The sequence below is a fragment of the Phasianus colchicus genome, chromosome 12 (genome assembly GCF_987193195.1).
Source record: "Phasianus colchicus chromosome 12, bPhaCol1.hap1.1, whole genome shotgun sequence".
In the NCBI taxonomy this organism is placed as follows: domain Eukaryota; kingdom Metazoa; phylum Chordata; class Aves; order Galliformes; family Phasianidae; genus Phasianus; species Phasianus colchicus.
The window spans coordinates 17,830,901-18,071,521 of record NC_143447.1 but is presented as its reverse complement, the minus strand read 5'-3'; the positions used below and the strand labels follow the sequence as shown (position 1 = coordinate 18,071,521).

At 47.2% G+C, this 240,621-nt stretch overlaps 6 protein-coding genes and 3 long non-coding RNA genes across 19 annotated transcripts; 5 read left to right on the top strand and 4 right to left on the bottom strand.

Moving 5' to 3' along the window:
- The first annotated feature begins 406 nt into the window (after positions 1 to 406).
- PCSK6 (proprotein convertase subtilisin/kexin type 6) lies at positions 407 to 24,991 on the top strand. The gene is made up of 21 exons (XM_031587809.2): positions 407 to 1,222; positions 3,229 to 3,333; positions 5,970 to 6,080; positions 6,611 to 6,754; positions 6,969 to 7,045; positions 7,173 to 7,261; positions 9,616 to 9,788; positions 12,405 to 12,617; positions 13,103 to 13,203; positions 14,095 to 14,198; positions 14,818 to 14,935; positions 15,883 to 16,071; positions 16,259 to 16,395; positions 18,058 to 18,234; positions 18,623 to 18,725; positions 19,042 to 19,238; positions 19,544 to 19,631; positions 20,041 to 20,132; positions 21,298 to 21,427; positions 21,898 to 22,010; positions 22,407 to 24,991. The coding sequence occupies exons 1-21, from the start codon at positions 563 to 565 to the stop codon at positions 22,502 to 22,504; spliced, it is 3,219 nt and encodes a 1,072-aa protein (XP_031443669.2). The 5' UTR covers positions 407 to 562; the 3' UTR covers positions 22,505 to 24,991.
- Positions 24,992 to 26,718: 1,727 nt separating this feature from the next.
- SNRPA1 (small nuclear ribonucleoprotein polypeptide A') lies at positions 26,719 to 32,600 on the top strand. The gene is made up of 9 exons (XM_031587815.2): positions 26,719 to 26,900; positions 27,159 to 27,306; positions 28,871 to 28,949; positions 29,816 to 29,862; positions 29,956 to 30,058; positions 30,584 to 30,663; positions 31,635 to 31,710; positions 32,084 to 32,177; positions 32,451 to 32,600. The coding sequence occupies exons 1-9, from the start codon at positions 26,819 to 26,821 to the stop codon at positions 32,507 to 32,509; spliced, it is 768 nt and encodes a 255-aa protein (XP_031443675.1). The 5' UTR covers positions 26,719 to 26,818; the 3' UTR covers positions 32,510 to 32,600.
- Positions 32,601 to 32,741: 141 nt separating this feature from the next.
- SELENOS (selenoprotein S) lies at positions 32,742 to 45,497 on the top strand. 2 transcript variants are annotated; one of them, XM_031587817.2, is made up of 7 exons: positions 32,742 to 32,900; positions 33,099 to 33,233; positions 35,404 to 35,510; positions 36,397 to 36,486; positions 36,584 to 36,662; positions 37,090 to 37,148; positions 38,849 to 45,497. In XM_031587817.2, the coding sequence occupies exons 1-6, from the start codon at positions 32,813 to 32,815 to the stop codon at positions 37,101 to 37,103; spliced, it is 513 nt and encodes a 170-aa protein (XP_031443677.1). In that variant the 5' UTR covers positions 32,742 to 32,812; the 3' UTR covers positions 37,104 to 37,148; positions 38,849 to 45,497. The 2 variants fall into 2 exon arrangements, with proteins under 2 accessions (XP_031443677.1, XP_031443676.2); XM_031587816.2 differs by lacking the exon at positions 37,090 to 37,148 and having other exon boundaries at positions 38,849 to 39,790.
- A 2,076-nt stretch (positions 45,498 to 47,573) lies between these two features.
- Positions 47,574 to 108,351, top strand: CHSY1 (chondroitin sulfate synthase 1). 4 transcript variants are annotated; one of them, XM_090149117.1, is made up of 4 exons: positions 50,184 to 50,933; positions 51,086 to 51,143; positions 54,149 to 54,644; positions 104,930 to 108,350. In XM_090149117.1, exons 3-4 carry the CDS (start codon positions 54,279 to 54,281, stop codon positions 106,520 to 106,522), a joined length of 1,959 nt encoding a protein of 652 aa, XP_090005243.1. In that variant the 5' UTR covers positions 50,184 to 50,933; positions 51,086 to 51,143; positions 54,149 to 54,278; the 3' UTR covers positions 106,523 to 108,350. The 4 variants fall into 4 exon arrangements, with proteins under 4 accessions (XP_031443667.2, XP_090005243.1, XP_090005245.1 ...); XM_031587807.2 differs by lacking the exons at positions 50,184 to 50,933; positions 51,086 to 51,143 and adding an exon at positions 47,574 to 47,881 and having other exon boundaries at positions 104,930 to 108,351; XM_090149119.1 differs by lacking the exon at positions 51,086 to 51,143.
- Positions 108,352 to 108,655: 304 nt separating this feature from the next.
- Positions 108,656 to 178,699, bottom strand: LRRK1 (leucine rich repeat kinase 1). 6 transcript variants are annotated; one of them, XM_031587806.2, is made up of 34 exons: positions 178,570 to 178,699; positions 175,546 to 175,751; positions 160,021 to 160,184; positions 159,105 to 159,276; positions 158,392 to 158,571; positions 157,612 to 157,760; positions 150,885 to 151,111; positions 150,257 to 150,384; positions 149,828 to 149,991; positions 148,969 to 149,106; positions 146,735 to 146,847; positions 145,528 to 145,604; positions 142,487 to 142,616; positions 141,840 to 141,952; positions 140,784 to 140,998; positions 138,602 to 138,766; positions 137,081 to 137,253; positions 135,063 to 135,183; positions 134,660 to 134,819; positions 133,978 to 134,254; positions 130,861 to 131,032; positions 129,132 to 129,295; positions 127,962 to 128,101; positions 126,588 to 126,834; positions 125,053 to 125,219; positions 124,061 to 124,258; positions 123,135 to 123,412; positions 122,797 to 122,991; positions 121,960 to 122,111; positions 120,321 to 120,438; positions 118,950 to 119,066; positions 113,474 to 114,309; positions 112,786 to 112,887; positions 108,656 to 111,634 (listed from the first exon to the last, which is right to left on the bottom strand). In XM_031587806.2, exons 2-34 carry the CDS (start codon positions 175,610 to 175,612, stop codon positions 111,457 to 111,459), a joined length of 5,997 nt encoding a protein of 1,998 aa, XP_031443666.2. In that variant the 5' UTR covers positions 175,613 to 175,751; positions 178,570 to 178,699; the 3' UTR covers positions 108,656 to 111,456. The 6 variants fall into 6 exon arrangements, with proteins under 6 accessions (XP_031443666.2, XP_090005239.1, XP_031443665.2 ...); XM_090149113.1 differs by lacking the exon at positions 178,570 to 178,699 and adding an exon at positions 178,254 to 178,402; XM_031587805.2 differs by lacking the exon at positions 178,570 to 178,699 and adding an exon at positions 177,898 to 178,077.
- LOC149916303 (uncharacterized) lies at positions 140,888 to 141,926 on the top strand. Its single transcript, XR_016470485.1, has 3 exons — positions 140,888 to 140,975; positions 141,414 to 141,629; positions 141,861 to 141,926. It is a non-coding gene; the product is annotated as an uncharacterized LOC149916303 (long non-coding RNA).
- A 1,395-nt stretch (positions 178,700 to 180,094) lies between the features above and the next one.
- ALDH1A3 (aldehyde dehydrogenase 1 family member A3) lies at positions 180,095 to 216,099 on the bottom strand. Its single transcript, XM_031587811.2, has 13 exons — positions 215,958 to 216,099; positions 212,526 to 212,630; positions 206,388 to 206,528; positions 203,090 to 203,219; positions 202,541 to 202,602; positions 199,676 to 199,804; positions 196,870 to 196,983; positions 192,777 to 192,879; positions 191,568 to 191,752; positions 186,925 to 187,089; positions 184,747 to 184,904; positions 183,351 to 183,425; positions 180,095 to 182,779 (listed from the first exon to the last, which is right to left on the bottom strand). The coding sequence occupies exons 1-13, from the start codon at positions 216,054 to 216,056 to the stop codon at positions 182,707 to 182,709; spliced, it is 1,539 nt and encodes a 512-aa protein (XP_031443671.1). The 5' UTR covers positions 216,057 to 216,099; the 3' UTR covers positions 180,095 to 182,706.
- A 1,206-nt stretch (positions 216,100 to 217,305) lies between these two features.
- On the bottom strand, positions 217,306 to 220,554 carry LOC149916302 (uncharacterized). The gene is made up of 3 exons (XR_016470539.1): positions 220,466 to 220,554; positions 219,515 to 219,556; positions 217,306 to 219,048 (listed from the first exon to the last, which is right to left on the bottom strand). It is a non-coding gene; the product is annotated as an uncharacterized LOC149916302 (long non-coding RNA).
- Positions 220,555 to 223,013: 2,459 nt separating this feature from the next.
- Positions 223,014 to 228,853, bottom strand: LOC116225579 (uncharacterized). 2 transcript variants are annotated; one of them, XR_016470537.1, is made up of 4 exons: positions 228,284 to 228,853; positions 226,471 to 226,678; positions 225,998 to 226,059; positions 223,014 to 225,185 (listed from the first exon to the last, which is right to left on the bottom strand). It is a non-coding gene; the product is annotated as an uncharacterized LOC116225579 (long non-coding RNA). The 2 variants fall into 2 exon arrangements; XR_004166115.2 differs by lacking the exon at positions 226,471 to 226,678.
- Positions 228,854 to 240,621: the final 11,768 nt, after the last annotated feature.

Genomic DNA, 240,621 nt, shown 5'->3' with positions numbered 1-240,621 from the left:
GTGACCTCTGGGTGACAGCCGTGGCTCATGTCCCAAATATATCCCAGCTGGTTTGGGGCATGACTGCATATGAGCAGCTGAAGTTCACTATGGCCCCACTGTCTGTTTATCAGGTTTGCACACCAAGGTCAAGTTCACCGCGACCCAGTGGATCAGCTGGATGCTGGACACAGGGAAGAGAGGATTTGCTGCCTGTCTCAACAAACCTGTTTGCTGACATATCATGAGCTTCTGATATCCCCTAAGTAGGGTCTGGGGGTGTAGAGGGGTGTCCATGGTTACAGGACTGGGCTGGGTGGCGCACATGAGATGCTACAGTTGGGTGTGGAGGTGATGCAGAGGATGTGTAGTGGGGTATCTGGGTGATGTGGGGAGGGTGAGGGGTGGGTACCCAGGGTGATGCAGGAGGGATACAGGGGGATACTGAAGGGGATAATGATGCCCAGTGGGATGTAGGGGAGATACAGAGGGGATGCCCGGTGGGATGCAGGGAAATACGGATGGGAGTGCCAGGGGTTATTGAGGAGGTGCAGAGGGGGCTGCCCGAAGACATGCAGGGGATATGGACAGGGGTGTGGGCTGCTTAGGAGACGGTGCTGGGAGTGTGCTGGAGGCACATAGAGGGGGTGCAGGGGGGCACAGAGGGTGTATGGGGGGGATGTCCGGAGATGTAATGAGGGTGCAGCGGGGCTGCGGGACTGCAGAAGTGGGGTGCAAGGGGGGGTACAGAAAGAACTCCCAGCACTCAGTGCCAGTGGGACCCAGGGGGTGCGGGAGCGATGCCCGCAGGCACGCCACACCACCCGCTCCGTCCCCATCCTTCTTCTCCCCTCTCTACCTCCGGGCCGGGCCTTCCTCCCCCCACCCCCCCCACATTCTCTCTCTCTCACACACACACACACCCCGGGAGCATCCCCCCGCCCCCGCCGGGCTCCGGGGCCGCTTTAAAAGCCGCCTCTCCCCGCTCCGCCCAGCGCGGCCCCGCGGAGCGCCGAGCACCATGCGCGCACCTCCGGCCTCCGCGCCCGCCCCGCGCCGCGCAGCCCCCCCGCCGCCCGCCCCCCTCTGCCTCCTGGCCCTGACCCTGCTCCTTTGGGGCCGGGGGGAGGCGGCGGGGCCCTCCCGCACCGTCTATACCAACCACTGGGCCGTCCGCGTGCGGGGGGGCCCGGCCGAGGCCGCCCGCCTGGCAGCCGCCTATGGGTACATCAGCTTAGGGCAGGTAAGGGGGTGCGGGGGGAGGTGCGGAGGGGCCGTACGGGGCCGTTCGGGTTCGCGCGTGGGGCCGGGAAGTTGCACGGGTGGATCGGGGAAACTTTGGACTCTCCGCCCGGGGCTGATCGGAGGTGTCGGGAATGCGAGGAGCGGGCGGTCCTCCCCGGTCCCAGCGCGTTGCGGGTGCCGGGGGGTCCCGGCACGGTTCCCCCCGGGTCTGAGGATTCCGCCCCTTCCCCCTGCGGGAGCCGCGTCCCAGCGATTGATTGCAGCTCTGCTTTCTGCCCTAACCCTGCGGAGTGCAATTCGGATGTTGCATCATCAACAAACCCGTCCCGTGCCCGTGTCCCGCAGCTGTCGGGCGGCAGCGTCCCTCCAGCCCGTGTCCCTCCAGCCCGTGTCCCCCACCTGCAGCGCCGCGCTCTGCCCTCCCCGGCCGTCCAGCCCCATCCCGACCTCCCTCGCGGAGCTGGGAGCGCGCCCTTCTGCTGGTTCTCCACATTCAGCTCAACGTCTCCATTAAACGTCCCGCTTTGCAGCAGGCGTGCTCCTGCTTTAGGCTCTTGCGTCGACCCAACGCTGTGTTCCTGCTTTGGGGTATTGCTTTGCCTTATATCGGCTGCCCTGCGCACCGATCCCTCTCCACTCCATCCATCTGTCCATTCCATTCATCCACCCGTTTGTCCCATCCATCCTTCCATCCATCATTTCTGTCTGCCTGTCCCATCCATCTGTCTGTCCTGTCCATCCCTCCCTCTCCCCTGAGCCCTCCCAGGACAGCCGGCAGCAGGCTGCAGACCAAGGGAAATATTTCTGTGCTTGCATCAGGGCGTTCCTGCTTCTCCTCCGGCGTGTGCACCTCTGCAGTGCTCTGGCTGCTCCAGGCCATTCCCAGCCCCGGGGCTCACCAAGTGCTGAACCCCATGCATACACATCCCCCTTTGTGCACGTGTCCCTGGGGCTTGTGGGGATGAGGAGGGGAGAAACAGTGGTGTGAGGATTTGGGGACCTCTGCGCTTGTCCCTGCTCTGGCAGAGGGACATGTGGTGCTTCCCTCCTTCAGCTTCTGAGATTTCAGATATTGGGACCCCGTTGGGACCTTGGTTGTGGGGACTCCAGTGCCACCATGAGAGCTGCCCTCCTTGCCCCTCTGCTCACGGCATTTGGGAGAGAAGGGGATGGGAAGCAGAGCAGGAGGCAGCCATACCCGTGTGGTTGTATTGCTGCTTAACATTAAGGATGACATTTGTAGAGCAGTGCCTGTTGGAACTGGGATGTGTGAGCTTGTCTGGAGGCAGAAGGGATCAACTTGCCTCTTGCACTGTTGTGTTTCTCTCTGGGACTCTGCTGCTCTTGGGGTTTCCAGCACCCCCTTTGTTGTGCTTGTGGGGTTTCAGCCCTATTGATGCCATCCATGGGAATAACTGAAGTGTCCTCAGCTCCCCCAGAGCTCCCACCTGTGGGGCTCACACTGCTCCCAGTGAGCGGGGCAAGAGCTCCAGCAGTGTCCTCTCTGATCCCACAGAGAGGAGAGCAAATACTTTTCCATCTTTTTTTTTTTTTTTTTAAGGCAGAAATCACATTTTTGAGTTGTTCTTCTTGGGTTTAAAGTTAGGCTCAAAGGGTCCCCTGACCCAAGGTCCTGGTCAAAGCAGGGCCGGCTCTCAGTAATTCTGTGGGAATGAAGAACTCTGGTTTATAACCCCCTTGCCCATCTCACTGCATCTCCACAGGATGTTGGGTTGAATGAGTGATGCCTGTGCTTTTGGGGAGAGAGGGTCCACATAGAGCCATAGAATCACTGAGTTGGAAGGGCCCCTTAAAGGCCATCTGGTCCAACTCTCCTGCACTGAACAGGGGCACCTACAGCTCAAGCAGGTGCTCAGAGCGCAGTCCACATCATCACTGGCTGAGAGATGAGGGGTCTGGGAGCAGCACAGCCTTGGAGTTGACATTTTTCTGCAGACCATGGGAAACCCTTGCCTTTGTAAAACAAATCTTTCTTTTTCCCAGATTGGCAGCTTGGAAAACTACTACCACTTCCACCACAGCAAAACGTTCAAGCGCTCGACGCTGAGCAGCCGAGGACCGCACACCTTCCTCCGCATGGACCCCAAGGTATGGGGCTGTACCCCCAAACCTCACAGCCATGGTCTGCAGCACTGCACAATGACAGCACTGTCCTTGAGACGCAGCCCTGTGCATGCACACGGTGACTCACCGGGCATGGGGATGTTTATCAGTGATGAAAAACACTTAAAGTGACTAAATGCTAACATCTGCCTGAAGGATGGGGGGAAAGCAAAGGGAGGAAAAAGCCTTACAGGATCGTGAGGTTGCTGCATACTCGGGTGTTGATCCAGTTGCCACAACATTTGCTGTCTCAATGGTTGCTATGTGTGAAATCGTTGGCAATCGGCGTGCATTGCTTTTTCCTAGAGCAAACATCCGAAGGGATTTGGGTTGCAGCTGAGTTGACAAAAGCAATGGGGGACCAGGAGGATGCAGGACAAGTGAGCCCGGGTGGTGTTGAGGGCTGCAGCTCTGTGATATGTTATTTCAGCAGAGCAAAGGACAAATCCTCAGTGCTAATGCCTGGAGATGTGCGGAGTGCTGGAGTGGTGGCAGAGCTGCTCAGGGAACAAGCAAATGATGGATTCCGATCTGCAGTGGAAATACTTCCATCTCAATGAATCTGGGGCCAACAGATGGGGCCGAGTCAATGGGCTTTCAGTCTGTGAGCGTGTGCCTCGCATTGCTCTGCGGTCCTCAGAGCTCTGAGGTCCCATTGTTGGCTCTTGCTCTGAGTTTAGGACCTCTTGGCATGTGTTGTCCCTCTTTCCCATGTTTCTAGCTCATTTTAGAGGTGTCTCGGCATTTGAGCGTGCACAATGCAATAAAAAAAATCCCTGCGAGGCACAAGGAGACACGACATCACAAGCTGGGAAACAAACATTGCAGAAACCCTGAAGAAGCAGCAAATTCAATCAATTGCAGATGTTCCACATCTCGTGTGTTCCAGGGGGCTATTGTTCCAGCATGGGGATTTATTGTTTGGTTCCACCACAGGAGCCAGGTCCCCTCAGGCTCTGGCAGTAAGGGTGGTGATGGAATGTGCAAGAATGGTGCTTGGGACACTCTAAATTGCACTCATACCCATGGAGAACCATTTGAGGTCCTGGGTGCTCACTGTGGGGCTAACGTCCACCAAGTGGTGTGGTGAAGATGAAAGGATTTAGCAAATCTGGCAATTTGGGGGGCAAACTGTGGGTGAAAGGAGAAGACACTGGGTGGAGCTGCCCCATATCACTCAATGGAGATTCCAGAGCTCTGGGGAGCACAGGAGCTGCCCCTCTGCTTGCAGCCCAGGATCCCGGCGCAGGGCTCTGTTATAACTGTTTCTCAAAGCAAAACCCCATTCTTTTCTTTTTTTAATATAATTTCCAAGAAGCCTTTGTCCCCTGTGAAGGGTGATGGGAGCTGTCAGGAATGTCACAAGCTGAGGGCTGCCTCAGGCTCCTTCCCATCCTCATACAGTAGCAGTGCTGGGAAGGGGTGGGCAGCAAGCCCCTCAGCTGAGGAGTGCTGCTTTGGGGAGAAAAGCCACCTAATTGGGCAATTTCCTCTATTTAACATAGTTTTTTCAACCAGACCATGAAGCTGTGTTTTGTTTTTGCTTCCAACACTTAAATCCATCGCTGCACAAATGAAGCAGCTTGCTATCAGCAGGCAAGGCACCATGGAACCATATTTTCCTATGAAATATGTTTTTGTTTGTTTCAACAGTTATTTTATTTTATTCCCTCCCCCCCCCCACCTTGGAAATATATAGGTTTAAAAACGCAGCTCTAGGCTGGGAGCGATGCTCACCGTTCTGCCTTCATCTCTGTAAATCAGAGCCATAAAGCCATAAACCAAGTGCGGAGCTCTCGCTTCGGCTGGCAGCTCCCGCATAAATGAGCCAAACAAAAACTTACCGTTTGGATTTGTATTCTTTTTTTTTTTTTTGATAGAAAAGTGTCTGTCTAAAGATCACAGCCACGGCCATGTGGAGGTCAGGGCCACGAGATGTGGGGGTGAAGGGTTGGGGAGCTCTGTGCCCAACGTCAACACAGTGAGCGTGTGGGGGTAAATGCTTGGGGGTATGTGGGGTTGGTTTTGATGAACCTTCAGTGCTTGGGGCTGCACAAAGCCAGGGGTGTCCAGGTGCGTGCTGGTGGGGCTGCAGGATGGGGACCCACCAGACGTGGGCATCAGGATGGAACAGCAGCACTGTGGCATCACGTAAAGCTTTACACACACCTCCAGTATAGAGTTGTGTGACTTTAATATAAATGAATAGAAATGTTAAAGTTGAAAAGGACTTCCAAGATTCCCAAGTCCACCCCATTGTGCCTATTGCCCGTGTCCCTCTGTGCCTCATCCCTGTGGTTCTGGAGCACCCCCAGGATCAGTGACCCCACCACCCTTGGGCAACCTGTGCCAGTGCAGCCCCGCTCCTTCTGAGAAACGTTTCCTAATATCCATCCTGACCCTCCCCTGGATGAACCTTGTTTATCTCCAAGATCTAATGCTGCTCTGCAGGATGCAGCGTAACGAATGAATGAAATATATAGAACTCATGACGGCTTTCAGCCAGCAGTTCCTGGCTGTCTGCCTGTCCATCCTGCCCCTCTGCCTGCAGACGGAGCTGGCTGGGGACTGGGGGCACATCCCCCCACAGCCCTTTGCTCAGCAGTGCTCTGTGCCCACAGGTGGAGTGGCTGCAGCAGCAGGAGGTGCGGCGGCGGGTGAAGAGACACATCCGTGGTGATCCCCCCTCCCTGCCCTTCAACGACCCGGTGTGGCCCAACATGTGGTACCTGGTGCGTATTGCCTCCATGAAAAGTGAGCTAAAAATTCAGATTATTTATTTTTTGTACAAAGGGGTTTGGTTGGAAGTGTTTCAGCAGTGCCTTCGCTGCACTGTGTGCGTAGACATCAGAACATCACAGCTGCAGTGCTGGCACATCTTTGCCCATCAAAGAGCTGCTACCATCTATTTGCAATATCATTTTTCCTCCTGCCTGGCTCATCGATCCGTGTTTGACAGGGAAATTCGTTTGAAATTAAGTGCAGAGAGGAAATGGGCGCTTCAAAAGCCAAGAGCCTGCAGTGTGAGGAGTGGTGGAGGGAAGGGATGATGGGGAGAGGAGAGTGTGCTCCTGAGCTGACCACTGCTGGTGGCCTCGGTCAGTGTGGTTGGAGCAGATCTATGAGTTACTGGGAGGGGTTGGAATTGGGATGTGCTTTTGGGTTGATAAATGAGCTCCACGCTGCCGTGGAGGGGCTGAAGCCCAGGCTGTGGGATCGCAGCCCTATTGCAGGCTGTGCTCTGCCATTGCTGCCCCTGTAGCACTGCGGGGACAGGAACAGCCGCTGCCGCTCGGAGATGAATGTGGTCGCTGCCTGGCAGAGGGGCTACACCGGCAGGAATGTGGTGGTCACCATCCTTGATGACGGGATAGAGAGGAACCACCCTGACCTGCTGCAGAACTACGTGAGTGGGACACCTGGGGCTGAATGGTGCCAATGGAGGGGGTTTGTTTCTGCTGAATCGTGGGAAATAAGCACAGCATGAGGCTGCACAGCAGGAGGTCAAAGGAAGGGGGTGTTTTAGGAAGGAGAAATGAGAATGTGGGGAAACTCTGGCAGGGTCTGGGCTGCTGTCCCATCACAGTAAGTGGAACCTAATGGCAGAAAACCCATTTCAGGACCCTCTTGCAAGCTACGATGTTAATGGGAATGACCACGACCCAACGCCTCGCTACGATGCCAGCAATGAGAATAAGTATGTGGTGCTAACTGCACAGTTGCTGAGTCCCTGTCCCATTCTATCCCATGGAATCCCATCCCTTCAGGAAATGCTGCTTTAAGGGCTTTACATAAAATCTGCTCACAGGGCTTTCTCCCTGCAGGCACGGCACACGCTGCGCGGGGGAGGTGGCAGCAGCAGCCAACAACTCGTACTGCATTGTGGGCATTGCCTACAACGCACGCATTGGAGGTGAGGCCAGCACTGTCTGCAGCCCCCTGCCCTTCCTACTTCCCCCACAGGGCCATGATGGGGTTGGTGGGCTCCTGGGGTGGGTAGAGGGATGTAATTCCCTCACATATTGCTAGGAATGTGGCACCAATGTGGCTTAATGTGGATCATCCCCCATTTGGGCAAATCCCAGCATGGGGAGTAGGGAGCTCTGGGGGGGCTTGTGGGAGGATGGGGGTCCCCAGCCCCATGCAGGTGATCCCAGGGTGTGGGGTACACTGCCTCTGTGTGTTTTGGGGTGGAAAACTGCTTGGGTCACATTCCTGTCGTAAGTCCATGCGTGTGTATGGGTGGTGGTGGCTTTGCCCTGAAGTGTTGGAGGGTCGGTCTGGATGGGACATGTATTTGGTTTGGCTGGTGGCAATGAGTTAGCTCCAGAAATCACTTATTTGTGAGGTTGTTGTCTGTCAGCGAGCAGCTCAGGAGGGGTCTGGGGGACCCCAAAATGTCCTCAAGGGAAAATAAAATGGTTGTGCAGATAGGGGTGTGAGCACATTGTGTGGCTGCTGGGACCGTGTGTGGTGAGCCCAGAGCTGGGTGTGCGCTCGGTGGGTGCCTCAGCAGGAGTGGGGCTTTGCCAAAGGATCTGTGAGCCCTTGTGCCACCCCAGGCACTGGGAGCAGTCCCAAGTGCTCAGTGTCTGGTTCTTCGCATCCCAGCAACGCACCACCCTGCTTTCCATTGAGTTGCGTCCTTCTGTGCGTGGCTGGCAGTGGGGACCTGATGCTGGGGAAAGCCCCGGTGGAAGATGTTGTTCTGGGGAGAGTGACTGGGGGGGCTGGCAAAGGTTGTGTCGTGGCCCCATCCCCAACCTTCCCCATCCTCAACCTTCCCCATCCCATTCCACCTGCGTGATGCCTTCTGCTCATTGTTCAGACAGGTTGTTCACACTCTGGCTCTGCTCCACTCAGTAGGATTTAAGGTTTGGCACCCTGCAAGATCAGGTCCTGGTGTCTGTATTTCCCCAATAAGGGCTACAGAAATGAGTGTTGCTTGCTGCCTTTATTATGGGTTCTATTTTAATTTGCTTCCTTTTCTTGACTTGTGTGTGTGCTGGGAGTGGTGAGCGAAGCAGGCAACCTGGCAGAGCCAAGAAACCCAACCTCCAGACCTATCACCTTTGCATTTGAGGAAAAAAACACTGCAGCTTCAGTGAGAGTGACTTTAGATGGATGACTCAAATAAAGCAGTGATGAATGAGCACAACTTGCTGGGGAAGCCCATTTGTCACACTCAGGGAGCTCCCACCTAATTGGGCTTGCTGCTCTCCATCGCTCATGCATCGCTTTTCATTTGCTGTGGGCAAAGCATTGCTGTAAGCAAGGAGGGCTCCTGTCATACCTCCTCCTCTCTTCTTTCCTGCAATGCTCTCCTGGGAGACAGCTTCCCTTCATGTTTCCTGGGACAAGGAGCTTGGGACACAGCATCCTGCATTTTCAAGCTAGTGTTTGGCTAATGTGGGACAGCGTCAGAGAAATGCAGTTGAGCTGAGTTTTGTCTGGAGCACAGATGCAGTGTAATTCCATCTACCTGCAGTTGTCTTCTTTAAGAGAAGGGGAACTGCATCAGTGTAAACCAGAGTTTCCCTGACTGGATGCTGGGCACTACTCTGGGCTCTCCATACAAAGCATCAGCGCTTGCGTCTGCAGGGCCTTCTGCTCCCCTTACCCCAGTTTCAGGTTATCCCTGGGGCTGGGAATGTAGCTTCCCATGTTATCTCAGTGGGGATGCCATGCTGGGGTCACTGCTGCTCCTGGAGCTGTCCTTGTCCTGGCACTGTCGGCACCAGTTGGGCAACGATGTGACATATGATGGGCACTGCTGTTTCTATACATGGGGTCCCACTGTCCTGTGGCACTGCCCAACGCCCATATGTGCCCAAAGCCAATGGGCCTGTGAGCTCTAGGGAAAAGCTGCTGTCATCCAGGTGGTGTTGTTGGATTAGATGGGGCAAACAAGGTTTTAGAATGGGAAACCAGCGTTTTAGGAGGGGGATACCAGGGTTTTTGGATGGGAATTTCAATGATGAGAGCGGAGCTTCCTTCTAACTGCTCAGACTCGCTGGAGCTGATTTTAAACCCTCACCCAAAACCTCATTGCTTGCAATAAAGCAGCACAGGGAGCACGAGCAGAGCTCCCTGCATGCCCTCCCAGCTCCTGGCCGTGGGGCTCGCCGGTGCTGCTGCTTGTTGCAGCTATTGGAGGCATGCCGAGCCTCGCGGTTTCCGCCACCGCTAACAAAGGCCTTTGATTGCAATCCTTGCACTTTCATAAAAGCCATTAAGCCCTAATGTCTGATGTTTTTGTGCTTTTAGGCATTCGTATGTTAGATGGAGATGTAACAGATGTTGTTGAAGCGAAGTCGCTTGGCATCAGACCCGATTACATTGACATTTACAGCGCGAGCTGGGGGCCAGATGATGATGGGAAGACAGTTGATGGACCCGGCCTATTGGCCAAGCAGGCTTTTGAGCATGGCATTAAAAAGGTGTGGACCGCGCAGCGCCCAGCGCTGGCACTCCTCCCCTGCCCCGTGGGACCCCTGCTCCGCCCCCTGCGTCCCATCCCTGAGCTCCGAGGGTTTGGTGATGGGAGACCCCTCAAGTGGCAAAGACCTGGTGCTTTTATATTAAAAAGAAAAGGGCAAATGTTGGCTCAAAGCACTGGGAAAAGCCCTTCTGCGGCCCCTTGGTGGGTAAGTGATGCAACCCCCATGTTCTGGGGCAGCTCGGGGTTGGGTTTGGCTGCCCTGAGACCATTCCCCTCCTTTCCTCCTCTCTGCTCTCAGCTCTGCCGCCCTCATGTTATCTATAAATAGGGTGGAGTGTTTTCCCACTATTTACTTGATTTCCTGCCAGGGCGGTCGGGCTGAAGAGGAATTCATTGAAGTTGCTGGGAGTTCATGTTGTGTAAATACAGGGAACAGGCCGCCCTTCACAGTGCTTTTTTTCATGCGGAAGTGAGCAGGCAGCAGTGGGGTCCCTGTCCGGCATGGACCCGCCGTTTCGGGAAGAGTTCTCCACATCTCTGCTTTTATTTGAGGATGGCTGAGCTCAGAGTGGTTGGACAAGGGAGGAGGATTTGGATGAAGATGGGTCCTGCACCCCTGGGTCCCCCTTTTCCCCTTCTCCCCTTTCCCTTCTCCCTTTCCCTTCTCCCTTTCTCTTCTCCCTTTCTCTTTTCCCCTTTCCCTTCTCCCTTTCCCTTCTCCCTTTCCCTTTTCTCCTTCCCTTTTCCCTTTCCTTTTTCCACTTCCCTTCCCCCCTTCCTTTTTCCCCATTTTTTGAGTGAGGCAGGGTTACTGATGGACTGCTGTGTTCCTGAGCCCCGTGTTGCCTTTCCCACTCTGTACCAAGCTGATTTGGGTTCTGCACCATCCCCATCTCGCACTCCCTGTTGACCAGTGCCACCCATGTTTGCGGCCCTCACCACCCTCCTTGCAGAGCTCCTAATTGCCGCCTGCCTCCCCTTAATTAATGAGGAAAGTCATAAGCAGAGAGCTAGCAGCAACCTTTAGCCCAAGCAAATGGCTGCGTCTGAGTTATAAATCCTTAAAATTGAGTTTTTAATGGAAACATTAAAATAACCTTTATCTGTTAGCAGTAGGGCTGCACGGGGGTCATTTATCATCTCGTTACTCACCACACTTGTTAGCTCCCGAGCTAATAGGGCAATATTTCTCCTGGCACCATAGGGCTCCAGCACTGCAGGAGCAGGGGATGTGCACCTCGTGTCCCACTGATTCCTTGGTCCCAAGCGTTGGCCAAGGGGGAAATCACAGGGGTTTATATGCTGTCTGTGTCCTGTTTTTATTGCAGTCTTTCTGGGGTGGAATTGGTTTGGGGAGGTGGCCAATAAAGCCATTGGGTGTTTTGGGTCTGCCTGTGGGAAGCTTCATGGCTGATTGAGGAGTGCAGGGATGGCTTAGGGCCAACCACGTTGCAAAGTGAGGCAATGTTCTGCTCTGTTGGGAATCGCCATTGGGTGTGAGTGGTGCTGTGCTGAATGGAGGGATGTTGCTTGCGTGTCCTTTTGGCTCTGGAGCTGACTCCCACTGTGGATGCAATGACACAGGCAGAGCCTGGAGCATCCTTATGAGGGAGATTTTGGCTTCCCCATGTGTGTACCCAAATGGAACCCATAGCCACATCTCTGCATGTGGTCCGTGGGTACCATTAGATGCTGTAGGTGGCACATGAGTTCTGCTGGTGCTTTCCTGCTGCTAGTTCTTGTTGGCTGTCACGTGTCACGTGGCCAGCCGGCCAGTGTATGCATGGCCATATACATGGGAGACGTGATAAATCCCAGCAAATTGCTCTGATTTTGCATCTTCTTCTGTGAGAGCAGACAGCCAAGCAGAGGGTGGGGATGCAGGCAGGCGCCGATCTGCCCAGGTGAACCTTGAGGTCTCTGCAAGAAGGTCAGGGCTCCAAGGCGGCAAAGGAGCAAGGCAGCCATTTAGGGGAAGGAGGCTTAATTAAACGAGAGGGCTACACAGGAATGGTGCTCTATTCCATGCCTGCTCAGTACCCCCTCAGAGCATCAAGATGTGCAATAACACATTAGCTCTGTGTGCCCCAAGGGGAGCAAATGGGCCCCCCTTGTGCTGTGCTGCCAGTTTCATTAGGGGCCCCTCGTTAGCAGTGTGGCTGCTCCCACATGGGACTTTCCCCAGCTCCAGGGAGGTCTGGGCAGCCGGCAAGACTGCCCGGTGGGGATGCTCCATCAGATGTTCGTGCCAAGCCATGAGGGAAGGAAAGAAGCAAACAAACAAAGCCTAAAGGATGCGTTGCAGGAAGCTCTCTGATGGTTTGGGTGGGTGGTGGGTGGCTTTACAATGGGCTTTGTGGGCTGGAGAGAAGTGGGGCACAGGTTTTAGGGAGTTTCTTGATGTTCCTCTAGGATGAGGTGACCCAGCTGCTCTTACCCAGGGGGAAAACTGCATGCTGATGCCACCATTCCACCCTAACCAAACCCTAAATTCTGCTCCAAGTCCAGTGAGTGGTGGCTGCCCCTGCCACTGTCCCCTGCTCCCTGGGCTGCTCCCCACTCTCATCCCAGGCAAACACTTGGTCTCCTAACCCCTTTCCCTCTCTGCCCACAGGGCCGCAGGGGTTTGGGGTCCATTTTTGTCTGGGCATCAGGAAACGGCGGACGAGAGGGTGACTACTGCTCCTGTGATGGCTACACCAACAGCATCTACACCATTTCCATCAGCAGCACCACCGAGAACGGCTACAAACCCTGGTACCTGGAGGAGTGTGCATCCACCCTGGCCACCACCTACAGCAGCGGGGCCTTCTATGAGCGGAAAATTGTAAGTTCAGCCCTGAGCAGATCAGCAGCCCCTTGGTGTTTGTGGTGAGGGCTTCTACTTGCAGGGTTGTTTTGGTGACAACTGCTCAGTGCGTTGGCCCTGGTGGTCTTGTCCTCAGGAAGCTCCAAAATCTGGGTTTTCCCATTGGTGTGTAAAAATGAAAACAAGCACATAAAAATGAAAACAAACATGAGCCCATGGGCATTTCTTCCAGATCTGCTCCAGCCGTAGCTTTTCCTCCAGCTGATCCACAACAAAACTTAATTTTTTCCCTTTTCAAACAGTTTTTTTGCAAGGGAAAACACAAGCACAGGTGTTTTCTTATATGCCAGATGTATCTGCAGCCCCTTTTTTGGGCTGATGATGTGGGAATTGTGGTGAAGGTTCATTACCCATGCCATGGTGCCGTGGTTTCCATTGAGCTCTCAATGGTCAGCACTGGGAGCACCTCTGGCATCGCGGGGCTGCAGCTGCTCTCTCTGCAGGTCACCACTGACCTCCGGCACCGCTGCACCGATGGCCACACCGGCACCTCCGTGTCTGCACCCATGGTGGCCGGCATCATCGCCTTGGCTTTGGAGGCAAAGTAAGTCAACCCCACTGGGGTGGGACCTTCCCAAGCTTAGGGAAAAGGATTACTTTTGCATAACACCAAACGCACTCTCAGCCCTGCTCCATCCATCCCCTGGCTTGCAGGGCATCTGCTCATGAACTTCTATTAGTGTTTTTATGGGGTGGAATACACACAAGGCTCTGTCTCCCCTTGCTGTGAATGAGCCGTGGGGCAATGCTGCCATCACATTTGGGGGTGGTCACACTCAGCAGACTCCGTCTCCTCCAGTTTAATCTTGGTACCCAGGTTAAGTGATAACATCTTCGGAGATGCTGTTTTCCTTCTTAAGAATGTTAGGTGCAGGATTTGCATTGTTTATCCAGGGTATAAAACGCAACATTAAGTACCAGGGCTGGGTGCGGGGAGATGCAGGCACTCAGATGCCCCATTATGATGAGAAGGAATAAATTATATTTCTTTTTTCTAAATGGTGTTTGAGAGCAACATCAATAACAGCTTGAGATACTGAGAAGACTGTAAGAAAAGCATATTCCTGGGTTGGGGCATAGAAACATGTGCTTTCTGCACAGCACCATGAACACGGACATCATGTCAACCCTGCCTAAGGGTTTTTTTTAAAGCACTTCGGGTTTTGTTTTTATGTTAAATGACCAACTCAGGGTTTTGTTCAGCTTTTATTTTTTCTTTAGCCTAGGAACTCTATACCCCTTGTTCATAGGCACACAGCATCCCTTCCTGGGTACCTTCCCTCTACTTAGGCACCCCAAGCAATGGCTACCCCCAGGCAGGGCGTGAGCATTGAAATAACCAATTCATACGCTATTTGAGTAGGATAGCCTGATTTTTAGCCTGATGGGAGGACTGGGGGCAGCAGAGCTGTGCTGTGACCACATCTCCTTGCAGTCCCCTGCTCACATGGAGGGATGTCCAGCACCTCCTGGTCAGGACATCACGGCCAGTACACCTGCGGGCAGCCGACTGGAAGACCAACGGAGCAGGGCATAAAGGTGAGGTGCCGTGGGATGGCGAAAACAGCATCCAAAGGGAAATTAAAGGCCCCCAGATCCAGGGGATTCACACTGGATGGGTGCTCACAACTGGGTTGGGGACTCTGCTGTTGGGGGAGCTTTGCAGCCTTACTTGGTGGAGGTTTGCCACCTTCACATGTGCGTTGTTGGGTGGTAGTGGAGTGACAGGACCTGAGGGAACAGCATGGTGTCAGGGCAGGGTCAGGTTGGATGTTTGGGAAATGTCTGCCCCAGAGAGTGGTGGGTGTGGAACATCTCCCCAGGGCAGTGGGCATGCCAGAGCTCAGGGAATGTTGGGACACTGCTCTCAGACATCAGGTTTGGATTTGGGTGGTCCAAGGAGTTGGACACGATAATTCCTGTGGGTCCCTTCCAACTTGGGATAATCTATGTCCATTGGGCTGCTCCTTGTGTCACCAAGGTGATTTCAGGGTTTAAGTCAGGCAGATGCATGAGCTCCATGTGTTGGAGCACTTCCTGCCACAGTGGGGTCAGCTCTATGTCTTCCCAGATGGGTGGAGGATCTGAAACATCAAGACATGCGAGGAGCAGCATCTGTCATGCAGAGTAGAGATTTCTGAGTCTTCTCTCTTTCCAGTTAGCCATTTATATGGCTTTGGCCTGGTTGATGCAGAAGCTATAGTAGTGGAAGCCAAGAAATGGAAGACGGTGCCGCCTCAGCACGTCTGCGTGGGAAGCCTGGACAGGGTACCCAAGTGAGTGGTGGGTCTGGGACATGGTTCCTTTCAACTGGAAGAACTGAAGCTGCAATCCTGGGTCAATGTCAGCCTCCTGGACAAGCCAGGAGCATTTCTTCTGCTTTTGTTTTGTTGTTCATTTTGTGGCTGGTATTACTCTGTGATGAGATATTAAGGCCCAGGAGACCTTGTGGGCTGTGTTCTGGGACCAGCTCTGATGGTGGGTGATTTCTCCTGCCCCCTCTTGTGCTTAGGCATCCTGGGGGGTGACCAGGCTCTGTAGTGACCCCTGGATTCCTCAGGGTTGTTGGGATCTGCTGAGACAGAGCAGAGCCTCCAACCATGGCACCACCTAGCCTTGCAGTGAGCTGTTCAGCAGGAAAGCACAGTTTCTTTGGAGAGCATCAAGTATGCAAAGCAGGAATGGATTTGGAGCCAAGTGTGTTCATGAAACTATTTATCTGATACAGACACTAATTACAACCCAAGGAGGAATGCTGCACTGATAATTATAATAAAAAAGTGCCCTTGCAACCCATAAAGCATAGATCTTAGAAGCAGTTCAAAAGCATCTCGTTACCATCAGGCAATTCAGCAAATCCCCCTGCTAGGACAATGCATTGAAACGGAGGAGGAGATAATTCGCCACTCTTTGCTGTAAAGCGGTAGGAGTCTGGGTTTAAACACAACTGAGAAGAAATGGGGAAACACAGCACCAGTAGGGCGCCAAGGGAAATGCTCCCAAATACTTCCAAACATGAGCATTAAGCCCTTAATCCATCCATCTCTAGGCAGAACTGAAGTGCATTTGGGTGCCCAGCTCCCATCAGTGGGATGGTACCCAGTTCCCATCAATGGGACTTTGATGCCCCAACCCTTCTGGCCTGTAAAAAAGGTGTGAGCCTCACAGTGTGAGGGCTCAGGATTTGCATCACCTTCCATTGGTTACCATTGCATCCCGGCAGGTACATCCGCCCAGACCACGTGCTGCGTGCCAGCACCCTGAGCAGTGCCTGCAGCGAGCAGCGCGAGCAGCACGTGCTGTACCTGGAGCACGTGGTGGTGCGGCTCAGCATCGCGCACCCACGCCGTGGGGACCTGCAGATCAGCCTCGTGTCTCCAGCAGGGACCAGGTCACAGCTCCTGGCCAGGAGGTAAGAGCAGCCACACTGAGCTGTGCTTGATGCTTGGAGTTTTTTGTGGGGAGACCTTTAGCACATCTTGGTTGCAAAGGGATCCGTACATCCTGGGCCTGTGCAACAATACCAAATGCACCCTTCATTCCACACCTCCCTTTCCTGATTGAATGAAACCTGTGTGGCTTTCCTTCTCCTGTTGCAGAGTGTTTGACCATTCCAATGAGGGTTTTAAGGGCTGGGAGTTCATGACTGTGCACTGCTGGGGCGAGAGGGCAGCCGGCGAGTGGACACTGGAAATCCAGGACACGCCGTCCCAGGTGCGCAGCCCCACCGCGCAAGGTAAGCGCCCGCACTACCACCTCCCTCAGGCTCTTTGCCCCAAATTTCATTCACCCCAAACTTTTAGATCTCAGATCTTTTACCCAAATTCACCCAAATTTCCAAGAATGGGTGTAAAAGCCAAGCCCTACTACACAGAGGCTGGGCTAAGCCGGCAGCAGGTTTTCTCCCTCTGGCAAATTTGCTGCAACCGAGAGCGAGGTTTCCAAAATTAAACTGTAATGAGTCCAAAATGAGGAAACCCGAGAGCTGTAATTGTTGTTTGTTTGTTTTGCTGTGCTGCTCGAACATCTGGAGCGTGGGATGGTTGTGCAATGGCGCAAGGGGACAGTGCCCTGTGGGTGCAGACGAGCGTCCTGACTAAGCTGCTACCACACAGGCTGAGGGGGACTGTCCCCAACTAGAGCCTCCCAGGTGTCCCCATCCTCAGCTCCAGTCCTTGTCCCCTTAGTGGCCAAGGAACTGGGCTGGTGGGATCCAGCCTCATGGGAAGGGGATGTGGAACATAAAGTATCATGCCCCAGGCTGGTGTGCCATATGGGGGTGTAAAAATTCGCATTCTCATTGATAGAAAGCCAGGAGAAAATTAAAAACCTCACCCACGCTGCTCTCTGGCAGGAGGAACACATGGGGGCTCATTGTGTAGAAGGTGTTGCTGTTTGCTGCCTTGGCCTGAAAGCTTTTGAACTCATTGGAGCAGCAGCAAAACACCCCCAGAGCTGCTTTCCTCCCGTATTTGTGGTTCTCAGCTGGTATAATGGAATCAGCTCCATGCGGCTGCACGCTGCCCCAGGGCTCTGCCTTACCTGGCTGTGTGGAATAAACCCCACATGAGCACATAAAGTCACCCCTGAGGGACCTGCAACAGTGTGTTTGAAGCAGAGTGCGCAAAACAGAAGGGAATAAAGATGAAGGGGAAGAAAGGGAAGAGATGAACGTGGCCAGGGCTGGGATCTTTCCCTTCACCACCACTCACAGCCCAGTGCAGGGCTGACATTTGCTGGCACTCATCTACTGAGATGGGAGGCAAAACTTTAAAGTCATTTTGTTTTTTTTTGTTGGATGAAGGTTGTGACTGAGTTGTCCTTGCTGAGGGCACCTGAGCTCGCCCTTTTGCCGGCTCCACACAGTCCATGCTGGATGGAGCAGGTGGCTTCTTGCCTTCCTGCCTGAGAACAGAGTGTAAAGCACCAAGAGCCAAGATATTTGTTTGAAATCATTAAGCCCTTCTTGGAAACGCGGGGATTAGTGGTTAAAACAGAATGCACCACAGACTTGAAGTGACTTGCATTGATCAAGAATTGCAACAGAAAGAACTGCTGGGAGGGAGCAGCTGTGTGCTCTGAATGGTCCCAAAGCCATGCGGGTCAGGGCAGGACACCCATGAAGAGCTGTCCCTGTTGGGGCTGCACCCGTTGCACACTGGGGACACTTTCAGTGAACAGGGGTAAAATTTGGGGTGTGGGAATCAGGCACCCACGGTATTTTAGGTGATCATAGAATCACTCAGGTTGGAAAAGGCCACTAAGATCATTGAGTCCAACTATTGACCCATCCCGACTATGCCCTCTAATCTTGTCACACACCAAGCTCAGCCCTGAAGCATGGGACAAAGCAAACACTGTGTGGGAATCTTGGTGTGATGGCACGCATACCCCACAGGGAAGCTGAAGGAGTGGAGCATCCTCTTCTACGGGACAGCTGAGCACCCCTACAACACGCCAGGGGCCCCCCAGCCCCGCACAAGGACACTGGAGGTATTGGAGATGGAGCCGTTGAGGGCTGCCTTCCTGCAGAGCCAGGTGGAGATGGCAGAGGAGGAGGAAGAGGAGTATGCAGGTAAGCGCCTTGAGGTGTCCTTCCCCCCAAGGTAACCCCAAAAATCTGAGCTGGGATAATAAGGGCGATGTGGGGGAGTGGGGAGGAGCAGTGCTTGTGGCTGAAGCGGGGCAGCAGGATGGTAAAATTAGAAGGTAGAAAAACAGCACGCCGGCGCTCCCACCACAAATTGATGGTGGAGGCGTCTGGCGAATAAAAAAACAAAGATCTTCTGCTCACCTCCCCCTGGAGCAAACAATAAAATGTGTCCTCTTCCCTCTGTCTGTCTGTCCCAGATCAGGGGGAAATTCTGTGCTGGGAGCATCCCCGCAGCCCCTGGGGGGCTCTCAGACTCTGTCCTTGTGCCAGAGCTGCCAGAGCTGCTGACTGAGCTGCCATCTCCCACCAGGTCCCTGCCACCCCGAGTGCGGTGACCAGGGCTGCGATGGCCCCAGCGCCGATCAGTGCTTGAACTGCATCCACTACAGCCTGGGCAGTGTGAAAACCGGCAGGTGAGAGCCTGCGGGGTGCTTGCATGGAGCAAGAAGCATTAGGGAGAGAAAACAGAGGCAGGAAGCATGGGAACCCCTGCCCTGGGGTAGGGTGCCATGGGGGAAATGGAGCCAGAAGGGTAAGTCGTGTTTGTCAGCTTTGTTGGCCAGAGCCACTGATGACCAAAGGATGTATGGCTGAGGTGCCAGCTGGCACCTGAAGTTGGCTTTGCTATGATGGCCATGGGGCTGGGCAACCCCAAAACATGAGTGGCGATGGATGGGCAGAACAAAACCAAGCTCACCCTAAGGCTCAGTCCCTCTGTTCCATCCCCAGGATGTGCGTCAGCTCCTGCCCAGCAGGGTTCTTTGGCGACAAGGCAGCGCGGAGGTGCCGGCGGTGCTACAAGGGCTGCGAGAGCTGTGTTGGTCGGGGCCCAGGGCAGTGCACAGCGTGCAAGAGGAGCCTCTACCACCACCCTGAGATGGGTGCCTGCCTGCCCCTGTGCCCTCCCAGCTTTTACGCCGATGAACGTAAGGATGCTCATAAATGGCTTGTGTATCATAGGGCTAAACCCTGCGTGCATTCATGCTCTTTCCATGGAGAAATTCTCTTTCAATAGAGAAAACACTGATTTCCAAATGCCAGCTCAAGTGCCACCAGAATGGAGGAAGGAGGTGTGCGCAAGGGGTACAAAATGCATTCAGAGCTGTTAAATAAGGGCAGTTGTTAATAGGGCCATGCAGCTCTGCCTGCAAATCCCCATCCAGGTTTTGTCCTCACTCACTCTCCTTGGTTTTTTTTTTGGTTTTTTTTTTTTTTTTGTATTTTTTGAAAGGTCAGAAACGCTGTCTGAAATGCCATCAAAGCTGTAAAAAGTGTCTCGGCGAGCCGGATAAGTGTACTGCATGCAAAGATGGGTTCAGGTAAAATACCAGAGCTTGTACCTTCAGCACCGAGGCCTGTGTTTTAAATTTGGGAAATGGATGAGCAGCCTGCCCATGGGGGAAAATTAGAGAATCATTAGTTAAAGACTTCAGATCCTGCTTTGGAGGTTGTGCCGCAAAATGGTGCAAAGGGAATGGAGAGGCAGCACTTTGTGTCTCTTTGGAAGATGGAAAGCACCCATGGGGATGGTTCAGAAGCACCCATCTGAATTCAGTGGCATCTAACACAAGGGAAAGAGCAATGAAAACATTTGCACCGCACACTGCAAACCACATATGGGGCAGCCTGACTGTGTGCTTTGTGCAGGGGCTGCAGGAACTAGGGACGGGCTGCACCAGGTCCCCAGAGCCAGGATGTGGGTATCAATGTTCTCTGCTTTCCTGTCAGCTTGGTGGGAGAGAGCTGCGTGCCTGAATGCCAGCCTGCCATGTACCTCAGCCGTGAGCACCGGCGCTGCGAGACCTGCCCTGCTGGCACAGGTACAGCCTTCATCCCCAGCATCTCCCTGCAAAAAACCCAAATCTTTGCACATAACACACAGGTGCCCACAACACCCAGGGCCGTGCTGGCTGGGGCAGGAGGGGAGCAATTCCTAAGCGAGGAAGAAAAATCACAGCACAGGGAGGCTGTGGGCTGCATTATTTTCCCTGCAGCCATCCCACTGAATAACCGCGTCCATAGGGAAATGCCTGGAGGAACCCTGGGGACAGAGTGCTCCTGCACACAGTGCAGGTGCTGGGCTGTATTCCTGCTGGAAAGGCTTGTAGGGAGTTTTTATATTTTGATTAGAGCCATTCTTTATTTCCTGATCCCTCCGAATCCAGGTGCTGTGGTTTAATAAGGTTGCGGGGGAGGCAGTAAAACCTTCTCAGTGATGGAGGATGGCTCTGTAGCCCTTAAAAATGTCATGTGCTCAATGTGTGCTGTCCCCAGGGCTGGGGACATCCACTCAAGTCCCGAAGTCACTGGACGCCCCCTTTAAATTTTGCCTTTTTTGCTGTCTGCGTGTCACATTGTTTTCCATGGTTAATGTTTGTGCCTGTTCTTGAAATCATCATAGATCTGATGATAATATGATCTCCAGACAATTCATGTTCAGTCATATGAATCTCACTTATCATGCACAGGCAATTTCCTAGGGCTAAATCCAAAATATTTATTGATCTTGTTGGCAAGCCTGGAAGGAAACGGACTCTTAATCCCTTTAGAAAATTATTTTCCTTCTAATTCTTATTCTGGGCAGTGTAAATGCACTTCCCATCATTATTTTTCAGGTCTTTCCCCCTCTCTTTTTCCCATATAACCATTTCTCATGCACAATGCATGGAAGGCTCCTAATGACAGCACAGCCACAACACATGGACACCATACATCTCCCTGGCTGCATTTTGCATCTGCCTTTTTTTCCCATGCATCGCACTGAGCAGGGTGGGAAAATCAAACTGGTGTATGCATGTCTGGGGGCAGGAAGGGATGCTTGGAGGGAACAGAGGATTTTGATACAAGGGCTGCCAGGGCAGGATGTTGGGCAGGATGGGTTTTTGGGGTGTGAGCAGCATGCAGGACTCCACTGGCACAATAAGCATCTTGTTCATTCCCAAGTGGGACTGAGATGTGAAGTGGCTTCTGTCCCCTGTCCTGCAGGACCCGGTGAGGATGACTGCACACCCTGTACGCCCGACAGCCCTGCACCTCACTGGCGCTGCGTTCTCGCCTGCAGGGAGGGCTTCTATCCTGCTGACAGCCACGGGCTGCCCAACAAGGTCTGCAAGAGGTATGGACCTGGTAAAAGAAATAAGTGACGATGGTGAAAACAGCTTGCAGCTGGAGCTGTTTATGGGGAAATCAAACAAAAAGGGGAGGAGGGAGCCAGCTCTGCACATCCCCTCTGCCACCCAGCCAAGGTGCCCTGGGGCTATATGGAGGGGCTGAGCCCCGGCCCCAGGCTCTCTCGGCAGTGTGGGAGGCAGGGCGATGTTGAGCACGTGTTCCAGCTCTCAGCAGAGTCCCTGCCCTGCAGCCACAGTGTTCACCCACCCCAGCACCCAGCACGGGGCCTGGAGGTGCCGCAGGGCAGCAATTTGGCTGCACTCCCCATGGGGCCGATGTGCAAGGGAGGGTTGGAAGGCAGTGTGGTTTTCCGAGGCACAGTGTTTCAGATTTGCAGATTTCCACCTCTTCTGCTCTGCTGCCTGCAGAGCCCAGCTTTGAAGCAGCAAGCAGCACAGTGTGGTCTCTCCCCAGGTGCGATGAGCACTGCTCTGCCTGCGAGGGCTCCAGTGGGAACTGCGTGCGGTGTAAGGATGGCTTCAGCCTTCTTGGTGGCTCCTGTGTGACCAATGAGACCTGTACCAATGGTGAGTGGCACCGATGGTTCTCCCCTGTTGCAAAAATGAGGGGTTTGGGGGATTCCCTTTATAGTGTAGATAGAGCTAACGGCAGCTGGGCTTGCTGGGGTGAGGGTGGCTGGCAGAGCTGCTGGCTGTCTGCCTGTTGCTCAAATGCATCCAAGCGTTTACCCAAGTGTTTATTCTTCATTCTGCATTAGTCTCGGGGCTAATTCTCCCCCTTGCTGCAAAGCTTCTTTCTTCCTTCATTAAAACCATGTGAAAGATGCCCTGAAAAAGCAACGCCTTTTCCATTCTCTCTTCTCAAACACTGGAACGAATTGCACCGCCTGTTACGTGCGATGTTTGTTTATTTAAAATGTTAATCTGCTCTCATTTTCTCTTGTTCCTCGCCCGGCCTCCCAGCTGACAAGACTTTCTGTGAGATGGTGAAATCAAACAAGCTCTGTGAAAAGAAGCTGTTTGTGCAGTTCTGCTGTCAGACGTGTCTTATGGCCGGGTAAAGTCCAGTGGCCGCATCCAGGACTTCCACCGACTGCCAGCCCGGTTTTGCCAAATGTTTAGGACAAAAGTTTTATTTTTTCAGCTTTGGGAGAGTTTACATGGTGCTGTCGTAAGTTTGATGGCTTTAATATCACTGTCAGCTTGTTTCTATAGCAATACGTTAAGCAGAGAGCGGATCGTAGCCTGAACGATGGAGACCTGAAAGGCCCCAGGCAGGCAGTGATATTAATACTCTCAAACACTCCTCATGAGCAGGGAGCAAGGCATGACCCGTGCACCCAGGTTTGGTTCTGCACAGAAATCCTACAGACGTGTGCTTGGAGTGGCCGAGGGGACATGGGACAGCACACACATGTGGGTCTGACCCCACTTTGTGCTCGGTGACAGCCCCAGAGACCTGCACTGCTGCCAGCCAGCGCCGTGCTCCATACCCATGTGAAACGACGAGCGGGCACTGCCTGGAGCAGGCTCTGTGCTGCTCTGCCACCCCGTTCGGATCCAGCTGCTTCTCCCTGACTGTGAGTGTGGCAACGACTGGAGCTCCGCAGAGCAAAGCCCCTTGTGTGCAGGCAGAGCCGGGTGCCTGCAGGGAGGGTTCGTCCACACGGAGCAGCGTTACGGCAAAATGCATCTTCCTCCCCAAACGCCGAGTCTCCGTTTAGTTGGGGAAGGAGCACCGTCCTTCCTCTCGGAGGTGGTTTCCCAGTTCATCTCTTCTAGCATTTTGCATCACTATCCTGCCTTTTGCCGGGATACCTCCCAGCCACGGCAGTGATTTTCTTTCCCCTCTGTTTCCAAAAGAGACATTCCAGGGATCTGGCCAGGAAACACTCAGTTCCACAAACCCTCCCCCAAACAACCCTCTCCATGCTCTCTCTTCCTAGTATGTCACGTGGTGTTTATACAATTGTGTTTAAAATATCCTTGGCTATGTTGTTTTACAGATTTTTTTAAAAATAACTTATACAGTCCTTGTTTTTCTCTGTAGACTATTTTTTTTTTATATGGGGAGTGGGGAATCTTTGGTGTCCTTCATCCTTCTCCTCTCCAACCTCAGAGATGCTCTTTTTAACAAAACATCCACAGTATTTCCCTATGCTGCATGTTCTGATTTTCACTGTTGATAGATTGAATGAGTTAAACCTTTTGCCAGTGAAACACGCAGTGTAAATCAACGCTGGTTCCTGTTGGAGCTGGGCTGATCCCTGCTTGTTCCCCATTGCCACGCCACGCCCTGTGCAGGCTTGCCTCTGTGGGGCGAAGAGGGGAGAGCCTCGCCTGAGAGCCTTGGGTGAACTGACCTCTAAGTTAATAAACTATTGATCTCCCCTGAGCTACGGATCTGTGCTTTTTGCAAATCTGTGCAGCCACTGCCCTGTCTGGAGGCAGCTTGGGGTGGTAAGGCAGCATGTCTTGTTGGTTTGCTGTATCAGATCCCCCAATCAGCCCAGCACCTGCAAGAGGAATGGGTCTGAGCATCTGCTGCATGTGCAAAAAGGTCACATTAATTCTCAGAAAGACCTTCTGCTTTCAGACCTTTTGCTCTCCTGAACGGTCCCTGTGTGAGGCTGGGCTCTGTGCTTTGGTGCACCCAAGCCCCTCTGGCTGGGTGTTAGGGGGCGCTCAGCTGCACATGGGCTTCCCTCCAGCTGAGCTGGCAGGGGGCTTGCTCTCTTCCCACCCATGATCAGAGCATCCTGCAGCCCTGCTGCCCACACCGCAGCTCACACACCCTCCCCTCCTTGGCTGGGAGCAGAGGAAGCTCTGGAGCCTGTTACTGTGTTTGTTTTGCAGGGATTAACTGTGGGCCAAGTGCCCAGGGTAGTGCCTGGGTATCTGGTACTGAGCTATCTAAGTATGAAAAAGGAAAAAACAGCCCTCCCAGGAGGGGCTTATAGAATATCCCAAGTTGGAAGGGATCCACAAGGATCACAGAGTCTGAGAGAAGATGCTTCCTCAGAGCTATGCTGCTGTGGGCTCGTGCATTTCACAGCTCTTCATATTTATCAGAGGATAGACGGGACTGAGCCAGATGATTTATCACACACTGATTCCTTTTGCTGCTCTGGGATCCCCCTTTTGGTCTCAGGCCAAACCAGAGGTCAGAAGTGGGGTGAAATGCTTCTGGCTTCTGCCACTTTGGTCGTAAAATAGCAAACTTCCAATTCCGTTGCTGTGTCCCAGTCCCAAGCATTGTGTCAGCTCTGACTTCCAGTTCCCTGGCTCTCAGCTCTGCCTGCAGTACTGCTCCATGGTATATTTAGATGCACCGAAATGCTGAAAAAGAAAACAGGAAAGAGAACAAAATTTACCCTTACATCCTTGGCACAACTTAAAGTATGAAAATACAGCCTAAGTGAGGCAATGCAATTGCAGATGACCAAATCCCCAGCAGTCTCAGCTTTCTGCTGCCCTTCAGTCTGCAGGGAAAGAGAAACGAATTCTACAAGTTGAGTTCATGTAACAACATCAGCTCCCAGTGTTTCCCAGGGCTGCAACTCCCTCAGAAATCATTCCTGGAAAGTAATAACATTCAGATTATTTATCTAAGCTATTGCAATGCTCGCTCAGAGCTATTAAAGTCTCTCTGCCACTGGTATGTGCAGAAGATCAAAGTGTCTGTCTCTTCCAGATAAACGAATACTTGGGCAATTTATTAAAGCACATTTCTCTATTGTCTCTTGGCACCAATGACTGAACTATAATAGCTGTTTTCTGGAAAATCTTCTTAGGGCAGCCTGAAGCCCCACTTGCTGTTTGGCTGTGAGGCTGCATTCACAGCCATCTGCTGCCTGGTGGCTGACAAGTGGGGAGCACACATCTTACAAATCATTGCTTTGACTTTCCAGTACAAAGGAGGAGCTTTCAAGAGCTCGTGTACAGCATCTGAAACCAAGACTGTCTGCTCTCAGTTACAACTCCGCTACAGCCTTAGAGCTGAGGCATACAGCTGTATTGTGCTAAAGGAGAAAGGTCCACATTTTATTTGCTTTCCAGGAGGCTGAAGCATCCCCTTTCAATGCCTGCCTGACATGACTGAAGGCAATGTTTGTTTTTACCGTCCCGTGATTCCTGAGTCAAACTGCGCTGCTTATGATATTTGTCTCTCTCTCCTCTCTCCTAACTTTTAAGGAGATGCAGATGTTATGAAAACCTGACTATGTGCTTTCCTGTGTCACTTGTGGTGTCAGGTAGTGGTGAGGGTGATTTTGATGCAGAGCTGACCCCAGGAGCTGACCCCAGCCAGAACAGATCCCGTGGAACAAGCAGGGCGATGCTTTAGATGCTCCCAGAGTAAGTATGAGCCACCACTGTGTGCTGCCAAACATGGCTGCAGCATTTCAACTATTGCAGCATCCTCTGGGCTTGCAGAAACGTCACAGCTCATGAAGAATCCCTTCCCTAGATAGCAGCAGCGCAGAAATCATTCTGTCTCATCTCATGGAGGGAGCCTGCAGTGCTGGAGGAGCCTTCTGGAGTCACACGGGTGGTGGTGACATTCAGCAGGACGTGGGGACCCGGGGCTGGCCGACCTGCTTCCCTTCCCACGTCCCCTTCAGTTCATGCCGGCTGTGCTCACACATCCACACAGCCCAGATGAAGGTGCGGCAGTGTGCCAGCCGTGGGCCTGGTGATTCGTTCCCGCTGAAGTGAAGCTGCAGGCGGAGCCACCCCAGCTCCCCAGGGCTGTGCTCAGCTTAGCAAAGCCATAGGGCAAGGGAGAGGGCAGCCTGGGACTGAGAGGGCACAGAGGTGGCCCGAAATGCTTCCAGCTGAGTTGGCCACAGGCAGAGGCGTGCATAGGACATCAGTTCCCTCTGCTGACAAGCTGCCGAAGTGCCGCAGTGCTGCAGCTGTGATCACAGGAGAGTTCGACTGAGCGTAAGGAAAACGTGGCTTTTATTTACAGTAAGGGCAGCGATGCTTTGGCACAGGTTGCCCAGAGAGGCGGTGGATGCTCCCCTCTGCAGCACCCAGCTTAGTCCCTTCCCACCCAACCACGCTGTGATTCTGTGATCCGTGCGCTTCCGGGACGTTCAGGAAATCCACCTCCACGCAGCTCCTCCCCAGCCGCCATTTTGCGGAGGAGGAGCTGAAGGGAGCAGAGCACGGCCCACTCCCTCTCGGCGCTCGGCTGCGCGGCCTGGCGGGGCTCGGCTGCGCTCGGCTGCGCTCGGCTGTGTTCGGCTGCGCTCGGCTGTATTCGACTGCATTCGACCGCGCTCGGCTGTGTTCGGCTGCGCTCGGCTGCTCGGCGCTCGGCTGGCTGAGCGGTTCGGCGGCGTGGTGGCGGCTCGGCGCGGCCCGGCGGGATGGTGAAGCTGACGGCGGAGCTGATCGAGCAGGCGGCTCAATACACCAACGCCGTCCGAGACCGCGAGCTCGACCTGCGGGGTGCGACGGATCTGCCGGGGGGAGCCGTGCCTGGGTTTGGGGGGGGGGGAGGGACGGGCCTGTGTGGGAGCGGGGTGCGCGGGAAGGGCCGCGCTGAGGGGCGCCGGGCCTGCAGGGAACGGGCCGGGCTGCGGGAGCCGCTGTGCGGCTGTTGCGGCTCTTCCCGCTCGGATCTGCCCCCAGGGCGGCACTGCATCTCCTCCTTTCTTTCCTTGACCTGTGGGCGCTGATTCCCTCCTTGCTTTTCTCCCCACCCAGGGTATAAAATCCCCGTCATTGAGAACTTAGGGGCCACGTTGGATCAGTTTGATGCGATTGATTTCTCGGATAATGAGATCCGGAAACTGGATGGGTTCCCTCTGTTGAGAAGGCTGAAAACTCTTCTGATGAATAACAACAGGATTTGGTACGTGGTTGTGTTGTGATCCGACGGGACCTGGGGCAGACGAGAATGCTTTTGGGAGGAGAAGTGTGCCTGCACCTTTCAGTACTGGATAGGAGTAGAAACGTTGGCTTTATGGGCAAGAAATAACGCTCAGTATTTTCTTCAGCCTTCAACTAGCCAGCTTTGTTCATTGCAGAGTTCTGCCCCAGGTCTGTGTCCCCTTTTCAGACAGGACAATGAGATGCAGGGTCTGGAATTTGAGTCTTCGGAGTTTGTTCACTACTCCCATAGAATCATAGAATCACAAGGTTGGAAACGATCTACAAGATCATCTAGTCCAACCATCCTCCCATTACCACTGCTACCACAAGCACTAAACCAGATCTCGCAGCTCCTCATCCAGACACCTCTTGAACACTGCAAGGGACGGCGACTCCACCACCTCCCTGGGCAGCCATTCCAGTGTTCAACCACTCACTGAGAGAAAAAATTCTTCCTTATGTCTAACCTAAACCTCCTCTGGTACAACTTGTGGCCATTTCCTCGGGTCCTGTTTGTTGTCTGTGAAAAGAGGCCAACCCCCTCCTCATCACAACCTCCCTTCAGGAAGTTGTAGAGTGCAATAAGGTCTCCTTTGAGCCTCCTCTTCTCCAGATTGAACAATCCCAGCTCCCTCAGCCACTCCTCATAAGATTTGTGTTCCAGACCCCTCACCAGTTTCACTGCCCTTCTCTGGACACATTCCAGGGCCTCAATGTCTTTTTTGTAGTGAGGGGCCCAAAACTGAATGCAGTACTCAAGGTGCAACCTCACAAGTGCTGAGTACAGGGGGATGATGACCTTCCTGCTCCTGCTGGCCACACTATTTCTAATGCAGGCCAGGATGCCATTGGCCCTCTTGGCCACCTGGGCACACTGTCGTCTCATGTTCAGAGACATAGAGACACACAGATAAGGATACCTGCAACTGAATGAAGGGCGCTGCCTTGCTGCACCGGATGCCCTTACAGTGGCTGCTGGTGTTTTATGCTTGCTTTGTAAAAGCTGATGCTAACCCCAACTTCTGCTGGTGTCATACTTGGTTGTGTTTAAGTGAAGTGCTCTATATTGGCACAGCTGCCCATGGAGGTGCTGGGGTCACTGACCCTGGAAGTGTTCCAGAGCCATGGAGATATGGCACAGAGGGGTGTGGTTTAGTGGGCATGGTGGGGGTGGGCTGGTGTTGGGCTGAATTAATCATATCATAGAATCACAGAATGGCCTGGGTTGAAAAGGACCACAATGCTTATCCAGTTCCACCCATGCTATGTGCAGGGTCACCAGGCACCAGACCAGGCTGCCCAGAGCCACATCCAGCCTTGAATGCCTGCAGGGATGGGGCATCCACAACCTCCTTGGGCAGCCTGTTCCAGTGCGTCACCACCCTCTGTGTGAAAAACTTCCTCCTAATATCCAACCTAATATGAATGATCTCAGAGGTCTTTCCAGCCTTAATGATCCTGTGATTTTCATATTTCTCTGTATGTGTTCATCATTGTTAATTTCCAGCCAAAGGTGAAATCTTTGTGTTTGTGTTCTTCTCTAGTCGGATTGGGGAAGGACTTGAACAAGCTCTGCCCAGTCTCACAGAGCTCGTTCTTACCAACAACAACATATCTGAACTGGTAAGTTATTGATGCAGAATAAATCTTAACAGCTCTAAATTGTGTGTTTTTGTCATCTTTCCAATTAGTCTTTTTCTTCAGAGTGATGTGAATTTGGTAGTCGTGGTGGTTTATGTATCTTAATGAACGTGATTTGCAGCATGCAGTGGAGCAGCAGTCAAAGTCTTGGTGGGCTTCCTGCTAAACTAACTGTAGTAATTCTAGTTGGTCTCTAAAATGCAAACGAGAGTCCACTAAGGAGCACTCACAAAAGTGACCTCAGTACCTTGAAATGAAATATTTTAGGTCTAATTTTGGACTGAATAAACAGCTTCTGGTTTTGTTGTTTTTTTTTTTTTTTAATATATGAAAATTCACTTCAAACTTTTTTTGTCTTTTATTCAAAAGTAGAAAACTTAAGAGCACAATTTCTCATATTCTTCCTTTGAATTGATTAATTCATAAGCGAAGAGCCTTTGTGCAACTTTATTGATTTTGTTGCTGTCCTATGTGTAGAAATTAAACAGATTTGAATCCTTTATGTGGCAATTATGCAGATTTAATATTTAGCAGACCTGCTTGAAGCTTACAATTCTTAGTTATCTGTTAAGACTGGAACTTGCTTTGTTGTTTTTTTTTCCTTTTTCTGGGATGTGTGTTTTCTATAGTGAAAATCAAAACTCTTCAGTTCTAAATTGCATATAGTGCCATTAAATAGAACGCTGTTGACTTACTGCAGTCATTTGCCATTTTAAACAAGTAAGCTTGAAAGGAGTAGGAGATTTTAGTTCCTCTTTCAGAGCCAAGAGTTCAGGAGTTTTGTTCTGAAATATTTGATTGTCGTGAAATGGATTTAAGATTCTTACTCTGTTCTTCCCATTATACAGGGTGAACTGGATCCACTGTCAAGTATTAAATCATTGACTTACCTGAGGTATGTCATCTTGAAAAGAAAAGCAATTGTTTGTAATTTATTGTAACATATTTCAAATTAAGTAACTCTTTATGGCCTTTATTTGCCTTGTAGCATTTTGAGGAATCCAGTAACAAATAAGAAGCATTACAGATTATATGTTATCTACAAAGTTCCCCAAGTCAGAGTGCTGGATTTTCAGAAAGTGAAACTCAAAGTAAGTCTGTCACCTTCTGATTGAACACCAGATGGAGACCTTTTCTCCTGTTAACTCTTGGAACAAGAGTGAAAACAATAAGCTTTTTGCCCCAGTTGTAGACTGTAGTGAAACTCTGTATCCTGTGAGGCTCTAAAACTGATGTTTCTCTTTGATGGTTTCACACTGTTAAGGATGTAGTCTGCTTCATTATTTTTAATGATGTTTTACTGCTGTTGTTTGTTTAGTCTGGCTCTTTTCTGGCTGGCTAATGGTGGTGGTAAGACAAACCTAGAGAAAGGAATGAGAGATCACAGCAGAGCCCACTGCTTTTCCTGTAGAAGCGTGGGGTTGTTATTTTAAGAGCACTAAAGTGATAGACCTCGAGTCTGAGTGTTTGGCAACGCGTTGGTGCTTGTTCTTACATCTGGTCTCCTCGTGCTGTTGTTCACTGAAGATGAGCCAAAGCATCTTTCTTTGCAAAGACAGCAGCTTTGCACAATGCTACGTTCTTAAATTAACTTTGTGTGTGTGGTATCGCTGTAGGAGCGACAGGAGGCAGAGAAAATGTTCAAGGGCAAACGGGGTGCACAGCTTGCAAAGGATATTGCCAGGAGATCCAAAACGTAAGATAAAACAAACACTTCCACTGGCATTCTCCTTCAGAAACACCACTTTGTGTGCAGCATTACACACTGCACTGAGACATCCCTAGTTTTTGGATGGTGGTGAACACATCTCAGAAATCCTTACAGAAGATCTGTTTGGTCAGGGTGGATTGATATAGATCAGTAAGCAGGAAACTTTTTGGTTTTTTGCTCTTTGTTACTTTACTGCAAAGAGGGGGCCGTTGTTTGCTTGGTTTTGCTCTCTACGTGATTGGGAACTGAAAAATCTTCTGTTTTGCCAGTGACTGTGAACACTTGAAACTGTTAACAAATGGGCTCTCACTATGGTTTGTGAGTGGAAATGGCCAAGGTCTGCGATAGCTTTAGAGCAAATCAGTGAACTAAAGAGCCAGTAAACGTACCAAATGTCCATATGCAGCTGCAGGAGAGGTTGCAGGTCTCTGAAGCTGGGTCACTATTTCAGGAAGTTCTTTCCAGCTGTGCACTCTGTGACTTCCATTTTCAGAGACAACAAATGTCTGTTTTCCTTCAAGCAGCAGCAGGTAACTCTCAACAGAAACTTCTAACATAGCCTTATGTACAGGTTGTCACAATATCCTATTAGACACATCAGAAAAGGAAACCCAATCTCATTTACTCTTTCTTTATCCACTCTGCTTTTTGTAATGGTAACAGACCTCCTGTGTGTTCAACAACATCCAAATCCAACAGCTCTTGTCAGCTGCTTAATTATAAAGTGACAGTCTGCCTCTTGTTATGAGCAGATGAAAAGATGGGAGGGGGGATGGGACAGTGAGGACAAGTGGTTGGTGTTTCTGAAGGAGGCAATTCATCACTGTATCAGTTTGTTAACAAAGATAAGATACTACACTTGATTGAATGAAATGCTTCCAAACCTGGTTTGGAAGTAAGAGAAGCACGCACTCCTCCCAGAGAGTAATGGTACCTCTTTGCTTTTTCCTCTGAAGCTTCAATCCAGGTGCTGGTCTGCCAACAGACAAAAAGAAAGCCGGGCCCTCCCCGGGTGATGTTGAGGCAATTAAGGTGAGTGTGCCACAGCAGCACTCAGACAGAAGCAGAGGAAAACAGTTGTGAATCCCAACGAAGAAATGTTTCCTCCTCCTGGGCAATGGCTGACTGTTCAGAAGAATAGAACAGAGGGTCCTGTTTGTTCTAGGTGCTTTTTCTGTTACTTCTACTGTGTCATATGGAAAACTTAACTAAAACTTTGTTTTGAGCCTAGAGCTCACCCAGGACAGCTCAGCTGGGGGGGACAAGACTGTGCTTTGTCACTTGCAGAACCTTCAGGAGCGTAAAAGCTTGGCTTACCTTACCTGCAAAACAAAACCAACTTGTTACGTTTATTCTCAGTGTGCTGCACGCAAAGATTCACTGAGCTCCTTTGTCTCTTTTTCAGACTGCCATAGCAAACGCCTCAACATTGGCCGAAGTGGAGAGGCTGAAAGGCTTGCTGCAGGCCGGCCAGATCCCCGGCAGAGAACGAAAACCAGGTCACAGTGCTTCTGCTTTTCTTTCCGAAACAGAACCCCCCTTTTGATTCCTTCCTGTGATCTCAGCAAGGAGGTTTTGCTGGGAGGGAGTTGAGAAACCGCACGAGATCGATGTGATTTGCCGCTTGGGGTGGCTGAGGACCGCCTCCCTCGGTCCGTGCGTTCAGCACTCGCGCCGTCTGGCCGGCAGAGCGCTCACGGCCAGACCCGCGCCTCGCGTGCAGCGCCAAAGCTCCCAGCGCGCTCATCGGGCTGCGTTCTGCTCTCTTACAGGCTCGGCCGAGGACGCCGAGGAGGAGATGGAGGAAGATCCCGTCCCCACCGGCTCGTAGCTCCCGCGGACGCCGAGCTGCCGACGTGGCGCCGCGCCTCGCGTTGTGCCGCGCGTTCCGCGCCGCGTTCAATAAAGCGCCGTGCCCGCTGTGCCCGTGTGCTCCGCCTGCTTCCTGCATCCGGGGGGAGGGGCTTGTTCCGCCATTGGTCACTTCCCCTTTTCCTTCTTCTCATTGGTCTACGCGGCCGCGATGTCATCCGTTTCGTTTCCTGATTGGCTCTCCGTCCGCGAGGCGGCAGAGGACGAGGAGGGCGGTGATTGGCGGCGGGGCGGCTCCCGGACGTGAGGCGGCAGCAGGGCCATGGAGCTCGGGGACCGCGGCGGGGCCGGGCCCGGCCCGGGGAAACCGGCGCTGGAACGGGAAGGCCTCGAGCTGCTGCAGCACACGGGTGGGGCTGGGGGTGGGGACGGGGAGCGGCGGGGTTTGGGGGCGAGGGGAGCGGGTGAGAACTGGGAGCGAGGCGGGGGGAGCCGGGCCTCGGGGGCGGCGGCGGCGTGAGGCGCCGGGCTCGGAGCCGCGTTGTCCGTCCTTGGGCGGCGTCGGTCCGTGCCGACGGGCTGCGAACGACGCGTCGTTCCCCTCCCAGTGGGCGCCCTGCTGTCGAGCTACGGCTGGTACATCCTCCTGGCCTGCGTCGCCGTCTATCTCATCGTCCAGAAGATATCCCCGCGATGGAGGGTGGTGCCCAGCAGCCAGCGAGGAGCAGCTGGAGCAGACATAGGTTTGTACGGCTCTGCGCGTGGTGATCGTGGTGATCGGCCTCTGGGTGCCCGCGGGGGCTGCTCAGCTGTCTGACAGCTGCTCGGTTCCACGCGTGCAGAATATTGCTTCGTGGCAGCGAGGAGCTGTTCAGGTGCTCTGCAGCGGGGGATTTTAGCACTGAGGGATACTTAGGAGCCCTCGTTACAAGAAATAGTCTGGGCTGTGTCTGCGGAAGGGCAGCGAAGCTGTGAAGGAGCACAGTCTTATGGAGAGCAGCTCAGGGAACTGGGATGCGTCTGTCTGGAGTAAAGGAGGCTGAGGGGGATCCTTATTGCTTTCTGCTGCTCCTTGCGAGGAGGGTGTGGTGAGCGGAGGGGTTCAGCCTCTGCTCCCAGGTAACAGCGATGGGATGAGAGGTGAAGTTCTTAAATTGCACCAGAGGTTGGATATTAGGAAAAAAAGCAGTGATGCGTTGGCACAGGCTGCCCAGGGAGGTGGTGAAGTCACTGTCCATGGAGGTGTTCAAGAGCTGTGGAGATGTGGCACTGAGGGACGTGGTCAGTGGGATGGGTTTGGGTTGTCTTGGGCTTGGTGATCTTAGGGGTCTTTTCCAACCTTAACGAGTCTATGATTGCAAGGCCTGCAAAATTGTACAGATCTTGTTGAATAGCAACGATAAGGAAACGTTAAACCAAGAGAAATGCCTCTAAAAAGTCTGTATTGCGATGGGATTGTGGCACGAAGTAATGAGGCTGGGAGAAAAGGAGCAGGGCAGTGCAGAGCAAGGGAATAACTGCTCTGACAGTGCAGGATTTTAGAGAGCCATGTGCTTTAAAGGAGCTGTGGTCAAGTATAAAAATAAAAGAGAATTCTCAAAGAAAAACAATAGCTAAAAGTTTGAAAAAAGCCAAACTTTTGGTTAATATTCATTGTCTCTGAATTATTCCTTCACAATTCCTGCTCCATTAGGATTGTGTACATTTGGGGTGTATCTGCCTCTTGCTTGTGTTGCCCTTTAAGTGTGGCAAAGGTTGAAAATCTTACAGGGTTACAATCTTGCCTCTCTTGAAGACTTGCTGCTGTAAATCGTGGCCTTTACTTATGGATCTACTGAAAGAAGTGATTGGCACTAATACCTCTGGCATGCTGGCCTCAGAAAATGTTACTTATACGTCTTTATTCTATTGATGGTCTTTTGCATTTATTTGGTTTAATTGCCAGATCTGCCTATAAAACAAAATTCCTGAAACTACGTAAATTTTTTTTTCACATTCATCGTTGGATGGTAACAAACACATAAGGAGCCAAACAAATGTTAGAGATACTTCAATAACTGGGAAAAAAAGAAAAAGGTAATATTTACCTTTTGGGTAGCATTTTTCTTTTAACTTCTTCATAGAATCATAGAATGGCCTGGGTTGAAAAGGAGCACAATGCTCGTCCAGTTCCAACCTCCCTGCTATGTGCAGGTCACCAACCAGCAGCCCAGGCTGCCCAGAGCCACATCCAGCCTGGCCTTGAATGCCTGCAGGGATGGGGCATCCACATCTCCTTGGGCAACCTGTTCCAGTGCCTCACCACCCTCTGACTGAAAAGGCCAATCTTGTAAAGACCAGTGATGAAGAGAGGTGGTTTCTTAATGTAGATTTCCTGAGGCTGACAGTTTTCTGTTGAGATATGTTTGACATTTGTGAGTAATTTCTCTGCTGATGGAGCATGTTAAATCTGCCACTGCTTTGCTGCTGTAACCCAAGCAGCAGTTCCAAGAAGGAGGAGGAGTGGATGTGGGCTGATTGCCTTCTGCTTCTGCATCAAACAAGTTCTGTGGATAAAAATGGAATTCCTGTGAAGCATGGATGATATTTCTGAAGTTACTTGTATTGAGCAAATACTTCAGAAATAGAAGCAAATATCCTAGAAGCTCGGATGTTAATTTTGCATGCGTTTGTTCCATCAGTGTCCATGTTTGTTAAAAGCCCATTAAAGTAATTGCTCTAAAAATATTCAAATATGAAATTTAAATCAGCATATGAGTTACTGTAAAAATCAGCTGCAAACTGAACTTGAGCTGTGATTTTCTGTGGAGCTGCTGCAGTGAGAGATGTGTGCCTTTGCTTATTATGGTTCTTTCAGGATACCATTTAGAGTCTATTTTGAACTGCTTTGCAAACTCTCTGACTATTCCCTAGAGCCTGACATGGTGGTAAGAAGACAAGAAGCTTTGCTGGCATCTCGCCTCAGGATGCAAGAGGAGCTGAATGCACAAGCAGAAAGATACAAAGAAAAACAAAGACAGGTAACTGGAGAGCATTTCTTTCTTTAACTCACTAACTTGTCATCAGGTGCTTTGCTGTTGTTGTAGAAAGCTGTATAGCATTCCAGATACCAGAAGAATGGGATATCTCTGCTGGAATGGGGATGGTGGGATTCTTCTCCCTCTTTCACCTGATCTGCTTTTCATATGGCTTGATGCACTCTGTGATAACAGGCATTAGGGATCATGATGGCCATTTGGGGTACTTGTATGATGTGTTGACCTGAGGTCCTCCTGCTCTTAGTTAATTAGAGTGGTTGATATGTTTAGTGTTTTGCTCTTTCTTGAAGTGATTAATGCTTCTCTGCAACAATTTGTTTGGCTGAAACGCTTTGGGCCTTGCTATCTTGGAGTTGTAAATCAGTGTAGAAAAGTGGATGTGATCAGCAAAACAGGAATATTGCTCATTAATCCTCGTTCTTTGATCTTTGCTTTTGCAATCAGCTACGAATCAGATTTCAGCTTATAGCTGACACTTCAAGAAGTGTAGCTGGCTATCTTGCTAATTTGAAAAGCACCTTTTCCTTTGTAGAACCCTTCACTGTGCATCCAGTGAGCATCAGATGCAATACTTAGTCCTTTTCATAGACTGATGATCTAAGCTTGCCACTCAGTTTTATTGTACCTTCAAGCATCAAGGTGTTGGAACAAGCTGCAGTCCCAATCTGTATGTACTGGGGAAGGAGAGGTTGCTATTCTGTCCTTGGGAAAGCTTGAGCATTTAAAAAGTCAATGCTTCTGTAAGCTGAGATACTGCATCAGGTAAAGATGGATCCAGTGGCTTTTGTTTATCCTGTTGTAGTGTTTCTGTAGCAATGGCAATTCTGTTCATTCTAAAATCTTAGTCTGATGTGTCCTCGTTTCTCAGCTTGAAGAACAGAAGCGAAGGCAGAAGATAGAAATGTGGGAAAGTATGCAAGAAGGAAAAAGTTATAAAGGAAACCTGAAACTGAGTCAGGTAACAGCTGTGTTGTTAATCAGGTTACGTGCATGTAATTAGATTAGCTGAAGTTCACTTTGACTGAATTCTGAATAATATTTGCTTTTGTGAACAGCAAGAAGCAGAATCTGGTGCCTCCACCTCATCAGCAGTCCCAAAATCTAAACCAAACAAGAAGCCCTTGCGAGGAGGTGGTAAGTATGAAACCCTTGAGGTGTTCTGATCTCGAGACAGAGCTGCGTGTAGCTCAGTGTACAGCTCATGTTGCTGTGTACAAAGCCATTATATAATTACCCATCATTTTTCTCTTATTCAAGGAGAAAACAAAATGTGCCTTACAAGTAAGTTCCTTGCTCTACCCACTTAGCTCTACCTGCTTGTGGTCTGTTTAAACTTTGGGCAGAACAGCAGGGAGCTCCCTCGTGCTTTTCCCCAGGGAGAGCCAAGCATTTTGGCCATAACTCACTGAGATTGTTGTGACTAAAACTACAGGTTCTTGCAGTACTTCTGGGACTCCTCCTTCACTGTTTGAAAGTCATATAATTTAATTTAGTCTGTCCTTCAGTCACCTGCAATAATAATTAAGTGTAAGAAGAAAATATCTTACTTTCTATTACGTAGATTCCGTCAATTGAAACATTTCATTAAGAAGAATGTGACCTTGTTTATCAGGTGTTGAGGTAACAACTATTGGATATACAAATCCTGCTGATCCACAGAATTGCTACCAACTCTGCAAGCCACCATTACTGTCTTACCACTAAGCTTAATGTCAACCACTGAAATTTGTCTTGATGGATTAATTAATTGTTGTCTGTAGCCTTAAATCCTCCACATAAGGATCACTGCTGTAAATCAGCTGTGCAGCTGCTCTCCTTTCTCTCCTCTTGGCCTAACAACTTTTGCTATACCCGCAATTGTTAATTTGTTTATTGTATTTTAATTATGATTTTTCCATAGTGGATTGGATTATACAGACAAACCTGAGTTGCAACAAGCTAAAAGGGAAATGCACTTAGGGTGCAGGAGTGGGTAAATTATATGATTGAATGTATTGAACCCTATGATCCTTGATTAAAGAATATTATACCTCAGTAGCAGTTCAGTGCTGAGAAGTTCTGCTTTGAGTATCCATACCAACAGCTGCTGGCAACGTTTGAAGGAACTGTCTGATAAATTGATTCATCCTATTATATGCAGTTGAGTGTCTGCTACTGTCCAGTATCTTTTGTAACTCTTGCACAGAATGTTGACCAGTACAGGGAATGAGAAATGCATGCTTTCCCTTAGCACATGTTTCCTTCATGTGCTAGGAAACATGACTGGGGCAGCTGGGCTGAGGCATCCTTCCAGATGCTACCTGTCCTAGTTTCAGCCAAAGCAGAATCTTGGCTCAACTAACAGATTACAGAATTAGAGGACTCTGATCTCCTCGTGAGTTAGCTAAGGATGAAGTGAAAGAACCATCTGTACTGTTCAGCTGCTGAATTAAGCTAGAAAGCAGAACTCAGCTAGTATGAGAAAAACAAACTTTAAAGACTCCTGAAGTATCAGAAAGACAGGTTGCTTTGAAACCTGCTTGTTAGCAAGGCTAGGAGCAGGCTTCCCACTTTCTTTTTCTTTACCTTGTACTGAGTGAAGATATTTGCCACGTCGTATCTTTCCAAGTACTTCCTCATAAAATGAAGTTGCCTATAGCTGTGGCAGGAGGAGGTTCAACTGAAATGGCTGTTTGCCTCATTGCACACACTTGCCTTTTCTTATTCATTTAAAAACACTTCTTACAGTATTGGTGAGTTTTTGACCTTTAGAATATTCCATGCAGGACTGGAATAAAAGATTATTTGAAGATGGTGCAGAGTTGGAACAGGTTGTCCAAGGTTGTGGATGCCCATCCCTGGAGGCATTCAAGGCCAGGCTGGATGTGGCTCTGGGCAGCCTGGGCTGCTGGTTGGCAGCCCTGCACGTAGCAGGGGGTTGAAACTGGATGAGCATTGTGGTCCTTTTCAACCCAGGCCATTCTATGATTATTTTATGTCCTTAGCTGTTAGGGCTCTTGGAGGACAGATAAATCCTTACTGTTCTACTGCAACTGCAGAGCACCATTAAGGCTTTAATGCAGACTTAGAGGAATTAAGTGGCAATTAATTTCAATTTGATTTAATGGTCTTTAACGACTTTTACCGTTGGCACTGTAAAATAAACCTTCTCAAGCTTGGATAATTTCTCAGCTTTCATTTTCCTCATTTTTTCCTTGAATTGCTCTCTGTGCAGTAAGGTGCAAATAATTGTGAAATTTAATTGTGGCATTCCACGCGTGTTGGCAAATTCGTGTTGGATGTGACTGCTAATATGGTGGATTTCTCATCTGTCCTTCCAGGCTATAACCCCCTGACTGGAGAAGGAGGTGGAACTTGTTCCTGGAGACCAGGCCGTAGGGGCCCCTCTGCAGGTGGATGAGGCTAACCTGCCTGGGGTCCCTTCAGCTTAACCACTGTCTGCCTGCCTACAGTTTGCCTGTCACACTGACTCCTTTGGGATTTGTTTGAGCACAGGTGTTAACACAGATTTACACCATTTCTGAATATTAACAGCAGCTACACGAGAAAAATATCTGATCCTCTTAGAGAGGATGAAGGAAGAAATAATGTCAGTATAATTAGTCGCTTTGTTTTCTCTTTAGTGAGAAAGCAGTCTCCAGCCAGGATGGTCATTTGTGGTTGTGAGAGCTGGGTTCTATGGCTGACCATCCAGAAGTCTGGCCTCAAATAAATCAGTGTCTAGACCTCAGTTTAAAATGAGGGGATTCGCCAACCTTAGGCACGTGTAATGGGATTTGCTGTGTTTGGCTGGAAGATATATGGGAGGGAAGAATATTACCATTGGCAGACAGGTCCAATTTTAGAAGGAGGGACTTTGAGGAAACTGACAGATGTGTTGGGTTTGCACCAGAAGCTCCTTATTGTGGAAGAGTCTCTGTGACAAGCAGCTTTGTATGATGTTTTCCTTATAAATGGTAAACAAACCAATGAGGATGACTGATGCTAGACAGCAGATGAGGGTTTCTTGCTCTTCTTTTTTTTTTTTTTTTTCAATTGCTTTGTAAAAATGATACAATTAAATATAATTGCAAACAAATAATGAATCTAGTATTTACAATCTTGTGGTTTTCTACAGCATCTTTTTATATGGAAGGCATATGTTCCAGTGCAATGAATGTGGATAAAGTGGAATGCTGATTGTATATGTGTGTAAAGCAAAACATGTGAGATCAAATGAAATCGTTTTCATTTGGTTATCTCCACAAACAACAGCTGTTTTGTTGGTTTGTTTTTAAGTGATTCCTTTGTTTTTTAACCATTTTGTTTTCCCTAGGTGTTCTGTGTTCCAAATGGTGCTTTCTAGGAGAATCACCTTCAGGTTAAGACCAAATCAAATTTCCTTAGGAAGTGGAACTCCCCATTCCCTTCCCCACCTCCAGTGATTGTGACGTGGGTAGGCTGGGTTAGTAGCTGTTAGGCACTTCATCCACAGCTGAATTTAAATGAAGAAAATAGACAACAAAGACTTTTGCTCTTAGCAGACCTGGGGGATCCTTTCCAAATTGCTGTTAACAAATACAGTCTGAGGAGGAGAGTATTCACAAGCATGGTCAGCTTGGACATGGTCAGCACTTTAAAAGGGGAAAGAGCAGCCCGGCCTGCACTGAGCCCCGTGTGGTGCCTTGTTTCCTGGCAGCAGGACTGCACACAGCTTTAGCCGTATGGTATCAGGGTTACACCTTGGGAATGCAAGGAACTTACTGTTCTGTTTTCTGTGCTGAAGGTGTCTCACAATGTGAATTGTTAGTCTGGCTGCATGGCTGTCCTGAATGGCCCTGCTGGATCCTGATGTGTGTTCTTACCTCACTGTCAGCTTGTCTAGCATGTAAGCTGGTTTGGTTTGTTGTGTTTTTTCTCCCTGAAAAGGGCCTATGATCACCAAATGTGTAACATGAGAGACTGTAAGGGATCAGTAAGAGAAGCATATGGGGTCTTCATCCTTCTGACATATCCAGCAACATGGACAGAAAATAAAGTTGCAATCGGTCATCGTAAGGATGCTTTTTCAACCCCCCCCCCCAATCCTCCTGTTACTCTCTCTGACACAAATGCAAAAGATGACTAAAATCCAGGCTGTCCTTGATGAAGAGTGAATTACCTCCTGTCTGTGTGTGTCTGACTGCTGAATTTGTATGTAGGCATTATGTTTGTATCAGTATCTTGTTAGTATAGTGTAGGGCTTCTTGAGAACTTGCTTCTAAATGCTTCTGCTTGGAATGCTTTGTCTGTGTGATTGCTAGCTTTGAATACACTGTGTGTAGATACTGTTTCCTCACCTGATCCATGTTTCTGTTGGCTGTAAATAACAGCAGCATCTTGCTGCTAAGTTTTCAAGTTGCCAGCTAACAAAATGGAAGAAGGAGGAACCTTTTACTCCAGACCTACAGGTGTGTGTTGTAACACATTTAGAAGATGAAGTGAAAGGCTATTAATGGAAATGAGTTTTTTCATTTCCTGACTTCTGTACATTTTGATACTTAAATTTTCATTATTGTAACAGAGTGCAGTGTGTAACCTCAGGTTTTCATCTACATTAAAACGAAAACGGAAGCAGGGAAAGATTTTCAAGATTTTCATCAGTAAAGACAACTGAGTTATCTTACTTGTGCCCATGGCAAACTCCTTCCCCTTGAGTTTGGGGAAACAAGTAACAGTCTTGGTGTTGTCTTCAGAAAAGCATCCAGGGGAGATTGCTGTCTTAGAGATATAGAATTCTTTGTGTTGATGAAATGGTGAAGATGGGTTGTTTTAGTTCAGTAAAAACATCTAAAGGAATAAATAAGCAGGTCTGAACTGAGCATATGCTAATCTTTCACTGTCTTGAGTTTTGCTTCTGGCTAGGACTGGGGTTATGGATTTCTGCCCAACTCTAAGATGTGGAGACGTATCCAAAGAGCACAGTGACTTTCATATTTCTTGAAACTTCATTTTTCTCTCTCCTTATCCCTCCCCCAACTTGCAAGTCCTTACATTTTTCATGATCAGATGCTTCAAAGCTACTGAACAGAGTGGGAGGAAGGACCTCAGTTTGTAAAACCTCTGCCTCATGAATTATGCAAACAGACAGAAGGGTTTTTTTCTTTGACTTCAAATAGAAGGTTCTGCCTTGACCACAAACAAGTCTGGTTGCTTGTTGCCTTGTAGCTGTTGAGTGAAGCATGCACAAAACATTCGGTGAAAGTGAACTCACTCGTAAATCTGTTGTTCCTACTTTGGTATGAAGTCCCAAGAACTTGCCATTATGAAAGATATATTAGAAAGCCTTCAGGAGAATTCTTTTTTCTTTCTTTCTTTTTTTTTTAACAGCGGATTTGCAAGAAGCCTCTTACTCTACTGATGCTGATGTTCTGGAAACATCTTCAACTGGAAGAAACTAGATAATGAGCTTAGAGCTGATACAGTGGAGTTAAAATGCTGCTTATCGTGATACTTAACAGCTGAACAGCAATCTGTCTTGAGTATTGAAGTGTCCTAAGGCAAGCAACTAACTTTGGTGGCACGAAAACATCCTGAAAATGGTAGTTGCTTGAGGAATACAGATAGGCTGGTTTTCATGGCCTTTCAGATGGGTGATATGCTGGAGAAACTTAAAGTTGCAGGTGAGGTCTAATCTGTGCAGAGTTCTATTAAATATTCACCAACAAATGCTGAGTCTTGGAATTGAACAAAAACCAAATCACTTAAAATTTATTTGGATTTACTGAGGCCTTTCAAAAATGTTATGACCTGAGGAAAAGCTTGAAAGAGCTTGTATTGCATTGCATGCTTAATGGTTAGCAACAACAAAAGGCGTTTCTTACATGAGCTGTTTTTGATAGTGGGCAGCAGAAGGTGGACTCGAGGAGGTGAGGGCAAACAGCAAATCTGTGAGCAGAGCTGCTGCCAGGCATCCCACCGTGTTATCCAAACGTCATGTGAATGACAATGGTTGCTTTACTCCTTTCTGTGGAGAACTGCAGTTCCAGCAGAGGCTGAACGCAGGTGTGTAATGACTGCTAACGGATATTTCATTGTGATTTATAAAGATGTGTACTATTCTGACCCTAAGCTCCGTATCTCATGGAACTAGGCTGTTCTGCTGCTACTCTGTGCCTTGAGCCTGGGTCCTTGCACTGTGCTGGTTCTGACTCACGTGCTTGGATTGGGTTGGTTTGTCTTTGAACCATGCTACCAGTTTAATTCATGCCTTCATGCACTCAGTGAGGATGTTCCCATCTCTGGCAGTGGCATTTTATTCAGGACTGGCTGCACAGCTGCTCATATCTCTGCATCAGATCAGATCCACCCTGTGAAAGATCTTTGATGTTGTCCAGGCTGCAAAGCAACACCGTTAGCCAAGAGTGGGGCACAGCGTGCTTCTGTCCATGCTATCACTGAACACTAAAACCATGCAAATCCCAACTGTAAAAAAAAAAAAATCAATCTCAACTTGAGTAGGCTGAAGATGTGGGTTTATTTTTTTTTTTCCCCTTTTTGGAATGGATGCTTAGCTTTTGGAACAGCTCTGCAACCACAAAGGAAGAGCACACGGCTGCTGGCTGGGCGGCGTCCTGGCTCTGCTGCACTGCTGTATAGCTGGAGTTGTGTGAGCTTCCAGCCCAGCTGTTCCAGTGCTGGCACACAGCCTGCCTGTATTGCCAGCTCCAGAGCCAGCATCTTCCAAAACCTCCCTGAGTTTTTTTATAAAGCAGTCAATGACTGCAATGGAATAGGTCTCCTCAGATGAGTTTTGGGGCTGACCCACATGCAAACACGTGTTTTATTGCAGATTTCTGTTGTGATGGGCTGGCAGATATGCAGGCTCTGCTCTGATTCATCTGACTTCTGATGGCTTTAGTTTTGAAATGCGTGCCTGCTATAAGGCATTTTCAGCACAGAGCAAAATGTGCAGTGATAAATGAATACTTTCATTCCTTCTTCTGTCTCTGCCACAGTTTACAAACCGAGATTCTTCCTGTGTGCTACGTAATGAGCTATTATGCTGGAAGGGCAGCAGCGACCAAACGTGGGAGCTGCACTGCGGTGCTGGGCCGTGGGATGGCAATGTTGTCCTGGCTTGAGAGCAAGCAGCAGCTGGTGACATTTTTCTGTCCCTTGAACGTGTGCCTTTGGAGTGATTCAGCTGAGAGGAGAAATGAGGATTGGTCTGTGTCAAGGGATGGGATGAAAAAGTGGGTGCTGGAACTGGGGCAGGAGTTTCTGCATCATTCAGGAAAATGCAGTGCTGCTGGAAATACCGTGACAAAGACAAATGCTGCTGGTTGCCCAGCTAGATTTTTTCCATCGTGAGTCTGTTACCTTGAACATATGAAGTATGCTCATTTTCCAGTGTCTGGGTAGATTTTACAGTATCGGTTTAAGTACTGGAACATTAATAATTAAAGCTGCTGGAGTACTGGGAAACTAGTTTGTTCCTTAAGTATGATTTTAAAATATGTTAAAAGATGCATAGGGTAGAAGGCACATCCTGTAAGCGGGCTCATGACTGTGGATGTGTTGGCAATCAAAACTGATGGGGAAAAAAAATTATGCAGTGCAAGACAGTGTCTCTTTCCTATATAGGGTAATGTCCTCTACGTGGAAGAAACTTCTTCCTGTTCTGCTCCTTTATTCTAAAGGGATGGCATCTATACTGCATGCATTCAGAACAGTTTGCTGCTTCAAGTGCGTGGCTTTTTCTTCATTTAAAAATAAGATTACTGTTTTGTTCATCTGATTTGGAGTCCAAACTGCACGGGTCTGTCGAGGGGGCTCTCCCTGTTAGTGTGTGTGTTAATCTCAGTGGGATGGGAGCTCGGAGCTGTGCTGCATGCAGGCGGTGTGCATCCTCTTCAGACTCGAGAGAGCCCTCACAATATTTCCTCGAGCAATCCCACAAAATCTGCATGCAGAATAGAAAACACGCTGCATAGAAATTGGCGTGTTTGTGCTTGTATGCACCTTTACAGTAGGAGGATACCTCACCTTTTATTTTATGCTAGCAATAATGCATAGCATCAAATATTTGTTAGGACTATAAGAGCTGTGCTAAGAGGGGAAAGCACTTAGATGTGGCGATGTGGAGGGCTGCGTGGCTGTGTGCTGCCTGGCAGGACGTGGCTGTGCTGAGAGCTGTGGCTCTTCAGATGTGCTCCTGCAGTGATGATTCCCCCTGCAGCGTCCTTCGAGGTGAAGCAGTTCCTGACCCCTGGCAGTGCTGAAGCCCCATGCAGGATGCTCGCAGGACGTCTCGCCCTGGCAGCACGCCCCAGACATACTTGGTTACGGCTTCTGTAAGCCTCAGACAACAGGGCAGCAATGTTCCTTCAGGTAGAGGCTGAAGCCTGCACGTGGGTGGCATTAATGTACCTGCCTGGAAGAAGGAGGGCAGCCAGCCTCCTGCTGCATTGTGAGGCTTGGCTTTGCTCACCACCCATACAGCTGCTGCTCAGCCTTTTAGCTGGCAATGTGATGCACACAACTGCATTGCTCGCAGATCTGTGACAGTAGGAGGGCTGAGTGTATGTGCTCTCATGGGGTGTAGATGGCACTGGGACGTGTGCTTTTCCTCTACCCAAAGTGGGAATGTGCCAGAATAAACCCCAGGACAGTGGAAGCAGCGTGGCAGAGCAGCGCTCGCACCTCACATGCGAGCTGGGTTGGGTTTAACTCCACTCTGTGGAGTGAATTGGTGTCCCGCTGTGGTCCTGGCTGGCTAACAGCAGGCTCCCAAAGGGCTGTCCTACCTGCTCTGAAGGCAGTGTAAGGAGAATGCTGGCTGCCTCTCCTCGCTGCTCCTCGCTTCATCGTTTCCATGTGTGCTGAAGTTGCACGAAGTTTTCAGTTCTGATGACTAACTCCTTTTCTTCATGGGAAGAAGCCAGCTGACAGCTCCACTGCCCCAACCCTCCTTTTTTATTGCCTTTTAACCACACTAGCTCTGCCTTTTCCTGCAATTCATAGGCCGCAGCATCTTTCCCTTGAATCAGGAGATTTTTCCTGCTGATCTGGAGCACGCTGAGGGTAATCCTGCTCCTGCTCACAAACTTGCCACATCTCCCTCTCTTGGAAAGGAGCAGAGGCCTTTTTATTTTAGCTTGAACATCTGTCATTTTCCCATGCTTTAGGACCTGATGACTGTGGGGAGGAAGCAGTGGAGAGAGGGGAGAAGCAGAGTTGGGTGAGGCTCCTTTTAAGGAAGTTTTCCAAGGGGGAATAACAAATCTAGAGTGGCACAGGCTGAGGGTAGCTCCAGGAGAAAGAGATCAGGTCAACAACAGTTGGAAATAGCAGCAAAGCATTGTAAATCCTGGGGCATAGCAGAGAATTACACTTCCCCCCCCACTTTCCCTGCCTTCTGCCTTTTAGTTCTGCTTTTCTTCCTTTTCCCACAAACACGTCACACAATACCGCCGTGTTCCTCTTGTTGGTAACTAAAAGCAGACCTGCTTTTCTTTTTATTTGCTACCATTTCTTCTCCAGTTTCTATTTTATTTTTGCTTAATACAACAATCGTTACGACACTTGTATTTATTGCTGCTGAGCTCGTTGGTGCTGACCTCGCTATCAGGCTTGTGCTATCACAGGAGCAATAAAGCCACTTACAAGCATTCTTTTTCAAATGTACCATCATTTGTCAGATAACTGGTTCGTAGCATTACCTGCTGTTTCCCAGAAATGTGGCACTTACTGTAGAAAGACCATAAAAACCCATCCTACGTGCCTGTTTGTGTCAGGAAAGGCTGGTTTGGTGCTGCCTTTCACAATGCTCCTTGCTCAATAACAGGCTGCCATATGCTGAGACTTTCGTCTGAGCTTGTCGTGGATGACACCGCAATATAAATAACTTCTTTTATAAGATGCAAAGGGAAAGACTGGCAATTGGAGATGCAAAGCTGCGTAGGAAGTGGAAGAAACCACAGTGATAAGTGGGTGGGCAGGGGGCTGGACTAGATGTATTGCTTCTGTTAAGGCTGGAGGTTTTTTTCCTTTAAAATGTCAAGGCTCGGAGGCTGCAGTGTTTGAAGCTGAAGCTCTCTGTAGATGAAATGCACGTGGAGAGTTAGCGTGGGCAAAGAAAAAGGAAACGCTTCACCCTGTTGAGCAGTCATTACGGCCTCAGGATGGAAATAGCCTGACCTATTTCTGGGGGCTTTAATTAGCAAGGTGGGGAAGGTGAAGCTGCTCGTGCCCGCGTTTCCCCCTGGCAGCACAGCGGGGTTGAATGCAGCAGCACCAAGCAAAGCTGGGGCTGCAGGGCTGTGTCCCAGCGTGTGGGCAGAGCTGGTGTCCATCTGTGCTAAACTGAGAAGTGGGAACTTGTGGCCGTGAGCTGCGTGTCTGCAGGAAGGGATGCTCGCGCTGGGGCTGCCGCCTGTCCCGGCTGCGGATGGTCCCCGAGAGGCTCCGGGCTGAGGCTCCCAGCCCCGGCTCCTGTGCCGGGCTCTGGGATCTCAGCGCCGGGTGCTGCCCTGAGGTTCGGGATTCAGCCCCGGCTCCGGCCCTGCGCTCAGCGTCTGCTCCCTCGGTGCCGGCTTCGGCCCCGCTCTCTCTCTCGCTCTGCCGCCTCAGTCCCGGTCCCCCCTGCGGTCCCTACGCCGCCCGTGGCGGTCCCCGCGCCCCCGCCCCGCCCCGGCTCCGCACCCCGAGGTCCCGAGTTCGAGACTCCCCTCGGCACCCCGACTCGCCCCCGCCCGTCGCTGCGGGGCGGCGCCTCCCTCAGCCCCGCTCCGCTCCGCTCCAATCCGCGCCGCCTCCGTCCCCCTCCTCACCCCCGCCCGCCGCCCCTCTCCGGGCGGGGCCAGCGGCGCCGGGCAGCGCGCGGCGCGGGGCCGCACACGGCGCCTGTGCCGAGGGGCAGGGCCGGGAGGCGGGCGCCCCCTTCCCTCCGCTTCCCGTCCCTTCCCCTTCCCCCCATGGCGGCGCTGGGCGGCACGGCGCGGCTGGCGGCGGCGGCGGCGGCGCAGCGCGGGGCGGCGGCGGCGCTGTGAGGAGGCGCAGCGCGGGGCCTGGGCCTGCCGGGCGGGCGGGCGCCGGGCTATGGCGGGCCGCGGCCGCCGCGCCTGGCTCAGCGTGCTGCTGGGGCTGGTGCTGGGCTTCGTGCTCGCCTCGCGGCTCGTCCTGCCCCGCGCCTCCGAGCTGGCGGCGGCGGCGCGGCCCCGTCGGAGCCGCCCGTTGGGGTGCCGCCCGCCGCCGGCAGCAGCCGCAGCCGCCGCCGCCCCGGTCCTCCTCCCGCAGCCGCGCCGCCCCGGTCCGCCGGCGCAGAGCTTCCTCTTCGTGGGGGTGATGACGGCGCAGAAGTACCTGAGGAGCCGCGCCGTGGCCGCGCACCGGTGAGACGGAGGGAGAGGCGGGCGGAGCTCCGCCGGGGGCCGCGCCGCGGGGACGGAGCGGCGGCCGAGGGAGGGACGGAGCCCCGCGCTGAGCCGCGCCGGTCCCTCGGGGTCCGGGCGGCCGAGGAAGTTGGGGCGCGCCGCCGGTCCGCGGGCGGCCCCGATCCGCGAGCCGGTGGCTGCGCGGAGAGCCGGCGGCGGCCACGGGAACAAAGGGTGGCGGCAGCCGCCGTGCCGGAGCGGGGAGCGGCACCGCGGGGTGGGAGCTGCGCTCCGAGCGCGGCCGTGCGCCGCTGTCACGCCCCGGTCCGCGGACCCGGAGCGGAGATGTGGCCGCGCGGAGCCCCGCCGAAACGCTGCCGTGGCCCCGGTGCCGGGCTGGGGTCGGAAAGAGTTAAGAGCTGCGTGCAGCGGGGCTCCGGGGCGCCCTGGCCCGAAAAAACGTCCCCTTCTTTTATTCCCGTGCTGGCACAAACCCCGCTCCATCGCTGGGATGCGCCCTGTCCCCCGGTTCCCTTCACATCAGCGTTAAACGTGGGGAAGTGGCTCAGTCGGGGCGGTCTGGAGCACATCGGGCACCAGAGTCGGTTTTAATGGAGCTTTAACGCCTTCTTCCAGCAGAAGATCTGTAATTAAGTTACGGAGGGTGTGTGACTGATGCTTTGAAATAGGTGAAGGAATGTGTTTCTTCAGGGTTATGAATTTTCTCTACCGCGTGGGTTGGAGCGTGCTGGGTTGCAGATCCCACGGGCTGCGCAACGGGCATTGGAGCTGTGCTGGGACACGTGGAACAGGGCTTGGGGCAGGGCTGTTTGTGTGGCAGCCATCAGCCTTGTGTCGGGGATCCCAGAAGGGGCAGTTCTCGCAGTGTGGTCTGCAGAGGGGGTTGGTTGTGGGTGTTTTCTCATTCATAGAGTCACCGAGGGTGGAAAGGACCTCTGAGATCCCCAAGCCCACCCCACCGTGCCCACTGACCGCATCACATCTACGTGGTTCTGTTGCACCTCCAGGGCTGGTGATCCCACCATCTGGGCAGTCTGTGTCAGTGCACTGCTGCTCTTTCTGAGAATAAATGTATGTCAGTGTCCAACCTGACCCTCTCCTTGCTAGGGTGGGAAATGAGAAGGGCTCTCACCCCTTGATTTGTTCTTGCTGAAAGGTGTATGGATCCAAATCTGCAACATCCGTGCACGAAATTAAATGGTTAAGGATGCAATGTAGCGGATTGAGCTCCGTCAGCCCTGGGAAGGAGGCAGAGCATCACTTTTTATTGCGCTTCTATTTTGGTTTAACCTCCAGAGGGGCTGTCAGCTCTCGGAAGGGCTGAATAATGGGGGCTCTTAGCGATGCGGTAGGGCTGAATGCATCTTCCTCCTGCCATGGGCAAAAGAAATGAGCTCATGTCCTGGTGACAGGAAGACATCTTTGGGAGAAGGTGGGGAGGGGGAGAGGAGAGGAAGACAAACCTGAAATCCTAAATGGCTTTTGATTGCCATGAAGTGTTCAAGCAGACAATCGCTGGGATTACCACATTGACAAAGCATCCTGGGGAGCTGAATCGCTGGCACGGCGCGCCCAACGGGAAGCTGCTCGCAAGGCTTTCCCGGGTGGCAGCGTGTGCGGAGCCTTGATTCGGCTGAAAGGAATTAGGGATGCAGGGGCTGAATACCTCCGCACTGCCGCGGCTCAAAGGCCATTGACAGACACTGCTGAAAGGGGCCGGAGCGGAAAGCATTCGCCGATCGGCGCTGCTGTGAATCCAGATAGGATCTGAGGAGAGGGGAAGCAATCCACTTCCTGAACATCAATCACTGCAGAATGACCACTGCAAGGCAGAGCGGCCGCTGGATTGTCAGGAGAGGCCGGCTCTTTGAAACAGTTGTGCTTTTGTAGTCTGCGAGGCAGAGAGTAAGCTTGAGATGGCCAGGTTTGCTCTGGGCACTTCTTGCCTCTGAAGCCAGGTTCCCTATGAGCAGGCTGGTAGAGTGCAGCAGCAGAAGCTGCGGTGACACATGAAAAGACATGAAAGGCAGGGAAGGAGCAGCGCAGGCAGGAGTTCAGGTACAGCGGGGGTTCAGGGAAAGTGCAGCAATAGGTTGCAATGGAGAGTTGTGCTAAAGGACGTAGAGGAAGGAGAGCATAGGGATAAGCATTCTCCCAAAAGATTGAAGCCTGCTGTCTCAGGAGCAGAAATATCAGGCAGTTAACCTTTTTTTTTTTTTAATTGCATAGCAACTGGATTTCCTGGGAAACCTGCGAGCAGAGCAGCACGAATGCAGCTGATGGCTGAGTGTTAGGGCTTGGCATCTGAGACCACGTCTGCCTCATCCACAGCACTGAGACTGCTTCATAGCTCTGTGGGAAGAGGGCCATGGGATTTCTTGGTTTGGGACGGTCCCATAGAGCCATCTGCACATGGGGCAGGAGAAGTGCCATGTATTATTGTACCTGGGCTGAACCCTTCTCCCTTGAGCATGGGGCAGAAGTGTGCCCTTGGGAGCCTGTGCCTTGAACTCTTTGGGATCTAAATACCTGAGTGCTTGGAGGAGCCTGAGTGAGAGGCAGCCAGGAGGATTTGGGACTGAAAGGCATTGGTATTATCTCTATAAGCTCCCAATAGCTGCTGCAGAAGCATAATGCCAAACACATTTTTATGCTTTTTTTTTTCTTCTTTTTATAATAAATTCAGAGCCTCTGTCTAGGCTGCTGGGTGGTATTTATTGTTTCTGGTCCTTTCTGGTTGGTGGTGAGGTAAGAGGGTGGATTGCAGTGTGTGCTCTCTTTTATCTCTTGGAAGGAGCGACTTTGAACATCACGACGGTGCTTGACGTGTTCTGGTCAGTGTGTCAGCTGTTCTGCTCATGTCACAATGCTGTGTTAGCTGCTCCTGTATCACCTGGGGCAAGCACGACGTGCTGGGCTTTCCTGGTGGTAAAAAACCACCCAAAATTTATGCAGATGTTTATAGAACAGCATGACACGCATCAAATAGGAGTATATGGTGCTAGTGCGTGGGCCAGCAGGAGAAATTAAGTCGCCTGCATACCCCAAAGTAAGCATATAGAACAGAGCATTTCAGATGGAGGGATCTTCCCAAGATCATGGAGTCCACTGGCCATCTGCCACGTGGCCTGGGGCTGTGGAACACACCCTGAGTCCACGTGCCTGCAGGTGATGGGTCAGTTTCCATCCTCCGTTTCACAGGGAAACCTGAGGTGGCAGGCTGTTGGTGCTGAGTCTGCAGAGCTGCTGATAAAGCAAGGTAATGCAAATAAATGAGGAACGCTGTGAAAACAGAAGATGCAGCGCTCTGTGTCTGTGCTCCTCCTGCCCTTAGCTGTGCTCTGTCAGTGTTACCTTCCCAGTGCATGGAGAAAGCAGGTTGCACATGGCCAGGCGTGCTGTCAGTGTGCTCTTGGGGAGGTAACAGAGAGCTGTGCTGTCCTGATTCACGAGCATCCTCCTATTTAACCGAGCAGATTCAGATTACACGGAGGAGATAAGGCTGGGGGTTGTTTGGTTTTTAAATGACCAATGCAGCGCACGTATCAGTTGTGTCCTGAACCTGATATTGCTCTCTGGGCAGTCGAGCATCCTGGAGCTTCAGCTGGCCAAGGCCACCAGCGGGGCTGGCAGGGTCTGGTGGCAGGGATGTGGTGACAGCTGAGGGTGACCAGGGAGTCCTCCTGAGGGAAGGGCAGTGCCAGGTTTCTCTACAGATATTTTCCTCTATGTTTTTTCTGTTTAATTATCAAACGTTCATTTGCAGATCTTACCTTAGAAGCCCTGACCAGGAGAGCAGTGTCAGCTTTGGGAGCAGTGCTGCAGCAGGGAGGTGTTGGCTGTGCCTGAGGAGCTGGGCAGGTCAGGCTGCTGCCCATAACCTGAGTCAGAGAACACAGTTAGAAGTACCTTTGATCAGAATCTAGCCCTGCATTTATCAGTCCTTAATCCTGGTGGAGACTGGGGTTGGAAAGATGCCTGTACAGTGATATGTGTGGCCTGTGACAAGAGGCAATGGCCCTAAGTTGCACGAGGGTGGGTCAGGTTGGATATTAGGGAATATTTATTCCAGGAAGAGTGGTGCTGCACCAGCACAGGCAGTGCAGGGGGTGGTGGGGTCACTGTCCCTGGAGGTGTCCCAGAACCACAGGGATGTGGCACTGGGGGATGTGGGCAGTGGGCATGCGGGTCGGGTTGGGGATCTCAGAGGTCATTTCCAGCCTTAGTGATTCTGTGATGTTACAGTCTGTGCTTTGGGTTCTTTTGGTAGGTGCTGTATCATGTATTGCAAACAAATTGTCCTGTCCCTGATGAGGGGACATATGAAGCAGCAAGCCATGGCTTGGACAAGAAGAGCAGCACATTGGTATTGTTATGGCCAGTGCTGAGCAGTGCTCACGCTGACACAGACACACAGGCAACTTTTTGGTGTGGGAGCACATTTCATCTGTCTGAGTTCAAACATGCATTGCAATCCCACAGCCACGTCCCAGTGCTGCCCCAGGCTGCAGTCACTGCATGGGCACGATCCGTTTCTGTGCACCATGACCCTGAAACTACAGGGAGATTTCTCTGCTTTCCTCCTGTTTTAGCATGAAACTTTAAATATGGCCCAGCTCCAAGAAACAATTGGGCCAAGCTGGCTTTGAGCCTGGGGCTTTAATGCAATATGAGGGCTGGAAATCAAATCTGCCCCGGTTTATAGATGTACATATGTTTTGTTCCGCCTCTGTTGAATGGGATCTCTGTGCTGACAGTACCAAAGGGGGTCCCAGGGTGAGGGAGACTGGTTAGAGGGAGGGGAGAAAATTGAAACCAGGAACCAGCAAGAGAAGGGCATTAGACATAGAAATAAAGTAAAACAGCGAAGGTCAGTCCTGCAGAGATCACAGCTGGTCACAGAGGTGGGATGAGCTGCAGTCTCAGCTCCCGCCTTTCCTTTCTCTGAGATGCGAATCTGAGTGTGTGTTGAACTTGCTTTTTGATGAAGTCCTTAAAGTGAGTTGCTATGGGAAGAGCAATTTCCCACCTAATCTTTTCATTCAAACCCTTTGATGTGCAACCAGAGCGTGGCTGTCAGAAAATAAACACGTTTCTTTGCAGCTAAGGGAGGCTGAAGATGAGGATGTGTCACTGCAAGACGGGCAGCTTGCCGCGCTCTGCCAGGATGTGACTATCACTGTGCATTAATTACATCACTGATGATTAAGGGCCCCATCACCTCTGTTGTGAAGTCAACAGGAATGTTTCCATTGACTTCATTCGCTGTGTGCTTCTGTGGGAAGCCAGGATCTAAACTTTTCCAATGTAACTCTACCCCTATGAGTAAGAAATGCAGAAGACAAAGCTTTTAAAGCAATTGGATGATATTCATTACACAAAGCTGAATTGGTGTCTAACTGTCCAAGTTGGTACGTAGTTAGACCCACTTAAATGCTTTAGCATTTCCCAGGCAAAGTTAAGGTTGGATTCTTTGGAAATATTTTTAAATTTCTGGCTCAGTGTGGTGGCTAATTCTGTACATTTCCAATTGCATGTGGTTTCTGCTGCCCAAAGTCTGTTCTGCTTTTGGCAAGGAACCCGTGCAGGGAGTCAGCTGGTAAAGTGATGGTGATGTATTGAAGGAGGACTGCATCCTTCACCTCAGAAGTGCCATTACATGTCTGTCATCGATGTTCCAGTCTGCTTTTTACACCAATCCTGTGCTGGTGTGACAGAGCCATCGTGTTGCTACCACACACTGTGCTTTTCCCATAGGGCACAGCCTCTGCGTTAATGTGTAATCTGCCATCTATTTAGCCCTTGGAAATCAGTACTTCTGAACGGGATTTTGAACTTTGAGGAGGCTTGGGGGAGATGGGATGTGGATATGATGCCGAATAACTCGCAGGGAACTTCTGAGGCATTAAATCCAGTTGTAGGGGCTTCTTGCCTGTCTTGGTTCGCTTTGTGTTGCTGTTAGATGGACACTGAATATGCTTAAGGACAGAGCGAACTGCTCTTACTGTATTATTTTTTACCAGGTGCAGCTGCAGTGTTCAGGTGCTCACTGTCTCAGATGTTTCTGCATGCTGCACCAGTTGCTCGAGGTGCAGCACGAATGCCTTCGTTTGCATGGAAAAAAAAATAACCCTTCCAGGCATTTAAAAAGAAAATCTGTGAAGCAAATGAGGTGTAGTTCCTTTGAGTTATCTCTGTTGGGTAGTGCTTTCTGCTTCCTTCTGTTTGCATACTCAATGAGTTCTTACTGTCTTTTTCGCCTAGAACCTGGTCCAAAAGCATTCCTGGCAAGGTTGAATTCTTCTCCAGTGAGGGTTCGGACACCTCCATCCCCATCCCCATCGTGCCGCTCCCAGGTGTCGATGACTCTTACCCACCCCAGAAGAAATCTTTTATGATGCTCAAATACATGCATGACCACTACTTGGACAAATATGAATGGTTTATGAGAGCCGATGACGACGTTTACATCAAAGGGGACAAACTGGAGAACTTCCTGAGGAGTTTGAACAGCAGTGAGCCCCTCTTTCTTGGGCAGACCGGCCTGGGCACCACGGAGGAGATGGGGAAGCTGGCGCTGGAGCCGGGCGAGAACTTCTGCATGGGGGGACCCGGAGTGATCATGAGCCGGGAGGTCCTGCGGAGAATGGTGCCCCACATTGGCGAGTGCCTGCGAGAGATGTACACCACCCACGAGGACGTGGAAGTGGGAAGATGCGTGCGGAGGTTTGCGGGCGTGCAGTGCGTGTGGTCATACGAGGTAAGGCTGGGGGGCAGGCAGCGTGTTTTGGGGGAGGCGGAGGCTGTAGGGCCACACAGCAGCTGCTCCAGAGCTCACCTTCCTTTGCCACTGGGTGGTTTTGGTGCTCTTGTTTCTTACACGTGTTGTCTCAGGAGAGTCCTGCTTGAACGTGAAAATGAGGAGGGAACCAGAGCCCAGCTGGGCACATTGGGATGGTGGGAGGAATGTTCGTTGTTTGTAACAGATATGTTTATTTAATCAAAAGGGGAATAAGCTTAAATAAGTGGTGACTTTTTTTGCTGGCTGTCACAGTATCAGCATGGAAAATAGGTGGTACCAATCCATGTTTCTTGTCACAGTTAAAAGATGCCAGGCAGACAGCTGTTGGCCTTGACAGTGGCAGAGTTTCCCAAACCACAACCACTGCAGACCTGCCTCATTGGCACTGGTGCTGTCATGCTGTCCTGCCAGCACCCACCAAGCAGCTCCTTGGTGACAGCAGGGCCAAGCCACTGCTCTGACACTGACGGACAGCATCTGCCCATGCTGCTGTGGCTGCAGGGTTGGCCAGCCTGCTTTTGGCAGCGCTTCGTGATGCTGTGGGGGGCAACGGGGTTCTCCTGCTGGGCTCCTCAGCTCTTTGAAGTGAGCCCTGGTTGTTTGCAGGCTGTCTGATTGGAAACAGCCGCTGGGCTCAACCTGCAGCTTCTCCTGGGGAAATGCTAGAGTTTCTCTGGGAAGTTAGCTAAGAGCGCAGCAGTGGGCGAATGGTTTATCTTTTTTATGCAAGCATTTATGAGTGGTTTACAACTGCTGCTTTGTCCTTTTATGAGATGTGGTAAAAAGGGAGATTCTTCCATCCATCTGACAGCGGAGCCGTGGTCACGGAGGCTGCTGCTGACTCCTCTTTCACTGGCAAAGCCTCGCGTTAAACTTTGACGTGTTTACTGAGTCCTCTGCCCCCAAGAGCTCGTGCTTCATTTCAGCTCGCAGTTCACTGACAGGAGAGCTGCTGTGGGAGGGGAAGGAGGCTTCCAGCAGCAGTAACTTACTCCTATCTTTTGTTCATAAAGGCTTTCTGGACCGCCGGTGGCTGTCCACATTCCCAGCTCACCGACCTGGAATTAGTCTGTGCGCTGCCAGCGTTGTGGTTAGGCCTTCACAAAGAGTCAGTAACGTTTTTTCCACAGTTTCTGGCAGCATAAAATTTTCACTTCAGTCATTCTGAATTGGAACAACTTTCATTATGAATGCCTCTACCGTGTGGTGTTTGGTACTTCCTGAAGGTCAGCGTTTTGGTCCTACTGAAACTGGCAGAGACCCTCCCTCAATTCACTGTGATCAGATTTTGGGTTGAAATAATGGCAGCGTGCAACCACACACCTCAGAGGCAGTTTTGTTTGATCAGCTTCTGTGGAGTGGCCTGCGGCACTGGGTTCTTCCAGGTGAGCTGCCTGGAGTTGCAGTGTGTGAGGTGTGTGAGCTGCAGGGCACTCAGAAGTGCTCGTGGCTCTGCGCTGCTGATGCTCACTTGTTTCTTGGAATCACAGAATGGCTTAAGGTGACCCTAAAGATGTTGCAGTTCCAACCCCTGCTGTGGGCTGGTTGCCCCCCACACCAGCTCAGGCTGCCCAGGGCCCCATCCAACCTCAGCATCTCCAGGTATGGGGTAACCCCAACTTCTTTCTTTGGGCCCATGCTCCGAGGCCAGTTTGGAGAGAGGGAAGACAACTTTGGGTGGTGCCACTTCCAAGAGGAGCAGCTCTGCTCTCATTCAGTTGAGGCCTCAGCTTCAAATCCTGCTGTCTTTTTGTGCTTTTCAACCTGGTCCTCTCACTGCCTGGCCAAGCAGATGAAACATGCCTGGTATTTTATCAAAGACAAAGCAGTAGCAGTGTGAAGCAGCACAGCTGTCCTAACAGCTGTGTTAGGGTAGCTGGGTGTAAAAGCGACATTTTCCACGTCTTGTACATTGATGAACGTCACGTAACAGGGCACTGCGAGCACTGTGCAGCGTTGTGTTGCATGGACTTCTGATGGAGCAGGTTTATCTGTGCTGGGGCGCAGCCACTGCCTTTCTCAGAATTCCCATTGAAAGGGAAGCGGCTGCAGCGTGAGGTTCCGCAAACAGGGCTGTGTTGGCCTCAGTAAAACCAAACCCAAGCAGCTCCACCTTCTCCTCCTGCACCGCCTCTCTGCAGGCTCACATTGCAGCAGCAGTGAGGAGCTCAGGTCCTTGGCTGGGCTGCCCCCAGCTCTTTGGTTTCAGCCCCAGCACACGCAGGGCCCCACTGGACTCCCCTCGGGCGGTTTCTTTTCCTGCACTGCCCTTGCCGTGGGCACTGCGCCCGGAGTCGTTTTACTCATTGCCACGACTGTCAGTGCCCCCTTTCTCTGATTTTAGGATCCTACAATGTCCTCACTGTGCTGCTCATCTTCGCTGTCTCTTTCTCTGGTGATGTGCCCAGCCGTGCCTCCAGTCCTGGCTCTGTGTGTTTTTTTTTTTCTGCTTTATAGGCAGCCTGTCTCTAAATCTGTCTCTAAACTTTTTTTTCTCCCTTTCCTGTGTTTCTGTTTCTGTCACTTTGCTGCTCTCTGCAGTGCCTCTCTGTTAGCAGCACCGCTTATCATTGCCCACCTTGAGACCTGTAAACATTTGTTGGTGCTCTTCCTGCCCTCAGGAGCTTTTCAGCAAATACAGTACAAGAATTGACACCGCGATTCTTTGGATGGACTTCCTGCTTCGCCCTGCCCAGGAAAGATGCAACAAAAACAGGGGTATGCTGCAGGAAAACCCAGCTCACCCTCCAGCTCACCCTCTGTAGCACCTATGGGCTTGGGGCTCCTATGGCTGATGTGTGGCTGTGGCTCTCCATGGGACAGGTCGAGTGAGTCATGAGTGAGACACACATCTTAAAAAGTTGAGTTCTTTATAGCAAAGATTATCATCACTGTAAAAAGAAAACCGAGGCTGCCATGGCTATCAACAAATAGTTCTAAACCTCAGCCATCTGTAGGGTGGAGCAGCCAAAGCTGTGGATAAAAACCCATAAAAAGAGCAGGGCTGTGAAATACCTGCAGAGTACAGATGGGAGCTTGATGGTTTACGAGGCAATATACAGTGCAGTCCTTTCTCTTGAAGAGGAGGAAAGGGTTGTGCTGCACTCGCTGGGACGTGACTCTGCATTTCGAGTGAATGTCGGAGCTTTGGACTCCTGGCACACTGCTGGGTGTTCTCTCAGAAACAATTTACGTACCTAAGTCTCCTTCCTTCTCCCATCTCCCCCTGGCAGCAATCTGGTTGGCACTGAGAAGATGCCAGGGCTGCTCCTGTGGTGCTGTGGCTTCGTGCACTGCCTTCGTGTCCCAGCACTGATGGCAGGCATCTCATCTGTGAGTTAACCATCACAACAAATTGCTGATCTCAGTTTTCATTTCAAGTTTAGGTTTCCTTTAAATGCATCTGAATTGTGAAACCATCCTTGTGTAGCTCAGTATCCTTTCCATCTTGTTTGTTGCAACGACTGAGCGTTGTTTCAGTATGGAGGGTTTGGTATCTTCACCTTAAGAGTGCTGGTACCTTTAACACGAGGTCTCTGTAGCTGCTGGAAATTAAGGTAGTGCTGATACATACCCCATTGTTTCTTCAGTAATGAACCCCTTTGTAAATGGCAAAGAAAAAAAAATTGTGACAAAGGGAGTGATCCTTGTTGGGCACCAAGGAGTGGTCCAACCTCCGGGTGTTGGCTGGGGAGGAGTGGGGTGCTGGTGGCTGTGGGTGGTGGGGGGCTTTGGGGAGGAGGGTGGGTTGTGTTGGCGTCTCGTGTGGTCTTTCATCTGCAGTAATTGAGGATAATTGCTACTCTGAAACTCACTGAAGTTAGGAAAACCCTCGAAGTGCACGTTCTATCTGCCAAGTACATTGGCAGTGCCAGAACATACTGTTTCTGGAATGGACTCTCCCCTGGGCAAAACTAAGGTTTATGGTTTTCTGTATGATAGCCAGAAGTCAAAAAAAAAAAAAAAAGAAGAAGAAGAAAAAGGCAAGTCCTGCAGCTATTGATCAGAACCCAAACGCTGGGGACAGATGCACCTCCTGCCTGCTGAACTCTGGCTCCCTTGCTTTGCCCTCTGAGAAAGGAGGAAGGAGAGCAGCCTGTTTCCATCTGGCTGATGCCCGGCATGGGGTGGGATGAGCAGGAATGGGCCCAGGGTTGCTGTGCTTTGGGCACCGTGGTTCTCCATGGGCTGCGCTGAGCTGTGCTGTTGGGTTGTTGGATCCTTGTGTTGGACTCCAGGCAGCAGATATATGAGGCTCGACGTGTCTTCTTGGGAGCAGCATCCAGCTGTGCTTCTGAAATCAGGTGCTCTGATTTATATGCGTTGTCCTGGCTTCAAAGCTTGTGCTCTTGTTTTCTACTTTTTCTTCTTTTTTTTTTTTTTAATTTTTGAAGTGAAAGTGCAGAACTTGGCAAGCCCGACAGCAGCAGAGACCTGCATCCCGCTGTGTGCATGCAGCCTCTTGAAGCTCTTCGTTCCAGGAACCTACAGTCTAAATCGTGTGTGTGTGACAGAGGGAGGATACGAGCATCCCAGTGCTGTGCGGTGCATGTTTATAAATGGACTTATCTTAAGCGGCGAGTTTAATCTTTGAGATGCTTCAGAGATGTCTGCTTGGCTTCAGATAAAGGTAGAGGTGGGTGTCCATTGGTCCTGGGGTGGTGCATGAGTAGACATCCCTCTTCGTGAGGGTAATGAGCAGCAATACTCTCAGAGCATACAGGTAAGAATAGAGAAGAGCCTTATCCGGGTGGGGGAGGTGATGCCTGGGGAGGCTGAAATGCCTGCTGATGGCACAGGGTGTCTGTGGTGTGAAGGGGGAGGCAGCAAGAGGTGACCACAGGGCCTAATTTTGGGAGCGATATTTGCTAAGGGGGAGGACAGAGAGGTCAGAGAAGGAGCAGAGGCAGCATTTTGGGTTGATGAAACCAAGATGTGGGTTGGGAGGGTTCGGAATAGGAGCAGTGATCTCAGATCTGCACCCAAGTCTTGACCAAACTCTTTCACTTCAGAAAATAATTACATATTTGAGAAACAAATATCTGAGAGAGGAAAAAGTGAAGGCATCACTGGATCGTTTCGTAGTGACCTCCAAACCTGGGCTGGTAAAGGATTTCTCTGTTATGGAGACCAAGAACCGCTTTGTATGATGGTCTGAGTGTTGGACCAGAGTCACCTGAGCCTGGATCTCACTGATTTCTGCTTGCCCTTGTTTTAAAAGGGGAACCCCATGTGATTTGTGCTTACACAAACCTTTGCAGGCTGCAGGTAATTGTTTGAGACTGACCCATTTTTGTGAGCACATGAGTAGTTAATCTGTTCCTGGTTGGCTGGATGAATTGCAGTGTCTGTGCTGAGGTTTTTTGGTGCTGTGGTGTAGACACTAAAGAAGCTTCACCGGTGACCCCAGGAAGCAGAAACATTGCTTTTTTCCCCATTACTGGCTTTTTGGAGTGCAGTGGTTCTGTTAAGATTGGGATCTGTCTGCCTGCTGAGTTTGGTAGCTGCCTGGATTAGCTGTTATCTTGAGGACAAGGCTAATCCTCCATTGCATGGTGGGATAAAGAACTCAAATAAAATGCCTCGTCATCCCAGCTGCTTAATTAAGGTGCATAGGAGATGTCCGAGGGTTTGGGTTTACTGGGTTTAGCAGCCGTGGGATAGGCAGAGGGGAGGCTGTGCCTTGAAGCTTTCTGGTGTATTTTTCTCTCCTGAAGCAATGGGGATATTTCCCCAGGTTTGAAGGATAGGTTCTTGCTGGAGCCAGGAGGCACAGCACTCAGATCCTTCCTTGTACCTAACGAGCTTTGTGCTGTAATCCCCGGTGAATGCCACCTGCCTGGGGCCCTTGGAAGGACACCAGTTGGTTCAGGATGGGATTGGAGTGGTTTAAAAGCCAGCAGAACCCCTCACCCCGGGGCAATAAACTGCTGCGTGCCGCTGTGCAAACAAATTCGTTGTGAAATGCCCCAAGTGACTGGGCTGTAAAAAAGAAAAGCAAATTGGCTTTCTCAGTCGAAGTGGATGTGAGGCAGCTTCAGCTGGGGCTCTTGGCATGGGGCTTTGTAGCTGGTGGATTGGGAGAGGGTAACAGTGACCTGGATGTTTTGGGAGGCTGTGTGTAAATCTGGGGGGAATAGCTGCTTTTTTCTGTTACCACCAAGTTGTGTAAGCAGTTAAAGCCCCGGCAGCACGGAGGTGTCAGAGCCTGTAAGGAAGGGAGACAAAAGCCAGGCCTGTTTGGAGATGGGAAATACAAACGAAGTGCTGATGTGGGGAAGGGGCTTAATGTAAACTGACTGAGGTCATTGAAGGGATGGCACATCCAGTTCAGATGCTCTTAGTGCTGGCTGCGTTACTCTTCTAATGTGATTTCTTTAATAAAGCAACTAAATTATTGCAGAGAAGAAACAAAAGGTGGTTTTTTTTTTTTTAATGGATGGGTGTGATGGATTTTATTAAAAAAAAAAACAAACAAAACAATTTACTGTAGAACATTTTTTTTTTTCCACTTTGAGTGAAGGCATCCAGATAATTACCTCGAGTTGCTCCAGACACTGCCTATAGCCAACCGTGCTGGTGTATTAATGTGCTTTGAAGGCTTTTCTTAATGTTTTGGGGAAAAGCAACACCCACTGGGCTGCTGCTGTCTGTGTGACTGCTGCTTCCTGCGCAGCCCTGCAGAAGATCATAGAATTGTAGAGTGCCTGGGTTGGATAACAGGGGGGTTGAAACTGGATGATGTGCAGGGTTGCCAACCACCAGACCAGGCTGCTCAGAGCCACATCCAGCCTGGATGATGCAGGATGACAGCCTCAGCACCAAGCTCTTGCAACAGGGCCGTAGCTTTGCTTGATGCCTGGTGGTTCTGCAGATGGTGTATGCAAACTGATGGCAGCACACAGCCCTTGCTGAAGGAGGATTAATTGTTCAGCATCTGTCTAACCTCATTTCCTGTGAAACCTCCCTGCTGAAGAGCTGCTGCTGTTGTTTTGTGTTCTAAAACCGTCTGATTTGGGGGGGGAAAAAAGAACTTTATTCTACTTTGCTGCACCTTCCTTAATTGATCTCTGAAATGCTTAAAACATTTTAGCACTAATTTCCTGAGTTAAGAGCTTATCTGGACTCCTGGCGGTGTGAACTTTTATGGTTATCAGCTGGAGACCTCTTAAAAGTCTTGCCAGAAATCCTGATTGCATGAAGGGTGGGGATTATCCTCCTACATGCTTAGAACAACGTGACCTTTATGTGTCACAGAGAAGCTGGGAACACAGTTGGAAGGGTTGGGGGACCTAACTGGCCTTGATTTCTTAAGACTTAAAGTTTTGGGTAGAAAGCGTGTCTGGGCTCCTTGCAGAACTGAAAGTTTAGTGCTGGTTATTTCTGGTTAGTTCACTTACAGGCAGAGTTCTGATGATGCCCTTGAGTTGTCAGTGATTGCTTGGATGCGTTTTGAGCACACATCTACAATCTTGTTGTGGTAATGAATCAAAAATGAAAGTTGTGACTGATTGGTGTCAGTGGGATTCTTCTACTGATTCAGCTTCGTGCTCAAGACTTGCAGTGCCAATGGAGAATTCAGAGAAAGAATCAAAGGCCTGAGTGCAACTTACATTGCCATTAACAACCGTGAGTGCTTTTAAGACTTTCTATATGGGAAATGTCAGCACTGCAAGCACTGAGAAAGAAGCCACTGCAATGAGGTGCTTACCAACCCTAGCAATTTTCCTGCTCCCAGCTGAGCTGTGCAGGCTGTGTGGCATGGCTTGTCCTGGCTCAGAACACGTGCAGGATGGAGCCCTGAGACATTTGCACAGAGCTGTGAGATGCTGCTCCTAGACTTCAGAGGCATTAGCTTAGGGAGGTGTTGAGGAGAAGGCACAGTGTGGATTGGAGGGACACGAGTAGGATCACGCCTGCTGGATCTAAACTCCACCCAAGGTTCTGAGTTTAATCCTTCAGACTGAATGGCTTTAGGGACTCCTGCTGAGTGCTGTATTTTTGTTCTTGCAGGCGCTTTTCAGAAGCATCCAATGCTCTCTGTAGATTAAGCACAGGTTCTTAGGCAGAGGTTAGCTCTAGCAATGCAATGAGTGGGAACCCATGGTTTGGGCTCAGTTCATAAGAAAACAGGAAAATGGGGAGAGAGAAGCTGCCTGCGGGTCCAGAAGTGCTCCTGTCACCTTCTTTGTATCAGAACAGGGAGAAGCAGCATGGCACCAGGAAACTCGCCCATGGTGGGGCTGCTGCAGCCCCTCCAAGCTCCAGCAGTGTGCTCTGAGAGGTACAAGCCTGATCCTGAAAACCCTGCTGGTGTTCACGGCTGCCACTTCAGATTGGTGCAGCTGGTTAGAGGAGTGCTCTGTTCGTATTAACGAGGGTTCCTCTGCTCGCAAGCCTTCAATGGGTTTAATTACTTGGCAGTAACTTCCTTAAACCTTATTTGAATTAAAGCTAAATGTTTTGGCTGGTTGTGTCACCACTGTATTAGTGAGGAATGCAGGAGAGAGTGCTAGTTTGTATTAACTGAGCTGCCTTAATCCTTTGTAACCACGCTTTGTAATATGTGTTACTGTCTTACAGAGAGAAGACATTTGCCCCTGAGAGCAGAGTTCACTCCTCAGCGTCTCTGTGAAAGGGGAAGTCCTTTGTCCTTCGTAAGGACTGAAAAAGTTCTTAGGAAGTGTGTGTTTGTAATTAACGTGAAGTGTAATCTTGCACAAGCAGTAGATGGCCATCTGGCTGTGTCTTAGGCCCAAACGTTTCATAAATCCTTTTTCCTGCAGTCCCCCTCCATATATGGGTGCAGACCCAACTTTTTTAGTCATTGCAGAGGGCCTCCAGAGCAGATGCTTCGCTAAAACCAGCCCTGTTGGACCAGAGTGACTGCAGAAGTCATGCTTCTCATCGTCGTGGTCCAGGTCAGCAGAAATACGCTTCCTGTGCACGCATATCTTTGCTGCCCTGACAAGAGAGAACTTTGTTTAACCTTCTCACAGATGATTTGTCAAGAAACCTCACCTTTACCTTACCTTGTGTGTTTGTGTAACCTTATCACAGCTTACAGCTGATGTGTTTGGTTTTGTATCCTTCTGCTGAAGACACTTCCTAACATCTTTGGCCAAGGGGAACTTTATTAAAGAAAAAACCAATAACTCAGAGACAATAGCGGGTTTAATCTTCATAAAGCAGCGGGGCTTTTGCTTCCCTGGCAATATGAGTAAGCTGTGACTTTTCCAGGTTTTGAGCAGAGCCATTTTTTTTTTTTTTCAACGTTTCCAAATAATCTTTTTTTATCCCCTTCTCTCTGGCTCCGTAGCACTAAAATCGTGCCGTGGTTGCTGCAGAAGCCTCTTGCAGCTGCACAGTCCTTGTTGCTGGGACCAGCTGGAAGCTGAGCCATCTCTGAGCCCACGGAATAACACGTTGAGCTGAACCCTGAGCTCTGCTGATGGTATCGTCGCTGCTGCTTGTGCTTGTTCTGAAGAAAAACCATCCACGTGGTTTCTTATCTATTGCAGGCCAGAAATAACAGCACAGCTCCTGCAGCCTTAAGGAATTAGTCCAGTCTAGGATGGGAAACTAGGGTGAAGGTGAAAAGGATATTTGACAGTGTGCAGGATAGCAGCTGGAGGCCTAGAGATGAGGATGTCGGGTGCGTGTCTGGCTGTGGAGCAGCGTCTGGGTGACCCCGGACTCCTCTGCAGGCACATGGGCTGTGGCTGCTCCATGCCATCTGCCCTCCTGCATCCCAGTGCAGAGGAAGTGTGCAATGTGCGGCCCCGCTCGTCCCGCGAGGTGGTCGGGGCTGTCTCACGGACAGAAATGCCTTGTTTCCCTCCAGCAGGCACAAAGGCTCTTTTATAGGAGCTCGGCCATACATCTGCCGAGGTGCCTCAGACTGTTAGCGCCGGTTGCTGCTGTGCGAGGTGCTCCCAGGCTGCGATGCACAGGGAGATGTTGTTTGCGTGCTGCCTCCCTTTCCGTCTGGGGACAAGGAGCTGTGCTGTGTCCTGCCCCGGGCAAAGCCAGCTCTGGTTGTGCTGGAGTGCTAGCTTGGAGGTTTTTGCTGTAAAGGCAGGACTGGGATCCTTCTGTTTCGCACTCGGGAGCTGAATTCGATGTCTGAATTTGCAGTGTGGCTGTGGGACAATAGCATGTTCGCTGGGGAAAAATTTGTTGAATTTCTACCCTGGAGACAGACCTGGTTTGGAACACTGTGTGTGCACCAGCGGAAGGACTCCATCCTTCACAGGGCACCTCACAGCTAGAAGGAAGCCCCAGCTTTAGAGATGTTCAGCTTTATTGCAGCCTCTGGATGACTTTCTTCCTGTCCTTCTCTTCCCCACCATCTCGCCCCATCTGCCCCAGTAATTTTTTTCCTGCGTTGTCCTCTTGCTGAAACCAGTCCTGCCCAGAAATGCACGCTCATCTTTTGAAATCCAGGGGAGGGAGCAAAGGGTGAGAGCATGCTGCCAACTGACAGAGTCCTGAATGAGTGCTGAACCTCTGCTGTTGGCTTTCAGGCATCTCTCAGGTATGCCATCTCCCAGTTCCTGTGTTTGGTTTACTCTGTTGGTTTTCCTTAACCCCACAAAGCTAGCTGACAGCTCCCCAGTTCCATTCCCAAATAGCATTCCCATGCTGTCACCGCTGACTTTTTGACTTAAAGTAGAGCTTGGCTGGAAAAACAACTTTTCATCAAATTACCATGAGATAGATCTTGTGGGATAAAGGAAGAGCAAAAGAGGGACGTGCCCTGTTTCCCATTAAGCTCCTTTGCTTTCACAGTGACATTCTCCTGTGGATAAATGCTGAAACCTGGCAGCTGGGGGTGGCACGGCGTGACTCGGGGCAGTGCTGCATGCCACCAGCTCCGTCCCTCGAGAGCAGCAGCCCTGCCCTGCAGCCACGTGTGCCCATACTTGCTCTGCTCTCTGGGGATTGTTGTTCCCTCACCACAGGTCTGCTGAGGCTTTGAAGATACGTTTCACAAGAGGATGAGAAATTACTTCTCAGCTTAATTTTAGACTGGTTGCTGTTTCTCAAGCAAGCTTGAAGAAGGGTGGTTTTGACCTTGCTTGCAGGGAAAACTCAGAACCGGCTTTCCCAGGACATTGAGGCAACTGTTACCTTGGGTCTAGAATTCTGTGCTTCAGCATCAAGGTGTCATGCAAACCTTTCCCATGCTCTCTCATCTTGTGGTGGAAGGAGCAGATGGTGGGGCACGGGAGGAGGAGCATTAGCGTGAGGTAGGGAGCCCAGCCTGGGGTCCTGCGTGCAGCTAAGCCACGCTTTCCTCCCTCCTGCCCCAGTCACTTCAATTAAAATTCCACCATCAGGGCTAAGGTGAGGGGAGGCAGGAGCTGACTTGTTTTCAGGGAGAAGTGAATTTTCTGCCAGAATGAGCCTTTTCCCAGGGTGAGCTCAGGAAGTGCCCCCTCCCCACCAGAATGGCGCAGAAAAGCCACAGGTAGAAATTGCAAAAAGCAATCAGCATTGTTTGCTTCGGTTCCCAGAGGGCATCAAAGAGTGAACAGACTGAAGTGGAAGCAAGGAGCCCTGCAGGGACAAAGCTGCAGTTCTCCCGCAGCCCTTCTGAACTGCAGCCCGGAGCTCTTATTGGAGGCAATTAGTTAATGAAGATGAGGGGTGCTGATAGGACCCACTGCTGGCATTGGGGAGCAGCACAGAGCAGTGGGGAAAAACCTCCTGGAGGTGAAAGGTGGCCAGAGTAAGAGTGAAACCCAGTGGGGTCTTGTTAGCGTGTGGAGTCCAAGTAATTCCAAATATTCTAAACAGAGGTCCCATGAGCAGAGATACGAGGGAACCAAATTCTTTCGGCGTTTGCAATATCAGGCTGACTAAAAGAGCTGCTCTTGTGCAATGCTCTGCTGCACGGTTACTGAGCAGATGTTGCTGCTTTTGTAACTGCTGCTCAGAGTTTCTGGTCTGTCTGCCTATATGTAAATCAGGTGGTCCGTTAGGGGTGTTGGTGTTCGCAGTAATAAAAGGTGAGGTTGAAGTGCTGAGGGCTAAGCTATCTCTTGCAGTTACTGAAGGTACTGTCGCCTTATGGAGTGTGAGGACAACCCCTTAAATGCACTTAACCTTGGTTGCAGATAGCTTTTCTGGTAAGAATAAGGGAGCTGGACATGATGATGGGAAAGGCAGAAGAGAACTGGGATGTGCTTTAGAAAGGAGATCAGCCTGAAATAAGTAAGTAAACAGTAAAATGTTGCAAGGTGCGAGTCAAGGAGCAACCTGCTGTTTTCCCTGGCTCTCAGTATGACACAGCTATAATCCTTAAAGCCGGAATCATATCTGATGGGCTACAATAATCTTATTTTTTCTAGACGTAGAACTCCCCAGTGCCTGTCTCCCCAAGGCAAAGAGGAATACCTGCCAAGCAAGCAATGCGCTCTGAAACTCAGCTGCTTTGGCATGGCAGCAAAACCACCCTGCGCTAATGTGACGAGTGTGATGCTGATGGGACGTGTTCTGGCATGGCATCCGACTGAAATCTAAGTGGGAGCACTCAGGCACCTGACTGGTGGCCAGCACAGAAAAAAACCCCGGGCAGCCTGCATTGTAGCTGGTATAATTTCAAGCCTGGTTACCGAACAAAGTAGTCAACTCCTCATCCAAAAAAGAGGTTTGAGAGTGTCTTCTGAGAGCAGAGAGTTTTCTTCCTGTCCAAGCAGAGAGTGTGCAGGGAAGAGCAGTGGCTTGGATTTTGTTTTCTTTGGGAGCCAATATAACATCACTAGTTGTCTTTGTGCCTCTGTCCCTTTGCACGATGGGACAAAACAGCCAGATCCAGCTTGGGGTTGGTGCCAGTTTTATCAATATGATGATTATATGCAAAAGAAAAGACCAGTGGTGGTTCTTGTGGTGTTTCAGTGGTGAAAAGTAGTGAAACATGGCCATCTCTTAGTATTGTGGTTGGTCTCCCCCCAGTGCTGCAGATTGTGCTGGGCAGCACCCCTATTCATGGAACCATATGAGCCCATGCACTCTGTGGTTAGCTAAAGTAAATGCTCATCTTTGGATGTGCTGGACTATAACAATCTCTGTAAAATATTCCAGACCCTGTTCCTGAGCACTGCTGCTTGGATGATGCTGTTGTGTTGGTTTTGTGTTTTTTTTTATTATTGTTATTTAAGTCTTCAAGTGTTTTGTAGAGCTCTGCAGTTCTTTCTGCGTCCTCCTCTGTGAATCAAACCGCAGCTATAACTCTGAAACTTGGAAATATCCCTCAAACCCAGTCCTGCATCTCCCACCAGACAATAATGAGTGCTGAAAGCTGAACAGAGCCCATTGATATGTTGATGATCAGTATTTTTTTCGTTCTGATTAGCATTCAACCTGTGTCTTCTATAACATTTCAAACAGACCATGGGATTGTCCATTCTTCTTAGATCCAGTTGCCCGGTGGATTTGAGCCTATCCTGCCAGGAAAGATGCTGGCACTGCCTCCTGTTTGGGCCATTGGCTCGTGGTGCTGTGGTCAGAAGTAGACATGATCCAATTTGGGCTGTTTTCAGCTCCCCAAGAGTGATCCTGGGCTGCAGGTGACAGGCTGACAACAGAGTTGTTCTGTGCGTGACCTCATGTGATGTGAGGTTTGTAATTCCTGTGTCCATGCAGAGACCTCGGAGGGCTGTGTGCTGCAGCCTTTGCTTTGGGAAGCTCCAGAGCCAAGAGGTTTGGGAGAGGTACAGTAAACAGTGGGACACCACGCAATGGTGCATCCCTGCTATCCTCCCACAGCTGCACCTGGACTGGAGCTGTGCAGGAGGAGTGGGGTGAGCAGGGGATGAACAACCTGGGAGGGGACCTAATCCAAGTTTTATTCCCCCCCCTCCCCATGCAATGAGGATGACCTTGGCTAATTTAGGTTTCTCATCTTACCCACTCAGCAAGCTGCTGGAGGAAACTGCTGGCAGTGTCTGCAGGTAACGTTAATAAATAAACAAGTGATTACTGCAGCATTGCACTTACCTCTACGTACATGCAGGGTGGCTGCAAGGAGAGCTCAGGCAGCAGCTCCCTGTTCCTTGAGGCAGCAGGGGCTGGGAGCTTCCCAGTGCTCCCCGTGGGCACAGCACAGGAGCTGAGCTTTTTTCTTGTCCTTTTTTCAAACTGATTTCTAGGAAATGCTCTGTGAGGTGGTCTTTGTTAGGGCTGACTGCAGCATCCCCTCAGCAGCAGACCCTTTGTCATGGTTCCATGCCATGGGTGATGTGTTCCAGTAGCAGAGTTGTTACTTGCAGCCCCAGAAAGCCGTGCTGTGAGCTCCTTGGAGCTAAATCTACTGTTGAAGCCCTTTCAGGGGAAATCCTTGTGGCAGAAGGATTTCAGGTTTATTAATTGGTCTAATTTCTCAGCCTAGCGAAAGAGGTCTTAAATCATTCCAAAAGTAAAGAGTCAGCTGCAGGTACATTTATCTTTAATGAGATAACGTTATAATGAAAGAGAACATTTTAACTAAACAGAAATGTCTTACTAAATGCCTTTCCCGGTCCTAAAATGCAGTGAAGATTTTTTTTTTTTTCCTCTTGCATTTTCTTCTTCTCCTCCTCCCCCCCCCTCTGGGCAAAGCCTTGCAGAACGCGTCTGGACAGTGAATGTTCTTTTGTTGGGATGAACTCACAATCACCGAGGTGAAATTTGCTCTGTGAGGTGTTTGCACTCAGATAAAGCTCTTTTATATATGACATTTATAGTGCTATAGCAACTGCCTTTAAAAATAGCACGTAAGGAAGACTTCATTTCACAGGAGCTTTACGTAGCTTGCGCTTCCTTTTAAATATGTCAGTTCTACTTGACAAAGGCTGAGTGCCTTCCTCACCATTGCTGCTGTCCCTTTCCAGGTGGGCTGTGTGTCCATGAGCTCAGTGGCTGCAGCCATGCAGTTCCTGCTGGGAGCAGCCTGCTGTGCCAGTGACAGAGGTGTGTGTGTCTTTACGCGCTCTTCAAGCTGTGTGTAACACCCCCTTAATGCAGTGAAGATGTCTGGTTTGTAGCTCATGGATGAAGTTGAGAGCTCCATAGAAGCAGGAACTCCGTGCAAGGCTTTTCCCAGCACCTCTCTCCCAATGGGAGCTGATGCACTTTTAAAAATTGCTCATATCCATTCAGTAACACCACCACGAGGACCCTCCTGTGCTGCACAGCCCAGCAGGACTCTACTCAGCAAGAGGTCCTGGTGGGCTCAGCTCCCCCCTCCTGCTGCATTTAGTGGCTTTTTTCCTCACTTTTCCTTTCGTTCTTTCCCTTCTCTTCTTTTGCAGATAGATTTGGGCCACTGCTTTTAAAATTGTTCCAATTTCCACCTTCGATGGCTGAGGCTGCTGGAGCTGCCTTGCTTCTAATGCTATTCAGGATGTACTTTTTTTTATGATCTTTTTTTTTTTTTCCCCTTCCTCAGTCAAGTCTACAAAGAATACTCTGTTTTATGTGCTTTATGTGTATGATTTCTCCTTAAAGGACGACTCATTTCCTCTACTTTAGAGGTATTTTCTTAAATCTGTCACTTCCTGTCTCTTTCTTGGCCGTCTGATTTGCCAATTTTTTACATTTTTTTCCTTTTTGTAACTGTTCCACTCATTAACTTCTCAGATCCTTTGGGAATTGCATTTTGCCCAGGCGAGGTGAAACTCCCTTTTTACTCTCTGGCAAGAAATATTCGACGATTCATTTAATTGCTAAATTGGCTTCCAAGCAGAAGCAGGGAGGACTGCAGGGGAATTAATCATGCCCGTTTAACAGAAGGGATTGAAAACGTGGAGGCTGCACTCAGGACGTCAGCAAGGGCTGAGATGCACGGTAGCTAGCAGGGGTTTGGTATTGTAGCATCTTTCAGTGCCATTTCTTGCTGGCTTTCACAGCACCCTTCTGCCTAAAGAGCAGAGCATGCCCTGCCACGAGGCAGCAATGCCTCCTCTGCGAGGTGAGGCTGCAGGGGACACCTGAGCACTCAGAAAGCAGCATCCCAAGGGATGCTCAGGGATGTAGGTCTGGGGTGCAGCTGCACATAGGTCCTTGTGCTTACCTTTGTTCCTCTTGCCCTTCTTCCAGCGTGCATGCTGCTGCCTTTTTGGGTTCAGCTGTCTTTCATGTACGCACAATAGGAAATAAATTCTGCTGTAACAGAGTTCAGTTCAGAACAGCAAGTGCTGCTGCATCAGATAAGATTTAAGGTGTTTATAGTATAACAGAAATACAGCTGGGCTACCAGAGTTACTTCTAAACATGGCCTGGCATCAGGCTGACTTTGCCTCTGGTATAGATGGGCGTGAATTGGTCAGATAGCAAAGTTACGCTGGTTTACATCAGCACAGATCAGGTTCGTAAATCTGACGTGTGTCTGTCATGTGCTGCAAGAAAACAGTGAGGTCTAAAGGATGGTTTTTGTTCAGGACCCTGTTCAAACAAAAGGAGTCCCTTCTTCAAGAGCCTCTGCCTGCAGAATTACAGCTCTTAGTTGCAGCGAGCTCAGCTTGGTGGGACTCCAAAGGCATTCTTACAGCTTCTGTAATTCTCCCAAGTAGCTGTTCTGTGCCTGAGGCTGGCAGGACTTTAAAGCTGAGTGTCTTGGGCTGTTGCAGGATGGGGTTGCAGTGCTGATTCTTCCATCTGGGAGTCTCCCTTTGAAATGTGCAAAACCCTTCATAAATAGTGTCTCTGGGATGGGATGTTGAGCTGCTGATTGTGATTAACTATCTAAGATCTGCTGTCTGTAGCAGATGTCAACGATGTCTTGCATGCACTGTGACTTAGGAAGGACTTATGTAGCAGGTTTTGGGTCTGGGGAGAAAGGAGAAGCAATTTGGTTGGGGACAGATAGCACTGCATGGCACCAGTGGCGTGCTGGTTTGGTATTTGGAGGTTAAATGAAGTGTGGGGGGGTGGGAGAATGAGAAGTTGCAGATATGAAAAATGTTCTTAAATAGAATAACATCAGTGGTTTTATCTATACACTGATAAATACCACTGCTTATAAAAGACAGCATTAAAGTCTCCAAGATAACCATCACTTCCCTGTGAGCCTTAGGTGCACGCAGTGAGATTTCCCCCTTGTTGGCCACGTGTTAATTCAGACGTGCAGGTGATGGGGAAGAACCTTATTTTCACAGTGCAGGGCACGATCTGGGAAGTAAAGCAGCCCTGGTTTGTCTTCACATTGAGCTGCTGAACATAACCCTGCCCTCTGAAAGCCCTTTCTCATGGTCACGCTGCACAGACCACAAAGCTTCCAGTTCCTCTAATCAATTCAGGTTATTGCTGCATTTGTTGCTCGGTAAATGTTAATACTCTGAGAACTGCAGTCACTTTCCCATTATTTATAGAGCAGTTTAGCCAAGCCAATATAAACCATAACCGTCTTTGAGCTCTGTTGATTTTTTTAAAGTGAGTCAGGAGTTGCAGGGCAGGTGTAAGTGGGAACCCATTGATGGTTTGTACTGTCCTTCTGGACACCTCATTGTTTGCTACTCACACAGTGAATGACAGCAGCACTATCTTGTGCATGTTGCCATGCAAACTGAGATGTCAGATGCACAGGTTGCATAACATGCATTAATTGCAGAGGTGGCAGAAATACCATCGTGCAAAGTGCTGGGCATGAGCTTTGTCCTACACATGGGTAAAGTAGCAGAGAAAGCGTTTACACAGCAAAATTGAAGTTCCCCAAATGGAACGGAGCAGAGTGGTTTTGTAATAGGAGAGAGTAATGGGACGGCAGTGATGTCTGTAACCCTTCCCTTGCCTTGATGTCTCAAGGGAGAACCTAAGCCTTCCTCCTGTGAGTGCTCTGGGTGGTTTGGTGCATCCTCACCACTCCTTGTTTTCTTCACTGTTCACATGGGAAATCTGTTTTTCCGCTTTAAGCTGTAACTGAATGCCTTTGCTTAGGAAAAACACTGAAGAACACCTAATTTCAACAGTTCACAGGTCCCTTCTCATTTGAATTACTACTTGGCAAATATTTGTAAACATCAGTGTAGGTCATCCCTTGGCTCCTTTGAAACTTGTGTCATTTCTGCTGCCTTCTTCTCTCCATCCAGGACCTGCCATGCACTGGGGCAACGTGTTGCTGTGCTGGATTTCCCCCCCAGCTCTTCCAGCTGCTCTGCAAGGACAGCGGGTGCGGTGTGGCAATGATGGCAGGTTAGCTGACACCCTTAGGCTGGGAAGGGCAGGACTGCCTTGTGTCTGCCACCCGGTATCTCAAATTGTACAGCTGCCCTACACCCCGGGACCATCTTCCATGTCCCTACTTTCTCCACTGGTTTTGATTTCTGGTGCTTTTTAGCCTTCCCCTGCACTCAGAGGACTTGAGTACCATTTTCTTTCTGGTGCGGTGCATTTGTGTTGCACAGGCAGTGGCGTTCAGTCTGCTCCGTGCCATTTTCCTCCTCTTATTGCCACCTGGAGGATCTCAGGAGCTCATTTAACAGCCCTCTGCCTTTACTCTCTACCTGGTAATATTTTTCTTTGGATTCCTGTCATCCTCTGGAGCATTGCCTCTTACTAATTGAGAGCTAACGCTAAGTAGGGCAAACATTGTAAAGGGCAGCTTTTCTGTGAAGAGCTCTTTAATTGCCAGTGGGAGAGGGTTCTATCTGAAGTGTTTCCTTTCCCGTCACTTAATGCAGGTTCAGGTATTGCCCTTCCTTGTTGGTAAGGGAAAACACGTTAGTAGAAGTTAGTATTTGAAGGTAATGATTAATGAAGCTTCGAGGCGTAGGGTTGGTTTTGGTGTCAGGAAATGAAGTGGGCGTCCAAATGTGTGTATTCCAGTATGCTGGCCCCTCCCTGGAGGCATTTAGGGCCAGACTGGATGAGCTCTGGGCAGCCTGATCTGGTGCCTGATGAGTGGTTGGCAGCCCTGCCCATGGCAGGGGTTTGAACCAGGTGATCTATGAGGTCCCTTCCAACCTGAGCCACTCTGTGATTCCACATCCTCCTCTTTGTCTGGGAGCCAGCATTGTTTGGTGGAAAACTTCCTTGACCAAACTGCTGTTAAATCTTGTTGAGCTCTCAATTTATAGATGGGGCTGTGTTGCTTATAATTCAGATGTCTCCTCTGGCTTCCTCCCTCTCCCTTCTCTCCCCGTGTGCCCTTTGCAGCACTGCAAAAGGGCACTGCGGCAGCGAGGGAACATCTGAGCAGCACGGCATGAAGCTGAGAGCTTTTTAAATCTAATGAGTTAATATCCTTTGGTAAAGAACCGTGGCCTGGGGCTAGCTGTGTGCAGGTGCGGAGGAAGGGAAGGCGCATCTGCTTTTGCTACTGATGTCTAATGGTGTGAGAACAGTTTCTAGGTTGTTCATTTTCATGGTGATCAATAATAGCGATGAGTAAGGGCTGCTGGCTCTTCAAGTGTTTAGCAAGTTTGTGTTTCTCCTCCTGCAGAAAAGCCTTCTGTGCTTTGAAGTCTGGTTAAGGGAGAAATAAAGATGCTTGCTTCTCTGCTTTCCCAGTTCTGGCTTACCTGGGGCAGGGCTCGACAGACCATAGGACTGTGTCATCTGAAATTATCTTAATAGGAAAAGAAAAACTTATCTGGTTTTCCTGAATGCCTTCTGATGTTATGTCTTAGAAAAGAGTGGAGATATATTTTTATCCCAAATACTTGCAATCCTGTAGATTCTCAAGACGCTGGAGCTGTAAGGACAGCGTGAGTTACTCCTTAACCCTTTTTCCTATCCAGGGTTATAGCTCCTGCAACACAGTCAGCCACGAAAAAGGGATTTTTGCAGCCCTGCTTTGTCCTTTCTGTATCGTAAGCACAAAGCTAAGCATGTTTATGCTTGAACGTTACAACACAACGGAAAATAACTGTTGATCTGATTAGCTTCTTGAGACACAGCTTGGCTTCCTGGGCTGCATAGGTGTTTGCCTGCCTAGAGCAGTGCTGCTGAAGGCTTCAGCCTCGCTGTGTTGTGCAGCAAGTTTGGACAGCAGACAGAAAGCAGCAGCCCTGTGTGTCAGACTGGCGGCTTTGTGTGCTCGGGTGAAGCTGGAAGTAATAAAGGCTGAGCAGAAGGGATGTCTGAAGATCTTGGGCGAGACCCACGTGCTTTTTTCTTTTTGATCTTTTCTTAGTTTTGTTGCTGTTGTCTTGGCTGATTTTTTTTCTTTGTGCAAAAATGGATTTTTATTTTCACCTTTTTTTCTTTTAGTTCAGGCGTTCAGGAAAGCTGAAGTCGGAATTGGCTTGTATTGATGGCTAGATAGAGCTGAGGAGCAGACAACCAGCATTTCTGTCAGAAAGCAAGTATTCAGTTAAGTCAGTAAATCCCCCTATGACATGTTAATCCTAAAGCGGAGCGTGAAGCCTCATGCAATGAAACAAATGACCACCACATTAGGGAGGACTCTCGGAAGCCTCTTTTAACTGCTGGAAATGAAGACATGCTAACGTGCTGCTCATTCCATGAATGTTTCCCAGTTGTAAGCCGTAATGGGCAAATACATCACCTTTCACCACAGCTGTGATTAAACACTGTAGGGTTGCTGAACCATCAGTGTACAGAACTCCCTGAGAGCTCTCAGTGGTGTGATGCGATGCCTTTCTTCTCTTTTTAACTTTTGCCACAACCTAAATGCAAAGCTTGGGGCTCTGTGCTGAAGAGAGCTGTAAACCCAAAGTGTGTTTCCTTTCAGGGATGTTTTTTCCTGTTCCACCTTTGGACTCCTGCTGCTGTCAGTAGTTGTTCCAGTGGGTGATTCGGTCAAAGCAGGTGCACAGAAATGGCCCTGTAGGGTCACATGTAGGATATGCACTTGTTCTGCACAGTGTTTGCAAGCAGGTTTTGTGGATAGGGTTTGTGCTTGGTGTATTCAGTCTGCAAGACCCCCACATGGGAAGGATGACACGCACTGGAAGGGCTGTTTCCTTGATGAGATGTTATCTGTTCATTATCGTTTTGGTCTGCTGCCTCATTTCCCTGCACGTCGGCTCCAGATGAGTTTGCTTTGCTGCACCACTGCCCTCTGACACTGAGGTATGACCTCACCCCTTGCCTCCTGCTCTCTCTGCCTCTACTTGCCTGTTGCCTGTCACCTTGCTTTTGCATTGTAAATTCCGGAGGTCAGAGAGAGGTTGGGGATTTTTTACTATTAATTTTTTTTGTTCCGCATTCACTTTGTTACCAAGCCTGATGAGTTCCCATCTGGGCTAAGAGAGCCTTAAGCTATCCCCAGACCGTAAATTATGAACAGAATTGTCTTCAACTTGCAGATTCTGAGCAAATCTTTCTTGGAGGTGGTGATTAGAGCTGAGGTTGGTTGTCTGACGAGTGTGAAGTTCTCACAGCTGTCTGGCAAAGCGGTCTGCTTCCTGCAAGTCTTCCTTGTACAGTTGGCTCTGACTCCATGGTAATAAAATATCTTTTGACAAGTTCTTTTTCTTTTCTCTCCCTTTTTTTTTTTTTTAAAGTTCTATTTCACCCTTCTCTGACTCCAGCACATGGTCTGGGGTGTTTCCCTGTAGGACAATGAGAGAAGCCTTGACTTTTTGGCAGTGGTATTACTGACCCTCTCACTGCCTGAGCCTCACCACCTCTTGGGCACCTCTTTCACTTGGATTTTATGGCAGAACTGTGCCTAGGACCTGCTCGGATCTCTTGACCTCACTGTTTAGTTTTACTCTTTGTAAGGAATTGCTCATGAAGTGCTGAGGACTCTTGTATGGATTAGTCCCAGAAGTACTGCGTGCTACAGAAATGTCCAATTATTCCAGGCTCTTACCAGGAAAAAAACTTTGGAAATAGAAATGTCCATAATTGGGTATGTGCACAGGGATCCCTGCAGGGTGTGGGTTTCAAAGACATTTGTCTCTGCTGTTAATACCAACCTGAATGGTCACAGGCATCTATTTAAGGGTGTTTTTTTTTTTTTACTGTGGGGTACAGGAGAACAAAAAATAATATGGTTTGATACAATACTAAGATTCCAGTCAAATGCAAAATTGCCTTGCTCATTTAAGGCCCTAGGTTAGTCAGCCAGTGCTCAGTTTGGATTCTTTCGCTTCCTTTTTTAAGGGAGGAGTAAGGAAACTGCTGTTTAAAATATCTCAGCCTTTTATTTATGGTTCTCTTCCAAGCATTTAGCAGTGCTGAGTCGTGGTAAGGATTGTACTCATCCAGCACACGTTCCCAGCCTGTTTTGCTCTTGCTATTCAGGTCCTTCTGAAAGGTGTGTGTGAATAACCCAGCTCTCCAAAGGATGGCTGCTACCAGAGGTGGTGTTTCCTAGAGCTGCACCTGTGCAGCCCAGCAATTCTGCAGGCTCCTTGCTGGCTCCACGTGGCACATCAGCATGGAACACTGGGCAGCTGGGCTGGAACCTGCAGCTCTGCTTGGCAGGAGATCAGGCTGCTGAGAGCTGCAGGATGTGAGGCCAGACACAAGGATGGGCGCAGCTCTGGGTTTCCTCCCCTGTTCCTTGGCTGTAGTTTGCTGTGGTCTCCACTCCTTCGTCTGAGAAATCACAGAAGCCAGCTGTCTGCTGATGTTTTTCTTCTCTACAGCTTGCTGCCTGTTGTTGGCAAGGATCTCCTGATGCTGCCATAGTTTGGTTTCCATGGGTAAGGTGACCAAATCCTAGGAGCAATTGACCAGGAGGGTGAATCATCTGTATTTCTACCCGCAGAGCGTGTCTGTTAAGAGAGTCCTAATGTGCATTCCTACCCATATCAAGCCATTAAAAGTGAACCTGTGAGTGTCTCATGTCTAGCAACAACAGCTTATAAAACAACCATTGGCTCTTCTTGGTGCTGGTGAGATTACAGCCATCTGAATGGCTCCAGTGGTCCCTCAGCTATGTCATAGGATAGAAAACCAAGTGGTCAGCAAGAGATGCTTGCTGCCCTGCATGCATCGCACAGTTCTGCTGTTCTGTTCACCACGTGAGCAGCCTAAGGCTTGGGACATCTCTGTTCTTATTAGGGCTGGGGAAGGACTCTGGGACAGACATCTCCTTGTGGAAGCAGAGGTTGGTGAGAGGTGGCACTGTATGCTTTCCATACACAGATGGAAGTTTTCTTACTATATAAAAAAAGGCTTGCAAACTTTTTGGTATCTTCAAGTGCACCGTTCAAAGGTACATTCATCATTTGACAAAGTAGTGTTGGAGCCTTGACAGCTGGAGGTTACAAATGGAGTGAGCTTTGGATTAGGAGCCAAGTTCTCTAATTTTTCTGATGTTATTTAGTCTGAGCAGAAAGGTTTTCAGGCCAGCAGCGCTTCTTCAGGCTGGAAAAGGCAACTTAGATGCTGAAATCTTGTCAGCCTCTTTGCTCCCCAGCCTTCCTGCTTCTTGTTTGTATCAGTTGGTCTAATAAAAGATCTTACATCTCCTGAAAAATTTTCCTTGCTAAACATTTCAGCAGACTGGCTTGGATTTGTCAAAACTGTCCAGGCAAATTGGACAGATTTCCACAACACTCCTGTGTGGTGTTTAAAACACGAGGATGCATTTGGAAATGCTGTTCAGCTTTTTAAAAGTGGGTGGTAAAGTATTGTGGACAAGACAGTGGCCTTTAATGCTTTACTTATTGAAAACCAGCCTCTACTTAAACAGTCCTACAGCAGATGTTTGCTTTGCCTTTCTCCCTTCTTTTGCAGCTGGGCTGTGCAGCTACCAGAGGCCCTGCTGCTTTGTCACCTGGTGTTAACTGCAGCAATCTGTGTGCCTTTCTGCAGAAATCCTTGCTTTATTTCTTTGTGTCCACCTAACTCATCAGTCTCTCTCTTTTACATCAGATAACCACACGTTCCTGTCTTTTGGAAGCACTGTAATAAGGGCTCAGCCAGCAGCTCCTTGTGTAACATGAGTTAGCTGTGCCCTGATCAGCACTTGGTGCTGGCAGACCTGATAATCCCACCAGGACAGACACATCAACAGAACATCTCTCAGAATAGCTTGGACGTGGTGCAGGGGATGTGAATCCAGGGTTGCTTTGTCTGTGTCCCTGGCAGAAGTGCTGTGCCGAGGTGTCATGCACACACACAGCATCTGAAACACTCTGCTTCTCAGCTATTGTGTTTGTGGCCTTAGCTGACAACTCATATTCTTGACCACTGTTTCTCAAACCCTTTCTGCAGGTGAGCCTCATGTGCTGCTTTGAGGATTGTGAAGCTGTCAACATTCTCATGACAAATTCTGACCTTTGCAACAAACTGTGTTTGGTCATATTCACAAAGTGCAGGGAACTCTGGGCTTGTTCCTTCTATAGAAGCGCTGCGAGGGAATTCAACACCCTGCAAGGCACCAGTTCTTGCTGCACTGCGTTGCTGGACTAACAAGCAATCTTTGTCAAACTGACAGTACTGGGATCTGTGCTACGTGAGGGAGCTCAGATGATGTGTTTAATTTTTTTCGACCTGCTGAAGGAAGGCATCTATTAGTTGGGTCTGGCTGCATGGCATTTGTAAGGATCTGTCTTTCAAGCATGTGGTGGTCTGCTTTTAAGTGGCATTACTGTCTTTTCAAATTATGTTGGAACTTTGGCAGCCCATTGATGATGGTGATTTTTTTCAGACTGGGGGTAATTGCAGGCTCACAAATAATGGCTCCTGTGGGCTGTGGGGTAGTGTAAAGGCATGGACCTGAGCAGGAAGGTAGGGCAGAAATAGAGTGGGGAGGCTGAAGTGTGCTTTCAGCCAGAGCAAGAGTCAGTCTGGGCATTGCTTTGCTGCCCTGCAGGTCACCACTCTTGTTCTGTGTAGCTCAGCCCTGTATCACCCCAGCAGGGAGAGCACCACGCAACGGCAGTGACTTGCAGTACAGAAGTTTTGCTGTTTGAGGAAGTAGGGGCAGCTGATTTTTCTTAAGTTGCTTACACAGGGTGCTTTTAGGTGTCGTCACTATGATAGAAGCACTGAGGTTGGATCCCCAGGTCACAGAGTCCAAGCCTGGCAGTAGATGTGGCCCAGAAAGGGCAGTGGGAAAAAAATGCTTTTAATCGCATTTGGCAGAATTGTTTTTAACATCTTGTATGTTGTTGTTTTTTCCAGTCCCCAGATCCTAAAAGTACGTTCTTAAAACTATCACAGCCACTTCTGGTGCTTTACTTCTGTCCCACTGACTTCCAACTCCACACAGGTTTGCAGGTTGAATAGAAAAGCTTTTGTAAGCAGCATCCAGTATCTCTGGGAAAAAAATCTATGGAATTCAGCAGTGTGAATACCTGTCTGAAGATAGAAGATCCTCCCAGAAGGTGCTTGTTCTCTTAGGCATCTGGGTGCCTGAGAGTGGGCTGTGAGGTTGTTCCTATGAAATCACCTTGTGGTTTTTGGTAGCGGAGGAGGGCTCTGCCTGCGGAGGCAATTTCTATTTCTGTTTGGGTAGGTTATTTTATTTCTCGAGCCCCTGAACTTCTCAGAAAGGACTGACTGTAGGAGTTCAGTGGAAATGGCAAATGTAATGGCTTCTGAAGCAGCCAAGCGTCTCATTGCTTCGTGTCCTGCCCTCTGCAGAGGTTTTCTGCTGCTATTGTTGGTGACATTTATAGCTGTTGCTAACAGGGAAAGGGTGAAAAAAGAGACTTGTTATTTCTGCTGTTGTTGCAGCGCTCAGGACATCAACTTTAGGAAATTAGAGCTGGAGGACTTCTCTTACTTGCTGTTAGTCTTCCTTTAAATGCATGCTCCCCCAGACCTCCCAGGCACTCCTTGTCTGAGCTGCCTGTGAAGGGACCCAGAGTGCTGTGCTCTTCCCCACAGGAGAGGAGTTCCCAAATGAATCACAGAATCGCTAAGGTTGGAAAAGACCACTAAGATCATCTAGTCCAACTGTCACAAGGTTTTAGAATGATGTGAGAGCCTGTAAGAATCCGTACAGCACGCTGGTAGGGAGGGAGTAAATGTGCAAAGTTGAGAAATGCAGCATTTGATGTAAAAATTTCTTTAAAAAAATATTTTAAAAAAGGAGGAAAATTGGCAGGGAAACAAAGGCTGAAGCTTGCAGTTCTTGCAGAGAGCAGTGCTGAAATCTGCAAGCTCTCTTGAAATAATGACCTTTAAAGGGAGGATTGTTCTAGCATCGCAGATCCCCATATTTCTTATGGCCTGGCTTATTGCATGAGCCTTATGTTTAGCAACCCCTTGCCATGTCACAGCACTTACACAGGGTTTCATCACACTGCAAGCAGTCAGGTTCATGTAACACTGCTGCAAGCAATGCTCTCTTGCCTGCTTTTTGCCTGCATCTTGCTCTAACAGAGCCAAGTGGAGCAGAGCTCTGACTGAAGCCACGTGCGTGGCGCTGGGACACACGCTTCTGCACGCACAACAGGGACAGTCCTGGGAAACTCTGTCTTCTGTAACTCTTTGAGGTTTGCCCATCTCTGTAGAAGGTACAGCTCAGCCTTGCTGTGAAGCAACGATGCAAAGAGGAAGGCAGATATTGCTCATCTGCTGAAAATACGGTTTGAAACGTGGTGTCATGCTTTCCTACTTTGTAGCACTTGGTATGGTGCCAGACTTTGTCTTTACTCAGAACAGCCCCATAGAATTTGGAGGGGAGTTTTTTGTTTTTTTTTTTTCTTAGCATCTCAGTCTCTTGTAGTTGAGGCAGTTTACTTGAGACAGCATTTACTTCCAGATGCTGTTCAGAAGGCAGTGCAGTGTTGGAGACTGCAGAAATCTGGGAAGCTTTGCTGTTTGCTGGAGATGTCTGGGGGAGTAAAGTGGGGAATAAAGTGGTTCTGGATTGAGCTTACATTGTCATTCAACACAATTTCCTCAGAGGTCTTAAGGGATGCTAAGGTGTTCTTTTTTTATAAATAGCTATTGCCAGCTGTCTTTTTATATTGTCATTATTTTTAAGTTACCATTAGTGCATTGCGGTGGCAAACTGCTAGCACTTTTCCCCCATGATTTCTTCCAGAGTCCTTCCTTTGTTCGTGCTTTAAATATTAATACAAGGATTAATTCCTATGGTAACGCCGTGGAAGTCTTTCATGGTAATGATTAAAGGTAACACTTCTGTTTTTTTCTGTGCTACTCCTGAAACTCTATCTAATCTCCTTTGACAAAGCTGAAGGTTGCTACCAGGACTCTACCGGGATGAAGAGGCAGGGGAAGCAGTGACCCAGCTTCAGAATTTGGTTCTTGCTGGTTTTCAGCCCAAACTCTTCCAGCGCTATGAAGAAAGAATGATTTCTTTTGCCGTGCGGGCACAGAAGAATGAAATTCTGTGTTTGAGCTTTAAATGGATTTGCTGGCGTGCACTTACAAGATGTTAAGGCTTTGACGGGGAGAACTTCTATTGCAGGGAAAAGGAGACGTGCGGTAATTTCTGGCTTCCATTCCCAATTATATTTTTGTAGAACTAACTTGATTTCCCCCTTTTCTTTTAATTCTGTTACAGCTGGGAATCCAATAACAGGCGTGTTTGAACTGCTGTAATACCACTGTTGATACCTGTTGGTTTACATCATTTCCATCATGTTTCAAGCTCCTATAAATTAAACACTGGTCGCATCGTTAGGCCAATGTTCCAATCCATATCTTACCTAAACTTTGTCCTGTCCTCGCCCCAAGACAATGACCTGCACCTCTCCTGTAGCATAGGATGGGTGAGGCACTGGTTGGTTTGCACACGTGTGGGTGAGTCCCTTGTTTGCAAGTAGATTTCTGCTCATGCAAGCACAAATTAGGACTGGGTGGCAGTTGCTGATGTGAGAGAAGGTTCAGTGGTGTGCTGAATTCACTCAGGTAATAGTCTGGGGACTTTGCAAGGAAGGGTCGTGAGGTCCTGGTGGCATGTGAACCAGTCGTGTGCCCATACAGCAGTGGTGGCCAACAGCTGCTTTGGGCACAGCTCTGTCAGGAGGTGAGGGGAGGTGTCCTCTGGGGTCCTTCCCCACTGCCCAGCCCTACTGGGGCACATCACAAGCACTTTGTCCTCGTTCCTCAGCGTGAAAGAGAATTGGATGCAGTCCAGCGATGGGCAACAAAGGTGGTGAGACTGGAGAAGCTGATGCGTGGGGAGAAGTGGACAGAACTGTAAGGCTCAGCCTGCAGAAAGGGGGCTGTACGTGTAGAGATGATGAGCTGATGTAGGGCAGTGAGGAGGACACTGGTGGCCTCCTTTAAGCCGCGACAAGAGGCAACATAAGTTTGTGCATAGAATCATCTAGTTTGGAAAATGCCTTGAACATAAAACCACCTTATTGCAAAGGTGGTTGAACACTGAATGTGGTCCCATGACCAGTGCAAGTTCCCTGCTCTGAGCAAGGTCTGCAGAACTCCCTGCCAGCTGTGGGCTTTGTTACAGTTAATGAGGTTTCCTAAATGAGTTTACCATTTTGTAAACGGCTGGAAAAGGCCATCTTATTGCAGTCCTGTTGCAATCAGAGGTCTGTTGCATGTGTGAACACAACTCCAGTGGAAGTTGCTCGCGTGTAACTTGGGTCCAAGTTACATGCTCATAAAATACTTGAGATGTGGATCTGTTGGCTGCAAATTGGGCAAGGCATTCAAATTGGGGTTGCGTGTGGTAAACCTCTATCTGTGCAATACGAGGGCAGGGAAGCATTTATTGCTAATGGCCCAGTAAATGTTTTCAACACGTTTGACTGGCTGCATCTTGACACATACTTGTTGCTGTGTGTATTGTGCTATGCATAATAAACTAAAATAATATGGCTGCTGGCCATATGTTTGCTGTCGTTAACTTAGGACGGCAGAGATTTTTAGAAGAGATTGAAACCTTTGGCTTCAGTCATCCCTATGTGTGCCAAGAGAAATTGCACTTGTTGATGGGGCTTGTGGTCTGAAAGTGGAGGTTGAAGCGTTAGAAGTCCCAGGTTTGTCGTGTTGCACCATCACACGTGTGGCCTTTCCTCGTGAGGCTGGTTCAGAACTATTTTGTGTGTTCTGCACCAGAAAGCATTGCATGAGTCCATTAAAACTGATAGTCTGCAAATGGACGCAGTAGGTTTGTGGGGAGTGACCCAAATCCTTTCTCTGTTAGTTTGAAATACTGCCTCAGAGGCATTACTAGAGCAGTACCCAAGGAGTTGTTACTGCCATGTGGGTGAAATGACAGCCCGCAGTAAATGGGGCTGATTGTGAGAACTGCCTTCTTGTAAAGACACGTCAGGATAACAAGCAGCTTGATGGGTGACTTTCCTTTCTGGCCTCCTGCAGTGCTTTGAAAGCCTGGGTGGTCACTTGCAGCGTCAGCATCTTCCTTTAAAAAACAGAAAAAGGGGGGGGGGGGGAAAAAGACCTTTTAAACAGCTGTCAGTCCAAGAGGCCATAAAGGGGAACAAAGTGAGATGTGGCAGGTCGGCGCCCGGCCGCCGCGTGTGGGACAGCTCGGAGGTGCCATCCAGAGGGCACGAGTGTGAGTTTGGGGTCAAAGCACGTCCTTTGGGGCATCCATCCAGCACCACGTGTCCCAGGCAGCTCTGCCAAGGGAGATGCTTCTGCAGTGGGGTTGGAGGCGTATGGCCGATGCTGGGGTTTTGTCTTCTGCAGCTTGAGACTTCCACAGAGAGCTGCATTCAGCTGGGTGGGAAAAGGCATGAATTCCCCACCTTCACTTTCATCTTTCCAGCTCTGAGCTCCCGTGGGTTTGGGGAGCAGATTCACAAGGACAGCCCCACCTTGATGACCCTTCAAAGAGGGTCTGAGTGGGAAGGTGACTCCTTACATCCCCTCAGTGGGAACAGCTGTTCTCAAAAGGGCCCCACTGCTTTTCTTTTTCCTCTAAAAGTAATAGAAACTGTAAGGAAGACCAGGGCTTTGCTTGCAAAATCCGATCGTTTAAGTGGTTTTTCCGGATGCTGTGTTTTATCTTCTGGTGATTAAATGCCTGTCTACAGAGGAGAGAAACATGATGGATTAAAGTGCCCTGTTTTTCTCTGATTACGTAAGGGCTGATTTGTATATAATCTAAGAGTGAAAATGTTCCCAAATGAACTATTACATATGTTTAAGACCTTTACGGTTCGTCTTAGGGAGGAAATAACACAGATCTGGGGCAGGCATGTGAACATGGTCACATTACTTTTGCATCTTCAGTGGTATCTTCAAGACAGGGCTGTGCTGTGTTTCCCAGACCTTTATGGGGAGGTATCTGTGTTTTTATCTCTTTTTAAATGGGGAATGTGGATTGCAGAGGAGAAATGCTTCATTGCAGCGTCACTGGAACCAGATGATTTTAAAGGTCTCTTCCAACCCAGGCCATTCTGTTGTTCTCTCATTTAGTGTGTAGGGTGGTCAGGCAGGAAGGATCACACAGAGAACACCTTTTTGAAGCAAAATGTTCTCATTTCACCCAGAGGATGTGTGAGAACTTCAGTGGGCCCATGGCTGGGCTAACAAACGTTGTGTGGTTTCGTAGGAAAAATGTGAAGTTCTGTCCACGGAGTGGAATTATTCCTGTGTTAGTACAGGCTGGAAAGGACCTGCCCAGAGAGGCTGTGGATGCCCCGACCCTGGAGGTGTTCAAGGCCAGGTTGGATGGGGCCCTGGGCAGCCTGCTCTAGTATTAGATATGGAGGCTGGCAGCCCTGCCTGTGGCAGCAGGGTTGGAGCTTGATGACCCTTGAGGTCCCTTCCAACCTAAGCCATTCTATGATTCTGTGATGACCTGGGGCTGTGGTGAGGACATGTATGAGCCCTAATTGCAGTCAGCATGCATAAAGCTAGGTGTTTATTACCTGCCTGGAGAGCCAGCAGGAAGGAAGCTCATATCTCCCTCTGCTTGTTGCTAGTGGATTGCACCTATTTCCTTCTGAGCTCAAAAGAGTCCCGGGGAAACTGGAAAGGGTTTAGCAGAAGCCCACCAGGATGGCCAGAGGCCTTTGAGTCCCAGACGTCCTCCAGAGAAAAGCCGAGGGAGCTGTGAGGAAGCAGCTGAGGGCCCATTTGACAGCACTACAGCTGCGGGGAGGGCGGCCATAGGGTTGTGGGACAAACACCGTGCTGCGCCCGCATCGAGCAGGAGCTCGGGCAGAGACCTTCAGCCCCTCCACAGCCCCGGTGGAGAGCACCTCCAAACCTCAGGGCAGAGCACACAGCAGCTGTCCGCCCCTGCTCTGAGGCAAACAAAAGCTGATCTGAGCCTGAATGTGGCTTTGTGCCGACGTCCCAGTGACTAATGCTGTGAGGGTGGGGGGAGGCATCGGACGGGGAACATCTGGGCTGTCACCACACGGCCAAGTCGCTGCTGCTCCGGCCATTGCTCCTGTTTAACATGGCTGTGCTTATGGTGGGTTCAGTGATACGTTTTATTAACGTGGGAATTGCGGTGAGTGCTCGTTAAGTGGAAAAAAAAGTGATCTTAAAATCCCGATCTGAAGGTGTCAGCAAGGAATTGGCCTGTGAAGGGCTGAAGCGAGGCACGTTCTCTGGGCTCGCATGCAACAGGGGCAGCTTTGGGATGTCGTTATCTGGGATGGATTTTTAGGCAGGAGGTGGCGAGGAAATGAAGCAGATCTTGTTTTCCCATGTGAATTAGATACTCCAGGCAGCCCTGGCAAAAAGTCTTGCCTTGTGAGAGGTATTCAATAAAACCATCTTTTCTACTGTGAGGCAGAAACTCTTCAGTGTGTATTTGGTGATTTTTAAGTTAAGAAGCATTTCTCAGCACCCGAGCAGCGTTTTGGACACTTCCACAGTGAGAAGGAAGTCCTTGCTGAGGTTTGGGTTTGCCCTCTTAGGGCTCTGCGTGGGGCAAAGCGGTTCCATTCAGAGCTACTGAGGGAGATGTGGGGCCTGGCTTCTTCCCTTGTCAGCACAGACCCACAGCTACTTCTCTCCTGTCCTACGGGGTAAGCTCTTCCCCCATAGGATACGCTGTTTTGGTTGATTTATGTTTGAATTTGCCCTATTAAAATACGCTAAAGAGAATGTGGCTTTAGGAAGGCAAAAAGCTTGGGGGTTTAGCAAGCAGTCAGCATCTTCCTGCTGTCCATTTTGCTAACGATGGCTTAATTTAAGTGTCTGCAACTGCTTGTGAGACCTTTCTGCCTGTGGAATGACACAATGGAGCTCCGTTGGCAGTGCCGTTCTGCTTTGGCTTTCTTTTCGGCCGGCTGGCTTAAAGCGTTCCATCCAGCGTCGTGGCTTTTGGAGATTCATTTTTAGCACGCCGTCTGTCTGGCTCACTTTGCAGCATACGGCCAAGATTGGCGGTAGCTTAGATATGACCACTGTCTTACTTCCTTCTGTCTGAAGGATGGCCGCCAGATTGGGAAGGAGCGCGCATCGCAGCGCTGACGCACGTCGAGGGAAATCCGGGAGCTGTCTGCTGGAACAGCTGCCTGCCCTTTTTCTGAAGAAGACGAGAAAAAAAGCAGGGCGATGTTGAGCAACAGCGTGTGGTGCTTGAGCCACCGGCACACAGACCCATCGTCTCCAGCAGCCTCTCTGTCAGATGTTTGATAAGCGACTCAGAGCAGCGCTGGGGAATTGGGAGCGTTTTTGAGATGTCCTGGTTTGCTCGGAGCCTCAGGATGGAGCGTGTGGGCGAATTCCTCCCAGTCACTGTTATTCAGAGCTTCCCGATCGGGAAGGGGGGGAGGAAAGGAGCTGAATTTGTTCTGAAAGTGGAAAAAAAAAATGTACTCGGCGTGCTTTTAGTTGAGAGTGATGCGTTTTAATGGGCCTCATCCAGCTCATGTTGCTGAAGAGGATTGCAGTGGTTATGGAGAATCCTTCCCAGTACAAACTCCCTGCCTGGTATAGTGCTGGAGGGATGCTCCCAGGCCTCAGTGAGTTCCAGCTGTGCCTGGCTTGGAGCATGTGTGCTGAGGGTTTGTGAACCCCCACATGCTGTCCTTGCATCCCCCTGCCGGCCCATTCGGTGACTCCTCCTGGTTCTGTTCCCCAACCACGTGCTTTTGCTCGGGCAGTTGTGATAACGCTGCTCCTGAGTGCAGGTGCTGCACTTGTTCAAAAAGGAAAGTCACTCCCTGCTCATTAAGCTCTTATTTCTGTCTTGTGCGTCATCAGTGCTTAATTATTGTTAATGATTATCAGGGAGGTTAAAGGACTTCTCCCCAGGAGTTTGTGGAATCATGCTAAGAGCTGCACATGCAGCTTCTCTCTGTACAGAAGGCAGATAGGAGCACTTGACTCAGTGGTCAGCAAGGAAATACACAGTGGGGAATCTCACTGGGCTCAGTGCTGTAGAAGCACATAGATAAGATGCTGTCAGTGTATGGAGCACAGCTTGCTTATGCTTTCTAGCTCCTGTGCTTTGGAGGCTCCTAGGGCAAGACGTTGGCATCTCTGCCTTACGACGGTGCACATTTTTAGCAGTTGTGCTTCCAAAAGCAAACCAGGTGAGCAGTCTAGACAGAGGTGACGGAGGATTTCCCTTCGGACAGGAACCCAGCAGAAGGCAGAAACTGGAGCGAGTCCGATGGGAGAGGACAGGCCTTGGGCTTCTGCTTTTCTTTTTCTCTCTTTATACTGTAGTTCGCTGGCAGTCCACCCAACCCAGTTGGCTGTATTAATTCTTCCTAAGTGAGAGCTTTACATGGGTGTAGCTCTCTCTTTTCTTTGGCAGCCAAAACGTTTTTATTTCCAAAGGCAGAGGGACAGAGCAGAGAAGTCTGTTTTATTTTTCTCTTGGTGCCATTCCTAAGTAGTGGAGCTTCAGCTAATCCAGAACTTGCATTTCAAATGGAATAAAAGAAATGGGGGGAAAAGGGACACAAATGCAAACGGGGAAAATGGGGCGAGGGCAGCGCTGCTGTCCCCCAGTGGCTCAATGGGACGATCCTCCTAAAGCACTGAGTATTTGGGGATGGGAGCTGCTGTGGGTTCCTGTGCTCAGTGTGGAAATCCCGTGATTCTTTTTTAAGGAATACCTGGAGCTGTGTTAGTGGGGTGCCATGCCTTCCTCCCTGGTGTTGCAGGGGTCGTGATGACTCTCTCGATGGTTCAGTTGGCCCTGTGGGGTTCTTTCTGTATGGGATGTCTGTCCCGTGTGGTTGGTGTGGCCCCGCTCCGAGCGCTGAAATGCTTGAGGAGAGATAATAGCCCGTAATCTGACAGCAGATCTAGCTGTGCAGAGGACAGCTCATCGCCGTGTTAACAGAAACTGCCTTTCTGAAGGAAGTGGGGCTGATGGATGTCTTCTAATTATTCCCTTGTGTTGCAAGTGTTAGAGAGCCAGCTTGAAATCTCTGCCCAGAATTCACAGCTTTAATTTGTTTGACCTTTCCGCTGATGAAGACATAGGGCGGTATGAATCGCAGTCATCTCCATTAATTTCTCCATTGTTCTGTGGATGCAAATGAGTGTGGTCCTCTGCTGATCCCGTATAGAAGATGGTGTGAGGAGGATGCTGAGCTGCTCCATCCTGGGGGGATTTGTCATCAGAACGGGATGAGTGGAGGATCCCGGCTGTAGTTTTCCCCATACGTACTAATGTAGGGGGTTTCCCCCCCTTTCTGATCTTTCTTTAGAAGTAAGTATATCTTCAGGCATGGATTTCATAGATTTCACCTTTGGATGCACATCCCAACAAAGAGAGATATGCATCAGATAACAAATCAGATGGCATTCCTCAGCCAGTCAGCCTGAAGCCCCTTTGGCCATGTGTGTTCAGTAGCTTATCAGGGATGCTGTTTGTCCCGGTTGCTTCCCTGCTTCAATGAAGAGGAGCTGTGGCTGCCAGGCACTGCTGGTGCAGTGGGTGTGCTGCTACCAACCCTGTGCATCGCCAGCAGCCGCAGCACTCATTTTTGGTAACTGGGAGGCAAACGAAATTGCTGGGTATGATTTGATGTCTTGCCTGCAGCAAAAGGGATGAATTAGAGACAGGAATAGCAGCACAGCCTTTTTTTTTTTTGTGTGTGTGTGTGTGCAGGAAACCTCAAAGCATATAAAAACCATTGCCATTTTGATTACCGAAAAGAAAAAGAAACTGAATGCAGAGATAAAATAAGAAAACCTCAAGTATAATGGTTTTGCCAGTCATAAAAATACATCGCAGAACAAAAGGCTGCAGAGGTTTTTTATATCTTGCATTCAGCACGGTGGATTGCAGAGGAGTTGGCAGCAGTGTTTTGAGAGCCTGCACCTCGCTTGGCAGTTAGCTGAGTTGTGGTGCATTGCACTGAGTCAGGCTCTTGCTGTGTGAGCCTTTTCCTTGTCTTTCTGCTTAGGGTGTGGGAACACAGTGCCTTTGTAGCATTACTGGGACAGGGTGGGGATCTGTACCCCAAGCCAACCTGCCCTATGCATTGCTCTTGCAAAATCTAACAGCTTGCTTTGGTCTGTGGCAGCGGCAGAGCTCAGAGGATGCAGCTGCGCTCGCAGCAGTGCCTTTCAGGGATGTCTGGACCAGCTGCTGTGCTCCACCCAGGGTAATAGTTGGAGGGAAGCAAAATTCTGCTTAATCCCAAAACGCTTCTCGTACCCACAGCTTAGCTCGGAGTTCCGCTGCGGCTGAGGCTCGGATTGCTCCAAACCGGTGGTGTGACCAAAGCGGCATAAAATGCGCGCCTGGGCCCGGCCAGTGTCTGGAGGAATACTGTGTCCTTGCAGCTTCATCCCACGTCCACGTTGCTGGGTAGGCTGCGGCTGCTTTCCCTGCTGCTTGGCATCGCTTGCCCTGCTGGCTTTGTGCAGCCTTTGCCGATGGTTTTTCCACGAGGTGCGGCACACGCTGGTGCCCAGGCTGGCAGCTGTTGGTGCTGCTGCTCTGCAGGGAGCTGGCACGGCCCCTGCAGCCCCACCGACCCGACTTGGTTTATGCAGGGCATGAGGATGGGGAAGCAGGAGCAGGCTGTGCTTGGGCTTCAGGCTCCTTGGATGTTGTGTGTCGCATTTCAGGTATCGCTGTGTTAACTGGAGAATTTTAGCCTGCTCTAATTTTGCTAAGCTCATTTTTGAGCTTCTCCAGGGGTGACTGATTAGAGAAGAGGTACTTAAGTGGACCTGAGATAGGCATATCCTATGCTGCAGGGGAAGAGCTTATTCTACCATCTGTCCTGGGGCAGGAATTACCCCAACACCCTGCTGTGACAGCTGGCCAGGCACAGTGCTGCAGGAAAGGGCTCTTGTGTGAAATGCTCTGAAGCCTTTCTCAAGCCCCCTGGATCCCCTCCACCCTTTGCTACCACAGATGCAACAATAGCAAGCCTCATCTCGGTGGACTGCTGCCACAGCCCCCAAATATCAAATCTGTACTTAAGGCTTTGTGGTGAGCACGTGCTAAGCAAGATAAAGACAATCACTTGCAGCTAAATGGAGGATTTGCAGGTTCTGGTGCAGACAGGGTGCTTGCAGGTGAGCAGCAGGGATGCTCTGGATGCAGAGGCCATGCAGCAGCTCCCAGGAACTTGATCTAAGGTATATACGTGTTTTTTTAAGTCTTCATAATCTCATTTTGAAGTCAGAGTAGTTGGGCAGTAGCGTCCTATCTTGGGCACCAAGTGCATTTTAGAGGAACTGTTCCAAGGTTTGGCCAGTTGGCAGCGAGGTGTGCTGATCCCAGTGCCTGCAAATCACTAATGAAGCATCATTCCCTTATTTGTCAGGTAGGTACCTAGCCACGCCTAGCATTCAAATTGTGGCTTGGCCTTTGCAAATACCTTTTCTTCTTAAGCTACTGCTCACTCAAAGAAAATGAAGCAAATCACAGCAGCTGTGCTTGCACTCATCCTTTCTTTCCTGTTCTTGTGATTTCTAAGATCATCTCACCCTTTGTTACTCCTGCCCCATCCTAACCCATGCTTCATGGGGCACCACAGGCCACAGCGGTCCCTCAGAGCACCCAGCAGCAGCGTGGCTGTGCCTCTTGAACTTGCTGTTCCCAGCAGAAGTAGGTGTCAGCAGCTCCTATTTCAGCTTTCATTGTTGGAGTTCTTGTACCAACCAGTTTACCGCCTGTAATCACCATCCCTTGGCTACGAGGGTGAATTCTGCCCTCCAGGTCTGCTCAGGGGTGGAAAAAATGGCATGCTCCTACTGCGAAGCAGTGACATGCAGCAGCCTTGCTCTGCTTTATGGTCCAAAGAACATTTGAAATGGAGTAAATCTTGCAATCCTGTTCCAGTGGTGACAGAACACTTTTCAGACCGGGTGAAGGTTAGCAGCAGGCTGTCCTCTCTGGCTTCAGCCACCCCAGGCAGGGAGCCTGCAGGGCACCCGGCCAAAGCACGTGAGGCTCCATCTCTCCTGGGGGATAAGAGCCAGGGTTGGATCTCCAGGGGCACGAGGGTCCCTGTGTTTAATCAGTCCCCATTTAACCACCACTCCAGGAGGGGAAAGTCTGCGTTCCTGGTTTGTTCAGTACCTTCCTTCCAGGATGAAGTTGCCAAGTCTTGGAATGTGCTAATTATCACGCTGTAATTCCATCTGCAGCCTTGATGAAGACGATGTCTTGAGGGGTGATCTGTTTTCGTCTTCATTTTGCGCAGCGTGGGCTGGCATACAAACTTATGCAGTTTTGACAATCTTGACTTTTAGGTTTTTCTCTTCAAACGAGAAGAGAGGCGTTGTGAAAATCAAAGGAAGTACAGTAAGTCATGAATGCAGTCGGGGCAGAATTTGCACAGCTGCCAACATGAGGTTCAGATATTTTACTGGGTGATACAAAATAAATGTTTAATTCATAGCGCGTAACACTTTAAATAAATATCACTTGGCCACCATCTAATGAGGATACGTTTGACCAGTGACACCTCGTATTCTGGAGGCAGTCTTGCTGGCTGGCTGGCTGTTACAGCAGCCTGTACAGTTCTAGAAAATGAACGTTTAAAATAGAATTCATCCAATCTTGTTCTGAAATGAGTCTTCAGTTTTGCAGCACTGTGCTTAAAATCCTGGATTGAATGGCTGCTTGAAGACAGCCCTCAGGATTAAAACTGGTTTTACAGAGGAATAACGTGTATGCAGGATGGTAGCAGTGCACAGCTGCTGCGGAGCTCAAGCTGAAGCCCTTGGTATTGCCCTCCATTGGCCCTCCTCAAGGTGCACTTGCTCATCCCACGCTGCACATCCTGTTCCATTCCATTCCCTGGCACCAGCACAGCTCTTTCTGCTGCTCCCTGGGTGCCAGGGCTGAAAAATGGGGTGAACCAGAATGTTTGCACTGTGAGCTAATCTCTTTGGAGATGTTAGATAATGCAGTAAATAGCTCTGCGGAGCGCTGCAATTACCTTTCACGTTTCGTCATGCTTCTGAAATTCTTGTCTCCTGAAATTGGGGCTGTATTTTTAGTCCAGGGCAATCAAAAACGTCTGGCCAAGAACCTGATATAGTACCTAGGAAAATGGAAATATTCCTTTAAACGTCTTCCAGAGCTGCGGCTTTCCTCTGAGTATTAAACTCCATTTGTTATGTCCTGATTACATACTTTGGTCTGGGTTCTCTGCAGCGTGGATTTATAGCTCTTTCTATGGACGGTTTGATCTCTTCCTTGTTTTTTCAGAAAACACGACTTAGACTTTTATTTCAGTGTGATGTAAGTGTAATTATTTTGCGGGCGAGCAAACTCAGATTATACATTTCTGTTTGCCACCAAGCCTTACAGATTATTATTATTATTATTATTATATTTTCTTCATTGTTTTTGATGAAAAGGTTTGTGCTACTAAAACCCTATACCTGTGGCATCAGGGGAATGGTTTCTGCAGCTTCTGCAAGGAAGGAAGACTCGTGCTGTGCATCAGGCACCAGGGTTTGGCTCCATGCAGCAGTGACATGAGCTGGTGCAGCTCCTACAAACAGTGAGTCCCCATAGTCTGTTGCTCAGTAGCTCTCAGGCCACAATCCATGCCTGGTCCCAGTACCCTGATCAGCCACCACTCTGTTTTGTCTCTTTGCCATGGATTACCCCACTGCCTTTGAGATGCTCTGCAGTGTCACACAGAGCAAAGCCAGAGCAGCCCAGCTCAGTAAACAGTGCCCTTTGGAGACCATTCCCAGCCTCAGTACCAAGTGGGAGCTGTCTGCAGGGTGAAGATCAGAGGAATGCTTTGGGATGGGGTGGGATTATTTTGTTTTTGATGTGTGCTTTTTGATGTTGTGGGATTCTTTTACTTCCCCAATGTGTTTTAGCCTGTAGGCAAAACAAAAAAGCCAATGTTGATGGGTCAGGTGGGTTCTTTGCTATTCCAAATGGAGAGGAGAGGACCCACTGTGGTGGATCAGTTGCAGAAGTGGAGCTCAGGGGACATCTCTCCACAACCCCTGAGAGGAGGTTGTGCTGAGTTGGAGTTGACCTCTGCTCCCAGGTAACAGCAACAGGGTGAGAGAGGTGATGGCCTAAAGTTGTGCGAGGGCAGGGTCTGGTTGGATATTAGGAGGAATTTCTCCTTGGAAAGAGCACAGCTGCCCTGGGGATGATGGGGACACTGTCCCTGAAGGTGTTAAGATCTGTGGGGATGTGGCACTGAGGGACATGGGGAGTGAGCATGGCGGGGGTGGGCTGGGTTGGACTTGGGCATCTCAGGGGGCTTCTCCAACTTCAGTGATTCTGTGATTCACGGAGGGACATGGGGGCTCTGCTGGAGGCTCACACCTGGAGCTCTGCTGCAAGGACAGGGCTTTGGGCAGCAGGAAGGCAGTAGGCACCAGGGCACTGTGCCACCTGGCCGGGCATATCGGCCTGATTCCAGCTGTAAAACTTTTCTTGGAAAGCCAGCAAGTGTGAAATCCCAGAGCTCAAGAGTAGGCACTGCCATGTGTTGAAAATCAGTGTAAAGCAGTGGACAACATCTTACATAAATCATGTGTGCTTGTTGTCTCCTCACCATCGTATGTCAGGTTGAGAAGAATCCTTTCTGATTTAGTGGATTTAGTGGAGTTTGTATGTGATTTCTTTTGACGTGCTTCCAATTAGTCTTGGTGCTTTATTTCCTAGGCTTCATTAAGCTTGTGGTCTGACCATATTGCAGTAGCCACTCCCAGCACTTTACTGGATACTAGTTTTAATATCCGGATATAGATTTCTTCAATATCCTGCAACGCATTTTTCAGTGCTTTTCTGGATGCTGCTAACACTAAGCAGCCCAAGATGCACCAGGCCCCCAAGCTATGTTTTAAGGTTAGCATAATGTGTTCCATCTTTCTTCTTTGCGCAACACAGACTGCTGTGATGGTTTGGGTTTGGGTGGTTTTTTTTTGGGGACATGATGTACCCGAAAGGGGGATCTTGCATAAGAAATGCTGGAAGACATGTACACGTGTGTCTGTCCTGATCCATTACTGTGCCCTCTCCCTCCCACGCTCTCCCTTGAGAGCACATCCTTTGCTCCTCTTTTTTTCCTATCTGTGTTAGATATCACAACAGCCAACTGTTTGCATGGAGAGCAAAGCATCCCAGGCACCATCTCTGCGTCCTTCTGGCTTCAGGTTCTGCGGAAACAAATGTGACAGTGGAGGAAAAGAGATTCTGTCCTCAGACTGCTTGCTGAAGAAGATGGCACTGAGCAGATTTGGCTGGAATTATTACCAGTGTTCCTGTAGTTCTTCTGAATTATACAGGCAGGTAGAAAGCAGCTATTTCACAAGTAAAGAGGTCAAGCTTCCCTCTGAGACACAGGAATGTTGCTTGCTGCTGTGTATTCTGGACCAGGTGTAGCTCTGCCTTTTCCAAGCATAAAAAAATACTTTGGATGCATTACCTCCGCTTTAAAAAGAAAAACTAAAGCCGTACCCTCGGGTGTTTGACAGGAGGCCAGCCCTGAGAGTGCAGCTGAAGACGGGCAGACAGGTTCCCAACATCTGCTGTGGGTGGGTGGATTTTGTTTGGCACCTGCATCAAGGCGAGGCTGAGGCATGGCGTGATAGGAGCACGGCTGGTGCCCTCCCTCTGTCACTGCCATGTGAAAAACATCACGGTGAGGGGCAGAGTGGTTGGGAGTGAGGGGAGGGGGTTCTAGGGGATGTGTTCCAAGGGGAAACTGGACAGAGAGGTGCTGGATGACCCATCCTTGGAGACACCCATGATCAGCCTGGATGGGCTCTGAGCACCTGATGGAGCTGTGATGTCCCTACTTGTTGCGGAGAGTGGCACCAGATGGTCTTTGGAGGTTCCTTCCAACTTAAATGATTCTATGATTTGATGAAAATCCTGATAGCACTGGGTTGAGCATCCCATGCTGACTTGTTGCAAAAGAGCGCATCCTCGAGCATCCTCCTCTCCCAGATCTCTGCACGCCTCCCAGCTGTACAGACCGGAGCTTCTATTATGGGGCACAGAGCCAGAGTGGATGCCCTGCGTGCTGCCTGGCACAGGATGCTCCTGGAGTGCAGGCAGGAGCTGTGTTCAGCCCAGTGCCAGAGCTGGAGGCAGCAGCACAGCCGTCAGCATGCTGAGCCCATGGTACCTCCAGCTCCAACTGCACCGACCTCGGCAACAACCTGCCATGCAGATGATAGACTTCTATCTCAGAAGGGCACCGTGGCAGCTGCAGCAGAATGTAGTCCTGTGTGTCCCACTGAAAGCCCCATTGAAGGGCTCTGGCTCCCCGTGGACGTGCCGCCGTGGGACGGCAGAAGAACACTGTCCCCATCCATGCACCCTGCCCTCCCGGCCCATGGCCCGGCTCCGGCTGAACCGCGGCGATTTACAGCGCCCCGAGGAAACACGGCCCCTCTCAATGCAGCTTTAAGCTGTCAGGCTGTAAATTGTCCTGCTTCAGGAGCTGCTTCAAAGCGGCCCTGCCTTCCTGCAGTAAGGAGAAGGCTTTTTGGCAGCCCCGGCATAAGGCATTTGCTATTCATGAGTCAAATCCCTGAAATGTCCTCGATCAACAACTGAAAATGGGTCATAAGGAGACAAGGCATCGCTGTCTGGTGAACGGGGCTGCTCGCTCCGACAGCCTTCTCCATCTGTTGGCAAGCACTGCTTCTGCTTTCTCAGCAATGTCCTTTCCTCCCTCCCTCCCTTTCCTCAGGGCAGTGGGACCCGGCCCCATGGTTAGGCTGCTCAGATCTCCGTGTCTCCCTGCTCCTCTCACTGCCCATCTCCTGCATCAGGGAAAAGTCGCAATAGGGTAAGGGGGTGTCACGCATGGGAATGTCAGTATTCCTCAAAGCAGAGTGGTTTCCACATCCAGAGGGGCTACAGCCTCCAAAGGGAGGGAAGAGGAAGCGAGTACTGGCCCAGTGCAGAGGGACAAAGGACAAAGGACAGCTTTGGAGTGGGTCCATGACCCCCAAACTGCTCAGGCACAGCCTGAATGAGCAATCCTATGGGTCTGCTCTACAGGAGCAAAGGAAACCCCAGGATGGGACCAGAAAGCCACACGTGTGCATGGTGGTTGTTGAAAGACTGTTCAGAATGTTGTAGGAGTAGCAAATCCTTCACAAAGCTTGGGAAAACTGGAAGCAATAAGGTTGTTTTTCATTTCAAGTTGCACGCAGTGTAACTGTTTGTCACTGTCCACACCTGTATTAATTGAGGTCATTACAGAAGCAGCAGCTGAATATTCTCCATGTCCAAGTGAGGCTGCAGACGGCGTCCAGCAGTAGGATTGAGCAGCCCAGAGGTGAGCCCACATCTCACACAGCCTGTGTGCAGTACCAGGGGTGTGCAGTGCCAGAGGTGTGTAATGCCAGAGGCACTCAGCCTTGTGCTGCAGTGCTGTGCTGTTTGTTACTTCTCCAAACTGTGCCAGACAGCGAGCTTCCAGAAAACCTCAGACCATATACAGTTAGCCAGCAACACTATGTGAAGTCTTTAACCATATTTGAACTAACGGGCTAACTTGGATACCACGAGGGGGGAAATGCCAGTCTGCCTGACAGCTCATTTTAATAATGAGAAAGTTGTTCCACTGACTGGAGGACAATGAAGGCTGGGGCTGAACAGAAGGTTGTTGCCTTCCTTATAGCTCAGAGCATATATGAAACAGCAGAGGAATGGGTTGGTCCCACAGTGGTGCATATACTGCTTCCCCTACATATGGAGGTGGGGCCCACTCCATGCGTCCCATCCAAAGGGGCTCTGTATATAGATGTATAGGTATATAGATGCCTTCTTTGGCATCATTTTAAATACGTTGTTCCTCGTGCAAGTAATAAAAACAGGTAACCTTTGTAGTTAGTGTGATTACTGTAGAATGTATGAAGCTTTTGACATTTAGGGCAAGAAAGTCAGATTTGTGAGAGCTCACCATCCCCCTGGATAGGCAAGGCTCCTCTGCTGATCCCCTGGATGACCACATCTTGTACAACCAAACTGTCATATGTTGCTTGTATTGTAGGTCCATATATTGCTTGCATTTTATGTAGCAGAGCCTTGCTCCAGTTTTGGCAGTGCCACATCTAATTTAGGCAGTGTATACTGGCTTTCCAGTGATGGGACAAAGGACAGTGTTTGCTTTTTTCAGCACAGAAGAGTGGGCAGGCTTGAAGTCCTGTGTGGTCATGACGCAAGAACAAAACCTCTGCATTTTGCAATCGTGGCAGCTCGTTGTGGAAATGATGTCTGCAGTGCAGCATGACCGCACTCTGCTCTTTGCCATTGCTCCCTCTGAAGCTGCGTAATTCCCAGGCCTGGGCTCAGCTGTAGCATCCTCACGGCTTGACTGAAACATGTGGCTTCTCCACATGAAACAAGACTTTGTGGCTTTATTTCCCTCCCCTCCTCTGAGCAATTATTAAACAATTCTTTTGGCAGGGCAGCATGCGCACGGCTCAAATACACGCTTCAGAACAATGCTGCGTGGCTGCAGCCAGCCCTGGAGATCCTCATCCCACGCTGCTCCCCCTGCAGAACAAGCTGGTGGTGAGGGTTGTGCCTTGTTGATGGCCTCCAAACTGGCTCCAGAAGCAGTGGCTGTGCTGAAAAACAGGATCAAGGGTGAAGAACCCATTGGAGGATGTTGAAAAAGGATCGTGGAAATCACTGGCGTGCATCACGGATGCTCAAACTGCATGGGATGATGTGTCTTGCTCTTCCTTTCTGCTATCAAGAAAAAGCTGTGATGTTCTTTCCAATCCCCTTTTCTTGAGGAAGGATAGTGGAGCAAGCTCCCAGTGTGAAAGGGATAAGGTTTGGAAAGTATCTCCCAAACACTGACCCTCCCGCGGCGGCTCTCCCACCAGCACCTTCAGGGACCGCTGCTCTGGCAGCTATGGGAGGGCTTGCTAGCTAATAAGCTCCTGGATTTTTCAGTTTCCGTGAGGTGCTGGCAGAGCAGTGGCATTGCCGTAAGTCCTCAGGAGAGGACATTGCAGGCAGATTTCTAAAGGTGGTGATGGAAGATGCTCCAGCACATTGGAAGCGCTGCTGGCACGGCAGCTCAGATCTTGGCTCTGTCCTGGTGATACTGCTCAGCTTTCCCAGCTCCCCTCTCACCCCTTTCCAAAAGATCTGTTCCTGCCATGAGTCTTCACAAGGGATCAGAAGCAGAGTATGGACTGCTGCCATAAGGAAAGGCAGCCGGATCCCTCATCTAAAGTGGTGCTGCCTGGGCTGGGAGTGCCAAACATCTTGAAAATGAATCCTGGTATTTAAAACCCACCCCCACCTCACTTGTACACCCTGGGAAGAGCTGTGGCTGTAGCTATCGTGAGGCCAAATCTTCGCCTAATTAAATTCACTGTAATCCTGTGAAGGCTCAGGGAGGCTTAGGGCTTTGCACTGCTTTAAGGCTGTCCTTCAGCCTGGCCCTGATGCCCCAGCATTGTCCCACGTTACCTGGGCACTGTGTACCTCCCGGCCGTGGTGCCTGTGTCACACTGGGAAGCTGTGCTGGTTGTGCGGGGTGATGCCTGGATGTATTAGCCACAGCCCAGGCCCCTCTGAGCAGAGGGTTTGTGTCCTGCCCTGTAACATCAGCTCATGATGGCCTTGCCAAGCATTTGGGGAGCAAAAGGGCTCCTCATCTGGTGTGGTTCTTACAAAATCACTGTGTGTGGAAAGTGGCTCCCAAGCAGGAATCTCTGAATGCCACGAACAGAAGTATTTCTAAATGATTACATTACTGCCTCTTGAAAACATATGGTGGAAAGTCACGCGGCAGTTCAGAAGAGGTATTTTCTTCTGTAGTCCCTTCTTTTCACTTCCAGCATCCAAGAAGTGTTTGCCAGGGTGTCAGAAGCTTTCTGCTCATCGTCTCCAAGACACTGCCCTCCCGGGGTCATGTGCAGCTCCTTGGAATCTTAACGTTGTGTGTGAGGAAGAGCAGATCCAGGCTTCAACGGCTGCGCCTGCTCCTTCTGTGGGCCTGTTGAAAGTCCTAATGAAAACCAAGTTTTTCTTGTCCTCTGCCTGTAGCACTGAGAGCCTGCAAGTGAGGAGTTGACAACAAGGAAGAGAAATCCCACGACGCTGTGTGTTTGGTGGGAAAGTCATTTGGCGTCATCCCCAGCCTGGTCTTGGAACGGATGGGTTCTGGCTCCCCTCGGGGTGCCATGGGAGGTGGTTCCTCTGGGGGCAGGGAGAGCTGAATCACCCCCTGGGCCAGAACCATGAGCAGAATGGCAGCGTTCACCAGGCCTTGTAATGTGCAAATGATGCTGGACACAAATCCTGAATGCACTTCCTCAAGCAATAGCCGTGATAATTAGTTATTAGCACCTAGGATGTTTTGCTTCTTTGACAGCAGATATATATGGGATGGAACATTTGTTAATGTTTAGTGGTGTTTTACTTGTTTTTGTTGCTGTTAAATTGCAGCCTTTTGGAAGCACAGCCCACAGTTGCAGCTGGGTCTCGTCAGGTTTGTGCTGTTGAGTCTCAGTTTCCCAAAACGACACGTTCATTTCTACCTGATTTCTCCTGAGGTACTGAAGGCTCTCAGGCCAGATTCTGGTTTGTGCTTTAAAGTCATAATCTGTGCCTCTGGGGAAGCTGAAGGTTTTATGGAATGCGTGATGGCTCCTGTGTCCTTTGTGTGTCAGATACACCTGAGGGGAGGACATAGCAGCAGGTGAGCAGCACTGTTTTGGGAGAGTTGCCTGTGATGGCATTCATCTTCTTCCTCCTCATCAGCTCAGGTCTGATTCAATTATCCCCGTTATCCAAAAACAGAGAGACCTAAGGAAGGATGGCTTGCTTCCCAATTAATAGGGCCAGGAGTCTTATTTTTGTTTAGATTAGGAGTATTTCATGTAAAGCCAGAAGTGGGGAGGTTCTCCTCTGCAGCATGGCAGGAGGATCCCAGGCATTTCCCAGGCGTCTGGGTTGCTCCCATCTGTAGGTTTGGGGTAACAAAGGCTGTCGTGCTGAAGATCAGAGGTGAGGTACACGGTGCCAGTTTTGAAGACAGATTAATTTGTGCAGATTTTCTCCTTCCTGTTGCCAAGTTAGGACTACTTGGGCATTTGAACCAGATGATCTTCAAGCTCCCTTCCAACCCAGGCTGCTCTGTGATTCTATGCTCTAAAGGCCGCTTGGATTGAGACACTCTATATTAATAGGTAACTTTTAAGCTTTTCTTCTAGCTTAATGGGAAAGCATGGGGAGAAGGTTAGCTGTTTAATTAAACAGTGACTTGGTATTGCTAGCAGCAGATTAAGCTCCAGCAGCAACTCTTCCAGTTTGCAGATGCCTTGACCTCAAGGTTGCTAAATCCTGCCTGAGATCTTGGCATGCATTCTGCAGTGCTTTGAGAGGAGAGAGATCGTGCCTCAATCGTGCACGAGGCTCATGGGTGAGGCAGCCCATCCATTCGGTGTCATGGAAGGAGAAGCAATTGCACTGGCAAATTGAACTCCCTGCTATCATCTCCCTCCTGGTGAGGTGCTCCCCACCGAGCAACGTTAGCCAGTTTTCTCATTTTTGAAATTAGTTTGGCTTTGTATTTAAAGCCCATCTTGGGCATTTCGAGGCCTGCCATACAACATGTCTTGTCCATGATTTTCATGAGACTTGTGGGGCTGTGTTTTCCAGGCTGTGCCAGTACAATCTGGAGCTATGAGAGAAAGCCCTTGGGGGCTAATCCGTGGCTGTGGGCCAGTTTCTGCATAAACTGCTCTTATTTTTTAAGTCCATTTTCTCCAGTACACTTTTTTTGGCCTGCAAAAGACTTCTTCATTTAAAATGAAGAACATAACACTCTCTCTTTCAGTTGGTCTTTTGGAGGTGAGCCAGGAGTGCCCACAACAGCTGTACCACAGTTTAAACATTCAGTCTCTAATGGTTTGGAGAACATTAGGGTTTTTAAGGCTTCAACAGGTCTAGAGTAAATAGTGGTCAATAAAGAGTAGCTCTTCTTTGTATCCCTGTGCTCTCAGTGCTCTGCGCTAGAATAAAGCATGCTTAGAATATAATCATTGCAAAATTAATATCCGTGAAAGGTTCTTTTTTTTTTAAAGACTCATAGAGAAACCTGTTTCCCTGAAGGCAGGGTTTGCAGGAGTTCAGCTAGCAGGAGGCTCGTCGTGGCCATGTGGAAGCTGGCACGTAACGCTGAAGTGGGACGAGTACGCATGGGCTTGCTTCGCTGCATGGGGGTACTTGGTAGGAGGAACAAACACATCACAGGTATTCCTTTCTCTGCCTCTTTTCCTGCCCACCAGACTCAACGCAAGAGATACTTAAGGTAATAGGTGGTGTTTTGGGGACCCGAATGAGGTAGAAGCTCGCAGTTGGCTGCTGCCAGTGATGGAGTCCAGCAAGAAGCAGAGCTGAAATGATTTGAGCAGATGGATTCATGCTGGTGAAGCCATCAACCTGAGCAAGGGGAGCTGCTCATTTGTTACAGGAATTCACCTGTGGTTTTGCAGACGTGGGTGAGAAAACACGACCCACATGGGGGCTGCTTCTGGCAAAAGAAAGGCCCTGGGCAGGCTGTGCTTGGGAGCATCGGGTCAACATCCTGCAGAGGGATGGATTGCCTTGTTGGCTGCTGGCCACTTGGACCTGGCTTGTAGGAAAGCAGTTTGTGAGCTGTGCCCCTGTAGGGGATGGGTTATTCACTCTGGTGCCCTGCTTCCCCCATGGCATGCTGTTCATGGATAGAGACATGGCCACGTCCTGCGTGCCAAGAGCCAGGGGTAACCAGGATGCTGAGGGGAGGCTTCCTGGGAAGAGCACCAAGTGCTGGCCCTGCCCGTCTTGTTGGCTCGTTGTCGTCTCTTTGGCTGGGACAAGGTGGTCATTGGCAGATGTTTCTGCTCTGAATTGCTCTGGGTTGAAATCGTGCAGAGATCTCTCTTATCTTTGTTCAGGTTTCCAAGAGAGTCAGGTTTTGGAAGAGGCAGGAGGTTTTCTCGAGTGTCAAGAAGTGAACCTAGGAAGTGATTCCTGCATATTAAGCTTTCTCTTTAAAAGTATTCTTGTTAATTTTCTTTAGGATGGTTTGCTGGGCATCCTTATCTGTACTTCCAAGAGGAAGTTTCATAACATTTTCCCTACCCATCAGTATCCCATTAAAACTTTGTTGTGTAACCTAAAAGTTGTTCTGCTTTCATGGTTTCCTCTTGCAGCTAATTCTGAATGCCCTAGATGGCAGTTCGGCAAGAAACGCGTCCAGGCTGCATGGTCTTGATTTTGTTATTGTATAAATTGAAAACAACATTTGAAATTAAATCCTATTGTTAACTTCCCTTTAAATAATAGTTGCCTAATTACGCGTTTTAAGAATATTTATCTAATGCCACAATACTGTTCAGAAAGCCTGTGCCTATGGTTGTATTGTAGTTAAAATGTCAGTGCAGTCTCTGGCTGTATTTAATACTTCTTGTGCTATAGACATTGTGAATCCATGGAGTAAAATACATGTGTGCTTGGCTGCTTTAGTAATAAAGCATGCTTATGGGACTGACCCTGCATGGGTGTGATGGGAGGTCTGCTGGAGCCCTTGCCAGCAGGCAGCAGCTGGGTGTTAATGGTAGAGGAAGCAGTGCAGGCAGCGGTGTGTCCCCCCAGCAGATCGCTCCTTGCTGCCTGCACTGAGATGCTGAGCCTCAGGTCAAAGTATGCACACATCTGGTTTGTTTTGCTAGCGACAATTGGAGCCAGGTGTGAGCTGATCCCCAAGATTCACTGTCTGTCCACAGTAATGGGAAAAATGCAGCTGAAGGCCTAATAAAACAGGGCTTCTGGGTCGGGGCAGCTGGTGGAGGCATCACTTGTGCTGAAAGAAAGGCATCTTTCTGGGCACGTGATTTTCCTTTGAGAGTGCTACATAGTGGTCATCAGATTTAGATTCTTTTTCTTCTCTGTTTTGATGTTGGCTTTAGCTCTTAGCTATTGTTATCGCCTTCTTATACGTACTTTATTGACTGCATCACCCGTGGCAAATCCTGCTGTCGATAATGAGGTTGGGTCTCTATTAAACAAAGCCGGTGTGCCTGCTCTTCTGGCAGCTCAGTGGCATTTTTGATGCCACTCAGCCCACAGTCTTCTAGAACATCCCTCGTCTGGGCTGGTGTGCTGGGGTTAGAATTTGCTCCGTCTCTTTGTTTTCCTTTGAGCTCATTTCCCACACTGTCATGCTGGCTCGCGTCTGCCTTCCATTGTATCAACTGCTGCCTGAGCTGCCCAGAAACATAAAGCTGTTTGCCTGCTTGGCTCATATAGTAGCTTTCCGCGAGACTTCTGAATCCAATCTGAGCTCGCTATCTGGTTCTTTTGAAACAGCAATTTCCATTTGAAGGATCCTTTTATTCTATCATACGCACGCATCCCGTGCTACGTGCCTACAGGAGCTGCTGCCAGCAATCTCAGGCATTTGCTGTTTTACACTGACATTCTAAAATGACAGGGGAGCCGTTGCTTTTTCATCATTTCTGCATGGCAGTGCAGTGCTTCAATATCATACTTAGCATCTTGACCAGAATGTTCAGCATGCTCCATTTTCATGCCCATAGTCCATAGTGTAGGGTGCGGCTTTCATACCTGAACAGCATTTGGGTGTAATGGAAAAACTGCCATCATACTTACTATATATGGTGTCTTTTTAATTGTTTTTATTATTATTAAAGCCCACGGGAAGCAGGAGCATAGCAAAGAGTTCTGTACTGGCTACCTGGAGGCTTTTTTCCTGGCGATGCTGTGCTGTTGGGAAAAAATGAGCTCAGGATCCCTGTACCACTCAGCTGTTTGCCTGCTCACTATAGGATGGGCAGTAGTAATCCCTGATCCACGGTAGATGTTTCTTACATTGTTTTACAACAAATAATCCTCTTAATTTCTCTGACTAGCAGCTGGCATTGCTACAACCGGTGCCTAAAGTCACGAGCAGCTCACTCAGCCTGCTGGCCCTGCGAGCCAGGGGCATTCATCCTCATGGGGCTGATGTTCAGCACAGCACTGCAGATGCTAACCTGTCCTTCCTCTCTTCCAGATGCAGCAGCTGTTTTATGAAAACTATGAGCAGAACAAAAAAGGCTACATCAGAGACCTGAGGAACAGCAAAATACATAGAGCTATAACGTTGCACCCGAACAAGAACCCCCCCTACCAGTACAGACTGCACAGCTACATGCTGAGCCGCAAGATAGCAGAGCTGCGTCACCGGACCGTGCAGCTGCACCGAGAAATTGTCCTGATGAGCAAATACAGCAATACAGAAGTCCACAAAGAGGACCTGCAGCTGGGCATGCCGCCCTCCTTCATGCGGTTCCAGCCTCGGCACCGGGAGGAGATCCTGGAGTGGGAGTTCCTTACAGGCAAGTACCTGTACTCTGGTGCTGATGGGCAGCCCCCTCGCAGGGGGATGGACTCATCCCAGCGGGAAGCGCTGGATGACATCGTGATGCAGGTCATGGAGATGATCAACGCCAACGCCAAGACCAGAGGGAGGATCATTGATTTCAAGGAGATACAGTATGGCTATCGCAGGGTAAACCCGATGTATGGAGCAGAGTATGTGCTTGACTTGTTACTGCTTTACAAAAAACACAAGGGCAAGAAGATGACCGTCCCCGTTAGGAGGCACGCGTACTTGCAGCAGACCTTCAGCAAGATCCAGTTTATGGAGCATGAAGAGATGGACGCCAAAGAGCTGGCCAGCAAAATCAACCAGGATTCTGGGTCCTTGTCTTTCCTCTCCAACTCGCTGAAGATGTTTGTTCCATTCCAGCTCAGCAGATCCAGGGTAGAGAGGAAGGAACTCAAAGACCAGAAGATCAACATCCTGATTCCTCTCTCTGGACGTTTTGATATGTTTGCAAGGTTCATGGGGAATTTTGAGAAGACGTGCCTCATTCCCAACCAGAACGTCAAGCTGGTTGTCCTGCTCTTCAACTCCAACTCCAACCCTGACAAAGCAAAACAAATTGACCTGATGAGAGAGTACCGCTCCAAATACCCCAAGGCTGACATGCAGGTTTTACCAGTGTCTGGGGAGTTTTCGAGGGCACTGGCTCTGGAAGTCGGATCCTCTCAGTTCCAGAACGAGTCTTTACTTTTCTTCTGCGATGTTGACTTAGTGTTTACCACAGAATTCCTCCAGAGGTGTCGAGCCAATACGGTTTTGGGTCAACAAGTATACTTCCCCATCATTTTTAGCCAGTACGATCCAAAGATTGTGTATAGTGGAAAGGTTCCTAGTGACAATCATTTTGCCTTCACCCAGAAAACAGGTTTCTGGAGGAACTATGGCTTTGGTATTACCTGCATTTACAAAGGTGACCTTATTCGAGCAGGGGGCTTTGACGTCTCCATCCAAGGTTGGGGCCTCGAAGACGTTGACCTTTTCAACAAAGTCATTCAAGCCGGCTTAAAAACTTTCCGAAGCCAAGAAATTGGAGTAGTCCACGTGCATCACCCTGTTTTTTGTGACCCCAATCTTGATCCAAAACAATATAAAATGTGCTTGGGGTCCAAAGCTTCCACGTATGGGTCCACACAGCAGCTGGCTGAAATATGGTTTGAAAAAAACGACCCCAGTTTTGGGAAAAGCAGCAATACTAATGGCTCAGTGAGGACAGCCTAATATCCAGCTATGCTGGAAAAGACTTTTTTTTTAATTATCTAATTTATTTTTGGGAAAATGTTTTTTGATAATTCACTTTTAAAAGACCACACAGGATCTATTTTAGCAATCATTGTTGTTTTCTTACAAAGCGCTCCCTTGGAGAAGGACGAGGCCGTTGGTTTTTCTGTTGTTGTCTTTTTGTTTTTGAACGAAACTGTGATCAATATTTGCCTTCAGACCAACCAACCCAACCCAACGGTTCCGGAGTTACCTGAGCGAGCTGCAGGCGCCTGACTTGAATTACAATTTCCTTAGGAACAAAAGATTGTTTCCTACCTTTCCCGTTGCTGGATTCTGTCGGTTGGGAGCTGAGCGCTCGAGGGACAACGCGCTGCGTCTGCGTGTTCTGTTGTGACCACCACAGTGCAAAGATTCCAAGTTCTGTCGAGGACAGCTGTGCTTTTTGAAATCAAACCACGTCAGAACAAACGAATGGGTGCAGGAGGTTTCCCAACAGGCTCGTGGTTTGGGTTACACGTGCACTTGACTTGGTACGGGTGGGCAGCCTGCACCCTGCAGAGCCCAGGTGGAAATCTTTGTCTCTTATATTCGGTCCGTATCCGGATCTCACGTGTTAAGAATCCGTGGCGGATTCTGTGTATTATCCTCAACCGCTGTCCTGCGTGGAGCTGAGACTGAGAGAGAGGCGGAAGGGAACGGAGGGAATGAGAATCTCTTGCAGAGAAGCAGCAGTGCACCAGGAACAAGGAGAGCTCCCTCGTGAGAACTTTGCAAGCACTTCTCTACGAAGTGTGCTGCACCCAATCGCGTTACTTCGTTCGATCAGTTACCTAATGTTAATGGGAACAATTATTACATTCGATTACTAGTTGACTTTTTTTTTTTTTTCGTTTTTATTTTTTTCCTGTATCTGATAGACCTTTAATTTATTTAATATCCATTGTTTTAGGTTCTTGACCTTTCCTTGAATATCTGTTAGTCATTTTAATATTTTATATATATATATATGTGTGTGTAAATATATATATATATATATATATATTAGGAATGTATTGCATCTTCTCACTGATAAGGTAGTGTACATCGTATTGCAGCAAATGATCTCCAAAGATTACTTTCTAAAATGTTTTGTTGTTGTTTTTTTTAATGGATTTTTTTTTTTCCCCCCTAAATTTCTTTAACATTTTTTGGAACGATGTCAGAAAAGTGAGGAGTCTTTGTGGTATTTGGAGAGGAACTGCGGATGGGGAGGCTGAGTACAAGGAAAGGACGACCCCTACGAAGGAACACCTAGCAAGGTTAGAGCAAACATACAAAATAAAGTGCCTTAAAGCCAGAAAGGGAACCCTTTACACTGAGACTTACGCAGTGAATGGCCATTGTCATTGAAGCAGGTGATGTATCGGGACCCACCTACCTGTAAATATCTTGCTCAGCAGAAACAAAAAATAAAAACCAGCGAACAATATATTTTTCTATCGTATCCTCCAGCACCATTTTGTCTCATTGTTCTCAGTCCCACTTTGCCTACCCTTTGGGAGGTGGAGAATAGCGAAAGAAAGGAGAGAAACCAATGCTAAGGTTGTTGCCACGTTGGAGGGGATCTTATGGAGCAATTGCTATTCTGGTAGAAAAAATAACCATTGTTTACACGTGTATGGAATATGAACTGCAGTTAGTGTAGATTCAGTGTCTTTTAGATGTTCATCGTTTTTTGGTGACAGTCCCAAGGATGTAGGTACTTGGATGGATTCAGTGCATGGAATTCTTTTTTTTTTTTTTTTTTTTAAGACTTGCTTCTAAGATGCAATAAAGGTTTTTTTTTTATTTGCAATCGGAGCTCCTGCTGTTGTCTACCTCAGTCTGTCTCCGTTCACCAGCATGGACACAGGGGGGGGATGCTGCAGAGGTCTGACATGGGGTGAGCCTTGGGCTTGGCTTTGGGTTGGGTGGGAGCCACCACTGCTGGGTCTGATGCCTTCCCTGGTTCTTTCTGATCCTTTTTCCACTGGTTCTGCAGCTTCTAGCGATCACAGAATCAGTCAGGTTTGAAAAGGCCACTAAGATCACCTCATCCAACCATGAATGGATGTCTGCAGGCATGCCTGTACATGTAAAACGCACACTGTGTTTATTAAAGTTTATGAATATGTCAGGTTTTATTCAGCCTGCAAAAGCAGAATGCATGTAAGTGGAAAAAGCTCTTGAACAAAAAGCCCCCATCTGGTGCTGGGGTTTTGTTTGGTTGCTGCAGTTCATCTCTGGTTCCCAAACTGGCCAGAGGAGCACTAAAAGTGAGGTTTACACCCAGGCTGGAGTCAGCTCTCAAGGCCCCACGTCTTAATTGACCGCATCGTTTGTGGACTCACAGCATCAAAGGAATCATTTAAAAGATAAATTTTCAATTACAGCCATCATTGATAAATTCCAACCTTATAAAAAACATTTTATACTTAAAAAAAAAAAAAAAAAAGTAATTTTGCTGCCTGAGTGAGGGAGGCTGAGCAGGTGGAAGTCGTCGACTCTCAGGTGCTAACCCAACCTTTCATGGAAACCAGTGCTGGAATGCTTTACTCTTAACTTACCACATGTGTTTGGTGCAGGGAGAGGTTTACTAACATCTGAGTTGTGAATTAGTGCAGAAGTCACGAGCGTTTGCCCACGAGAGCTGTTTGGAAACGTCTAACAGCACTTTGCCATGGGGCAGATGGGCCGGGGCCCAGCGAGCCCCTGCCGTGAGGCATGGCTATGAACAGGGTGCAAAAATAAAATGGAATTAGCTGCAAAAAAAGAAGGGGCTGCCTAGCAGGCTGGCTGCATTTGCCTTCACACTTTAATTCAATAAAACCCTTGGCTTTAATTGCCCTGAATCAGCTCCAGTTTCCAGCAAGCAGGGGTCCCAGTGCAGGGAGCTTCGCCAGGCTCTGCTCTGCTTCTCTGTCTCCTTGGAGAACAAAGAACAAAAGGAAAAATCAAAGCCACACCTCTGTTCTTTGTTGACATTTCAAGAAGACTCCTATAAAGGCCACAGTTTAAGTCATCTGAGTGATGCCCCGATAAAGCAAACACCCAAAGCAAACAGGAGATAATGGCTGGTAGTTGCAGTGGCCTTGGCTCTGCAGGTGGCATTTGGGGCATCTCAGCAGCACAAGGTGGGCCCCAGGCAGCTCTGCAGGACTGGACAGGAGGGCAGCAGCCACTGGGTCCCTTCCCCAACCCAATCCCTCATCCCCTTCCTCACCTCCATCCTCTTCCCGTTTCCATCTCTATTCCATCCCAATTCACTTCTCCATCCCTCATGCCTATCCCCATCACCAATCCATCGTCACTCCCTTCCTGCTACCATCCTCATCTCATCCCCATTCCCTTCCTCATCCCATCCATGTTCCTATCCCCTCCCCTTCCCCACCCCAGTTGAGACTCCCCCTGACAGAACCCTTTGCTCCATGGACATGGGTGACAGCATCTTCCAATCCTATTCACTCAGCGATGGCTCCATCGTGGTTTCCTTTGGTTCTGTTCTGCAGCTGGGTGTTGCTGCCTCCTCTTTTAGGGTCTCCCCCTTAAAAAAAGGCTGAGAAGAGCCCCAGTGCCACCTTTAGCTGAAAATGCACTTTTAAGTCCCAAAACTGCACTGAGTCGCCCACATGAAGGTCAAGTGTCCACATCAAGCTCCAGCAGCAGCCAGACCCCGGGGTTATGGGAACAAGACTGCTGGGAAGCAGATTTTAGGCTCTAATCCCACACTCCCAGCCCACTGCCGCCCACTGGGACGCGCTCGCTCCCAGCAACATCAGCTCTCCCAGCAGCTCCAGCCCCTCAGCTCCCTTTTTCCCGGCAGCAGGACTTCCAGAGCAGCCACTTTACGATGTGTCTGGGGCAGGCGGCGGTGCTCACGTTCAGTGAGAGCAGGACAAAGGCAGCTTTGTGCCCACTGAGGTGATGCTGAGGTTGGGGCTGGAGCTGCAGGGCAAAGGCCAGCCTGGGGTGCAGAAGATGAAGCTGTGCCCGGGGTGCTCAGGGCAACACGGAGCCACTGTGGCTCTTCCAGGTAGTGGTTTTGCAAAGAATACACACAACCAAATGAAGCTGGAAGTCACCACCAGGTGCCAGGCATCACAAACCCGAACCCCTGCAGCAGATTGCCCACCACAAGTGCCTGTGCCATGGTGCCAAGGTGGGGAGGAATCTGTTTATTTGAAGATACCCCTCTTTAGACACAAAGTGTTTTGTAGCAGCCTGCAACAAGGATGTGAACCAGACCTCGGCCCACGCAGCCGATGCTCACACAAGTTTCTTGGAATAGAAAAACAAGAAATGTCCAAACTGTACACCTTTACACAGGGCACGGAGCCAGGCTCCTTTTACAACGCTGTACATGCTCGGAATTAGGAAGTGCAACTCAGAGCCAATAAAGCATCCTGGGCCACTAATGAAGACAAACTAAAAGCTGCAGCGGCGGAAGCTGAGCAGATACACAGGCAAATGAAGCTTATTGTGCTCCTGCTACTCCAGAGTGTAGCTACCGAGAGAAAGAGGAGCAGAACAAAGGCAGCTTATGGGCTTCCCTGGTCACAGAGCTCTCCCTTCTCTCCCATCAGGAAGTAGCTGTCAGCCCAAGTGGCTTTGCTTTGTATCAGCTCTATTTTACAACTGACTTTGCAGGAGTGCAATTCAATAGCTCGCTCACTCCCTGAGCTGCAGCCACCTCCTGCTCTCAGCTGCAGGGAGAGCGCCCAGCGCCCACATCCTGCCCCTGCTGGGCTGTCCCCAAAGCCCTGCTGGGTTCTGCTGCCAAAACCCCATGGAGCTCATTAGCAGCAAAACAGTGGTACCCTCTGTGCACCCCATCCCCTCCCCGTGTGGGGCTGCATGCTCAGGTCAGGATGCTTCTCTCTTCCATCAGACCTCGGTTTCCAGTTCCACGAGCACTACCTCCTCTTCCTCATGCAAGTTTCAAGCCGTCCCAGCTCTTCGTAGGCCTGGTAGAAAACGTCAAAGTCTCTGGCACTCCAGCCCCTCCAGACAGCCAGGCACCACTCGGTGTTTTCATTCTGAAAGCAGCACACAACCGTGTCCTTTGCTATGAGAGCAGCATCCACCAGCGTCCTGGGGAAGGAAGAGCAGAGAATGGCATCAGGGCGGATTGCAGCCCCACTAAGCAGCGGGGCCCACTAATCCCAGAGGCACTGATTCATGGGCTGTCCTTTCCAGCTGGTGAATCTCCTTTTGTAAGCTGCAAATCCTTGAGAAGGGAGAGCATAGCAAAGGGGGGAACGAGAAACCACACTGCAGCGAAAGCAAGCAGTTCAGCGACATGGGAAAAGATTCCATAAGGGGTTCAGGTGCCCAAACACGAAGCTACATGCATAAGCCTGCCACGACATTCTGAAGTTGCTGATAAGCTCCTGATTTGCTCAATCCCTGCTGCCAACTGGACGTTTCCAGAGCAGCCTCCAGCCCAAGTGAGTGATGGGCTTGGATGGGGTGGGTGGCATCAGACAGCAGTGCAGCCCCAACCCAGCCCCAATGGCCGTGGCTCTGCGCCTAATTTCCCCCTAATTCTTTTTAACATTTGGGTAAAATAAAGACAAGCCTACAGTCAAGAATGCCTGACTCTCAACTAACTGATAAAAATGCTCTGTGAACAAGGCGAGGGAACGGCAGGAGCACTTTGATCTCATGCTGTGTTTGCCCAGTGGTAATAAATGGTCATTTATAATCCTTAGTGGTGCTTAACCTCCATTTGTTTGGACATAAATAGTACAATCCCAGACTGGTATTTAAGTGATCAGCAGGAGCACCCCCATCTCTCCAGCAGCTATTTATTTATCCGGACTCTCGTTTGCTGGATGAAACCTTTTACATTAACGTATAGAACTGCTCTCCCCTGTGCTCTCGGAGCCGTCCCCTGGCCCGTCACTGCCGACAGCACAAAGGTGCTCATTTAGAGCCAGAACTTCAACCTGATCCACATGAATGAAGCCACAGACAAGCGCTGCGCTCTGCATAAATACACTGCTTGTTCCTAACACAGGGCCGGAGCCTGCCAAGCTCCAGCCATCTCCTGCCAGGTGCCGGTGCCCTCCGAGTACCTGGAGGCAGCAGCAGGCAGGATCAGACCGACACTGGGCTCTGCCCATCCCGTTACTGGGCACCGGGTGACTTTTGGAGAGCAGGCTGCGGTCACAGCATCTCACCCTCACCTCTGCAACCCACCCCCTTGTGCCCCTGGGAGCCGGTGCCCAACTCAGCCTCACCCATAGGGAGCCAGCTCCCCGGCCTTCAGCACGGCGATCACTCGGCCCCGCTGCATGCCCGACTCCTTCTCCAGTCCAATCACGATGATATCCCCTCCTCTCCTGCAAAAGAAAGGAGGGAGATTGTACACACGCACTCTGCAATGGGGACTGCTGGCAGCTGAGCAAATCCCGTGTTGGATACCCATCCTCTCTGCTGCAATCCCTCCTGTAGTGACATGGATTTCTGCAGGGAAGGGGCACTGCCGCGTCACCAAGAAGTGACTGAATCTGCTGCAGTAAGAACCCCTACAGCTGGCAAATCACATTTCTAGCGGTTTTGAGCAACTCGACGGGAGGCAGCGGGACGTGCCAGCACCGCATCCGAGCAAGGAAGCTGCCTGCTGTTCTTTGTTTTCTCAGTAGCCAGGGAAACTGGGTGTTGAGCTCACCATCCACTATTCCATTCTGCTGAAATCAATCTCACGAGGCCTCAGATGCAGCCATTCTGCTCATCACCAGACATCTTTAAAAACGAATGGAGAAATGGATGGGCCATTGTACTGTGAACTCAATTTCTCAGTGATGATTTTCTGGACAGCTGAATCAAAGTAGGCATGCAAAGTCCCTGAATTACCTGCAGCTAATCTCTCACTACTCAGCCCAGGAAGGATTTGGCTCAAGCTGTGCTGGGAAGCAACCCACTTACCTGGGGATCCATATGAGGTCTTTCACAGGCAGAATCTTGATGGCTTGGAGATGCTGTGAGTTGTCACCCATAGGCACAGCATCGTGATCCGGGGAAGGCTTCAGTTCATGAAATTTGCCCGACTCCTCAAAATCTGTGGAGAGTGGAGCACTAGAAGAGCTGGTGGGTGAGCTGGGCAGGCTGGAGGGGCAGCGGGTTAACCTGTTGGGAGGTGAGGAGGAGTAGGAGGACACGGAGCAATAATCCGTGAGCGAGTCCTGGTGGTTGAGGATCTGGGTGCCAACCTCGGGGCTGTAGATGATGCTCATGTCCACCAGCGAGTTCCCCTCCAGCGCTCTGGGGTTGATAGGAGCAGTAGCAGGGATGGCTGTGGCAGGCTGCTGGATGGCAAACATGTCTCTGAGGGGGCTGCAGTCTCCACAGAAGTAGCGTGCACAGAGCTGGTAGGTGGCGGCGTGGTACATCACCAAGAAGTTACTCTTCTCGTCCAGACACCACACCACCTCCTCCCCATGGCACTCCGAGTTGCAGGCAATGGATGAGATGGCAGAGGGCGGGCTGAAGGGCTCCAGCCTCCTGCTGATCTCCATCACAGCACAGTCGATGACGAGGACGCCGGGGCCGTTGCTGTACCACACCTCCGTGCCGCTGTTGGCGATCTCCATGGCCCTCACCGGGTACGGGTTCTGCCGTGGGTCATCGTCGGGAATGTTGAATTTGGACCTGTTGGCTGTGTGGGAGCACAGGTAGGAGCAGCTGTCTGCTGGGATGCCCTGGGCCACTGAGAACACTGCTACGAGTCCATCTGACAGACCGGCCAGCACCATGTACGAGTTCTGCAAGAAAGAGTCGGCAGATTCTCTCCAGATTCTTTACTTCTCCCCCCAGACAAAAGCTTTCAATCCCCAAGGCGCCCACTGCCCATCACAATCCTATCAGTGTGCCAGTAACTCACCCCAGATCACTCAGCGATAACAGCAACATAAAAAGAAGCTGTTATACAGAAGCTGCTGCAGAGCCATACTCCTCTCACCCAGTATTACCTCTCTCTTTATTGGCAAGGGAGGATAGACAGGCCTGGCAGCCTGCCCCCAAGGTTAACAAATTCAAGCTGGAACACGTTCAGAGGCAGCCATCGTGATCCTAGGAATCCAGCTGTAGAAACCCGGCTCATATCCAGAAAGGAGTAAAGCACAGTGAAGCTATTGCTATCAGTCAAGGAGAGGAATGGAAGCAATGCAGGAGGAAACGGAAAGAGGGAGATGGTCCTCCTTCAGCCAACGCCAGTGCACGGTGATCACCCCGCGCTCAGCCGCTGCGCTCCTCCCAAGGATGCGCCCTGGGTGTGGGATCGCGGGCAGTGTTCCCAGTGCCAGGCATAAAAACACTGCACACTGCAGCAGGTAGATCACATCCTGCCCTGGGATGTGCTGGCTGCAGTGGGAACCACCACGTCCCTGTATGGGAGCTGGCAAGAAGGCCACGGCTCAGTGCATCCCCAGCACCTTCTGCTCATTGAGGCGGAGAAGAGGGCTGTGAAACAGGCTGGGAAATGGGACTCTTGGGAATTAACTCCCCGTGACCTCAGGGCTGTACCAGAAACTCCCCATCTGTGCAGCAGATAAAACAATACCTACCTCAAAGGCCTTTATTTCCTCCCTGTGGAGCAATAAATTAAAAAAAAAAAAAAAGACCCTTTGCCCAGGGCTTACTCACTGCTCTTACAAACCAAAAGCAAATGGAACCAAAGAACACAGCGGACCTGGCATCACCCCTGGCTGCTCTGAAGCCAATGGAAACCTTCAGGGCTTGTGGCTGTGCCAGCCCCATGCGATGGCTCTGGGTCCACAGAGACCAAAATCAGTACCTTGAGCTGCTCTCAAATACCAAGGGGCAGATAGCATGGGGGTATTAGTTTAATGGATAGCACTGTTTGCAAGGTTCATTAAGAGTCTTCAATTAAACCATTCTATCTGCACACACAGTATGAGTTAAGCATCAGCGTGCTGCACTCATATGACTAATCCAAATCACAGCAGAATTTTACAGTAATGGGAAAAACTAGGGAAGCAAGTGGAAAGTTGTGAAATGGGACTTGGACTCCAATTCAGCCTGGTCCCAATCCTCTAACCACTAATTAAAAGAAACCCAAGTGGCCTGCAGTGCTCAGTGCCACGTCCCCACTAACAAGTGGATCTGGTGCAAAGGTTCTTAGCCGTGGACCTGCCAGGGGCTTGTATCAAGAGGGTGGAACATGGCATAATGCTTTGCACAAGCTGGGTTTCAGATTTTTTTTTTTGCCTTTGGAAAAGAGTTCAATTATTTAAAACAGAACAAAGCAAAGCAGAACAGCCCACATCTCTCTGGTGAAAATGGTCCAATGTTTTCAAACCCTGCACAGCAAGTATTTCTTACTAAAAATGGAATACCTGAAATCAAACGGTCACATTTCATTGCTTTGATGGCCTTCAGAAAACTACAGCCCAGTTTCATCATCAGACACATTTTAAGAGGGTGAGGAGCTCCCCAATGCTGTGGCTGCACTGCTCGAATGTAATGTGGGTGTGCCAACCTGAGCTGCTGCTAGCATGGCACACAGCACTATTACAGCTTGCTCTGGGATTCTGTCTCTCTTGCTTTGTAAATGTTGGATTATCCAAGCACATCCCAGTGCTTGAATATATATATATATATTTATTATTATTATTATTATTTTGAGGGATGTGCTTGAATAATCCAACATTTATATATATATATATTGCCATTTTCTTGATGAGTGTCAGCCACTGCAGAGCAGTCAAGATTCCTTCCAGAGACCTGGTGGGGGGCAACCAGCCCATGGCAGGGGTGGGACTGGGAGACCAACACCACAGAGCTGCATCATTTATACCACCTCAGTTTTAAGGATTATACCAGATTTTAGCCTGGCCAGCCTACAGTGGAAGCAAACCTGACGGGTACTTGACGCTTTGGGGCACTCATTGCTCACAGTCTTCGCTATCAGGATTTGCTTCATTCCAGCCCTTATCACTTTGGTTGGGAAAGGAGGAGTAAGAACTCAGATTCTGGGAAATGCCCCCTACCTGCCATCTCTGGCCTAGCACAGACCACGAGAGGGGCACTGCCAATGCTGCCCAGATGCTACCAGACATTATGGGGTGCTGGTGGGGCAAAGCCCTCAGACCCAGGCTATTGCAACAGCGACCAGAGACAGGCAGTACGGCAGGCTCCAGAAACCTTAAGTAACTTTCTCAGAATTCATTTTCAACATTCGAGCCCAGCAAAGAGCCAACAAAAACATGCAGCAACAAAACTGCATTTGAAGCGCGCGTCCTGCCAGCAGCCCTGCTGTGCCAGCGAGGAAGGCCTTGGAGCGGGGCTGCAATGGGATGCGATGGGCAGCACAGAGGGTGAGCTGGCTCCAGACATCCTGTCCTTGTGGCTAAGGCAGCTGGGACAGCCACAAGGAGCAGGTTAAAAACCAAAAATGGCCTCGGTCACCTCCTCCCTCCTTCCCGCAGGGTCTGGCGCTGCTGGCACTGAGCGCTGCAGCCTTTAAATGCAGCTTTTGTTTTCATGCGTTCCAGGTTGCTGCAGGAGGCTGGAGGCTTGCACCCATACACATCTCTCTCCCCCAGAAACCACACAACAAAAAAGCTCAAACTGTACAAGACTTTTCCTTGGCGGGTGAGATTTGGATTCTGGGCCCCTCTCCACTGCCTTTAAGTTTCCATGATGCTTCCTTTGGATGAGAAACCAAGTTTTGGAAACTGTTTCTTTTGGATCAGCCTTCCCAAGGCAGTCATAAAGAATTCCCCTTCCCAGCAACATCCCTCAGCAGCTCTCCGACTGCGAGTTACCTCACATCTCATCAGCTGAAGGCTTTCTTCCCAGAGAAACGCGAGCAATTCTTTCCTCCATCAGGCAATAATTACTGTGTGATAACTCTGATACAACTCGCTGTGCTGTACGGCGAGTTTGACAAGTGTAAGCTTTCCACTTTTGCTTTATGGGAAGAACTGGCTGCTTCAAAAAATGGCTTAGTTTCTTGCCAGCCTGGTCTGCACATCCCCACGGCTGCTGCTCTGGCTGTTCCACTGCCAAATTCATTCATAGAAAGGAGAGAGGAAAAAGTAAGTGCAATAAAGCAAGGAGTGCAGCAAAGGGATGTGGATTTCTGGAAGGTTGGGTAGGGTCGGGGGAGGAAGGGAGGTGTCTAGACTCAATATTACTATTGTAGAGCCTGGCATTATTTATGACATTTTCTAGGCAAGCCACAAACTGAAAATAGAAACCAGGAGACATAAAGCCACTCGTAACCCCTAAGGAATGGCTTTGCAAGCTGTGTGACAGTGGAAAAGCTGAAAAGCGAAAGACTCGTTCGACTATCCTGGACAAAACCTCAAGCAGCACAAAAAAGAAATTTACCCTACACGTCAGAAATGAAACTGCACAGTGGAGAAACACTGCAGACGTGGGAGCCAAAGAAAGCCGACAGACGCAGCCTCCCGACGGGTAAAACTCGTCCCTTTGCCAACTTCAGCTCTGTGCCCTCCTTCAGTCCTCCTCACACCATGTTTGGAAGTCAAGTGGTACACCTTACACTAACCATCCGCCCTGGATGCAGACAGCAGTCTGAGCAGACCAGCCAGAAATGGACAGCAATGTGAATGAACACGTGGGATAAAACAGCGCCGTGAGAACTGCTCCGTGTTGAGCTTTTAGCCTTAGACAGCCCACTGGCATCTGCAAAAGCTTCATGGTCACCATTAACGTTGGAGCATAATTATGTGTTTTCACTCGAGGTGCTGTAGGCAAACCGGAGGTAATTCAGCCCCAGAGCAGTTTTTATGCATCCCCCAGACTTGCCCGCAATAGGCAGTAATGTCAGATTCCTCTTGCCAATAATTGGATGGTAGCAGTTTCAGAACCAGCTAGATAGCATACAACTTTTTATTAGTCATAGGTGGCAGCTCGCAGACTGCATTTATGATCTCAGTGTTCTCATCCAGAACCAAAAAGAAGTTTGTGTGCACAGTATTACCTACACAACAGCACGCACATGTGCCAGCAAAAGAGTGAGAGCAGGAAGCCAGGGTATACCCACGTTAACAGTTAACAAACCTCTATACCAATTACTCATTCACATCCCCTCGACTTTGCTTGATCAGCCTAAACCTTGTCATGCAATGATGTGGAAACACAGCTGGAAAATTTCCTTGTGGGGGAATTTGATCTGTTTGCACTGTTATCCCAGCAGAGTTCGCAGCGCCAGCTCCGGTCCCCTGACATGGGTTCATGCCCACACCTCTGCCCCTCGCTCTGCTGCCAGAGGCACCAAGAGCCAAAGCCGCCTTCTTACACCACCAAACACTGCAAACTACTTTGATGCTGGCTTGTGACAAGTGGCACAAACCCTTGCAGCCTGGCTTCACTAACACGCTCTTCCCAAACTGGATCTAGGATTCCCCCATACCTTTTTAACAACAGGAATCACCAGGAAGCAGCTGACAGCAGCAGGAGAGTCCAAACACTTCTGTGGGGCCTTCAGAGGACACATGCCCTGCAGCCTGTACACTGAAATCTTCTGGTCCTGTGGAACAACACAACAAATACAATGAATTTCCATTGCTCCTCACAATTTTTATACTTCGATGCCTGAATGAGATGCAACTATTTCGCAAACAGTTTTTATTTGTGTTCTTCATGTGCAAAGCCTGAATTCCCCTTTGTTTTCTCTGGAGACCATCAGCCTATGGGTAGGACCCAGGGGTTGCCTTCCCCAGAACCAGCTGTGACCCAAACCCAACCCAAAATCAGCACTACAGCTGTTACAGCAGCACATCTACACCAGCATTGGCAGCCCTGACTCTGAACAAACCCTGAACGTGCCAGGACAACTGAGACACATTTTATGCTCTTTTGCTTTCACCTGTCAGATCAGACTAATAGTACTGGAGTTACACCTGCTCTACACCTCTACCTACTACAGAACACTTGATTTGGAGAATATCAGCACGTTTAATGTTGATCAAAAAAGTGAAAATAAAATGCTTTAAGATCTCTGCATTATCTTATTATGGAAAAAAAAAAAAAAAAGGAATATTTGAACCCTGCCTCAATTTGGGTGGATAGAAAAGTCAAATATCTTATTTACCAACATGGCAGAAAGCTGTACACCTTCACTCCATTCCAGCTTCCATACTCAGCCATGTGAATTCAGCAACACAAATTACTTATTCTGCACACGTTGCCTCTTCCCCCCCACCCCGAAACTGAACATCAGGAACATTCCCATTTGTTTCATCTATTTTTTGTTTGCTTTGTGTCAAATGGTGGTGCAGAACAGGCTGACACTCAACACAACCCTTTCTGATGGGCGGATGCAGGCTCAGAGATAAGCCAGCCCTGCTCTCTCACTCTTATCTTTTCAGCCGCGGTTTTCCATGGTGAACGCTGCACTTGGGTGCCCATTTCCCACCAGATTCCAAATCCCTCCACCCTGTTTTACAACCCCACCTATGACGCATGGTTTCTTTCACTGCTCCCCTTTATCACTCAGAGATAAGGACATTTCCCAGATGGAAACACAGGGTGCAGATATGCCCCAACCAGGACAGTTTTCACCTCAGGCAGCCGAGCTTCCCATGACTGCTCTGAACACCAGGAGACACAACCATCCTCTACGTGTCAGCCAAACAGCATGCAGCACCAACACCCCACGAGGCAGCAGGTGTAGAGACAGGCTGCTCAGGTCTGCTGTCTTAGTTCTACTGACTGAAGAGGCTGTGGGTTTGCATCCCTTGCGAGGAGGAGGAGCACTTCAGCAGGGTGCTGATGGCCTTACCTCCGTGGCAGCCCAGAGGGCATTCTGAAATTTCAGTTGGCAGCACAGCTTCATCCCGGGGCAGCTCATCCTCTCCACTTCTATGACCCCTTTTTCTGGATTCACCACAGTGTAGTTTCTGAAAAGAGCAAACAGTTGGCTGTAGCCAGCCTCCAACCTGCATAGTGCACTTGTAGCCAAGCCACAGCGTGATGCAGACAGTGCTGCAGGGCTCTCCAAAGGGTTCTCATAAAGGAAAAGACACAAAGACGTGCCCCAGCTCTTCCTCGGGGTGGAGGATGTGCGATTGCTTCTGTGAAGATTTCAGCTCAGCTATCCGACTTTGCACTGCAATGGATAAGGAGCACTTCCACTGCCAGTTACTATAACTCAGCTGTGAGACGAGCAGCTCCAGCTGAAGAGCAGTAATTAATAGCTAGAAGCTCGCAGCCTTCCTCACCCATTAAGATTCTCAAGAGAATATATGCTCTTTTCCCAAGCTCACTGCCTCAGTATTATCTTGTTTCATTACTAATTCTGGTACATAAACAGCAGATGACGATTCCTCCACATAGGAGCAAAGATCTGTAACCTGATAAATTCTTTTATAAATATGACCTATAAATATTTTTGCAACTACAAGGATTTTGTTTGTTTTGGGTTCGGGGGAGTTTATTGGCTTTGGGTGTTTGAACAACAACTGGATATTCACAATCGCATCTGCGAGCCCAGATGTTGGACCAACTGCAGCACAGGCAATCACACATCCCCAGATCTGTCATATAGAAGCAATTTGTTATTCAGCAGTCTCCAGCAATTGCATTGTCCGGTCAGGAAGCAGATTCCCCGAGATATATTGCTGTGAATATTTGGATAACATCCACGTATTCAAAATACATCTGTGGGTCCCATGTGTTTCAGTAGGAATAGCTCTACTGCCTGCGCTGAACAGCCAGCCAGGCACCACAAATAGCAAACAGCTCAGGAACAAATCACCTTTCCCATCAGGTTAATGCCTACGAATAATTAATACAAAATTCAGATCCATTTGTGAATGTTTCCAAATAAAACGAGGGCTATAAAAATCAGTAACATCCATAAAAATAAACCTAACTAGCCACGGGTCATAGGTGGCTGAGCAAAACACCATCATCTCAGTCACAATTTAATAACACTTACAGCACATGCCTAGCCAGTATGGCACACATTTTACTGGAAGCATACACTTGGATGCACACACAGCTTCAGGCATGTGGCTAACTCCTGATGATTTCAATAGGATTTAAGCATGTGCTTAATTGCTTTGCAGAACAGAGATGGAACTGCAGTCTCAATTAGGAAAGGTTTAGCGTTAAATGGCCTCATTAGGAAAGGCAGAACACGTCTGTTCTCATGTGCAAATGCTCCATCCTGTGTGTATGAATCATTACACTGCCCTAATCTTCTCCTCATATTAACTGAAGCAGAGTTAAGCTCATTAAATATCCTTTATAAAGCAACCACTGTTCCCAATTAAAAGAGTTTGGGAAAACAGCGTTCAGTGTATCCTTGGCATTCACTCAAATTCACTCTCACCTTCTTCACCTCCCCTCAGAGGGGTAAGGGAAGACACTGAAGGATTTTTACTTCAAAAAGAAATGAGTAATAGGAGCCATCTAACCTGGTGTCTTCCTTCCCATCCCAGAAAACCACAGTGTATTCCTGTCCTTGGGAGCAGAAGAAAGACGACTGCTTCCCACAGGGCAGCAGGTACATGAATGTTGCAAAGGAGGGATCTTTCATCTGTCCTACCACAGAAATGGCCAGCGGACGCTGTGGGGAAAGGAAAAGAGAACGACACACATCACAAAGGCAGCTGGAGGTCCAGATGGAAGAACAGAATCATAACCATTGCTATTAAAGCTACAGAGCCAAGGACTTCTTTAATAAAATCTCCTGCAACGTACCCATATCTGCACCAACTTCTTACAAATCCCACCTCAGTGGTTCCTAGCATTCCTCTGTATCCCAGAATTTATTCAGATGTAAGATGCAAGAATTCTGGGACCTGACCCAACCTCTGCCTGTTTGTGAGTCAAGGCAACCTTTATTTGATGGCTCCAAACCATCAACTTAATTAATGAGAAATGTAATACACCAATATCTTTTTTTTTTTTTTCATACTTAAAATCCTTTTCTTATCCCCTCATGTTGCCCTTTATAATTGGAGGGGTTTTGAAGTCTTTGTAGTTACATTCACAGCACGCTGCCGTAGCTGCTTCTAGAAATTATGGGTAATGTCTTGCCCAAGAGAAATCAATAGCCTAACTGCCACTGACATCAAGGGACCTGCGTATCACCCCAGACATCTTATGCCACCAATGTGCCATTGTTTCATTCATAATACTCTAATTTAAGCTAGTAGAAGCTCTGGGCCAAATCAGCAGGAGGGGGAAACAGGCAACTGAGCTGCAGAGCTGCATCAAGAGGAATGCTGGTGATGAGGGGCGTCTGGTACCTTTTCTGGCTTAGTGTCCCAGCACTCCATCATGAGTGCCTGCATCCTATACAGCTGCACCTCCTCCGGCTGACCAAGAACAGGACGGATCCCTTTTGACAGCTTCTTGGCTATCTGCAGTTGGTGCTGCCCTAGCACAGGCCGCTGACCGGACAGCAACTCATACAGCACCATCCCATAGGAGAACATGTCAACCTAGAGCCAGCAACAAAGCAAACTTGCCATGGTAAAGGCAGCATGGAAGAATACAACGGGAAAGATAGCACTGCACAACGACACAGCGGTTAGGAGGGAATTCAGCATGAAGCCACCACCACCCATGGACGTGCCACAGTTACCTTCTCATCATAGACTATGCGAGGTCTGATCTCAGGGGCTTGATAGCCTGGTGTGCCTTCCACCCCGAGTGCTCCTTCATGGAACGACTGCCGAGAGATCCCATAGTCAGACAGCTTGATGTTGATGTGTTCCTTGACATCCAGAGACCACACCAAGATATTGTCCGACTTCAGGTCACAAAAGATGATGTTCTTCTTATGCAGGTAGGCAAGGCCAGTGACAATCTGATATGCTATTTTGTGTGTCAGCATGTGTCCCAGCGGCACAAAGGAAGACCCTGCCACAAAGGAACAGTCTGCCTTCAGGTCTTGTAATCATAACTGCTTTTCATCCTTTCTTTCTCTTTCAAACTCCAAAGCAATAACTAAGAATGCTTTAAAACATCACCCAACGCCAACATTCAGAGTGCTGCCGTTCATGTTGCTATACAAATCTGGCAGTTCCATTACGGGTTTTAAAACCCTTCCAACCTCCAGACCCCTGAATCTTCTGGTGAGAATTAATGCTTAACTGAAAGTTGACGCAAAGCCAAGATGCCAAGAGGGTCAGATGGCCTCAATCTAACTCACTCTGAGTGCCATTCATTTGATAGCAACAAGAATACAGACAGTTATGGGAGAATTCAGACTGCCAGACGCACATCTGCGGGAGGAAGAACACAGCACTACACAGGGAGAACTGAAGAGAGGTGCACTTCTTATTACTTAGCAGAGAAAATGAAAATCCAGTCTCCAAAGTAGTTTTCAAAACGCTGAGCATCAATTTTTACACTTAGTCCCCAAAGGCACAGCTGAAGAGCAATGCCTTCCCTCCCAATTTCCCTCCTTCCCTTCAGTAAATCAAGCAGTGGTTTTGGCATTATCAGTCATTTGTCACCATTGTGACTCAGCAGTGAGATCTCCCAGGAGGGAGACTGTGCTTTTACCTTTGGAGTTTTCAGATAAGACAGTGGTGAGGCTGCCCAGAGGGGCCAGCTCCAGCGCAAAGCAGAGTGGATGGATGCTGATGCCAATGAGGGAGACAATGCAGGGGTGCTGCAGCGAGTGGAGCATGCTGGCCTCCTGGCGGAACTCAGAGAAGTTCTTCATGGCATCCATGGCTCTCAGGTGTTTCAGCATGGTATCTGGCAAGACATACAAAGTCCTCCTCAGTCCCCAGCTAAAAAAGAATATTATGGACTCTTTGGAGGGTATTACTCACTGAGAAAATGAACCTTTTTAAACTAATGACTTCTGGGGGTGGATTTACATTGCAGACCCTTCAGAGGAAGGGGTTTTTCCTACCCTTGCCCAACTGCCCTCTCAGAAGTGGGACTCTATCGTCCCTTCTGCCATGGGACACTCCAGGCTGCTCAGGCAAGTCTGCTGTGTGCCAGTGGGACAGCAGCTGTCTGCTTCTTCACCTCAGGGCTTCCCCGATAAAAATGAAGACATTGAAGCACCTTCTTCATTTCTTCTGTCCTTGGACTGAACCTCTGATGGAAATCTGGGCTCAACACCCAGCATATGCGGTATGAGAGGACGTCCCTGCCTGCCCAAGAGGAGGAGCAGGAGGATTTCCAATTTCCTTTCTTTATGTGCTGGCATAGATGGAATACGACTTATTAAAAGTCTTACTAAAAGGTAAAGACCTGCAAGCCCTTAGTGCAAACGCAAATACACACTTCGCATTGCCAGCGACCTTCTTCTCTGACATCCTACAGTGAAAATGGGCTTAATTTCTGTAACTTACAGGTGCTGTCATTAAAGACTTCTTACAACACACCTTCCTCCTCCATGAAAACACATCAATTTTGCTGTTTATTTCAAAGCTGTATACAAACAGGTGCTGCCAGCACTTCAGAGAGCAAAGGCTTTTTGGTCCCAGCTTGTGATCTCAGGCTGCACAGTGAATCTCGGTGCTGATTCCGTACTGTACCTGCAGCTGAAGTGGGAGAACCACTGCATTTTTTTATCTGAAATCTCTTCACAGCCACTGGTTTTCCTTGGTATCGTGCCCGATATATAACAGTCCCACTTCCACCCTGGCCAAGAACGTTGTTTTCATTTTCACTCCATTCCAGTTTGCTGTTTTCCAAGAACAATCTGCCAAAAAGAGATTGGGGCTTTTTAATTAAAAGACAAGCTTTAAAAACATGAATTTACAATGCCTTTAATGTGATTGTCATTTTCACACATCCCTCCTAGGTTCTTGTTATATCTGCTGAACAGACTGGATCACCTTTGTCATCTCAAGGTACTCTGTGCTGGCTCAATATGGCTCAGCAGATTCCTCGCAGAAAGAAAAGTAAGGAGCAAATAAGTGAAAAAGGCTTTTTAGGGCCAGCTTATCCTATGAGAACCCAGTAGATCTGGAAAGCACATGCACTCCTCCAAGCAGATGGCACAGCTACAGACATTTCTAACGTTTATCTGTATTAATGATTTTTTGTTTGTTTGTTTCATTTGCCTCCTGTTCCGATTCTCTCTGTTGAGGCAGGACAGGATGTTTATGAACAGCCCCACACTCCAAAACCTGATTATTTCAATCAGCTTACTGTTCCCAGGCTGTAATTTATCATGTTCCCACTCTTCCAAAGCCTACTTTCACAGCTGTTCATACTTCAAACATCTCCACTCACCTCACACCAGCCAAATAAGTCTGTAGGAGAGACCATAGTGGTTGGCCACTGATGATGCTGGCCCACAGTACCCATCAAAATGACTGTAAAAAGGGAATGGGAAGCAAAGGGAACATAGAAAGCTCCAAGAGCAGCTGACAGGACACCATTTGATCAAGACATCTCACAGCTCTGCTTCCAGCCCAAAGAGGTCTGAGAAATATGAACTGAAAGGGACTCTGGTCCTGTGTTCTGCCTGCCAGGGAACACGATCCATATGGAATGCAGGTAAGCAGCTAACAAATTTAGAAATGCTGCTATAGGTAGGAAAGTGTTTCAGGTGCTCAGGATTGTCACCCTACTAATCCACATGCAGTAGCCCTGAACCATGCAGAAGCCTCAGCCCAATGTGAGTTCTGTAGTGGCATCTATATAAACTCACTCTCCTAAAGGTGACCTGAGCATCAGTCTTGTGACACAGCAGCACTGCCTCTTAGTCCTGCTGTATTAAATTTCCTTCCTGGTTCATACCAGGCATTTCAGGAAGACTTCAACTACAGCAGAGTACTGACAATGCAGGACAAAGGTGACATCAAAAAGAGACTTCCATATTGCACTGCAGTGATCCTAGAGGACTCAACAAAGCGAAAAATAAAGTCACAGAATGGTTTGGTTGGAAGAGACCTTAAAAGACCACCCAGTTCCAATGGCCATGCCACAACAGGGACACTTTCCACTCATAATCCTCACACAGTCAGCTTGCTCCTCTAGCAGAGATGGTTTAGGAAAAACACAACCAGCTGAGTTACACATGCACACTAAGATTCAACCAGAGGCCATTGAATAACATTACCTGGCAGGAAAATCTGTCATGAAGAGCTCTGGGACCAGCTCTTGGAGAGAAACAGGGATTTCGGGGTGGTTGGGGCACGTGATGTAGTCCAGTTCAATGGCAGTCAGGACGCAGTCTTCCATGTTGAAGTACTGTGCATCCTCTGCCCTCTCACCACACTCATCCTCCAGCCTGGAAGCAGCACAGATGTGGCAGGGCACGTACTGCTCCATCAGCAACGTACCGTCGCTCTCAGTGGCTGTGAGTGCTTCAAACCAAGCAAACAAACAGAAAACAGCTCAGACTGAGAAGGAGCGACAGCTCCGAGCGCATCCAAGTGTCTGCAGTCGCTACCTGGATCCGCTGGCAGGAAAAGGTCAGACCCATGACTGCAGCAGTTTGTGAAAGCAGGCTGATGCAAGAGAAAGCACTATCTGCAGCACTGAAGGCAGGAACACATTGCTCTCTCTCATGAGCAACGTTTTCAGACCCTCTGAGGGAAAAGCTACCATGATAGAACCTCTCCCATCAACTACAGAGGGATTTGGTGTTGTCAGCCCCCATTAAATGCCTACAATCCAGTGGATGAATCCAAGCCACAGCCTTTGAAGTCACGACTCTTCTCAAGCTTCAGCGATTAACATTATCATTATTTTAATCTAAAAGGCAAATAAAATCTCCTTTTAAGTTTGCAGCATGCAGAACGTGATTATGTGCGACAACTGTTTCCTTGGGAGAACCTCCAATTAAGAGATTTTGGCACTGTGTTCCAGACCGTTGAGTGACCGATATGAGATGACAAAGAATACTTGAGACTTTGTTTTGGTTTTAAACAAAGTGTACTGGGGTTGCAAACGGCCCGCTGGGTAACAGCATGATCTGTGCTGATCACAGGAAAAACAACTGCTGGAGTCAAGGAAGTTACCTTGGCACAGAATCCTTGGTATCATATTCACTCATGCCTCTCACATCACAATTTTATTAATTACAGGCTATTCAAAATGGGGGATAAAAAGCTGATCCCAGCTGACCCCAGAAGGAGTTTTGGCACTGAGGGACAGCACCAGGTAGTTTGGGTGGAATCCTGCCTCTACTATGAGCGAGGGAAAAGACTCTCAACTCCTATACAAGCAGGTCTTGCTTCAACTGTAATGTTTCACTTGTGCTTGCTGAGATTGATGGGGTGAAAGACACAAGGTGTAGACCAATGGTTGCTGGCAAAGAATCTCAATCTGTCTGCAGCTTATCAGCTTCTCTCAGACATTACTGGCTTGAGACTCTCAGAGGGGTCTTCATTTAACACGCAATACTGCACACCTGGCGAGCTTTGCCAAAGAACTTTATGTTATACAGACAAAATCATAATGCCACTGAAAATTACAACATTTCTCTTACCAGGAAACCACTGGTCTATCAAAGAGTTGACATGATCTGTGATGAACGCCATGGCTGAAAAGTCTCTCGCTTCTGACTGGCAAATGATTTTAATTCCCCCACTTTTTTTCTTTTTCCAGTTGACATCAGAAGACTCAACACTGTTTAAGAAAGACAGAAGACAATGGAATGAAGCTTTTGTTAAGAATCGACGTCAACAAACTTTCTTTCTCCTAGGAAAGCTGAGTTACAAAATAACATGCAGTTCATAGGCAATCAAAACAAAACCTTGGCTTTGAATATGAATTTCAATTCAGTTCATTCTGCAAATGACTTTGAAAAGAAATTGCTCACTGGAGGTAAATGTATCTTTACTACAAAGGGCTTAGTTCTGTAATTCCCTGAACCACAGAATGGGCTCACGTGGGAAGATATATTATGAACACAATGTTGGTCCAAAATTTAGGGTTCTAGCCCGTGATTTGCAACATTTGGTTCCAAGCCTCTGTTCAGCTGCAGACTGCCTAAATGAATTCAGGAAAGACCCTATATTCTTCTGGTTTCCAACTACACAGCAGCACCAATGGTTCTTCCCTATCTTTCCAGGGACTGGAAGAGTAAATGCATGTGCAGATGATGCAGAGATGAAAGTTTAAGAGGACAGCAACTCCTCGCATCTGTTAAAGAATATGGGTGGCAGCTTTCCTCCAGCCTCACAACCAGCAGATACCCTGCCTTGGCCAGTTTAAACCCACTGCCCATAGCTCTTGTCACATGCATCTGATAGCAGTGAAGCACCTCCACTCATCTGGATTGCTGCCACGCAGCGGTGGGATTTTAGGATTCACTGGAAAACTCACTGACTTAAGGAAACCTTTGCAGGTGTAAATGTGTGATTTTACCTGGCAAAGCGTTCTGCTGTGAATACCACCTTCTGTTTTCAGATCTCTTTAAATCTGGGGCTGCAATAACACGTAAGGCTGATATATTCAGAACTGCCATGCAATCACTTACTCATCGTTGTTGTCACCAGCTGCTACCAGGTGAGTTATGTCTATTAGAAGAGCCTCCTCTTCCACCGATGAGTGAGCACTGACAATGAGTCAGGCCCATCCATCTCCATTCAGATGATGTGTTTCACACACTCTATTAGTCCCCTGTAACGCATGCTGCATTACAAACACAAATTACCTAAGATAGCCTCCATCAAAGGTAACGAACAGACCTTCCTGCCAGTAAACAGTGTGAGTCCTTTTGACTCGGAACGTGCTGCAGCGGTTTCTTTGGGTGCCTGTGAAGCTGTAGATGGTCACCTTTTTGTTTCTCGTCTTGGTGTTCTTCTTGTTTTCAAACAGCTGAAACAAATGAAAGGATGACAATCGTCAAAACACTGAAATTTCTCTTAATAACACTGTTTAATTAAGTATTATGGTGACGACTCTTTCTGGCCTTCACAGATGCTACCATAACATTTCCATACGGGACGATCTGTACTCACAAAAAATTGCACTGGAATGAAAATAAGCACATTCAAAGCTGCAGTGAAAACATTTCCATGCTACTCAAAAAGGAACAGTTTAGTGGCAGCAAGCAGCTCCACGAGAAAAATGTAGAGCTGCAGGAGCAGATCAACAGGAGACCACAGAGATGGTGAGAGGGTTGGAGCACAGCTCCTGTGAAGAAAGGCTGAGGGAGCTGGGCTTGTTCAGCCTGGACAAGGCTCCAAGGAGACCTCACTACAGGCTTTCAGTACTTAAGGGGAGCTTAATTCTACAATCATGACATTTGTGACATGAACTCTTCAATTCCAGAAGTCTGAAAAACCCAGAGCTAAATGCTTAACTCCAATGTACCACCAATTTAGCAGATGATCAAGTCTGCCCTCAGCGTAGAGTTAACTTTTCCACCTGTTTCAGTGGGAGGAAGATGGCTTCTCTCCAAGGCATTTCAAAGCAGCACTTTGAGCAAAAGGTATTTCTGTTTTCAAATCAAAGCATTAATCTGCAGAACTTCACTGTATTCACTGCCCTGCCTCTTACTGCTCTGCAGACGTCTTTCCATTTACCTCACCAAGGACTGAATAAGGTCACCAGCAAAAGTGTTCTAAGGTTATGCAGTGTACGTGGGGATGTCAGCGAGGAGTTGCCAAGGCAGCCCTTTAAAACAGGTAGAATTACGAAATGATTTCAGAAACCTGGAACTCAGAGTACCTTCCAAAAACAAGGAACATGTTTTCCACGTTCTGTACATCAGTGACAGAACACAGTGTAAATGCATAGCTGTTAAGAAGATACCACAGCAACACTAAAAATATTCTGCCGGAATTTATTATAGCTTCCAGCAGATCTGTGTTTTCAGATATAAGCTGCTGTAAAAAAATCATCTATATAGCAACAAAATTCACTTAGCTTTCAGAACCTTACACAGACTACTTTAATAACATGCATACTACTTCTACTGATGGGATGCCTGCCTGCACTCGTTATCTCATTAAGGCAATAGTCTCGTAATTTTTTTTCCCCTCATTTAAACCCATATAGATCTAAGCTGACTTGATGGAGGTATTCCAGATCTCCACTGGGAAACAAGAGCAGAGTCTGGCCCAGTGGAATGGTCCTGGACGAGAGCTGCAGGCAGAACTCCCAGTGCTTGTTGCTGGAAGGGGCTGGGGGTACTGAGCTCTTTCAGAGAACAGAGCAACAGGGAGGTGGTGGAAAAGGCAATCTCATGCCAATCTGTTGTTTTGAGTAATACCTAATGTAAGAATAGTTTCAGATTTTGATTGCAGAGTCTTATTTCCCCCTATTTACACAAGCAACAATATTGAAGGCCATGAGTGTACCAAGCTAGATGGGAAGAAACACTCCAAGTAGTAACTTCAGTGGTCCTTTTTTGCTTGCAGAGAGATACAGTCACCTACCTGCAGGTCCATCTCTGCCAGGCTAATTAACATTCGTGCAATGAATCTTTGCCAGAAGCCAACTGGGACAAAACTCATCTTGAAGACCCTCTGGATGGTATTTGTGGTCTGGTGGCAGAACCCATGGATATCTAACGCTGGCTTGGTAGGAAGCAGATGAGGGAGGAGGTAGCTGAAACAAACCAAATTCAGCAGCTCAAACTTCAGCTACAGCTTGTAACAGTGAGTACATTGTTACTGGATAATAAGGCGATTCAGTCTCCAAAGAGATTTTTAATGGCACAGCCTACTGCATATAAAAAAGCTTTTAGGCTAAAGGCACTGCAGCAATACATGGAGAAGTTCATTTACACTATGGAAGCAAGCAGAGGCAAAACAGACATGACATAATTCAGCCAGGGCTATTGGACGGGGCTAAAATTGATGTAATCAGCAGGACATTTGTGTAATCACAAATTAAATGCGTGAAAATACAAGAGTCATTAGAACAGCTGTGATGCTGAGCCTCATTCAGGCTCGGTATCTTTATTACCGTGCTCTGGTAGTAAACAGAAGAATACAGCTGTGCTGCTACGTGCAGCAGAAGCTAAATGCAGAAACATACAGGAGCTCAGCTTCTTTAGGTCCAGAAGGTGGGGAGAGGAGGTGTGGTGGGAGGTGGCAACGAGTCATTTACAGGCTACAGGGACGAGGCTGCTCTGGCTCTCATCCCAGCCCCAAGCATTAAGCATCTCATGCGTCAGTATGACAGTGTTCCCTGCTGCACTGTGCTGCTGGACTCCCTGCCACAGCCCTGACAAACTTCCACGGCAAGGACTCACAGTGCCAGACTGATGCCAGCAGAGATGTTACTTGCCTTCCTCCATCTCGTTCTGCAAGCACAGACTAGGTCCAGCAGTGGATCTTTTCCCAAGTGTGGGAGGAAACCCAGAGCTACAGGACTACCAGAAGAGAGCAGTGCTGGAGCAGAAGCCCACAGAAAGTTTTCAAATTATTTTCAGATCTCTCAGTAAGCACCGAGTATTCACTTGTTCTGATCCTCATGCTCTGAGAAGCTAAAACTTTGGAAGCATAAAACTGTTTTGAAAACTACAAGCTTATGACTTTCAATACCTGCCAATAAATCTGTTAGTGGTGATACTCCTCTGTACCAAATAACATTCCAAGATGCTTATACGATCCAAAATCAGCCCAAATCACATTTACTTGTAAGCAGAAACACTGCTGTTTCATCAGCACTGAGCCTGAGAAAATTTGTCAGCATCTGGGGCTCATCACTGATGGGCATCATGACAGCAAGAAGCAAACAGCCAAGGGCCTTGATCAACATACAGTGACAGAGACAAGACACACTACTAGAACTAATGTTGGGTCCAAATCCAACACTTTAAGCCTATCACATTTTCTCTCCAGCAGCTGTAGTACTCCGTAAAAACTGAAAAGTCACTTTGGAAAAGGTACCTATCACTGGACAACAGCTTTCTCCATATGTCACAGTCCATAACATCTGATGGTGTTTCACATGATCAAATTATCCCTTCCATAAAATTATCTTTGGAACGTACAACTGATGAAAACTTCTCTTCGCTTGCAAACTACAGTAAGAATGGTCATATTTTCAACTGCATTTTTACAAGCAGATCAAAGCTAAGTTGTAAGCACCTTAGGTGGAGAAATGGAGCGCATTAGCCTTGCTCTATACAAGTGGAGGACACACTTTATGACGGCCAGTAAATCTTCCTCAGTGCATCAGAGAAAGGGTCTATGAGCATTAGAATTAAGAAGGCCAGTGAGGCCCTTCTGGACCACAAGTATATAGTGGATTATAATACAGATGGAGATTTGATGCTCCTGAACAACAGCCAATGCAAATTTTGGAAATATGTGAAACATGCCCCCATCCACCCTTTCAGAACAGAGACCAGCAGCTGCTTTCTCTGCTCACTGCACAGAAATCCTATCTGGCAATCTAGGCAATAATCGCAGAAGCACAGTAACAAATAATTGCTCTGTGTCTGGCTGGCACGTTAAATTAATCCAACCTGCCAGAGCTGCAGTCTGTCAGTGGGAAGAATATTCTGTTAATGTGGCTTGAATCGCTCTAAAAAAGATTGGGCAGGCCATGAAAAAGCAGCTTCCTTATTTTGAGGCTCAAACAATGTGATTGCCTTGGAGAAAAATGGCAGAGAGTGACGAGGAGTCCAAAAGTCATTTTGGACTAAGCAGAAACATCACTGCTGTATCTGTGTTAAGCCTGAGAAAATTTGTTGGCATCCGGGACTGGATAAGTGACAGGCATAATGACAGCACAGAGAATGCTGCACTTGTGCTGGCATTCAGAGCTCCCAAGAGGCTGAGGGCAACACAGCCATGCTGTCCTGGAAGGGCAAGGTAGTGAAATGCAAATGCTGCAGCAGAAGTGCACTAGGAGGACGGTTTCACCATTAACCCAACAACAGGCGGTCGCCAAGCAGATGGGAGAAAGAAAAATAGCAGGGAAGTCTGCCCAGAAGGAAAGGGATGGGGGGTGGGACGTAGGAGGGGAGGAAGATTCATTGACATTTAAAGAGAATGAGGTTTCCTGCGCTATTTCTAGGAAAACTATTGATGACCAGCTTTAGATGATGCTAAAAACTAAGGAAGTCACGTAGCTACTGAAGCAACGCTTTCCTGCTTTCACTAGAAATAAAACAGTCGTGCTTTCAGGGCTGATGTGATTACTGACTACAGAAAGTCTTCTGCCATTCTCTGGAGCGAGGATCTTCCTAATGACTCCAGCCCATTTACATTTCAGGCCTAGCAGCCAGGAGCCTCACGTTCACTCTCAGCTGCAGCTGCGCCAGCCAAGCACTCAGAACCCCCACCTGTTCACCACCACATCTCTGCTCATTCCACTGCCCCTCTGTGCTGGTGGCCGAGTTGGTCCCCTGAGCATCCCTTACCCTGTCAGTCTCAATGCACTGCAGGGGCAAAGACTTGCCTTGGAAAGTTTTCGAACTCATTTGGTCTACAGGATGCTCGTGCCAGACTGCTTACAATGACAAAGCCTGTTAACATCCACTGATTAAACGGCCAGTTTCCTCCAGCCTAGCTAAGCATCTCTAATTATCAACCTACCTGTTATTGGCTACTGGCAGAGCAATTTCAAACTTGGCCAAGAACTGGAAGTACTGCTCTTCAGTTTGTTCAGTGAAGCCCGTCCCAACTAGCAGCATCCTGAGATCCTCTGCTCGGATGACTCCATTTTTAGCTACAGACTTGGAGCTCTTGATGTTGAAAATCCTCTGCAGACATTCGGAGAGCCAGACGGGGTCAAGGAAGTAGAGATTTCTCAGGCCGTGGCTTGTGTCTGGGAAATGCAGTAGTGTACCTGTTTCTATGAGGAAATTAATCGCTGCAAGAAAAAAAAGCAAAAACCAAAAGACAACAGAATTGTAGATGAGCAACAGACCAGCATTAAGAAAGCACAGCGAAAACGAGGAGGGAGATTAGGCAGCCTGAGCAGCTTTATTCACACCAAGTATAGACAGTGTGTAGCAAAACAAAAACAACACATACTTGAGGAGTGCCACTATCTGCCATTCCACTTGTAAACCCCCCACACTGTCTAACCATCCATATTTCTGTCCCCATTGCACCTCCCCCTTCACCCTCCTCCTGCCAGCCCACCAAGCCTGTCCCCAGCTCCTGCAGAGCAAGGCCTCCAGAAATATCACAGGACAAGGGCCCTATTCTTCACTGAATGTTTCAATTGGTCACACACTAATTGCCAAGAAATTATCAGCCTGCCATGACCTACCAGTCTGCAAGTCCTCGTAATCTTTGATATCATTTCCAGGGGTTTGCTCAATGATCAGCTCTATCTGTCTGTCTGTTAAATACTGCACATCATCATTCTGACTTCTTTTATGCTGTTCTGCAAGGACGGCTTCTTGAAGGCTAAGGTAACTCCTTGGAATCTGCAAGCCACATAAGAAAAACAGCAGGATCAGTAGCAGACAGCAATCACTCTGCTAGTGATGATCTGTCTAAACCATCTCCCCTTTACAGAGATCTTAAAAAATACTGCTTTTTCCGAAGCCATTTTATACTCTTTGCATGCTTCCTGCAGCAGCAACAACTCCCAAAATCCAGTCCAAACCCAGTCCACAAAAAAAAAGCTGCCACTGGGAAGGAAAACCATCACAAAGCATAATTCTCACCAATCTCCCAGCAAGTTTCTGTGAGCAAATTGAGCTGCCAACATCCTTCATGTTGCAAGTGACATGGAAAATCAGCTGTCGGAGTCCCTCGAGGCCTTCCAAAGTCTTACATGAGAGCTCACTGCAAAAGTCATGCAAGGGTGAGGATTACCAAACCTTATCAGCACGCTGGCTTCCTTTCCATGCTCACTTTCTCTTATCACTGACTAAATTTCCTGTGTCAGATGAATAGGAGGAAGGCTGTCAGCGAGCATTTTCAGCTTCAGAGAAAAATACTAAGAGGTCTGGAAAATAAATCCTAAGCCAAACTCTGCTCTGCTTGCTTCATTTGCTGCAGAGGGCTCTTCTATTCCCTATGCACTGTGACCTATCTGGTCTTCCTTGGGACACCAACCAAAGCTACCACCCTTTTTCCCTTTACTGCTGCAAACATCCTGGAAGGGACTGAAAGATGAGGAAAATCCTGTGTTCCAGCAGTCTCTGGAGATGAATCCAGTCCTCCCAGCCTCAGATCAAAGAGACACGATGATGATGACTACCAGACACCTTTTCCCACTCTCATTCCGGCCCTCGCTCATCTGGGTTCTGTTATCTGGGAATTGGTGCTTAGATCCCAAAAGCTGGCCTTCATTCCGGCTTTGATAGCTAACAAACTTCTCTTTCCAATTCCTGCTATTTCTGGTCATTTTGTGGGCTGAATAAGAACAGTTCTCTTCCACTTTCCCCAACAAAAGGTCTTTCTAGCTGATCCCACACATGTTCCTGTGGCCAACAGAAAATCCTTTTCTAAAGCAACAAGCTTTATCTTAAACCTCAGCCATCAGAGGCAGGAGGAAGTCTAAGCTCTCTGTGATGCTGGCAGTGCAGTGCTGACAAACATCCCAGGCTCATCACACAGGGCTTTACAACATGCACCCTGCACACTCCTCCAGCAAAATTACGCTCAATTCAGGCTGGGAGAAAGGAAGGTGAAGGGGAATGGGAGGGATGCGGGGCAGGGAAAGGGAAAAAGTCCCCTTGAGATAGGATGAGTGAGATCACAATGACTGGAAAAGACGTTTAGAGGACTGAACCACAACGTGTTCTCCGCTGCAGTGCGTCTGCATGCCTCACACTGGCTCCCTGGTACTTCTCCCATCCACAGCCAGATGAAAGAGCCAGCTGGGGGGCCTGATGCAAAGCTTGCATTTGCAGAGCAGAGTGTGGGAGGTCTCCTGACAGCTCTGCCAGGCAGCAGATGCGAAGCGCAATGGGACACAGCAATGCCCTTCTTTACTTGCCAGCTGCCACCTGCTCGTGCCCCAGGCATTGGCAACCTCACGCTATTTGGAGCTGTTTGGTGCCAGCCGGTTGCATCCACGCTCCCTCTGTACTGTGCACTTCCTTGGCTGACAGAGCCACTCTTTCCCCAGCATGAAAACCTCCTCTTCCCAAGGGCATTTTCCATCAGATGGGAGAGAGCTGTGTGAGCCTCCGTGGCCTGACACCGATCTGACAGGCAGCACAACCCCAGTGCTACCACATACAGAGAGCTGAAATGGCTCAGCTTTGGGCTGATGGTGGCTCGTGGGGCTGAATCACCCTTCACTGTGCTCAGGCAAGCAAGAAGTTCCCACTCAGCCTCCTCTACCAAACCTTGCAGTGCCCCCCATGTAATCATCATGACTGGTAAAATAAGCTTTGCAGCATTAATTACTCAATCTGCATGTTCTAGCCCTGTGACTAATTAATAAACCATGCCAGCATCTAACCAGTGAGCAGAACAAGAGCACTGAAAGACACAGCAAAGGTCACAACTTCAGAGCTCCCAGCTTCAGCCCCACGATCAGACCTCTGCACCACACTGAACTCCTCTCTGATTATACCACGTTACCTCAATCAAAAAATAGATAACGTGCCACGCTGACAAGTCTACAAATTGGTTCTGTTGCCAAGGAGATTAAGTATTACGAAAATCGTTTAAAGTGACATAAAATAGAGTGACTGAGCTTCATAAAGGCAAACACACAAGTACTTACTGCAGGTGCTTGAACGTGATATCCGGGAAACCAGTTGCTCTGGATCCAGAGGGAGAGCGACAGAGAGCCAGGACGTAAGCCCTCAGCGTTGCTATCCTCTCAACACGGAATTTGGTTTCAATTAAGTCAAGGTGTGTTCCTACCACTAACACTGCTGAATTTGGAGCTTTGGCCTGCAAGAGAAAACAAGGACACTGATCTAATCTAGAAAACTATGTCCGCTGCTCAGACAAAGGAGAAATTAGCTTAACCTGTAGCTGGAAGACCTAACTGTGATAGCCTGGAAAAGGTAAGAGACACTCCAGGAAGGACACCTAGGGAAATAATACAAATATTTGCACTGGAGGTATATGGAGAGGTGAGATAAACTGCTAGAAATGCCCAAATCTACTCCATCTTGAATCAGTGCGAAGGAATGGATGAGATGATCTTGTGGTTTCTTCCAACCCTTCCATGATTCTATCACAGAACTGGAAAATACCCAGATTTCAGGAAACACACTGCCAAGTACAATGGGATTGCAAAAATTTAAGCAGGGATCAGCCAGTGGATCAAAAGGACTTCAACCACAAAAAAATACTCTGTTCCTATTCTTGTTTCAAACCACCACCTCCTTCTCTCACTTGATCTCTCCTAGTTTGTCTACAGACGATGAACAAATACTTTCTTGGGGTTTTTGCATTATTTTCTCATAACCTAGTCTGTTACAGCCATTATCTGCCCCTTCCCCATGCTGAAAAGGTCTATTTAATTGCTCTGCATTCAAAAATATTTCCATACTTATAAGCATCATGCTCACATTTCTCTGTATCTTTTCTGAAGCTGCTATGTGCTTATTGGGGTGTGCGAAGGACCACAGGCACATCACACATCTGAAATACAGTAATTATCTTCTCTGCTTTGTTACTTAGCTTGTGCCTTTGATTGCTGTTGAATATTAAGCTAACATCATCGCAACGTCAAACATGTTTCTTTGGAGAGGCACCACTTTAGAGCCCCTGTCTGTGTACGTAATGTAAAGGCAGATATCTAAGTCATGAGCACTGAACAAAAACCAGTCAATGCCAATTAATTCACTGCAGCTCCGAGGCTCAGCAGACAGCTGTCCAGGAGATACACTCCAGCTTATCTGGATCTAAAGTGTTAAAACCTTAATGTTAAGACTAACATGTGTCTAACCCACACAGAAAAGAAGGTGCTCCAGAACTCCCATAGAGCACAGTGTGGTCAAACACTAATTCCAAAACAAGTACGTTCGTCCTTACTTAGTAAGGGTTTATAAACCAGCTTTTGTTTTACTCTCTGACATGTGTGAGGGAGAACACAGCAGATGATAAACTTAAATCCTTAAATGTGGCAATAACGCCTACAGTGCAATGGAAAATTAATTCCAAAAAGCTATGCAAAATTCATGCGGAGCGTTTTAAAAGCAGACTAAAAGGAATCTGTACTATCACATATCTATGTGCTGACCTACTGCTTGATAAATAGATGCCCTGGAGTCCACCAGTGACTTCTTACCTCAATGTTCAGCAACCAGAACTGTAAGTTTGCCACAGCTTCTTCCCCCAGTGCCAAGTTCCATACAACTATGTACAATGCTTTGTCTGTGAAGAAACACTGATTGACTGTAGACATGCTCGCTGGGCCTCCGATATCCCAGACATTGAACTCCACTGAATCAACCTACTTAGACAAAGAGAAGTGTTCAAATCAAACGGTTGCAGTAAATCACAGCGAGATAATAGCCAAAGCATAAACCTACGTCTGCATAATGTATGAAACAAGGAGGGTTTCAATGTCCTAATTGTGCCTTCAGGAAAGAAAAATCAACAAGCAATTGTTAAGCATGGCTACCACTTCCCCACAGGAAATAAAGACTAATTACTTGCTGCTAAAATAATAGAGGTGCCCTTGATGCTGGTAAATCTCCAGTTAAGGCCGTGGATTCTCCAGTACAAACAAGGATTTCATTCTGAGCCCTCTACTTTGCTGCATCTTGAATAGAAACTGCTTCATCCTTGTCTGTGCCACGCTCGACAGCACTGCTGGAGCTAGTTATCTGCCACTGATACGGGGAACAGGAAACCCTCACTGAAATCACTCCGTGGAGCTCAGCCCCAGCTGAGTCACACCAAATAAAGGTGCCTGGGAGGTGGGAAACTTCTCAAGCCTTGCATAAAGACATCCTGCACGCTGCTTGGAGGCTGTCAGCGTGCCACACCAGACAAGAGCCAGAATTACAGCTCCATGTAATTCACTCACTGACTTCAGGGGAATGTGTGAATGGCAGTCTCTTCAGCTCAGCATCCATTCCACAGTGCAGGCCCATGACAGCAGTGAGAGTGGTACAGCTCTCTGCTTGAATGGCATTCAGCTCCCACCTGCAGTAGGATGTATCTATGTGTCTTTGAGGCTCTGTCCCTAAATCATTTAACTCTGGGGAGGCAAGGAGCCAGTGGCTGCACAGGGAACCCTTCTCCAGCCACCATCCTCTGATGACATCACATAACCCTGACTGAGGTCTGTTTATCAATCCAGGTCCAAGCACTGTCTGATCCCACACACTAATCTTACCCCAGAAGACTTCAGAAAGAAGTCAAGCATCTCAGCATGGCTCCTATCTCCTAGCATAGTCCCAGTCTGAAGTCTCCCAGGAACAGCTGGAACAATTCCCATATTGTTTAAACCAAACCCTAACTAGCACCAGGGCTGCCTTGTTCATCCAGGAGACCTTGAGCTGTGGGTGCTTGTACGGAAAGACAGACTCAGAGGTAGGGACAACAGCCTGTTCAGCAACTTGGATCCCACTCTGGGTTTCCTGCACTGTCTAGGTTTTTGTTTTATTTGATTGCTCTTCACAAAATGCACAGCTCTTCTCCCACCAAAGTCTTCTCCTTAAAGAGCTGGGCTGTGCTTGCTCTTTTTCTTTCTGTCTCTGGCTTGGCACTCTGCTGTATAATAGCTGAACTCAGCAGGCTCCTTCACCCCTTCCAAAACAGCCTGGTGGCCATGGCTCTCATATGAAAAGTGAGAGCCATGTGTTTGCACATCCTCAGCTCTGTCAACAGCCCAGGACCAATTCTGCATGCTCTAATCCCTATATGGTGGCAGAAAGGGCCACCTACAAACCTCTCAAATACTTGAATTAATTCAGTGCTGTACAAATTAGCTCAGTATGGATTGACCTACCCTCTGGATGAGCTGCCTGAGAACTGGATGTTTAAGGCATGCCTTAGATATCTCCTGGGATCACAACCAGAGCTCAGGCATCCTACCTTCCACCCATCTTCCACATTTAGAATAGTTCTGTCATCAAGGGAGTCAAGCCTTAGGCACGATGACCTGTTTTGTGGCCCCATATGAATGAACAATCTGCTTTAGAGAAGCTGATTTAAAATATTCTCTCAAAGTCAGTGTCCAAAAGCCACCCAAGCCGGGAAACCCAAAATTCAATCAGACTACAAATGGCTCTCACTCTTTAGGACGAAAAGTCAAGGTTGAATTCTCAGGAAAACAGAACTGTCCTCTAACATCAAATGGAAATGGAACAGAGGGATTGTGACAACTCTAAAATGTCACTTGCGAGGTGTGCTTCACAGGTAAAGGGAAACTGCTTCTGTTGGATCCTTTCAGCCCCAAAGCCCCCTGTGGGGCACAAACGGCCCATTAGGGTTAATAAATATCTTCAACTGCTCTTCACCTTTGCCTTGTGTCCCACTGGCTTGGGTAGCTCCCATTTTGTTGTACGTATGGTGGCATCGCTGTGCATCATCTGAGGGACTTTTCCTGTCTGGAGGATCTCTATCAGAGTTGACTTTCCCTGTCGTGGAGGACCAATGACGATCATCTTCATCAGCTTACACTTCTCTGCTTTGCGCAGCTGTGCTCGTAGGTACGCCAGAACTGTTTTAGGGCCTACAGAGAGGGGGGAAGAAGACAGGCTTTATCTCTGGTTTGCAGTTACAAATGCACATACGTGCAGCTGGACTGCACAAAACCCACTGCTGCAGACATATCAGCTGAATTAATATTTTCCTTGAAGTTTCTCTGTGGGCTGAGGCAACCCAGAGAATAAACAAAGAAACCTCCAGTGGACAAACGTGAGACAGAGAGCCCAAAAAAGGTCACTGCTCTGAGACTCCACAATGGAGCACTGTAAGAAGAAACAAACGCCGTGGCTCATATGCTTCAGAAGCTCAAAGGAAACATAAAATACTAATTTAGTATTGGAAAATATTGTTTTCCCTTCTACTTTTATGTTTCTACTTAAAATTAGATTTAGTCTTGTGCTAGAGAGAAGGGATAATTCCTAATAACTTTGTTCCCACAGGATTTTCTTGTTACAACACACAAAAAAGAAGACAGTATTGTAATCGATCCAGAAACCTAGCAGCTTACAATAAAGTTACTGCAATGTGACTGCGACTGCTGATCTTAAATGCTTCAGTCTTTAGAAACAGTGTCTGTACACCTTAAACCATAGGCATTCAGGAAGCAAGCCATGGAGTTCACCCAGCATGCACACTGCAAATGAAGCGCTGCATTTGTAAGTCATCACTTCCACATGCAATCTACCTTAAATGGTGCTGTAACACAGCACTAACTAACTTGCAAGCGTGTGTAGGAGTTTCACTCCATGCAATTGCAGTTAACTGGGACTGGGGCTCACAGTGTTCCCGTTCAAAACTGTTGAAAAGAAGCTGCTTTCATTATATGTTCAGTCAACGTAATAGAGAACTCACAGGATCAGACTTACCCTCCTTTCTGATCTCTGCAGGAACATTGCTGATACTCAGTTCCTCGATATCCAGCTGCCAGAGATTAGCCAGCTGTCCAAGTTCTGGAGGAAGCTCTCGGATACCAGGGTTACTGTACAAAAACAAATACATCTACCAACAACCAGGCTTTGTGTCTAAGTAGCTTCTCTCACGGACTCTCACATTACACTATTCTCTCCTCGTAGAAATCTTCCATTAACATTTTAATAAGACCATTCAGCACTTTAATAGTAATTTCCATCCTAAAAGTGATGCATAACCTCAGCGTATCCTCTGGGGCAGACAAGTGTAATCATTTTTACTGGACAGTTGAGAAAATACAGGCAAAAATTATGAATTATTGACTCAAACGCTATAGAAGCAGGCAGCAAAAAGCCAGAATTAAGTAGAGGCACACTAGATTCCCAGGCCTGTGTTCAAAGCATTAGATCATCTTCCCTAATTCAAAAGGCTGGCCTCCTCCTTATCTAAAGCAAATGATGGGCACGGCTGGAACAAGGAGTCCACTATTTCCAGCTTTGTGACTTCAAAGGCATTGGCCATCTGGGGTGGGGCTTCATAGAAGATTGGTCACTAAAACAACATGGAAATAACACTGCCTAGCTTTCCCAGAACGTGGACTTACTTTCCCAAATAAAGTTCTGTTAAACCTTTCAGAAGGCAAACGGACTGCGGGACGGACTCCAGCTGATTGTCATTCAGATAAAGGACTTCCAGAGAATCGCTCAGAAATGCTGGGAACTCCACAAAAGGACCTGAAACAAGACAGGAAACAAATTGCACCTTTAAAACACAACAAGAACCGAGGCTCTGTACCAAGAACCTTCACCTTCACTCTGCGGGCAGGACATGAAATCGTGTTCCTTGGCAGGAACCACCACAAAGCAGCAGCAGAAAAGCCAAGAGCCTTCAACAGAGATCAAACATCAACGCTCACATCCCAGTGTTTTAAAGTCAGAAAGGTGCACGTGCTTAAGGTGACAATCTCCAGGCCTCCAGGGTGTTGGAGGAGGAACCCCAGGCCTACTGTGACGACTGTACTTTGGAGCAGGTGTGGCATTTTGTTTCTCATTGCTGGTAGCACCTTGCAAACTGTCCCAACTCCTGCCGACCAGCTTGCAGTGAAACAGCGTGCCAAAGGCACGAGTGCTTCTCAGTGTGCTTTTTTCACGTTGAAAAAGGAAACCAAATTGGTCCAAATTTATGGCCAGGCCTTCACGTTGCAAACCGGAGCAACAGCGGTAAATCATGTCAGGAACAGCAGAGATGAAAACCCGAATTGCAACTGACAGACTGCTAACCTATGTCACCTCTAAAGCACTGCTTGCATTTGTCTCTCTGCTCTGCAAGGTCTCATAGAACTTCTGCCTTCCTATATGTCTGAGCAAAAAGCAGCTTATTTTGAGAGCAATCCAAGCAATAACAGAGACATTGCATGGCTGACTTGCTGTTGCTGGGGAGGATCAGACAAAGGAAAATTCAGTTGGTTCCAAAGACCATCATTTTGCTCCACAAATTACTCCAGGGAGAGCGGCATGAAAAGCTGCCATGAATTGTATTGCTGTCTTAAGACTGTCACATATATCTACCAAGAAGCATCCTAAACTCAAAGAAAATCAGGCCACACAGGAACATGCAGATTTTGAGCCTCTGATTAGGAAAGTACAAGCAGCACCATCTGCTGCCTCCAGAGCCTATAAAAGCAGCTCTGAGAGCTGATGTATATCCTTCCTCTAGGATGGACACAGTCGCACTTCCACCAAGATCTTCCCTCACCAAGAAGCACAATGAGGAACTGGAACTTGATTTAACAAAAAAAAAAAGTTTTTTTTTTTAATAGCATTCAAGGCCTGAGCTATGATCAGGAAGAAGTGAGATGGAGCCCCACTGTGTCTGCAGGCATCTGTTCTATACATGTCAGGACGGCTCGGTGTGGGCAGGGCGTCACAGCCTGCCTTTGAGTTTTTGAAAAATAATAATTCCTCTTTGGGATTATTTTAGGAGAACAGCAGGTTTATTCATCGATCCCATTTACTTCATTTCTGGCTCATCACTGGACTTAAACTTTTCATTGTTCCTCTTCAGCACGCAGCTAGGCACAGATTTAGTCCCTCCTGGACACGTAGGAGCAAGCACCCAAAATAGCTGCAATACTCAATTCACCAAAGAGTCCAAGGCGAAAAGGACTCTACTATACTGGAAGCAGGCTCAAGGTGTTTATGAATTGCAATTATTTATTCATGAGTTATTTATGACTTTCCTGGCTTGAGCTCAAATTTTCTTTTAAAGAACTTTAGAAAAATTAAAACAAATCCCATCTTGAAAATATATTTTTGGATGAGTAAACGCCACCAATGCCGTGTGCGTGCGCAAGAAGTTATTCTGAGATTTATCAATCAAGTATAGTGAGCATCCATTAATTACTTTCTTTAAATAATCTTGAGTAAATAGCTTTGTTGGTAAAAATCATGTGAAAACCTGCCCTCCACCTCGCTGGGAGATTTCTGTGAGCAGCTGATGTATTCCAGCTTCTGTTTTCTCTTGATGTTCCTTAAATTCTTGGCCACATCCTGTAGTCTCACCAAGCTATACTTGGCAAAGGAACAGAGAGAAAAAGATGAGCTGGCTTTGCTCTGTCTCTGTGGCTATTCAACGTAGCACCAGCCAGGTAGGTTACTCCAAGCCCTGCTGCAACCTGCAGCACCCTCAGGCAGCTCTGGGTTGCACCAGGCCATCATCAAGGATTTCAGATGGTAACAATGCAGAGTCCAGCCCTTCCTGCCTTACGTAGAAGAGTTATGCCGGGTTTGCAACGCACAGAAATCCCCATAAAGGCAGCAGTTCCTTTTGTAGCTGGTTTTAGCTCTGCCTGCTGCTCCTGCCTTCATGCCCCCTTGGGAAATGCTGTGGCACTGGACAGAGGAGGTCTGACATCTATCTTCAGACTCCACAGATAAGCACGATTCACACAGCTGTACATTTTCCCTTACTGTAACCTAGTGCACTCACCAGATTTACCTATTCACATTGATGCAGATGCACATTTTTGGGGGGAATTCACTAGGAAAGCATTCTCAAAGACGCTTTAGAACAAGCTATTCTCCAGGCCGTCGAGAGTGCTCTCCAAGTGATTTACAATAAAACAAACAAACAAAAAGAAACAGAGATGAATCCCACAGCGAGCAGGAAGCCGTAAAAATATCCTCAAATACTCCTTTGTTCTCTGTGAGATTTCATGTGCACAAACACAGGACATCTCTGCTCTGCCACAAACCTCAGGTACAAATCATAGAGACAGGGCAAAATGTGCGTTTACACAACCAACAACTGAGACAATCCTAAGAGTAATAACACTAATTATGGGTTAATTTCCCTTCAATACACCAGTTAGCGCTCTGGCTGTAAAGAGTAATCATCACGAAAAGAATAAAAGCTCCACGAAAGGAACAGGTTTCACCTTTTCATCTTTCTTTGCTGATGGTATCAACCAGCTGCACCACTTTAGGAACATTTTATCTAGGCACATTTCCTCTTTCTTTAAATGCCGTTGCACTTAAAGTTGAGGCTGAATTTACGCTTATTTCCCTCAGCCAAACTCCACAGATCCCTGCTGCTTCACAGCCCCCCTCAGCCCACGCTCAGCATTTGCTCTGCTACGCCCCTTACCTGCCTCTGGGCCTCCACGCACCCTGCTCCTCGTTGTGAAAAAGGGAATCCGCTTTGTTTTATATCCCTCGTCATTCCTGTGAGCAAAACAGAATGGCAACGTGTGGAAAACTGAGCTTGGATGTGGCAGGTGGGAACTGCGCTGGAGCTCCGTGCCCAGGAGAGGTGAGAACAGGTGAAAACTGCTCTGTCCCCACTGGAATCTGTGGGATGCCCAGTTCAGCTCTTACAGGTTCCTGTCTGGTTTTGATAGGACTGAAACCCACTGAGCAATCACAGAGCTAAACTCCACCAACACTTGTCCAGGCTCTATGGCTTTCTTCTGGCAAACGAACAGAGCTCTGCAAGGCAGTGCTTTCAGCTCCCAGGGTGAGAGCACTTGACCTGCAGCTTTATGGGTGTCAAGGTTAAGTAGCCTGTCAAACAGCAAATTGAACAAGCTTCAGGAAGAGCCTTAGAGAACTGACCTGCTGCCACTCCCTGCTCTCAGCAGAGAGTTTCTGACAAGACAACCCAACAACGTGACTCTGGAAAGATGCAGAGACACTCACAGAATGGTAACATCCTTTTAGCAGTGGGCACAGCAACTCACGAGAACTCCAGAAAACTTGCTGGGCAGCCTCCCAGATGAGAAGATTAAAGTTAAGTGCAGTTCTGGAGAAGACTGGGGACTGTTAAATCTCTATGCTAAACATCCCTGCTGAAATTGCTAAATAGAAGAATATCACCTTTATATTGGATGACCTTATTAACGTCACTACTCCCTATAAACTCGCAGCTGGCTTCCATGTAAAAAACAAAGATTTTTCATCTTTTCCAAAACAACACTCCCACGCTAACTGCGTGCTATAGTCCAGCCAGATGGTTCATGGTTAAAATACGCTCCCCAAAACTACACTTTGCAGTGATGAACCATACACAGGGTTAAAGAAATTTTTGCATGCTCTGAAATTAAACTGCCACTATCAGTAATCTATCCATTTAATAAATGATATAGCGTGCTAAGTGCCCAAAGAAGCAGTAACGGGTAATTCATCACTGTCACAGACACACAATGTACTTGGAGACATGGTATGCAGATATCAATGCCTTCTATGCAGGTAATTAATTCACTACTCACACCCTTTGCATTACAAGAAGGATCAGCTTTGCTGTTATTTCTTCAGCTTTTGTTTTCTTTGATATTTTTAAAGCAACCAACACTTACTTCCCAAGCTGGTTTTTTGAAAGATCCAGTGATTTAAGCTGCTTGCAATTCCACTTATCTTGCGAAGGTAACATAGTTAAGTGATTTCCCAGCAACTTCAGGGACACCAAAGCCTAAAAAAATAGCTTGCAGTTAGAAGACAAAGTATCCCAAACACCCAGAAAGAGTTTTTTCAGCATGACTTTTCAAAACTGAAACACAACGTACACCTTTTTCCATCAGTACACCCTGTCCAGCACGCCTAGCATGCAAAAAAAAAATTGTCTCCAGTAAGTTTATCTTTTGTGCAAAGCAATGCCAACATTGGTTTGTGGACATTATTAGTCAACTTGCTGACAGATTCAATTGGAAACAAACCTTTTAGGAGAGCATTTATTCTTAGTAAGGAAATCATTACAAATGGAAAAGAACAGTATGATCTATATATATAGTAGGCCACGTAAGGACATGTGTGTGCAAGCTCATGTCAGAGTGGGCTTATATCTATTGTGCAAGATGAAAAATGTGAACTACTTCAGACAAGGAAAGTTTGTAAGTGCTTTGTCAGTGTATCTATACACAGAATTTCCCACCAGGTTTATTCTATGAGGGCTCCCATGAAAACGGAGATAAGCAGACTAAATTATCTCGTGCCCTAACTACAGCAGTATTAATGAATTATACCCAATGGAAATCCTGTTTTACTAGCAGAGCCTTAGGCTTCAAGTGTGTCAAATGTTTTCTATGCTCCACACAACGTAAAAGGCTTACGACCCTTTTCATTAAGGAAGATGAAGAAGCCAGTCTCCTGGCCATCCCTTTTCCTCAAATGGAAAAAGAGGAGGCATCCATGCGACATGGACACCCAGCAGCCCTACGGTGGAACTGCCATGCAGCGTGCTCCCTCTAGTGACACGAGAGGGGCAGCACTGGGGAAGGCAAAGTGAAACAAAACTGCGAATATGTCGAGGGAACAACCAGGGGAAAGAGCTGGTGAAGCGTGCAGACTTGAAAAACCCTCCCTGTCCTCGCGTCCTAACAGCCAATGCTTTTAGCATCAGCTAGCTTTCTGCTGGCTCAAGCCTCCCATTGGAAGGAAGGCCCAGTCCTCCCTTGGCACCCGGTGCACAGCTCTCTCCAAGGGTCAGCAGGGGGCTGCTCCATGGCAGAGCTTCAGAATTCTCTCCCGAAATATCCCTGAGCAGGGGCTGAAGGAAAGGGTTTGTTCTGCATGGCCTAGCTGCAATGCTTCGTTCTCAGCCAGCTGTGTCCATGCTACACATTGCCCACAAATGCTGACCAAAGCTGCTCTCCGTGAGACCTAACAGCCTGGTGAGACCCTATGCAATACTTATGTGATTCTCCATAGGGGGAAGATGGTTACTTCTAACCAGCTGTGACTCTTCATGACTCTAACAGGAGATGGACAGCCCTTGTTTTGCAATTGCCTCCTCTCTCTCATCTCTAACTTCTTCATTTTGCTGCCATTCAAGAAGGGAATGAGCGCTTCTAGATGTGAGCTTCCTTCCAACCTGCTGCCACAGCACGCAAAGAGGCCTCTGGTATCAGAGACAAGGAACTGCAGCATCCAGATCAGGCTGCCTCAGCCAGTTCATGACATGGTAAAGCTGACCAGCATCTTATCTGAACAATTCCAGGCAGGGAGAGAAGCTAACTAGGCTTGGAACTACGTTCCCACTTACTGGAATTATTTTAATGCATAAAGAAAAGTTTTGGAGGCAACAGCTCAAAGGATTCATTCAATTCCAGGAGAAATACCAATAGAAAACAAATGGTAACCAGAACGGAAGCACAAATCTGTAAAGATCATTAAAAACAACAGAGGGAGCAAATGATCCTCAGCACTCTTCTGGGCAGGAGCAAGAGGTACCTTTGCAGCAGGCTGCCAAGGTCCAAATTGGACATGGATACAAACCATCACTTCTGCATCACTTCCTCTGAGGCCAGCAGTGCAAGAACTGCCAAACTTCTGCACAAATAATAACCTGTTCCTGTCTACACGACCTTGAGATCCACAGGCTAGAAGGGAACCTTGGAGGAAACCCCCAAGTTCTGCTTTGTTTCAAGTTAAAACTCTGCAAAGCCACAAATTCTGAAGAATTCTGAAGTAACACTGCGAGCTCCGATGGGAAGAATTATTTATTTGCACAAGACCAAAGATAAGAGGTGCCAACCAGCTTCGCCAAGGGCATTCAAACATCCAGTTTTCAAAGGTGGGAAGAAATGATGCTTACTTCAAGCTGAAAAAGCCCTGGTGGAACTTCTTTTAGTGAATTCTCAGAAAAATCCACTTCTCTGAGGTGATTTTTCCAGAAAACAGTGAATGTGTCAGGTAGGGATTCCAGCAAGTTTCTGGATGCTTTGCAACATTTCTGGAAAACGTAAAAGAAAAAACACCCAAGCAGTAGTAATTATCTCTTTAAAAAAAAGAAAAAAGAAGGTCAGCTGTCAATTACACATTAATTCCAGATGATTTCTTCAGGTATTTTGATCTAAATAAATTCCTGTGCATGAAGGCATGTATTATTTGCTGAGGAGATGCATTTACATAACTGATGATCAAATTCTTTGTTCAGCAAGAAAATATTTCAAAAGTTGTTTGGAAAATAACACCCATTGGCTTTTCATCATAAACTCTTAACTAAAGCGTGCTGTTCTGCCATCAATAGGGTCTTATTATTATGGGAAAACATAATGACAAGGATAAAAGCATCAGTGACGTGCAGGCATAAACTCCCCATGTTATCCATTGGTTTGGGCAAAGTTAACTTTAGACAAAAGCTGATCATTCAACAAAAACAATCCTAAAAACACTTCAGCTCATACGAACTACAAAGAAAATTAATCTAAGACGTTTTTCTAGACTTCCAGCAACGTCATCAACATTTACAGAAAGAGGCAGAACCTCAGAAAGACCTGCTCCGAAACTTATAAACCATATCTTGCAGGGGTAATCCTAAAGAAACAAGATACCCCTTCAGCCTAAAACATCTGACAGCTTCATAAGTATTGCTATATACATATATATATAAAAATTTGCACAATTTCAACAGCTTTTACAGCCTCTGACTCTGACAGAGCAGCATGACTTACCAAGGGGCAGGCCCAGGGGTCTGGAAACACTTTCAGCTGATTTCGGGAAACATTCAGTATGTTTAGGGACTTGAAGCAGTATAGAAAAACCGTTGGAAGTTCCACCAACCTGTTGTCAGAGACGTCAAACTCCTGCAGCTTCCTTAAGCCAATCCAATTAGTTGCTAGAAAACACAAAGCATTGCAGACTTTGTAAGCAAAGTGACAGCATTCTGACCCAGCAAGATGCTGAATACTTGCTAGATAAGAGCTAAAAGACATTGTGAGTGATTAAAAATAAACAGGCCTTTTCATGTACTTTGGACAAAGACTTGGGAGATGTTAAGCATCTGCTGCTAATACTGGCTTTTAGCTGTAATAACAACAGTTTGGGGTTCTCCTCCCCAGATCAGGCCTTGAAATGGAAGTGCAACAAGGGACTGTACGTACTGTTTTCCTCGTCAAATAACTTCTCCATATAGTTTTTGGCAGCGTTGAGTTTTTTAAGGTTTTTAAGATGTAGGAATCCAGAAGGGAGAGTAGAAAGTTTGTTGCTGGATACATCAACCTCAAGTAACCTGTGATTACAGAAGACACTCAGTCAGTTATCAGTAAAATGTTAGCAAGACTCCTGTTGCCATAGGCATCCATTTTATCAGGACAACTTTAGGTGTGGATGAAAGCAGCTGGAGTGCATCTCACAGAGCAAAGCAAAAAACTCTATTTAGAAAATTAACCCTATCAGGGAAACAACAGCAGTTTGAGATAACTGACATCAAATATCCATCTGGTCAGCTCAGGGCTGAGATTCTCCTCACGAAGGAATGATGCTCACCAAAACCGGGCAGGAGCAGAAGCAGCATGAGACAATGAGGAATAAGGTCTGAAATTCCCTACAATTGTCCTGACAACTAAGCGTGTGATGCTGAGAACGGCAAAGGGCAAATCTTCAGTTCAACTTTACAACAGGCAGAAAAACAACCAAGAAACTCCTGTCTCTGCTTTTCATAGAGGCAGTTTTCACACTTGCACCTGCTCTCCGTAAGGGCTTGGTTTGCTGTGGGCATCCAGCACACACCTTGTACATATAATCTCATCGGATGACTGTACGCTGGGTAACTCTGCCAGCTGATTGTCAGCCAGGCTGAGCTTCCTCAGGTTCATCAGGCCCCATGGGACCACGGATGGAAGGGAGACGAGGCAGTTGGCAGACAGATCAAGCTCTGTTATCTGACAGGAGATATCAATCAGCCAGTCCAGATCCACCCAGGGCAGTTTGAGGTTTGACCAGTTCACGCACAAAGCCTGCATATGTCAAGAAAAGAGAAAAACACATTAGTAAAATCTTGCTTGCTCTCAGTCTGTTACACCACTGGGAATCTGGCAGATCACAGCACAAGCTGTAAACATTTTGCTCACTTTCCAATCTGCTTCTAGGAATTAAACTGACTCAGAGATGAAGTCATGCCTGGATATCAGCAGCCTGCACTATAGAGTCACTCAGTGACTTCACTCCAAAGACCACGACTGAGCACATGCAGGGGACCTGGGCCACACACTGCCCCACAAAGGAGGGCTGCCATGGCCTGAAACCACCCAGAGCTCCACAGACAGATTCTCAGGCACTGCTCTTCCATTGTAATCTTCCAGCAACAGCAGCCCAGAATAGCTGGGGCAGGTTAAGACTTTGCAAAGGAGCATCTGGGACAAGCAAATGTCTTATTGTGAGGCACTTCTCAACAACAGAAGTTTGTTGAGTGTTATTAAGCAAGGTACTTTACTAAGAGGCATGATTTTGGCAGTTGTCACCTCCTTTCTAGGTAACATTCTGCTGCTTTTGACAGTAAGATGAGGAAGCTGTTTTATCCTCTTATGGAAATAAAAAACAGAAGTTGTTGTGAAAGGCAAAGCTATTTACTTCAGTCTCCAGCTCAGACAGGAGAAAACATGAACACATAATAGTCATCAATGTCAGGAAACAAACCAAGCCTTCATTTACAAAGTCTTTCCACTGTCTTCCAGGAAGATCTACATTTCAAACGACTCCCTTTCACACTGCTGTTCCCAAAATGTTTTTGTAAACTCAGTGTTTTTGGCATCTCTCTCCAATATGGAAGCCTCGATGAAGCAATTGTTAATTCACCACCAGGAGGCAGCAAGGACCTGACAGCAAGTTTAATTTGCTTTCAGTTTGCAGTATTTAACTCTGAAGCTTTTTAACCCTAAATTTTAAATGAAAAGGAACGCATTTGGGAAAGGGAGAAGGAAAGGGGAAAAAAAAAAATGTACTGCAGATGCTTTCTTGCCACTCAAAACTCCAGGTAACGGAAGCTGCATGGTTTAATGTCTAGGAGGATGGAATAAAAGGTAGAAAGTTGTACTTTTTAGAAAACAAAAATAATTATGTTACTATCTTACTATGACATAATGCTTCTCAGAGGTTCACAGTGAAACCTTAGGGTGGCCCAACAGATACGAATGGAAATACTGTGCTCATAGCATCACTGGGGAAACCAAGGCAGAGAACGAGCTGTTTATCTAAAGCTCCATTCACCACCATGCTGCAAGGCATCCGTTTCAAACAGGCCAAGCCAGCTATCATGAGAAATCAACTCCAGCAGAGTTACTGTGTGCATCTCTTACATCAAAACTCTGCTCTGCTGTTAGATTTTCCATGTCTGTATGTTTAACGGCTTCCTGCTTACAAAACCTTGCTTAAAATTTTGTAGGCAATTTTCCCTCGGCTGTAAAAGCCCAGGAGCGAGCAAGTTGACATCCCTGGACAGCAATCTTGTGTGATTTATGCTGTAAAGGAAGCCATTTCTAGCCACTTCATGCTTCAGGAGGGATGCAGGGATGTGGAGCAAGTGCTAACAGGCTGGAATATTTTTCTGGCATGAGGAAACCTTACTGGAAAGAGCACATTTGTGCTGAGACACTTGACTCATTTTTCCTTGTGCTTTGAATTATCCCAAGAATTGAAAACAGCAGCCAGCCCCTGAATCCAGGTAATGCAGAAAGCAGTTCTACACTATGAAGCCTCAAGTGGTGCCTGTCCAGCCACTCAGGAGCATGCTCAAAGCACCTGTAGTACTTCTATTTTTCATTGTAGAGAATTCTCAGCTGGTTGAGCTTCCAGCTGAAGTCACCAGAAACAGATTTGCTCCAGCTAGAAGGAAGGTGTAAGAGACCCAGGTACCGAAAGCAGAATACAAGCAGTTTACTCAGGGATGCGAGAGATGCTTTAATGGGGAATTTGCCACTTTTAACAACTGACCTCGGCTGACAGAGCAGACTCCATCCTGCTCTGCTCCTTCCAGGAATGCAGACTGTTTTTGTCAAAAGCTATGCTGAGATCCAGCCAAGATGGAGGCGGGATAAACCACAATGAGTACGGGAAAATCCAAGATTTTAGGCAGCAGTTCCAGACATCTATGTGGTCTTGAAAACAACAGCTAGCAAGTAAGGGACTTCCCATTTACCCACACCATGGTCAAGACACAGAGTTTGGAACTGAGTTTTAACTGCTGACAGCACTGAGGGCTGTAGGAAGGTGGATTCATCTCACTCTCCCTATCAGAACCATCGCTTATGTTCTGTGATCACCAGCAGATGACCATGGATACACATCCATGACCAGAGCATCCAAGCCCCTGAATTATTCACATATTTATCTATACACGAAAAAGAAAATGCAGAATTGCAGCCAAAAGTCTGGGTGAATATTCCATCCAGCTGCCAACCCCAACTGCCACATTTCTCCTCTCTTCTCAAACTGCTCCCAGCAGAGCTACAATAAAGAATAATTTTTTTTTAAAAAAAAAGAGAACTGTCTGTGTTTATCCCCTCTCTCAGTTCCTGCCCTGTTTCAAGAAGATGCTCCCTACAGAGGCCCACATTCTTATTTTAGCACAAAAAAGAACTTGTCCTTGAGCAGACCAACCAATGCAGTAATATGAAGATTTGAAGATATGAAGATACACAGCTTGCTTTCAGCGGGTGCAAACAGGACCAGGAGGCTGCTTCTCTGATACTAATCTCTATTTTGCATTCGGATTACACGTATCATTTACTTCAAAAATGCAGTCCGGGCATCTAATGTGATAGAAGGATAACTGCAGAATTCAGATAGCGACTCCTAAAACCACAGACAAGATCATGAAATTCAACACACTGCAGGCTTGGTGTCCGTGTCTCTGCAAACCAGAGCACCAGCCAAGCCTCTTTATCTTACTTAGGGACAGAACACCAAACCTTTGTCTGAATCCAGATGTCAGATGAGAAATATGGATCCACTTGGCTCTGCGCTTACTGAAAATGTAATTACGTGAAAGCCTGGCAGCAATGCCATGAAGAGAGGGGATTTCTACCCCAACTCAACCATTGCCACTAGCTTCCAGATGCCAAAGGACTGCAGTGCTGAACCTGCAGAGTCCAGGAAGCAGCTCAGCCCTCCTCGGTTTGGTTGGTGGGCTCCATGTCCAAAGCAGACAGGGACACTGTTTGGCTCCTGGACATATTCAGCAGGACCAAAAAAAACCTCTGTAGAGACCTTTCTCCTGCCAAGATGATAACTTCTCAATTTGAGTATTGAAAACCGCATGGAAATCTTCTACTGCAATGATGTCAGGGGATGCAATGGATGGGAAATTGTGCAGAAGCAAGAAACCCCACTGCTTTTGGGCAAACAGTGAACTCCAAATACAAAAAAAAAAAAACAAAAACAAAACAACCAAGAAGCTTACTTCAATTTAAGGCTGTTTGGTGAGGCGATTAAAAAAGGCTGTTGTGCATTTCTCCCAACTGACATCATGTGCACCACCAGAATCGCACTCCTGCTGCAGGCAGGATATCCAGAGCGTGGTGATCTAATTCCTCCATCAATAATGCTGTTGTGAACCTCAAGTGGAACTGCTGCAGATTTCTTTATTGATGGTAACTGAGATTAGTCAGGCAGCGGATCAAGAAATCAGAGGTACACACACACACACAGCGCTTCTATGCCAGAAATCCTGGCAAAGCACTCCCTTGGGGAAAGGCAGCAGTTTAAGCTCTTTTCCAGTCCGTAATGGAAAAGCAAAAAAATCAACCATTGCACACACTGGAAAGTTAAATATCTCTGTGCTTACTACACACATATCAAAGTCTGGAATCTGCATGGAGCTGTTTTACTGCAGGGGGAATTTTCATCCTTTGCTACCTGTTCCTGTAAAAATGGAGCACTTCCCCTGTTTAGAATCATAGAATGGCCTGTGTTGAAAGGAACCACAATGATCATCCAGTTTCAACCACCCTGCTATGTGCAGGGTTGCCAGCCACCAGACCAGGCTGCCCAGAGCCACATCCAGCCTGGCCTTGAATGCCTCCATGGATGGGGCATCCACAGCCTCCTTGGGCAACCTGCTCCTGTGTGTTTAGAAAGGCTTGGTATGGGGTTAAAAATACAACAGGGGGAAAAAAAAAAAAAAAAAAAAAGAAAAGGAATAGTAGAAAAATGAGACGTCCTCTTGCCTCAGGAAAGGCAGCGATGTACAGTGTAAAGAGCAGCCTGGAAGGCTCTCCAACCACATTTTCCACGTAGTTGGTAGCGTGCACTACTGCAAAACCAACCGGAGGTCAACCGTGCAGTGCTTTCCCTCAGAGATAGCACAGATAGGATGAACTCTTTTGAGCCCAGTGCTCAGCATGCTCTGTCCCAGAGGAGGCTGCTGCCATCCAGCTGGCTGTCAGGCACACCACTGCCTCTGCATGATCCTTTTGCTTCTTCCCACTGCACAACGCATCGTGGCACTCACTTGGAAAGACTGACATCTATGAGCTCTATCAGTTTGCAATTGCCACTGAAGCCTGACTTCAAAAAATCATGACTGTCACCTCTCAGAGGGCTGAGCTCTGCAGGCAAACTAGGATAAATCTTCCTGAATTTGGGCCAGTTTGAAAAATCTAATTCAAAGAGAAAAGCCTGAATCTGCAACATATTGCAGATAAACAGCCTCTAGAAGAATCAAGGTCAAATTTCTGAGTGCCTGTTTCTTTAATGTTTATTTTTATTCTTTCTTCTTTTTAAACCGAGATCTTCGAGCAATTAGCTGATGTTTTAAGACTTCTTTGCTCAGGGTGTGACAAGAGCAAGGCTGAGTCATTTTTTACAGCAGCAAAGTTAAATATTGCCAGCGAGTTCACATGGAAAACAGATCTCTCCCCTATGATTCAAACATTTATTCTGAAGTTTATTCAAACTGAATTATCCCATTAGTAGGATTCTGTTTTCCTTCTAAACAGGCATGCAGTTTGATCAACTCCTGTCCAGAAACATCCCGGATTTAGCTGTCTATCTGTCATTAATACATAGAATGACATAGGAAGGGCTCTAAATCTCATGACTGAACCCAAATAAGTCAAGGTCATATATGTGGACTGTAGTCCCTACCATTTACATTGCTGTCTGGGATCCTGCAAGACGGCGTTGGCAGGAAAACAGAGAACAGAAAAGCTTGGAATGCTACGAAAATCTCTCTGCTTAGTTTCACTTGACACCAAAGCAGAATCAACATCCACAACCCCACTAGTTGAGCAAACAGATGCTCAAATGGCAGTGGGATTGATGCTGTCAATCCCAAAATTTCCCTCAACTCGGAGCTCTGATGCTCCTATTCAACTGCAGTTCATCTGTACATTGAAGGGGAAAATGGAAGATGTCTGATAACTAAAATGTGGGATAACGGTACAAACAAAATGCTACACACAGTCCTACAAAGCAGTAACAGTGAGATATTTTTCATTTCTGAATGAAAAATACTTGAATAATACAAGATTAAGAGAATGAAGAATGCAGCCTTATTATACAAAGATACAGAATAGTCACGAAATGTAATAATATCCTGCACGAAAACAATGCCACTCATCCAAAGATCTCACGTCACCATTACTATATATTAATCCTTCCAACAGCTATGATGCAAGAAATTTAAAATTCCCACATTTTATACTGGAAGAAGCATGCAAATATGAAGATGCAAATACGTTCCCCAATGAGTCAAAATGCTATCAGTGACTAAGTAGTCAAAAGATCTTGCCAGCCTAAAATGGCTTTGATTACTTTTTCTCGGCCTCTGTGTCCCATCACAAACCCATTTTGTGGGGTTAAGCGTGATCTGATCAAACGTGACACTCACAGTGCTGCTCCAGAAAGCTGAGGTGCCCTCAGTGAGTGATAGTAAAGGCTACCAGTTATCTTTTACTGATGAAGATTTGTGGTTGGGAGGAACGTACAGTTAACAGATGTAAGCTTGCTCTACCTATGCTCCAGCCAAGCCAAAGTCACACGAGCCTGTCTGCATGTGCTCTATCTGAGCTAAGAGACCCAGGGCAAGAGAAGGATTGATGTGCTCAACTAACACAGCCATGCTAACATTCCTGGCAGCACAAAACTCGTAACCAGGATGTACCACAGAAGCCTAATGAATGATTTACCTGGGATCACAGAGAAGCCTATAGCAGCGCTCATCTCCCTATAAGCAAAAGTCAATGATTCCTTTTCACAGCAGAAGCCTGGCTCACACATCAGTGTTAAAACAGCCAAGTGCAAGGTGCCACACAGCATCTTGCTGTGGCCTCATGGTTTACACCTTCCAATCCAGCACTGACACGACAGCCAACTTCACAGCTTGTGCTCTGAATGGGTGGCAAACCACAAGGCTCTCAGCTGAGAAGAACCACCCCGAGCCATGTGGTGCACAAACATAATTATTAACACGGTGCTCCTTTGAAAGAACATCTCCTCAGATGGGTAAATGGCTACTTACTGTTTTTGCTGGAGCACTACCTGGTAGTGGGCTGGTCTCGATGAAGTACTTCCTCAGAAGGTGCTTGCTGGACTCAGGGCTGTCCATCAGGATGTAGGAACAAAAGAAAGCCCCATTCCGCAGTAAGAACACAGCCACATCTTCATTCCCTTTGGAGAAAAGGCAGATTGTCTGTTCTCTGTTTCTCAAGCAAACGAATCAACAAGGAGCTGAACAGAAATCCTGGGAAATAACCACTTCTGAAAAAAACCATGGGGGTGTGAAAAAGGGAACTGAATATATGGACTATTTCCTCCACTGATAAGATTCAGTTTAGTCAAACTGAGACACCAAAGGCACTCTATATAAACATCATCCCAAGATCCATTTCCTTTCTCCTCTTTTCACCCCCCATCTTGTTAAATTACACACAGTTGTGCTTTGAAGTGTGAATTATTCAGCCTAAAGTCAAGCCTGTGTGCCACGGTATCTGCATCAGTAACGCTTTTGCTTGAAAGTTTTCTATTTTTGGAGGGTCGTTTCCCCAGGAGTTTAAAATTAATGAGGAAAGTTCAGTCTCTCAGCATTTGCAGGAATCTCACTAAGAAAGGCCCTGACTTCAGTTTGGCTAAGTCAAACGGTTCAGAGCCAATTCTGTTTTAATTTATCTTGCTGGAAATCCAGAACAATCCCAGACAAGCCAGCCCACACTAATAGTGTTCCCAGGTTGGAACAACTCAGCCTATTCCTTGAAAGACTTTGCAGAAGAGGGACAAAGCTTTGAGGCATGCAAATACATACCTGCTTTTATAGCAGCATACAGAGGCAACCGTATAAGAACTGGGAACTCATTCCTCCTGACTGCACAGCTCTCGGGGTCAGCACTGTATGCACGAATCAGCAGCTTCACTATGTCCAAATGTCCCTGCTGGCAGGCGATGGCCAGCATCCAGTTCAGGAGCTGTTGGCAAGTATTGGGACCTACCAAGAAGATAAGGCGTTGACTCAGTTGATGCCATTGTGCCGGACTCATCTGTAAATATGGTTGTGAAAAGACCTGATGCTCCAGGGTTGGCGACTCCCCCACCTCCCTGGGCAGCCCATTCCAACACAGGATGTGCTGCCAGCTGTGCAACCCAGGCTGTCACCCACCAGGCAGCCGTGCTGCACTCACTCCCAGCACTGCTGTGCCTGCACCATCAGCAGAGTGGGACGATGCTGTTTCCTGAAAATCCCCTAATTTCTCTGTGTGTTCTGGGACATCATCCAGCTGCAAGAACTGATGGGAATGAACTGCCTAAATGACAGCTTTGCAAACATACATGTTTTTATTCACGTATTTTTCTCCCATGGATAAAGTTCTCTTAAAACACAGCAGAGATTAGATCCCTCCATGATTGCATCCCACGACTGAGTTCCCTCATCTTTCAAGGGATGGGATAAAAATAAACATCTGCTCAAACCTATGGCAAACAGACACCGAATGAAAGGGAGAGGCAATCCAATAGTCTCACCACGCAGGGAATCCAGCAGTTCTTTCACAACATCCTTATGTCCAAAATAGGTGGCAACCACAGCTGCGTTGTCATCATTAGGTTCAGTTGGTAACACCACTAGTGCTTCCTTCAGTAAATACCTCACTGCCTGCAGATCTCCATATGCTGCTGCGATACCTAAAAGCTGACACTGGTAAAGAAAACACAGCAAAACAAACTCTCTGATTTTATTTTGCATCTCTGTGAAGGGAGCGAGCAGAGAAAGATAGCATTTCTAGAGCTATATATTTATCTGTGCTCGTGCAATTGCATACGTACTGTCACTATGGTTAACTGAGAACATCATAAACACCAGTAGTCACTGTAATTGTTATTGCTGTGTTAAGTAATTAGATTAATTAGCCAGTTTTGCTTGTTTTTTTTTTTTTCCTGCGTGACTTCAGTGCAAAAGCAGAGTGTGCTCACTGAATGTAGGACTGGGTTCCATGCTAAAGCAGCTTGCAATGCTTGCAAGGGCTCTGCCTGCTCTCTACCAGCATCCTGACAACACGAGCTGCAGTACATCCCTTAAAAATGAAGTTATACACGCACCTGAAAAGCAGGGCACATTAGCTGGAGGTCAGTGCTGTTTTCAGGTGGTAACACAGCCTCTCAATCAGAGCTGGCCTGCATTTGGAGAGCAGGCAGAAAAACCCAGGACTCTCTGCACCTGACGAAGCCAACACATCCCCACACACCCAACAAACTAGCAGCGTGGTGTGCAACATTGACCTCAGCTCCACCATTTGCTTCAATGTGGGATGTGGGATTTTCCCCCTGTGGTTCCAGTCCTCGATGCTGTTTCTATGTATGCTCTCCCCCGAGGTTCGTCTCACCTTTCTGATCAGCTTTCAAGGCCAGAAAGGCTTGAGAAGGAGCAGTGAGCCAACCCTACCTTTTCCACCTGCAGCGCAGTCTCCTCACACGACAACTTAATCAACTCTTGGGCTTTAGCGGCGTCTCCAGCTTTGTAAGCAGCCTGAATGCTTTCTGTCACGGGTGTCTGAGTTATGGAGACTTCGCCAACCGTGGACTGTTTGCCACCCATGCCCACAGTTCCTATAGCAAAAATAGAAGAGAAGAATCATGAAGAAGTCCCTGACCATTACTCCTGTACAGCTACAACCCCGATGCGTTCTGGCAATACAAAAAGTGGAGAGTTATCTTCAGCAGAATGTTTACCACATACCATTTTTTAAAAAGAGGGAAAAAAAAAAAGTTGACACTAACTTTTCTGGTATAGGAAAGTGATTGTATGCTACAGTACTTTCCAGAAGGGACGCGAAACTGAAAGGGATGGAGAGTTCCCCAGTTGCTCCCAGAGGTGGTTTCCAAAGGAAGGTGTGAGGGATGCTCCACTGCAGCCCACACACTCTGGTACAGAAACATCAGAAGGGAAGAGCTTACAAAATAGAACCCCGCTGTACTCCTCCAGCACTTCCCTCCAGAGATTTATACAGCTTCAGTGAAAGGCAAGACACTGAAAAAATCTGACTCTGGGAAGACAGAGCAAAGGATTACACGAGATGCCCGGTGCTACCTTGGTCAGTCTTGGCAAGTCTCTTAGGCCAGACTTGTTCTTTTTTTAATGCTTCTAGGAGCCAGAATAGTTCTTACAAATCAAAGATTAAAAGCTTCAAACCATTAGAGGAGATGACTGCAGTGGCTAACAGAGCCAGCCATGAAAACATTGTCCCCCACTCCAACCACAAGGATGGGAAAGCTGCACACTTCAGCAGGAAAGCCACCAAGTTAATAGCAAGATGCTGAGGTCCACTCCTGATTCTGGCACTGATCTCCTGGGCCCAGCTTCTCCTTTCCTCACTCACATGCTGAGGCTGCAGACCCTCTGGGGTCACGATGCTCCCTCCCCATGGATCCTCCCAGTGCCCAGCACAGGGGCCTGGAGCGGAGATGTCAACCTGACTGCACTGAGAAGTACAAATAAACACATGGACAGAGAACAGAATCAATTTTCACTTGAAAAGAGACTTTCACATTCCTTTTTTTCCCCTACTAAAACGTTATTGCTTATTTACAATTGGTTAAACCAAGACCTTCAAGCCCACACATTTCCATGAGTTAACAGGAAATGCACATGCAGGGGCTAGTTTAATGCAGTCTGGAAAAAGAAGTAAATTTGGACCAACACATAACTGTCAGTAAATACTTTTGAATAATGCAGTCTGAAATCACCAATACATTCTGACTAACAGCTCTCATCAATTATTTAAACAGAGCTCAGATCACCCAGACATCGGAGACAGCTCCAGAGATTCATGCCATTAAGATGTGCCCACATCAATAACCTTGCTCAGATGATGTAGGACATGTGAAGGACAGATGGACGTGATGCTAAATTACTGCACGATAAACAGCAGCCTGGAGTTCATGCAAAATGGGTGCAGTGCCTTCAATGCCTCATAATTCTGTAGTTTTAGGGAGCATATGGGAAAATAAATCATCCAGTGTTTGCTCCAGGGAGCAGACCTGCAATGGACTTCTAAATATTTTGTTTATGTTTTAATTCTCTTTTTCAAAAGACAACAAAGTAGGAAATGCAAATGATTCCTGTGCAGGTAACTGTTTAAAGGGGATGGAAAAAAAAAGAACTTGAAAGCAAAAGTGTTCTCCAACCCGACAATTCAGAACTGGTCTAAGTAAAGACGCAAGCAAACACTGCAGTGACTTTGAGACACAGCCTCAGTGCACTCAGCAGCCTGTGATGAAATCCTGAGCCTGAAGACAAGAGCTGGAATTCCCCTTGGAGGAAAGAATGCCTTACATCAGAGATCCAAAACAGCTGGAGAGCTGAGCAGGAAGTGCAGCAGAGCAGGGCTGATAGAGCTGACAATTTTAAGCTCGTTCCTAAAGATAAATGCTGAAAGGAGGGACTGGTTCTATTTCCTTTTGGCCTTAACCCTGATTTTGGAGACTAGCACTCAAGAGCCACACCTGGAACCAATCCCAAGCACACAGGCACATCCTTTCTGACAAAGGATCAGCAGGGCCATCTTTCTTCCTATATAAAACACAGCCAGGGAAAGTAAAACGTGAGTGTCTCATGATCAGAAGCCATGCTGGAAGGTCCCAGCATCACCTTCTCATTGATCAAACAGGTCTCCAGGCACCTCTCCCACATGAGCTTTTCTCATGGGAGCATTTTCCACCCCTCTTTCTGAAACAGCCCCGTTGTGCAGTGAGGACAAGCAAACCAGCAGGGCCAGGGAGCACCATGAGGACCCCATTTCTCCAGCTGCAATGTGGATTGCATTAGCAAAACTTCGTCAATCACAAGCTTGCTGTAACAGTATCTATAATGCAATGGAAAGCACATCAACAATGGCCAGATAGCCAAGCCCTAGGCTGTTGCACCTCCTCTTCCAAACCTGCCCATCGTTAAGTAATTCGTGAGTAAGAAGTGTATATTACCAAACAAACTACGTGGAAGCTGAAGAAATGAGATGATATTTCAACTGTGAGTGAGGGAAGGAGGAACTCAGTGGCGTAGACCTAATACCAAGATCGCTTCTGTTTTACCCAGTGACTGCTTCATGAAAACACTTGGCAGATGCATCATGTTCCTCTTACACTTTTGACCCCTTCAGAAATTCTTTAAGTCCTTTCCAGTGCAATGGTGTAGTTATAACAATATACTGCTTGTACAACAACCACTGCTTGGAGAACATGGGCTGGTCATCACCTGTGGCCAACTTCTGGGCACTTCTGCAGTCACAAATGGCTGTTCCATGGAGGTTATGTGATCCCAGAGTTAGCTATCAGAGTCTTCAAGATAGCAGATTTTGGTCCCAACACGAAATGTTAACCTTGTCTCAGGCAAATCAGAAATTTTTAATCGATCTAACCAAAACTTATTAGTGCACAGGAACATCCAGCAAGTAAACGTCAATAAAAGCTTCATTGAATCTAATGATGTGAGCAATGCTACTCTTTGATATATTTAAATATTATTGGCAGAAAGACAGGGTTGCTCATCCTTGATGTTTGTCATGCAGCTGTCATCAAGATTTCTTGATTGTTGTATTCTACAGAGTAAACTGACTCCCCACCTATGACCTGAGGCAGAGGCATGAAAGATCTTCAATGAAAAAATACCTTGCAATTGAACTAATTCCAAACTTGCAAAGGGCAAAACTGATGAGTCAGAGAGTGACAGAAATCTTGCCCTCAAACAACAGCTCTACCCACGTGGCTTTGTAGAAGTTAACTGGAGCTTTCAAACACTGAGCCAACCATTCTGAGCTTCCCAAAAAGCACAGAAGCCATCCACTGCAAAGCTAAGCATCTTGTGAACCAAATCACCCACTTCAGAGAGGATTTTCTGGTGACTTTAGAAATAATACATTGATTTTTGACATGCAGATGAAAAAATAAGAAGCAGCAAGATTTATAAGCTTAATTTATACTCATCGGAAGGGGAAGAAAAAGTGGAAAAGTACATTCTACTGGAGCATTTTATTTCTAAAAGATGCATGCCTGAACTATCATCAGTACTGCACTCACGTAGGTTGGGAATAACATTTTGCCAGCATATGTATCAGTCATTTTTAGCAAAAATCTGGGCTAAAATCCAAAGAAATTCTGCCTACACCTTTAACCCCACGAACTGCATGCTCTTTACTCTGAACACTTTGTGGCTTTCCTAACAGGATCTGCTCACATTGATCGTGGAATGTGCTGTAATAACGTCTTCCTAATTCTTGGAATTAGGTTGGAGCAGGTTTAGGAACCAGCTTCACACTTTGCTCAGTAGGGTTTACATTAATATTTGACAATGTATATGGCATAGTAAGTTATGATATCGTGTCAATATTTCTTGGGTACTCTGTAATAAAAGGCTACTAGAGACTCCAGAAGCTTTTGTGCACGCACTTCCTTTAATTCCTTGTGATTTCCTTGAATGTTTGCTGAATTGGCCATAAATCAGAGTTCCTGGGATGCTTTAAAGTTATGGCCTCATATGGCCCTCCTTACTCCAGAGGCTGCATCAGGGAAGCAGATAAACGCAGCCAATTTGAACTGAAGCAGAAGACTTGGGCTCACTTCTCACACACATCTGAATTTCCATGAAGCTATGACTACAGGCTTTACTCTCTACTATTCAGCCCCTTATCTCTATGTTTATTTAAATTCTCCATAGACCCACAGTTTCTTTGCTTACTTTCTACTAATGACTGTGAGCAAACCAAGCCCTGTTTGTAAAGGAAAAACAAGGGATCAACTTAAATGAGAAGCACATTCTTCATCTACTCGCCACATCGCTTACCAGCCTGCACTGCAGCACCTAACTCTGAAATCAAGAGCATGTCCAGCGTTTAATTCTTTGGGAGTAGTTTTTAAGTTTGCCTTTGGACAAACAGCCTTTCACAAAAGCTAAGACTAATTTTCTATCAAACATATTAAAATGGAAACAGTGGTTGTCAATAAGAAAGCAGCGTTATTTTATTGCTGTTCAAATGCTACAGCAGAATCAATTTAAAAATGCTGAAGACTGTGCAAGAAACGAAATAAAATGAAGTCTAATTAATAATAAAAGGCACCATGACAATGCCAGAGATGGATGCAGTTATCTCCAGACTCAGGCCTTGTTATTAAAGCAGGTGAAAGAAAGACCCAACATTTCTAGATTTACAATATGCCATCACCTGCAAGGAGGTAATGGCTTGCAGGTGATGCTGTGAATCAGCAAACAGCTGCATCACTGAACGGTACACATATAGATTATTGTTACCTTTATGTCCCAAATTGCTGCAGTCCTGCCTTTGACACATAACCCCTCGCAGTTTCTAAGTATTACATTCGTTCCTTTGATAAGACTGGTGTTTTTGGTGAGTGATATTTTTATTTATCAGAGAAAGATATAAACGAGATGCTTAACACAGGATAAAACTGGGAAGAAAGCTACACCTTACTTCAATCCAGACTTACAATAGCAGAAAGACTTTAAAACTGCTACTGACCTTGTCATAATTTGTGCAGGTATTCCCAAAGACAGAAGCAAATCAAGATGATGGCTTTAACACAGCCTCCCATCCAGCGATGCTCAATTAAGCTATCAATTCCTTGGACTGTCAGCCACCCACCTCTGCTCCAGCACTGACAGCTCTTGCAGTGGCCACTGTGCGTCACGCCGTCGGCTGGCTGGCTGCTGCTTTGTCTGAATTAACCACTGCATTTTAGCCTTGACAGTTATTTTCATCCCTATGCCCCATTACGGTGAAATCCAAGCCTCCGGTTCAGCGAGGAGCTGGGGATGGGGGTGGGCAGGAGGCTGCCTTTCCGGGCTGAGCTCAGTCAGTAATTCCTCAACAGCAGCAGACGGCCACAGCTAACCTCCACCAACCTCATCTTTGGCCATTTTGACTTCTGAGCGAGGAAAGAATGGGGCAGAGTTGAGGGTGTCTGTCTGATGTGCAGAACCAGAGTCTCTGCATCACACTGATACCCCTCCCATTGCTCTGAAAAACTCCAGATCCACAAACTGAACACACAAACTGAGCCCACGGGAAGCCTGCACTCATTTCAAAGGATGAGGGATCAGTCCTACATTGTGCTTTCCAATTCAGTGGGGTTGGAAAAGGTTTTTGGTCCTGTTGAAATTTCTGAGAAAATTGCTCCCATCCCAAACCAGGAAGAAAAAATTAAACCTGTGTTTATTTAACACAATATTGTACCTTTTTTTTTTTTTTTTTTTTTTTTTTTTAATTCAAGCCAAGTCAGCCAAAATGCTTCACAAAACAAAGATGCCTTTAGGGTTCCTTGTCTAATCTGCTAACGCATCAAAACAGCATTTCCCTCCTTATTTATTTATAAAGGTTTCATTCATTCATTTCTTAAAAGATAGTCATGAACCAAGACCTGGCCCAGCACAGAAGCCAGTTTCTCTGCCTGCCCACACGGCCCCATAACCAACACCTGGCCCAGAACCATGCAAAGGAGGGGCTGTAACAAAAAGCCTATGATCTTCTCTGTCTCATTTTCACATTTTGGAAAAAATGGGAATATTCCAATCAATTCTGATGGTGAATGGGCCTGATGGGGAATAAGGTGGCTCACCTGGGAAATCCAGCTTCCCACTGGAGATGCCAGGGCAGAAGTGAGCTGTGTCCTTCTGACCATTACTAACATCTCCTCTTGATGAGTGAAACATGCCAGCTTCTCAGGACAAGGAGGGAACCCTACACACTTTTTCTGCCCATTTTACGTGGTTTGTTTTCACCCAAATTCCCACAATTTAAGCTAATTACAGAAATGGCCTTATGCTAAGGTCTGCTTGCCAAGGCAGCAGAAAACATGGAGTGTATTGCACAAATATAACCTGCATCTACAGCATGGCTTATCAGAACACTCCCTACTTCCAAAGGAAGCTTACAACCCTACAAAGAACCAGAAATGAACACACAAAAATGCTTCAAATACAACAGTTCAGACCTGAAGGGATCTTTTTCATTACTCCTGAGTAAACTGGTGCTATTTTAAAAGAGTTTGCATGCCAACACCGTGCACACTAAGTGCTGATCTGCAGTAAATGTTTTCCAACAAGCACATAAGATTTTGGAAAAGGCATGCTGACAGTTTCAGGTACAGCAATGCACAGTGACTAATTATCACAGACCCAATGGAAATTATCTATTTAGAACAACTCTTAACATGCAAGGAAAAAAAAAACAGTTGCTCATGCAAATCTGAAAGGAAAAAATTAAGTCCTAAGCAGAAAAATGCTCTGAGCTGCTGCCTTTTTCAGGGCTCCAGAACTGAGTTACGAACAACAGACACCTCAGAAAACTCCTATGTATTTATATGAACACTTCTTCATCATCCAGGGTAACAAGGGGGACAGAAATACCCCAAGTACACTGAGACAAAGGGCTGTGTGAAGAGCTCTGCCAGATGTGAGCAGGTTCCTGCATCTGTGCGTGTGCCTCCCAGATCCCCGTGACTCTGGAGATCATTTGCTTTGTCTAAGAATTTCCGATGAAATGGCTATTTCTGTTTCTCTGGTGTAGAAAAGAGGCCACAGAAAGCAAAGGACACGGAATTGAGCTGAACAAGAACACAACAAAACGAACACTGGGGTACGACTGCCAGAGCAAACCCTCCTGCACTGATCAACTCTGCACTAACTGGGGGTTCACCAAAGGGAACCAGGCATTCCCTCATCAGTGAGGACCATGGCTTTGCCCTCTCACCTGAGGACAGATGCCAGGCCTCACCAGTGTCCCTTCTAACAGGAGGAATGCTCAAAGCATTCGTGGCAAAGTGACGACCGCCCTATCGAAAACAGAAATGACTCAACCCTATGTGAAAGTTTCTATTTTCGTCTTCTGGCCCCAGCTGTAGGTTCCAGTCCTACATGAGTCATTCCAATGTATGCTTTTGTATGCAAAGGCCAGCTATGCCACTCTTCCTTTCCAAACTTTAAACTGGAAGACAGACATGAAACATGCAGAAATAAAACTATGCTTTTGGATTTTGTCTGTGTCCATTTTCAGGCATGGCTGGGAAGAGAGGAACATCAAATCACGAAAGGTATCTCCAGCAAGGCTATTGCTGTCCAACTGCATCAAATAATATAACAATGAAACCAAATCAGGACTGAATTCCCAACTGCAACTTCACAAAGTACATTTTCACAGATAACCTTGGCTTCTTTTGAAACTTTCATCAGAATGGAAAAATTCCCATGCGTAACTGTTTTCTTGCTTTCAGACAACTCATTTGCTCAATATTCTTCTAAAAAGAATAGTGCTGAGAGAACAGTGATGACAGTGGTGGGATGGAGCAAATCGCTGCTCCATTCTGACCCCCTGGGCCTCATCTGCAAACCCAATTCTCCATCCCTCCATCACATGACAGAGGTCCTGAGCAGCTGCTGTCACCTGCAAGGTCTCTTACAGAACCTGGATATTTAAAGATTTTGGAAAGACTGGCCTGAAAAGAGGGAAAAAAAAAGGAGTAGCAACATTAAAAAAATACGTGAAAATACTTTGCACAACTCCAGTTTATCACATTCTAGGAGAATCTGGAAGAGGTGAAGAAGATTAATGAGAGAAATGCTCTGCCTAGTTACAAGGTCACAAATGAAACGAGCTTGGTTGGTTGAGGATGGAAAAATGAAGGCTGGATAGAGATGGGAACGTCGTTTATAAATACACCCGGAGGGAGACATCAGGAAAGGAGGAGAGCTATTTGTGTGCTGGGTATGAATACATTTCAGCTGCCAATTAGAAGAAAGTACGAAGAGTTGGAGAAATGAGGCTTTGGAACAGTCCTCTAGAAAAAGCAAAAGGAACAGATGAGTAACTCATTGAAAATATGCCTTGCATAAGGTTGAGGAGGGTGACAGCAGGACATGGGCCCTCAGCCCTGCCTGTCCTACAGCCATGTTCCAAATTCATAGAATCATCATAGAATGGCCTGGGTTGAAAAGGACAACAATGCTCATCCAGTTTCAACCCCCTGCTACATGCAGGGCTGCCAAACTCCAGACCAGGCTGCCCAGAGCCACATACAGCCTGGCCTTGAATGCCTCCAGGGATGGAGCATCCACAGCCTCCTTGGGCAACCTGTTCCAGTGCCTCACCACCCTCTGTGTGAAAAAATTCCTCCTTCATGCATGCACAGAACTGAACCCAGCCATCAGACACGGATGGGTGTAACAAAGACTGCTTGGAAGGAACTTGGTAGGAAGGAAGGGTGTTCATGAAACAAGCTGGTAGATCTGGGGGAATGGAGATAAATCTAAGGGAAAAGTCCCTGCAAGGTAAATGAGGGTGGAAATACCCCACACCATGAGATCCAAGGTCAGTACGTAATTTGTCGTGCTTCTTTAATTGTTTTCTAACTAAACACTTCACTCTTTGCTGCCCCCACCTCTCATCACAAAGACAGCAACTCCAGATTAGTTGAACTGGAAGTGCAATCATTGCATGGGATGTGGCTGGCATCAAGAGAGATGAACAGGCAACAGCAGAGCGAAGGAAAGAGCAGAGCTGGGAAGGACACCAGAGAAATGATATGAATGTGATATTCTAGAAGAGAAAAGAAAGAAACAATAAGTGAGAAAGCGAGCCTCTGCTCCAGCTTCTATTGGATTTGCTGTGGCTTCCATGTCAGCAAGAACAGATCCTGAGTTTTCCAGGAGAAAATATCAAGGAGGGAATATTACTTTAGCAGCTGTGTCTGGAACAGAAGAGAGAGCTTTGATGGAAGGGTCTCTGCTGTCGGCCAAAGCAGCGCTGGTTGCGAGTCAAGCTGTGTGATGACGTGCTGCCAAAAATTTAACAGGGGCTACCAGAAAAAGCCTTTCCATAGCAAGTGGCAGAACCCCAGAGTGGCAGAAGTGCCTGCATTAGCAGAGAGTGGGGGAAAGGGGAAATATTCCCTTCTTGTCTTCCCTTGTGGGAACATCAGCTCTCATTTCAGCACAGGAAAGCCAAGGATGCTGTGCTTAAATGAAGGCAGTGCTGTGAACCTGCTGCAGCTCACAGCGTTTTCAGATGGCTGCTCCAAAGCAGAGAGGGCAAAACCAGGCGAGGATGTTTCATCCCCTTCCCACCAACATATGGGGAACTCAGACCCACGATATTGGAGAACCTTTCCCAAATGACTTTTATTTAATAGCTTTTGCTCTGTCATTGCTTGACAGATCCCAGGTGCAGTGCATTGGAGAACTGCAACCGTGATTACAAGCCAACTTAAGGAGGGATGGCTCTTCTGTTTTGCAAGCTACATCTGAGATCTGAAAAGGGATCCTGTCCATTTAGTGTTTAAAAAATAAATTAAAACGTTCCTGTTTGATGCAAAAATAAAAGCTTTTTCAAAGGCTCTTTGATGTGAAAGATGAAGACATGCAGGAGGAGGTCTGGTCTTCAGCAATTATCAGCACTCCACTTGAGTCCTACTCCCTAGATGGGATTTCAGTGTGAAGCAGATAATCACACTGCAGAGCGCGGCAGCTTTTCGGTGAAGGAGCAACAACCTGCAGTCAAACCACTCCTCACCCAAGGTGGGAATACAACAGACAACCCCCAAACCAACTAAACGCAGGTGGGGCAGTTCCAAAGGCAGAAATGCTTTTAAAAGATTGCCTGCTGAGCTCCTCCTGGGTAGCCGTGCCAGCTTTCCAAGCGATATTCTGATCATTAAAGCAAGCAGTGATGTAATTTCCACAGTGACCACAAACATACCGAGAATATTTGAGCTAAATTTATCCCGACTTCTCCTTTGAATCACTGCTTCGGTTTGTTCTTTTTCCATGATTTTCAGCTACGCACAGGAAAGGAGCAGCAGAGAGAGCGAGACAGAGCCGTCCCAGCAGTGCCTAAATGCCAGCCTTCATGCTTGCCACATTTGGAGCATTAGGGAGGAATTTAAAACACTTTGCAGCTCCCACCAGAGATCCCCTCTGACTGCAGGAGAGCTCTTTGAAGGGGAAAGGTCTTCACGAACACACAGTTGTGGTGAAACAACCAGCACCCAAATGAAAGGGCTCTGCTGAGGTTTTACCTAACCATGCAAAGAAGCAATGGCTGACCTGTTAATGAGAGTACAGACTCTGATTAAGGGTTAGGATATTTCATTCCCTTCCTAACAGGCTGCCCAGAGAGGCTGTGGATGCTCCATCCCTGGAGGTGTTCAAGGCCAAGTTGGATGGAGCCCTGGGCAGCCTGCTCTAGTATTAAAGGTGAAGGCTGGCAGCCCTGCATGCAGCAGGGAGGTGAAGCTTGACGATCCTTGAGGTCCCTTCCAACCCAAGCCATTCTATGATTCCGTGATCTCCATTTAAAATCCAGGATGGGACCTAATAAAGGAGTTTCAACACCCTCATCTACCATGCAAACATTCCCTCTCTTAGCTGCCTCCTGCCACGCACAGCCCTGGCAGCCCTGTTATTGATCAGACAGATGGAAATCAAACAAACAGCAGCCTTAATGCTCTAAGGATTCCTGCAGGTTGGGCCCAGAGCCAGTTATATCAGCACAGAGACTTAATGGGTTTTAGATAAGGCCCCCAAAGGCTTCAGAGAGGATGGGAAAATAATAAAATAAAATCATAGCACTTTCTTTAATGCAAGTTTGAAATTACCTGCAGCATCACTGGCAAAACAATAAATCAATTACAGGCCTGGTAAAGACTGACTCGGTGTGAATGCTATCAATTGCTTTTTCCCACTGAAACACAGTACAACAGTTCAGGCCATGACCACAGTGCCAACCTCACCTGACAGCAACACAGCCATAGATAGGGAGCTCCTGCACACAGGTTTTAAGTGCAAAGGATTTTCTTCCCTTATCACTCTATCTTTGCTTTTTTTTCTTGGCGTTTTGACAGAGCTGCCTTCAGTTCCATGTCAGTGTAACGCACAGTTGGTAAATTTTAACTGGAAGTTGGAAAAATAAAGCTGTAAAGCAACAGATAAAGCCACGCACTGCTCAGATAAAGATCAGTGTTCCACTACTGCCTGTAATTCAAGCTGTCTTTCAGGCTGGACTCTGCCCAGGTGGCTTCCCAAGGTCTGTGCCACACCACTGGTGTTCCCAGCAATGCTTTCCTTCTTGCTGCAGCCCTGAAGTCACAGCAATCACTGGGAGAAACCTGGAGCTGCCACCACTCAGTGCTCCTTTACACCCCCTCAACTCCAGGCTGGCACAGCATCCGTGAGCACAAGAACCCATTTCCCAAAGCAAACAGCTTTTTCAGATGCCTCTGATTCAAAATAAGAAACATCCCCCAGAAGACGTTCCTGAAGAACAGCATCCAGATGCTGAAAAATCAGTTCAGAGCATCTTAAGTTGGGCACCTAATTGTACACATCCCTGCATTCATTGCCATTTTGGTGTGACACGTGGCTGTGCTACAGGCTGCTAGCAGAGCAGGCTGCACCACACGAGCTTTCAGCTGCAGGCTGCCCTTCTGCATCAGCATTTGGTCCCTTGTGAGATTTCACCACTTCTGTATGAAGTGTGTATTTAAATGTGTTTAAAAATACAAGCCTATTGCCACTTCACCAGCGTACTTCCTATTCCTGCACAGCATTTCCTACTTCTCCTTCTGCAGGGCATTAGTAAGACCAGCTCACATCAATACCTGATCTATTTTTTGCCTCCCCCTGTTGTTGTGTTTTTTCGCTTGTAAGAATACTTTCAATTCAACTTTTTGGACTCAAATTAACTCACAGCTTAACAAGCAGGAAGAAAAACAGGGAGCCCACAGTGCTTGCTGTACAGAAGCTCAAGCAGCCAGCAGGCTTTGCAGGTCTCAATGCTCTGCACGCATCCCAGATATCCTCCTGCTCCTCCTTGCTCCCACACTGCTGCAGCAGACCCAGGTGATGCTGCAAGAAGACATTGTCCCAGGGGGACAGTCAGTTTCAAACACATCCTAATTCTCTATTACTTAACCCTGAGCTGTCGCCATTCAATCCCTTGTGAAACTTCCCATGTAGAATTACAGGGTTGGTAGAGCAGTGCTTCCTGTCTGAATGGCCTTTCAGCTCTCCCAGCAAAGCTCTTCTCACCATTGCTGGAGGGCCGCTGCATCACCACCAAAGTTCCCTTCTTTTAGACCAAGCACAAAACCCTGTGGCATTTGGGAAGCACTGGCACCACTGTCCCACACTGTGTGACACAACCCACGTTATGATCCAGCACACCTCATCAGTACTCATGTCCAGATTTAGCAGAGAGAAGAGACACCCTCTGCTGTGTCTGAAAGGTAATCCAGTTCCAGCACACAGAATGCACACAAACACCCTGGGACTCTGATGAGGATTCTCAGTGAGAGAGAGATGAGCCCTCCAACAAAACCTTTTGCATTTCAGAAGACAATTATTGCTTTTCTACACTTTCTCTGACCTGTTTCCTACAAACTCGTATGAGAATTAAATGCTAGCTGTAAAATCTCTATAGGCTTCCTTTGTATTTCCTACCAGAACCACATTATGCCACTTCCACTGTATTACACAGAGCTCTTCAGCTCAGTTCAAATAAAGCCACACTGCTTCAGGAGAGCCTGCAGCCACCCCGTACCTCTGCTGGCCTTCTCTCTTTTTTCATTCAGATTACACAAACAAATCCAGAGAGAAGCAGCTAGGTTTGAATTGCTCCAAAAAGGGAGCATCACTCCACACTGCAGCCACAGGAGGAGCCCAGCAGCATCCTTGAGGCTGCTCGGGTTTGGTTGAGGACCACAGCTGCTGGTGGGAAGCTGGGATGCAGGCTGGGATGCAGGCAGGATCCTGCTGCAGCCACGTGGAATAGCAGAGGGAGGTGTGGGTGCAGCAAGGTGTGCTCACCTTATCATATGTTACATTTGCTTGTTTGAGTCAGGGATGCTGCAGGTTTGTGAAGATCTGACCAAACGCAGAGCTGTCAGGGATAAAAAGCCCTAAAGCCTTAAGGCTTTCATACAGTCAAGGGATGGGCTGTATATACAACCTGCTTATATATACCCACACATCCTGCCCGAATTTTGGGCACAAATGGGGTCCTCAGCATTAAATATCTGTGACCTCGCTCCCCTTCCCTGCAGTTCCCAGCCGATGGCAGCAGGAGGCTGCATCCAGGTTGATAATAGATGCGTGTAAACAATAGATTCAATAGTGGAAGCTGAGTGAGTCACTGCATTCCTGCATTCAAGTTGTATAACAGGATCCAAAGGCAGAACGAGGACCAGCCAGCGGGCCAGCTAGATAATGACAATTATTCTTGGCAGGACCCAAAGAATCCCCAAACAAAAATGAGTTCAAACATACGGTATGCTCACAAAGAGCAATCGGAGCAGGCAGCACACATCTTCTGCTCTCCTGGGATGGCTCTGCCACTACTCCAGCACTGCTCATCAAATGAAATAATCCACGCACGTCAGAGCAGAAGAGTTATACCGATGAGATCTGTGTGCCTCCAGTTTAACCGACTGCATTTACATAACAGAAAGACATAGGAAAGTTCTCAGAAGAAGAACTGAATTCCCAGTGCAGAAATTCACACGTGCCCTTTTCTCATTATTCGCTCGCACACTGATTTGCTTATTTGCTGTATCTTTAAACAGCAAGAAAAACTTGTCAAATCACCACTGCAGAATAAAAGCATTAGCAGTTCTTAACACTTAGATTAAAACCCTCATGAAGGATGCTTCACATCGCTCACTATTCAATTGGAGATATTTCCTCCAGAGAGAAATGCAGGTGACAGAAGTCAACTATTTTAAAGATAATCAGAAACATTCCGTTATTGAGTATTACAGAAAGGCGCAGTGCTAATTAACCAAACTAGACAAATTAAGGCTTAAGGAACAAGCAGAATACATACGGAGGAAGGGAAGAATTCCCAGAGCTCCCTGTGACGCTGGTGAGGAATGTCTTCAAGCAAGAGGAGGAGGACTCTGAATCAAGTATCAGGTCTTGCTTCATCGTTGCTGATAAAACCCAAAATAGGGCTGCAAATACATTAGCTCCTATCGAAGCCTGCTTACTCAGTACAAAGCGTCAAACACACCTTCATCCCACACGCAGCACGCAGATGCTGCCTCCTAATGAAGCATTTGTTGCAAGGGGGGGAACACCGTTACACAATGAGCAGAAGGCTGTTCCACCATGCAGAAATAAAGCTGGGTTTTGGCTCAGAGAAGGGCAGCAGTGCCCGGGAACTGAGGGTTCCAGGGAGAAAAATAGGCCAAAATTATTAAAAAAAAAAAAAAAAAGGGAAAAAAAAAGTAACAAAAAGGAAACAACCTGAAGCATATGTCCCCTTCCTACAGAGACATTTCCACCCACAGATCTATTATATTACATAAACGCAGAGCTCCCCATCCGCCCCAGCACTACATCACTGCAGTCCCTGAAGCTGACAGCAGAACTGGAGCAGCACCCGTTCAGCCTGGGAAGCGATGCTCTGATTTTAGCAGCTCTCCTACCCCGAATACACACTGCCACAGCGTCTGGGAACATATTTGCATTCACATGCTGAAAAAGCACAGATCCTTTAAAACATATTTAGGAGCTGCCGAGACACGATGCACATATTGACTAATCCCACGGGCCTTGAGAAAAAACTTCTCTTCCAAGAAATCTATTCTTACCACACAAACAACCCAACATCGCTCTCCTTGCAAGTAAAACTCCTTGCTCTGAACTGCAGCCTTTCTAACATGGCTCTAATAATCAAGACTTTCTAATAAGGCTCAGTGCACTGATGGATCTTTCGTGCAACCAACGCTCATTGCAAGGCGAGTTCTCCAGGAAGCCTGATCTGCTGGTTGGCGACCCTGCACATAGCAGGGGGTTGAAACTAGATGATCATTGTGGTCCTTTCCAACCCAGGCCGTTCTATGATTCTGTGACTCTCCTGAAACCTCCCGCTCCCCATCTGTGCAGGAAGAGAAGCGGTCGCCCCATTACCGTCCTGTGGCTCCATGTTGCTCTCTCTGGAAACAGCAGATTCCTCCGTCCCCACGCACCAGTACATTCTGGGTCTCAGTGGTGAAGATCCAACAGAGCAAACTTTCTGCAGCACCTCCGACTGAGCGTTGTCAAAGCTGAATGTCAGCTAAATGCAGGGCAGAGCGGCTGCTACCAAACGCCGTCCTGATGGAGCATCGTTTACCCTGGTTGAAAATCAACAGCAAAGCAAATTAATCATTCCGGTATTGATATCACAAGAAGTGGATCCCTATGCACTCCAACACAGCTGCCAAAATGCTGCTTTGAAGAAACGCGCTATGCAAATGTGAACACAATTATTTGCATAATAGCTTCATTAAGAGCGTAGCGTGAATTAAGAGGGGAAACCAACAACATCTCCACTACTGCTCCCAGTTTTCCTCCACCAAAGCTGCCGTGCCTTTGGGTGGTGCAGCTCCACATTCCCCACAAGCTCTGTGAAGGCAGAGGGCTGAAACAATGAAATGCAGCTGGAAAAATCCTAAAGGCAACCTCAGAACCTTTCCCACCCACAACGACTGCAGCTCTGGTGTGAGAAGCTGGAAAACACTGATGCAGTCACTGAGACTACAGAAAGAAGAGGGCTCAAAGAGACACAGCAGCTTCTCTGCCCACTCCTTTTAGAGAAGCCCACTGCTCTCAAAACAGCTTCTTGAAATGCATCCTGCACGCAGGCAGAGCTTAAGAGCTCTCATGCTGGCTGCTGCTGGCTCAGGTGCCTCCGTGGCATTTCTACCTTCTCACCTCTTCCAATCTGCACACCTGTTTTCTCCCTTTCCGTGCCTCTTCCACAGAGATTAAAGACAAGGGCTGACTTTGCAGTCTGTGCCCAGCTGACACCAGCGTTCCTTCATTTTCTGCTTTCAGTTTCGGTCTGCAAACACTTCTCAGATTCAACACAATGACCTTTTTCACCTTTGATCCCTATTAGATTTTCTCATGCCTGCTGTGCGATGCTGAGGCTTGGACCAGAAGCCCTCATTGAACAAAACACACAAAGCACCTCCTGCTTTGGTAAGGAGAACCCAGGTGTGTGGATGGCTTCCTGAGCTGGAGATGGGATCACTGATCCACCATCGCTACCCAAAAGCTGCCCGCTCCTTCCTCACTGCATACACAGCACTTTAACCACAAACCAAGTGTTAAAAAAAAAAATAATCACTGAATGCTTCATCAGCTGTTTCTAGGCAAGTGTTTGAGTTTTAGGTGCATTTACAGCAAAACTCAGCTTCTGATGATCCCTACTACGTGTGTCTGGCTCAGCGCTGGGCAATGGGCAAAGCCACAGGCTGCAGTTTGGCACTTGGGAGCTTCTCAAAAGGTGGGAAAAATGATTTGGGTGATCACAAGAAAAGGGAGAGGGCTGCACGCAGGCACCTTCACAGCCATCCAACAGCTGAACAGTTTTGCAGCCCTAATTCCAAATGGACACAGGTGTGCAGACACAGCCCAGCATCGTGGCCTCCAAACATCAGAGTGCAAGTCAGGCACCTGTAAGGGGCTGAGTTTGGAAACTTTCACACGGAGGGGATGAACAGATGTTCTTCACATACAGCAAAAGGAAAAGCAATAGCACAATTTCGATCATCAGTTCCCTTTAGCTGCAGCTATGGCAGCAAGCATTGAGCTGTCAGTGCACCGCTCTATTTCCGTATTTCGGGGCTTCTGTGTCTACTAAAAACACCCCCACAGCGCTTTTACCTTAAGCAAGATGCACCCAACTGTAACACGTGCAAATACCACGTCTCGATTTGATGCAGGGAGAGAGAACTCCCGGAAAAACGGCGCCGTGTGGGTCCTCTGAGCTCCGCAGAACGCCACACGGGAGAACGAGCACGAGAACACAGCTGGGGGAGGGCTGCAACCCCATCACGCGTATTCCCAACGCCTCTCCTGACTCTCCATCACCGCGTTTCGGTGAAGCGGAGCCCCTGAGGGAACAACCACGGCAAAAAAAGCACGGCAGATCGCACGACGGAGAGCGAGGAGGCACCCGGTGCGTACAACTCACCAGGAAGCGGGACCATCGATCCCAGACAGCAACGCGAACCCCACGTTGCCCCCAAACTCCCGGGCAGGCTGAAGCGGCGCGGGATGACAGCGCGGTGCCGCCCCGCACAGCCCCCGCTCCGCCGCCGCCCCGCGCACACGCAGCGCCCGCCGCCCCCGCTCGCTCCGCAACTTCGCTCCCAACTTTCTTTCCGAAGCTCGTTCCCCGCTTCTCTCGGCATAGAAAAGCCCCCCCACGCACACGCACACCGCTCCACCCGCCCCGCAGCCGGTGCTGCGCTGTGGTACGGGCAGCCGTACCTCCTGCGTCCCGGGGCTGGCGGCTCTCCGCTGCCACCGCCTCCTCCTCCTCCTCCGGCGCCGGCCGGCTGCGCTGCGCGGGAGGCGGAGGGAGGAAGAAAGGAAAAGGAGCGGAGCAGCCGCGCGGCGCCTCCTCCGCCACCGGCCGCGGCTGGGCCCGCCCGGGAGCCGCGGTCAGGGCGCGGTCGGGGCCGCGTCTCGCCCGGAACCCCGCTGGCTGCTCGGGACGCCCCTCAGCGCCCTTCCCCGCCGCGGGGCACGGCGAGGACCGCGGGGCTGCCCCTCTGCCGGGCTCGTTCCCCACACCCATCGTTTGGTGTCCGCCCTCTGCCTGGGTTCGCCCTACTCGTGCTTACACCGCTTTAGTTTTTGCGCGTTCTTTTTCTTCCTGAAATACACCGGAGGCGGAGGGGCCGCACCGCCATCTCTCAGCCGTGCGGGTGCTTTGCTGCTCGGATTTGTGCCCGACGGCCGGCCCAACCCGAGATCTGTTTTCTAAAGGCTGCTCCTCTCAGGAAAAACACAGCAGCATCGCCCCCTGCCTCCCGCCGGGCGCCGCAGCCAACACGGGCGGTGCGCGCATCCCTGCCCACCGCAGCGCCCCGCACCGCCTGGGGCCGCACCGGCTTTGACTGCGCGATAGTCCGGCTGTATCTTCCCTACCCAACGTACCTCACTAAGGGGAGGCATTTCGGCGTGCCTTTTGTTTATTCATAACGCTCCCTTGAACGACGCGCACAGATCCTTCCTTGGACCAAATCAAGAGATGCGGCTCTTGAGGATGGGAAAAGCCATATCCGTGGCTGCTGCTGCCTCAGGTTTGTTCTGCAGTGCTTTTCTCGCTGCGATTAAGGAGACGCAGAGAAGATCTTCACAGGTGCTTTCAAGTGTGTTCGGATGTCCATTAATCTGCGTCTGGCTGCAGCCACCTGTTGGGCACCCTCTGCTCCTTCTATCGTGTCTGCTGTCTTTTATGCCTCACACTCTGGTTCTTCTACAGACCCTTCTTACACTTTTTTTTTTTTTTTTTTTTTTTTTCACCATTGTTTGGAAAAAAGAATAAAATCTAAAATCACATTTTTCCCCTTTGTTTTGAAAGAGACCATAACTTCCCTTAGCATGAATTTCTTCACTCCACCTTTTTTTCCTTTTCCAAATCTCATCCCGCTCTTCCTGGCTTTACTCATAACTCCATTGCTTACATCACTCACAACAATCCCTTTTTATCTCCATGCTTCTCCCTTCTCATGTTTGGCCACAGAGCTCCTGAGTGATGCCATTACCAAGTGGAAAATCGATGGGATTTGGCTCAGTGTGTGTAGGGAGATGGTAGGTGTTTGTATCTATTTTCACCTGGTCTAGTGGTTGGTGACCCTTCCTGTGGCAGGGGGGCTGAAACTACATGATTTTTGAGGTCCTTTTCAACCCAGGCCATTTGATGATTCTGTGATCAGATGCAAAGAGCACTAAAAATGATGGTATGTTCCTGCTCTGTCTCCTCTGCACATAAGGGAGATAAGACAGGAATGTTTCATTATGGGGCAGTTGTACAACAGTGGCTGTGTCTCAAGAGGATTTCAGGAAGCCCATCTGGCAGCATGGGCCACAGTGCCTTCAGATTTCTCCATCTGAGGCCCATTTCAGAAGGCATAAAGGATCCATCCCACTTTGCACTGGAAGAAGCTCTGTTTGCCCTTGGCAGCTGCAGTTCTCCTCCCCTCTCCGCTTACTGCAAGTGGCACAGCTTCCAAGAGAGACTGCTCAGAGGGTGAGCTAACAGCCACCCAACCCAGCTTTTATTTGTAAAGCTGACCACACTTCAGCACTTGGTTTCCCTTGCCTTTTTTAGAGCGCACAATTCTTCACCAATTGCAGAAGTGAATCCAAGTTGTGAATCCTCCACAGTTCCCCAGCACGATACAGAACCCCCACGTACACACAAGCAGATGCTCCACGTTCAGCCCTGCTGCACATCTTGGAAATCACATCTTGTGAGCCCAGTGCACATTTCTGTATGGGGAAAACTCTTCTGTATGGGGAAACAGACACCAGGCTGTTCTCAGAAGAACCCCCTGCAACCAACAGCACAGTGCTATTCTGTTCCACAAGCGTGAAGCCTTAACTCCTTCCAGTGTACAGGCAAGGAAAGTTTCCCACTCCTCCTTCTTACTTTGAGCCATGCAGCATGCAGAAACCATTTCACAAAGTTAAACATTTATTAGGAACAGGAACTATTACAAAAAGATACCCATAGTCTAAATATATACAAGAAGTTTAAACATAGCATTTTCATGTACCCTTGGCTATAAAAATACATTAGATTAACTGTATCCTAATTTATAAATATAGTTTTGTTGTTTTTTTTTTTCTTTTTTTTTTATAAAGTAGTATTTCATGAAAGCCTTACTGTGCAATGAAAGAATATATACCCTCTAAGGGGTTGTTTTAAAGTTAGTGTCTAGTGTTATATAATTTAGAAAATTCAGTGTGTAGAGTCAAACCCTGATTTATACAATAAGAGATACACTGACTTACAAAACTTGATATGGGAAAAAAAAGAAGTTGAAATATATATTATACATATAAAGCCAAAATATTAGGACTGTAAGAACTTCAAATGATTTCAGTATTGACCACTGCTAATCAAAAGTGAATACAGAGATACATCAGGATAACCAGCCTTCTACTGTTTGCCTTACCTCCATCCTGCCTGACTGCAGCCCCAGTAAATCATCTGGTAGGCAAAAGTAAAACGTTTGTCTGAGAAGACGTTTGAGCTTTAAGTGTATTACAAAAATAGAAGCTTATTTACAATGTTCCCATTTGGCCTTTTGTGGGGTAAGGGTGGACACTTCCTTTGTTGGATGGGGAGATGTGCCATCTCACACCACCATGGGAGGACAGGCACTTAGATGTACACAGCTGTTGGAGGTATGTCGTTTAAGTAATTAAGCAGTGTTGAAGTGCAAACTAATAAGGAAGTTTAGGTTCATGCAAACTTTTTCCTTAACTTACCATCGCCCACCTTCCTTCCTCCTTCTGAAAAACATCCACTCATGCAATTGAACTCGTTACTGACAGCTACCTCTCTGATCACAGAAGTTACTGGTTAAGATCTTGCTTGTATCACAGAACAGAAGTTAGACCTTCATTTCTGCTTCAAGCCCTGACATCCAGAAAAACTCCAAGCAACAGTCTTCACCAGTGCTCCATGGAGAACTGCCCATGTTCCATAAGGAACCTGCATCGCTCTGCTTTCAGAGGATGAGCCTAACAAGATCAGGTGAACTTCCTAATCAGCTGACACCACTAAATCCTGCTTACTTGGAGCTCCTGTAGACACGGAGCTTCTCATATATTTGTAAGTGGTTCTCCAGTACAGAATCAGGAAAGTAATGAAGCCAGGCACTGAGGACAGCAGATGGCTTTTCATTAACCTTGTAGTAAGCAACATCTGGGCATGCAAAGAAATGACTGCAGGAGATTCTAAGGCATGAACTTGGTGTGACAGCCACTCCATGGATGCTTTTCATGGAAATGCATGCTCACACAACTGTAAGCCATAGACAATTTGTGGCAGTTTATTCCTCGGTGAAGGAACAGCTACAAGATGACAACACTTACTGCAAAGTGCTGACACATTTAAGTCCAGCCATAGTTCATTCCAGGCTAACTCATTTGTACACCTACATGCTTAACATTCGGTATGGGCTTAGGAGCACCTGCCTTTTTATACTGTACTTCCAGAAATCCATTTTAAGCTACATTCACAAAGGATAAAGAAGCAGTGAGAAGAACTCATAAGTTTTACTCTCACAATGATAGCTCTGGCTCAAGAAAATGAAGAGATGTTCACACAGTTACAGCGAGAGAGGAGGACAGCCTCTTGCAGCTCTCCTGCTCCCTCTCAGAAGGAGTGGTATAGGGTGTTTTCCATGGGGTATCTATCATGCTACATGTTTAGAATTCAACTTTGTATCATCACGGTAAGTACAGTGCAAAATCCTCTTGCAAAAAGTGCTATAGTGAAGGTATGAGATACAATTGTGACTCAGTGGGAGCCAGAAGAGCTAACAAGCCTGTAACTTGCATTTACAGCATGTATGATTGTGCACACCAAAACATCAGGTTCAAAGGACATTTTAAAGTCTAGCTCTGTCAAGTGACACGCTGGCCCCAAAGGAGTCCTCTAAGAAACTCCCATCAATTTCATTCAGGGCTAGAATATCACCAGAATGGAAGATGCATGTATAATTAGAGAGACCAAGATAGCTCTTACAAAAAACCATTTCTTTACAGATCCTTCCTTGAAAGCTTGCACTCCCATCTAAAACTCCAGCTGCAGTCTTCACACAAACTCCATCAACGTCAGTTGTATTAGCCTTATCACACAAGTCCATTTATGCCAAGTGAAACCCAAGTGCATCTGAAGAAGTTTAACAATCAACTAATTGCTAATGGTACCAGAAGTCTCTTTAACATGCCAATGATGTTCAGGTCCTTTAGGGGTACAGTTTGAAAGCAGATGTCCTGCTAGCACTGTGACTGAGGAATATTTTAGACACAGGTAGCAGATGAGTGTTAAGCCAGGGACTTGTGCAGCACAAGTGTGTGCTATGCTGCCAGTAGGGTCAGTTAAATCAGTTTTCAGAGAGCCAGTTGACAAAATGGAGTCCAGTAGATTCAGTGATTCTAGAGGAATTAAGTTAGGCATTTCCATTTTCTTTCCTACCCCTCCCCTCCCACTTGCTCTGAACACGTCCCCAGTGTGTCACATTCAGAATGTCAGCATTTTTAGGCCTCCTGTTTTCATGGACTCTTCTGGGACAGTTTAATGGTGACTGTTTTCACTTCAGTATATTCTGCCAAAGCATATTCACCACTGGAAAAGAAGAGAGAGAAAGGGACAAGTAATTGTGTGCACTTCCTTAAGAGGTTTCTGCACAAGTGCATCATAGGCACAGATCAACAGTTGCTGTAGGTACTGCTGTAGGTCACTAAAACAAGATGTGAACTTGCACAAGATATCATTTTGGCTCACTGTCTCTAATAATCATGGCAAACATTCACATACATACAACTACACTGTCACAGAAGAAGCTTTGAATGCTTCTGGCCACAGTAACTCACAAGATGACATCTTATGACTCTCAGACTAGTGAAAACTGAATGCTATTCTGATAAGTCATAGAAAAAATAACCACACCAGTAAGCAAAAAGGCTTGCAAGTGGAATTGACTGTCATTAAGATTTTACAAAGCAGGTAAAGGTGATCCTGAAGGCACTGCTCATGCCCCCATAGCTGTGCTGTTAATCCATGCTGCACTGGCCCAGCACCAACCTGCAGAGCACACTGGAAGCATAAGTTTACAGGAAAATTCAACAATATTATCACCAAGTCACAATAATTACTGCATTTACAATTTACAAATAAAATACTGAGCAAAACTTACAGTTCTCTGCCATTTCCTGACATTTTAAAGCCACCAAAAGGAGCCTGTGCATACAGAGCATTGTAACAGTTGATCCTACAATGAGAACATCAGTTGTAAAAAGACGACAGCAAGGAGAAGCAAGGTGATGACAACAACAATGTTATATATATTAAAAAAAAGGCTTTTGGTTTTCTTTTCAAACAGTTCATTTGCTTGAGAAAACAGATTTTAGCAATATAATCTTATTTTGCTACAGAAAGAGAAGACATTTGAGTGGTGCTCTGAGTCTGCCTCGTGTCTCAACTTCCTAGTCTCTAATATCTCAGACATCCATGCTTGAGCTGGATTTTATGGTTAGAATTGTGCTTAAAGGTAACTGAAAGCCCAGCCTAGCTCCTAATTTAATTCCAACATGATGTTGGAACTAAATGATCCTTAAGGTTCCTTCCCATCCAAGTCATTCTGTGATTCTAAAATAGACAGCTTTTGGAGTAAACGTGTTTAAATGCTCACCACCCACTTCCAGGTACAGAGAAAAAGTTGGCCTGCATTAGACACTTGTGTTGTAGTGAAGTTCTTCTACCCAGTTCTAATAAGCACTGGGTAGAAAGAGCTATTGCAGATACTTCCTCAGCAACTCAGTGAGATGAAATGACTGAAGAGAACTAGGTATGCTTTGGTGCTGTAGGACTGCACCTTCATGTATGTACAGCACATGTCTCCTTCAAAGCTTTAGCAAAGGGTTGCTAGTTAGGGTAGTATGGTTAGGTTGTGGTTGGACCCGATGATCCTTAAAGTCTTTTCCAACCTGAGCAATTTATGATTCTCTGATCTTGTTTTTTATGTATTTTTCAAAGAGGTAGATTCTTCTGGCACAAATTTCTGAAATCATTCCTCTGCACGCATAAAATTAGACACCAGATCAATATTCCTGTCTTCATTGGGAAAAAAAACCACAAATCAGTATTCCATCTTTAAAATTGTTTCAATTTAAGAAACATTGTAAGCAAAAATATCTACATATCTTTCCAACAGTGGTATGATGCCATCTACTGCCCATACTCCTTTGTGCAAGACCCCTTGTGATGCTGCCTTAAAATCATGAGCTGCGTTTTTTCTACACACATGGTTTTGGAAGACATCATATCTGGTGCAACTTGGTAAAACCCCTTCATTTTCTGAGTTATCCAGAAGTGAAGAATTACTGAATTAACAAATATACTATTTTATGCCAGAATGTCTGGTCTTCACCACTTCAGTCTGATAAATGGACATTGCTTTCGAGCAAAATATCAAGAATTAAAGAGACTCATGAATGTGACCTCCAGCACTTACACAGGTTTCCAAATTATACAGCTCTCCTCATTCCCAGCAAACAAAACACCAGGTTAAACTCATATTCCATCCTGCTTACCAGACAGTTCCCGACTGCAAAGCAGAAGCTAATGTCAATGCTCTGTCCAGGTTCTTTGTGAACACTGCAGCTGTGAGTCCATACTCAGTATTGTTGGCTCTTCTTATGACCTCTTCTATACTCTTGAACTTCATAATAGGCTGAACTGGCCCAAAAATCTGCACATCAATTAAATATTAGCATAAGAAAGCCTTTCCTATTCATGGTAATTTTGAAGCAATCAGAAGCTCTGTTTGGATAATATAATTGAAACATTATATACATTTTGTAGCCTTCAAGAATTCACTAGAAGACCCTCTTAAAAACTACTAATTAAACTGAATTAAAAGAAAATACAGTGATGTGCTGTGGTGGTTAATGAATGCCAAAAGCCACAACTAACAGATGAGCTACAAAAATCAAAATAAGCAGAGTTAGATCTGGACAAGTTTCAAAAAGTCAAAAAGCAATTAGTGTATTCCAAACATTGCAAGTTTTCTTTGACTTCCCTTTTGCCAGTGTATGCAGTTAATTTGCATGCAGTGCATTTCTGAAGGATGTGCTTGACCAAAAACTTGGCATCACAAGTTGTCAGTATAAAAGCTGCCAGCACACACTAACTTCCCATTTCTGGGATGGAGTCCTCCATCAAGCACAGTGCTGAACTTAGGCACCATTCTGGCTGGCATAGCCTTGCAATACAATAATCCTTCACCAAAAGTGAGAGAAAGTCTCACATGTGCCAGCCTGAGGGCCAGTCCAGGAATGTGCCTGGTCTTTAGGCACATACAAGTGTTCCTAAGCCATTTTTTCCTTTTGGAAGATCCAGGTGTTGAACTGTTTCTAGGTAAGGTGTGGAACCTTGTTCCTAGGTAAAAAAAACACGTATTTGCAAGTAAACCACATATGAACGAAACTGGATAAGCCTCATGAATCACAGCTTGGGATTTGGAGTCAGTTCATTACAAAAAAGGCCTGTCATGGGATTTTCAGCTTTTCTTTCCATCTATTTTTAGAATGCAACTCATGCCCAGACTGACTGATATCTTCCCCAGGTTCCTTGGAGGGCCAGTTGGACTTCAGCATTAACTTATTTTCCACTGGGGAACACGATGAAAAGTAAATTAACTACATTTCAAAGGAATATCACAGGATCTAATTACGTGCAACTTGTTCAATTTTTTTTGTATATGAATAATGGAAGACAGACTGTTAGATCTGCATTTTGCTGGCTTCAACCATATTTTTTGGAAAAAAAATAGTCAGTCTCAGGGAATTTCACCATGGGAAGTGAATCTGAGATTATTTCAGACGCTAACACTAATTGAAAAATGGTCTTCAGTGGCAGTGTAGCATTTGGGTCCTTCCTTCCCTCCTCACCAGCTGCACATCCTGGAGTTCTTATTCCACTTTCCTACTATAAAGCAGCTCCTTTTTACTAAGCTGTGGAGCAAGAACACCCGTTGTACTCTCCTCTGTCATTTGGGATCAGCCTGTAATAGTGCTGAGCAATTTCAAGTCCATTCAGCAGGAGGTGCAGATGAGCACACAGCACAGTCTGTACAGAGCAGCAGAGTCTGTGTTCAGGAAACCTTTCCAACTATGGGGCAAAGACAACACAGAATTTCTCCAGCCTAACACCATCTCAGTTATTATTACTGAGCTTTAAAGTCATGGATTCTGTCAGAAACCACTAACACCACTATTTATAGCAGCTGTATCTAGGTGAGGCATTTGCTTATACTCTGTGTTACATCAAGTGGTTTGGAAATGAGATTTGAAAGCTTTAGGGCAGTGTTACCCACCACGGATTTGTTACTGCACAGTGAGTACACTCACAAGGCTATTGTTTTCCTTTGGGGAAACACAATAAAATGAGGAAAAGCAGCAATGCATTAGAAATGGCTGGCAAACAGACATCCCGTTAATAGTGCAAAAAGACAAAACGCTGCTAAAGTATTTTGACAATCTTTTTGTCTGTGCTGCTCTTTTCCTCCCCTCACAACCCCACCCTCACCTTGCAGATACTCTATTAGCAGAGTACAGATTTTACTGTTTTTAGGATACCGTGTTAGTATATGAGATTTCTATTCTCCTTCCAGGTTTTCACTTCAAACTGTGCCCATACATCTTTTCTACAGCCATCTTCCCCTTCACAGGAGAAAATACATTTAAAGGTTCAGATGACTTGTACTGTACCTCTTCTTTGGCGATACGCATGTTGTCAGTGACCTCTGAAAACACAGTGGGTTTTATAAACAGGCCTCTGTCTTCAATGGCAAGACCACCACACTCCAGCTTAGCACCTTCTTTCTTCCCACTTTCTATCAGCTCCAGGATCTTATCAAACTGTTTTTGGTCAATCTGTCAAACACAAAAAGAAAGCAGGCAGTAGTGACTTCACTATTACCGTGCCAATTCTTCATTATCCACTGCATGAAAGGCCACAAAGATCCCTACTACTGGGATAACTTAGTGCAGTGCAGTTCCACTACGTTCTGTTTTTAAAAATAGAATCATCTTTCAAGGACCTCAAAGACCAGTAGCACCGCAGCATCTTCTGGTTCTCTGAACTGGCAGGAGACATCACTTCATAAGCACAGAGGTCACGTGCTGGGAAGATGTGCAGGACCCCACAGCACTTCTGACCAGTACGTGCTCAGCATGCAATACTGCACTGGAGGTATAGAATCACAGCATAGTATTGTCAGGTTTCAAACAAATGGATGTGGCTATGCAAAGATGCATAATTAAGCAATGCTACGCCTTATTACAGCAGGCTGCAGATGGTAAAATACTTATGAAGATGTTAAAAAACCATAAAACTAACACAAAAACCAACAAATCCATGGCGGTTAATTAAATACAAGACTCTGCCACTGGCTTATGGTTGCCTGGCAGCCTGGGAGGTTAGTCTGAATGCCAGTTATCACCAAATGCTTGTACTGGTTCAGTGCTCCTCCCTAGACATCTGTTTTAATTTTGGCAGGGCCAGTTGCCAGTTGGGACTGTTTACATGGAGCATTTCACATTTGACTCCTTCAGATTACAGACTATATCCTGTCCCTTGTTAATCCTGGCCACACGCAATCCAAGTTTTCATGCTTTTAGACAAATATCAAAGCTTCAGGAGGGTGTCCTTGGGGCACTTCTGGTACAGTGAAAACAGAGAACAGTACATCTCCTGTCACACAGATGTGCATATCACATGCACTGTGGACTGCTTGTACTGAGTGCCCATGTTCTCTCATGTGTTAAGGTGCTGCCCAAGAAAACACTTGATGCATGCCATTGCATGAGGAAATCCGTGCCCTCGTGTAGGACACAGGGTGTCACAGTCAGTTTGGCAGGTGTCATGCATATTGTCTATTTGTCTCGTTGCTTAGCTGCCAAATGTAAATAATTTGAAAATATCTGCAACTGCTTTCCATCCTGGCACGTCTGTGATCCAGATCAATCCAGTTCATCCACTTCACATCACAGAAAACAAAACAAGGATATTTATACAGCTGTAACTTGTTGCAAGGCAAACTATAGTTAGATTAAAAGACACTGGGGAAAGAAAACATTTGTAAAAATGACATGCAAGGGTGGAACTGTTTGTCATTGTAACTAGAGCTTGCAAAGCTTGTTTAAATTCTGTCCCTTACTCTACTATTATTTATGGTTTCAGGATTGCCTTCTATTAAAAACACATGATCTGATAGAGCAAATTCTAGTTTTTGTCCAACTCATTCAAAAGAAAAGGCTTTTAAAGATTACCATAATGCTGAGAACCCCCAAATCTTCAAGTCTTGTTTCATTCAAGCCAGAACTGTGAGAAGCAGATTCTCTTTTCCCAAACCAGTATCTGTAATCCTACAGAATAACTCCACAACTGTGTTCAATAGACTGACTGACCCATGCCCTTTCCACTTCCGTGTTCTACTTTCATGCTTTAATTCTAATATACACAATTGTCTATGGTCTAAGAAAAGAATTCACTGCCTTAAAATTCACGTAATAGGGCTTGGGCTGAATAATTTCTGGCTAGCAAGGTGCCACACAGAAGTTTGAGTGTTTATTTTCTTCCTGTAGACCACGCTTCACAGACCTCAGCATTTGAGGCTTTACAGCAGCAAAGCTAGTCTAGCCTCATTCCAATTTAATCCCTGCTCTAGTCCACTAGGACCTTAGCCTTATGTAATGTACTCTGCTGTTCACAGTTTTATAAATGCCTTGGTTAACTAACTTGTCATCTGTGCAGATTTACTTTATTATTTCCTATGACATAGTTCACAGGAATCCAGAGTTAAAAAGTGCCCTTGGTCTGTTATTTGAGGTTGGCACCTTACTCAAACAGTCCTGATCACCCCCCAGGTTTCTTATGGTGTCCTTTGAATCCCAGCCAGCCCACACAGTCAGACACACATGAGTTTTGGAGGAGTCACATCAGAAGCATGCCTCATTTCTATTTAAGTTTAATACTGTTTAAATTTGATCAGAGAAGCACAGTTTATAACAGCATAATCCAATACTACAGCTGATACAGTATTTTCCCTACACTCATGCCACCAGCATCCATGCCAGTACAGTATTCCACATCAGGGAACTGATCTGAGTAAAGTGTTTCTTCCCCACTTCCAAAAAGGCTGGTTCAAACGTGAATCAGCCAGTTCCTCGAGCTAGCTTATAAGCACAGGACAATATAGGAAGGAGCAGCTGCAAACAGCACCATTTCTCCAGGACTAGCTTGCATCAACTTTAAGTTCTTGGATACTACTGCCTATCACCCTGACTGCCCTGCACCAGGCTGTCCCAGCAGCTCCTTAGAAGTATGCTCAGCCACAGGGTGGTTTGCTTTCCCAGAACACTAATTCAACATTGAGACTGCAGAGGATCTCCTATTTCATACAATCTGAATTCTGCATCAAAGTTCCTGGTCCTGTTGTCTGGCTAAAAGCACCTGGAGCTGGTGAAGGATCAAAAGGACCACAGGCTACCAGCACCACAGCCTAAGGTCAGGCTTCAACTCCTCCACCTATTTAGCATCTAAGCCAGTGATCATCCCAGAAAGAGGTCTATACAGCAGCCTCTGCATGGTTTTGGTAACATTGCATAAGTTGACCCATAGAAGGAGAGTAAAACAATGACCTGGACCTGAGGCAGCTGAGCTCTAAGGTAGGGAGATGAAAAGAAAGATGAAGAAAGATGTTTTCTTCTCCTGGTAACTATTCCCTTCTCCATCAGTTTAAAATCTACATCCTCCCAGCACAGCAGGTTACTGCATGTACAGAGAAGTCTGGAAACTTTACAGTTCAACAGTAGCTTGTGGGCAGGTGTGAATCTCTGCTGCTTTCAGAAATATTTTAAGCCCTTGTGACACTGTATTATTTTTCTTCTGCTTCAACTTCCGCGCATTGCATCATAAAGGGGAGAGCAACCATATCTGCAGAGGAAGTGGTTGTTTCTTTGCACCAGAGCCACATGAAAGCTTTGAGTTTAACAGTTTCCTTCCACTTTCACAACACTTTCCCATCTTGGTCTTGAGAACTGCACACAGAAAATTTCAAGTGTGTGCATATGGGATGATATCTCTGCTAGCTACAAGGGTAATAGGTAAGCTAGAAGAAGGAGAGGATATATGGACCATATTTACAACCTGGCCAGAATCTCTGTACTTACTGCTACCCTTAATTATAGCTCTGTATATAGCAGTGACAGCAGTGTTGTGCACTGCCAGCCCGGCAAGCACCAAGGGCATAGATGAACTGAAATAAGCAGCCAATAACTGCTACCAAAAGCTGGTTATGTCTTAGGATGATATTATATAAATCTAACAAGCCTAAAAAGCTGAGAGCTCTTACAGGAAGTTGAGAGCATGCTGAAACTGTTTGAGAATCAGCTCATCTCTCCTGAAGCAAGATCCAACATGGGATTATTTTCCCAAGAATGCTAAGCAATTTGAAATCTCTTTCTAGGCCTAGTGACAGGGAAAGATGCAGCCCCAGCACAACCTGGAGATGTACATCATTATTCCCCTTTCAAGAGGACACACATTTAAGTTCTCCCATGCATGGATCATGTGTGAATGGGTACAGAGATCCAGGCAAGGGGAGGCAGATGTCCCCACAGTCATCCCTTCTCTGAGGGATCCCATACAGCACCAAAGAAGAAAATCTGTGTCATACTACAAGCAGGAGGCCTGGGCTATAGCTTTCTGGGATTCTCCCTTTATTTTTGGAAGCAAACAGTGGCCTTGCAGAAGATCTGACTCAAGGATCATCCTCCTCCGGAGCTCTTGACTTCAGCTTGGATTGCCTTGGAAGGAAGAAATAAGATGAAGGCTCTGGCAGCAATGACAAAACTGTTTGCAACATCAGCTTGGCATGGTTCTTTCTGCTAATTCAGCTGAAACTTCTCCAAAGGATCAGAAGCAAGGCAGAGGAGGAGATGGAAAGTGGGGACTCAGGAGTCTCTGGGTTTTAACTACTTGTCATCACCAGCGTAGCCAAACACAGCCAAGTAGCTGAAATGGTTGTTTCTGCAGCTGCACCCATCTGTGTATCACTGTTCCTCACTGCAACATGCTTTGTATTACTGTACCAGGGAGGCAACCCCTTCCATAATACTGGATAAGAAGTGAATTAAATACATTTGCATTTAAAAAATTACAACATAACATTTCAACAGTTTTGATTGATTGATATTCAAACTAGAGAGAAAAATAAAGCCACAATACATTACTCACCCTTACAAGCTTCTGCTAGGACCATATTTCACATGGATAATATTTTCAGAAGGAAAATTAAACAAGAACAACCAAAAAACCAAACAACAACTGCTTTCAGGCACACAGTTACCTGGGGCCCTTGCTCAGTTCTGGCATCAAAGGGGTCTCCAACAAGTCTCTTCTTGGCATACTCCACACTGCGCTTGACAAACTCCGGGTATATCTGCTCTTCTACAAACACTCGTGAGGCAGCTGTGCAGCACTGCCCTTGATTGAAGAACACACCTTGATGGGCACATTCCACTGCCAGGTCCACTGCAACAGAGCCCAGGAGGGAAAAGCGTTACCACACGCACAGCTTCAGCCTTTCAGTGTTCTCAGACTTGCTTTTCGTCCCATTTCTCTTTCGAAAGACTTCTTAAAAAATGCTGACAATGATCCACACCCACTGAAGGCACTCACAGGGGCTCACACTGCCCTTAAACCAGCTCTCTTATTATTTCCACTCCCTCTCCTGTCCTCTGTCCGAGACTAGTTTGCCACAGTCACAGATATCTGTGTCATTGAGGGCATTAACCAGTTTCTGTCCGCAGTGGGAATTCAAATGTGGATTCCTAAATACAATGCAAGTTCCCAAAGACTTATTTCAGCACTGACTGTTCAGAAAGCAATGTGCCCTTCTGTTGTACAGCCAGCTCAGACCCTCCCCTTGCAGTACTCACAGTTAGTAGACGACACAAGTAACTTTGACATTCAGTTTCCACCGTGTTACACAGGAGAGTAGAGAGTATGTTTCCCAAGCCAAACAGAATTTTCAAATCATTTTGGTAACCACAGTTTACACATCTTATAGCATTCCTCACTAATGCAACAGTCACAACGTACCATGTGAAACGAGTTGCACAGGCTCCCAGGATAGAGGTGAAAGCTGGATTAGATCAGGTCCTATGGCATTCTTCTGTGATATGAATGACTGAGGGGGGGGGATTATATTTTAGGAAACTGCTTTCCCCACCACTTTGCTCAGGCTATGCTGTACCACAAACCAAAGAGAAGATACCACAACAGCACACGTGTGCAAACGCAGGATTTGTCTGCAGCTACAGCCATCCCCAGGGAAAGCAATAAGGTCTCCTCATTTTTCATGGGAATGGTCCCCATGCTGGAGAAGAGCTCAAGTGCAGCACAAGGTCATCCTGCTCCTAAGCAGAGGTTTCCTCCAGCCTTTAGGGTGGAGGCAGTAGCAAACACCAGCCCTGCTAGCTGCCAAAGGACAGCAGAGGCAAACAGAGCACCACGTTGTCTTTTATAGCAAATAAACACAGCAGCCAGTACTTACAGTCTGCATCTGCACACACAATGCAGGGGTTTTTTCCTCCGAGTTCTAATGTCACCCTTTTCAGGTTGCTTTTAGAAGCAGCTTCCTTGACCAGTTTTCCAACCTGCAGCATTGAGACAAAGAAAGGGCATGGGCAGTTTCTCCTAAAAGTCTTAAAATGTGTGAAGTGTGATGCCAAAAAAGGTCAAAGAGCCTACCAGGCAGCTGAAGCAGGCAGAAGTCAGTGCTAGCACTCTTATACAGTTTGGGTAGGCAGATCTGAAATGATGAGCTACATGGAAGACCTACAGAAACTGCATTCTGAAGTTACCTGCTACCCACAGCTGCAGAACAAGGCATCTCCCACTCAACACAAACTAGTGAGCAACACTGGCACTCCGTGGGGCTCTGGGGGTTATTTGTAAAGCATTACTGTTAAAAATCAAGAATTCAGCTTCTTCAGATAAAACTTTCCAGTGCAGTGATAAGAACTAACTTTTCCTATCTATTACCACTTCCGTGCCAGAAAGCTATGGAGAGATTTAGACATTTTGGAGAGCCATTTTGAAAGGGGCACTAAGGATTGTTTAGTTTCAACTCACTGCTAGTGCAGGGTTGCCACTCACTTAGATCAGGTTGCTCAGGGAAAAACCTATGTCTTTCTGACTGTTTGGGCTGAGCTGCTCCATGGCTGAGTCATATCCCTTCCAAGACAATATCTGACAACATCAGCAGATAAATTCTGGCTAGCTTTGCTGTGGCACTCTCTGCACAGCAGCCTGCTCTGGTAATGTGATGGAAGTTATCTGGCCAACTCCCCTGAAGAGAAGGATTTACTCTCATTCCACATTTTAATCCAAATAACATCAAACCAAGGGTATTTCTTCCCCTTCCCCAGAAACAAACAAACAAACAAAAAAAACCTTTCATACTAAATATTTTCCCCAAATTATTTCTTTGTTATGCTGCTGCTAACACCAAAACAGTGATTTCTCTTCCCTTTGAAAAAAACCTCACAAGAGCATAAATCAAGTGTTGGTATAATTTAGTAATCTAATTTTGTTAGAGATAGTATGAATTAAAACACTTTGGGAGTTTCAGTTATTAGGCATTTTATCTTAGGTGTGACTTTATTTTTCATCTGCTTTTCTTGTATCTTACCTTGGCATATAACAATCAACTTCAGTTCTGCCTAAAAATATTACTGCCCTGGAATGCAGCTGTGAGCAAGGAAAGCATGTGATGACATCAAACTGAGTGGTGTAGTTGACACAATAGAAGGAAGGGATGCCATTCAGAGAAACCTGGACAGGCTCAAAAACTGGGCAAGTGAAAATCCAATGAGGTTGAACAAGACCAAGTGCAAGAAACTGCACTTTAGTCAAGGCAGACCCAGGTATCAGTGGAGCCTGGGAGAAGAACTCAGTGAGAACAGCCTTGCAGAGGAGGACTGGGGGGATCCTGGTGGACAAAAAGCTGGACATGAGCCAGCAATGTGAGCCTGCAGCCTAGAAAGCCAACAGTATCCAGGGCTATATCAAGAGAGGGGTGACAAGCAGGGAGAGGGAGGAGATTGTCCCCCTCTACTCTGCCCTTGTAAGGCCCCATCTGAAGTTGTGCATCCAAGCCTGAAGCACCCAGTATAGGAATGATGTGGAGCTGCTGGAGAAGGTGCAGAGGAGGGCCACTAAGATGATTAAAGGGCTGAAGTAGCTCTCATATGAAGAAAGGCTGGGAGCTGGGCTTGTTTAGCTTGGAGAAGAGAAGGCTCAATGAGGGGAAACCCCACTGTGGCCTTCCAGTACTTGTTGATTCCCCCTCCTGCTTGTGAGCTCCCTCCTTTTTACACTGATAGTGATAGGACAAGGGAGAAATGGATTTAAACTAGAAGAGGGGAGATTTAAGTGAGACATTACAACGAAATTTTTTGCTCTGAGGAAAGTGAGACACTGGAACAAGCTGAACAGAAAGGCTGTGGATGTGCCATCCCTGGAAGCATTCAAGGCCAAGTTGGATGGGATACTGAGCAGCCTGATCTAGTGGTTGGCAACCCTGCCATGGCAAGGTTGGAACTAAATGTCCTTTAATGACCCCACCAACCTAAACCATTCCACGTTTCTACAAGGCAGCTAGCTGGCAATTCAAATTAGCATCTCTCATGGTTTGCCCTTGTAACTCAAGTGGGAGTCCTGAATGTAGAAGTACAGATCAGTTCTAACCACTTAGCAGCCTAACCCTAGAGACAGGAGAAATAAAGTGATGCATCATGCTGCAGATGAACATAGCTACACAAAAAGTATTACTACAAGCTAGCTGGCCAAGGAGGAGCAAGTTAAACTGAGGGAAAGGAAGAAATCTAGATGGGAAAACTCTCATGGAGTCTAGTCTGTCATCAGCATTTTCAGGCTGGCACTGAGCCCAAGCTGGGGCTTAAAAACTAAGTCAAAATGTATTTTGAATTAGCTTACTTCCTGGCTCAGAAACAGTAGCATTATGCTGCAAACACTGCAGAGGTGCAGCTGAACTCACAGATGGGTGGAGGGGGAAGAAAACACTTCTAAATTACACACACATTAGCAAAGAATCCATCTCCCTTGGTGCTTCCTGCACACCCATGGATTAGAAAGACAAGCACAGCATCTATAGGAGTTTTTTGCCCATAGGCTCCAGCAGCTGAGGTTTTCCTTATGCCCCTAATCCACTGGATACTCCTTTTTCATTAAAAACCCAAACAGATTCATGTGGGCTGGAAAAGTCTATAAGCTCTATTGTTTTCACACAGCCAGCATCTAATCTGGGTAAAAGCTTATGATCTAGGATTTGGAGAGAAGCATGTATCTGGATAAGCTCTGAGATTAGGCCAACTATCAAAAGAGCAAAAGCTCATTGTGAACTTTTACTTTATTGTGTTCATATTTGTTCCCATTATTTCCATACAGAAACGGAGGCTTAACACACACCCTTTTGGGTTAAGTTAAGCAGTTAGTATGTACACAGAGCCACTAGATGGTACTGTTGTTAAATGCAATAGCTTTTGAATGTTTAGTGATTTACCTTTATCGGTCAAGAATTCCATTCAAGGTAATTAGCAATAATTAAGTAACTTGATTACACTCTGCAATTACGAGTATAGGCATCAGAATGCATGAAGTCATCAAGCGATCATAAGAATAACATTATTCAAGGAAATAAAAATGAAGAGACTACATTTGCCTCAACTGAACCTATTGGCGTTAGCATTTCCATTCTTAGCATGCTGCCCCTTCTTCAGGGTGTGTGTATAAACATTGCAAGAAAAATCTAGAACAGTGAGTGGAAAAGAAACAGTCACATTTATAAGCATGCTTTTGTTTGAGAAATTGCAGCAGCGATTACTAGAAACAAATTCATGTGCGTGTCACAGCTGTATCTCAGTTTTGTAGATCAGGCCAAGCCATGCATACCATTCCCCTACAAGATGAGGATGGCTGTAGGTATCTGATATTGCAGAGGCCTCACTGCCACCCGCCTCCTACGCAAGGCAGCTATAGCTGTTTACAGGAAAAAAAAAGAAAGGTGCTTTACTGTGCAGGTCTCAAAAGACACTCAAATGTTAATCCCATCCGCATCACTGGAAGAATCTGTAGGCATAAGGCCATGTTTTTATTTAAGTTCTAGCTTCTCAGAGTTAACTAAAGCCAAGGAAGAATTCTTCAGGGCTCTGAGTGACATGTTTTCCAGTTGCACACATATGCAGGGCAGGATTAGCAGGCAAACTTGCCCAGAAGTTCCATCAGGTTAATGACATGATGTTAACTAACTGCCAGTCGCTCCTGTAGACTGTCTTACTTTGTGTCAGAACATCTATTGCAGATCTTATAAATATGTGGCAGATCGACAAAAACCCAGTTTACAGAGGTGGGATTATCACAAGCACAGGAACTGGTAGTAAAAAGAGATGGACCTGACTTAGACAAATCCTGAACACTTCTGAGAAATCCTGTCTCACAGAGCACGATGGAAAATAGTGTTGGAAATCACTGATATTTCATTGGTATTATCTATTATGAATTGCTGCCTTAGAAGAGAATACAAAGAGGCACAGTAGGTGTTTTATAAGGAATCCATCACCTACCTTTGTCGATCCAGTAAAAGCAATTTTATCAATGCTCTGATGGGTAGAGATGGCTGCTCCAGCTGTGGGGCCGTAGCCTGGCACAATGTTCACCACACCTGGTGGGAAACCCACCTAAAATAGAGGTTAAATACAGCTTTGTAGAGAGGGATTTTGAACACTCAGAAGCCTCTCTGCACTCCTGAGAGCTGCAGTTCAGTTCTCAGGATGCTTGAATTACTTGCCCTGTATTCTTATGGATGAGGACCAACCCTAAAAACAATCATAGTAATTTCTATAGCATTTCCCTTGCAAACATTTCTATAGCATTTCTAGGAAGGCTGTACAAAACTCCTTTATCTATGTAGCCTCAGAGAAGATAAGTGAGCAAAACATCTTAGCCTTTAATAATAAACAGCACCACCTAAATTTAATAATCTCACTGAAATCAGGTTAAGGGCACAAACATGCATTTCCCTATTAACATACAAGAAACAGATATGCAAAAAAAAAAAGTCTTGAACATGTCTAGTGAATGATAAAGTACTTCAAAGCATATGTAGCACTTAAAAACTGCAAGCTGCAGACAAGGAGCCCAAACTACATACATCAGTATTTTCCAGACTTTCCAGTAACACGGCTGTGTGCTATCAGCTGGAATAGATATGGTTGACAATAACAGCCATGCCTAGGAAATGCCAAGGCTCAGTAAGAATTCTTGGAGGAGTCCCAATGTCAAATCAAACAAGAACAAGTCTTTTGGCCAAACTTGGCCCCCAGGTACTGCTTCGCAGATGGAGCCAAGGGGTAAATGAATGAAAGTTTGTTTTGAACAAAGGTTGACACTTGTGGTTCTTCAGGGGCCAGAGGGATTAAGAAGTCAGTAAAACCTCACTAGATGATGGGCCTAATAAAACAGGAATACAAGAGCAGATGGTAACAGACATATGCCAGTTTCCACCACATTTACAACTTAGATTATCCAAATAGTAATTTTGCCAAAAGGGACAAATGGTAAAACTTCAGATGAAATTCTAGCACAAGGAAAAGTGTGGGACTTATTGGTCTGTTCTTTACTTCCTGAAATAATAGTTTCAAGGATTAAGCTCTTCTAAGCTAGCCCTTCCCAGCTAGCCCTTCCCTACCACTGATTGCAAAGGCTGTTTTCCCTGCATTTGCTAACAGTGAGATAGCAGAATATTAAACATCTGCTTCATTCCTTTTGCACTTTCCACACAAAACCTCAGTACACGAAGCTGTTTCTTCCTAATACAGAAGAAAGCTGAAATAATTTTTTGTAAGGTAGTTTCTATACTACCTTACAAAAAATTGCTTTGGTAAGATTTGTTTTGTTGGTTTTTTTTATTGTAAACCAGGACAATCTGCTTCTACTATGTATGTGATAGTGATAAATGACAGTTCAATAGAGTTTGCATTTTGGCTAATGAGTTTTCAAAAAGAAATATTGAATGTCAAACTGTGCAAGTAATGGTGTTTGGAGTCAGCAGCAAAGCCACAAGGAAGCAAAAAAATTGGTTCAGGTCTCCCTGAGCTAAATTTTTTTTTTCCTGTTTTTCTGCAAAAACGAAAGCCAAAATATTTTGGCTGGCCTCATATTATTTCATTCAACCAAACACGTAGCTTTGCTTGTATACTAAAATCACCTGCATCCTTTTAAAGATTAAAAAATAGTTGAACTTGTTCTTCTAAAAGCCCTCAAGAAGTCTAGCTGGTTTTGGGTGAAGAAAGGGGCACCTTCACATCAAATTATTCTGCCCTAATTATACTTCTGTATTGAAGCACAATTGCAAGAAATGGACAGCTCGGACTTTAGCTCCAAATATTAACCTTACCAGAATGGAGCTGCTTTCTGTGGAGAAATGCTAAACAAGTGTTCAAAGAGCTGTATGTCAGAACAACATACAAAAGATCAGTTGCATGGCAGGGCTACTAGAAGTAATGACAACTGCACTCTATGCTCTCTAAACTTGTGTAATCTTATCAAGTCAACGGGCTACAGGAGATACTTAAGTGGAAGTGCTTTTACACTTCCTTTGCAGGCAAAGAAGCCCTTTGTGTCAATTATTAACATATCCTCCTGTTTCATCTATCCAAGAACAGACAGAATCATCATTAGACTGAGCCTAACGAACAGACTTTTCCAGTTGAGAGGCAAAAGCATGCCTCCAAACCTTTTAGTTTTTTTTCACAGTTAGTCATGTAATTAACTGTAGGAGGCTGAGGATGCATTAACCAGTCCTGGAAGGTACTGTGTACCTCCCACCGTATCTGGACTATAAATAGATCTGAGGGCACTTGGGATCCTACCTGACAATACCTAAACAACACTTTGAGATCTCAGCTTATCTTCCCTCTGTGTCAATATAGGAGTTGGCCTTCAAGACCAGATGTAGCTAAATTCTTCTTTAAGCCACAGAAATATGAAGAATTGTTTCTTATGGCAATCACTCTGTCTTTTTTGAATTATCTCACTTAAAAACTCACTGTTGTCTATCGTATTCCTTTTTCTCCCATTGCCTAATAAAACTGAGCTTTAATCTTCTGCTCATTTGGGAAAGTAAAAGACAAGGAAGAAAAATAAAAGCATCAGCAACTTCCTAAAGAAGGAGGAAAGCCTACAAGTTCTGTGCTTTGCTACCTGTCATCCAGCCTCTGCCAGACAGGAAGGCCTTTGGGAAAAGAGGCAGAATACAGGTCATTCTCACACCTCATCGTATATCTAACAACTTTCAAACCTACTCAGACAATTCAAATTCTTATGGTCTTAGAAGAAAAGTACCTAGGTGTGTTATTCAGGTTTCCTTACCTCCTTAATCAGCGAGCCAATGTACAGTGATGTGAGAGGAGTTTGTTCAGCTGGCTTAATAACCAAAGTGTTTCCACAGCACAGCGCCGGTGCCATCTTCCAAACCAGCATCAGCAATGGGAAATTCCACTGCAAGAACACAAGGTCATTTGGATTAGCCACCTACTCACTTCCATGCAGCGCTTTTCCCACCTTCAGACAGTCAGACAGATCAGGGAGAAACCAGCAACTGGGAGCATAGCCATAAAGAAAAGTGTTTGTTTACAATACTGCATTTTCTTGGACTGCAGAGCGTATCTTCCTGTACCACACTGAGACCCTAAATATTGTTGCAGTCCTCAAGTTAACTCTAAGTTGAACAAATCTTTGCATGATGCGACCTCATTGCTCACAGAAGTATGATCACACTTTCTATAAGATTTTGTCTGTTCACAGAAACCGTGGTGGAGATAGTGTTCTGATGCACCACTTTTGTACAGAGTCTTTATATGGGAGAATTGAAGCTGCTCATTGAAAGAAACTCAGTTTTCTGTATTAGCTAATCCTTGAGGAGTTAGGAGTTACACAGAAGCATTCATTTCCAGGTTTATAATTAGAAAACTTCAGTGGATTGTTCAGTCATGAAAGTCCAGGGCAGCTCTTAGCCTCCCTTCATTCTGTAAAATGCTCCTGTCCAATTAGTTTTCTTATTTGGAATCAGGAACAAGTCCACATCAGCTTCCTCTGTGCTAATCTCTCATGGTCATGTGTATTTGTAGATTTTGGAGCCTAAGCAAGAAGTGGAAAAATCTAGCTCACACTGAATCTCAGTAAAGGTCATTTGGCAACAGAAAGGATTTCTTCATTAAAAATAATTAATGCTGCTTTAGGAATGATGGAAGTGAGCCAACAATAAGGGGACTTCTTGTCAAGTCTAAAGCCATGGGCCCTCAGCTAGCAAGAAAAAAGCTAAGCATGTTAGGAATCCACAAATTCACACTTACAAATAAATTAACAGTTCAGATTTTAAGAGATGAGTTCCGTTGTAACCCAGCAGCCCTGAGATAAAGTGGAACTTCAGTTGATGTGCTGCTCTTCAGCTTTTCTCTCCCACTTTTCCAGACCTGTTTCATTTCAGTGATTTTTCCAATGGCCACATTCTATGATTTACCCATTTGTCTTTTTCTCCTAAGCCTTCTTGAAGGCCTTAATTCTCATGTTTGGCCACCTGCATCTTCACTACTTTTCTACACTTTCAGAGCACAGCATAACTCCACTGAGACCTTTCTATTGCAGAATAGCTGGTGAAAGTAACAGTTAGAAACGGATATGAAGGCTGCCTAACAAAATCTCCCTGGGATAAAGTTCAGTCATATGATGCACCTTCTAAAAAGTACCCTCACTAGGAGGGTTGTTTAACTATAGTCAAGCCACAGTAAAAAGGGAGGATTGTTAATTGGCCTAGGGAGACATGCAGAACAGTGACAAATCCTTTTATATCAGGTTGGAGTAATCACATCCACTGGCTGTTCGTGTTAGAGATCAAACTAGAAAAAAAAAAAATTGAAGAGGATTTGTTCTAAGTAAACTGAAGACAGATGTGGCTTTGTTGACCCCAATCATGTTTTTTGCAAACAGTGTCGAACTTGAGACAAATCTGGTCTTATTATTGTATTTATTGCTAGTGTAAGGCCCACCTGAAGTAGTAGAAGTCCCACTGTTTTCCCTTTCAGTGGCCTTCCAAAGCATCCTCATGCAGGCTTTTAAGGTGATCAATTCCGAAAGTGCTTCTGAGCGCCAAAGGTGGCTTAAGTATAACAGTGAAATATCTTTTAATTGATGATCAATTAAGCTTAAAACACTAATGATCATTGTTGATATACCTGATGTTTTGATATTGCGTCACAAATTCCAGCTGCTTACAAGCAGACACTTTGCTTATTCAAGCAGAAAAGCTATGCAGATGTCATTAAGCCAAATGCCTGATAACTAGTAACAACTGTTTCCCAATTTGCCTAACCCTCATAGGGCAAAATAGACTTTACCATCTTATCACCAGGTTTACAAGCTCAGTCCAGCTAAAGGAAAAGGTAAAATTTCTCCAGATGTCTTCGGGAATTGGTCCAGACCTGGTATCCGCAGGGTCCAGAAAATCCCAAACCACATATGCATTTCATCCCATCTCCCTTATAACCTGATCCCATGGGTCAAAATATTCCATGGACTCCACTGATCCAAGTATCCAAAGAATCTTGGCACAACACCACTTGCCTCATGGCCTGTAGGATACCATGTTCAAAGCATTTTACAACCAGACGGGAATAAACTATGTCTCCCATATAGCTGTAAAGTCTTTCTGGTTGTCTGTTTAAACAAAGCAAGCAGCACATACTAAAACTGGAGGTATTCCAAGAACTAGCCACACTGTCCCCTAAGCAGAGAAAGAGACCTCAAGGAAAAACTGCATTCAGTGAGATTTGATCACAGAAAGCTCAGAGAACAGCCAGGAGTTATTAATAATGGATATGATCTGAAACTCCAAACTATGCATCAGCTCTAGGCAGCAAAAAGCTAGTACATGTAATGACAAGATGGTTGTCCTAGCAGTTGAAGAGTCAGAGAGCTCTGACTGCTCTCTGGTGACTGCTGTCATCCTTAGAGAGGAACAGAGCAACTGATTAGAAGACCCACCCTTCCATTGCAGAGGATTTTGCACTGCCAAGAGCAATTGGCATGGGGGTAAAACAAGAAACTACATCAAGCAACTGAAATGGGAGTTCACTGCAGAACAGCTGCACTTAACTAGGAATCAAATGGCTGCAGTACAAGATAGGGAAGTGCACATACACTTCCTCCATTTCCAAGGGCACCGTTGCTGTTACTTACTGGAGTTATAGCTCCACAAACACCCATCGGTTCGTGCCTGGTGAAACACACAAAGTTTTCATCTGCAAAACAAAAGAGTAAAGGAAAAAAAACAGTAAAAATCTTTGCTTCTATAGGAACAGTTAAGATGACTGCAAACAGAGAGATTGGAGACAGATCCAAAACCACATTAGACAAAGAATCCTATCTCTGCTGATCTTAAAACACACCTCTGGGTGACCTCAAATGGATGAGGATCCGTTTCAGCATAGGTCCAAGTGTGCAATGTGACTGCTCTAGGCCTGTAGTCCAGAAATCTTTTGAAATAACTCTCAACTCAATTAGAACATTTGACACTGTCCTTTCGTTATTTTCCCAGAGATCTATCCAGGCATTTCTAGTCCTCATTTGAACTTGAATCTCAGAAGATACCTACTTAAAATCCACCCTGAGACAGAAAATAAATGCCTTCCATTGCAGGTTTTCAGAAGCAGATCTTTCCATGCCTCTCACTTGTCCAATCAAGCCTGATCCCTTTCCAGTCCTGATTTTGGGTGTGAAGGAACTTACCCACAGGGATAGTCCTGCCCTGGATTTTATCAGCCCATCCAGCATAATATCGGAGTGTCTTTATACAACCTTCCAGGTCAATGAAATAAGCCTGCAGAAAAGGTTTTCCCGTGTCCATTGTTTCCAAAGTCTGAAAAAAACCCAACAATTTACATGCATTGTCAGACACATTCATAGGTTTTTCTTAAAAACAGAAATACCTTTCAGAAAAGCTCTTAATTTTTCTTGTGTTTTGCTGCAGAGACAGTTCCCTTCCCTCACTTTAAAGGAAGATCTAGTTAATACAAGTCAGGTAGAACAGGGACAGCTAGACCCACTAACACTGATACATGCACAAGTTGCTTTGTTCAATCACTGCAATGAATGCACATTTTCTGTAAGAGCCCAGGAGGTAGTTGTGGGTGGGATACAGGGCTGTGTCTGGAGCACCATTCTGAAGGAACGCAAGTCCCTTGACTTCACTGTATCTGACCTTCTGACACAGATGTTCTGGACTCCAGATGGTGTCACTAAAATCAGCCTGACCCACTTTCCTTTTATTTTTCTGCTTCATTGTCCTAAAAGCAACCTCCAAAATGCCTCTTTTATCCACAGGATGATAGAAAACACATTTTTTTACAGTGTTCTAATAAAGTAACATTTGGGCTCAGAACTTTGCTTAGACAACTGCAAGGGAGAAGTTATTTCACTGAAGCTGCACTGACATTGAGCAGCTTTAAACGAAGACCAGTCTCAGACTGCACCCTTCTCACTGTTCTGAACATTAGCTGAGTGAATACTTTGTTCTGCTCAGGTCATTAAAAGGGATATTGGTGAAAAAAGCCAGCACATCCATAAAGGAAGCAATATCCCTTGGTAGATTGAAACATCTTTGTTTACAAATGAAGTCATACCCTGTCATATTCCACAGACGTTAGGGTCCAAACAGACATTCCCCTTGGAATGACCAGGATTGTTATCCACTCAATGTCTGCTAAAACAACTGATTTTTTAAGCGATTACTTAACATGCAAGCAAAGCAGCTAGGGCTGGTTTTTCTTCAGAGAAAGTAGCAATGCCAAGAAAGTCATCCCAGATCAGAAGGACAGCAGAAAGCTGGAAATCAGCGTCCTGGTTTATGGAAAAAGAGGCTCCTTTGAATTTGCATCAAAAAAATGGGCAGAAAATGAACAGAGCATATTTGCACACACTTATTTCTCCCCCTTTTTATTTTTTGGCCAGAAGTACCTTCAAACCTGGAGTTTTTGAGTCTGTTCTACAGAACTTGGAGGCATCACATGGTTCACAGAGAACATACTGGGGAAAGAGACCTAGCTTGAAACAGTCATGTAAGTACAGGGAGGTGATTGTCCCCCTCTACTCTGCTCTTGTGAGGCCCCATCTGGAGTACTGCATCCAAGTGTGGAGCCCCCAGTACAAAAAAGACAGGGAGCTGTTGGAGAGGGTCCAGAGGAGGGCCACAAAGATGATCAGGGGACTGGAACACCTCCCTATGAGGACAGGCTGAGGGAGCTGGGCTTGTTCAGCCTGGAGAAAAGAAGGCTGCGGGGTGACCTCATTGCAGCATTTCAATACCTAAAGGGAGCCTACAAACAGGAGGGGAATCAACTCTTTGAAAGGGTAGATAACTGCAGGATGAGGGGAAATGGTTTTAAGTTAAGGGAGTTGGATGTCAGGGGGAAATTCTTTACAGAGAGTGTGGTGACGTACTGGAACAGGCTGCCCAGAGAGGCTGTAGATGCCCCATCACTGGAAGTGTTCAAGGCCAGATTGGATGGGGCCCTGGGCAGCCTGATCTAGCATTAAATGAGGTTGGTGACCCTGCATGTGGCAGGGGGGGTTGGAGTTTCATGATCCTTGAGGTCCCTTCCAACCCCAGCCATTCTGTGATTCTTGATACAGACTTTAGAAAATACACCCCACACATGCTGCTCTTAGTGGGACATCAGCTCAGGAACTCTTGCATACAACAGCACTGAGCAACATGAATGCATTACTCCTAAAGAAGTGCACAGTAAGAGTGCTGCGTTGAGCTAGTGAAGTACAGATAGCAGCTCTAAGCTGAGAGCTATTAGGAACTGTAGGCACTGTTTGTATAAATGTATAAGTCCAACATAAAAGCTTCTTATCAGCTGCAGAACATCTTAGCCAAGGTCCTACTCCCCTTGTTTTGCACCAAAAGAATTCTTTTAGGACAGGATAGGAAATCATTAGCAGTAGTTCTTCAGTGCAGAAGTCCAAGTTAACACAGCCTCACAGCTATAAAGAGATTTTCCTGAGCCAGTACATTCAATGGAAAAGTAGCAGATCCCACTTATATACATTCTAAACTTTGGATGACATCCAACAAGAATCTCCTTCCAGCCCCCTGTTTTAGGGAAAGCAATTTGGAAAAAAAAAAAAAAAAAAGCCAAATTGGCCTTGCATTTTTGTAATAAGGACCGAGGCAGATTTGGTTGTTTGTGAATTTTTTCCTTCCTTTATGGTTTATAGGCTTTTTCTTGTTGTTTCAAATATGTAAATACTACCTAAGCTAGGAAATGCAAGAGCATCGATAAACTTAAAACCAAGAAACATGTTTATTGCTATAAAAGTAATAGTAATATCTGCAATCAATTCAATAACCAGCCAAGGTCTTGGATAAGAACTCCAGTATACAAAACTAACAGTCATTGTCTATGATCCCCAGAATCATCCTGCAGAAAAGCAAAAATTAGCTATAACTCCTGCCTAGATTCTTCTACCCTTCACATAGGAAGGGAAAAGGAGGGCTGGGAGGGAAGAGTGCATCCAGTTCCAAAGAACATATACAGTTAGTGTCAGAGCCCAGAGAAGAAATTTGGTCCTGCATCACTGTTATTTGTTTCTCCATGTGGGAGGCACTGTTCTTTACTTCAGACTTAAAGGGCAGGCACAAATGTCTCACTTCTGTTGGGAAGAGGAATAGGAGCTAGGTCAGGACTGAAGCATGGTTCTTCTTCGGAGGAACTGAAATCCATAATACAGGACTGCACTAACAAAGCTCAGGCTAACACAAGGATGAGTTAATCCAGAAAGGTTTTATAAATGTCACTACAGATACTGAAGCCCATTGACACTGAAAAAGCTATCAGGCATTCCCAACAGCCTAAGGCAACGAGCACAGGAAAAAGGAGCTAGAAGATGCAGGATTCCCTCCTCCTTAAGCACCCTTGGAAGTAGTGTGACAGGAGATGAATGCAGCAAAATGGTAAAAATGAAGCTGAGTTATCAGCCAACTGCAGTTGGTTTATTTTCACTCACTAACCACAATACTTACTGCCAGGATGACTCTGTCTCGTTCTAGAAGATCAGCCAGCTTGTGTAGGAGCCGTCCTCTGCTTAAGGCATCCATCTGTCTCCACTGAGACCCCCTCTGGAATGCTGCCTTTGCTGCTTCTACAGCATTATCCACATCAGGCTAGAGCAATGACATACATAAGAAAATGTTAGGTTACAAGGAAGATGTTGGACAAAGGCAGAGACCCCAGCAAGCTGCTTCCTAGACAATGCTGTGGTGGCTAAAACCAAATCTCATGAGAAGATCACCTCCATTTTACTCTTGGATTTATAACCAAGCCTGCAAGCCATTTTGGGTTTGCCTGGGCTGATAAACAACCTAAAAGTCAAAGTATCAGCAGGGTTTTTGAAGAGTAATTTTATGCAACTGGTTTGTTTATAAAATAATCCAGAATCACATTCCTGCTGATACAGGATGTAAGTGACACCAGGGAAAGGATGGAAAAATGAGATCCCAATTCTGTTCCCATTGGAGCTTCCCTAAGCTTGACAGGCTATTGTCCTCCATCAATCAGTCTGGTCCACACAAATGTGGGAAGAAAAGTCCCCCATGAGAGAGATCAGTTTTATCCAGGGGAACAAATAGCTCAGATCCCACCACTACATCCCACTTGAATGCATGCCAGTAACAGTTACCATACAAAAAAAAAAAAAAGCTCCCTTAGATCCCAGATTGCACTTCAAGATTATTTCTACCAGATGGAAGGGTTTTTGTTGTCCAGTGCTTTGAAAGTCATTTCACCTACCCAGACTTAGTGCCACACTCTCAAATGCTTTACTGCATGCAGGACCAAATCTAACTCTGTTTTTGTAAGCAGCTACTTAAATGAGGAGGGCAACAAATTCCATCACTTCTCATACCATCAACCCCAACAAAGCTTCTTGTGGTGCTCTGGCCACAGTATTGTCCTGACTCCTCCTTTTTCCCCTCCACTAACATACAACAATTAAAAAAATGCAATGGCAAGGGCAACCTCCTGACTCAATGAAGTCAATGGAACACTGCCATCAACATCCATGAGGCCAAGACTGTACCCCAAGCATACACAGAGCACAATTCATTCTGTCCTTGGTCAGATTCCTGCTCTGTGTAACGTCTGGTACATCCCATACTTCTCTTTAAGCTGAAGGATGCAGTGAAGTCCTTGCACCTCACCACAATACGTGGCTAAAGGGAGTGGGCTTCAGGCCTTGATTGCTCCTCAGAGCTCTTCACCAGCTGCTCTCATAGATCTTCTCTCAAGGCTTGTCTATTCAGACTTGATCACATTAGATTCAGCTACTTTGCACAGACCCAGAAAGGATTGGCTGCTCTCCCATCACAAGAAAGCCTGTTTTGCTCAACCAAGAAAAGTGTTACGGAGAGATACACTTGACTTACAGCAAGTCATTGTCCACTGAAGTAGCACCTTAAACTAAATTTGGCTCTTTCTTCACAAGATTGCACAGCTTTGAAGTACTCTGACATATACTGCCAGGAAAACTACACCCTCTTAGATGGGGAAACAATTGCAAGAGACTTGAGTTGCTACAGGAGATAAAGAGTGACTCTGATCAAGCAAGCATGGCTATGAAGCAGAGGTAGCAAGCAACCACCATATGCATGCAGGCACCTCCTGCCTGGTGCCTGTCCACACAGGCAGAACAGGGCTTCAGAATGGTTTGCTTCTATCCACTCAATCTGGAATGCCACAGAAGCCAAGAGGCATCACCAGCTACTATACACTTATATGTTTCTCATCCCCCCTGCTGAAATGAGGGCTTAAGCTAAAATAAGGCAACACTATAAGACACAAAGCAGACAAAAAAACAAACAGGAGAAAGTGTCAGGTTTAAAGCAGCAACAAATCACCTTCTGAGATCAGGCTGGGAGCACCAAGACTTCATGGCCACAGTGCTAAGCCTTCCCACCACTCTGGCACTCACAGCACTAAGAATGAGATGGCTGCATGGGCAAAGGACTTCAGTCTCCATCCTCTAAGCACAGGAGCACCCAAGCCCTGCTACAGCTCCTCTAAGTGATAGTGGTGGTCTAGTGAAGCCCAAAAGGTCTCAGCAAAGCTCTCCTGTCTTTCATTTTGATTGCAAGCTAGGGATACTGTCTGGAGCCTCTTCCCCCTAAAATCATTTGTACTGGGGTGGAAAAAAAACAAAAAACAAGCAAACAAAAAAAGCAATGGCCTTTGTCCTTCTCCTGCAGAGACTACTACCTGACATGCTTGTATCTTTGCCATGGCAAAAAATGTATCTTAACAGATAGAAGTGCCATACTGATACCATCCAAAAGCCCTGGGGTGGATATTTACTGAAACAGTATTCATTCTCATCCCCTTTTCTTGGATTTGCAGGGCATGCACAGCAGCTCAGAGAACGCAGTCAATATTACAGACAAAAGCTTCCCCAAAACACCCTCAGGGGTAGCACCACCAACTGAGACCTTGTGAGCTCACAGTTTCTATAGGTCTGAGAGACCAGCAAAAACAAGGAAGTCCTTCAGGAAGGCTGAAATGCTGCTCTTAATCCATCCTGTTATGACTAGACATTAGGGGAGTCTGAATGGTGTGCTCATTACAGGCATGTTGCAATAGGTAGGCACAATGCGTGACAAAGACAGACTTCTAACTGTCAGAGTGCCAAGGACACCCTGCAGCACACAAAACCACAAAGAGGTCCATGCAACCTGGTGCTCAGTTTTGATCTATACAGATTTATTATTACATAAAAAGCTTTACTAAGAGAACAGTGAAGTTGCAAAGTCAAGCAACGCAGGATTGGGAAATGCCAGCAAACCTTCATACCCACCCTGGATGTTTGCATTATGATACAAGCCCCAGTTACACAACTGCATGCCATTTTCCCCTGAACAAACTCATGACTTCTTTGTTCTAAACCATGTCCTCCACCTTCCTTCTCTACCTTAAATTCTGCTCACCACTGCTCCATTTCTATGGAGTCCCTTCTTCCTCTCTTCTGCCTCGGCACCTGGCAGACCATCACCCCAGTGCCTTGGTGAACAGGGAGAATACCTGCAGAAAAAGCTTTCCTCTGCTTCAGGCTTAGTGTAGATATTATGGCTTTGATCCAGACAGTAAGGAGACATACTGGGGATGGAGCACACTCCACGCTGACTATTTTACCTGAACTTCTTGGGAGAATCCCCACTGTGCACATCCTCAGAAAGGCACTTTTCCAACACAGGCAGGAGCATGCCCAATTAGAAGACATTCACAACTGAGCCACTCTCCAGCTAGCCCCCTGCAGTCTATGCTTCTCATTGCTCTAACTTCAGACCAAAGTTTCAATCAGCTACAAAGAGCAACTTAGCAGTCTGTAGTGTCCCAAACCATTATCTATGGTATTGTGAGCTTGCTGCGTGGAATAACATTTTTGCAGCCTCTTACCTCAGCTCCTGTCCATCGGAGGAAGGTGGGCAAGATGCCTGTGAACAAAACATACTTATAACCCTCTAAAGATACACTACTAAAGAGCAAATTGCCCAGAAGTGACCATGACAGATGCTCCATAACACCCATCCTGCTAAGTCCCAGCCACGCACCTGTGCCAGGCAACTAGGCAGCCACTCCTTTAAGAATGGAGTTCCTTTCCCCCCATCCTTGCTGGACATTAGAAAGCTACTTGAAGAGCTTATCTTAAAGTGTTACTAATAGGACTAGAGAAATTACAACAGTTAATGTATTTTTTCCCATGATACATTAACACAGCAAGGGAGGGTAGAAGTTCCAGGACTGCACCATTTCTGAGGGTCAAAAGCCTAATGAAGAAAGCTACCCCTTTTTGATTGTAGCTGGAGAACACTGAGACAATAAGCCATTACTTAGGAGGCAGGAAGCCTCCAGGTATCCAGTAGAATCATTTGCTGCCTTACTGTTATTGCTTTTTTTTTTTTTTTTTAATGCTTCTTTTTCACCTGAGACTTCCCTTTATTCACCAACTAGTCATCAAGAGAAACTGTGTCTTGAATTTTGTGACTAAAGTATAAAACAAAACCTTTACACCTAACCTTCTAACACTGGCCAAGTGTTTAGCACCAGACTTGTTTGTCACCACTAAGACATCAGCTGCCAAATTCCCACCCCTCACAAGCAACCCAAGCAAAACATACCCAGCATGGCCAGGGAGGAACAGGTTTCTAAGCAAAGTTAGGGAAGTGGAGTCTTGCTCTCTGCCTGCTGTGAAGGCAGAGCCAACCCTTGCTCAGCACAGCTGAGGCCAGAGCCAGAACCTGCCACCCTTGCTGGAGTACTTGCCAACACAACTGAGCATAGTGGCTCGAGGAGACAGAACACTGAAAAGCACCACGACTCACCATTTTCTGTAGTAACAGGGAGCTCTGCCCCAATAGATTGGGGTCACAGATTTAGTATGGAGATGATCAAGCTGGCCATGGGAATTCTCAGGGAACTCTGCCCAGAGGGTGGTGGGACATCATTACATATCGCTAGCAGCCTAACAGCTGGTTTGGAACCTCTCCCACTCCAGTTCTGTCTGTTAACTAACCCACTAGCAGGTCTGACTCTTCTCAGTTCCTCATACAAGTCTAATTACAGTGAAATACATATCTGATGTAAAGGGGTAGATGAAGCTTTCAGCTGCATCTAGCATACGTTCTTGCATGCAATTATTTTACATGCCTAGGAGTCAGGCACCTATACCAAGTATTCACAGGCAGGGACTCTCCTGCAAGCTGAAAATCTATCCTTGAATTCAGGCGAGGGCTCAAGGAGGCAAGGCACAGCACTGGCCTTTCAGTTCCACCTAAGAATTTTCTCTAACCAAGTAATTAAGAAGTAGGCTTGAAATACTCATGTAATGCTCTGTAACTGCCTGAGAGACACTTAGCTCAGCGAGTAGTGGAGTCATGGTTTCTGCCTCACAAAATATAGTTGCGTCAGAGTTGCTTCAGCTCCACTGTTTACATACCACTAAATAGAGTTATGTATTGCCCAGTTAATGCAGAGGAATTACATACATTAAGCTTTGTCTTCATCTACAATTGTCCCATGGATTCACAGATTCACCATGGCACTAGGCTTCAGGGACTGCTTTAGTGGCATCCAAAAGGAACAGCTACCTCGTGCACCATTTGCAGGGAGTCCTGCATCACCAAACAAGTTTGCTCCCACCTCCAAAATTGTCAGGCTCTATTGACCTGCACAGCACAACACCCAGAACCACACTGCACTTTTCCATCTAATGCAGCTCTTACTAGGAGAGGTTCTCCAAGGCATACAAGTAACAGGCAAACTTAGATACTGAGAAGAGTACACGCTGCCTGTCGCTACTGCCCAGAGTGATGATTAGCCAAAGTCCTGGTACATTAGGGAAGCTGTGAATCACCTTCCCATGACATACTGTCAAAAGCAAGTCTTAGGCCAGCTCTCTCCCACAGAGCAGCCCAGATGGCCCACATGTGATCAGCTGTTTTGGACAAAGTGTTGCATCTGATTGTTCCTTACCTCGGACTGTTACCAAACCCAAGCTATTATGCCTCAAGCAACTGTATGTACAGTGTACCAAGGCCAAGGACTACTGAAATTCTTCAGAGATACTGGTTTCATTTTAAATGACAGTTGCCACATTTGTGCAGGTAGCCATAACCCATAACACCAGTTGGAAAAGGAAACCATAAGGAATCACTAGCAGTGTTGCACTACTGAGCTCAAGTTTTCCCAAACAGGTTATTTGTTGATCATATTTTTAAAAAGTGAATTTCAGTCCAGTGACTTCAACAGGCTGCCATGCAGACTGCATGTAAACCACTCCAAAAGTGACACACGAGTTCTGTCAGGGATGTACGTTTGTTGTCATCACTATTTCCTCAGCATGGCTGCTTGCTTCCAGCTCTATAAAGCTAGAATGATGCTGAATCTCATTCCTGCAGTATTTAGTAGGCAGTTCCTATCAGGGAAAGTGACTCAGCTGAGCTAGACAAGACCGATCCCACCCAACCCATGTAATCCTCAAGCAGCACATGCAGCATCCCAGCTTCCAGTCTGGTTAGCTGTATGCTGTCAAAAGCCAGCTTTTCCTCTGTATGCTTTATGAAAAAAGTCAGTCCCTTTAACTCTTTTGCATCTCCTTTCTAATAAACACTTACCTTGTCTCCTTCCTCAATATCACAAATTTTCTCCAGTGTTGAGGGATTGTAGGTAGGGAACTTCTTTCCACTGGTAGACTCATGCCATTCATTGTTTATAAATATCTGAGGAGAGAGCAAGATGAGCAGAACAGCTAGGAGAAGGACAACACTGGTGCAGACAAAACAAAAATCACAGAAGTACTCTTCACAGCTCCCAAGGCTCTTCAGCTTCCATTGATGGTGTGTTCAATCCATCCCAGTGAGACTTTATGATACAGACAGCAGTTATCCAAAGTGAGCCAAAAAATGGACAAGAAAGCCTTCGTGCACCCACTTAGTTTTGAGCAAAAGGAAGACAGAGGATGGGGCCCACACAGTGCAATGCCATAATTTAGCAATGAGAAAGAAACCACTGCTGAAATCAATTTCCATGGGAACAGCAAGCAGACACCAAGAGAAACCCATAGGGCTCAGGCAAAAGTTGCCCCTTGTTGCATGCTACAAGCAAGTGTCTGCATGCAATATTACTTGGTTACTCGTATCCTGCCCTGGGCTAGTTCCATAACTGCCCTCAGCACCACAGAGGAAGGTAGGAACAGGCTTGGTTCTACCCCACTATGCCTTGCCACAGGATAGATCGAGCCTCCCACGTCACTGGAGTCATCTGTGACAAGATTTAAGTGTTTCAAAATATTACATTTCCAGAGCAAGAACAAACAGTCCCAGCATTGCGTAACTAAAAACACATTAAATACTAGAGTGTTGTTACACACTGTAAACAGAACATGAATACCTATATACAATTAATTGATTCAACATGCATCTTATCCACATTGCAATCTAACTTGGCAGTGTTATGTTTTATAAATAAAGATACTTTTTAAAATCAAGATTAGATGAAGTAATCTTTATTAGTGGCTGTAAGCTAGTACTTTTACTTGGAAGTCTTCCACATTTGCAATCTTGTTTACGACTCTCTATGCACCAGCAGGAGATTAATGTTGCATCCCTTACATTTGAAATTCCCACTGCTCTGGGTCATATTTTTTCCTTGGGCAGCTTTTTTCCTGAAAGGAGTTCCTCCCACCTATTTCTGCAGAGAAGTATTTGAGACATAACTGGCGCAGATACTGCACTTCTGGTCCCACCTGTTTCATACAGGCTTAGGAAGAAAACATTGCCAGGAAGTTATCATATGAAGTCAATGTTAGAAATATTAATTACTATTAGAAATTAAAATGCAGCACTTAAATAATAGGTAGCTATTTCAGGAGTAGATAACAGTTCCGTTTTAGGTTTCCTCTGTTTCTCTTGAAAAAAGTCACAATAAGCATGAGAGGTGATAGCAAGAAGTGTGAAGTTACCAAGCCAGACATATGCTCACAACCTCAGTACAGGGGAGTAATTCCTCTACCTCTGCACCGAGCGCTTATTTTACATGAGAAGGTTGAGAACAGAAAGCAACATTTCTATGAGAAATAGTAAAACAAGGACAACAAGATTCAATATTTTAAGATCTAACATATATGCTGACACCATTCTGGGAAGCACACAGCATAGCCCGGTCTGTGGTGCCAGGAGTTGAAATGAAACAGAATAGCGTATCAACTGTTCATGTTGCATACTATTCATGTTGCATACTCCAAATGCAGGACACGAGATTCTGGACAGACCACTTCCATCACACACCCAGGACAAGCATTAAGCTGCTCTGTAAGCAAGATTATTGGTGATAGACTTTCTTCCCTCTCCCTCAGCCCAGTAACTGGCAGAAACAAAAATAATATATATATTTTTTTGCAAAGCAGAAAGTGTGCCATCAGCTGCAGACATCTGGTGGAACTCAGAGCTTGCAGAAAACCCCTCCGTTTTATGAAGACTGACTGCTGCTCGTTATTTTCTCAGATGCACTAGGGGCATTGGATCAAATATCAAATTCACACTTTTAATTAACATTGTTTCCCACTATTAAGTTACAACCTCGATACTTTCGATGCGGAGAGTCTCTGGCAAAACTCTGGAGAATAAAAATTTGGTCTTTAAAACAAACGCACTGCAGGATTGGATCCCAAAGGAATATTTAAAAGTGTTCACAACAATAAAAATAACACAAAACAGAACATTTGGATGTTTAAGAAGAATCCTGATGCGGTGTCCATTCCGGACACAGGAAAGAGCTGTTAGTGCAGCATTACGCTGTTCTGCGACCAGCAGCTGCAGATCCAATCTGCTGCTAAGTGACAATTTTATCTGCAAAAATATATATATGTGTATTAAGAAGTTAAAAATTAGCAGTTAGCATAACCACTAGGCTAGATTAATTCGTTTCAGTACTTTGGATGCACAATTCAAACCAACACCTAACCGGACAAACTATCACTGCTTACTCTTTCTTCTCACTGCAGGAGAACGAGCTTGGAGTTTGCAGTTTTTTTGCCTTGAAATATTTAGCACAGAAATGTAACAGTAATTAACATACACTCAGCCCCTCCAGCTCTTTTAGCCCAGCCACGTAACTGAAATATAACAGCATGAGCCTGGCTATTTCCCCCACTGCATGAGAGCGTGGGTCGGGCAGCTGGGAACGAAAAGCAGTTCGGAGCTCACAGAGCTGCATGCACAGGGAGTGCTGGAGCGGAGCTGAGCGCTCTTGCAATGCCAAAGCATTTCTGAAGGACAGAGCTCCCAAACTAAGTTTGAGGGCAGACTTAGAGCTGCGGGTTCTTTGGCTTCTCCTAGAGGTGGCCAGTAAGCCCACGAGGAGCTCCATGGGGATGGCGAGCAAGCAGCAAGATGGGCATCCATACTGCTCACCTCACAGAGCTACCAACAGGTCCAGCCTCACCTCATAGCCCTTCCACGTCCTCCTAGAGATGCAGCTCTCCTTCATCCCCTGCTCAGTGCATCCCTGCAGGGATGGCAGAACCAACCTCTTCCATCAGCACCCTCACACAGCACTCCTCTCAGCCCTGCCCAGGCTCACCCTGCCCAAACTTTGTAGAGCACTGACACGATGCTGAGTGCCGCCCTTGGGATTCACCACATGGGTTCCATGAGCAGGGAAGGGGCAAAATGGCCGTCAGGGCTGCGGCCCTCAGCAGGACCAGTGCCAGGGCTGAAAGGGCCTGCAGGCACCTGGAGCAGCACTACAGGTTCATTACGTTAAGAAACAACAATAATAATAATTTTGTTTTGTTTTTAGACTTTAGAGGTTGGAGCAAATGCAGCTCTCTAGAAACAACACAGAGACCCCCTTGCTCTGTTCACTCAGCCATTCTTACAGCCCCATTACCCCACTGTCTAGGGCGTTAGGAGACGATAAAACAACAAATACAGCTCACACTGGAGGAATTAATGAAAAACAACTTGAAAAGACAAAACACCTCACCACCAGCCCAACTCCCCCAAGCACGAGGTGACACTGCAGCAAAGCCCACCTCCCCAGCTCACCTTGGTGTATTTCACCTCCAAACCCCTCAGAGGCCGTGGCAGCGGCGGCCCCTTCTTGTCAGGCTGCCCGTTCTCCACAGCACCGTTGACCGCTGCCATTCCCACCCCGTCGAGCCCACACCACCGTTCTGCCGCTGACAGCTCACGGCGCCGCCTTAAGAACGCCGCCGCCCGCTCCTATTGGCTGCCGAGCCGCCACGCCCCGCCTTGGCCCCGCCCCCCTCCGCGCGGCAGCGGCCCTCAGGTAACGGGCGGCGCCCCGCCGAGGCGCTGCGGCCAGCGAAGGGTCGGGGGGCGCCCGCGGGCCGCGCCTGCTGCCTCAGGGCCGCGAGGCGCCCTCAGGGAGGCGGTGGAGGCCTCTCAGAGGGATGGAGGCACCTCAGGGCTTGGGGAGAGCGGCCAGTTGGCCTGCGCCCATCTGAGGGGCCCCGAGGGTGCGGCCTCCAGCGCAGCGCTCTTAGCGCGGTGGGGACGCCGAGATGGATGCTCGCTGTCACGGAGTCCTGAAGGATATGGAACGTGTCTGAAGTGACAGATCTCGGCTCGGAGCCGGAAAGAGTTCACTACGCGTTGCTTAACAGCCTTCTGAATCAAGTATGCGTAGGGCTCCTTAGGCTGGGGGCCAGGACACTGGGAGCACCCTCACACCCACAGGCGCATGGAAGATAACGCGGCATATTTTCCATATAACGAGTGGCGAGGTGCCAGGACATATCTTACAAAATGTTTCGCAGAATCTGTAATCCCCAGCACTCGTCAGCACTTTGCTGTTCCAGCGCTCAGAAATAAAGGCAGATCAGCTGTGATATCATGAGCCTCGGTGCTGATTCAGAAGGGAAAGTACCACCGCTGAATCAGATCCTGCTTCCCGGAGCCTGCAGGATGCTCCTGAGATCCCCGCTCCGTGTGGGGAGATGCAGTACAACAGCAGAAACGTCGACATCCATGCTGTCCGTTTTTAACTTTCCAATTGCTATTTCGTAGAATCATTGAGGTTGGGAAAGCCCACTAAGATCCTCAAGTCCAATCCCAACCCACCATGCCCACTGACCACGTCCCTCAGTGCCACATCTCCACAGTTCTTGGACATCTCCAACCCCAGCAACCTCCCTGGGCAGCCTGTTCCAATGCATTACTGCTCTGAGAAGAATTTTTTCCAATCTAAACCTCCCCTGGTGCAACTTAAAGTCATTATTTCTCGTCCTAAAGTCATTACCTCTTGTCTTTTCCCACCAAAGCAAGAAAAGCATCAAAACTAGACAAAAATTCTTAACTAAAACCACACCTAATACCAGTCCCAGTAAAGTGGAAGTTGCATCCAAGCTATTCTTGGATGTCATCAATGTAACTACAAGGTGAGTGATGTGATTGCACAAATCAGAGTCAGGATGGAAAACATTTCTGTCTCCTCTCTGGAACAGACACGGCCACAGATCCATTTCAGGGCTGGTGACACAGTCTGGCAATAGAACTTTATGTCTCAGATAATTTGCCAGTTTGGATTTTATGATAATGTACAGGTAATAATTTGATGCTTCAAATATCAGATGGGGGGGAATAGACTGCCATGGAAGTAGCACAATACAGGTATAATTAATTCATTTTTATCTGCCTGTACTTTGCCCATGGAAACACTCAGCACACATGGAAAGTGCTTCTGTAATTAGAGAACAAAATATCTGGATGAGGGCAAATATGAATAAGAACTTTCAGGACAAGCAGTGTCAAGGGAGTCATTCCACTGGATTGTCTCATACAGAATGACTTTGCCTCAATCTCTGACAAGGAAGATTTTTTGCAGGGCAATCCTGGAAACATTATTTGAGGTATTATCACTTCTATGAGTTAATGTAAGTGCATAGTGAGTTGAAGCTAAGGTAAAAGTTCTGCACGCAGGGTTTCAGGATACAGCACTGCTTTAAAAGGCTGTACAAAGTAAATGATTTGTGAGTCAGTGGCATATGGATGAGCTGAAATAATAAGCTTTGACCAATATACATAGCTGTAAACAGCGTGTCCCTTAGTCATGTCACAAGTAGAGTAACAATACGTTCCACCAGTGAGTTTTGTGGACACTGGGCCCTCGTTGGGAAACTCTGTCCTACCATAAACCGGACCAACACCACCAGCCTCACGAGATGTGTCCTCTGTGGCCAGTGATTGTATCAGACCCACCACAGAGAAAACACTCAGTCCTCCATCTTGCTGAGAGGTGAGCTCAGTGGGAGATGCCCTAAAAGCAACAGCAGGGTCCGTGTCAGAATGGGTGAGAGGCATTTTTATTTGTTCCCATGCTCCAGGAGCACCACACCACCATTCACGTGGAAGTACTGAAAAAATGGGTTTTACCTAACTTTGTAACAGTTCATAAATGTGTCAGAAACAGGGGAAAAGAGGAAAAGAGTCTGTTAATGAAAGGTCATGTTACTATTGAGTCACCTTATTACGTTCTACTGTTGCAGCAGTGTTCTCAGAGATGTCTACAATATGTGCACTGACTGCTCTGCTTTTGTACAGAGCCATGTCTCACAGAAGATTTCTAGACTCTGAGTACACCAAGCTCCCTTCCAACCCAAGCTATCCCACGATAGGAGTCTATGATACGATTATCTGTCAGCCAGCACAAAGATTGCCTTTCCTAATTTGGGTCAGACATGTACACTCCTAAGTCTCTCACCATACGTTGGATCTGACCATGCTGTTCTGTTCCAGTCTGTCTGTGCCAAGAGCCATCCCAAGACATGTTTGTGCTATGATGGAGTGGTGTCCCTATCTGCTGCAGAAATTAATTTGCTAGAATTCCTAACCTTATCCAGTCATAAGAAAGGGAATATTCTGGGTGGTAACTCCTTCAAACACAGCCCGTGCCTGTATATCTGTCCTATATCCTGGCCCCACACCAGGAGTGCAGTGGGGTTGTACCCAGAAGATTGATGAAGATCTCTGTATCACCTGAGATCATAATGGTTCTGGGCAGCTTTGGCATCCTGCCCTCTGGATAAACACAGACTTGGCAGTAGGGCAGATATCCACTGACACGACCACGGTCTGCACTGAGCCCCATCAGCAGTGGTATAGCCACTGAGAGCTGCTGTAAGTAGATGAGAGCTGCTGAGCTGATATTTACCGGATATTTTGCATTTATTCCTCAGCCTATATTCCAAGCTGAGCAGAAGTTCTATAGCTGTGCAGTTAGAAGCTTATTCTTCTTACTTTACATACACCCCGAAGCACACACACAAAAACATGAATACATGTGTGAAACTGTATACTCTGACAGGCTACTGAGGCTGTATGCTTCAGTACCCAGCAGCCAGGAGTGACCAGAACTTGCCTGTTTGTGTATACCCTGATGAGTTGTAATTGAGTGATCAGTGCCCTTTTCCTACAGCTATCCCCCTCAGTCTGCATCAGCAATGGTTGCTGCTCTTGAAAAAGCAGCTCCCCTCATGCTTTATCCTTAATGTGCAGAAAAGGGACTTTTTACTGCCTGTTGTTCAAACTGCACTTTGGGCACAAAATTATTCACTTCCATATGTTTTTCCCATGTTGCTTACCGTAGCATTTTCTTTCCCACTAGTTCTGAGAGGATGCTGACCCTAGAGAAAACAAGGCAGGACGTGATGAATTCAAAAAAGGACTTCATTATGTTGGGTGTAAGCCACCTACAGCCTGAGCACTTCAGATGAGGGCATTCAGAGCTCAGTTCCCACTGAGCTCAGCTCCAGATGTAATTGCACAACACAGGGGCTCTGCAGATCTCCCACCTAAACACCCAGATAAGGCAGAACACACAGCCCACAGGGCATTGCTCACCAAGGATTTTAAGCTGGGAACTTGCTTATTTTTCAGAGCCAGATTTTGCAAACACATTATTCATATAACTTTATCTTCTGGGTGTAGTTTTCTACCATTAGAGTTCATTTTTCCAGACTTGAAAATCATAGCTTTCATCTCTTTTGGTCAAATTCACCAACAGGATGAAGAAATGGTCCCTCAGATACCCATCTAAAAAGGCTATTTATTAACAAACATAACTAAATGCTTTAGGTGTCTAACCAATGACTTAGCTGTCTATGGGTAATCTCTGCTGCTTAAAATTTGGCTTCTACAGGTTTGGTTTTTTTTTTTGCTATGAGTTCATTGAAGCCAAACATGCCATATGAAACAAAAAGAAATGGTAATAACCGAACTAAGGCTCTCAGCTGTAAAATACATTGCAAATGACACTATGTTAATGAAAAATTCTGCCATTTTATACCAAACCAAATTCTATTCCGTGTTCATATGCAATTTTGAAAGGGCTACAGTCTAGAAATAGGACCCTTTTTTAAAAGAAGATCTGGCTGCTGCAAAGATCCTTCGGAAATTGTATGTCTTACAGTTCTTTGCTTTTTTTTTTTTAGTTAATCCAATCTTACTTGAGCTATGCCAAATGCTATGAGGAGAAGGGCTGTATGCACCAGGCGTGTTTGGGAGTTTGAAGCAGCCTTACCCCATGAACTCACCAATCTCCAGTTCTCCCATCACCTTTCTTGTGACTTCTCTGGTTAAGGCATCCTCTGAAGAAGAGCTTGGTCTTCCATTTCTTTCCATCTCCACAAAATCTGCACGTAAAGGTGAAGAGAAACAACAGAAGGTAGTGCAAGATGTTATTTGGGTAAGCCTGGCAGCCTATCTGTCATCCTAAACATGCCCTCATGGTGCAAAACAAGACTTCAGGGGCTCAGGATGGAAGACAGCCCTTTTATACTTTGCACTGTAATTATTATTTCATGAAGCAAAATACTCAATTTTCTTCAGGTGTGTCATAGTATTAAACTGACTGTACACATGGACTGGCTTTCTCTTTAGTTTTCCTGCCTCCAAAAATATATTGGAAAAGTTAGTGGCAAGGAAATAACAAACAGCTGAGCGTTTTGAAGCCTTTATATTATAACAACTTCTATTTCCTTTTGCCATCACTTCCCTCTGCCAGGGTCAATGCTGGAAAATGAGGAGAGTGGGAGCAGGAACAGAAGCAAGTGCATGATAACCCACTAAGATAACGTCTGTGCTGGGAAGCAGTTCAAGGACCTGTTTCATTACGAAGCATTCAATGTGTCTGGCACCACGAACCACTCCCTGCATTGATCTTGCCATGCAGATCTGAGCATTATTTGCCTACAAACAGCTATTGTTAGTGGGGGAAAAAAAAAAAAAAAGAAAGAAAGAAAAACCAAATATGTTTGTTTTTTCTCCCAGATCGTGTTGCTTTCTACTTTCTCTTGATAAGAAGCACGCGGGGTGGGTGCCCAGGCTTTGTAAGCCATGGTTGCCTTGTCAGGAACTGAGAAGCCTGAAATGTGCTCTCTTCTCTTCCTTCCTCCCTGCCTCTTTGCTCTCACTCATCGTCACATCTGTTCTGGGCCCAATGCCCACCCGCCCTGCATTAACGCCCCAGTACACACAGCCCATGCAGCAGAAAGCTTTGGGATGCGATGCACCCAGTGCTGCAACATCTTCCCAAACCAAGAGCCTGCAAACAGTTTTGTTTTGTTGGCTTCGTAATGCTACTTTAGAGCTGTGCCCAGCCAGCTTAGCCACTTCGGTTCTTGTCAGAGAAATAGCTTTGCAGGGCACAGTCATGAATCTTGAAAATACAGAGCAGAGCAGGTAAACAAATATCCTTACAGAAGATACCATCTCAGGCCTTGATCCTGCAAACTCACCCAGGCTTAATGTTAAGCAGTCCCAGATGACTTCAGCACAGCTCCTCACATGCTTACAGCACAGAGCCTTTGCCAGATCAGAGCCTTTATGTCTAATTGCAAAATAAAAGGCAACTCTCCCAGCCCTATCAGCTGTAATGAATTGTTATTAACATAACATTTTAAAATAGCTGCGGGGCAGATCCCAGGCAGACCCACTGGGGATAAAATGATGTGTGCAGGCTTGTTGTAACAGGACCTAGAATTACTTTTCCTTGGACGAAGCACAGTGCCAGTCATACAAAATGCTAACAGCACAGCGAGGTTGTTTTCCTAGGCTCTGATCTGTGCGAGGGTTTTGTGGTTCTTCGCACAGCCCCTTTGTTTGCCACCTTTGGAGCTGAATCCTGATTTTTGCTTCAACTGTGGGTTAGGAAATGTTCTCCTCCTCACCTAGGGCACGCTGTCTAAACAATGTATTGGTTTCACAACATCCCGACCTACCTTGGCCAGAGACAGCAAACCAAACCAAACCAGCACACTTGTCTTGCACACCGGCTCTGTACACACGACCCGGCCCCGGGGTCCCATCCGTGTTTCGAGGTGGCAAAAAGGAGCACAATGAGCCGCATTGTCCAGCGGCTTCCACCAACGGCAAAGCTGGGGCAGAATCCGGGGGCACAACAAGAGAGAAGAACCCACCCAGCTCTGCTGCTCGCCCTGCTGCCCGCTAATTGAAGAACCAACCCAGGGCCCTCATTAGGGTTCCGGGGAGCGCACCCAGCCCTTCGCGGAGCACCGAAGGTTGAGCGGCAGTTCGGGGCTGGCGTTTGCACCTGGGGCTGCCGCTTTTTCATGGATTTTAACACATGCAAACAAGAGCTTTTGTTGGAAGGGACAAAAGCTGTCCCGGCGCGGGGCTCTCCCCAACACTGCCCGCATTGTTTCCTCTCCGCTGCTTCTTGTCACCCTGCTTGTCGGACTTTAATGAGGACAACGAGATTTCGCAGGCTCATTTCGCACTTCAGCAACTTTCTAACACTTTCTTAACGAGGAAGAGGGGGCGGGAGGGCTCGGGGAGGAACCGCCCGGCCCGGCAGAAACCCTCACGGCCGGCTGCCCCCAGCGCTCCGGCTCAGCCGCTTCGCCCCATTAAAACTCCCGAAGAACCGGGGGTGGGGGGAATCCGCAGGAGGTTGGCAGCGGCCGGGACCGTCCGCACGGCTCGCAACCAAGCGGTTCCCCGGCGCAGGTAGCGTTTCCCGGAGCAAAAAGCTTTCCCCGGGCTCAATCTCAGCCCTGGAAATCCTCCCCCCCCCCCGCAGCGGGGCGTTAAGGGCAGATGCTGGGTGGAGGGGGGGGGGAAATGATGATGGGCCCCAGCCCCACTCCGCATAAGGCAGCTTCTCCTTAGCATCGTCAGCACCGCGGAGACGCCGCAGATTGCGGATGGCTGCGCTAAGGCGGTGCTTTGCCCTCCTTTGGCTTTCGGGGAGCGACCCCTGAATGCCCCCCAACCCCGTTTATCTCTTTTGCTGGCGGCTCTGGGGCTCCCGGCGCAGTTTTGCGGGCACGATTTGCCAGCAGCCTTCGCAAATCCCCGCCTCGCAGTCCCGTTCCCACGGCCGATATCTCCCCTCTGCTTTTTTTCCTTCCTTCCCTTCGGTGAGACGTGCGGAGAACTCGAGAAGTCGTTTAATGCGAAAGGATTTTAAAACACAAAAGTATGCGGCGAAAGAAAAAAAAAAATAATCACACCCCGACCGCTTAATTAGGTATTTACCGAAGGAGTCATTACGGCCTGCTGGGTATAACAGAGAATTTATAGGTTCTCAGACCACAAAGAAATTCGGTAATTACTTTTTTCCCCCTTTACGATGGGATGGGTTGAGGGTGGAGAGTGATAAACTTAACTCCGTTCCCCGGCTTTTGCAGATTAGCCCTTGGCATTGGTCGGCAAACTGCGAGTGAATAGAGACTGTGTGACCACAGTCCCTTGAATTAGGGACAAACATTTCCTCTGTGCATTTTAAATAATGCTGCTGCCAAATATTTTGTTACCAGAGATCATTATCCTTTGAATGAAAACTCGAGGAGTAAAGGCATTGGTTTTGTCTTTGCTGGTGTGGAACGGACTATATGATATCTAGAACAGCAACAAGCTTTCACAAATTGCTATATGATTTCTACTGCCAGATTCTGTGATATTGGATACGACATAAAAATAAAAAAGCCGGGCAGATAGACACAGAAAGTCACAGAAACCACCTGTATATTCTGTTTCAAAGGGAAATCTCAGCTATTGTCTTACTGGCTCTGGTTCTGTTAGGCCTTGGATCTGCTTAATCTTTAAAGCTATTCAAACAAATTGAATGATACAAGGCGAGTCTTCTATAATTAATCTGGATTCTTGAATTTTGATACAAACTTTTATGTAACTGAGAAGTTTCTCCCTTTTCCTTGCAAAGACACTAAATAGACACTATGTCCTTCTGTTGAGGCCGCTACCACAGAGTCAAAAAGAACAAACCTGGACATTTTCCCTCAGCAGGGAAAAAAATAGGAGGAATGTTAGAAAGAGATGTAAACCCAAAGTCATGGGAGAACTGGTGGTGGTGCCTGGACAGGAACCAAAGGTCGAAGAGGTGTGTAAGCTACGAGCTGCATGAACAAGCCAATTATTCTCACGTGGATCAGCTTCAGTACAGCCTGTCCCAAAGAAAAGGCAACAGTGCTGTTGTGCATGGGAGAACCAGTGACTGCCACTGCAGATGATGAGGCTCAAGCTATGGTCTGTCCTTTCTTAAACTGTGCAGTTTGCTCTCAGTATTCATCAGAACCAATAGCTCACAGAGCTGCACATCCTGTGATGAGGCATTGCTGAAATCCCCCAACATGACTCTCTTGTAGGGGTCGGTATTTTGTCTGGGTGATCAAGGAGCAAAGAATGATGTCTTTTACTTTTTGTTTCCTGCTTTTTTCTTTTCTTTATCTGATGTGGGCTGTCCAGTCTGTGACTTTAGTGGAAAATCAGAACACAGAGGAAGGTCAGCAGACTTGGATCAGCTTAATAACTCACAGCTTGCAGGTCCAGTTCCCACCAAGGTTGCTGGTAATGGAGTCACAGGAGCAGCACACACTTGAATGGTGGCAACTCTCCACGTCATCCCATATCAGGTCTGTGTGTCTGAATTTCCTCTGTGCAGATTTCTTCTCCTCATCCAGATTCTTCTTTTAATCACAGAAGGTGCAGGGACAGAACGTAAACCTTTTGGCTTTTGAAGCTGATTTGCCTGGTGATGATGGCTTGTATGGGGATGGTCTATGGCCAGGGAACACATATGGGAGAGGAACCCTGGGCAATTGCTGCTAGTTAGGATGGTGCCATTGAGCAGTGTCACCTCCAACCCTTCCAGGTGTAGTGCCAAGCCATGTTCCCAGGGCTCTTTGCCTGCCTACCCCTGCTCACACTACCTCTTTCTCCAGAAATGCCCAAGGATTATTCTCCATTCTCTGCAGAGGTATCACCTCCTCAATGCTGTGAAAAGACAATTTGGACCGCAGCTATTCATTTTAGAATGGGAAAAAAAAAAGAAAGAAAACACAAGCCACGCCAGTTTCCTGGCTCCCATGGAAGAGACAACCAAAAGCTGCCCATGCCATGGTCCAGCTGGGATGGCTTTTCAGTGCCAGCAGCACCTGGCTTGCCACCAACTCCAATGCCACCAGGTCCTGTCACTGCTCCTCAGTGCCGGCCCCAGAGGCCACGGCAGATAAACCTCTCCAGGTGTTCCGCTGAGAACAAAGGGCCTTTTCAGTGGCTGCTGGGAAGGAAGAAGCCTCCTTGCTGGTTGCAAAATGGCTTTCCTGGATGGCAATATTTGGTTACAGTAAGATCTGTTATTTCAGAAGAAGCCCTGCAGAAGGGAGGGTAATTTGACTCAGGCACATTAAAAAAAAAAAAAAATGGTGTGTGGGGATTCGTCTCCCTCCTTCCTCAAAGTAGTGAAACAGTATTGAGTTGCAATGTTTTGCAGCAGAAGTGGGACCATCTCACCTTGTTACACCTGCTTAAAGCCATTGCAACTCAGTTTCCTCTTATGCCTTCCCCACGCTCCATAGGCTGCTCTAGTCGGTGCTCTCTGGTAAGTGGAAGATCATCAAACCATTAAGGTTGGAAAAGAGGTCTGAGATCATCCAGTCCAACTGCCACATCCCCACGTTTCTGGAACACCTCCAGGGCTGGTGACTCCACCACCTCTCTGTGCAGCCCACACCAGTGCCCCACCACTCTTTTGGAGAAGAACTTTTCCCTAACGTGATATATTTAAAATTATTTTCCTCACTCACTTCAGATCGAAACGGGAAGGACAATGAAAGGAACCTCTCCACACTGAGATGGCATTGCCCATCTATGAAAGAACAGCAGAGGGAGGCTGCATGAGCACAGATGTGTGTGCTTAAATGGAAACACAAGGACGTGTAACATTTTTTAATGTCTTCTAAAGTCACCATGACAATTCTTGCATATTTATTTATAAAGCTGTACTTCTTATTTTAAGTAAATGACTGAACTCTAGCTCAGAAATCACGCTTTCCAATAAAGCTCTGTTATTTCTTAATAAGGACAACTCTATCCTAATTCTTCAAATGCTCCGACTAACATCTATACAAATAATGGGATTTGGCTGAGTACAGTTAAATATATTTGATTACTTCCCTTTTATCTTGCTCTAGACTTACTGTACTTTTCCTTGGATGGCAAATAAGAAGCCCTTTTCTTCTAAGTGACAGCAGGGGAAAGAATCAGGTTGCTAATTTACCTGAGACCCAGGAGTGTGTAATGATAGATGTGTGCTGGAAACAACCGAGTGGGCTTTCTGATTTTGGGGGGGGAGGAGAGAGGTAAAGCGTGAGATTCGTTAATCTTCCACACTGATTGCACTTTTGCTGGTGGACTCTCACAGCAGTAATTAAATGCACAGCAGGAAATGAATGCTTCAAGGAGATCAGCTGGCAAGGAGCTGGGACCTGACAAAATGTGTCAGAAAGGAAACAATTAGAGTCAAAACAGGAAAAAAAAAAATAATCGCAGTTTTCTACACAAATAGGGGCACATTCTGCTTGTGAGTACCTGCTGAATCCCTCAAAGTGAAGGCTGGGTTTACCTGTGTTGTTGATGGAAGCAATCCAAAGGCCAGTGCACACATGGCCCTGACCATTTTGGTCAATCACTGTGTGGATGCTCGGTGTTGGTCTTCACTCTAAAGCTTTCTTAATGGCCAGAGCTGGATTCAAGAGACAGAGAGCACTACAGGGACCATTCAGTTCTTTGCACATTGGTGAACTGAGCCTTTTATCAGTCTTCTTGGACACGTGTGAGACAGGAGGAGGAGGAGGTTGCAGGCAAGCACTGATAGGCCATGAGCAATTGTATGGTTTGGGTTTGCTTTGTAGCCTCCCCAAGGGACAACCAAGGGCAGAACATGCCCACAGCTCCACCCAAGGGAAAACCAAGGGCAGAACATGCCCACATTTTCATGGTGACCAGCCAAAATGGGCTTGATGCACAAGCAGCTTTGGGTAGAAAGTCATGAAGCTGGCAGTTCCACTGGGAGCAGCTCCTGCAATTCTGAGCTCCGTAGAACTGGAAATGGTGCAGTTCATGAAAGCCACTCATAGTAATGTTTGGGAGAAAGTGTTTGTTCATATAATTTTAGAAAAGTTCTTACTATTGCCTGATAAATGATGCTGCCTTCTTGTTCCTTCAAAAGCTCTGCATATTAATTCTTCCCCTGGCTCTCTTTAGGTTGGTTCAGATATAATATCGACTACTCAGAAATCCACAAAGATGCCATAATTTCCTCCAGGCATATTTCTATATGACAGCACTTATGGCAAACCCCAGCTCCCTAAAACATCTACAGGAAAGCAACATTTCTCTTCCTTCGTTGCTCTACAGAAAGAAATCACGTTGTGACTCTCAAGTAGAAAAAAATTAGAGAAATAATAACATGACCCAACTGCAAAAATATTTTTTTTTTCATGAACTATACCAATGAATTGGAAATGCAAGTAGTAAAACGAATTGCCAAAAGTATCAAATATATGTGTTTTCAATAACTTTTTTTTGTTACCTAGTAAAATATTCTCCTGGAGAAGGGTTGTTAAAGCCCTGTGCACAACTTAAAGGTGCGGTGATGTATAGTCTCAGAAGTGGTTTAATGGAGTTTTGGGGTCCTATTTTTGTATATATTTTCAACACACAGGGTGCACGATCAATTTGGATTTATAAAATGCCATATATTTCTTTCTAAGCAACAATCTGAAGTTTTAAAGAATGCTGCTTAGCTTGGATTGCCTGCGTGTGTTTGCATTTTGGCAAGGCAGCAAATAACATACAGTATTTATGTCATTTGAGGAAAGCATTCTGTAGATTTACCAAAAGCAGCCCTTTCTAAGGACCGAAAGGTGCCTGATCCACACTCCATGAGATGCAGCAGGAGGAGAACAAGGCACAGTGGGCAGAGGAACCTCAGTACTGCCTTTGCAGCGTAGAAGGTAGGTTTTAAGCCAGCAAAACAGATCTTCCTTCAGCTCAACCTCTTTGCCTCAGTGAAATGGTTTCAAACCTACCTGTGTGCACAGGGCTGGTGTGGTCAGCAGGCTGGGGGTCACACCAGCACCTCCTCCAGGCTCTACCCATCTTGCCATGAAAACCAACCATCAGCACATCCAAAGCTGGAGAACAGCAAGACCAGCTGCCATCAGCAGGAGTTCATCCTTGTCACCTCATCACACTGGCACAATGTGGGAGCAAAGTCATAATACCACCTCAGTTAACCAGATGCCAGCCCCCTCACCATGACCAAAGCTCATTACCTTCCACCTGCTTCTTCCTCAGTGCTTCCCTGACCTCCTAACATTTCATCCTGCCTAATTATTGCCAGGATCTCACCTGGGGGCAGCTGCAAGGCACTAATTGCAACTTGCCAGCCAATGCTCACTAAGAACAGTTCTTATCCATCAGGTCATGCTCCCCACTAGAACTAACCCCACGCGATAGAAAGATGCAAGTGATCACGATTTAGCCTTATTCTAATCTCTGTTCCCTTGTTTGCTTTATCAGTAACCAAGACCAGGGCTGTGACATGGCTGCTCGGTACCAGCTGCTGCCCATTCATTCGTTCTGAAAGGCAAAGCCCTCTGCCCCATTCACACCTCTGTTAGCCCCACAGATCCCTTGTGCTGAAATCTCCGTGCCAAGTCACGATATAACATTTCATTCAGAGATTTTTCTCCGTTTTCTTTTCTCCTTTTTGCTTTATCTCTTCCTTCCATCTCCAGCCTGTCAGGACTGTCACATACCTGCGGCTGACAGGTAAAAGATCAGGAACTTTGATGTTGTAAGGGATATTTTATCTCAGGTAATTCTCACCAATTCATACGTTATTGTGTAGGATATCCAAGGACTCAGAGTGTGAGCAACGCCTTTGTCTGGTAAGATGAGAGCAATTTGCAAGCTTTTCTGGGAACAAGGTCCAATAAAGGGACTTTAGAGATATAATCTGTCAGTCCCATTGAGCAGCGCTGTGACAGCAACCTGATGATTATTGACAGTTTAAGCATCAGGAAAGGACAAGACTGAGGGCACGCAGTTATTTGTAGCAAGACATTGTTTGCTGAGGAAGCAAAGGAAAACCTTTATAGCCAAACTCACCGTGGTTTTGCTGGGTCCCCTCACACAACTGACCCAAATTTCTCTTTACCAAGAGTTGGGGAAAATAGAAACAACACTTTCTACTTTGTAACTTCTGGTTTAGAAAGGTGGATCATTATTTAACTCAGTATTTCTGAGTTAATTTGGGCCCCTTGCTAGATAACCATTCAAATCATTTATTTGCAAAGGCACCAGTGTCTTCATTTTCAGTAAACACACTGAAGTCTTTATAAAGTTACTGAACCCCCTCCCATGGCTGCAGCTTGTTCTCTCACAGAAGTTACTTTGGGGTAAAACCTTTCTGCAGAGGCACATAGCAGGTCTGTATCCATCCACCCCAGTTTGTGTCCACGCCCTTAGTCATCAAGCTGTGTTAATATATGCTCCAAGGAGGTTAATTGATCTCTTACTGATCAGCTAAGCACAGCATCGCTGATATTTAATTCAGTGTGCAGCCATGTCTTGTTCCTCACACCAAATTCCCCTTCCAATCTCTCAAACCCATGGTCATCATTCACGTTCTCTATCCTCACCAACTATCTTGCTGTATTTTGAAGCCAAACCCCTGCGACCCCTTGGGAGCTGTTGGAGAGGGTCCACAGGTGGGCCACAAAGGTGAGTTCCAGGGGACTGGAACACCTCCCTATGAGGACAGGCTGAAAGAGCTGGGCTTGTTCAGCCTGGAGAAAAGAAGGCTGTGGGGTGACCTCATTGCAGCATTTCAATACCTAAAGGGAGCCTACAAACAGGAGGGGAATCAACTCTTTGAAAGGGTAGATAACTGCAGGATGAGGGGAAATGGTTTTAAGTTGAGGAAGGGGAAATTTAGGTTGGATGTCAGGGGGAAATTCTTTTCAAAGAGAGTGGTGAGGTACTGGAACAGGCTGCCAGAGAGGCTGTAGATGCCCCGTCCCTGGAAGTGTTCAAGGCCAGATTGGATGGGGCCCTGGGCAGCCTGGTCTAGGACTAAATGAGAAGGTTGGTGGCCCTGCATGTGGCAGAAGAGTTGGAGATTTATGATCCTTGAGGTCCCTTCCAACCCTGGCGATTCTGTGACCTAGGGCAGAAGCCCATGACTGATCAGTGGTGGTCCTTCCCAGGACGAGGCTGTCCCAAAGGTCAGCATCTTCACCCAAGCAGCAACATGGCAGTTGCCTCAACCACCAGCAGTGCCTTGTCCCAGGTTTTCATGAGCACGAGTTTCATAATTTCACTGTTTCTCTACCCTGGGTTTCACTTTTCCTTGTATTTTCAGGAAAGCAGCTGGGGGATGGCTGGGGGTGGTGTAGGACAAGACCAGCAGACCATGGTCATCAGCTTTGGCTGTGGAGGGAGGGGCTGAGGGAGCAGGCTGTGCCAGCCATCACCTGCCTGACCAGAAGCATTCCCTTAGCTATGGATTCTGACTAATGGTCCTGAATCTTCCCATCGGGACTCAGTCAGGTGTAATGGTGCAATCCCAGAGGGAATCATCACCTCCCAGCACAGAGGGCCATGGGGCTGGACTTGATGAGGGCTCTGCCAACACCTCTGCTGCTGCTGTTACTCACAGCCAGAAAATCTGCCCAAATATGTGTCAAAAATACACAGGAAACTCCCAAGCTATCGCTTACGTTGTGTCTACAGTGGAACATCTACAAAGGGTTCATCACCATGGAGGGCACAGCCCTGAATTAGAACATCCCAATGGCAGCCTGTCCCACAACACCACCACAAATAATGTGTGGGTGCTGAAATAACACCAACTCATGCCTCCCAGCTCATGGTGCCAGCCAGGCTTCAAATATCCTGTTGAGGTGGAAGCCTGGTATTGACTGCTGCACTGAGCATTGCTTGTTGATATGTTGACCTGCACATTTGTTCACTGGAGTTTGATTTTCCAGATTGACCTGCAATGCTGGCACCAGGTGTTAAATGATCTATCATAGGGAAACCATGGAAAAGCCAAGAAGAAAACCCAGATATCACCAGTCTCAAGATATTATGACAACTGACCTGTGTCAGAAAACACTCCCTGCTGCTGCCACGCAACTTTTTTTATCAGCAAAAGATGTGGGCTTTTTTGTTGGTTTTGGTTTTTTGGTTGTTTAATCCTTAGCAAGATGCTGTTTCACTGGAGACCACTTAAAATGAGATTTATCTTCCTTGGAATAACTACAGACTCTTGCATTTGTAATTCATTCCCCTCCCATTTCTAATCTCATTTCGATTGAATGTATTGTTTTTCTTTCCATTATTTATAAAATGAGATCATTAAATGAATATTGGCACTTGACAGGTTTGAGGCAGAGGGAAATTTTGCTGCAGATGAATCCTGAATAGAACTCTTTGGATTACTGCAGAGCCTTTTCTGGTGAAATGGCAAAAATGAGCTCTTTTTTTGTGCCATCTATTTGTTCCTCCGATTTGACATTTTGGGGACAAAAGAGATAAATAAATCCTGAATTCCAGAGTCTTTGACACTTGCTGCAAGAAACAACCCAGGACAATGGTGCAGGGGACACTTTGGGAGATGGGGACATGGATGGGGACACGGGGCAGCACTGGAGAACCACAAAGGCACCATCCAGTCCTGTTCTGTCCCACCAGCTCATGTTCTGTTCCCAACTAACCAGTGACCAAACCCACAGGAGCAGCTGCTTTTCACACCATCCTCATCAGGGTGGGTGCTATGACTTCTGCTGGGGGTCCTCGAGGATGCTCTGTTAAAGCAGGATGTATCTGACCCTTGGAAATAGAGCAATATGTTCCAGATGCAGCAGAGAAATCTGGGGAGGGGGTTCTTTGGAAATGGTTTGCTTCCTTGAACTTCTGTTTGGAGGGGAAAAAAAAAAAAAAAAAAGATCTAAGAGCATAAATCTGCAGTAATTCCACTGCAAACCACAGCTTGACTTTGAATTAATATTGGTGTAAATTGGAGTAAGATTTGGCCACAACTCCCCCCTCAGCTCTCCCCTCATTCCTGAAAGACACAAACACAAAGCTCTAAACATTGACAGTTATGTATTGCATAAAATATTTCCTGGCTTGGAAAACCTCATGGGACAGCGATCAGGAACAAGATGATGCAAATAATCAGCTTAATTGAAAGTAAAGGCACATTACTGAAAATAAAGAGATGGAAGTGATTTTTCCTTTGCCAGTTTTAAGATGAGCAATATTAGTAGCAGCTGCATCTCAAGCCATTTTGCAGATAACCCTGAGAGGGGCATTCTGAAAGCTAAACAGTTTAATTGCATAGGCTACCCTTTAATTTAGGGTGGTGAGAATGATATGAAGGGTTCATTAAATTGGGGCATTAACCATGGCAGAAAGTAGAGTAGTTTCTTTGTTGTAAAAGATTCTTGCTACTGAGCCATCACTGCAATAGATGGTTCATGGGAATCACAGTGAGGTAGGGTGGGTAGATGGAGACACGTTGAGATAGAGGGACGCAAACAAAAAATAATTGGTACAGCACACTGCAGATTGCATATTGCTGCAGACAGTTATTTAATAACGATCCAATTATTGCTGCCAGCTGGGACATATTAAGATGCTTTGAGAAGTCAGGCTTAAGTCCCCAGGGCAGGGCTGCTTGCCATGAGGTGGTACGAGGCTGCTTGGGTTCTCCTTCCTGCGTAGCTCAACACAACAAAAAATGAAACGTTGGTCAAGCATGGCTTCTATGCTGGACAAAACACCAGCTGCTTTGCTTTTATTTTGGGGTTGCAGCAGCATGGGATGGCACACAGTCCATGGAGGATTGCGTTTCACCTGTTAGCTTTGTGTGTTGAAGATCTGGGGTTTTGCTGTACGAGCCCCTTGTACCTGATCTGTCATTTTACCGGAGGACACCATGCCCATGGCTGGCACTGATGCACAGCCATCAGCAGACCAGGAGCCGTGGCTGCTATTATCAGCCCCAAAGGGCTGGCTGCATCTGGGGCAGGAGCCTCTTGGTCATTGTTATGTGCAGGAGATGAGGATCAAACACAGGCAATGGGATTTACCCCCTTGTCCTGATTATAACAGCAGCTCAGCCTCTCACTTCCCTTTCCCCACCACTCACAGATCAATTCAGCATTTTGAGAGCAGCCACCAGGAAGGAACGGAGCTCCTGAGTTGTGTGGCCATCCCACAGCCCTTGGCACCATGATCCCAGTGAGGGACAGAGGACCAGGGAGCCTGCCAAGATGCTCTGTGGGCACAGGGAGCCTCACGCCTGCCGGGTACAGCCTTTGGGCTCTGGAGACCCAGATCGTGTGATGGCACAGTCTTCCCATCCTTTAAGCACAACCTCAGATCCAACAACAACAAACAGTGCTCTCAGAAGGGTGGAAGAAAGCTTCATGGCGTCAACCCCAAAGGCTCAGAAACCTCACTCAAAGGGAAAAGTCCCGGACCTGCTGCTACCCAAATGCTGGGTGTCACAACCACCACGTCTCCTCGCACTGCAGGTGATGGGTGGGGACCAGGGGTGGCACAGACTGCGCTGGAAGCGGCTGGTCCTGGTGCGTAGAGCCCAGCCCCGAGGTGGGGTGAAGACAGGGTAACGTTGCCCTCACTCCCCTGCAAAACAAAGCCTTTTTAATGACTCTTTCCCCAAGCTCAGGATTGGATCCATAAAATAGAAACTGTGCTTCGATACCAAATGAAAAACATTACTCACAGACTGTAATTCCTTTCTGCAAATACCGGAGGAGAATATTTCATTTGGCAAACAATTGAGCCTTACAGTTTAGAGCTCTTAATGTGATTAGGGACAGGTTCTGCAACACATTTGTAACTCCAGGTGATTTTGCTATATCTTTTTGGACTGTGACCAGAAGTAAAATGCCCTTTTGCTAGATTTGGATCCAACTAAAATTGAGGAGAATCAGATGTCGGTGAGTCCTTTCCAGTTTGATCTTTACCCAGGGGTATCACAACATGCTTCAGCTACAGACTGTGCAGAGCTGCTCTGCAGTCCTGGGCTCTTTTTTGCATTAAGCACATATCTTCTCTGATAAATGATAGTTCTTCTGTAGCAAATACTCTGCAAATGAGCTGCTCTGCATCACTGTTATGTACTTATGGGGCCAGGAGAGTGAGTGGATACTTCCATCAGCCCTATGGACACATCTTCACTCCCCTCGACCTTCTAAAGTTGCAAATCTGGCTTCAAGCAAGCTAAGACAAGATGCCCTCAGCACTCAATCCTGAAAGCAGAGTTTTGTAGGATTGGACCCCTGTGGGATATTTGCAGTCACAGTTTTCCATTCCATGCCCTGTCTCTGCTGGTGTTGCTGCATGGCAGCAAGCAGAAGTGAGGCTTCAAAGGAGTTAAGTTAAGAACAAAACCTCCATAGGAAGGAGAGCACCACAGAGAAAAAATAAATTGTTGTGTGTGCAGCTGGAAAACAAAACCAAGCTCGTCTTTTAAGCCACCAATAAGAAAAAAATCCCTTATTTCTTGTTGGTGAGAACTCCATGGCATCACAGACATGGGTCATCTGGAACCATCAGCCCCTCAGCCACAAGCACAGTACTATTGAATATTTATGGCAAGCTATAAAGCAGGGAAAAAAAATACTCACAAGCCCTAACAGATTTATCACTTTCCAAGAAAAGGAAAACTGAACTAAGGACAGAACCTCATCACTCTCCCAAGCAGGTAGGTCAAAGAAGAGTCCACAATGGAAAAAACAGATCACAGCTGTGTGCATGAAGGCCTCACGCCCACTAAATGGCCATCCCAGCCAAGGCTCCACGCGAAGGAATACGCTTGAAGTGTTTTACGATGTCGTTGATCTTTCCGACCCCAATAGCTCTGCTTTATGGATGCTGAGGGAGGGCAAGCAGCTTGAGGACAGTGCTTCACTGGGGGGCAGATGGGAGGAGGAGATCTGACATTTTTAGGCTCTTTACCTCCCTCTGAAGAGGGTCTGAGGGCTGGGAGGGGAAGCGAGCAACCACTCGAATTGAAAGGAGACTTCTGGTTTTCAGCCAAGGGAGCCAAGCATCAGAATACATGCTGCAGATTCCTCAAAACTCTCTGTCTTCTAAGCAAAGAATGAGCTTCTCATCTGGAAAGCCCTGATCCTGTGTGACACGACTTTGTCACAGAATCACAGAAAGGTTGGGGTTGGAAGGGTCCAACCCCTCTCAATCAGTGACACCCAGAGCAGGTTACATAGGGCCGTGTCCAGGTGGCTTTTGAAGATCTCCAAGAAGAAATCCTGTCCCTGTGTTCTGTTCCTTATTTTTTATTTTTATGCTGTGGGACAAGCATGTAGGCCAGGAAAATGTCATTTAATTCCTACTTTCCTCTCTCTCTCTTTGTTTTTAGTTATCCTTTGGTATCACTCACAGCCCTCAGGGCTCTCAGCTGGGATGCAAGGGATGTAGGTGCCAGCCGTCCCCCAACCCAAGGGCTTCCCTCAGCTTCTGCCATAACCATATCTGAGGAACAAGATGAAAAACAACAAGATTCAGCCAGCAACCCACAGATCGGGCATATCCCGTGACCTCACGATCTTTCCCAGGAAGCAACAACTGCTAAATGCTCAAAACAGCTGTGGTGGCCATCATGGTGATTGGAGTCCCTCAGATCTCTTCTATTTGCCTGAAGAAGCTCCAGGTTCCTCTCTGCGATGCTCAACCTCAGCTGCCAGCATCAGAAGGAAAACAAAAGCTCTTCTTCCTCTTGGTTCGTACATTCAAAGGTATCTTGAAAGCCTGTGGTAAAGTTTAAGGTAAAATTTACACCTTAGCTTGTGTGTAACCCAAAGAGTTACACCTTAGATTAGGTGTAAATCACTGAGCTCTACATATGCCAACAGAAGCCAATTTAAGATTGTACAACTGAGAATGCTAAATCAATTCTAATCAGAAAAGTATCATCTGTTCATTTAATGCCATAGAAATAGTTTTTATAACTTGCCCAAAATTATCAACTTTAGTATTTATTCATCCGTTTTCAGATTGCAGTGGGCAAGAAGTTGGGCTGTTTTCAGTGGTGAGGATGAAAATTTCCCATTTTTTTGAGTATTTGCAAAGCCAAAGGCCTCAGCAGAAGTTTGAAGCCAGGCTAAAAAACAAAACAAAAAGAAATGTATTTCTTCAAAAAGTATTTTCCATGGAAAATACACCAGATGGAACAAATATTTGAGTTCCCATGTAGGTACAGCATGCTCTCCAGCTCAGGACACCCAATGCTTTGGGAACAGGTATATTTGGGATTGAGGTGACCAACGAGTTGGGTGAGGTGTGCCTGGAGCACATCCTGACAGGTGCTCAACACCATCAGCTTGCTCAATAATGACTATCAGGGCACTTTGTCCCACTGGGAGCGAGACATATTTGTACAACCCGATGCTTCTCTCTGCCTTGCCTACATTGAGATATATGCCCCAGCTGCCACATGGTTAATCACCCTTGACATTTTTTATGGCCCTGGCAGTCGGTTGTTGCTGAGAGCCTGTGAAGGAAGATAAAAATGACACAGTGTCAGAGCGTTGTCACATCCGTGGCCCTCTGTTTTTAACCTTTCCTGGCTTCTTTTGAAGGGATTTGCTTCCTGAGGACAAAAACATTCAAGGCAAATGGTTTAGATTTGGAAGGAGAATGAAACTGAATATCCCTAAAAGTGAAAGCCCATGTCTTTGTGTCAAAACAATACAACAGCCCCAAGTGCAATTGCTTTGAAATCAGCCAAGTCTTTAATTACGGTGCACGTGTGCGTCTCGGTGGGTGCACACCCGGGTGGGAGCACGGAAGGAAGGGCCACCATGGGCTGTTTCTTAACACTAAGTCATGGTGCGCTGACCTGAGCAATGTTAATTTCAATTAACAGAAAATACTGCAGAAGGAGGAAGGCAGAATAACAATTTCTCCTCTGACACCATCCTTCACCCCAAAACACTGCCTGGAGGCAGCAGGAGAGCTCTGGGCACTGCAAACTACAGCACAGCAGAGAGCTGCAGGCGGCCACAACTGACCTGAATGATGGTTACAGCCTCTCCAATTCACTGCAAGCTTCTGCCATGCAGGACCCCTAATTAATAAGTTTCTCAGCAATACATGGCATTTATAGGGATACCATCATGTAATAATCTGTTTTCAATCGCAAGGTTTGGAAGAATAAGGCTTTGCATACCTTAAGACCCCCAGAGGAATGCATTGGTGATGATGATGTTCCTTTAAGTAGCAGCAGATGTCAAGACCTGGAGGAACAATTTTTCTTCCAGAGCTGAAAGTGGTGACAAAAAACAGCATCTTCACTGAGGAAAAGCTGCATCTGTGCCCACCACAATGGCTGTGTGGAGGGAAGAGCTTTGGGCACGGCTTGCAGTGCGAAGCACCATACTGAAATGTTGAGGTCTCCATGCACAATGCATCATGAAACAGATTTGTACCCTTACTGGAAGGTGGGTGCTTCCCATCTGGGCCATGGCTTAAGGCAATTGAGTGTTTATTGCCCAGTGCTGTGGGTTTAGTTTCTGTTTGCTTGAAGGTGAGGACCAGCTTTAAGTCCTGACCCCTTCATAGTGCTGGAGCTGGGGCATCCTTGGCTGGAACCAATGAAAAACCAACATCCAGATCACAGCTTAAGTTAATATCTTCTTCCATCCGGAGTAAAAACTGCAGAAGCTGAATTTTCAGTCCAAAGCCACCCTTCTGGGATTGGACTTCGAATCCAGTTCTGTACTGAAACCACTCATTTTCCTACTGCCCCAGGAAAGACCTGGGCATAGGAAAACTGCTCTTTTCCATTATTTTTAATAAAAAATAATACATAAAGAACAACGCAACAGATTTCATCCCCAGTGGCTCTCAACCCCAGATCTGGTTTCATACAAGCCCAAACCTGACCCTGTATTCTGCCTCAAACCCCAAACTTTCCACGGGCTCTGGGTGGAAAGTTACTGACCCTGTATCCAAGCCAACTCTCAAACACACAAATAACTCGCCTGATGAAATTTTTGTAGGGAAAAAAAAAATATATATATATATATACACACACACACACATCCGCGCTGTATATAGCAGAAGGGATTAAATCCTCATGTTGCAAGAATTTAATTTAAAAAAGCTAAGACATGGCAGGAATGCAGAGCTATCACCTCTGCTGGGTAACCTTTGGCTGAGGCAGGCACTTCCCGGTGCCACGCCGGAATGCCTGGCTGCAGCCCAGCCTGCAGGCCCTGCTGTAATTCCCACCTAACACCTCCCAAAGGCACCACGATTCCCAAATGGCAGAAGGAAGACGATAGAAGGGTTGTATGCAAAAGGATGCCATGCATTTTCCCATTGCAAATTTTGTTCTTGGTGCTGTGCCCACATGCTGTAGGTATTAAGAGGAGCTGGTCACCGTAATGTCCTCGGGAAATATTTAATGCCTAAACAGGGGCAGGAGTAAGCTCGTTTCACACTGAGGTTAAGCGTTTAATAGGACCCTATGTGTTAGCAGAATTCCTGGCAAGTGAGAATTGTGTTTAAATGGTGGACAGGAAACTCCGTGCTGATCCTGTGCTAATCACAACAGCCAGGGGAGCGACCTACAGGAAACAATCCTCCAGGTACTGACGTGACCAAATAAAGCCGGCTGCTGCTGCAGTTTATGGGCTGTGCTTTTCCCCCCAGCAGGCTTAATTTATGGTAATTACTAGGAACCGTGGATTAAATTAATAACAAGGAAATTATTAAGATTTCCTGACCTGAAAGCCATAGGTAAGGAAAGAGAAGCAAAGCGCTGAGGATGGAAACGTTTCCCTGCTGCAGTGTGGAAAGGGGACAGTGGGCTGTGGGGAAGGATCTGTCTCTCCTTGGGCATATACAGCCCCAGCTGCCCCAGTCTCAGACAGCACAGGAGAGGAGGTTCAGGTTGGATATTAGAACAAATTTCTTCTCAGAAAGGACAGTAATGCATTGGCACAGCCTGCCCAGGGGTTTGCTGGGGTCTCCATCCCTGGGGGCGTTCGAAAACTGTGGAGATGTGGCACTGAGGACATGGTCATGGGCATGGTGAGGATGGGTTGATGTTGGTCTCGCCTAGCCTTAATGATTCTATGCACAGGGTATGCAGCCCAGATTCATACTTTCAGTTACCAAAGAAATAGGGATCTCTGTTGGAGAAGAAGAGACTATAAATAATGTTATGCAGAAATGCAGCCCCATTCGGGCTATAGCAGAGTCCAGAGTCCTGTTCTATATCCCACTCTGCCAGCTGATCACAAGTAATTCTGCCCTGCCTGGGTCTGAGCACGTTCATTGCTGCTTATAATTCAAGTGTGTCTCATACTTTCAGTTATCATGCTGAATGTTCTGATGCTGCTATTTGCTCATCAGACCTGGCCTTCCATCCTTGCTGGCCTGGTAGGAATATGAATCATTTACATCAAAGCAGAACAGAGTGTGCACCATCAGGTGGGTTAGGCTAGAATCACAGAATCATTTGAGTTGGAAGGGACCTGTAAAGGCCATCTTGTCCAACTGCCCTGCAATGAACAGGAGTATCTACAGCTCAACCAGGTGCTCAGAGCCCATCCATCCTGACCTTTGCTGTCTCCAAGGATGGAGCATCCAGCATCTCTCTAGGCAGCCTGTCCTGGTGCCTCACTGCCCTTTTTGCAAAAATCTCTTTCCCTATATCCAGTCTAATGAGAACATCATCACTTCTCTCACCTGTACATCCATGGCTACTCTTCAATTTCAGTTATCTGCTTCATAATCATATCAGCCCTAAACCTGCTGCTAGGACAAAGTGAAATGTGTTGTATCCCTCCCGCAGACACTTTGTGCCTGGCAAACGGACTCATCCAGCATGGTCTGAGCCATACCAGTAAGTATCACAATGTTGAATAACACACAAAACTTTCTTAGTGAAACCAAGCAAAAAAACCTCCACCGAACCAAACCTGGACAGGCTTTTGAAACCAAGTTCAAAAGAGCGCCTGAGATCACCTCTCTCTGTATACGAATTAACTAGAAGTGCACAGACTTGGACTTATATTTAGATACACCTGAACTGTTTTAATAAAAAACCCTTTTGATAAAAGCACCCTTTAATAAGAAGTACTGAGGAAGGCAGCACGGAGCTCCCAGCAGGGCTGGCAGCGAGTGGCACAGCCGGTGCGTACAGAGGGCAATTGTTGTGCTGCTGGATTGCATGTCAGCAGGAGGGATATCGGCGTCCGATCTCGGCAAGGATGGGGCACGGGGGTACCCAGAGCCTTGTCAGGCTCAATGCTCTTATGTAGTAGGTTGAATAACAGCACAATGTTTACATTTC

Excerpts from the sequence above, each read along its gene's own strand:
- SNRPA1 (XM_031587815.2), top strand. The coding sequence starts at position 26,819 with ATGGTGAAGCTGACGGCGGAGCTGATCGAGCAGGCGGCTCAATACACC. Across the intron at positions 28,950-29,815 it reads ACAACAACATATCTGAACTG|GGTGAACTGGATCCACTGTC; the intron begins GTAAGTTATTGA and ends CCCATTATACAG. Across the intron at positions 30,664-31,634 it reads ATTGCCAGGAGATCCAAAAC|CTTCAATCCAGGTGCTGGTC; the intron begins GTAAGATAAAAC and ends TTTCCTCTGAAG.
- SELENOS (XM_031587817.2), top strand. The coding sequence starts at position 32,813 with ATGGAGCTCGGGGACCGCGGCGGGGCCGGGCCCGGCCCGGGGAAACCG. Across the intron at positions 33,234-35,403 it reads AGCAGCTGGAGCAGACATAG|AGCCTGACATGGTGGTAAGA; the intron begins GTTTGTACGGCT and ends ACTATTCCCTAG. Across the intron at positions 36,487-36,583 it reads GAAACCTGAAACTGAGTCAG|CAAGAAGCAGAATCTGGTGC; the intron begins GTAACAGCTGTG and ends TTTTGTGAACAG.
- PCSK6 (XM_031587809.2), top strand. The coding sequence starts at position 563 with ATGGACAGGGGTGTGGGCTGCTTAGGAGACGGTGCTGGGAGTGTGCTG. Across the intron at positions 7,046-7,172 it reads GATGCCAGCAATGAGAATAA|GCACGGCACACGCTGCGCGG; the intron begins GTATGTGGTGCT and ends TTCTCCCTGCAG. Across the intron at positions 13,204-14,094 it reads GCCTTGGCTTTGGAGGCAAA|TCCCCTGCTCACATGGAGGG; the intron begins GTAAGTCAACCC and ends ATCTCCTTGCAG.
- CHSY1 (XM_031587807.2), top strand. The coding sequence starts at position 47,589 with ATGGCGGGCCGCGGCCGCCGCGCCTGGCTCAGCGTGCTGCTGGGGCTG. Across the intron at positions 47,882-54,148 it reads CGCGCCGTGGCCGCGCACCG|AACCTGGTCCAAAAGCATTC; the intron begins GTGAGACGGAGG and ends TTTTTCGCCTAG. Across the intron at positions 54,645-104,929 it reads AGTGCGTGTGGTCATACGAG|ATGCAGCAGCTGTTTTATGA; the intron begins GTAAGGCTGGGG and ends CCTCTCTTCCAG.
- ALDH1A3 (XM_031587811.2), bottom strand. The coding sequence starts at position 216,056 with ATGGCAGCGGTCAACGGTGCTGTGGAGAACGGGCAGCCTGACAAGAAG. Across the intron at positions 212,631-215,957 it reads TGGAGGTGAAATACACCAAG|ATATTTATAAACAATGAATG; the intron begins GTGAGCTGGGGA and ends CTCTCTCCTCAG. Across the intron at positions 191,753-192,776 it reads TGTGTGTGCAGATGCAGACT|TGGACCTGGCAGTGGAATGT; the intron begins GTAAGTACTGGC and ends GCTCTGTTGCAG.
- LRRK1 (XM_031587806.2), bottom strand. The coding sequence starts at position 175,612 with ATGTACTGGTGCGTGGGGACGGAGGAATCTGCTGTTTCCAGAGAGAGC. Across the intron at positions 142,617-145,527 it reads GCGTGGAGGCCCAGAGGCAG|GTCCTTTTGTGGAGTTCCCA; the intron begins GTAAGGGGCGTA and ends GTCTTGTTTCAG. Across the intron at positions 122,112-122,796 it reads GGGACACTAAGCCAGAAAAG|CGTCCGCTGGCCATTTCTGT; the intron begins GTACCAGACGCC and ends CTTTCCCCACAG.